General features: G+C 32.6%; 6 protein-coding genes and 6 long non-coding RNA genes across 93 annotated transcripts in view; 7 read left to right on the top strand and 5 right to left on the bottom strand.

Moving 5' to 3' along the window:
• LOC143242974 (uncharacterized) overlaps positions 1-2,612 on the top strand; it is a 3,953-nt gene extending 1,341 nt beyond the window's left edge. Inside the window, exons 2-3 of the long non-coding RNA XR_013023533.1 lie at positions 2,107-2,421; positions 2,515-2,612. This is a non-coding gene — a long non-coding RNA (uncharacterized LOC143242974). The remainder of the gene's footprint in view (positions 1-2,106; positions 2,422-2,514) is intronic.
• A 30,688-nt stretch (positions 2,613-33,300) lies between these two features.
• On the top strand, positions 33,301-39,718 carry LOC143242246 (uncharacterized). The gene is made up of 6 exons (XM_076485617.1): positions 33,301-33,640; positions 35,652-35,714; positions 35,899-36,060; positions 37,545-37,653; positions 37,778-37,937; positions 39,509-39,718. Exons 1-6 carry the CDS (start codon positions 33,340-33,342, stop codon positions 39,716-39,718), a joined length of 1,005 nt encoding a protein of 334 aa, XP_076341732.1. The 5' UTR covers positions 33,301-33,339.
• Positions 39,719-62,459: 22,741 nt separating this feature from the next.
• On the top strand, positions 62,460-77,583 carry LOC143242750 (uncharacterized). Its single transcript, XR_013023199.1, has 2 exons — positions 62,460-62,780; positions 77,155-77,583. It is a non-coding gene; the product is annotated as an uncharacterized LOC143242750 (long non-coding RNA).
• Positions 77,584-88,275: 10,692 nt separating this feature from the next.
• Positions 88,276-230,191, bottom strand: LOC143242462 (dynein axonemal heavy chain 7-like). Of its 28 annotated transcripts, none has more exons than XR_013022751.1 (11): positions 215,114-215,244; positions 214,003-214,082; positions 211,292-211,455; positions 207,145-207,322; positions 202,528-202,736; positions 201,826-202,009; positions 198,196-198,351; positions 190,267-190,478; positions 188,671-188,831; positions 188,248-188,326; positions 187,333-187,362 (listed from the first exon to the last, which is right to left on the bottom strand). XR_013022751.1 is itself a non-coding variant. In XM_076485876.1 (6 exons), exons 1-5 carry the CDS (start codon positions 215,387-215,389, stop codon positions 188,676-188,678), a joined length of 630 nt encoding a protein of 209 aa, XP_076341991.1. In that variant the 5' UTR covers positions 215,390-215,491; the 3' UTR covers positions 187,290-187,362; positions 188,671-188,675. The 28 variants fall into 28 exon arrangements, 1 of the variants encoding a protein (XP_076341991.1); XR_013022747.1 differs by having other exon boundaries at positions 215,088-215,203; XR_013022753.1 differs by lacking the exon at positions 215,114-215,244 and adding an exon at positions 215,088-215,109 and having other exon boundaries at positions 214,003-214,066.
• LOC143242465 (uncharacterized) lies at positions 92,409-144,462 on the bottom strand. 14 transcript variants are annotated; one of them, XR_013022772.1, is made up of 12 exons: positions 144,397-144,462; positions 143,271-143,417; positions 132,687-132,870; positions 128,932-129,209; positions 121,146-121,357; positions 119,552-119,711; positions 118,118-118,248; positions 117,516-117,656; positions 105,920-110,767; positions 103,618-103,703; positions 99,338-99,419; positions 92,409-99,093 (listed from the first exon to the last, which is right to left on the bottom strand). XR_013022772.1 is itself a non-coding variant. In XM_076485880.1 (5 exons), the coding sequence occupies exons 3-5, from the start codon at positions 129,049-129,051 to the stop codon at positions 119,629-119,631; spliced, it is 399 nt and encodes a 132-aa protein (XP_076341995.1). In that variant the 5' UTR covers positions 129,052-129,209; positions 132,687-132,870; positions 143,271-144,116; the 3' UTR covers positions 118,621-119,628. The 14 variants fall into 14 exon arrangements, 2 of the variants coding, with proteins under 2 accessions (XP_076341995.1, XP_076341996.1); XR_013022771.1 differs by having other exon boundaries at positions 143,338-143,417; positions 144,397-144,452; XR_013022775.1 differs by lacking the exon at positions 144,397-144,462 and adding an exon at positions 143,565-144,114.
• On the top strand, positions 148,262-152,122 carry LOC143243087 (uncharacterized). Of its 2 annotated transcripts, XR_013023863.1 has the most exons (3): positions 148,262-148,545; positions 149,260-149,664; positions 151,768-152,122. It is a non-coding gene; the product is annotated as an uncharacterized LOC143243087 (long non-coding RNA). The 2 variants fall into 2 exon arrangements; XR_013023864.1 differs by lacking the exon at positions 151,768-152,122 and having other exon boundaries at positions 149,260-149,978.
• LOC143242464 (dynein axonemal heavy chain 12-like) lies at positions 170,216-171,777 on the bottom strand. The gene is made up of 2 exons (XM_076485878.1): positions 171,541-171,777; positions 170,216-171,069 (listed from the first exon to the last, which is right to left on the bottom strand). Exons 1-2 carry the CDS (start codon positions 171,775-171,777, stop codon positions 170,836-170,838), a joined length of 471 nt encoding a protein of 156 aa, XP_076341993.1. The 3' UTR covers positions 170,216-170,835.
• On the top strand, positions 173,400-188,331 carry LOC143242468 (uncharacterized). Its single transcript, XR_013022798.1, has 4 exons — positions 173,400-173,448; positions 176,166-176,452; positions 186,512-187,933; positions 188,253-188,331. It is a non-coding gene; the product is annotated as an uncharacterized LOC143242468 (long non-coding RNA).
• On the top strand, positions 216,519-233,963 carry LOC143242460 (prolyl 4-hydroxylase subunit alpha-1-like). Of its 18 annotated transcripts, none has more exons than XM_076485867.1 (10): positions 216,519-216,870; positions 219,895-220,066; positions 220,879-221,020; positions 221,587-221,654; positions 222,274-222,385; positions 224,203-224,256; positions 225,092-225,160; positions 225,367-225,463; positions 228,907-228,957; positions 232,171-233,268. In XM_076485867.1, exons 2-9 carry the CDS (start codon positions 219,942-219,944, stop codon positions 228,936-228,938), a joined length of 699 nt encoding a protein of 232 aa, XP_076341982.1. In that variant the 5' UTR covers positions 216,519-216,870; positions 219,895-219,941; the 3' UTR covers positions 228,939-228,957; positions 232,171-233,268. The 18 variants fall into 18 exon arrangements, 16 of the variants coding, with proteins under 16 accessions (XP_076341982.1, XP_076341983.1, XP_076341989.1 ...); XM_076485868.1 differs by having other exon boundaries at positions 216,532-216,870; positions 220,003-220,066; positions 220,838-221,011; XM_076485874.1 differs by having other exon boundaries at positions 216,538-216,870; positions 220,003-220,066.
• A 4,062-nt stretch (positions 233,964-238,025) lies between these two features.
• LOC143242466 (protein AKTIP homolog) lies at positions 238,026-269,633 on the top strand. Of its 24 annotated transcripts, none has more exons than XR_013022789.1 (9): positions 238,026-238,161; positions 240,437-240,543; positions 243,708-243,813; positions 251,054-251,118; positions 254,624-254,724; positions 258,744-258,832; positions 263,138-265,074; positions 266,881-267,046; positions 268,724-269,633. XR_013022789.1 is itself a non-coding variant. In XM_076485886.1 (7 exons), the coding sequence occupies exons 3-6, from the start codon at positions 243,803-243,805 to the stop codon at positions 258,789-258,791; spliced, it is 225 nt and encodes a 74-aa protein (XP_076342001.1). In that variant the 5' UTR covers positions 238,026-238,161; positions 240,437-240,543; positions 243,708-243,802; the 3' UTR covers positions 258,792-258,832; positions 268,724-269,633. The 24 variants fall into 24 exon arrangements, 6 of the variants coding, with proteins under 6 accessions (XP_076342001.1, XP_076341998.1, XP_076342003.1 ...); XR_013022790.1 differs by lacking the exon at positions 266,881-267,046 and adding an exon at positions 243,073-243,216; XR_013022783.1 differs by lacking the exon at positions 266,881-267,046 and adding an exon at positions 243,073-243,216 and having other exon boundaries at positions 263,076-265,074.
• A 3,181-nt stretch (positions 269,634-272,814) lies between these two features.
• On the bottom strand, positions 272,815-276,013 carry LOC143242594 (uncharacterized). The gene is made up of 4 exons (XR_013022983.1): positions 275,959-276,013; positions 275,612-275,773; positions 273,521-273,629; positions 272,815-273,078 (listed from the first exon to the last, which is right to left on the bottom strand). It is a non-coding gene; the product is annotated as an uncharacterized LOC143242594 (long non-coding RNA).
• Positions 276,014-287,017: 11,004 nt separating this feature from the next.
• The window catches only part of LOC143242457 (uncharacterized), a 4,768-nt gene continuing 3,427 nt past the window's right edge, over positions 287,018-288,358 (bottom strand). The window contains exon 3 of the long non-coding RNA XR_013022736.1: positions 287,018-287,157. This is a non-coding gene — a long non-coding RNA (uncharacterized LOC143242457). The remainder of the gene's footprint in view (positions 287,158-288,358) is intronic.

Here is a 288,358-nt window from a genome sequence, read left to right as displayed (position 1 = left end):
ATATAAAATTAGATAATTATGCTGTCCTTATAACTGACTTAGAATTAAATAATTAAAATCTCCAAAGTTGTTGAAATACAACGAGGTTAGTTAATCAGTGATGTCGAGAAACCCACTTGTTGAGAAATTTATATGCACAAACGGCTCGTTTAGGTTGAGAAAATATTTTACATAGAAGAGCGAACAACGTTTCGACCTTCTTCGGTCATCGTCAGGTTCGCTCTGCTATGTAAAATATTTTCTCAACCCAAACAAGAGGTTAGTTAATCATATTTCTTGATTAAATTATCTACCACGTTGTTTAAAAACATTTATGTAAATTATTTCACGAATAAATAATCTTTTCAAAGTGTATCTTTATTGAAAGGTTTTAAATAATTCGTGTTTACTTTAAAATCTAATAAAAAACACCTTAAGTGGGAAAAAAGTGTGGCTAAAAATGGATTGAGCGTGCGAATTAAAGATATCAAATCAAATTTGGAGGCCAAACTTGTAGCTACATTTATGCCTTTGGTAATAATTTTACAGCTGGTATTCATTCATTAGTCAGTTTGACCGCGTGTTATATTTTATGTATTTTGTTTTACTCACCATCACGCCCAAAGCTGAATGAAAATCGCAGAATGGCTGACTAATGAATGTATATTGGCTGTAAAATTGTTACTAATGTTTATTACAAGTTAATCCGCCATTGGTGACTCATTAGGTACTGACTGTAACATGCACTTGCATGGGACTTGTGGGACAGTTTAGTGTCAACTTGAATGTCTGGTCAGTTAACTATTTATTGCACAATAAAACTTCTAGATAATTATTTGCTATGCTATTATGCATAAACCTACTTAACTGTTCATCTGATAGTTTTGTATATAGACCATAATAGGGCACATTATTAGAGATGGAGCAATGGTAAATTAAAATATTAAAACTAATATAAATAGTTAGTGTTTTTCCCACTGTATACAGAAAACTTGCATACTGTCCTTATACTAATTTATGTAAGTGTTCAAGAAATGTAACACTTTCCTTTACCTCAGAGCAAAATATAACCCTGGAATTAATAAAGTTGATAACCATAAACCAAAACTTGTTCTTGTTAATAAAGTACCAAAACAGATGTGGAGAAACTGTAAGAGGCTTATAAATAATAGAAAAGCATTAGTATCAAAGTTGAATGTAGCTACCAAATGCTGGGTTTCACAACTTTACAGTGTGATGAAGTTTGCAAGGAAGGGAGTTTAAAAGAAGGAAAATCTCAGGTTTCAGACAATATATTTATGATTTTGTAAACTTCAAAAAATTGAGAATCTTAGGAATCTATAGATTTATTACTCAGTTTTATACACTGAATAACTGTATACACATATGCTGAAAACACTGCACAACAAAGTGTTTGCTTCCTGAACACTGTTGGGTGTTCCTTGTAGATTTTGGATGCTGATCACAAAATCACATCCAAATTTGCCCATCATGTACTGTTTCATCAAAATCTTCAATTTCACCAGAACATTGCTACAATGGAAAAACGATATCAGGGCAAGTGGAATCTGTCAATGCTTGCTGACTAGTGTTGAATACTCCAACGTGATGCACCAGACATTGAATACAAACAAAAATCAGGAGCAAAACACTTTTAATTATGTTGAACTTAATAGCGTATTAGAAACATAAATGCAGTTAAATACGTTATTGCCAGTAAACTGTCTATTTCTCAGAGTTCCTACGTGATGTAGCAAAACCAAAACTATATTTGTGCATTCCCACCAGGTACCTGTCACAATCAGCAAAACTTTTCAGGAAGCAAAACTTTTCAAAAGTTGTGCAGTGAAATTTAATAGTCTATACCTAACTGTATTCACATATGCTGAAAATTTAATAGTCTACCATCTTGATAGTTATTACAATGGAATAAAAATCAAATTATGGGCAAAAGTTTCAGTTTTTTGCTTACTCTTATCTGAAACAAATGGTTGTAAAGATCAAAAGAACTTTTAATATCTCATCATATAAGATATTTTGGAGGAAAGTTTAAGGGATATATTAAGTTTTTCAAAGCTTAATGTTATTTACCTCTTTCAGTTAACAGTTATTCTATTATTTTGACAGGTGACTTTTTCTCAAGTCCATTATCTGATTTTAGATGAAGTTGACAGAATGTTAGACATGGGTTTTGTGCCTGCTGTGAAAAAAAAATGGTGGACGATCCTTCCATGACAGTAAAATTGAAGCATCAGACTCTCATATTTAATACTACATTTTCTGAAGAAATATAGCGACAAGCAGCGGAGTTTCGTAAGCCAGATTATTTAATTTTAGCAGTTGGTGTTGTTGGCTCTGCTAATATGGATGTCAAACAGAATTTCTACCAAGTCCAGCAATATGAGAAGAGGCAGAAACTCATAGAAATATTAAACAATTCAGGTATTAGGAAAATTAGAAAATTAGGTATTAGCAATAACTTGTTATTGCTCAAATTGCTTTGAATTAATTTTTTAATATTGGAAATTATTGCAGTTTGCTACAAATGCAACAAAGAGAGACACATGAGTAGAGATTATCCAAAAGTAGTGGATCAAGACTGAATGAAGAAAAAGGTAAATATAATGTTTTGAGAATTAACATTTTTCTAAAATAGAGGGATTAGTCAATGAAAAGTTGCCCATGATACATACAAATGAGTGTTACTGTGACAGATTTTGTTAGAGTTGGTAATTCTCTCTTGAAATCAAATGATTGCTTGTGCTTACTGTTTAACAATGTAAAACAAAAAGTGAAAAGGAATTTAAATATAAAAAATGTTTGCCTCTATATCTATTGGAAAAATACTTGGTCCAAAGGGAAAATTGGCCAAAGGTTACAGGTATTAAATAATATTCATGTGAGAGAACCAGAATAAAATATAGGTTTGCAGATGTTAACTTTAACTTCTTGCACACAGATAAATGGATGAAGCTGTGATGTAAGACAGCTAACAGAAGATTAACAACAAGCAACAGATAAAATGTTTCTACTGTTGATTTTAGACTTTTTGATAAATTCTCCTAGGTGTTTATTGGTATGCTGAAAATCAGAATGCTCAGAGAGACCTATTTATACAGACAAACCAAAATCTAGATGAAGTTCCAACATAAGTTATTAGACCAGGTTACCAAAAGATTGGCATTCATATGGACAATATGGCTTTGGAGATGATGGAATTTGTGTGCTTCCAGGGTCGAGCTGATTCTCACCTAAAAATCTTGTTTGGAGGAACTGTAATGGAGTATAACAACACTTGGAGGATGATGCATCCTCCATGCTCAGTATCTACATTCAAGCACTTGTACTCAAAATTACTACATTCTTTTCCTCTGAACCAAACAGTTAACTCTTCAGTTTTGTTGTATTGTGATGTACATTTAGTTGAAATATCTTTCGGTATGATTGCTTATGTGTTTTACAACTTACTCTCTATATCTCTTCTGTAATCAAGATGAACTTTTGTGGGTACAAGTTTAAATTTTAAACATGTTAGTTTTGTGTTTCAACAGCTGAAATTATTTTGAAATGGTTAAATACCTACCCCCCTCCACTCTCTCTGTCTCGGTATATGTTTTACCCTGGAGGGTCAGGTTCTACTTGACCACTTCCTCCTCCCTGTATTTATATTGGTCTTACAGTAATATAATTTAGACTGAAAATTATTTTGGTCCTTTTCAGGGCAATTTCCATGTATTTTGGTACATTTATAGTTGTTATTTTGCCATAACAGCATAATGTCAAGTTTGTTGGTGGCACTTTATTTATTTTTTATTGTTATTATTTTTTATTAATTTATGCTATTTTTACTTATTTATTTTCATTTTTATGTTTAAAATATAAATTGACTGGGGAGAGATGTTTAGGACCAGCTTCATCACGTATGAGGTACCTATCTAGTTTGCATAGTAATTCATTTTTCATCCAGTTTTTATGAAAGTATGTTATTGTACTATGTAGGAGTCTATCTAGTATGGTTGGTGTGTTTGAGTATTTATGTATGAATTTTGATGATGTTGTTCTTGGAACTCTATCTATATGCTGTTGTAAGAAGTGTGTTTTGGATTGTTTGTAGTTTGGTTTTCATTATTTTATTGCTTACAGTTATCCATGCTGGAGCTGCACAATCTATTACTGGTCTAATATATGTTTTATAGATTTTTAGTATGTTATCTGTAGATGCTCCACTGTTTTTACCAGTTAGACTTCCAGCATAGTTAGTTCTTCACCAGACTTTATTCTTAATTTCGTTAATATGATTGATCCAAGTTAATTTAGAATCGTAAGTTAGACCTATAATTTTGCCGTTGAGGCAGTCTGAAGTAGTGTGCCATTCATATATAATTCTGGCAGTTGTTTTTTGTTTTGTCAATTTCGTAAAGACTACGAGTTGTGTTTTTGCTGTGTTCATTTTTATTTTTGACAGTATTCGCTTATTCTATTTAGTTGCGGTTGTATGTTAGTGGCTGCTACTATTGGTATTATAGCACTTTTCCAGACTGCCACATCATCTGCGAACTGTGAAGAGAATCCATGATTTGGATCCTTCAATGGTAAATTAAACGTTTACATACATGATGAAGAGTATAAGGCTAACTAACCCTCCCTGTGGGACACCAGCCTCTGGAGTAAAGTACACAGAAAAGGTATCCTCAACATTTATTCTTCACTTTCTATTTTCCAAAAAGTTGGACAGCCAGCAAATAATTCCACGCGGTAGTCCCATTTCAATCATTTGGAACCTTAAACCATCATGCCATACACTGTCAAATGCTTTCTCGATATCAAGGAAGCAAGCAACAGTACATTCTATATTGTTGAAGCTGTTTATTATAGTTTCACTTAATCTAATTAAATGATCTGTTGTTTGTCTAAATTTCCTAAATCAATTTTGTTCTTTTGGTAATTTTGATGTTATCTCCAAAAATGTGGAGAGTCTATTACTGATTATTCTTTCGAGAATTTTGCCAATACAGGTTAAAGGAAAAAATGTGTTGGTGAAACATACTGGCCTACTTTTTACAAATTAATATAAATCAAACATAATTATGTGAATCACACATACTTACATTACAATTTTCAATGCCTTTTGCTTTACGCCGCATCTTCAGTTGCTTCCTGATAGCACGAGCCATTTTAACCTAATGTCTGGAACAGAGTAAACTTAAAACTCAATAAATCACTAAATTAAAACATACAAGTTTAATAAAAGTTTTGGTTTATCAAAACGTGAATATGTGGGTAAATAGATAACTAAGTGTACTTACGTTTAAATCCTACTCTCAAAAACGGTTAGAAACGTTCTATTTTGCTAAGCAACCGAATAACAATATCTCAGAATAGAACGATGCTATAAGACATAGTATAAGTGTTGTAACCAATCAAATTTAGCTAGGAACAAGCGACACTTTACAAAACGAAAAGAAAAATGAATATATTTTCTAAACCTAACAAATGTTTAAGTAATCCCCTTTTAACACATTTTTCATAATTCTTACAACCACTTTATTTTTATTAATTTTGCCAAAATTAATTCAAATAAGGAGTTACATTACATGCAGTAAAACCTACATGACAAGTTTGTTGTTGTTTTTTTTTAAATTTCGCACAAAGCTACACAATGGGCTATCTGTGCTCAGCCCAACACGGCTATCGAAACCCGGTTTTTAGCGTTGTAAGTCTACAGACATTCCGCTGAGCCACTGGGTAGCAAATGACAAGTAATTAGAAACATGAATCAGTAATGGCATGTTTAATTATATTTAGGCACGGCATGGCCAAGCGAGTTAAGGCATGCTACACGTAATCTGAGGGTCGCGGGTTCTCATCCCCGTCGCACCAAACATGCTCGCCCTTTCAGCTGTGGGAGCGTTATAATGTGACGGTGAATCCCCCTATTCATTGGTAAAAGAGTAGTCCAAGAATTGGCAGTAGGTGGTGATGACTAGCTGTCTTCTCTCTACTTTTACACTGCTAAATTAGGGTCGGCTAGCACAGATAGTCCTCGAGTAGCTTTGTGCGAAATTCAAAACAAACAAACAATTATTTTATGAGTTTTAACTACTTACGTCTAAATTCAGTGATTAATTAGTACCCAGTTTATGTTTTGATTTGCTGCTTTCTTGTTTTCTTAAAAATACAGGCCATCAGTGTGCGTATGTGTTTTCTTACAGTAAAGCCACATCGGACTATCTGCTGAGTTCATCGAGGGGAATCGAACCCATGATTTTAACGTTGTAAATCCGTAGACTTACCGCTGTACCAGTGGGAGACATTGGTTATGATAAAAGAAAATTAATTACCTAAACCTCATGTTCTATGCCTTTAGGGGCGGTTTGTTTGTTTTCGAATTTCGCACAAAGCTACTTAATGGGTATCTGCACTAGTCGTCCCTAATTTAGCAGTGTAAGACTAGAGGGAAGGCAGCTAGTCATCACCGCCAACTTTTTAGCTACTCTTTTACTAACGAATACTTGGATTGACCGTCATTATATAGCGCCCCACGACTGAAAGGGCAAGCATGTTTGGTGCGACGGGGAAGCGAACCCACGACCTTCAGATTACGAGTCGCATGCGTTAACCCATCTGCCCGTGCCGGGCCCTATAGGGACGGAATGTATGTTGTTTACCTGATTTAAATTTTATTTTGTAGACTGTATTACTCATCATTAATTTAGGTGTTTGAACAGGTTGTTTTAAATGTTTCACTTGTGAATTTCTTTCACGAAACGCGAATTTCAGTGAAGCTAGAAAAAAATTGATGAAAAGGTCTACTTTATTCTTTGTTTTATTACTCTAACAACATACCAGTTTCTATCATTAACGTTTCAGCACTAAACGTTTAGTCATACTTCACAATCGGTTAATGCTATTTTATTTTATTTGTCCACACCCTCTACACCCTCTCACATACAATAATAATAAAGGTGTGATTTTAACTTGATATAAGTTAAGTTCAAAGCTACACAATGGGCTATCTACGCACTGCCCACCACGAGTTTCTAGCGTTGTAAGTCCGCAGACATTCTGTTGTGCCACCAGGAGGGCTTAAATGTGCGTGCTAGCTAATTTCATAATTTCCGAAATATCCAGTGATTTCAATACACCCCTTCTGAATGTCGGCATTTGCACATTAGAAAAAAAAACAACTTATTTTTCTTGTCTAAAAATACTTTTCCACGCATTTTTCTTAAGATAATTTGAACATTTCGTATTTGGTCAAAGAATTATTGATGTTGATTAAATAACATTAAAATATTATAGGTGTTTTGGTTGTGTTGTGCACCACTTGGAGGGTGAGATACTATTTCTTCTTCTAGAACTCTTCTTCCATAACACTGTGCAATCTGCATTATTTTTGTTTATAAAATGTGCAAACATCCCACGCTGATTTTCAGTAAATCAAATAAATTGATAATTAAGTAATCAATATATGTGTTACTATCAAGATAAGGATTATTTTTCTTTGCTTGTTGATAAGCGCAAAGCTGCACAATTGGCAATCTGTTTTGTGCTCAACACAGGCGTCGAGGTCGCACCCGTGTTTGCACGTTGCAAATCCACTGACTTACCATGCTCTCCGCCGGGTGGCTTTCTTCATATTAAAGGAACACAGTTGTTTTTTTAATCCCAAACATTGTATATTAAAATGCTTTATACACGCAACATAACTGGATTGTTTATATAAATATTTATTTACTTATCAGTTACATGTCGCCACAGCACTACGTACATATTTCCAGAGGTGAAATATTTATAAAGTCTTTAGGTCATTTTAAACTTATCATTTTGTAACCAAGATTATTTGAGTGTGTGAATAATATTGTTCTCCTTCGCCAAATTTATGATTTTGACCAACTATTTAATGTTACAAATTTCTTTTATTTTCTTTGGGTTACTAGATGATGAATAAAGAAGAACTCAAAAGCTCATAAAATTGGAAACAATATTTTCTAGTACCTTAAACATTGTCATCTCCAAAATCTGGGCCCGGCATGGCCAGGTGGATAAGGCACTCGACTCTTAATCTGAGGAGTCGTGAGCTCGAATCCAGGTTATAATGTGACGGTCAATCCCACAATTTGTTGGTAAAAGAGTGGCCCAAGAGTTGGCGGTAATGACTAGCTATCTTCTCTCCAGTCTTACACTGCTAAATTAGGGACGGCTAGCGCAGATAGCTCTCGAGTATCTTTGCGCGCAATTCAAAACAATCCAAAATCTGGTGTTGGCTATCGATGATGTTTTGCAGCTACAACTCTGAAGAAGAAAAGAAATATTTTGAAAGCCACATGAATGACATACATATCAACGTTCATATTATAACTGAAAACAAAGAAAATGAAACAATGATGATTTTAGATTAAATAAATAGAAAAACAACAAAGTCGCACGCCTTAACACGCTTGGCCATGCCGGGCCCCTCAAGAAATAAATAAAAATAGTTTGTATTCCACTGTGATATGAATAAATTAAAAAAAAAGAAAGATGTAAAAAGGTCATTAGAACATCCAGAAATAGCAACATCTAAAAATAGCTCAAAATCATTAAAAATCACCAAAAAAGACAAACATTTTACAATTCTCTACTTTTATATTGACTCTAAATCTTAAATTTTGCCTCTACTTGAGGGTAGTAGTAATACAGAAGGTGTTTCTCCTTTACCTGGATGTAGAAAAAAAAAGAAATCTCTTCCATAACCCCCCCCCGCTAGTAGAGCAGTATGTCTACGGATTTGCAACGCTAAAATCAGGGGTTCGATTTCTCTCGGTGGGCTCAGTAGATCGCTCGATGTGGCTTTGCAATAATAAAACGCACACAACATGCATCTTTTCCCTACACTGCATTTCATGGTACAAAATCACTTCAGTTTGTCAAAAATTTAATTCAAATATTGTGAAAAATGTACAGAATTGTCAAAAAGATAATATAACAAAAAAGAAAAACCACAAAAAATAATAAGTATTATAAAAATAGTCATGAATCATTAAAGTTTTTAACCCTCAAAAATGAAAATAACAGTCATTGCTACAAAATGCTAACGTACGTTAACATGAAATTACAAGTTCAATGAAACGATTTTTCTGATTATTTCAACAGTTATTCTCTTATAAACATCCGTAAGATGGGTTGTGATGACTAGCTGCCTTTCTTCTAGTCTTACACTGCTAAATTAGGGACGGCTAGCACAGATTAGCTCGACTAGCTTTGTGCGAAATTCAAAAACAAGCAAACAAAACCTGGGTTTAGTTCACGAAGTTTCGATTGTAACGGCATTTCATTAACATATATTTATTTTAATATGAACGTTTGTTTTAGTTAAGTATATATTAATATTTGGAAAAGCACGCCACTTCTTGTGTTAAATATGTATTGTGAAATTCTCATCTGTTATATAAATTTGTAGAAGATTCTAGAGTAAAGAATCATCAATTGAAGATATGTGTATTTAAGTTCTAGTGACTGCCAGTATTGTTGCCAACTGAAATTTCTAGAACCTTGTCTAATGATTATAAAAGATAGTCAGCACAGATAGCCCATTGCGCAACTATATACTTAATTACAAAGAAATAAACCTTTTGTTTTATATATATCAAGAATAAGATAAACACTAAAGTACAGCAAGAATCATGGTATTACTGGAATAATTCCTGTATTTGTTTTTTGTCTCCTGTGATACATATAACATTAAAGTTGGATATCTGAGCCATATAAAGCTTTGTTTGATATCATTGTAACAATGAAAATGTAGTTTGTTGTTGATTGTTTTTCACAGAATTTTTCAATCCAAAAGCTGGATTTGGCTGAGACAAAATGAATCAATACATACCCATATGTGGCCTTAATTTGATTTTTACAAACACTACTCTCATTAGTCATTACTCGCAGGAACAATTTCTGTATTATAGATGCTTGTCCTTTTTTCTGCTCCCTCAGTGGGGCAGTGATACATCCACATACCTCATAATGCTAGAAACCAGGTTTTGATACCCACAGTGAGCAGAGCACAGATAGCCCATCATGTGGCTTTATGCTTAAATTTAAACATATCCTTTCTTCCTAAGTTATTTTGACTTAAACTTTAAATTTGGTAAAATAATGTATAGCATTAGATTCTGATGGGGACAGTGAAGATGAGTTATTTGAAACCAAAAGCATGTAAACAAAATTCAGCAGTACTGAAATAAATTTTGTATGTCTTACCTCTGGTATATGTGACCTAATACTTCAGTATTAGGTTGTGCTTCTCAAGGATTAAAAACAAAACTGTTGACTGGACAGCTGCACATATATCGTAAAGTTGCATTTTATACAATATTTAAACATCTATTGCATATGATCACAAAACTTCATTCAGATTTAATGTGAAATAAACTTTTGTTTTTACAAGACAAATCATAGCTGGTTAATTTAGAAATGTGTAACTAGAGGTCTTACAAACCTAATTGGATATGTTGTTTCAAATACTTTACTAGGTTTATGTGATTGTCAGATTGATTCATGTGGTAAAATGACAAGTAAGTGATTTGATTTTTGTTTACAAAGCCTAATTCATACTGAAAGTTGTCCAGGATAGCTCAATATGCATCTAAAAATATGTACAACCCCATAGCTTTGGGGGAAGAGGGCTAGGTGGCTTTTAAAACTCCAGCTAATATATATATTTCAGTGAAATGTTCACTGAAAACTCACCCATGTTTATCCTCGGTTTATTTTTCCAAAACTGTTCTCTTATAAGCTTTTGTGTGTACATGGAAACTACATGGTACAATTTATAAAATGTAAATCATACTAAACATACCGTACTAGCCCAAACATAAGTTGTTGTTTTTGCTGAAAGCATATAAGAACTAAACTTTCCTTAATTGTTGTCTGCTGTCTGAGGCACCTTTTGAGCACATTATCAATGGGCTCTTGTTAGGTCTTTAACGTTATTTTTCATGTTGAAACATGCTCATGTTACTGTTGGTCTCAGTTGCAGAGAAATGCATTACATTGTTTATGATGTCTATGTTTAAGATTGTATTGATTAAAATTGATCATGGAGGAAGCATCCATTAGGTTTGTGATATCCATAGTTTGTTGTTTCCATGTGTTTGTAGGTGTGAAAGAAGTTTTCATAATTAACTATAGTTCAACTTAAATATAGTTATCAATAGATCTTTTTAAAATCCAGGTTTAGTCACAGGTGGTGTACCCAAGTCACTAACTGAAAGTGATCTGATTGTTTTATATGCTACTGAAAATGTTCAACATTTTAAATTAGAAGTCTCATTAGTTATTGTATCCACTATATTTTGTTTGATAAGAAACATTTCAGTGTTTGTTCCTTTCAATTTTTTCAGGGAATATTTTGGACTTAAGATAGTCTTGTACTTTGCTTGACTTGGATTTTACACCTGTATGTTGATTCCAGCTTCAGTAGTAGGAGTGTTGTGTTTTCTGTATGGGTGCTTCACCTTGTTGGGTGATGCTCACAGGTATGAATAAGGGGGAGAAAATGATAGTTATCAATATCTACTAGTGTTACTGTCACGAATGCCACCTAGTTGATGTATGTAGCATTTGTTAAAGAATATTGTACATTAATGCGTGATCCACCTAAGATTATTACACATGTTACCCTTATCAATGATGGAGTTATTTCTCCCCACTGGGAGCGCAAACATGAATATTTTCCTCACAGTAACTAAACTAACAATATCTTTACAGCTGACTCGCCACATCTCACTCTTGACTAAAATTGAGCAACTCATTTGAAAGTTAGGTCTACCTGTATTGTGGTGTAGTATCGTTCATATATCAGTGGGAACTAACGATCCATCTCTCTGATAGTTTCTCGTAAAGACAGAGGAGCTGTAGAGTAACCCTATTAATAAAAGTGATGAAAAACTGCCAAGATATTCACTGAAATTAATAAAGATGGCATTCTTACTTATAAAAACAATTTGAATATTATGCCATTAGGTATCAGCCATAATTTTCTATGGTTTACCTTATATTTGTAAAGGAGTTTCATTACGACCTATTGTTTTCTACAATGGAGCTTTCAGCCATACTTTACTGGGCTTTAGTTGAATTTTTAAAATGTTCACTATCATTGAATTTATATAAATAAATGTCAGTATGTGTCTGTTTCTCATATGTCTCCACGTTTATTGTTCAATTAACACCAAAGCTAACACGGTGATATAGCTCTGTTTGTTATTCGTCTACAAACCATTAACTAGATAATCAGACCAACTCTTGCAATTTCATCTTTCACAAATGCTAATAGTTATACACTACATTATTTATACCCAATAGAAAATTAAAGTTTCAATCTGTCAAGCGATCTGGTTTGTTGTTTTCTTTATGCAGTTTTGTCTATTTTATCATTTGGTTTCAAATTTTTTTGATGGAAATTACTGATTACACAGTAATCACACAGGTGAGCTTAGCTGATTTCCTTAACGTATATTATCACATTTATAGAACAGTGTTTTCTGTGTATTATTATTCTCTGTTCTTAGTTGTACTATTTAATTACATAAAAACATTATTAATTGTAATAATTTCGTAAATAGAAAAGTGAGCTTAAGTTTCATGACAGTTTACAGCAAAAAAGAGAAGACCCAGGAGAATATTATATTCTTTATTTTTCATATGTGTGTTTTATTTATTATTTATATCACTGAGTAAAATGTACAAAATGTAACTTATGAGATAAGGTAAAGTAATTCTTTTTAGTTTGGTATGCTTTTGAGCAGCCCATGGGTTATTTAATTTTTGGGTTTTGGTTTCAGTTTCGGATCTCTTGTAAAAACAATCTTGTGAGGGATGTCAACATATTTAACTTGATTATTATTTTTAGTTTCATGTACAATAAGATTATGTTCGCTTTGGCAACATTTTAATTGACACATGAGTGTTGATTTCGGAGCTCTCCCAGTAATAAATTTGTTTCGGTTTCAGCATTTTCAATAACAATAAAAACGTGTCTCTGGTGATGTTCTGATTTACTGCCAAGTCTTACAGTGATACTTTTATCAGCATTGTAGACAAGTCTAGTAGAGGGAGGCCTGATGTTGCTTGACATATCCCTCTGGATACATTCATCGTCTTTTATTTCTTTTGAAGCTGGTGTTTCTGCCTGAAGATTTCATTATAATTAGTGATTAATCATCAATCGAAAAAATGTTTTAATAACAATAATAAGTTAATAAACATTTTAAAATATATAATTTATTCTTTATGTAGCAGTCGTTTTACTATAATATGAGTAAAACCAAATAAATGTTTGTATGAAAATTGTAAGTTATGAAATTGGTTTCAGGTGTCTGATAAACGTTTTCTCAAAACTACGAAATATATCTCAAGTATTGTCCCAAATAGTGAGAAAGGTAATATAGAGCAGATAATAGCTTTAAATAATGTTTTACATTTATATTGTTTGTTCACAAATATTAACTTGCTAAAACAAGATAAAACTACTGTTATAAATAAATGTCAATTGTTCTCCTCATTTCATTGTTATATAAATTAAGCATGAAAAGTTATGTAATCTGATCTACAAATGACTATAAAGAGGAAGAGTTTTCAAACTGTCTTATCATAGTTGTAACACTGTAGTAAATCACGGAGTTTATAGTTCTTTAAAATATTCAATAATCTTAGTAAAGTCCAAAAGAAGACAGCTGGATATTTCACTAAATGTCTGTCAGACCAATGAAAGTTGACTGACTATAAAAACAAACACTGATGCAAAATGTCTCAAAGTGTTATTAACAAGATATGGTGGAATCACGTGTAACAAAATGGTACAAATACACTGTTACTGGACTGAAAAGAATAACGTCCACATTTAAGTAAGTTACCGTCATCTAACGATTCGCTACAATTATGTGATAACTGTTAAAAACAGAATCAGATGTTCGTAGTTACAACAGAACTTCATTTCAGTGTATGTACGGTTAAAAACACAAGAGGTTTGGTAATACTACTGAGACAAGGTATATTTTAGTTATAGTAAGACACAAAATAACTCACTTTTATATCAGTGGTGGAAATATGTGTGATAATGAAAAATCACGAATGGACACTCTGACCTTTATGTTTTCCAGATGTCATTAAGACGATACATAATATGCTGTCATATATGTTAACGTTTGGTTCTGACTTCAGCTGAATGGATGATAATTGTCTTCCCACGTGTAATAATATTGAAGAAGAGATGATTGATCAGCTTAACTAGGGTACAGAATTATCAGACCTCAATAGTATCGAACATGTATCGGTCTCTTTTGGAAGAATTACATGTATTTAAATGACTGAACATTAAGGATTCTCTGAATGCATCTTTTTCAGTAGTTGTGGATGCCTCAGGATCTTAACAACACTGATTGTAAGCATGCAACATCGATATGATATTGGTCACACAGTTTGACACAGTATACATTACATTAAAGTGAAATAATAATCAGTGATGTCGAGAAACCCACTTGTTGAGAAATTTATATGCAAAACGGCTCGTTTGGGTTGAGAAAATATTTTACATAGAAGAGCGAACAACGTTTCGACCTTCTTCGGTCTTCGTCAGGTTCACAAAGAAAGAGGTAACTGACCGGAAGCTGACCACATGTTTGAAAGGGGTTGTGTAACTGTGTGTCGAAATGTAGAGGGCGGTATTAGATGTTTGAATATATAATTTTATTTATTTTATTATATTAATATAGGTATAAAGGCGTTCCTTTATATTGGTTTATTTTGGGTTATGTTGTTGTATAAGTAAGGCTTCTTTAATTTTGCGTTTGTTTATGTTTGTTTCTTTATTTAGTATTTGAGTGTTTTCTATGGTTATGTTGTGTTTATTTGACTTGCAGTGTTCGAAAACGTGTGAAGGTGACTTTTTATGTTCTTTGAATCTGGTTTCCATTTTTCTACTTGTTTCTCCAACATAGAAGTCGTGGCAGTTATCACATTGTATTTTATAAATAATGTTGGTGTGGTGTTTGTCAGTGTAGTTTTACATAGTATAGACCTCAGTTTTGTGCCGGGTTTTGAATAAATTTGGTATTAACTGGAATGTCATATTTTGTTACTAATTTTGCCAAATGTTGGTTATTTGTTTGCTGATGTCAGGAATATATGGTATACAGCAGTATATGGTTTCGTGGTTTTTTGATTCGTGAGCTGTATTTACTTTAGTTGGTTGATTTTGCTTTCTGTGTAGGTGTGTGCTTATAATGTTTTCTACGGTTTGTGGAGGAAACTTATTGATGTTGATGAAGTATTGTTTTATTTTGTCTAATTCATCGTTAATTTTATCTGGTGAGCATAGTTTTATGGTTGTGTTTATTTGGTTTCTTAGTATGTTGAGTTTTTGTTTTGTTTCATGTGCTGAGTCCCAAGGAATGTATAGTCCAGTATGGGTGATTTTTCGGTGGATTTCTGTTTTGAATTGTGTGTCAGTACACTGACAAACACCACACCAACATTATTTATAAAATACAATGTGATAACTGCCACGACTTCTATATTGGAGAAACAAGTAGAAAAATGGAAACCAGGTTCAAAGAACATAAAAAAGTCACCTTCACACGTTTTCGAACACTGCAAGTCAAATAAACACAACATAACCATAGAAAACACTCAAATACTAAATAAAGAAACAAACATAAACAAACGCAAAATTAAAGAAGCCTTACTTATACAACAACTTAAACCCAAAATAAACCAATATAAAGGAACGCCTTTATACCTATATTAATATAATAAAATAAATAAAATTATATATCCAAACATCTAATACCGCCTTCTACATTTCGACACACAGTTACACAACCCCTTTCAAACATGTGGTCAGCTTCCGGTCAGTTACCTCTTTCTTTGTGAACCTGACGATGACCGAAGAAGGTCGAAACGTTGTTCGCTCTTCTATGTAAAATATTTTCTCAACCCAAACGAGCCGTTTTTGCATATAAATTAAAGTGAAATGTTTTAACTCTAAAATGTGAATTCATTTCTACTAAATATTAATCGTAAACGTAAGATAAATGAAAAATTAATTGAATTTTGAACCAGATACAGATAATAAGATGTCAGATATTCACAGAAATTAAATATGAGAATGGTTGTAATTATTTTATAACAATAATTTTGTATTAGCATTAATAATGTACTATTAATTCCATTATTTTTCAGTTGCTCAGTGCAATATATATATATGTGTAGGTGTAAATAAACTTGTATGAAGTGAAAGTTTAATATAAAGAGCAGATCCTTGTTATTAATGGTTATATACTGATGCTGTATAATACTGAGTACTATAAAGAAAAAGAATTTTAAATCTACAAACCGTTGTCAGTAAATCAGAGTTTAATGTCTCTTTAGGTTTGTCATCATTCACGATTATCCTAGCGCATTTCTTTGGTTTAGTTTTATCAGAACCTGAAGCAGGCTTTCTCATGTTTTCCGCTCTTTCTGTTTTCCTTTCTATTGTGTACTTTTCATTTATTGTATGGGTGTTTATGTGTATGTGTTTTTCTTATAGCAAAGCCACATAAGGATATCTGCTGGGCCCACCGAGGGGAATCGAACCCCTAATTTTACCTTTGTAAATCCGTAGACTTACCGCTGTACAAGCGGGGTCGTTTTTGTCTGCAAGATGGTTGGTTGTGTCAGTTTTGCTTTAACATCATATTATTTTCTCTTTTATTAAACTTATTTGTCGGGGCCTTTTCATAATCAGGGATCATTGAAACAGCTTCTAAAATATCTAACTCACTAGGGGTGATCTTTTCAGTTACAAGCGCCTGGTCTTCTAGCATTGAATAGGCAAAAACTCCACAAGACCCGAGGACGCGGTTTTCAGGGCTTTCCATTCGCCCCGGGCTTTTTCATTTCAGTATCTCTGATTGGTGGAGAAAATCGTCGAGAATGGAAAAGACATTCGGGATAGTTTTATGGACTGTCAGAATCTGTTGTGGGATTTCTCGGAACTTGTCTCTTAATTCTTTAAAATAAGGTGGTCTGTAAGCTCTGTATTTCTTAAATGGTTTCTTTTTTTTCTTTGTTTCTTCCTAAAAACATCAAGAATCATGATAAGTTGATTTTAAATACCATTATATAGAAAATTTATACAGGGCAAAAACTTATAACTGGTTTATATCAATTTAATGGATATCAGCTAAAATAATACGTCTTCAATCAACATTTCTAGTTAAATATCCAAATTTTAAACAAACTAATTGGCTCCATGATTGATTTTTAATGAGTAAAATGGGGGAATGTTTATCTTATATATAGCAAAATATTTACAACTTTAATGATTTGGGGGATAGTATGTGGAAAATATCACATTCCTCTTGTACTAATGAGAACAAAATGTAAACAATTATTTATAAGTTATATTAAAAATATGAGAATGTCAAAAGCAATAAAGAACAGAAGAAATTGAAATGAAAAGGATTTCGGTATTTACAGCTTTACGTTTGAGGATGTTAAATTGCGTGATGCATATTTAAGTTAGCTTATTGTAAATATCGAGAAAATTGTGAGGCAATAAGTTTCCTCCATGTTTATTTGTTTGTTTTTTATCAGAAAGCTACAAAATGGGCTATCTGTGTGTACTCGCCACAAGTATTAAAAGCAGTTTTAGAGTAATGAGCACTCGGTCTTACTACTGAGTTCCAATAGTGGTTCTTAATCTATGACTGCTTTTTCATTTCAATATTCTAACATTCAAGGTTTGTCTGGAAGCCGTTTGGCTTCGAGATGGCGCTGCAACATTTATCAACATCGAGAATATAGATTTGAATTAAAACGCAAGAGGAAGAAGAACACGACAATAATGAAGCTTCATAAAAAATGAAATGAAACATTTTTAAACTTTCTGTGGACCGTAAAAGAATCCAATACTTTCTAGCTAACATAAATGCAAATTCGTTAACCCAAAATAAACCAATATAAAGGAACGCCATTATACCTATATTAATATAATATAATAAAATTATATATTGAGACATATAACACCGTCCTCTACATTCCGACACTCAGTTACACAACCCTTTCTAAACATGTGGTCAGCTTCCGGTCAGTTACCTCTTTCTTTGTGAACCTGACGATGACCGAAGAAGGTCGAAACGTTGTTCGCTCTTCTATGTAAAATATTTTCTCAACCCAAACGAGCCGTTTTTTGCATATATATATCTTTCCAAATGTTAAAACAGTAGAAAATGTGTAATTTTTCCACTTTTGTTGTCTATACATTTCATCATATACTTTCAGTTTATAGACAAACAACAATATCAGGTTATAACATTTGTTGTTAAGAGACATGACACAAAGTGATCGTTGTTATACAGGGAAGCTGTACACCAAACTTGGTTAAGATTCATCCGTAGCTGTGTAACTTGTGCATTTACTGTGGAAACGCATGACGCATAAACAGGGTCAAGTGAGTATACAAATTTCATGCATGTTTGGAAATGGCTGCAGAGATAAAGAAGAAACCTGTATTTTATATAGATATATACAACGTTTCCAGAAGGTAGGTATCATTAGGTGTCCATTCAAACCGTCTACAATTTCCATCCAAAAGTGATACCGTGCCATCAAATTGAAACTTTATTTTAAGGTGGAAGATTAGAGAGTAAAGTTTATAACCTTAACACATTATATTTATAACGGAGTCTAACCTTCACGAAGAACACAAGCATAAAAATGTATAGAAAGTAAGTTAACATACATGATTGAAGATAAATTACATTATTCTTATGTCTGTTTATTTGAAATTAAGCATAGTGATCTATCTGTGCTTTACCCACCACGGCTAACGACACCCGGTTTCTAGCTTTATAAGTCCTCAGACCTACCGCTTTGCCACTACAAGGCTCTTGCTGGGAAAGAGAATAATATGATGACATTTTCTATCATTACATTACTTACTTGAGGCAGTTGAACATACCGCACTTTCCTTGGTCTATTTTTCATAATATTGTGTGGTTTTCTATTGTATTTTAAATGTTTATTTGATTTTACTATTGAGTTTTGTGGTTTTAATGTATTTTTCTCGACGATCACCTCATCTTTTTTCCCCCTTTCTGACTGGCAGCACCATTTCAAACTTATAAGACTACAGAAGAAAACCACCAATAAATAACATAAGTGATTTAATTTAACTATAATTTATACATCAGTGTTATTTCAATTAAAAATAGAATATAATTATAATCTAGAAATAATAATATTTAGCAACCAGAGGCACAGGGGCTTCCTCAACATGTTGAATGGCAGTAATTAAACAGAAATAAAATGTTATAACATAACAGGGATAATTTAATAAATATTATACTTGCTAATAAATTCCACTTTTAATTAAATATCGTATTAAAATAAATACGATAATCATTAATTAAAAAATAACTTCTTTGAATGAAAATGCCTTTTGTATTTATCTCAAGTGTTTTCCAATTACTCTAATTGTAAAAGTTTAGGTTTCCAAATTTTTAACACGTTTCAACTTCAAGTATTTGTAATAACACACAGTACCTTATTGTATTTACATATAAAACTGGTTAAACAATAACATACTTACAAGAACTTGTAATATTGAAAAAACTGCTCCACAATTTAAGTTTTAAATGATGATCCACACATAAATTAGTTTATTATAAATTAATGATGCTAATTTCACCTTATTATTTCTTTTTACTGCAAGTGTTTGTAACCATTATTTATTATTCCAGTTAATGAACATTTTGGATTTCTCAGCCACTTGAAATTTATCATCAAGAATGTACACAAATGGTTCAACTATTATTATCTTAGAAATTATATTAAGATCTATTTAACTAAACATAAGAAAATAATATTTTTCTTGCCTTAAACAAGTTATCAAAAGTATTATTCCTGCTGCACCAATCATGAGGGAATGGGATGATCTAATATTGATGTTACTGAAATGGAAAAATACAAGTTAAAAGAAAATGAATTTAGAGCAGTTTGTTTTTGTTCTGTGATAATATTGAAGGAGATTATGTTTCATACATTATACCTACGGTTAAGAGAACCATATAATGACAGCGTTCTGAGTTACTAGAATCAAATTTCCATTCAGTATTCAAACAGAGATACACATACACATCGATAAAACAGTACAGGTGACGAAGTGTGAAGTATCAGTATGGCTTTACTTCTCCAGTGATAATACCAGTAAATATATTTATTTATCACATTTTAAAATTTATTTTATCTCTTGTTTTTGTACTTTATAATAACCAAATATACTGACTGTGTTTTCACATTAAAATAGTATGATAATTTTATGTAACATGTGACTAAACACCTTTATTTCAGATATATTTATAACAAGACAAAAGACAAGAGTAACGATTTCTCAGACTTTCAAAGATGCATGATTGTCGATACTGACTTGCTTACAATTTGTAAACTGAATACTGTTTATCTGATAGACTACTCATAGAAATCTATAATTAGTGTTTACAAGAACTAAAAACCAAAGAGAACACCTTGAAAAACTATCGGAAACAATTCAAAGTGAATAAACGTTTTTTTTTTAAAGTTGCTACGGGTGGTGAAATGGTAAGAGATGTATTCTTCATGATAGAAAATAATGACCAGTAACATTTTTCCGTCACGACATCTTGTCACCAGCCTTTCTAAACATACTGTCTCATGTTGAAAATAAGCGTTGAATAACATCATTTGTTTTGTAACTTACTTTTGTTTGGAGAAGGACTGAATGATGAGACATTCACTTCTGGTTCACATGGATCTAAAAAACGTCCGTATATGTAAATGGTGTTAACTTTGACAATTAATAATAAAATGCAGGATGAAATATATAATTAATAATTGACTGCTTAGTTTGTTCAAAACAGTGTTTCCTTTTTCGATTTATTTTAAAATTAGAAGTCACAAAGCCAGGTGTTTAAGGCGCTCGAGTCGTAATCTGATGGTCACGGGTTCGATTCCTCGTCACACCAAACATTCTTGCCCTTTCAGTCGCGGGGTCGTTATAATGTAAATGCGGTGGGTGATGATGACTACCTGCCTTCCTTCTAGCCTTACATTGCTAAATTAGGGACGGCTAGCGCAGATGGGCCACGTGTAGCTTTGTACGAAATTCAAAACAAACAAATGTAAGTGAACTAACTACAGAATACATTCAAAACATACAGATCCAGATATAAATGCTTATTTTTACAACAAAGTAACAAATTATACACTAAACAACAAAGAACAATTAGAACCAATTGTCCCAACAAGTATATCTGAAACAAATACAAGACTCATCACAAATTACAAAGACACGATCATAACGAAAGAAATATCCATACATGAACTTCTTGAAGCAATAAAAGCAAATCTCCGTGTGAAGATGAGATACAAGCCATCCTTCTAAAAAAGGGCACTACAAAATTGTTTGACCACCTAAAAGCACTTTTAACTTATCACTATCCTCAGAACACATACCAGTTTCTCGGAAGCATGCTAATATATTAATGTTCAATAAGGAATAACAGCCAGCAAATAAACCTTTAACAAAACCAGTGCACTACTTTCTTGACATTGAGAAAGCATGTGACACTGTATGGTACAATGGTCTACAGTTCAACATGAATGAACCGCGTGGAATGATTCGCTGTAATCTAACGTTTTCGAAACTAGAAAGTGTAGAATAAATGTAGAGGGAACCTTTTCTGAGTACTTTACTCCAGAAGCTGGCGTCCCTCAGGAAGGGGTGGTTAGCCCTATACTCTTCACCATGTATGTAAACAATTTGCCATTGAAGGGTCCTAATCATATTTTCTCCTCACAGTTCACTGATGATGTGGCCGTCTGGAAAAGTGCCACAACAACAACAATAGCAGTCACAAACATATAACCACAACTAAACAAAATAAATAAAATATGGAGAGAGCGATAGGAAAGAGGATAGTGTGGAGAGTGAGAGGAAGAGAGACAGAAGGTCCTTACAGAGCTAGGGTGCGGGGAATCTATAAATCAAATGGCGAGAAATTAAATGTGGGGAAACCGGGTACCCGGAGAAAACCACTTTCACTGGGTGGGCGCGGAAAAACAATACCAACCCAGTACCCAACCTGGAATGTAAAAACATTAATGACATATAAATGGGTAACACAGCATTGTCTGTTTTATCGGTAATGGTTAGTACTGGTCCCTGTGGTTAGTAGTCCAGTTTAATGGTGAAGTATACTTTGCCCAGGCTTAAGGTGTGTCTGTCAGTCGGAATAATTGGCGAGTTTGGGAGTTTCTGTCAGTAGCTTTAGTGTAGTATCGTTTGGTAAGTTTGATGAATCGATCCTTAATTGGTAATAGTTGAGTTAGGAAGTTGAGGTATGTTGCGGGAGTATAGTTGGGGAGGCGGTAAGCGGTTTTAATGGTGCGGTTTCGCAGGTTTTGTAACACTGAGTATTGTCTTTCAGTCATGTTACATGTGGCTGCACTACCATATTCGAAAAGGGGTCTAATGAATGCTTTGTATAATGCGAGAATAATTTTGGGAGAACAGCCTTTGTTGGGGCCACTAATACGTTTAAGAAAGAAAATTCTATTACTTGCTCGGGTAGCGATTTTCTGAAAGTGTGGTGTCCAAGATAGGTTGTGAGTCATGGTAAGGCTTAGAAAAGTGATAGACTATGTGAAGATGATGTTAGTTTTAGTGAGGTTAAGTTTAATGTTTTTGATTTTTTTTCTGAAAAGTTATGTGATTAATATATATATTATAAAGTACTGGGCTGAGTACAGACCCTTGGGGCACGCCTGCATTTAAACTGAATGGGTGTGTGACCGAGGTATTTATCTTAACACTTACCTTACGAATGGTAAGTGTATGGATGAAACAATATCAGACTTTCATTTATATCTTATACACAAGCAACTGGGGAATAAAACAGATTTGTGTGTTATTTTACTCATAGACACACCGGTCACGTTACTGTTGCAGCAACTATATGTGATTATATACCATCATCTTCGTATACTAGATGGATTAACAAAAACCTCTATAGAGGAGTGGTAAGCCTTCAAAGCTTTTTGGATGTTATGCACTCAGCTTCTGTATATTCAAGCGAAATCTTACGAACTGGAAAGATACAAACCATATTTACGAAGTGGATTTTTATTAGCGTAATCTGAATAATCAGTAACTTAAAATTACGGCAAAAGATGTTCCCCATATTACGTATTCAAGTCGATTCAAGGTAGAAATCTTGATTTATCCACAACTTTGTCACACAAAAATTTTACAAGTGAAATACCAAAAGAAATGAAAGGTACCTCAAGGTATAACATAATTGATAAAGAGACAAATTCTGCGTGCTTTCATAAAATTTCAAGTTTCTGTGATTAGTTTAATGAGTTGACTCAGTCACAAATTATATCAAGAAATAAAAGTTTGCTGTTAAGAAACCGTTTTGAAGAACGCGTTTATTTTTCTCACGAATCTCGCACTGTGTAAAACTTTCTATTCCTATCGGTGACAGTAAATGAGCTAAAAATAGATTTAACTTTCTCTTGTTTTCTTCAGTGTATGTTCTAGTAGAAAACCTCACTTGTACTCGAGGATACTGAAGAGATGCTGACAGGTGTTGTAAGTATATATTACACACAATAACGTTAGTAGTTTCCATTAAACATAAAAAGATGAAAGACTTTTAATATAATGTAGTTTTGATACACTAAATTTGTTTTTTGATAATAAACTCGTTGATAGAACTATAAAAATTAACACTGAGTGAATAAATTCGTAGCTATGTACTTTTAACGGCTTTAGATCCATGTCCTCCTGGTCACTATGACAATGGATTACAAACTTACTGCCTGCCGTGCCCAGGAGGGACTTATATGGCACATTTTGCTTCTGACGCCTGTATACCTTGTCCTGGTGATGAAATTACTGATGAAGAAGAAGCTGATACAAAAGATCTTTGTAGAAGTAATGGTTTTCTTTTATTGTTTCTTTGAAAGTTAAAATATGTTTATTTTTGTTAAAACAGGTGGCAACAGTTGTTGTGACGATTTGGTATGTTAACATTTTTTGTCAAAATCTTATATTTACATAAAAACATATATATGACAAAGTGGTATTGTTTTGGTAAAATAATTAACAATTCCATATATATATATATATATTTACTTTTACGAATTATTTCCCCTCTACTTTGAATGATTATATCACGTAGACATTCTATGTACCTAATATTATAACTAAAGTAAAAGTTCTTATTGAAACATATGTAAACAGACCTGGTTTGTTTTTTTAATTTAGCGTAAAGCTACAAGAGGGCTATTTGCTCTAGCCATTCCTAATTTAGCAGTGTAAGATTAGAGGAAAGGCACCTACCGCCAACTCTTGGGCTACCCTTTTACCAACGAAAAGTGGGATTGACCGTCAAATAATAACGACCCCACGAATGAAAGAGCGAGCATATTTGGTGCAACGAGAAGTCGAACCCGCGTCTCTCGGATTACAAGTCGAGTGTCTCGACCACCTGGCTATGCCGGGCCACCATACTATTAGAAAAATCACTTAAAGGTTTTCCTCACGATGGAATTTCTTTATAAATACTTTCGCTCTGACCAGATCATTTATGGACTACATAGCTATAGAACAATGGGACAGCTGTCCGTCCTTATCATGCCTTGTGTTGAGTAAATCATTATAGTACGCTTTTAAAAATAGAGATGGACAGCTGTCTCATTGTTCTATAGCCTCTCTTTTCTTCTAGTGGAGATTGAGAGTCCTTTTTCAAGACATTCGATTTCCAAGTTGGTGGGGAGGTGGACTGCTGAGGCGCATAAATCGCAGTAGAGAGTCTAATGGAACAAGAACACCTGAAAAGTATGATTTAAATATTTAGAAATTCCATATAGAAATATCATTCACTACAGAGTAGGGTGGTGGTGTGGAAGGCATGATAACCTCTACATTAAAACATACAAAAACCAACGAAGTAAGACGTCAAATTTCAATTGACCCCTTAATGTGGGATCCCTCATTCTATCCACAATGCCAATGGTTAAGTTTTGGATTTAAAGTAAAATCAACCAACATGAGTCCTCACGCGTGTATTACAGATGTCGATCTTCCAACCTCAATTATGTTTTCCTTCTGTGTCGTGGGTCGTAGTGGAGGTGCTTAGGAATGTTACAGTTTCTTATATTCCGCTCTCCATCGATGTATCTTATTCCAAGGATGTTGCTGCACCTGGGTTGGTTTTGGTCAGTTTCACTCTGGAGAGACAGTTAATTTATCTGTGATAGACATTTTATGAAGACTGGATATTGGATTCCGAGATTGATATATCATTTTACATATTAAAATGTGCCCTATTCTGAAGTCGGGGGTGGTTTGAGATCCTCTCGGTCTTTTGAACTTCACGTGAAGACAACATGATCATCATCCTTCCACAGCATAGATGTCGGCTCCCAGAAGCATTGGTTTTGGATATTGTTCGCTTTGCTTAGTGCGGTCTGTCACACTCTACACCCACCTGGATTATATTCTCTGATTTGCCTACCGCTCGTATCTACTACACCTTTCTTGGATGGATTTAGAGTATACCTGATTCAGACGTGGTACTGTCTTCCACATCAGTACTTCGAATTTGGCTCTTGTCTCCAGATATGATCTTTGAATGATTTTTACGAAACTTTATTTTCTTCTTTCACACTGGTTCCTCCACCTGTTCATTGTGGGATTCTAGCTATTCATGATGTGCTAAAAATACGTAGGTAGGGCCAAGAAATCTTGATAAAACTGAAATAGAAACTCTTATAATCCGAACGCTTTCGAAAGGTGGACCTTTCTTCTTCAAGGATTTCAGCTATTTTTGTGATAGGATGCAATATATTGTGTCAGATGTAAGTTGTAATTTTCCTAAAATGAAAATGTATTTCCGATTGGTTCTTATCTCATTACGCACTTCCTACATTTCCTCTTCAGAAAAATCTGATGCTTCCAAATTATAGCAGAACTCAAAGTGATATCAGGTAGAATTAAACAGAAAAAGACATAAACGTTGTGACAACACCTGGGCCTGTCATGGCCTAGCGCATTAAGGCGTGTGCTTCGTAATCTGAGGGTCGTGGGTTCGCATCCGAGTCGCGCCAAACATGCTCGCCCTCCCAGCCGTGGGGGCGTTATAATGTGACGGTCAATCCCACTTTTCGTTGGTAAAAGAGTAGCCCAAGAGTTGGCGGTGGATGGTGATGACAAGTTGCCTTCCCTCTAGTCTTACACTGCTAAATTAGGGACGGCTAGCACAGATAGCCCTCGAGTAGCTTTGTGCGAAATTCAAAACCAAAAACAGACAACACCTAGCACTTTCACTGGTGGAAGGTTGTCGCATGACAATTTTAATGAGTAATTTGCAATGGAGGGGAGGCAGAAAGCTTGTGACATGCGTGAAAATAAGTATTGCATATAGAGGGCAAAACTGAATGAGTGAAAGGAGATAAGTACTTGTCGGAAATACATTTTCAGTACAGAAAACTATAGCTTCCATAACAATATCATATAACATTTGATGCAGAGGAAAATATATATTCAGATTAACCAGTTTGTAAAATGATATCCCTGATGTATTGAAAATATTATTTAAAATCACAAAATATTGAAATGTTGAATACTAGAAACATCTTGACCTTTTCTAACCTACGAAGGAATAAAAAACGTGGAGGTTACATCAACAAAAGTTTATATTCAAGAATAATTATTTCAGTGCCAATAAAAGTAGTTGCATAACCAGAAAGAGTTAGAAATGTGAAACTAAATAATTGTACATTTTAATTTAAGGTGAGAATTGACAGTTTATGAAGAATAAAATGACAGTGCAGAAATACATTATTTCCAGGGAACTTTCAAAATGTGATCACAGTAATGGTTACAAGGTTTATAGATCAAAATAATTCATAGTGTTATTAATATTGTAAGGCTTAAAAGCATACATTTACTAAAATGGATTAATTTATGCATATAATCTTGGCGGAACTGTTGTATTAATGATTCAAAACTAGCATCATTTTATAAGGACATTGTGAATGTCACGGCTAAACACACTTCCTAAAGGTTATTAATGCAATTTAAAGGAATGGTCTTACTTGTGTGAATATAATGTACCATTTATTTTTATCAGTATTTTATTGTAGAATTTGTATGATTAAAAATTGTAATTGTCCACAATTTTTTAATTGCTGTATAATAAATTTACAAGAAAAATATACAGTTTTATCACCTCACAAAAATATAAGACAATAAACATGATAATCCGTTACCTTTTAAAAGGTACAATAATTTTACCAGTTGCATGTGGTAATATGTTCACGTACTAGCACATTACAAATTTTAATGATACCACTATGTAACACAAATTTTGTTCCTGGATAGTATGTGTTACTTCTTAATTGCTTATGTTGTAAAAGTACAGAAAATGGCCATTATTTGCTTCAAACCTTGCTTTTGTTACGTGGATAATGAAATTTCAAAATTAACATAATTTCTTTGTTAAAACAGGAAAATTTGCACATTTTCATTTACAAAAGGTCTGAATGAAACAACACATGAATCAAAATCTACATGTATTTTTGTTAAAGTTACACAAAATGTATAGAAATGAGTAGTTTTTCGAGACTTGCGACTGTAATGTAAATCATTTAAACGTATCAGCCCCCAAATAAAGTCTCGGCATTAGACTTTGTTAGACCAAGGCCTCTGATCAAGTCATCGAGGTCTCTTTGGTTGGGGTAGTGTGGGTTTCTCTCACCAGCTGCACCTCTGAAATTGTAATCTGGATCTTCAACGTCGACCTCCTCTTCTGATTTGCTGCTCTCTTTTGAAGATGGCTGCTTTCTTTCTGGCAAATTGGGTACGCTGAGGCGATGGATGATGGAAGGTTCGAATACATGATAGCAAATGCATTCTTATCAACCCGACATTTGGAAAGGACAACCACGCAGAAGTAGCAGTTGGTTGAGTGGTCAGTGGGTTCACGCCAAATTCTTGAAATAGTGAACTCCATGTACTCTGTACCATCCTGAAAAGAGCAAAATAAAATGATTATGAAGAATAAATTTATCTCATCCACAACTAATGTGTAAGAGGTTCATGCAAAATATTTTATATGTGATACTTTTCTATAATATTGGAATTAAAAAAATAAATTAAAATATATTTAAATTTTAAAAGATCTAAAATTTTATATTATAAAATCTTGCTATTCAAACAAGCAAAATTTGTCCATCTTACCTTCTAAAGTTTTTTACAATGTTCACAGGTAAAATGAGGTGCTCAGGGTTTGTTTTGATCCCTGCCAGACATGCCGAAAAATTAATGTAACCAAGCAACCCAGAAAATAACTTATCATTACCGAACTTTTAATAATGCAGTAATATAAACAATTATAATTGTTTAAATTATAATTATAAATAATACGCAATAATTTTAGTGTGGGAGGAGGCAGCCACATTTGCTTTTGACACAATAACTTTATATTTCCATTCTCAGCTTCTACCAGTATGTTATCTCTTATGAGCATCTGTAGTTTTTAATATGCTTGATTCATCTTCCTGGTATGTTTTACACACAATGTTTTATACGTGGTTATAGAAATTATTTTATTCAAGAAAGGTTGAGTTTGTTAAATTATTAGCAGCTTATACAATACACTCAAATGTAACATTATCTACAAAACTGTAAACATTGTTTAGTGTGTAATACAATAAATATTAAATTAGTAAATTTTCAGTCTCTCACACAAAATACAATCCAATGTAATCTTTTATAAATGTTGGGAAACAGATTACAGCATTAATTACCAATATATAAAATGAGTGTACTTCAAAAAACGAAAAACATCTTTTGACGTAGAAAAATAAAAGTTAGAAATTGAAGAATTAACAAAAATGTATAAAAGTGGTCTTTACAAATTCACGTTTTCTTTCTAAGAGAAACTGATAGTTCAAATGAAATACATATTGTATAAACTTACAAAGTGGTTTGGCATGAAAATGGGTTAAAAATTTACAATTATAAAATTGATTTTCTCGAAAAATCACAAACTAATTAAAGTTATCAAGAGCATATATTTAAAAACTACTGCAGGCAACAGTCTAGTCTTTCAAGATTACATGGAAACATGAAAAATCTACTGTGTATGTTGTGCAAGTAATATTATGCTGAGCATTGTTTATCTATAATAACAAAATGGTGTGTATCTGTGTATGTGTGTGGCCACCATAGCTCTAAAAGGAAAGAACCTTGAAATGTGACATTTTGCACCCTTGCTAAGTGGATCTCGACGGTATGCATCTGAGTATTAGTACTTATACACCTGTGTATGTATTCTTTTTATGTGGAAAGGTAGCAAAAGAAAAGAAGTGGTACCTTGTATAGCAACTTCACGAATATAAAATAGTCAATAAATTTTCGTGTAGATGTTTTCTAATAATGAGTTTTATGTCATGTTCCTGAGCAAGAAAACTATATAGGTTGTAGTTTTATGCTGCAATAGGCTCAGAATATCTACAATCACATAGGCTCAGAATATCTACAATCACATAGTCATGTAGCATAGGTGGTCTGGGTCCCTTTTGGTGGCATAACAGGGGAGGTAGTTACATGCCATTTTATTATGAGATGGGGCTCATACCATCCCACCAGTAATCAGAGTCATATGTGATCTGTGAATTTCATACAAGGAAGCCCGTATCCACCTCGATCACACAAAATATATCCACCTAAAAACAAGACAGTTGCTCGGTACATTCGTTCATATAACATATAATACATAGAAAAACCAATATGTCTTGGTAATCGTACTTTCCTGAAGTGGCTTTTGTCATGTTACTTAGCAATAAAAGTATTGCTTAATATCGTACTGTAAATATAAAACGAAATATTTTTTTATAGAACTTCATTTTTCATTGAAAACATTGGTGGCATAACAGCAAATACCTTAGTTCAAAAATAATTTAAGTTTAAAATTACCCAGAGGTAGTTACTCAAGGTTGTGGGTGTCAACCTACAAAGCCAAATAAATACTTTATTCATAGCCAGCTTTATACTGGATGTTGCGGTTTGTAAGATCCTTTACCTCTTGGCAACAGATGTTAAAACAACTAATATATCAACCAAATAACATGATGAAAGTAATTCTGGTATTTTATTAATGTACAGAAACTTTGATATTTTTTGTTTTAATTAATTTTTATGTTGTTATCTCCAACTATCACAAGAAATACATATGCATATATAAAATATTGAACACAACAAGCACACTGATTTAACTTTTAAATAAATTAATATTTCATTTAGATACTCCAGGCAATACAATATTTTCATCTCAACAACATAGTTCATAGAGATATTAAAAGTTACAACATTTTACTTGGGAAAGATTGGACCATAAAATTAGATAAGTCTTAAACATATAATGACTTAGTGAACACAAGCATTTCTAAGTATTTTAGCTTGTCTGTAATAATTTGATGTTAACATAGATTACTTGACAACATATATATATATTATTAATATGCTGACTAGCAGTTATTTACAAGTTATTTATGTTTTCTTTTTCTCTCACATGGTCACTTTATTTTTGTTTCTTTCCATCATATAGCTGTTTCGGAAAAAGTGCTCAGCTCTCCCCAAAACAAAATAAGCGAACATCATTGGTTGAAACTCGTCACTGGATAGCTCCAGAATTAGTAAGAAGGATAGAGTATGGACCTGAGGTTGAAATTTGGTCCCTTGGTATAACAGCCATTGAAATGGTTAATGGTCAACCTTCTTATCATTAGGAAAATAGTGACATGGTAAATATTGGTAACTAGTAATTACAGCCAATATCCAAGTTCTTAAAAGCTACATATTTATACTTTAAAACACAATCGTACGCTTTGTCGAGAATGTCTTTCACCAACTACAGGGAATAGCTATAATAAAGACAAAAACAAGACTTCACATTATTCAAACATGAAGATGTATTCAAGATAATGATGAACAGTTGAACGATCAAGCAACAATGAAGATTTGAGAAAACTGTATACAGTAACAAACAATTAATTATTGAATGTACATGTTATATTATTATATTTCAACTTCTTAAACTATAGTATTTTCTGTAATAGTATCACTACCATTTTGTTAACCCTCCTATAAATAAACACTAACACAATAGATAACTCACCCGTGTTATTTAACTAGTATAAAGGTATACCTCTAGTAATATTTAGACATTATTAGGAAAGATTATCCAAATATTTGTACACACTGTTAAGTTAGGTTATTGATTTAGTCATCAAGTCGCACTCTTTTTCAGGTATTTGATTTGATATCAAAAGTGGAAAACCAAACATTGAGAATAAAGATAACTTGTCTCCAGTGTTTCGAGACTTCCTGTACAGGTGTCTAGAAGTGGACATAAATAAACGATACACTGCTTCTGAACTCTTAGAGGTGTGGTATAAATTGCTGTTATTTTACTAAGCTATTTTTGTTTGATTGACACTAGAGAAATGGTATATTATAACACCCATCAAGCATTTGGAAACATCAGTTGAGTAACGTTTGTCATAATTAGAACGACGAAGAAAATCGTTAGAATGAATGGAAACAGTTTGTCCAATGTGAGCTTTTACCCCATTTTGAAGAGTATGGTTTGTTTAACGTGTAAAAATTGCAAGTAACCCCTGTACTTTGCACTATAAAACCCCTACTATGCGGGTTCGCGTCCGCATTGCGCTAAACATGCTCGCCCTCCCAGCCGTGGGGGCGTTATAATGTGACGGTTAATCCCACTATTCGTTGGTAAAAGAGTAGCCCAAGAGTTGGCGGTGTGTGGTGATGGCTAGCTGCCTTCTCTCTAGTCTTACACTACTAAATTATGGACGGCTCGGTGCAGTGGGCTAAAAACCTACTCACTTAAATACCTTTTGAGAATCTTGTTCCTTGATGGAATCGAGTGGTGAATGAATGATGAATGATATACGATATATAGTTGTCACTTACACAGACGGACTCTTGTATTATTCTAGATATAACAGACATATCAGATGCGTAAGGTAGTGTTTTGATATATAAAATAATAGAAACATAATTAGAGTTATACCAATAAAACGGCCTGGTTTAATCATGTGGTTATGTCCTTTGATTTTATTCGATCAACAATTCCTTTATAGTACAAATGGTAGGAAAGGCAAAATCAAATGAGATGAAATCAAAATAAATAAATAAACACCGTATCGCTGTATCTGTTAACTAATGTGAAACTTTTCCAGTAATCTGTATTGAGTAACTTCTCCTCAAACATTTAGATTTTTTCATGAGGATGGTGTTGACGAATAACCGTTTTCCCTTCAGTTTGTCACCAGAAAACTAGGAACAGCTAGAGCAAATAGGTCTTGCCTAGATTTGTGCGTTGGCCAAGTGGTTAGGGCACTCAACTTGTAATCTGACGATCGCGGGTTCGAATTTCCGCCACACCAAAATGCTCGCCCTTTCAGCCGTGTGAGCGTCATAATGTGACGGGCAATCCCACTATTCGTTGGTAAAAAAGTAGCCCAAGAGTTGCCGGTGGGTGGTGACGACAAGCTGCCTTCCCTCTAGTCTTACACTGCTAAATTAGAGACAACTAGCACAAATAGCCTTCGAGTAGCTTTGTGCGAAATTCAAAACCAAAAACAAACTATTGAAATCTTATTAGTTTTGAAGATCAGAATATTTGATACAGTTAATTGTAGTTATTAATCCCTATATAACACCATGGAATGCAGTATTTGTCACATAAGTTATATATTCGAATATTCATTAACTGATTTTTTAAAATTTAAATCTGATTACAATGTTTATACATTTATAACTACTCAATTATAATTTATATGTGTCATGAGAGATCTGTTAGCAGTCTTATTGTGGTTGATATCATAAATACCGACAAGACTTGTATTCTCAAAAGAAATTGCAAAGCAAAACTTCGAATAAATTTTATTTGCTTTAACTAAATTTCAAATTGAAATCTTAGGCAGGTGTTGTTATTGTTTATTAAATCTAAATTACTTGAGTTATTACTGCATAACATAAACATGATTATAATTTCTCAGTTCAACCAATAACAGAAAACAATACACTTTGCAATCACCAATCATTATTGTTAGTAAAACGTTTTTCCACCTAACAATGCCACTTCAGTTCATGACGTCATTCAAACAAGAATTCTTTGTGCGCATAGTAACACTGATATTTCACTTAGAAACAATACAGAAAGTGACTTACAAAGCGTACAGTGCAGAGAGATTTCAATGGCTAATTACACTCAATTATTTTATATTTTCGGTAGTTTCCTGCTTGTTTCAGGTTTTAAATTCGTCTACGAAACTGAACTTGGTTCTACTCTTACATTAATATGTTCAAACCAAGCTTATAAAAGAGGGAGAGAAGAACCAGTTATTTGGTACTCAAATCGCAATGAACTAGTTATTAATAATGAGAGAACGCAAATAAAATACGGTGGCAAATTAGTGCTAACCGACGTGGAATTTGAAGACACGGGAATTTACACATGCAAAAATCGTGAAGGTGATTACAAACATGATGTCAGAGGTAAATTCAAAGTTTTTTTGTAGACCATATTTTTATTTATTAAACGATAGTAATTTAACAGAAATAACATCTAAATTGATATCGTCCATCTTGCTTTTAAATTTCTTTCACCATAACCTTTTCGTTTGACATTTCACTCACCATGTGTATTGATTATAAAAATAATTGCCTGTGTATACGTAAGATTACACTATGTAACAAAATTTTACTTTTTCTTGTTCTTGGGGACAAAATGTTATTTCCTAATTGCTTATGCCTAAAGTAAATGGTAAAGGCCTATTCTCTTCAAACTTTACTTTTGTGACTTGGGAGCGTGTACAACGAAAACATGATGGGGGGAATATATTTGGAAGCTGATACTTGAAAGGGATTTATATATTTCAGTCGCAAATCTCGAAAAAGTACTTCTAAACATCTTTGTATAACTTTAATATAAATACATGTAAATCTTGATTCATATGTTGTTTTATTCAGACATTATGTAAATGTGCCCGTTTCTACACGTGTATTGACTACAAAATTACTTATATTACCCATGTATACATAAGATTATGATGACAACAGTATCACTTTTAACTTAATTATTTCACAATAAAAATTTCATATTATGTGTTACTTATTTGTAAACAACCAAGTGCAATGTTCATACGAAGAAAAAGAAAATTAATTCTGTCATTAATTATCGTTTGTAAAACATTTGAAATTAGTTTAATTGTCATTAAAAATTCGATAACCAATATTTTATCAATCATACTATATGTTTGTGATATTTATTTGTAAGTCACGGTAGAACAGAATTTATCAGAACAAGTTTATGACATTGCTTAACATTTCTTAAATGGTGTAATGTAACCGAAAATTGGTAGCTTTTGGGAAAGGTATGTAACAGACCTTTCCAATGTAAATTTTTATATGCCCATATCATGAAAATATATTCAAATGAGAATTTAAATTTTTAGAAACAAATATATTTATTGTACGTAAGAGCATCGAAGAAATAATTTTAGTTAGCCAGAACAATTTATGAACAATTCATAGAAAGACGTGCAATAAGTCGTACGAACACAAATGTCAGGATAAAAAACGCTAAAGTGTCCCAGGCGACAGTACGTAAAAAATATCTCAGTCTTCTAACCGCTGAGTAATTAGATAGATATGCATGTTATTGTACACACACACACTTACCAGTCTCGTCACTGATGTAGTAATTATAGATTTCTATATGATCAGAGACTAGATGCATTATGGTAAACCTGTAGAGAGAAGTGATGAGGCTCCAAAGTTATTTTGATTTAATGAACTCAACTTGTGAAAGTTGAAGCAAAGTCTTCTGAACTGTAAAGATACAAATTATATCTACGAAGTTTTTGAGAACGTATTTTGAATAAACAACACTTTAAATTTTCAGTGAAAGGTGTTAGATCGCAATATTATTTATCTTGATAAATTCACAAAAAAATTAAGTATTTACTTTTATATTAACTTCAAATGAAAAATTTTCTCGGAATGCATTTCATCCAATTTCTGCATTATAAGGATATTATTTGATATTTTGTTTTTGCAAGACACAATCATATACTGATACATTTTACCAACGTAATATTCCCAAAAGAACCTGTATTTACATGACTGATATTAACATAAACAATGACAACAGTTTAACGTTTAACTGTGACAAATAAGAATTTTGCAAGGGAAACACCAACAAAAATCAAATGTACCAATAAAAAAAAGATCGTGTGTAATTTCATAAATTTCCAAGTTTCTGTGATTAGTTTCATTAGTTAACTCCATTATGAAGTACATAAAGAAACAAAAGTCTACTGTTAAGAAACTGTTTTGACACGTTTTATTTTTCTCACGAAAAGTAACATTTATGTTGTTATTTTACAACATTATTTATTTTTAATATTATAACTAGTGCGTCGTGCTCATTGTGAAAAACCTTAAAATTCAAACGGTGACACAAAACGTGCTAATAAAAATATTAACTCTCTGTTGTTTTCCCCAGTGTATGTTCCAGCCGAGAATCTCAACTGTACTCGAGGATACCGAAGAGATGCTGACAGGTGTTGTAAGTATATATGATACTCAATTACTTTAAACTGTTCACATTAAACACAAATAGATGAAAGACTTTTAAAAATATGGAATTTTAGCTAAACAAATATGTTTTTTGACACAAAAGACGTTGTTAGAACAATAAAAATTAACACTGGGTAAATAAATGTTTAGCTATGTACTTTTAACGCTTGTAGATCCATGTCCTCCTGGTCACTATGACAATGGATTCCAAACTCACTGCCTGCCGTGTCCAGGAGGGACTTACATGACATCTTTTGCTGCTGACGCCTGTATACCTTGTCCTGATGACGAAATTACTGATGAAGAAGGAGCTGATAATAAAGATCTTTGTAGAAGTAATGGAACAAAAGGGTTTTAAAGTTTTCTTTTATTGTTTCCTTAACATTTTAAAAATGTTTATTTTTGTTCAAACAGATTGTTATAATACGATACTTCTTCATAACTTTCATGGTTTTTAATGCATTAAAAAGCTTTGCTTTTACTTGGAAATCCTACCACTTGTTTTTAAAGATGGGCTCAAACGTTTACGACAAATAGTATTAAATAGCTGTCTTACCTCCAGTATATCATTTCAAAATTAGGAACGGCTAACGCTGAAAGTCCTCGTTCAGGTATCCGCGAAATTGAAAAACAAACAAATATAACGGTGTCTCAATATCACATCTGTGTGCGTCACATTATTACAAAAAAGACGTAAAGATATTTAACTAAAACAGTGTATGTCCCAAAACATAACTTATATCTTAGAAAGAATTGTTACCAAGTAAACGAAAAACTTCATCAGTAGTGACGTACGACGTTCAATGTTTGTGGTCAAAATGGTATCGTTCTTTATCTGGGAAATTTAGAGTAAAGAGAAATTTGTAAAAATTACTGTTTTTAATATTGTTATAAAAACGCAGAAACTACCATTCAGTGGATACGATTCGATAGCAAAATATAATTATGCACCATAATAAGTGAAGTAGTTAATTATAAAACTAATCACAGTAAGTGAATACCGATTAAACAAACTGACTTTATTAAGTAGTCAATGGAAAGACAGTGTGTTTAATTTGTGTTATACATCTTTACAGTTTTAATGAATCTAAGTTGATTTAACTCACTGTGTTATACTGAGTTGTATAATATGTCAATTATCGTAAAGAAAATGTCGAGATTTTTCTTATATCGTCTGATCACGTGTGTTTGGAATGGAAAGTCAGTAGGTTTCTTGTTGTATTGTCTATTAATGTAAATATGTTGGAAAACCAAGCTTATTTTATGTTATATAACTATATAGTTGGAGTTATTGCATAACTCTATTACTTGTCTACTAGTAAGGAGCTCAAATAATATAACAAGCGTCATTTTTCTTTGCTAATTATCTGTTTAAAGTGTAAAGAAAAAATATATATACAGTTGGCAAATTGTAAAGGTTGTTATGAATGTTTAATATGAAAATATATTATGTTATATAACTATATAGTTGTTGTTATTACATAACTGTACTATTTGTCTACTAGTAAGGAACTCAAATAATATAACAGGCGTTATTTTTCTTTGCTAATTATCTGTTTAAAATGTAAAGAAAAAATATATATACAGTTGGCAAATTGTAAAGGTTGTTATGAATGTTTAATATGAAAATATATTATAAATGTAAAAAATATCATATTTATTCAATTGAAATTTTAATATGTTAATGAAGATTATTGTTGAACTTAAAGAATTATACACATTACTATTATTGTTAACTTACATTTAAAGTTTAATTTTTCGGTTTTACATAATCGGTAGAGTACGTAAAGTGATTTTAAATACGACTTTCTGTCTTAAGATCGAATTGAAGTGGTTCAGAAGGCTACGCTCCACTTGACTTCAAAATCTACAGTTCCAAGATGTGCTTGGTGGACAGCACTCATTTTGATGTGTCTTACTGCTTTGTGGTAAGTTACGACTGCAAGTTTTAACTGTGATGCATTATCCATAGCTTATTTAATTACAATATGTATTTTAATGGACTTGAAACACGTGATTCTTATTTATTTATTTTCTGTAATGATCATGCAGCGTACTTTGTTTTTTCTACACCTGGAAATCTATACCTCGGGAAGAACGGAATGTTTTGAAAAACCGTGTCGAACACAAACAGCCAGGTGATGAAAAGATAACCACTGATGAATTGGATATTTTGGAGGCTATGCCACTGATCCCTGAATGTGAGAAGAAGGTCTCTGCAAATAACGTTAAGAAGACAAAACTAATATACTAAGAAAGCAAAAGTGACCAAACGAACAACCCTGGAGACGATATATGAAAATGACCTAGAAGAAAGGAATACATTGGTTCGAAATTCAATTAAGTTCTTATTCATCTTACGTTATAATTAATATTTGATGCAAGTAAATTCACATTTTTACAGTTAAAAAAAGATGCGTTCAGAGAATCTTTAATGTTCAGAGTCGTTTGAATGCGTGCAATTTTTTTTCTCCAAAATAGACTTATACATGTTTGATACCATTGAGGTCTAATAAGTCTATATGCTAGTTAAACTGATGAATCACCTCTTCTTCAATCTTAGTACATGTTGGAAGACAATTACCATCCATTAAACTGAAGCCAGAGCCAATCATAACAATATATGATTGTGTAAGAAGTTTGCATTACCTTTACTGATGTCCATAGCATTAATAACATCTGGAAAACATAAAGATCAGAATGCCCTTTCGTAATTTTTCATTCACATACATACTACCACTACTGATAATAAAAGCGAATTATTTTGTACATTAGTGGCACCATAATATATCACTTCCGCTCATATTGCTCACTTTATTTCGTTTTTTAACTGTATGTACAATGAAATGACGTCATGTTGGAGCTTTGAACATCTGATTCAGATATTATCAGGTTACACATAATCGGTATATAACGGCAATTTGCTTTAAAGGTGGATTGGGACCTTCTTAGCCAAGTACCAGTGTATTTGTGCCATTTTGTTGCAAGTGGTTCAACTATATCTTGTTGATGACGCTTTCAGACATTTTACAACAGTTTTTTTTCTTCTTTTGACTGTCAGCCAACTTTCATTGGTCTGAAAGACATTTAGTGAAATATCCAGTTCTCTTCTTTCGGACTTGACCAAAATTATTGATTGTTTTAAAACGCATTAAGGTGCGTGATTTATTCCAAAGTTGCAAAAAAATAAGACAGTTTGAAAACTATTTCTCTCTGTAACATAAGGTAAATAACCAGTCATTTGTAGTTCAGATCACATAACTTTTCATGCTTAAATTATATAAATTATATCTGTCTAGTTTTATAACAATAAATTGAGTAGAACACTTGACATTTAATTATAACCGTACTTTTATCTTGTCTCGTTATATAACAATAAATTGAGTAGAACACTTAACATTTAATTATAACCGTACTTTCATTTTGTCTAGTTATATAACAATAAATTGAGTAGAACACTTGACATTTAATTGTTACCGTACTTTCATCGTGTCTAGGTAATAATATAAACAATCTAGTTATCCTTTGTGAACGTGTAAAATATAAATGGAAAACAGTATTTAAGCTATTGTCTGCTGTATATCATTCTTTATTCACTGCGTGAAACAATGTTTGAAATAGTTTTTCTAGTTTCCAGAAAACATTTATGAGATAACTGAAACCAATTTCATAATTTATAATTTTTATAGAAACATTTATTTGGTTTTATGCATGTTATAGTAAAATTATTGCTCAAATTTTGAGTGTTGCACCACTAAACATAACTATATTCTACATCTTCAGAGAGAAACACCAGCGTCAAAACAAGGAAAAGCTATTAAAGAATATATCCAGCGACCTCTGTTTCCTAGAAATGTGAACAATTACGATGAACTTATTATCGTTAAACCAAATAGTAAACAAGGACATCGAAAAAAAAAGGTTGTTATTCTTATTGAAAATTCTGACAGCCAAGATACATTTATCATTGGAAAAGTTCGGAAACAAACCTGATTTTTCTTCAAAACTGAGAAATAGAATTAATAAACGAATTTATAAAACAGCCATTGTTAATATGTTCACTCTAGAGTTAAGAGAAATCAAGATGGATTTTACCTCCACACTATACAGTTACACGAATGGGATTGATACTTACAAAATTGCACAAACTTTTTAAATTCAGTATCATTGATATTATTGGGTTATCAGAAACTTACATGGTAATTTAACTATTTACGTTTATGTTCAAGTAAATTAAATATAAACTCTAAAAACTTAGTCTTAACATTTTATCGGAACATTCATAACTATTATTGAAATTTAAGAGACTGTGGCTTTAGTTCAACAATTCACAAGCGTTTTTTCATGTTTTTTATTATTTCCTTTTTTGCAGCATTTACTTATTACAATATATAATGTTAAAACTTGTTTATAATATTAAATCAAAAGTAACGAAATGTTTGTATACATATTTTTCGCCCATTTAAATGTAACAGCTATTATACATTAAATGCTCATTTCGGTAATAATTGTGTGTTTGTTTATATTGTTTGTAATATAGCTCTAAGTAAATTTACTGTCATAATATAGTCCAGCAATTCACAGTTGTTACACTGAGATTTACATGCAACATTTTTTTTTACTGAAATGTATGATCTACATGAACTTCTTCAATTTCTACGTTTAATGTGTTTGACATAGTTGATTACTTCGCTTAAGCCACGTATTGGTTCTTCAATTATTACACATTGATAATTTTCTTGTGCTTTGTCTACATGTTGGATTACGTATTAATTATACAACATTTTCAGTAGAATTGTTGTGATATGCCTATGACATATTCTGTTCTTATCTTACAGTTTATATTTATCGTTTTCAAATGGTACTCAGTGATTAACGTGTAACACTGTTAAGATATAATTTACATGCACCATTTTCGGTTATTAAAGTATTATTGACATGTGTCATCTTTCAGAGTGACGTGTAGCTGTTAGAGGTTGCGTCACACTGATTGTTACAGTTTATGCCTGAAATCAATAAACTAAAAGTTGAAATACATTTTTACTTTGTGTCTATCAGATGTGCTGGAACTCTAAATAAAGATAGCTTAACTGACTCTCGACCATAGTTAACTAGTTCACGTGTTTCACGTGCATGTATAGCGTGTCCTCTGCATAAGGAACAAGACTCTTTCCATCATCTGATAATGAATGAATGAATGTCGTCGGTGTTTGGGTACATACCCTGGAGGGTCAGGTTCTCTAAGACTTCTTCCTCCAACATCTGATAACATGGAGACATGTTTTGTTTTTTGAAAAGGACGCCAGTCTTCCATAGGAAGGTCGTGTAAGTTAATAATCAACTAGAATTTTCTTATCATCAAATTCAATACACGTGCTCTGCCTGTAACTTTGTTGTTGCTCTAGTGGCTGGAGTCGAGGATATTTTAATTTCGTGGTTGTTTGATCTTAATTAATTCGTCCTGACAGAAAATGTCGGACAAAAACTTAATACAATTCATCACACGATAAAACGAATATTTTATTAGTTTAAGAAATAAATGTTAAAACTAAACCGTCCTTTTAAATCCGATGCAGAATATCCACAATCAGGAAAACTTCAAATTTTTACTCTCTCATGAATTAGATTTTTCAGGAAAACAATTTTCAACTCACAGCAGTACTGATGCATAGTGCAGAATAATTTTAATATTTTAACTACCAAAGATTGCCATCGTGCTATTAAACAGAGAAGGATAGATTCAGAAAATCAGATGCTTCACTATAAAGTGGTTATTTCTAATAATTTTTATATTTGATTAAATATTAATTTCATTATTTTTAAGAGAATTGTCAGGAATATTGGACAAATCTAATAACTGCAAAAGAGGGAGCTTCTATTTTATTGATCAACTGCCTGATCAGAAAATGTCAGTTGATAAATAATTTTGTTTGAATTTCGCGCTAAGCTATACGAGGGCTATTTCCGCTAGTCGTCCTTAATATAGCAGTTAAAGACCCACCGACGATTGTAGGACTACTATTTTAAAAATAAATAGTGGTACTTAACATGACTTTATAACTTCCCCTACCGACGAAAGGGCGAGTATGTGTGACGTCGATTCGACCATGTGACCCTCAAATCATGGAACGAGCGTCCGAACCACCTAGCCAATTAATAAATTATGAAAATTTTGAAAAATGTCGTCCAATTTGATAATACAAAAATATATTATTATATTTACAATAAAATCATGTAATTCACTTTCTTAGAAACGTTTGTCATTTATACTTAAATAATTAGGTTGCTCTCCTACCTTCAGTCAAACCATAATCATATTCAAATAATGGCGTATTCCACTTACCTTGAACAAAATTATCTTCCTATTATGCTTCAAAATTTGAATTGTATTTTATTTATTGTATTTTGACTTGTACAGTTATCAAAATTAAATTCAATAAAGCTTCTTTGTTTTGTATTTCATATGATTATTTTCCTTTTATATTTTATTTTGCACGTCTAGTTATATCAAAGACTACTGACGAAGAATAACGTTAATAAGTTTCAGATATTTAAAGTACTAATTTATTCTAATACTCGAGTCATCATTCAAAAGTATCATCTAAACTATTAAGTACAGGCTATAAATACATCTCGGTATTTATGTACACTATACAATATATTGTAGAAAAATATCATTTTTCATAATGAAAATAACAAATCAAACAAGAAAATCTTAGAAATGAAGTATTCTCCCATTTTATTTTTCTTTACCTTAGGTACATTTTCTAATTTTCCACAAATGTATAATTCACAGTAGACAAAAAAATCAAACTTAACAGAATGTTCTCGCGCTTTCGTAAAGTACATTTTTTTTAGTTGATTAACACAAAATCGGAGTTCGATTATTTAATCTATCGTTTCTTTATTCACTGAGAGAGCACGTCCTGGTGTTAGCATACCTGGAGGATTTATTATACGCATCCCGCTGTTAAAAAATTTCTCTCACACTTTTGCAAAATGGATTCGCTACAAGAGGGACAGTAAAATTCCATTATTTGTAAAACAGTTGATAATGAATATCTTTTTCTAGCTGTCTTTTCTCTAGTTCAAAATACAAAACTGCTGAGCTCACAAAGTACTTGCTCAGCTTTTCGCTAAAATTATGAAACAAACAAAAACACCTTCACTTCGTTTTTATGAGTCTAAAAACACACACCTAAGATTATTTATTATACTTTTCGTGATGACACCTTTGTATTTTATGTTTCATCAATCACTTCAAAAAGAAACATTCGAGGTTATTTCACCTGATTTATAAGAGAGCTTCTCTTTTCATTAAGGACATTTTTCATAAACTAAATTATGACGGCGATATAATTTAGGAGTGTCTTTGAGATCTTATGAACATGATAATCCATGTTAAAAACTGTGTCTAACAATCGATTCTGAACATTAAGCTCTAATCTAACTGTAATTAATATACTCACAAACGTAAATAACAATAAATATCTATTTTCCTTAACTCATTCAGCACCTTTATTTTGTACAATGTGTAAGCAAAGTTCATCGTTTTTCTGTAATCTTAATGACGAGAAAAACCACTTGTAGATAAAATATATACACTGCTAGCCAAAATCTTAAGGCCAATGAACATAAAGAAAAAATATGCATTTTGCGTTGTTAGACTCAACCACTTATTTGAGTAGAGCTTCGAAAGATGGAAATAAGAAAAGGAAAAAACAACAACATTTTTAGCATTTAATAGGGAAAATGTGAACACTATGAAATAAGCCTAAATACTAGCTGGTCAAATGTTTAAGACCATACCAAAAAGAAGTCCTAAACAGGATAGGAAATGCCCAACAAGAGGTCTCAGTAGTGAGTTGCACGGCTGTCATTGCGAATAACTTCAAACATTCGCTTTGGTATGATCGACAGAAACGTTTGCAGAAGACTGACTGGAATGTTATTCCAAGTGGTGAAGATGGCTTTATGAAGATCATGCACTGTTTGAAATTGACGTTCATTTCTATAGACTTCCTTTGCCATCCACCCCAAACATTTTCATTGGGGTTCAGTTTGGACGAACACGCTGAATGGTCCAAAAGAAATGCGTTATTCGCCATGAAAAAGTCCTTTGTCCTGCGGGTATTGTGGATTTCAACGTTGTCCTGCTGAAAGATCCAGTCATTTTTACACAAGCGAGGGTATTCAGTCAATAATGATGACTGCCAATATCGCCAGCTGCTGTTTGACGCCCTTGTATAACCTGAAGCTCCATTGTTTCATGGAAGAAGAAAGAACCCCAGATCATGATGGAAGCTCCTTCACTGTGTCGTGTAGAAAATGTCTTCGGTGGGATATTCTTGTCGTGCCAATAATGTTTGAAGCCATCTGGACCATCCAGGTTATTTTTTCTCTCATTAGAGAACAAAACATTTGTCCACTCTTCTACGTCCCATGTTTGGTGCTTCTCAGCAAAGTTTAAAAGAGCTGTTTTGTGGTGTGGAAGGAGGCGTGGCCTACGAACACGTTTACGTTGTCTAAAGCCTTTCTCTTGTAAATGCCGTCTTATTGTTTTTGAGCTGCATTCTGCGTCCGATAGGGCCTTAATCTGGTTCTACGATTGGCTGGTGTTGTCTTGCCGGACAAACCGTCGAATCCTAGTGCTCAACGTAAGCGAAATTTTTTGGTCGACCACTTGAAATTCTCGTTCCGGTCAAGGTCTTTAAATATATTTGCAACAGTAGTTTTACTACGTTCAATCTCACCAGCAATGGCACGTTGAGAGATACCTTGCTTTAGCAACTTGACAATTCTGCCACTTTCACACTATGTCAAGTTTTCAGCCTTTGCCATATATTTTCCTCAATGTAACACAGGAGATTGTTAGTGGAAGATGTTGAGAACGCTAATGCTTGAACACAAATGATTAAATTTCGTTACGTGTTTACCTATTAACGCTTCGTTTGAGTATGGTAATAAAGTTGTGTTTTTTATTTTCCCTTTTATTATTTTCATCTTTCGAAGCTCTTCTCAAATGAGTGGTTGAGTCTAAAACAGAACACAAAAAATCACCTTCACACGTTTTCGAACACTTCAAATCAAATAAAACAATATAACCATAAAAAAAACCAATTACTAAATAAAGAAACCAACATAAACAAACTCAAAATCAAAGAAGCATTACTTATACAACAACTCAAGCCCAAAATAAACATCAAACATTTAAGCACGCCCTCTACATTCCTTCTCTCAATTACACAACTCTCTTCACACATGTGGTCAGCTATCAGTCACTTACCTCTTTCTTTCTTTGTGAGCTTGACAACGATCGAAGAAGGTCGAAACGTTGTTCGCTTCTCTTCTTATAAGTTTTCTTAACACATACAAGCAGTTTTTAAATATATACATTTGTGTATCAGATCTCTGGATTCTATCAGAACATGACGTGTATAAAATTCAACTTGTTACGTATTATTCTTTATCCTTGACGAGTCTCCTCTTTATTACGTTACTTACTTTACGTATTACTGATTCAAATCAGTACAAATATGAATTTGAAAATAGAAGATAAATAAATGTTAATACGTATTAAATTTATGATATTTTGTAACAAGTTTGAAAGAAACAATGTTCTTTTTTAAGACAAATAAATTTTAATACAAAAATTATAACTTATGAAAACCGTTATCACTAAGAGTTATTACAAATGCTGGATTATATACAACAGTTTTATAAACTTGTAGACGTTAATAGTGCTACTCCTCGTTTAAGCTATTTAGTTTGATAGGCTGCACATCCTTACAAGCTGAATTTTTCCGCCGAATATATTTAACATTTTCGAAGTAATAATAATGTAAAGTTGATTAACTGAAGTTGAACTGTTTGTAATGTTAAAAATCTATAAATGCTGCTAGCCAAATTGTGTAGTTTTCCGATTAGTTAGGGCTAATCACAGTTCTAATATTGCATTCTGATGGTAAGTGACTAACAACATTCTTCACGTAATACTGTCTCTCGGTTTTTATATGAATCAAGCGCGTCGTTCGAAGTTTCAAGAATGTTCTAGTGCGATTTCGTAAAAGAAATTTTGTGTACTACTCTCAAGAAATTTCTACAAATTTCTGGGAAAGGCTGATTTAAAGAAAAATACAAATACCAATCAAATTAAAGTATTTTTGCTTTTAAATTTCTTCTTTCCCACTATTTTATGATTGGTTATGTTAAAATAGTTTTAAAATATAGATGAAGTTTCTATTTTTGCTACAATTACGACCAAAATAAATAAGATTATAGATGTTTTTTTAAGAATGACTCCACTGACACAGTTTCATGAACATATAATTTTATGTGTATCTTTTTGTTCTATCTAATACAAAGTTAGTTTTCATCTATAAGTGAAATGTGGGTGTACTGTTAGAATTCCATTACCATTTGACCTTCCTTCAAGCCTTCTTTTGTTGATCATTTCATATGTGATTATTAAAACTTTAGTAACAATTATTTGGTGCTTGTTAAAAACAAAACAGATCTGATTATCCGTTACACAGATATTTGTGTGTTCAACGTGTTTTATATGTTTTTACATCAGTTTCTTAACTTTATATTTGTGATTAAGATTACAATAAAATAATTGGTACAGTTTTCCATGATGATAATCGCTTCCTGTAAGCGGACTATTTGTGTGACTTCTAAAATTAACAACATTTACGAGTTTAAAAACACCTGTTAGCAACAAATATTTTAGATCTTCCATATTAAAAAAAGTTGTATCCATCTTAATACAAAAAAACTGTTTTCCTTCCTTGTTATAACCACGGCAGCCTGAGTCACCTACAGCAGGAAACATATAGAGCAATGGACTAATAAAATGGACAATTTTGTCAAAGAGTTCACATTGATTGTGTCTGTTTGCAATATAACACATTCACACAGCTGAACAGGACAGATATCAATTGGCATCTAATGGGTTTATCTTTACTCTTTTCGAAAGAGCTGATATCCTACAAAGCTATGTGTAGCAAGATATGTAAGACCTGTGGGCATCAAATAATATTACTGTTTCCGGAGGTGTTCAGATTTGTATGCTGGAGTCATGTATATATTTGTATGGCTCTTATAATTGTAGTAAACTTTATATCCACAACTCATAAAACCCCCACAGATAAAGTATTTATACATCTTTGTAAAACAGATACGATCCGTCAGACACCTAGAAATTATTGGAAGAAAACAGTAGCGTATTTTGTAAAGCACTTAGTTTTCTATTGAATTTTTTTTTTTTAATTTCGCTCAAAACTACTTAATTGTTATCTGCGATAGATGTCCCTAATTTTGCAGTGTAAGACTAGAAGGAAGGCAGCTAGTCATCACCACTCGCCGCCAACTCTTGGGTTACTCTTTTACCAACATTTTACCAAGATTGACCGTCATATTATAACGGTGGTACGGCTGAAAGGTTGAGCATGTTTGGTGTAACCGGGATTCGAACCTAAGATTCACTTCTTTATTGATGAATTTACTGTTGCTTACTTCTCATCCGACTTATATTCCTGATGATAAAAAATAATGGTAATTTAAATAACGATGATTTTCAAAACCAAGTGTAGATGTTTCTCAAGACCGTTAATAGTGTAGTGTCACATATTTTACTGCACATATTATTAACAACACATTGACTATATATAGTTTGATTCGAAATTTAGCATAAAAGGCAACTGTATTTTTTATCTGCACATTTTGTTTTTCGTATTTTAACTGTCTGAAAGAAGGAACGTGCCAGTAGTTATATAGTAAGACTGAGCTTTGTTTGTGTGGAATTTTACCCGTTTAGGTTGTGGTGACCTTCGATTTTGGTTTTTAAACGTTGTAGTTGTTACTGTGTGTTTTCTTTGTTAAGTGGATTATTTTCATTTTTCTATAATCGACATCGCGGGAAACAGATGCAGTTTCGGTTTGTTTTGTGTTACACAGTTGCCATGACAACTTTAGGTGAAACGTTAAAAATTCTGATCTCTGTCATGCCCCATCTTCTCGCATGCTGTATACTGCAGTATATTTAGAATCTGAGAACGTAGAGAATCAAAGTAATTTTATTTATTAAATAAGTTATTTACACGCGTGCAGAATTAAACATTGAACAGCTCTGTATATATTATGCTTTAATTAAGATAATTTTGAATCTGTCAAGGATTGTTGCGTGTAAGTACAGTGGGATGTCTTGATCCAGAGACCAAATCACTCTTAACTTAAATACCCTTGGTTGTGTAGACTAAGAATAAGTACAAGTTTATGTGAAGTTGATTTCCCAATAATATCTACAAATAAGGAAAACATAATTTAGATTTTATCATGAGAAAACTGTTTGGATTAGCTTAAAATTAACCGAGAACTTGGAAAAGGATATAATCTGTATTTTGTAAAAGACAATATTATAAATAATGTACATTCATTTGTTAGTAAGACGATGGTGACTGTTAACTTTATTAATTAATTTAATTAAGAACGAAATATTGGAACAATCAACAGATGTTCATGAAAACACATAACTATGATTAATGTGTTAAATATATTACAAGTAGAAATAAGTAATTCGTCTTAGAGCGAGAATATGAAGTTTATTAATCATAGCGACTAATTTATTTTATATTTATTGTTTTATAATGTCAAACCTGGGATATTTTTAGAAATAATGAAACCAATTTAGTAGAGGACTTTATTGACTGTGAAGAATTTTGTAGTTTGTGTTGTTTTTGTTTTTTTTAACATTGTCTGGAGAAGTACTCTGATCTATATATTATGTTTGTAATTAATCGCAAAGCTACAAAATTCGATATTTTTCTCAGCCCACCATGAATGTAGAACCCCGCTCACTATAGTTGTAAATCCCAATCCCGAATGCATACCGCTGTGTCACAGAGGGGTCTGTCTACTCGATCTACCCAATTTGTATCACTTATTTATTTCATCTTCAACTGAAGTTAAACTTTAAAAAAATTCAAAACCACAAGTGCAGTGGCATGTTGTCAACTGCACATTAGTTCTTTAAGTCATGTGTTGTTTGAATTTCAATTTTTAAAAGAATATTTTAAATTATTAAACATATAAATTTATAAATTACTAAGTAATTTTAGCGTAGCAATATGTATTTATATATTTATAACAACTCACATTTTCCCTTAGTCTGCAATATTAAAAGTAAATACTAAATTGAAATACTGTTTTGATCTTCTGCAATAGTGGTGACGAAAGCCCTTTTAATTGTGAAAACTACTTTCGAATAATAAAACCAGTTATATTATTGTAATGTAGTCTAGTAAGGTGTATCCTTAGGAAAACCGAGCTGAAACCCTTTTACATACTATATAGCTATAGTTATTACATAGCAAAATACTTATGTTATATAACAGAGAGATCTTGTGAAACTAACTGTGTCTAGGTGATTAATTTAATTAGTAAAGTGTGTTGTTAAAGCTAGTAAATAGAAGTTAAAGATACCAGCTGGTTTACTTCTGTATTGTTTATAAAGATTTGTATAGGTTGAATTAACTAGTTTCATTCTTGTTTTATAGTTTCAAAAGGTGAGTAAGATCTTTTAAAGTAAGTTACTTTGGGATTAAATAAAACTTAATTTACTTAAGCGGAATAAGTCAGATTTTATACTTTATTATCAATATCTAATATAAAAATGCAAGAAATGTCGTACTTATTTAATTCAAATTTTACGATGTTAAATCAAGATATCGTTAGGTTTAAAGAATTACACATTTTTCTGTTATTAATAACTGATATTTTCATTTTTCTCTCGGTTTCATGTAATCGATACAGTACGTAAATCGGTTTCAAATACGACTCTCTCTCTTAAGGTTCAACTGAAGTGGTTCTTAAGCGCCATTCCTCTGGGCTTCAAAACCTGAAGTTGTGAGATATCCTTGGTGGACGGTAAAGCTAGCTTTTATTTCGATATTTTATTGCTCTGTGGAAAGATACATGTTATGTTCCAGTTCTTGATATTTAAAGTATGTGGAACAGGAATTAATCATTTTATCATACAGTTGTGGGAGAGTATCTGACCTCAATACCGACTATCTTTTAATTGAATAGCAGGGTTAGGTGTTCAATTGTATCTCTCCCACATTTCAAAATGTCAAGTATGCTCAATGCTTTTTTTTGGAAGTTCAAATGTCAGTACGTTTAATTAACCTTACGAATAAAACCAAACAATATTTTCAGTTATAGCTAGCACTACCTACCGACATTCTATATAATGATTAAACATGTTGTTCCTCACAGTAACTATTATTTACTAAATTTTTGTGTGAAGATTTATCAAGTATTTATCGTAAGTGAATAAAATGATAAAAAATACATTGCTTTAGATTTAATATACAAGAAACTGAAAGAAAAAACACTTTTTTGTTTCTCATTTTGTTGAACGACAGTGTTATTTATATTACTTACCTTAGTGCTTCATTAAAGTTTGGTTTGTGTGCCCAAACTGCTGTTAGAAATATCTTTCTTCATGTGAGATACTATATTCATGTACCTTCTTTCATACGAGATATTATGTTGATACATCTGATTTCAGGCTAAGTATTAATTTAAGACCTTCGACTATTTATGAGGTACTATTTTGATACTTCCGCCTTCATATGAGATACTATATTTGATGGTGTGAAATAATGAAATATTATGACTGAATACACTTAGCTAAGGAATAGAGGCAATTATTTATTGCTTAAGCATGAGAGTACTGTTAAACTTATATCTTTAGGTAGATTCAGTTTAAATAAATAAAGGCGCAACCCAATATCTCTAGCTTATGTAATAACGTGAGAGAAAGAACTCGACAGAGAATAAAGAGAGAAACTTATATCCTGTTAAAGGAAAAATGTTAGGCTCGGTGTGATTTAATGATTAGCATGTTATATTTTGTATCAGAGGGTCTATGTTGGGATCTGATGACAAACAAGCAAACAATTTATTACACATCGCATTTGAGAGCTACAAGTGTATTATTGTGTGTGATTCTTTTTTTTTTTTTTAATTTCGCGTAAAGTACATGAGAACTATCTGTGCTAGTCGTCCCAAATTTAGTAGTATACGACTACAGGGAAGGCAGTTACTCATCACCTCCCACCGCCAACACTTGTGCCAACGAATAGTTGGCCACATATTATAACGCTTCAAGATTGAAAGGGTAAGCATGTTTGGTGGGACGGGAATTCGAACCCGCGATACTTAGATTACGAGTCGATCGCCTTAACCACCTAGTCAGGCCAGGACCACTTGGGATACCACAATTGATAGTGGAGGAAGCTATATACTGACTGTCTGCCTTCCCTCGTGGAAAGTTTCAGTTTTAAGATAACGTAAATTAAACACTAATTCCTGCAATCTAATCTTTATTGATATATATATTTGACTCTTGAACTACTCTTGTTTGACTTTCACTCTTATAGCATTCCAACACAGCACCAAAGTGCAGGGCATTGTTTCGTTTAGTAGTAACTGAACTTAACCAAGAATCCTCAGTCCCATAGTCTGAATTACTGGTAGTTCGCTTAAAGAAGTGAGCAATAGGCCGCAAATGCTTTTATTGTTTAAGCCCGTATTCCTCGCATTCGTGGGTTAAGTTTGTTGTTTTTCTGCATAATTCTCACTGTTTTCGTATGAATGACACACAGGCTGGTTCTTCGAAGAGTCCCACCAAAATGGCCTCACTATCCTGTTGAAAGCTATGACGTGGAGCTCTGGAATCGCAGGTCAGTCTTGAAGTCCTGAGCTATGGGTACTTCACTCCCTAGGTTTCCTTGCATTTTGTTTTATACAGGATGACGTCTTCGGTATGAAGGGTCTATAAGGAAGCGATATAATCCATATCGGGTAGTAAGACCTCAGAGATTGATTGGTTGTTTTTAATTTAGCGATGACTATCTGTGTCACCAGTCCCTGACTTTGAAGTGATAGAGTAGAGGAAAACAACTAATCAACACCAAACATCACCAACATTTGGGCTATTCGTAACGAACAAAATGTTAGATTCTCACGTTCTTATGATCATGTTCTTATTTAATTTGGGTCTTGTGTTTGAGAAGTGGAACTACTGACCATGCTTCGTTCTTTCAGCTGTATGTGCGTCATAATAGTAACAGTCAATCCCACTTTTTCTTTAAGAAAAACTCTTCAGACGGTAAATGGTGTGGACTGATTACCTTACCAATGTTTTTTGGTTCAAAATTACGGTCTGTTAAGCCTAAATCACTGGGTGTCTCCGACATGGCAACTTATCGCATTATGCGCATAATATATCAATTAATTGTACAAAGAAACTTATAATACGTGTAATAATAATTTTATTGATACTGTATATGACAATTTTTAATTGAGTTAAACAATCAACTCCTGTAACCACTACAAAATTTACATGAGCAACGTCTTGACCCTACTGTTGTTACTGGCAACAGACTGTGATATTAATTATTGCGTTTTTAGGGCCTTGCATAGCCTGGGAATCAGTACATTTGACTCGTAATCTGTGGATCTCGGGTTTGGATCCACATCACCAAACATGATTACCCTTTTAGTCATGGAAGCTTTATAATATACGGCCAATTCAACAGTTCTTTTGTAAACGAGAAACCCCAAATTTGTCAGTGGATAATGTTGACTAGCTCCTTTCCAGTAATATATCACTGCTATATTAAGGACGTCTAGAAGAGATAGCTCTGTACTATCTTTGCGCGAATTTCGAATCACACAAAAATTTAGGTTTTGGGGTAAATTGCATGATTCCAACGAGTTGTTTGCTCAAATAACAATATGAATTCAATAATTAAAAGTATATACACTCAGCTTCATTGTTATGACAAAATTTACAACAATTTAAATTCCAATCTCAAATTCTCCGGTACAACTTATCAGAGTGATGTTTTTTGTTAACATAAACATATATTAATAAATTAAAGTGTTTTAACTCATATATGTATTGCCTTTTTTTTGGTTTTCGAGGTGATAAAACTGTCCATAATTCTTTGCTATATTTTCTTTTATTATTTTGTCCCTCTGGTGGGACGGCTTCAATCTTACTGACTTTCAACGCTAAAATCCAGGGTTCGATTCCCGGTGGTAGATACAACAGATAGCCTAAATTGGCTTTGCTCTAAACATTACCAAGCAAACAAAACTTCCACACAAAGGTAAAAGGTTATTTCTGTCAGAATACCGTAAATAAATTGATGATTTAATGTACACGTCACACTGTCAGTCAAGATCGCCTAAGTAATTTGATTATATAATGTTGAATATCATATCATTCTATTACATTACTGCCACCATGGGCATATTATTCTGAAATAAAGTTATATCTTCTTTTATCTTAGCAATCACATGAGACAGGTTAGGTCTCATAATGCTTTCGATTACATTTCTCTAATATAATTTAGAAATACCAGTAAAACCTTCTTATATTATTTCTTTCATTCGCACCTTGGGAATCTCTTACCAGAATTAATTTGTTCTAAGACGATTCTTAATGTAATACACCTATTTCATTGCAATGATAACTTGTGAAACTGCACGGTGAATTTCGAATTGGACAGAAATTAACAAGTAAACCTTTAACATTATGGATTCGTGCCTACTGGTTGTGTGGAAATCCTAAAGGATAACATCTTAAGCCTCATAAATCTGTTCATAATCCAGTGTTGTAACCACATTCTACACTCCATCACCTAACACTATGTATTAACTTTATTCTACGCTCTCTTACCTAGTATTGTGTATTAACTTCATTCTGCACTCTCTTATCTAGTATTGTGTACTAAGTTCATTCTACACCCCTTATCATACTTCGTTCTATACATTCCTTTACCTAGTATTGTGTATTAATTTCGTTCTATACATCTCTTTACCTAGTATTGTGCATTTGCTTGCTTAAAACAAGACGTTGTAGATATTGGCCAAGAATAATGAAGTCATGATGTGCACATGGTTTTTCAAACAATACGTTTTAAAGGTCCTGTTACTTAGGACTTTCATGCTATGTTTTAAACAATATCACAAAGAATCGTGTATTTGCACTACTGAACAGTTCCCGGATGATAACGCGTGAATATGTATAGGTAACATAGCTGAATCACAACATAACTCCCTATAGTGTAACTACATTTAACAGAATATTTACAATTCACATTAGATTTCACAACACTTGAACTATAGATATATGGCTATAATTTAGAATAAAATGAAATATATTTTGTGATTGTAATTCTTAAACCAATTGATGAATCGTCTCTACAAACAAACATCAATGATTTACTGTAACCAATGTAAATATTCAGTTAAGGTCTGCGAACATTTTATCATTTTGTTTCTCTTGCGTGTTACGAGAGGATGTAAACTCAAGGAATATTGTACACTCTGTTTAAACAGTTTCTGTCTACTTATTAGAGATCAATCGATCGATTTAGAGGTTACACGTGGAACAGCGAAATGTCTAAACTGATATACGAGGTTCGATTCTCCGCATATAGCCCAACGTAGTTTTCTCTGAAAAACAACAACATGAGTTACGGTTGAATGGTTTTATAACTCTAATTATAATGAAACATTTTAAATCGAATATTCCACAACTGAAATAAAACGTATATAAAATATATATTCACTAAATCTTGTTTATTGTTATATTTTATCTGTTTCAGCGACATCTCAGAAAGTGTCTTTAACAATTAGTGTTAAATTTCAGAACTAAATCGATTGAGAATGTTAACAAATTAAACTTTACTGGATGTTCAAGATTTGTGCTTTAAACAATATACCAGTTTTATTATCATGTATTTCATTTCTTCATCATGTACTACCTGACTTTTATACCAGTTTTATCATCATGTATTTCATTTCTTCATCATGTGTCACTATACCTGTCTCAAACTTTAAACAATATATTTTATACCAGTTTTATCATCATGTATTTCATTTCTTCATCATGTGTCACTATACCTATATCTCCAAACTTTAAACATATATATTTTTTATACCAGTTTTATCATCATGTATTTCATTTCTTCATCATGTGTCACTATACCTGTCTCAAACTTTAAACAATATATTTTATACCAGTTTTATCATCATGTATTTCATTTCTTCATCATGTGTCACTATACTGTCTCAAACTTTAAACAATATATTTTATACCAGTTTTATCATCATGTATTTCATTTCTTCATCATGTGTCACTATACCTGTCTCAAACTTTAAACAATATATTTTATACCAGTTTTATCATCATGTATTTCATTTCTTCATCATGTATACCTGTCTCACCAGTTTTATCATCATGTATTTCATTTCTTCATCATGTGTCACTATATCTGTCTCAAACTTTAAACAATATATTTTATACCAGTTTTATCATCATGTATTTCATTTCTTCATCATGTGTCACTATATCTGTCTCAAACTTTAAACAATATATTTTATACCAGTTTTATCATCATGTATTTCATTTCTTCATCATGTGTCACTATACCTGTCTCAAACTTTAAACAATATATTTTATACCAGTTTTATCATCATGTATTTCATTTCTTCATCATGTGTCACTATATCTTAATGATTATCTTTAAATCCAAACATCTTATACCAGTTTTGTCATCAGGTTTTTCATATCTTCTTTGTGTCACTATGTGTATCTTTACATCAATATCTTTTTACGTTATCGTCTTCAATATTTTTCATTAATTTCCATGTTCTGTATTTTGAAAAACAGTTTGTTTTTCTGCCGGTAATATCAAATGGTGGCTAACAGTAACAACTTGTTTTTCTAGGCATTAGAAACAAACATATTATTCCTTGTTTCATATATAATCTACATGATTGTCTGTAATGTTATATGATTGTCTGTAATGTTATATGATTGTCTGTAATGTTATATATTGTTTGTAATGTTATATGTTGTGTGTAATGTTATATGATTGTCTAATTGTTTGTAATGTTATATAATTGTCTGTATGTTATATGATTGTCTGTAATGTAATGTTATATAATTGTTTTTAATGTTATATGATGGTTTATGATTGTCGTGATGTTATATGATTGTTTGTAATGTTCTCTTATTTTTAAAGCTATATTCGTAGAATTTCACCCCTCAGTAAAACTGCAGAATGTCTACGGACTTATAGCGCTAGAAACCGAATTTCGATACCCGTAGTGAACAGGTTGCAGAAAGCTTTATCTCAAACAAAGAAAGAAAGAAAGCTTAATTTTTCACCCATTATACGTCTTTCACTTACATCCAATATGTTCACTACATTATTTATATATGTGATTTTAAATTTACATCCAATGTATTCACTACGTTATTTATTTATAATATTTTAAACATACATTCAATGTATTCACTACGTTATTTATTTATAATATTTTAAACATACATTATTTATTATTTATTTATAATATATTTAAACTAACATCCAATGTATTCACTACGTTATTTATATACAATATTTTAAACTTACATCCAATGTATTCACTACGTTATTTATATATAATATTTTAACATTCAATGTATTACATCCAATATATTCATATTTTAAACTTACATCCAATGTATTCACTACGTTTCAATATTTTAAACTTACATCCAATGTATTCACTACGTTATTTATATATAATATTTTGGACTTACATCCAACGAGTTCACTGAGGCTATTTATATATAATATTTTAGAGCCTTACGTCCAATGTGTTCACTAAGGCTGTTTATTTATATTATTTTGGACTTACATCCAATGAGTTCACTAATGCTATTTATATATAATATTTTACACTAATATAGGGCTATTATTCACTAAGGCTATTTTATTATTTTAGACTTACATCCAATGTGTTCACTAAGGCTATTTATTTATATTATTTTAGACTTACATCCAATGTGTTCACTAAGGCTATTTATTTATATTATTTTAGACTTACATCCAATGTGTTCACTAAGGCTATTTATTTATATTATTTTAGACTTACATCCAATGTGTTCACTAAGGCTATTTATATATATTATTTTACACTTACATCCAATGTGTTCACTAAGGCTATTTATTTATATTATTTTAGACTTACATCCAATGTGTTCTATTTATTTATATTATTTTAGACTTACATCCAATGTGTTCACTAAGGCTATTTAATGTTATTTTAGACTTACATAATGTGCTACTTATTTATTTATATTATTTTAGACTTACATCCAATGTGTTCACTAAGGCTATTTATTTATGTTATTTTAAACTTACATCCAATGTATTCACTACGTTATTTATGTATAATATTTTGGACTTACATCCAACGAGTTCACTAAGGCTATTTATATATAATATTTTACACTAACATCCAATATGTTCACTAGGGCTATTTATTTATATTATTTTAGACTTACATCCATACCAGCATCGTGTAGCATTGCGCGAAATTCCAAACAAACCAAAAATCCTCAGATGGCCATTTTTTGATAAATGTTATAACATATCGTAACATTTCAAAACAAAATTCTGCTTTTCATCAGCGACCATGTAGGACATTTTCTCTTAAATACATTAAACTTTCTATCCTTTCGTAGTAGTATAACAAGAGGTGAACATTGCTTAAAATTCTTGTTGGTTTTCTACAGATAGAAATAACAGTTCTTGTTTTGCTTTAGCTGTAAACATGTCTAAATATAGCGACAAGGTACTGGTTCACTTTTAAAGTTAATATAATACTATGCTTTACTAATCTTTTGAAAAGACATAAAAATTATTTCTGAATTCCAGTTGAATAAAATACATGAACGTGTCCAAACTTATTTCATATAAACATCTGGTTACATAGTAGAGACTTTAACTTCAGCCCCTCACTCGCTGGTACAGCGGTAAGTCTACGGATTTACAACGCTTAAATCAGGAGTTCAATTCCTCTCAGATGGCTTAATAGATATCTCGATGTGACTTTGTTAAAAGAAAACAGATATCCCGATGTGGCTTTGTTAAAACAAAACAGGTATCCTGATGTGACTCTGTTAAAAGAAAACAGATATCCCGATGTGACTTTGTTAAAAGAAAACAGATATCCCGATGTGGCTTTGTTAAAACAAAACAGGTATCCTGATGTGACTCTGTAAAAATAAAACAGGTATCCTGATGTGACTCTGTTAATAGAAAACAGATATCCCGATGTGACTTTGTTAAAAGAAAACAGATATCCCGATGTGGCTTTGTTAAAATAAAACAGGTATCCTGATGTGACTCTGTTAAAAGAAAACAGATATCCCGATGTGACTTTGTTAAAACAAAACAGATATCCCAATGTGGCTTTGTTAAAAGAAAACAGATATCCCGATGTGGCTTTGTTAAAAGAAAACAGATATCCTGATGTGGCTTTGTTAAAACAAAACAGATATCCTGATGTGGCTTTGTTAAAACAAAACAGGTATCCTGATGTTACTCTGTTAAAACAAAACAGATATCCTGATGTGACTTTGTTAAAACAAAACAGATATCCTGATGTGACTTTGTTAAAACAAAACAGATATCCCAATGTGACTTTGTTAAAACAAAACAGATATCCCGATGTGACTTTGTTAAAACAAAACAGATATCCTGATGTGACTTTGTTAAAACAAAACAGATATCCCGATGTGACTTTGTTAAAACAAAACAGATATCCCGATGTGGCTTTGTTAAAACAAAACAGATATCCCGATGTGGCTTTGTTAAAACAAAACAGATATCCCGATGTGGCTTTGTTAAAAGAAAACAGATATCCTGATGTGACTCTGTTAAAACAAAACAGATATCCTGATGTGGCTTTGTTAAAACAAAACAGATATCCTGATGTGACTTTGTTAAAACAAAACAGATATCCCGATGTGGCTTTGTTAAAACAAAACAGATATCCCGATGTGACTTTGTTAAAACAAAACAGATATCCCGATGTGGCTTTGTTAAAACAAAACACACACACTTTAACTTCACATTATTACTTAGTCTTGACTTTATTGTAATTTGTTCTTTTGTATTCTGCCTCCATTTTATCAGTTTCAAAACTAATTATTTTCATATGTTACTTTTAAAAAAAATATGTTCATAACTTCTTCTTGTAGCCGTGGCTACACTAAGTGTGACAGTCATATACATCAACAGATCACTCAAGAGTAGCCAAAGAGTTGACGACGAGTTCTGTTAGCTTACTGCCTTTTTAATGTTCTTTAATGTTCTGAGCGAAATGAACTTTCTGAAAAGACAAGGGTTGTAATAAACAATGATTTTGTTTTTCATTGAGGTTCAACTTTATTTATAATTTATCAATAGTATATATGTATGTAAAACATTTAATAGATTCTGATATGTTTCCCACCGTCAGCCTTAGTTGTTATGTTATTACACTTGTTTACTTCACATATTGTTCATGTTTTGTATTGTTTCTTGATGTACTTCCTCAAGTTATTATGAATGAATTATTCTAAAAATAACACATATTTTGTATAGACACATGTACTTACCACATTTAACCATCAATGTTAGTTAATCCATCATATATCAGTATAATAGAGTTTGAGTAAAATGGTTGAGATACTTTTTAACTTACGGACGATCACAACATGTACGGTGTGAAGGTCTGTTAACTGTGTTAATATTTGGTGACATAACGGAAAGACAAATACTCTAAATTAATTTACTGAATTCATGCTATCGTAACTTAAAAATTCTTGCTTTTATCGGTCCGTGTTATTGGAGAAGATATGTGTGAACTTGCACAATTCTGGATACGGAAAACACCAGCTTACGATATTATAAGTGGCAGACACTGTTAGGGTGTCAAAAGCACAAAAACTATTATTGTCACAAATGAGGCCGGACTTCCCTTTATGTTGTCGTTCTTTCGTGTTTCATCCCTCTGGAAAATGACCAAAATGGACATCAAAACGAGATCTATATGCAATAGCCTGCGATTTTATCGTCTGGCGAGCCTAGATCACAAACCCGGAAAGCAGCTAGTTGGCTCGGAACACGAACTGAAGCTACTCACAATCCAAATGTACCAGCAGAAGCTAATACCATCAACCGACAAACCGAATTCACCCTACTATGAAACCATGAATCCCGTGTCATAATATTTCTCTGTTATGTGTGTTTAAATAATTCTTGTTTATATTGTTCAGTTAGTGATGAAATTACTCGGCGAATTTTTGCTTTGCAAGTCGAACAAAATGTGTAATTAAACAACGTAACATATGAAATGTTCCTGTCAGCTCTCGTCATTCTATTTTAGTTTACAATTTTAGATAAAACAAAATGTGTAATTAAACAACGTAACATATGAAATGTTCCTGTCAGCTCTAGTCATTCTATTTTAGTTTACAATTTTAGATAAAACAAAATGTGTAATTAAACAACGTAACATATGAAATGTTCCTGTCAGCTCTAGTCATTCTATTTTAGTTTACAATTTTAGATAAAACAAAATGTGTAATTAAACAACGTAACATATGAAATGTTCCTGTCAGCTCTATTCTATTTTAGTCATTCTATTTTAGTTTACAATTTTAGATAAAACAAAATGTGTAATTAAACAACGTAACATATGAAATGTTCCTGTCAGCTCTCATTCTATTTTAGTCATTCTATTTTAGTTTACAATTTTAGATAAAACAAAATGTGTAATTAAACATTACAATTTTAGATAAAACAAAATGTGTAATTAAACAACGTAACATATGAAATGTTCCTGTCAGCTCTCGTCATTCTATTTTAGTTTACAATTTTAGATAAAACAAAATGTGTAATTAAACAACGTAACATATGAAATGTTCCTGTCAGCTCTCGTCATTCTATTTTAGTTTACAATTTTAGATAAAACAAAATGTGTAATTAAACAACGTAACATATGAAATGTTCCTGTCAGCTCTAGTCATTCTATTTTAGTTTACAATTTTAGATAAAACAAAATGTGTAATTAAACAACGTAACATATGAAATGTTCCTGTCAGCTCTCGTCATTCTATTTTAGTTTACAATTTTAGATAAAACAAAATGTGTAATTAAACAACGTAACATATGAAATGTTCCTGTCAGCTCTCGTCATTCTATTTTAGTTTACAATTTTAGATAAAATCTATGTATATATTGTATTTCTACTGTAAAACTCAAATAAAAAATAAAATGTTTACAGTGTTTTACGTCTATTTTTATCGGAAATGTTGAGTTCTTTATATAGCTGAACTTAGTTTAACTGACACATAAGGTCAGTCGAACTAAATCTAAGAATACGTAATACGTATATAAAAATAACACAAAAAAGTTATTTTTCTTTGTCCCTAAAATTAGGTTTTTTTTCAACATCAAACATACAATTCTGGAACATCTTTGTTTTAAGTTTTCAGAAAAAACTTAGTGAGTAACACAGAATAACATATTTTTAATATCTGTTTTATCAGATATTATGTTAACGTAAATAAAATTCTTCAAACAACCGTGATTTATTGAACCTAACGGCCCGGCATGGCCAAACGTGTTAAAGCGTTCGACTCGTAATCCGAGTGTCGCGGGCTCGAATCCCGGTCGCACCAAACGTGCTCGTCTTTCAGCCGTGGGGTCGTTATAATGTTATGGTCAATACCACTATTCGTTGGTAAAAGAGTAGCCTAAAAGTTGGAGGTGGGTGGTGATTACTAGCTGCCTTCCCTCTAGTCTTACACTGGCAAATTAGGAACGGCTGGCGCAGATAGCCCTCGAGTAGCTTTTTGCGAAATTCAAAAACAACAAAAAAACAATTGAACCTAACATTACCTTCACCAGTCTTTAGAAGAATTCTATAACTTCTGAGTCATTACACTTGAAAGCAAGTCGAAAAACTGTTGATCAAACAACAACTTGAAACATTGTTTACTTTAGAATTAAATCTGGTCTCATAACATTTTGAAAAGTCGATAATGTTGTATAGTTACTGTGAGATAGCAGATTGTAGTTTTATTTTGTGACGTTTCGGTTACCATTAAGTTTGTAGATTTTCGATCGTTTAGTTAAACTATGAATTTTTAAATATGTTAAAGTGCTATCTCACTTTCTCGATACAGCACGTTAATTTTGAGTTTTCATGTATTATGAAACCGAGAGAAGTTCCTCCTAGCGGTGACGTACAGATATTAATGTTGTGAAATATTATGTAGATTTATGATAATAACTAATCACATGAGATGTAATCTCGTGGTCTAATCAGTAGATAAAGATGGCTAAACGAGTTAGTTAAAAAGAATTATTGCTAAATATTGTTACTGACATAAGAAATGGTTCATTTTGAAGCATTATGTTATTCTCTGGTTCTTTCTTCTTTTGTTTGATATTTGTTGATATTCATCTAAGTGACATTCATTTTGTATTATTTGTTAATATATATATACCTAGTCCTAACCAGATACTGGCTTACTAACTGTTGTTTTGTACACAATAAAACTCGGATGCTAGTTGTTTTGGTTATCTGTTGTTATTTTACACTTCTTGAGCGGCGTTTTGATTAATTACACTTTGAATTGATTCTATGGCTAAATTGTTACGAGAAAGATGGGTTTCAACAGAAGATGGTAAATAATTAAACTCACACACCCAATGAATAGATAGGAACTAGAGCACGTGACTGAGTCTACCAATGATAGGTAAGAACTAGAGCACGTGAGTGAGTCTACCAATGATAGATTGGAATCGCACAACAAAATGAAAGTGCTTAAAGCTAGCTCTTTACTATCACACATGGACAACATAGACTTCACCTGACATATCGATGAATGAACCAACATTTATAAAAGTAATCAATTTTTTTTAAAAACAACAACAACATTTTACTGTTTAAACTTGTGTTGAATCTGTCGTTGTTTCACGTGGCTTGACGTCATTGACGCGTGAACTGCTCTACAACCTTCAATAACGAGGAAATAGACGGTGAAACTTCCACATTCCAAATCTTATTATGTCGTGACTGACTTTAACATCTTGTATGTATGACTGGATATTTCTGTCCTTCTTGGTAACCCTGCAGGTTCCACGTAAGTAAACTTTTTTTACTCTTTTTACGAATTACTTAAATCTTAAGTAATTACATGCTTATTAACACTATTAATTTTTTCATTTCATGCTTTCGGAATAACACTTGGCGGTAATTTAAATATCAACACTTAACAATAAGTTTTTAATTAGGTTAAAGCAAATTAAGCGATGACGTCATTCGCTAAAATAAAGATGCATATTAAAACGTAAATATTTTTAATAAATATAAAGTTATTTTGTACTTCTGGTACAAAAGGTAACTTCGGTCATTAGGTTCATAAAACCAACATTACATGTAAACAATCAGGCATGTGTCTAAGCTTCTGAGAAATGTACAGTCAAAGGAAATCTTTGTGGTTAACGTTTGTACTTGTGAAACAGAAAAGCATGGAAGCTGTAAGTTTTTATGTTTGTGCATAGCACGTGTAATTGTTTAAATGTCTGTTAAAATTAACTTACTTTCCTTCCAACACTGATAGCATTAAAATATTAATATTCTTAGGTTTTCATATTTAGATAAAAATACATATCTAACTGAACTTTTGTATTATGCATTTAATCGGATTTTTTCACTTTATGATATTCTGTATCCTGACACGATAAAAAAAGATTATTTTTTTCAAACTAGATAGGTTGGAAACTTTTAATGTAATTATGAATGATGTAACATTTGTAACAACAAATAAAAACTAGTTTATCATTTATTGTAAGAAAAAGAGCGATTTTTAGTGTTAATTATTAACAGTAACAAACGAAAGGATGAGAAACCCGTTCCCTTTGAGTCCTTCATATTTTGTTCCTGTAATCTGCCTTCAATAACCCTATCGTATAAAAGGGATAAGGCTTTTATCTATTTCCTTTTTGTGTCTCACTCTTTGCTTTTCCAGTCTGTCTTCAGTAGTCCTATATGTCTGTGGACTCAAACCGATAATAAAACGGTTTCGTAATGACAAGAAACCCACTTGTAGTTATTATTTTGTTTGTTTTTGGAATTTCGCACAAAGCTACTCGAGGGCTATCTGTGCTAGCCGTCCCTAATTTAGCAGTGTAAGACTAGAGGGAAGGCAGCTAGTCATCACTACCCACCGCCAACTCTTGGGCTACTCTTTTACCAACGAATAATGGCATTGACCGTCACATTATAACGCCCCCACGGCTGAAAGGGCGAGCGTGTTTGGCGCGATGGGGATGCGAACCCGCGACCCTCAGATTACGAGTCGCACGCCTTGGCCATGCCGGGCCAACACTTGTAGTTAAAATGTAAGAAAGTCGAAACGTTGTTCACCGCCTTATTTTGGTAAAAGTGTTAATACCATACAAGCCGTTCTGAATCCGGTTTTCGATACCCGTGATGGGCAGATCATAAGCAAACAGTAATCTTATCGTGTAAAAGTAATATGTTCTGAAACATTTTCAGTACACATCCTAAAGAAAATGACGTTAGATAGGTAAATATTTGTTTTTTCTTGCTGAATACATTCAAAGTAAACTTTTGGATTTTCTTTTATCCTTCCTTGGGGTTAATTAAGCAGAAATCACAAACTCAGAGTTAAAAGTTTTTAGAATCTAAATATAAATAATAATACATGATATTGTTTATTCTCTAAGTGTTAGGATGTAAGTGTCTTTTCTAATCTAGCAATGTGTGAATTCAATTAAACACACTCTTCATAAAAGATGTAATATTAAAAGTACGTTAGGCCTAACACAACCGTCTTACGACCAATATATTTAATTAAACTCATGTTTTGCTGGATTAGAAAAAGCGTTCAAAATTAAACTGTCCTGTATAGATAATATAATAAATATAAAAGTAGATAATTATGCTGTCCTTATAACTGACTTAGATATAATAATTAAAATCTCCAAAGTTGTAGAGATTCAACGAGGTTAGTTAATCATATTTCTTGATTAAATTATCTACAACGTTGTTTTAAAACATTTATATTAATGAGTCCACGAATAAATAATCTTTTCAAAGTGTATCTTTATTCAAAGGTATTAAGTAATTCGTGTTTACTTTAAAATCTAATAAAAAACACCTTAAGTGGGAAAAAAAGGTGTGGCTAAAAATGGATTGAGCGTGCGAATTGGAATGGTTACTGCAGATAGCCATCGTGTAGTTTTGTTCGAAATTCAAACAAACTAACTGTCAAATCAACAATGGTAATGTTGTGATGGACTTGATCTTGTGTATTCAATGGAATCTCACTCTTCTTATGGAATAAAACACTTTAATTGTTTTCACAACTACTTTCACCACCCACACTATTACATCACCTCCAGAAACTTTCGCCATTAAAGTAACTCAACACATAGAGGCCAATCGTCTCGAGTGATTTTTACTCTCACTTGAATTCGAATTTTTGTCAATAGAGAAAAGAGTGAAATACCACCCATCAAACCATAATTTAGAGTGGGGTTCTTTCTGTCCAATAAGGAAAATGATAAAACACATCCCACTAAATGGCAACTTCCAATCATTCATTGTACAATAATGAAAGGGGTGTAACACTACACATCAAAGCGCAATAATCAGTTATTGAGTGTCTAATATTGAAATGGGTGTAACACCACACATCAAACCACAGCATCCAGTTATTTACCAGTAGTGAAAATTGTGTAACACTATACATTAAACTACAACCTCCAATCATTTATTGTCCAAGTGTAAAAAATATAAAAAACTAAACATATAAACTACAACTACCAATCATTCACAGTACAATAGTGAAAAAGGTGCAATACTAAACATCCAACCACAACATCCAATCACTTATTGTACAATAAATAAAGCCCCCGCTAGAACAGCGGTAAGTCTACAGATTTACAACGCTAAAATCAGGGGTTCGATACCCCTCGATGGGCTCAGCAGATAGCCCAATGGGGCTTTGCTATAAGAAAAAAACACACACACAAACACATCCAATAAATCAAAGGATGAAACCCCACACATCAAACTACAATCTACAATCTATCACTGTACAATAAACAAAATGGTGTAACACTAAAACACCCAACCACAACTTCCAATCATTTATTGTCCAATAAATAAAAGGATGAACTGCTGTATATCAAACCACAACCTCCTGTCACTTACTGTCCAACGAATAAAAAGGTGAACTACTATACATCAAACCAGACCAAGTTATTCATTGCCCTCAATTTGAGTTGCTCTCTACTATGCTAACGAACATTTTCTTATTTGGATCTACTATAAATGCATTTCAAGCTGCCTTGATGTTGTCAACTGCTATTTTGTTTTCATTGTTTAAAACATTTGACTTACTGAAGTTGGACTTAAGCTGACGTCTCATACACTGCAGAGATCTCTTTAGTAGTTTTCCATTGTCCAACCACAGGTAAACATATTTTTTACTGGAGTCATTCATATGTCCTTTTTTAGTCATCTTGTAAGTCAGTGGTACGTATAAGGATTCACAATTCTAAAATTCTCCACAGCGGACAGGGTTGCAGGTATCAAGAAAGAACAAACAAACCAAATTTTCCTTTTTTATGACCGCACTAGACATTTTCATGACGAACGTCTATGAGCAACCTTTCATAGTCATTCCTGTTAAAAAGGATGACCTTTCATATGACCCTCTGTATTTCGGAAACAATTTATCATTACAGACTAAACAATACATGACTACACCTCTATATTTTCATCGCTCAAAAGATTCCCTGCCATATTGCGTAATCAATCTATTTTATATATTATAAAAAGGTTTCTCAGTGTATCACATGGCCTAGAGTCCTAAGTTGGTTATTTCTGGGTTATATTCTGGATGTAACTGACGGTTAAGTCTTCAAGACCTCGTGTATTATTAGAAATTATAAACCACTTAATGAAACATGGTTGTACTGCACCTGAAGTTAACTCTAAATTAGTCCATAATCTTCGAAACCACAACGTTCAGCCACATAACGTCGTGTGTACGGTCATTATGTCTTTCTATAGATAATGAACTCCACATTAAATTTTAAAATTTACAAAAATAATTAATGTTAATACATTTCTGAGTTACTATCATCTCCTCTTTCTATATATAACAATCTCTTTATCTTATTGTGTAATTTTTTATTAGTTCAAAAAGGTTGAGGTGCAAGTTTTTTCCTGTTACATTGACTTTTAAAAAACAATGAATCCACAATAACTGTTTGGTAGATCACAATGTCTGCCGTAATGATCATTATAATTACTGCTGTGTCGTTCTTGTTGTTTTTGAATTAAACACAAAGCTACACAAATGAGCATTCTGTGCTCTGCCCACCACAGGTATCGAAACCCGGTTTTTAGCGTTGTAAGTTCGCAGACATACCGCTGAGTCACTACAGACATACCGTCGAGCCACTGTTGGGCACTGTGTCCTTTATTGGTGTTGTTAATAATTTACCACTGGGTAAGGAACACTATGAACATTAAATTTCAGAATATTTGAAGATTATTTGTGTTAAATGTACGAAATATTTCAATACTATATACACTACTGCTGGTTAGAAATGATCACAGAGAACGTACGGCAGTTTTATAAAACATTCCTGTCATAAAAAGTTTGAAATAGCTGTAAAATACACGAACGTTGTGCTGGAGAAATAGTTTAAAAAGTGTCATTAAAATAAATAAGAATAATCGAGCAGCAAGAACATTTCTTTCTTTCAAGTGTTAGTTTTGGTTTTGTATTAAAGAAAGGTATAAATGGACCAAATATGTTTTCAAACTTCACACGTTAATCATATTCGCCTTTGAAGCCATTTGGAAGCCACGGGGAGAAAGCTATTTTGTTTTGATGCAGATTTAACAATGAAATACGGATTTCGATGAAGTAACCTTTTCTTAATCCTAAAAATTACCAAAATACCCTTTATTTTAGATTATTTAATGACTGATTTTCTTCCATCACCACACTTCACTCAACCCCACCCCATCCCAAATCTCTACCACCACCACACTTCACTCAATCCACCCCATCCCAAATCTCTTCCACCACCACACTTCACTCAACCCCACCCCACCCCATCCCGAAAAAAAAAAAGAAACCAGGAGAATCATTGAAAGGAAATAATAAATATTTTACAACGACAGCAACGCTGAAATCAAGGGTTCGATTCCCCTCGGTGGGGTCAGCAGATAGCCTGATGTGACTTTGCTATAAGAAAACACACACACACACATACAAAGATTTATTTTTATTATTCAGAAGGCCTTGTGAAAACAATAATACTTAAGTTTACGATGTTTAAATGGATAATATTAAACCAAGTAGCCCAATAATTCCGTAAGCTAAACAAAAACGTTTAAATGTATGAAGATTTTAAACGAAATATGAAAAATCATTTTTCATTAAAGGGGATAAATTGTACTCATTATTAGGTTTAATTCTTTCACTGAAATTTTAAATTTATTATTATCATATTTAAGTTATTTCTTCGAATAAACGGTACTGTTAGGCTTAGAGTTCCATAGCTAGAGTTTACATGATGCATCAGTCCCTGAAAGGCCTGGAATGGCCAAGCGCGTTAAGTCGTGCGCTTCGTAATCTGAGGGTCCCGGGTTCGCGCCCGAGTCGCGCCAAACATGCTCGCCCTCCCAGCCGCGGGGCCTTATAATGTGACGGTCAATCCCACTATTCGTTGGTACAAGAGTAGCCCAAGAGTTGGCGGTGGGTAGTGATGACTAGCTGCCTTCCCTCTAGTCTTACACTGTTAAATTAGGGACGGCTAGCGCAGATAGCCCTCGAGCAGCTTTGTGCGAAATTCCAAAAACAAACAAACCTTCACTTCACACGATTTTGATATTTACATAATACGACAGTAATTATTGTCTCTCGAGATATTGACTCTTGTGATTATATTTATTTTGAACATAATGTAGAGAAATATATTTTAACAACGACTTTTTATTATTATTCTGCAACATAAATTTATACAATGAGATATTTTGCCAATTTTAATACCCGCAGGGAAGGTTAGGACTAAAGTTTTGTTCAAAGGCTGTTCAGGATAAACTTAATATTACCAGTTTTCGTTGATTAAAATTAGAAAGTGAACTTCTGCTGTTCGTTATGTCTGTATAAAATATATCGTTTAAGAAAGAGTTTGTTTCCAACTGTTAAAAACATTCACTGAACGATGCAAAGAGATTTCTAACAAACACATACATTCGGCACATTTTTATTTGAAATACAAATACATAAAACAGATATTTAAATAATTATGGTTCTTCCTATACAAGTAGTTAATGTCGTGTAATTCGAAACAAGTACGTGTGTTACAAAAGTCCTATGATCAAGGTTAAATCCCAGTTTTAAGTAAACTCTGGTTTGTTTGAGCACAAGGTAATAAGTTAAATTTGTACCCATCAACCAAATGAATGAATCAAATAATTTGAATAAATTATCGTGCTCAGGAACACAACAAAAAATATCAAACTCGCACTATCCGACAACAAATCCAAAGGACAAAAATAAATAAGTCATAATGCTACCATATTTATTTTATTTAAAATCAGATATATAACATACAGTCATAAAGTATTCATTATCTTTAATAGACAGTACTATCATGTGAACGTTATTTTGAGGGAGTTTCTTTTAGCATTAGCTTCTCCGTTGGTGTATTAGCACTATATGACGACCAATTGCAGTGGTTGTGTCATCTAACTAAATCTTTTATTTAAGTCTACATGTTTACCTGAGGTTGGATACGTTATTTTAAAGCGATTTGAGAGCCTTAATATATATAATTATTGTCCACGTCGCCACGTTCAGTCACACTTTGTATGACGACTGTGAATGCTAGCGATAGTCCTACTGTTTAATTTCATTGCAAATGTTCAAAGCACAATACTCCTTACTGAATGCTTTCTACAATCTAGTAGTGTACGAAGGCTACGGTCTCCTTTTTTGTATTCGATAGCATGGATATTCGTGTCATTATCCAGCAACTTGAGACATGCGATGTCCACATTTTCTTGATTTCGATTCTATTTTAGTATTTATTATTTATCTTCTGTGATAAAAAAATGTCTGCTTTATCAGAAAAAGAATACAGATTTTTTTTCCTAATCCCTTTGTAACTGGCACACTGTATACGAAGTACAAAGGTTTAGGATACTTTATTTTTCTATCATGCTTCGACACACATGATAAAATTCATGTTCAAAAGAAATAAAATATTCCTGCTCATCTAACTCTGTATTATATATCTAACTCTGTATTGTATAATCAGTGATATTGCTACGTCTACGTTTCTTTACAATGAATGTGTTTGGTTGTTTGACTATTTGTTTTAGAGCAAGGTTACACTGAGCTAGCTATCTGCTCTGACCACCGCGACTCACCGAATCTCGGATTATAGCGTTCTAATAAATCGAGATGAAAACGTTTAGCTTTAAACTGGTTGCATTACAAAGATAAAAACAGTGTTAAAATTTGAAAGTGCCATAGCATATGTAACTTATAACATCGCAATTACAACATGAATACAGTGATATATTTTCATAAGAATAGCTTGCAGTAAGAGCTAATACATGTATATAAGTTGTAAAAATATATGTTATTATATAAAGATACTAAAGTTTCTATGCTTTACACAGTTCACTGTTGTTGTCTTTGGATAGCTAAAATTTCAAAGTTTAAAAACTCGTGACAAATAACTTCCAATTCTGTAGGTCAAAGCCCGAAAGAAAACAATTTTCCATATACGTACATGTATAACGTTCTAAAGTGACTGTTAGCAACCTTTTCGGGATTAGGCTCATGTTATTCTTGTTTATATAATACTTAAAAAGTAATAGCTTACTAAACTTAAGAGTGTACTAGTTTTATCTCTAAGCTCGTTTTTCTTGTCCAACAAGAACAGTGTAAATACACCCATTATAACAATGCAGCTCATATTAGACAGTGCATGAATATTGTTTGTACACTAGGCTTAAGAATACATGTAGAAAACCTAAGAGTGAACGTACTGTGTTCATTACTTAAGGGCCCCATTCTAACTAGTGACTCTATACAAGTTCAGAACTCGTATTAACTGATAATAATAGGTTTGACGTTTTCTGTAAGTCAGTACAAGTGTGGGCTACAAATGTAACGTTTCATCTAACAAAACCTCCAGTCATTCTCTCTCATGTCATCGTTAATATTTTATAAAACAGACACCTAATCGCTAACGTTGCGAAAGCATAGTGCATAGTAAACAGGCGTTAATGTGCTTATATTATTAATGTTGTTTACAAAGAAAGAAGGCATTAAAGGTTTGACATTATCAAGCGTAAACGAGAGGAAATTAAAGGTATTCGCATTATAAAATATATGATGAAAGAACTACCAAGCACTAACACGTTGATATATCAAGAGCAGACACGTGAGAAAAAATGTTAACTTCACTTAACGTCTGATATTTAAGAAACTGACCTTTAGTGTATTAATATTATCAAAGTTATTCACAGGAGAGTTTGTTTGTTTCTAACGTACTAATGATTTAAAACAAACATTAATGTGAATATATTAACCAAATAATGTGGCCCGGCATGGCTGCAATTTGTATTGTCCAGGCCCGACATGGCCAGGTGGGTTAAGGCGTGCGACTCGTAATCTGAGGGTCGCGGGTTCGAATCCCCGTCGCGCCAAACATGCTCGCCCTTTCAGCCGTGGGGGCGTTATAATGTGACGGTCAATCCCACTATTCGTTGGTAAAAGAGTAGCCCAAGAGTTGGCGGTGGGTGGTGATGACTAGCTGCCTTCCCTGTAGTCTTACACTGCTAAATTAGGGACGGCTAGCACAGATAGCCCTCGTGTAGCTTTGTGCGAAGTTCAAAAACAAACAAACAAACAATAACCAAATAATTGACGTAAATGATTATAAAATAAAACTACATTTAATCTGATCGAATTTGTAACACTGGCACTTCGTGTATATAGTTTATTTAACTGGAATTAGAATTCATATCAAATCAGTTGGTACTAGCATCAATGTGGTTTAACTACAATCTTAAGTTTATATAGTGCTAAGTATTTGATTAATCAAGGGAAATCATGAACAAACCTGACTTGTGAAAAATTACTATACCTGATTATGCAGTAGTTGAAAACATTGGTTCTGTAGCAAATGTGAAAAATAATAATTCCTTAGTTAGCAAGGCCGCGTTTTTTGGTACAGCCAAATCAACCATCGTAGTTTACACTTAATGCTTGTATAACCAAATCAACCATCGTAATTTACACTTAATGCTTGTACAACCAAATCAACCATCGTAATTTACACTTAATGCTTGTACAGCCAAATCAACCATCGTAGTTTACACTTAATGCTTGTACAGCCAAATCAACCATCGTTATTTACACTTATTACTTGTACAGCTAAATCAACCATCGTAATTTACACTTATTACTTGTACAGCCAAATCAACCATCGTAATTTACACTTATTACTTGTACAGCCAAATCAACCATCGTAATTTACACTTATTACTTGTACAGCCAAATCAACCATCGTTATTTACACTTATTACTTGTACAGCCAAATCAACCATCGTTATTTACACTTATTACTTGTACAGCTAAATCAACCATCGTAATTTACACTTATTACTTGTACAGCCAAATCAACCATCGTTATTTACAACTTGAGGTAATATCACATGATGCTGAACACTCTTTAATTATAATTTTATAAACTCTAGAATATTCGTGCTGAAAAAGTTGCAAAGAATAGCCAATAACATAAAGAACAACAACGACATCACTGGTTATGTATTTGCACGTGCTTTCACTCAATGCTTTACTGTTTTAAACTAACCGTCTTTAGTCCGAATGACAAAAAAACAATAAAAAGAGAGGTTTACCTTTATTCTAAAAAGAAGCTGTAGTAAAACTTTGAACTGATAGTCAGTGATGTCGAGAAACCCACTTGTTGAGAAATTTATATGCAAAAACGGCTCGTGGAGTCTGAAGTGCATATTTTAATAATATTTTTTCCTTTTGAGTCTGTTTTAATTTTCATTCCATTTGTCAATTTTATTTTGCAAAGTGGTAAACAAGTGAACTGATTATATGCAAAAACGACTCGTTTGGGTTGAGAAAATATTTTACATAGAAGAGCGAACAACGTTTCGACCTTCTCCGGTCATTGTCAGGTTTACAAAGAAAGAGGTAACTGACCGGAAGCTGACCACATGTTTGAAAGGGGTTGTGTAACTGAGTGTCGGAATGTAGAGGGCGGTATTAGATGTTTGAATATATAATTTTATTTATTTTATTATATTAATATGAATATAAAGGCGTTCCTTTATATTGGTTTATTTTGGGTTTAAGTTGTTGTATAAGTAAGGCTTCTTTAATTTTGCGTTTGTTTATGTTTGTTTCTTTATTTAGTATTTGAGTGTTTTCTATGGTTATGTTGTGTTTATTTGACTTGCAGTGTTCGAAAACGTGTGAAGGTGACTTTTTATGTTCTTTCAATCTGGTTTCCATTTTTCTACTTGTTTCTCCAAAATAGAAGTCGTGGCAGTTATCACATTGTATTTTATAAATAATGTTGGTGTGGTGTTTGTCAGTGTAGTTTTTACATAGTATAGACCTCAGTTTTGTGCCTGGTTTTTGAATAAATTTGGTATTAACTGGAATGTCATATTTTGTTACTAATTTTTGCCAAATGTTGGTTATTTGTTTGCTGATGTCAGGAATATATGGTACACAGCAGTATATGGTTTCGTGATTTTTTGATTCGTGAGATATATTTACTTTAGTTGGTTGATTTTGCTTTCTGTCTAGGTGTGTGCGTATAATGTTTTCTGCGGTTTGTGGAGGAAACTTATTGATGTTGATGAAGTATTGTTTTATTTTGTCTAATTCATCGTTAATTTTATCTGGTGAGCATAGTTTTATGGCTGTGTTTATTTGGTTTCTTAGTATGTTGAGTGTTTGTTTTGTTTCATGTGCTGAGTCCCAAGGAATGTATAGTCCAGTATGGGTGATTTTTCGGTGGATTTCTGTTTTGAATTGTGTGTCAGTTTTGTTGGATATATTTATACATGTAGCTTGTACTCAGACTAATTTTTTATACCATACAAAGTTTCCGTCCTTTAATCAAAATTAAGGATTTATATCTTGCAAATTTCTTAATAGATTTCCTTGAAATTTGGTATAAATAGTAAGAATTCAAAATTAAATGTTCAGGGACAATGTTAGATAGTTTGGATTACCAAAGTCCGAGCTACATGAAGTGGAAAAATCGTAAGTTTTGTAGAATGGACGGGAATTGCCTGTTTTGGAGACACAAATGTAAAGGACGACGTTTCGAACGTCTTCCGCCTTTTGAAACGTCGTCCTCTACACTTGTGTCTCCACAACAGTCTGTTGCCGTCCATTCTACATAGTTTCATCTGTCAAAGAAAAATCGTAAATTGTCTCTCTTAATAAGGTTGTTTTGGCTGCCTGACACACTATTGTGTGTCTTGATAAAAGAAACAAACAAGACGTGATGTAAGGAGGTTTGATATTTATTGAAATAATTAAGGCGAGTTAAACAATGTTGGGCACAAACAAGTCGAAATTGATCGTTTGTCTTGGATAAGGCCCGGCATGGCCAAGCGTGTTAAGACGTTCGACTTGTAATCCAAGGGTCGCGGGTTCGAATCCCAGTCGCACCAAACATGCTCACCCTTTCAGCCGTGGGGGCGTTATAATATTCGTTATAAAAAAAGTATACCAAGAGTTTGCGGTGGGTGGTGATGACTAGCTGCCTTCCCTCTAGTCTTACACTGCTAAATTAGGGACGGCTAGCGCAGATAGCCCTCGAGTAGCTTTGCGCGAAATTCAAAACAAACAAACTTGTCTTGGATGAAATATTAATCATGGAATATTTATAACGAGTTACAGAATTCAGTGATGTTAAAATAAATTAGAAATACTATGATGTAGGTCCAGCTTATCTTTCAAAAGTATGGACTGAAGTGGACCTCTCTTGATTTTAAGCTTCTAAATTAAACAATTTTCGGAATACTAAGTTTATTCGTTAAGAAATATGTCGTTACAATTTAGAGTTTATAAATGATCCATCATCATCAGAAACCCTAAAGTTAATGGGTGAGTTACGTGAGTCGCCTTCTTCACCTCATAATTGTATCTCTTTTTCAGATCCTGAGAGTAACTCGACCACTCTTCTACATGTCATCAACAACAACCATTATACCCTTTATTGATTTCATGTTCATAGCTCCAGGCCGTTAGACTTGTAATTACAGTTATTACAGACGCAATACTGATGGACCTATTGACTTATTGTTGAGGCAAGTCCATCTATGAAAGCTCAATATGAATTGATGCTATAAAAGGTGGTGATAGCTTCGTGGAAATCACAAGGGTCAGGATGAGAGTCTCAAACACATAATAGTAAAAGATTGTATAACGTGATCTGAAACAAAATAAACAGTCAGTATGTGTTTGTTATGATTACTTTTAAGTTGGTGAGGACATTCCAAAATCCTATGTCTCTTCGACTGCTTATAAGTCTTGCCTGAAATGCGTTACCATCAAACAGAATGCATATTTTGATACAGCACTCAGTTTCAGGGGGTTTCTTCCTTCTTTACCTGCTATCTCCTTAAACAGTAAGTACCACGCTTCTGATTGAGGAAAGGGTTGTGTGTTTAATGCATCTCTAACGAGAGAGGCACTCACTATAGCCAATACTTCCGCAACGCAGAGTTGATCATATTCGACTTCAAATAGAAAATGTCTCCATGTGTCTGTCTTTATTAACCAGATAAGAACCATTTTTGATATTACAATGAGGAATAATATTCTAAAAGTGCTCACCATTATTCATCAAAATGTGACTATTCTGACTCAGTCACAGAGCTAAAATAACGTGAAAAAATCGATCTCCATGTTAATGTTTCTTTCTTTGTATTTTCGTGACCTTAACCCTACAAAAACTAGTCAGTTGGATAACAGTCTAAATGTTTTCCAACCCTCGAAAAAGTGCAATCGGCCGTTTTTGAGAAATTTAACTGACAATCACACTCATACATACAGGACTGAAAACATGACCTCTGTCCATATGAAGTAGTTGTACTCACGGACTTTTCATTGTTTGGTTTTTTGCTTTTCTAGTTTCACAGAAAGCTACACAGGAGCTATTTGAGCTAGCCGTCCCTAATTTAGCAGTGTGAGACGAGAGTGAGCGCAGCTAGTTATCGCCAGTTCTTGGACAACTCTATTTTGGGGAATAGTTGGATTGACCATAGCTGATAGAAAGAGCATGTTTAATGTGACGGGTATTCGAACTCAGGACCGTAAGGTTATGAATCGCCCGCAATAACTATTTGGGCATGCTGGGCCAACAGTTTATATATCATCGTTAAATCTATGACCTACATAATATGAAATTCTCAAGACAAAACTTTATAATTATAAAATGTAATAATAATACTGTAATTTAAAAGGTAGATTCACGTTTTTAATACGTAAATAGTAACACAATAACAATTTATTTTTGAAACTAAATCCAACAACACAAAACTTTCTGCAAATACTTTATTCTCATCCGATCAATGAAAATACGTTTCTGAGTTTGAAATTCGTTTTTCCAAACGTCTTCAGCTTTTAACCAGATCATCTTCGTGTTTCACTTTTATATCAAGAAGTTGAAAGGAAGGTTGAGATTTAGAAAATAGTTTGTGATAGAATTCTAGAATGTATTATGTTTCTGGAATGTTTCATGATATCCGAATTCATCAAAAGATAAATTTTCCTTAGTTCTGAGACACTAACCTTGTTTGCATTATTACCATCCCGATTTCTTTATTTTTTACGACATTCGTCATTGATATGTTTGTTTGTTTTTTGAATTTCGCGCAAAGCTACTCGAGTGCCAGCTGCGAAAGCCGTCCCTAATTTAGCAGTGTAAGATTAGATGGAAGGCAGCTGGTCTAGTTATCACTACCCACCGCTAACTCTTGGACTATTCTTTTACCAACGAATAGTGGGATTAACAGTATCATTATAACGTTCCCATGGCTGAAAGGGCGAGCATGTTTGGTGCGACCGGGATTCGAACCCGCGACCCTCGGATTACGAGTCGAACGCCTTAACCCACCTGGCCATGCCGGGCCTCGTCAGTGATATCTAAATACATTTAATCAGCGGGATTGCAGAACGTCATCTCTTCTGAACCTCTTGTTTGGTATAACAGCTTCTATTACTCGCAATGAAGAATTTTCCTTTTATCATCCTATTTTTGAAGCTTCAGAATACTCCATTATTATAGGTTGACGGTTTAAAAATAACAATTTATTTTAAACCTTTGTTACATACATGTCAGCAGGTTTGAATTACATTTAAGTGTGTGTGTTTTCTCTTACAGCAAAGCCACATTGGACTATCTGTTGAGTCCACCGAGGAGAATCGAACTCTGATATTGGCGTTGTAAATCCGAAGACTTACCGCTGTAACAGCTGATGGACTGCATTTAAGTTAACTTTCGCATAATTAAAACAAACTCAAATGAAACAGCATTAAATTATTTATATTTTTACATTTCATCCAAAGTGGCACACATACACACACATTTTAAGATACAGTTTTACTACTGTACTTATTGTTCTTGTTGTATTCTGCTGTTATCACTAAATATATTTCTAAGTGTTTTTAATGTACAGTCAGCGGTGCACCAGTTGAGCTTTATTTAATCAGTTACATTTATTACAATATACTTTGTCAGTTACGTGTGTTTGTTTGTTTACTAAATGTCATTTAGATTATTTAATGCAAATAAAGCTTTATCTTATCGTTCCATCGCTTTTGTACTTTAGCTAAAATACGACATGATACACAGGTTTTGTAGGACACTAACACATTTAAAATATTAATATGTAAACAATATTAGTATGTGTTTGTGGTCTGCCTTCCACAGGTATTGAAATCCGGTTTGTAGTAGTACTAGTCCGTAGACGTACCACTGTGCTACTAGAGGGTTAGTAGCTGGTTTCTCTAGTACCAACCTCTTTGTACAAATAATTTCGTTTCCTAATACGCTATTTGTACATATCAAGCATTGTTTTAAGCATTACGTTCCATTATCCTATCGACTTAATCCATCGGAGTTGTTCTGTTAAATCTCGAACTAATGTCATTAACTGTACTACCACTTTAACTGTGTAAAGGATAACAGAAACGTAAAATCAGTACTTATGTGTTGACTGTTTCTGTTGAAGTCCTTTGCTTAAATTGAGATGTATACGATTATATATGTCATTGAACGTTTGAAAGGTTAAAGTGTTTTTAGCCAAATGTACGTCTTGGACAATAAATTTAAAAACATTTCGTGTGGTGATAAACAATAGTAGATTTTGAGAAAAAACCAAATACATAAGGATATATGTGACTGCGTAGGCAACAAAATATATGATTAGAGCGAATTATAAACATATACGTATATACTATACAAGCTATATAACAGGACGTTCTAAGAAGAAATTTTAATGAAAGGTCATGTGAATTTTGTTTAATAAAAACTTAACAAGAAATATGAGGAAATAAAACTTTGCTTACAAAAGGCTTTAAGAACACTTAGAGAAGAACCGAACCGTGTTGCCCGACAAGTGGGTTAAGGCATGCGACTCGTAATCTGAGGGTCGCGGGTTCGAATCCCCGTCACACCAAATATGCTCACCCTTTCAGCCGTGGGGGCGTTATAATGAGACGGTTAATCCCACTATTAGTTGGCAAAAGAGTAGCCCAAGAGTTGGCGGTGGGAGGTGATGACTAGCTGCCTTCCCTCTAGTCTTATACTGTTAAATTAGGGATGGCTAGCGCAGATAGCCCTCGTGTAGCTCTGCGTGAAATTAAAAAAAAAAGGAGAGAAGAACCGTATAATTTCTCGATGTTTCTTCCGATACAGAACTACGAGCTTCATATTATTATTCTTTATTACCTAAATATAATTGTAGAACATCAGCTACAAGCTCTGATGATGTACAATACATAAATATATATGTATATACAATATACAATAATCATTCAATGCAAGTTACTGAAAGTCACCAATAAAGGCTTGAATGGATAATATATAATAACTCTTTTTTGCACGTTTAACATAGTAACAATAACATAAAGTTTTACGTTATATAAATTAAGCATGAAAAGTTATGTAATCTGAACTACAAAGGACTATAAAGAGGAAGAGTTTTCAAACTGTCTTATCATAGTTGTAACACTGTAGTAAATCACACAGTTTATATAGTACTTTAAAATATTCAATAATCTTAGTAAAGTCCAAAAGAAGACAGCTGGATATTTCACTAAATGTCTGTAAGACCAATGAAAGTTGGCTGACTATAAAAACAAACACTGATGCAAAATGTCTCAAAGTGTTATTAACAAGATATGGTGGAATCACGTGTAACAAAATGGTACAAATACACTGGTACTGGACTAAAAAGAATAAAGTCCACATTTAAGTAAGTTACCGTTATCTAACGATTCGCTGCAATTATGTGATAACTGTTAAAAACAGAATCTGATGTTCGTAGCTGCAACCGAACGTCATTTCAGTGTATGTACGGAAAAAACACAAGAGGTTTGGTAATACTACTGAGACAAGGTATATTTTAGTTATAGTAAGACACAAAATAACTCACTTTTATATCAGTGGTGGAAATATGTGTGATAATGAAAAATCACGAATGGACACTCTGACCTTTATGTTTTCCAGATGTCATTAAGACGATACATAATATGCTGTCATATATGTTTACGTTTGGTTCTGACTTCAGCTGAATGGATGATAATTGTCTTCCCACGTGTAATAATATTGAAGAAGAGATGATTGACCGGTTTAACTTGGGTACAGACTTATCAGACCTCGATAGTATCGAACATGTATCGGTCTCTTTTGGAAGAATTACATGTATTCAAATTACTCTGAACATTAAGGATTCTCTGAATGCATCTTTTTCAGTAGTTTTGGATGCCTCGGGATCTTAACAACACTGATTGTAAGCATGCAACATCGATATGATATTGGTCACACAGTTTGACACAGTATACATTACATTAAAGTGAAATGTTTTTAACTCTAAAAATGTGAACTCACTTCTCCTAAATATTAATCGTAAACGTAAAATAAATGAGAAATTAATTGAATTTTGAACCGGATACAGATAATAAGATGTCAGATATTCACAGAAATTAAATATGAGAACGGTTCTAATTATTTTATAACAGTAATTTTGCATTAGCATTAATAATGTACTATTAATTCCATTATATTTCAGTTGCTCAGTGCAATATATATATATGTGTAGGTATAAATAAACTTGTAGGAAGTGAAAGTTTAATATAAAGAGCAGATTCTTGTTTTTAATGGTTATATACTTATGGTGTATAATACTGAGTACTATAAAGTAAAAGAACTTTAAAAATACGAACCGTTGTCAGTAAATGAGAGTTTAATGTCTCTTTAGGTTTGTCATCATTCACGATTGTCTTAACGCGTTTCTTTGATTTAGTTTTATCAAAACCTGAAGCAGGCTTGCTCACGTTTTCCGCTCTTTCTGTTTTCCTTTCTATTGTGTACTTTCCATTTATTGTATGGGTGTTTGTGTTTTTCTTATAGCAAAGCCACATCAGGCTATCTGCTGAGCCCACCGAGGGAATCGAACCCCTAATTTTACCTTTGTAAATCCGTAGAATTACCACTGTACTAGCGGGGTCATTTTTTGTCTGCAAGATGGTTGGTTGTGTCAGTTTTTGCTTTAACATCATATTATTTTCTCTTTTATTAAACTTATTTGTCGGGGCCTTCTCACATTCATGGATCATTGAAACAGCTTCTAAAATATCTAATTCAGTAGGGGTGAACTTTTCAGTTACAAGCGCCTGGTCTTCTAGCATTGTATAGGCAAAACTCCACAAGACCCGAGGACGCGGTTTTCAGGGCTTTCCATTCGCCCTGGGCTTTTTCATTCACGTTGCAGAAACAGCAAATAACGCGAAACAATAACAAAAATAAATGAGAAATAAAAACGCGATTTTGTCTTTCAGTTTTCTATATAAACAATACTAATAAAGATCAACTCTAAATAGTTGTCTTTTTTTGTTTTTTTTTTTCGTAAACAAACAAATTTACAAAAACACTTGATAAATCACCATATAGAAGTTTGGTGAGAAGTGTTAACTATAACTGAAAAGTTTTTTGACCTCATAAATAAGGTTAATTAAACATATTCAGCTTTACTAGGTTCATATTAGTATTTTCACAAATTAACTACCAAAGGGGCACTGACATTTTCAAATATCCAACCCTACTATTCAATTAAAAGATAATTGGGTATTGAGGTCAGATGCTCTCTCACCCTGTTCCACATACTTTAATTATCAAGAACTGGAAGATAACATGTAGCTTACCACAAAGCAATAAGACAAATCGAAATTAGTGTTAGCTCTTCCATCCACCAAGGATATCTTACAACTGCTGGTTTGGAGGCCCAGGGGAACGTAACCTTGAGAGAGAGAGTTGTTTTTAAAACCGTTTTACACATTGTATCGATTACATAAAACAGAAAGAAAACTTCAAATGTAACTTAATAATAATAGTAACGTGTATAATTCTTTAAACTAAAAAATTATCTTTATTTAACATATTAAAAATAACAATTAAATAAATATGATATTTCTTACATTTATAATATATTTTCATATTAAACATTGATAACAACCTTTACAATTTGTCAACTGTATATATATTTTCTTTACACTTTAAACAGATAATTAGCGAAGAAAAATAATGGTCATTATATTATTTGAGCTCCTTACTAGTAGACAAGTAATAGAGTTATGCAATAACTCCAACTATATAGTTATATAACAGGAAATCAGTTAGGTTTTCCAACATATTTACATTGTGAGACAATATAGCAAGAAACCTACTGGCTTTTCATTCCAAACATACGTTATTGAACTATATAAGAAAAAATCTCAACGTTTTCTTTACGATAATTTACATATTATACAACTCAGTAAAACACAGTTAGTTAAATCAACTTCGATTCACTTAACTTGTAAGGATATGTAACACAAACACAGTCTTTCCATTGACTACTTAATAAAGCCAATTTGTTATTTCGCTATTCAGTTACCTTATTAAGTTTCATAATTAACTTCTTCACTTGTTATGTTATGGTACATAATTCCTTTTTACTATCGAATCGTATCCACTGAATGGTAGTTTTTTGCGTCATTACAACACTATTAAAAACAGTAATTTTTACAAATTTTTCTTCACTGTAAATTTTCCAGGTAAAGAACCATGGTATTTTGACCACAAACACTGAATGAACGTACGTCACTGCTCGCGAAGTTTTTCGCTTACTTGGTAACAATTCTTTCTAATAGTTGTATTTAGAACTTATGAGACGGTGCTAACGTTTTGATAATCCAATGTTATTATAATCGTATTTTAAAACATTTGTTTTGTATTTGGACAAATTACTTTACTTTATTACACTGGCCCGGCATGGCCAAGCGTGTTAAGGCGTGCGACTTGTAATCTGAGAGTCACGGGTTCGCATCCCCGTCGCGCCAAACATGCTCGCCCTTTCAGCCGTGGGGCGTTATAATGTGACGGTCAATCCCACTATTCGTTGGTAAAAGAGTAGCCCAATAGTTGGTGGTGGGTGCTGTTCACTAGCTGCCTTCCCTCCAGTCTCTCAATTCATATTTCAGGACATCTAGCCCTCGTGTAGCTTTTACATAAATGTTCCAAACAAATTTTCTTGACATCGACAAAATTACTCAATTTCCGTTTGTGCTAAATGTTTTCTACGTAATTATAGACTAATCATCAGAGAATATTTACGATTATTATCGTCAAGTGAAGTTTGTTTTCTGTGGAATGAAATATCAACTGTAAGTAAAATGTTTGTCCGATTTTTGTAAATACTGGTGTGATTATGGAAGTTTATTTTGGGCATAAGCCGTTACATTTGAATGGTTTAAAACAGGTTTTCACGTCTTTTTTAAATTTGTGTCCATTTTAGTACGAAGGGATGGTACATATCTGCAGAGTAGGTTAGTCCTACGGTAGAGCTCTGCATTTCAGATCTGTACAATAAACAAAACATTTCTTGCACTGCAAGATGTAGGCCCATTATAAGAGTGACAGTTTATTCCTTATGATGGACGACAAGCGCAGCCGATCGACTGTGTTTCCTCTTGTCAGTAATTTAGCGTAAGGGCCAACGACAAATAAAATTATCAAACTAAATAATAAGCATACGATGTCACCAAATTAAAAGACTACATTATAGTGAACCTAAGAAGGCCGAAACGTTGTTCTCAGTCTTATTAGTAAAGTTGTATGAAACAAATATTTTAGAATATTTTAATATCTAACAAACAGCCTCTGTTGGTAGGGTCCTCCGCTAGTACAGCGGTAAGTTTACGGATTTACAACGCTAGAATCAGCTGTTCGATTCCCGTCGTCAGCAGATAGACCGATGCGACTCTCAAAAAGAAAAATACACAAACATAAACATACGCTTGATTGGAATTATCAGTTTCAAGAATTTCAGGCCGTGTTAACATTAAAACTCGAGAATCGATTCTCGCAGCGAATCCAACAGAGATTTCCTGTTCTGTAACTTTGTGCTAAAACGTACAAACGAGTCGTTCGATTTTAAAACAAAGCTAAACACCGGGCATTACATAGCTTATCTCCTGTGAGGAATAAAACCCGATCCTTCTGTTGTAAATCCAGAAACTGATTCATTGACAAGAGAGGCAGGGGAACAAATAAAAGACTCTATAATCGAAACATTTTTATTATCTTTCTCTTTTAAATTAAAAGTTTTTCTTTTATATAAAGCAGTTAGTATTTGTGCTAGTAAATCATATTTTTCTTAATTTTCCACGTGAACTATTTGTTTCTGAAATATCCTTTCGTCGACGAGGACTATTTTCTTTTCTTATCAAGAAAGGTATACCTTTAAGAAATATTAGACAAAGACTTCATAAAAACTTCTAGATGCTGCTGCCCTCTAGTGGGTAAAAGCTATGGTTACAATTTACAACGCTATAATCTGAGGTTCAATTTCCCTCGATGTAAAAGCCCAAATGGCCTATTGTATAGCTTTGGGCTGAAAATAAACACACAAACAAATCGTGGTCGTAGTTACTGCGAGTATTACAAGCCGATTATTATCATAATTATTTTATTTTTCACATACATTTTCAAAACCTTAACATAACACTCACTAACACCCAGGTTTATTGTTCTTGTATCATTTGTGGGGCCCCATTCTCTGTGACTACGGAGTAAATTATGACCCAGATTTCGAACATTTAGAATTGATGTGTTTTTTTTCGTGCTCACTCGTGCGAGGCGCCTTCTATTGATGAGAAATTACTTTTACATCGAGGAAGTATTTGGAGTTGGTTGGTTTTTCACATTTTAATACAAGTGTTTCTTCAAAGTTTAGCTCAAAGAAAATGTCAAATCAAGTCTAATGTTGAAAGATGTTTATTTACAGTACAAGTAATTTATAGTGTAGTGGAGACGCAATGTAGTCAGATGACTTGTTACACAGTTCAGACAGTATAATAGTCAAAAATATGAAGTGACACAATGTGTTACAAACCTGTACTTGTAAATACTCAACCCAAGGAACTAACATAGTACGTTTAAAAAGTTACAGTTGTAGTAATCAACTATCAGATGCAACACAGTGTGTGTGCTTCAATTTTGCAATTGAATAATCATCCGATAAAATCTGTTTAAACTTTCAAACTGCTGCCATACTGAGACAGATCATAAACTAAAATACTCAACAACGATTTGTTGTTTTACAGCCGGATAATGGAAAGTGTCTACGTTACTTTTCCTCTACCCACAGCTTCTAAGTCACTTTCATTACTTGACAGAGGGTCTGGTTACATTCTTCACGAAGAACTTTATATGCACGTGTCAGTAAAGGAAAAGTATTTTACCTAACTTTATGCCCTTTTGTTAATGTACACATACGCTTGTTCGACCCGTAAGACTCGCTGATTGTTATTAGATTTTCCAGGCTTCAGATACTCAGATGTCATTTTAATATTACGTCACTGTAAACCTTCTCTTTCCCCATATCATAATAGTTTACTTTACAACTCTTTCTATTAGATTTTGAGGCCGGGCTAGTAGATCTCTGGATTTTGGAGCTATCGAATCTACTTCGATTCCGCGCGATACTGTAAAATATTCCCTACACTATAATATATTGGTGCGTTATAAGAGTGACAGTGCATCCCTTAGCTGGCTTTGCATCGCCTGGTGGTTAGTGCCCTAGACTCGCAATCTGCTGGTCACATGATCGAAACCCGTACTCGAACGTGGTCATCCTTTCAGCCTTCGGAGCGTTATATGTGACAATCAATCTCGCTTTTGTTGGTAAAGAGCAGCCCAAGAGTAGACGGTAGGTGGTGTTGAGTTAATTGTTACCTTCTAGACTATCACTTCAATATTAGGGACGGCTAGGCTTGGTGGCTTTCTTAAAATATAAATACTTTAATAGGAAACAGAACCGTTTGCATGTTTTATTCATTTATTCCAAAATCTGACTTGGTGCGAAATTAGAATCAAACGGTATTCTAACCCACGTCTCTGGAGAATCGAAGGTTCCAATCCTGACAGGTTCAGTTTTTACATCTGGTTATTTCGGTTCTGAATAAACTAATGTTCAAAATAAGCAGTTAATCATAAATACAAACTTTAAGCGTGTTCTCAGTTTGTCTTTTATCGTTGCAATATTAAACTTTTAAACGTCCATACGTTATGTTGTCTGTCAGAACCAAAAGGAAACAGCTGTTTCACTGTTGACTTAACAGTAATCCTCTCAACCTGTCTTTACTGTATTAAGATGTAATTAACTCTGTCACATATCTGTAAACCTAACCACATATTATTCTCTGTATGTGGTGTAAAACAAACCGAGGGAAGTATTCAGCCAGAAAACTTAAACAGAAAACAAAGTTCGAGCAGAGTCTGTCTTCACCCAACTGATTAATTTGTCGGTTACGACTATCAAAGGTTGTACGTCACAACCAGTTTATCAATGTTCAGAATAAGAAAACATCCAAGTGTGTCTTGCACGTTCATACAGCATGAAGTGTATGTGTGTGTTTCTGGTTCTATCCTTGGCTCATAATTCAATTAGTTTTAAGCCTAACGCAAACATACGGTGCCCAAGCCTTAAGTCGTTCATTATTTTTTGTAATTCAAAGATTTTATTGTTACGGGGTCGCTGTAACCAATTGACTTCTTTCAGATTTGGTCCGGCATGGCCAGGTGAGATAAGGCGTTCGATTCGTAATTCGAGGGTCGCGGGTTCGACTCCCGGTCGCACCAAACATGCTCGCCCTTTCAGCAGTGGGGCGTCATAATTGGACGGCCAATCCCACTATTCGTTTGGAACGTTGTTTCAATTCTAACACAGTTGTTCCTACTCATTACACTTCTCCCTTCGTAACTCGAAAAGAAAAGAAAAACATTTATTTAAGTTGTTACACGGATACTGCCATAACTTGTCTCTATAATATTAAATAGAACATAATACAACATTCACACTTTACTGTAACTTTACCTTCTGTGGATCGTTAAAATGTGACACAGAGAAGCCCAACACGTTACATAAACTATTTGAGAACTAGTACAGTTACATCTATATCGTTACATAAACTATTTGAGAACTAGTACAGTTACATCTATATCGTTACATAAACTATTTGATAAGTAGAACAGTTACATCTATATCGTTACATAAACTATTTGAGAACTAGTACAGTTACATCTATATCGTTACATAAACTATTTGATAAGTAGAACAGTTACATCTATATCGTTACATAAACTATTTGATAACTAGTACAGTTACATCTATATCGTTACATAAACTGTTTGATAAGTAGTACAGTTACATCTATATCGTTACATAAACTATTTGATAAGTAGTACAGTTACATCTATATCGTTACATAAACTATATGATATGTAGTACAGTTACAAAGAAAAACATAGTTTATAAATTTTTATTTTATCATTGCTGCTTTCATTTTACTTCATGTTTTGATTACTTTAAAACAAACAAACCTGATTTATAAGGAAATTAGTTTCCTCTACTATAATTTTGTTAAAACTTAGCAAACAAACTATCAAGAAACAAAACAAAATTAAAATCACTGTAACAAAAATATAAATGTCAATAGACAGTGTCAGTATAACAAAATTGTATTGCTGATCCCGGAATTCGTTTCAAGAAGTGAACAGAGTGAAGACAGCTGATTGTGTTCTATTAAAAGATAGAGAGAGAGAAAGTAATGACGTTAATCAGAACAAAGAAATGCTGTTTGTCAACACATTAAGTTTTCGTTTTCTCTAAACGACGATATTTCTGTTTTCAGTTTTTATTTGTGTGTAGGAACAATCGTTTACTATTCATATAATTTACAATGATTTTTTTTTCTCCGTTTGTTACTTATTGAATTTTCCCTAAAGCTGCTCAGGGGCTTTGTTTTCTTGTCGTTCCTAATTTCGAAATGATAGAATGAAGGGGGAATAATGATACTCCAACTAAATAATGTTATTTGACAGTCACTTTTATAACGCACCTACCTCTGCATAAATACATGGTACAATTTTTAACATTAAATTCGCTGTAAGTGAAATAGAAGTGTGCACAGTCTGTCTCTAAACATGGGACCTCGGATCTGTGGTCCGGTATACAATATATATTTTTCAACTTAGTAACATGATTCCTTTTACCTCTAAGTACCTGCTAAATAAATATTTTAAACGTCACAATAGACTATTTTTATTAAAATATAAGTCAATAAAACAGTTTTAATATGCTGTTAAACACAAGTTAATATAGGTTTTATTCCTCTATTTTCATGCTGCTACTGTTTGTTGAAGGTCAGTCTTTTCAACTGAACCTTCAGGCAGAAAAGATCTGAATACAAAATTGACATTTATTAAAAAGAAATGGCAAGATTCGATAATAGCATTTTAACACATTTTCAAGCATATTCCCTGGTTATAACTCAAATACAGGATAGATGGCGCTTTAACACTTAAATGGAAGGTTCGAAAGTTCACGTGCGTGTTAGATTTGTTCTTAAATACCCTACAGCATTCTGAATATTTCTGTAAGTTTGGTTTTGGGAATTTCGCACAAAGCAACTCGAGGGCTATCTGTGCTAACCGTCCCTAATTTAGTAATGTAAGACTAGAGGGAAGGCAGCTAGTCATCACCACCCACCGCCAACTCTTGGGTTACTCTTTTACCAACGAATAGTGGGATTGACCGTCACATTATAACGCCCCCACGGCTGGGAGGGCGAGCATGTTTGGCGTGACTCGGGCGCGAAGCTGCGACCCTCAGATTACGAAGCGCACGGCTTAACGCGCTCGGCCATGCCAGGCCCGTTTCTATAAGTAAAAAGTCACATATTTTTAAAACAGTTTGAATTTCTCTTTACTTGAATAATAATAAGCCAAGACTTCTTTGAAAGAACTAGCATCTTTCTGCGACTGAATAATACAGCCACAACTTGTTTTAAATACTTTGAATTTCCATATAATTGTACAATAATTAAAACCTTCTTCAAAACATAAGAGATTTATTCTTAATTTTAAGGTAAACTCATACCTATGTTAGATATAACTAGCACAAAATATCTGTGGAGTTTAGGACTTTTCATGATTTACAGATACCTCAATATGTCAATTAAGCTTCCCTATGACATCTAATTATTTTATATTTAACTATAAGTAGGGTTAGTATAAAAGAAAACACTAAACCCTTTTGGTATCAAACCGTGGCATTGGTATCTGTGCACGTAAGGTATGTTTAGTTTCAATAGCTTCTGTGTGAGAATATAAACACAGTTTGAAACTTCATGAACACAGGATCTGGGGAAGGGGAGGAGAGAAGAAACAGATACTAGATTCGGTTAGTGCGTTCCTCAAAACTCTATCCATTGTGTTTGGGTAATCTTCATGGAACTTTGTAACTCCTCTCATTGGTTTGTTTTATTTTAATTTCGCACAAAGCTACTCGAGGGCTATCTGTGCTATCCATCCCTAATTTAGCAGTGTAAGACTAGAGGGAAGGCAGCTAGTCATCACCATCCACCGCCTGTTAAAATACACGACATTGTCTAACTTTCATTTATAATGACTCAATTTTTCTTTACATTTTAAACAGAAACAGCATTTAGGTTCAGTAAAGCTTCTATCCCTCAACTTTTAACTAGTCAACATATTTACCTCTAGTATCCATAGTTTAAAATAGTTTACATCCACTAAAAGGAATTGATATTCACACACTCGTAAAATAAGGCGATTCTGATGAAATGAAATAAGTTACTTCCAAGAAAAGAAGTGATACTCTACTGTGTCTGTGTTTTCTTAAATACAACTTGAACAATGGGCTATGTGTTCAATGCCTAACAAATATATCAAGAGGTAATAGCCCTCAAAATTACTGTTAAGCCTATAGAAAAGTTCACACTCTCGTATAGCTTATTTGTGACAGTGTGGAGGCCTTATCTTAACAATTTTCAACCAATAACAGTACTGATGCATAGTTACAGAATAATTCTAATATTTTAACTACCAAAGATTGCCATCGTGCTATTAAACAGAGGAGGATAGATTCAGAAAATCAGATGCTTCATTATAAAGTGGTTATTTCTGATAATTTTATATTTGATTAAATATTAGTTTCACGGTATGTAAGCCTCCGACGCCATAGTAGCTGAAAAAAGCCTCAAAACATCTTCTTCAAGGGATGTTCTATGAAATGATTGATGTAAGATTCTTGAAGTTTCTCACCCGGTCAAAGAAGTCTGCATTTTCGCAGACTTCTTTGACCTGTACGAAGAAATGAGCCTTGTCACTGAATACCACCTTCTTTCATTGTTTTTGCGTCTAGTTCTTGTATTTCAGACCTCATTGATACCGTTTTTTCTTCATTGAGTTGATAAGAAGTTGTTTTTTGACTGGTCTCTTTGCCCTTCTAATGCAATTTCGAATAACGTAATATTCCTCAAAATTTCGTCATATATTCCAGAAATAGATCGACCGTACCGCAAAACACAGCTTATGACGCCGTCTGTGTGAAAAAAAATGAGTGTTAAAGGAAATCCAATGAGCCAACACCGGCCATCATGCTGAAAATATTGTAAAATGACCATTTGTTTCAATTAATTTGCACAAGGGTGTAGAACACAAACATATACCTATTTAAAAGCTGCGCACTCATCAAAGAATAAACAAATAAAAGAGAGCAAGCAAGCAGGGAAAAATAAGAAAACAACGACATAAAAACACCCAAATAAAACCATAAATCTAGCAAATAAACAACAGTCGGCCTCTGATTATCTATACCTTAGAAGCAGCCAAAAACATCTTCATAGAGTTCACCCACAAACATCAGAATTCGCAAATACAGATAACATCACTTTACTTTTAAAATAGCAAAGAAACATTTGGTACTGATAATCCTATATATAATTGGAACAATTATTATTTTTGTTTGTTCAAAACCAAATAATTACCCCTTACCAGAGCTTACTTTACTAGCATTAAATATACTATAAATATTTACACATTCAATATGAAATGCGTAATTTTATTTTTAGTTTATAAATTTTTATTTTATAAATTTTTATTTTAAATAAATTTTTATTTAAGTAAGTAGTTTAAAATCATTATGTTATATATAAAGTAAGTAGTATAAAATCATTTTCCAATAAATAAAATAAATAGTTCACAATCATTATGTAATATAAAAAGTAAGTAGCTTAAAATCATTATGTAATAAATAAAGGAAGTAGTTTAATATTCTTTCTGTAAATAAAGTTAAATAAAGGAAGTTTTAATATTCTTTCTGTAAATTAAATTTTTCTGTAATAAATAAAGTAAATCGTTTAAAATCATTATTTAATAAAGTTAGAAGTTTCAAATTATTCAATTTGTTACAAATAAAGTTGTTTAATGTCCCTTTATAATAAATAGTCTAAGTAGTTTAAAATCTCTTTGTAAAAATGAAGTAAATAGTTCAAAATTTCTTCTGTAATAAAGTAATTAGTTTAAAATTATTTCTGTAATAAATAAAGTAGTTTGAAACCCCTCTGTAATAAATAGAGTAAGTAGTTTAAAATCATTATGCAATAAATAAAATAAATTATTTTAAATCATTAAGTAATAAATAAAGTATGTGGTTTAAAATTTTTATGTAATAAATAAAGTAATTCATTTAAAATTATTTCTGTAATAAATAAGTCGTTTAATATCCCTTCTGTAATAAAGTAAGCAGTTTAAAATCTCTGTAATAAAAAATAAAGTATTTCAAACTCACTTTATTTATTACAAAGTAAATAGTTTAAAATTCCTTCTGTAAAAAATTAAGTTGTTTAAAATTATTTCCATAATAAATAAAGTAAGTAGTTTAAAATCATTATGCAATAAATAAAATAAGTAATTTACAATCATTATGTAATATATAAAGTAAGTAGTTTAAAATCATTATGTAATAAATAAAGTAAGTAGTTTAAAAATATATCTAATAAATAATGTAAGTAGTTTAATATCCCTTCTGTAATAAAGTAAGTAGTTTAAAATCCCTTTGTAATAAATAAAGTATAAAACTGTATGCAGAATACAAAATTAAGGTTAAAACGTAGTTCACCACAGTAACGTATAGGTGAAGTTATCTAACCTAATGTCACAGTAAAATAAAAATTAATTTCTCACAAATTGTAGGTAAAGGAACTGTAAATATCATTTTCAAGGAACTGTTTAACATTGTATTAAATCATGATATGTGAATAAAAAAATTGTGGTTTCAAATGTTTTGTGAATTATTGCGGAAAACTGAACTGTGTTTGCAAGTTCTTAATCGAAACAATTACCAGCACTAACCCATTTCTACGCATTGAAACTAAAACATTATAAAGACCTACAGTGGCCCAACGGTTGTCTGCGGACTCACACCGCTAGAAACCGGGTTTCGATACCCGTGGTGGGCAGAGCACAGATAGCTTTGTTCTTAATTCCAAACAAACATTATAAAGTGCCTCCTCATCACCACCCACTACTCTTTACCAACGAATAGTGGAATTGACCGTCACCCCACGGCTGAAAGAGCGAGCATGTTTAGTGTAACGGAGATTCAAACCCACGACCTTCGGATTACGAGTCGAGCGCCTTAACCACCTGGCCATGCCGGACCCGTTGATAAACCCTGCTGTAATTTATCTATACACTTTTATATAAGAAAGCCCTTAAAGTAACTCATTTATGTAACGTTTTTAATTTAAGAAAGGGACTAAAACCATGAACTACCTCTTGTAGATTTTTTTACTCAGTGACATAACCTCCTTCCCCCATCGACATCTAGTGGCTAAGCAATAATTGTACAGGCTCGTAACACCAAAAACCAGGTTTCTTTACCCGTGGTGGGCATGACACAGATAGCCCATTATGTGTCTTTGTACTCATCAACGAGCGAACCATACTAGGAAATACTGTTAAAATATTAGTACTGATTTATTTTAGGAATAACCACAATAAAGATGCTATGAAAAACACATTTTTATTATTTTATATTCTTTTATTTAATGTTATAGCCTACATTCTTTATAGAAAAAGAGATAAAAATGAAGGCTTTATATTTGAACTTACATCCAGCCATCGTACACATACAGCATAGCTCGGATGTTACATTCCAGCCTGAAACATCATATGAAGTTAACATTCAAAATTTATAATATGAACATACAAAACAAAAATGTAATATTTTAACGCGGTTTAAAGGCAGAAATAAAAATAGTTCTAGGTACAGCAAAATTCCACGTCTCAATATCACTTTAAAGCCAATTTTGCTTGTTTTATACAATAAAAATACAATATATTTAAAGCCTTTAAAATAAAGTATCGTTTCAAAGACACACAAATATTCGTTACGTTCTATTTAAAATATTCAATCGTTGCCACAAACTGTTTTCACAAATAGTAATATCTTTATAACAATTCATAAAAAAACACTTGTTGTAGTCAAATTTTTATATCAGATCATGAATTGATAATACGTTTTTAAAGCGAAGTATGTTATTATTATTAACGAATTTGTATTACTCCGAGAAGATAAATAAGTCCTCAGAGAAAGTACCTTGATGACCCAATAATATAACATCAAAATACCTTACAGCAAAGTTATCAACTATTACGTGTAGGTGATAATTTGAAATTACAGTGGTGCCTCGGTTCTCGAACAATTCGGGTTTCGAACATATTGTTTGAGAAAAAAAATGTCTCGATTGTCGAACATAAACTCGGTTCCCGAACCAAGCTGTCGAAGCCCAAACCCCCGAAATAACCCGACTGATGACCCGAACGACCCTTCAACCATTTTCAGCCCACGCCAAGCTTGCCCAAAACAATTTACCCGCATCTGTCACTCAGTCCACACCCCCGCTAAAAGCTGCTGTGAACGTTCTCGTTTTTCTTTTTTTTTTTCTCAATATTCTGATTAAATAAGCCACCATGGGGTCAAAGAAAGAGAATGAAAGTAGCAAACCAAAAATAAAAGTTGTTATAGGCACAATAGAGGTGAAAAAAGATCTCACAGCGAAGTATGAGAGTGGTGTTCGCGTGTCTGATCTTGCTACACAGTTTGGTATGGCGAAGTCTACAGTCTGCACCAAACTGAAAAATAAAGAGGTCAACAAAGGAGCTGATGTTGCAAAAGGAGTGACAGTGCTTACGCCACAAAGATCACAAACAATGGAAGAGGTAGAAAACTGTTGTTGATTTGGGTAAACGAAAAACAGTTAGCTGGTGATAGCATTTCTGACCCCATCATTTGTGAGAAAGCAAAGCAGTTGCATGCTGACCTCCTGAAAAACACCTCTGGAACGAGTGCTGATACAAGCGATGCCTTTAGTGCCAGTAGGGGTGGTTTAAAAAATTTAGGAAGAGAAGTGGCATATATAGTGTGGTGAGACATGAGGAGGGTGCCAGTTCTAACAAAGATGCTGCTGATAAATTTGTTTGGGAATTTAAGGATTATGTAGAAGCTGAGGGTTTTATTCCCGAACAAGTGTTCAACTGTGATGAGATAGGCCTCTTTTGTAAGAAAATGTCAAAGACGACCTACATCACCAAGGAGGAGAAGTCACTGCTAAGACACAAGCCAATGGAGGACAGGCTAACTCTATTGTTATGTAGTAATGCAAGTGGGGATTTAAAACTTAAGCCTTTGCTTGTGTACCATTCTGAGAATCCGAGGGTTTTTAAGAAAAATAATGTCCTGAAAAGTAAACTAAATGTCATGTGGAGGGCTAATAGTAAAGCATGGGTAACCAAGCAATTTTTTATGGAGTGGGTCCATAAAGTGTTTGCCCCAAGTGTAAAGAATTACCTCACGGAAAAATAGTTACCACTCAAGGCCCTTCTTGTGATGGACAATGCACCTGCTCACTCACCAGGCTTGGAAAACGGGTTGGTGGAGGAGTACAGTTTCATTACTGTAAAGCTCTTGCTCCCTGACACGACTCCTCTCATTCAGCCAATGGACCAGCAGGTCATATCGAACTTTAAGAAAATCTACACCAAAGCACTGCTTCAAAGGTGCTTTGAAGTGACCACTAACACAGAGTTAACCTTCAGAGAGTTCTGTAAAAATCACTTTAATGTACTCCATTGCTTGAGAATCATAGACAAAACCTGGAGGGAAGTGTCTTTGAGGACTATGAACTCAGAATAAATTGTGGACAGACTCAGTAGCAAATAGACACTTTGAAGGCTTTGAGGTTGAGCCTGTTGTCGAGGATATTGTCTCACTAGGCAAGTGTATAGGCTTGAATGTGAGTGGTGATGATGTGTAGGAGTTGGTGGAAGACCACAACACTGAGCTCACCACGGAAGAACTCCAAGACCTTTAGAAGGAGCAGTAACAGAAGGAAACTGAGGAAGTGTCTTCAGATGAGGAGGAGGGAAGGGATGATGTTTGTAGTTCACTGATCAAGGAAATGTGTGGAAATATAGGAGAGTTACAAAGTTTTGTGGAAAATTTTCACCCTGACAAAGCTGTAGGAAATCGCAGCATAAACCTTTTCAATAACAAAGCCATGTCTTACTTCAGAAACATTATAAAATGCAGGCAGAAACAAGCCTCATTAGAAAAGTTTTTAGTGAGAAATAGGTCCAGTAAGTCTCAAGCAGGTTGCAGAGGTGCAAAGCGACAGAAAAGAGAGAGAACTCCAGAAGGAGAGTTACCTGACGTTTTTATGGAAGATGACACCCCTTCCAAACAATAATAACCCTGTTACTCTCCACGTTCCTCACCACCTTTCACTTACGCCATCAGCTCTCCTCAGCACAGGTAAAGTGTAGTTAAATTTTCATTTATTGTTTTTTACTGTGTTTATAGTTTCTGTGGCTGACTTTATGCATATAAGTATTATTATACAGGTATAAATAAGCAATATTTTACTTAAAATGCTTCAAAATGCGTAATTTTTGGAGGTCTGTAACGGATTAATTTAATTTACAGTATTTTTTATGAGAAAAATTGATTCAGTTTTCAAAAAGCGGAATAAGTTCAAGAACCGAGGTGCCACTGTATATCAAAAATCAAGAATACCTTAGTGTATCAGAAAAGGTAAAAATACACTATTATCTGAATTAGTGCGATGAGGTCTTATCCTCGAATACTTCACTGATACATTTTCAGATTCTTGAGTGTTTCTCATGTATTAGGTTTACTCACTTTTTCTGAATAAAAATTTGTTTCCGTTACACAGAAAGTATTCTTTAATGAAGTACAAACACGAGTCTAATAAATTCTCTTCACAAATTATCAGTGGTTTCCACTGAACTATCTCAGATAAGTGCCACTTCAAGCTGAAAAATTCTGCGAACTTTTTCTTTACTCACCACACATTCACCTCCTGCTCCGATTATTAACGTAAGAAAATGAAAATAACTTCTTTTACAGCTTCGCTTTAACAGATGCTACACAGAAAATCGACGATGCTGTTTTTAGTAAGTAGTTTGTGAATGTAATTCAGAAACCTGATGATTGGGGGAACTGGTTGTGTAAACGTTATACAAAGAAAAGAAACAGATGTTTAGCTCTTCCTGTCTTCCTCGGTGAACAAATTATCTGCAGATCGCTAAATATTTGTCAGGTGAAAATTTATTGATAAATGAAAAAGGCTTAGCTGAGGTTTAATATAGAACGAAGTAAATATATGTAGAGATCACAATGCAAGCACCATTTCCATATCTAATGCATAAATGTACAAAATAAAATTTAAAAAACAAGAAGGCACAAACCAGAAAAGATCCTGGAATAAAATTATTCAAAGTAGTTAACTTTTAGTGACGTACAAGCCACATAAATTATGTTTGTCTATACAATTTAAAACTTTTTTTTAACAAAAACAGTATAAGTAGTTATACGTTCATATAACAACAATAACACTGTAAGACTGATGGAAATATCGGATTCTGTCCCTTAAAAACAACCCCGGCTCTGTACTAAGATATAATAAACTAATAAAAATTAACTCGAATGAAAGGCGTCTATTCATGTATATATATATCAACGACACATATTTTTTCGAAGACATATGTAATAAAGTTTAACGACAGCAAACAGTAAGGCCAAATTATTTAATTACAGGTTTTTTTTTCCTTTTTTTGAACCATAATTCATAAAGTTCATGCTATTTCTAGTATCTCTACCATCACACTATTGGTTTAAATTTCAAGGTCTGTTTTATAAAAAACACAAGAAATTAAGGATCGTTACGAGTTTTAACTTAAGTAATTTAAAAACAATTCTTGTTAATGAGATCTAACTAACTAATTATTCATAAAATGTCGTATAAAACTGTCTGTATTCTAACTACACATAATTGTTGCACATTATTTTTATAAAGGAAGGAAGCTTGTTTCACGAAAATTGGTGATGACAGAGAACTTGACTCACGAAAGTTGGTATTAAAGAAAAAATTCCGATATTTGAAGAAACTAGTTTTTTAAAAAGAATTCACAGGACGTAATATTTACTAAAAAATTGGTTTAAGGGTTTTTGTCATTATATTGCAGTACATACACGTGTGCACACATTTTCAGGTTCACTCTCCATATAAAAATAACGTTGTAACCAAACATAGAAGTTAATTAAAAGTCATTTACAAATGTCACGTTTTTTTGTGATTTAAGTCTTAGTGAATTCTACAACATACAAGAAAATACATTAGCAATTTCAGGTTTAAAATATTAATAAGGATTTCTGCCCGCAAATAAAGAAATCTGTTCCACAACATTTCAACAACACTATATCTGTTATAACCAGAGCGAATAATTATTAGTGGTTTACGTGTCGTTAATGTTGACTACATTTTGTTATAAAAGTTTATATAAGAAGTTTGTTGACAAATACAAGATAACGTGAGTTAAAAAGCTTAGTCTGCTTTTAAGAAAGACAGCGCCATCTGATTTTTTGTTATAATTACGGTTTAAATCAGTTAAAATAATTAAAAAGATATTCATATTTTAAATCCAGACTTGTTTATGTAATGGCGATACCCACATACACATACATACATACATATATATATATATATATATATAGAGAGAGAGAGAGAGAGCGATCTATACATTCCAAAATGTCAGCTCTTGTAATCAAGTGCAGAAATAAAGTAAATATTAATGAATAATATATATATATTGAACCAAGCCTTGTTTGAATCTTAAAGCTAAAAACCTAATTTTCTAAATTAATTTATACTGCTGTGTTCAATATAAAGTTCTTAAAAGAAAGTTGACACATAATTTTATTAACTATAACCTGAAGGTAACATCTCGAGAGATGGTTTGTCTTTTAAAAACCTATTTCTACTCTAAAACTGGTTAATATATTTCACTAATAGAATCCTAACTTGAGAATTAAGTTATATATTAGTTCTCTAAACGTACTTAACTGTTGCAGAAACGTGCTTATGTATCAAACTTAAATTAACAAAAACGATACATGAAATTCTCAATATAAACGGACTGTTTGAAATCCATTTTTTAAATTGAAAAAAAATTGCGTCCTATAAGAAAATACGAATATTATAACTGTGTATGTCACTTTGTCCAATAGATGTGGTTCGTTCTAGGGTTCACATATGTTCTGAGAGAAAGAAATCACAAATACACAGCGATTCTTAACAAACTTGCACATATTGTTCGAATTACCATTCTCCACTTTGCACATTTAATATAAAAATTGTCATCATACGAAACGTCACACCAGTGCTTATACTGTTCACGAATCGTTTTTACGATATCGGCGAAACATCAAAACCTTCTAGTCTAATAATAATTAAGTACGGGCATTCTACATTAATTTGGTCTCCATGAGGAAAGGTACTATTGGTCCCAATGGACGTCTACTCATGAACAGATTGCTCTAATGCCTTTTTAGATTTCCTTTGCACTAAATTCGTCAGCGTATAAAATTGCTCTTTATCTCTAATATCAATACTTGTGACGTGTTCGAAATAGCAAGGAAGAGAAATATCACATTTTTAGGGTAACTTTATTTTTTTTCAACTTCCTGGAATTTTTCCCTTTAGCTTTAGGAACGGATAAAGATATATTGAGAGGGTCCGACGTCAGTAGGTCGACTTGTTCGTGAAACTATCTGGCAGCTGTTTTGTTTTCGAAACTGAAACCACCCATTTGGTGGTTTCACAGGATCGGTGGAAAGGAACATGGTGTGAAAAGTATTATCTTGGGCCTCGCAGTTCGTCAAATTGTCAATGACATCATGCCAAAGAATGAAACCTGTGCATTTTTCGGCGAGGACCAGTTTCAGTCTTCGTTGAGTTCGTGCTTTCGTTTCTCCTTCATCAAACAGCAGGACAGGGATACCTGTCAGGGCTAACTGCCATTCTTCCTCTGGCTTTCTCAAATACAGATTGGCCAGACACTGGCACACAAACACAAGTGTTTTGTGGCTACGAAAACCGTTTCGACTTGGGCTATGTCAATTCGCTGCATAAGTTATTTAATTCATCTTCTAAATCCTGTCGAAAATCCGCATCGTCAAATAACCACAACTGATACTTTTGTCTGTGTCCTCTACATTAATTCGGCCCAGAGTATCATATTTTTCTGTCAGTTTTTGTCCGGCTACCTTTTCTTTGGAAGATGGTTCGTGTGAAGCTTCTGAGTAGATGATATTATCTGGATAGTTCGTATCTGGAATACAGAAAGTTCTATTTTCTGAACATGACTTCACAAAGTCATCTTTTCACAAGAAGTATGTTGAATATTTGACATATGATCAGAAATTTCCATGTTTATGCCATTATTTGAAATCGTTTTTCCTTTATGAATATTTAATGAATTAATTCTTTCTGTTCGTCTAAACTATGAAAGGTGGAGATCCTTCTATAAAACTCAAATATTTTACACAAAACCTTGAAAGACGTTGAGTGTATACCTTAATATCTGTATAATACTTCGTGTGGTAGATTTCTTCAGGAACTTGTGACATAACCTCCAAATAATACAAGATTGTTTTTCTCCATGAAAATAATAAAAAACGCAACAGTTAATACATTTTATTTTTATTTTTACTAGATACACAAATTATTTATATACATTCGCATGAACGAGGTTTATGTGAACTTGTATGAAGCAACACTCTAGTAAAGTTAATTTTAAACAGAAATTTATTTTGTACCAACAATCTGAACAATATTATAAAATTTATTTCATTTCTGAATTATTTCATGTTATATCTCTGAAATCATTATCGACATTAAAAACTACGGAATTTTAACACTGACTTTCCGAAAAATAGGCTACTCTAATGTCTGTAATAAAATAGAGTATTTACGATTGAAATGAATACAATGTTACAATACTTTACACAGATACCAAAACATGTGTGAAATCTCTTTTATGGCTAGTCCTGTTTTTAATAACTATTTATTGTCCGTGATAACGAAAATCCACTTGAAGTAAAATGTATTATCAAGATGGCTGGTACGAGTATTGAAACTTTAAGTAAAGTAAAGTGAAGAACAACATTTCGACATTCTTGTCATTTTCATGTCAACAAAGAGAAGTTGCAATGATTTTAATGTTGTATTCTTTTTATTGTAAATAAATATTTATACAAAAATGACGTTTTTAGACTATTTAAAGGTGGGGTAATATTACAGGTATTATTCTCGAACTGATAACTCATTTTCAAAGTTATAACTGCAATGAAAGACTGTTCTACAACTTACACTCAGAGTTATAACTGCAAACAAAGGCCTATTCTAAAATATTCTAATAATTAGCTCTCCAAAGTGGTATCTAATGGTCAGTGATACCGTGAAATATATTCTGAAGTTATTGTAGGTTTTTCAGTTATGGCAAAAGATAAATATTATGAAGGCAAGAACCCTCTGTGATTCCCCAGTAGCACAGTGGAATGTCGGCGGACTTATACCACAAGAAACCGGGTTTTGATACCCATGGTGGGCAGAACACAGATAACCCTTTGTGAATTTTTGTGTTTAATAACAAACAACAATGGCAACCCTTTGTAATAACCCAACATTTATTTTCGAATTGATGAACTGGAAATTCTAGGATAAGCAGGAATCCGTTTCCAGAAATACAGTATTAACCTAGTACGCTACTAATAACTTATTACGTTATTGAATTGCTCCGAAAAATTAAAGGTTACTAAAATAAATAAGAACGAATCCTTAATATCCACAACACTTGGAACACTTTTAGGCAGGGATAATCTACTAGTCTATTTATTAGCTATATTTTTCTGTATAGGCAATACCAAGCATACAACCCGATTCAACTTTATTACTCAGCACGTTATCTACTCGCCTACCCTCAAATAGAAATTCTTTTAGGCACGATTAGAGTAGATTCATCTATGAGACTTTGGACGTGATCAAATACGTCAGTCGAAAGGGTTTGATCTTCCGAGTTCAAAACTGCAATAAAATCTCAAATACATCAAGAAATGACGAAGCTGTGAGCTAAACGTTTGTGCTCTTAAAAAACAACTCAGAGGCGTACTATGAACCGCTATGCCGCGGCTAAAAATAACAGTAAGAGCTAGTTAGTATTGACCCTACAATACTGATAAACAGTATGTTTTCAAGGCGATATCGGTACAAAGATATCAGAAAATAGTATTACGATTTTAAACAAAAGGTTTAAGAGCAAAAGGGAAATAAATCTTAATTATCTGTATCCACATAATTATTCCTGTTATCGCTGATTAAACACGAAAAATAATTCACGTTAACTACTGGTTTTAGAGAAAAGTTTGGAACGAAGATTCGAATCTTGCACAACAGCGATATACGTGCGAGACAGGTTTCAAACGTTCAACGAGTTTTTTAACGTTATTAAAACCAAATCAACTTTAGGGTTAACACTTATCTTCCAGTTCACGTCGTATTACCTTATAAGACTGAAACAACTTTTCCAATCCAAGCATGTACTTCCAAATATTTGTTTAATGTTCTTGTTCAGTTACTTACTCGTCGTTTCGCCAGCCCTTCTTTTTTTCACAGGTACAACTTAATTACTGAAGGGCTATTCGAATTTATAGCTCTCAGCCAAGTTTACAAAATTCTCTCGAAGATATATATTACATTACGTGAATAGTTAGTTGCACGAGGTGAAGGCTTATATCAACATCAGTCTTCAAGTTCTTACACTGTCCACTAGAATGGGGTGCTCTCGCTAACGCAGAAGTAATCTTACAGGCTCATCAAGATAAATAAAATCGGAGTTCGATACGCGGTTGGCACAGTCAAATATAGTCCGTTATGTAGCTTTGCATTTAACAAGAGACAAGTGAGCACAACCGTTTGTCCAACTAATTTTATCATATTGAGCAATTATATATTTCTGCCTAAAACCTGGGAGTGAAATCAGTTACTTTTCTTGTTTATTATAGTGTCGTTAAAGAAACCGTTTGTACAACGATGAACTGACGATCAAACGAAATTCACCTACGGCATTCATATAACCGCTGTCGACCTGGAAATACCGGCTTTGAAGACCCACGGGGCTGCGGAAGTATTTTGGATTTCTTTTAAAGGGCCCTTCACGCGAAGCATCAAGTTTGATGGTGAAACAAGCTTTCTTTGGTTGCTTTACCAGTTTCAGCCCTTTGATGCTATCTTTAAAACTTTACTGACAGGAGCTAAGTGTACGATTCTTAACCCAAGATAACAAAATTAGTACCTGAAAAGTACAGGTAACACATTTAAGACCTAATGACTACTTCAACTCATTTTGTACAACCTCACACATGCCATCCTTTAGAAAGTGTACTGACAGGAGCTAGGTGTAAGATTTTAACCAAGATAACAAAAGTAGTACCTGAAAAGTACAGTCAAGACATAATCGCTGCCCATGTTTACTTTGTACAACCTCTCGACTGGCCTGAACGAGACCGAAACACTTAGAGAGACCAAAGTACAACAAAAATAAAAAAGAAATTCAACGAATGAAGACATGCTTGATTGATTTTAATCAATTCAACGAATGAAGACATGCTTGACTGATTTTAATCCATTAATTTTAAACAATTATGTTATAACCTTTTACGGTTTGTTTTACGTAATCAATGCCAGGGTAAAAATATTTCTTCCAATCTCAAAAATCCTGACTACTGTTAACACGCTACTAATAATCTACAATGTAAAATAAGACTTGTAACCATATAGTAACAAAGTAATATTTGATTGGTGTTACATGTAAACAGCTATACTGGAGAAACTTGTTACCAAAGGAATTTGAACTTAAAACAAATAAAAAAGTCTCATAAAAGTAAAACTATTATGAAATATATGTCGCCAGGAGACAACAGTTAAACTGTACTAGTTTTGTCTCAGTAATTTAGGTAATAGAAATATTTCGTGCACACTTGTACAAACAGACGCTATTGAAAACTATCTAAACAAGTTGACACGTGAAGACTGCTTTTATGAAAGTCTTTTAAAACCCGACAAGTACAAGCGATTGATCTCCCATCAAGACTTAACCCAAGGGCATAGGGGTCAGTGAAATCTCATAGTCAAAAGGCGACGGAGTCTCAGCTCAGTGAGGGTCAAAGCTATGTAGGGAACGGCCACTAAGAGAAATAATTTTGTTTGTTTCGGATATTTACAAGGGCTATCTGGGTTAGTAGTCCCTAATTTTAAAGTGGCTACAACAGCGCTGACATCCAGCCCTTGAGCCACTCTAATAATGTAATTTCAATGTCGCTCTTTTGACACAGACCCAAAGTGCGAGGCGCGATTTTAAGGCAACATGTAAGACCTCCGATTCACAGTCCAGAACGCTGACCACTGTCCAGTCAGTCACGTGATAAATTACTTTTGTTTTTTCACATATTACGTCTAAAGATTTAATTGCTTGCTTGTTTGGAATTAAACACAAAGCTACACGATGGGTATCTAAACCCGGTTTGTAGCGGTGCGAGTTTACAGACTGTGGCACTGGGAGGGACGTGTAAAGAGAAACAAAACTAAGACACTTAGCACCTTTTCAGCAAAAGCTCGTTTCTCAAACACAACAAAAGTAAACAACTTAAGTAGAATGTATCTTTTATTGATTTCAATGCTGCAAGTGATAACAATTCTGATAGCACATATAAAGTAAAATTCGAATTTTAAAAACCTTCGACAGCATACAAATAGCCCTTCACGAAACATTGCGTTTAACAACAAACAAACAACTTACTCCATTCACTTTATAAAAAGATCCATAGTGGGACAGAGATAAGTGTATCGATTTTCAACACGGTTGATACCCCCGCTGAATATGCTCTACAATAAACATATAAATCATAATAAACAAACACTTCATAATATTCAAGATATAAAACACTCGTTAATAAGTGGCCTTGACGTTAAGCTTTAACTTTTAGGTAGAAAAATAGAAAACTTCAACGAAATATTGGTTTTTGTTTTCTTTTTCGAATTTCGCGCACATTTACACGAGGGCTAACTGTATTAGCCGTCCCTAATTTAGCAATGTAAGAATAGAAGGAAGGCAGCTTGTTATGACCACTGACCGCCAACTCTTGGGCTACTCTTTTACCAACGAATTGTGGGTTTGATCGAGACACTATAATGGCCCTACGGCTGAAAGGGCGAGCATGTTTGGTGAGACGGAAATTCGAACCCGCGATCCTCGCATTACAAGTTAAGCGCCTTAACCACCTGGCCATGCAGCGCCAGAAGAATAGTAAACTTCAAGGAAATATTGGTTTTTGTTTGGTTTTTGAATTTCATGCACAGCTACACGAGGGCTATTTGTTCTAGCCGTCCCTAATTTAGCAGTGTAAAACTAAAAGGAAGACAGCTAGTCATCACCACCAACTCTTGGGCTACTCTTTTATCAACAAATAGTGTGATTGACCGTGACATTATAACGCTCCCACGACTAAAATGGCGAGCATGTTTGGTGCGACGGGTATTCGAACCCGCAAGTCTCAGATTACGATTCGAGCGCTTTAACCACCTGGCCATGCTGGGCCCCGAAACATTGGACATCCGCCACCTTCATCCAAGCCATTCTTACCAAAAAAGCATCCACAACTAGAAACAAATTTCAAAGACATGTTCATGCAGAATACACAAGTCGAGAAGCTATTTAAGTCAATAGACAAATTTACACAGACACTCCATACAAAGAAGGATATAATGAAAACTCAATCATCACAAACGCACTTTTAAACATCAACTGATTTCTTCCAAACAAGCATGTTGAAACCTAGATATGTATTTCCAAGATAGCCTGGAGAACTAAGACAGACAAACAACCTGTTAGCGACTTTTGAAGATTTCGACACTCATTATCGAGAGAGTCTCATCACAGATATGGAACTGATGCTGTGTTCGACAGAATCTTCTATTACTGTCTCGTGTTCTCAACATTTTTACTCCTACAAAGAAAAAACAATCTTCGAAAAACGACGACCACGAGACGTTTTCAGACTTACCATCGACCCTTTTAAAAATAGTCCATTATTCATTATGTATACTAATAATTTGTAATGTGAAACATATTACCACATGCTATTTATAAAATTATTGTACCTTTTAAAAGTAATGGATTAATATGTTTCTAGTCTTATATTTTTGTGAGGTGATAAAACTGTATACTTTCCTTGTAAGTTTATTATGCAGCAGTTAGAAAATTGTGCACAATTACTATTTAATTATATGAATTTTACTAAGTAAGTGGTGTATTATATTCACACAAGTAAGCACCATTTCTCCAAGTTATATTAATAACCTTTTAGAAGTGTATGTAGCTGTAACATTCGCAATGTCCTAATAATATGATGTTAGTTTTGAATATGTAATACAACAGTTCTGCTTAGATTATATGCAGAAATTAATCTATTTTAGTAAATGTATGGTTTTAATCCTTACAATATTAATAACACAATGGATTATTTTGATCTATAAACCTTGTAACCATTACTGTGATCACACTTTGAAAGTTCCTTGGAAATAATATATTTCTAAAACTGTTATTTTAACTCTTCAGAATTTGTCGAATCTCCCTTTAAATCAAAATGTACAGTTATTCAGTTACACATTTTAACACTGAGTTATGCAACTATTTTTACTGGGACTGAAATAATTACAACTGAATACAAACCCTTATTGATGTAAGCTGTTTTTGGATGAATCAAATTACCAACACTACATTTTTTTTTTCTTTCCTTGGCAGGTCATAAAAGTATTAGATGTTTTTAATATTTAAAATTACTAAATTTTATAAATTGAATCATATTTTCAATACTTCAAGAATACCATTCTACAGACTGATTAATCTGCATACTTATTTTTAATCTACATCACGTATTCTATAAAATTGTTGTGATATTTATAATTTTTTGTACAAAAATGTAATTCCAATAAGTACTTATCTCCTTTTACACAGGTCTGAAATAACCAGGCAGTTAAGACCCTCAACTCGTAATTTGAAAGTTGCTAGTTCCAATCCCCATCACACCAAACATGCTCACCCTTTGGCTGTAGGGGACTTCTAATGTTACGGTCAATCCCAACATTCATTGGTAGAGAAGTAGCCCAAGAGTTGGCAGCGAGTGGTGATGACTAGCTGTCTTCCCTCTAGTCTTACACTGCTAAATTAAGGATGGCTAGTGGAGATAGACCTCATGTAGCTTTCACGAAATTATAAAACAAACAAACAATCCTTTTACATCAATAGATATTCTCATTCAATGCTGGCATCTATTTGTGAAACTTGTTTTCAAGCATGTCCTGAGTTACTGCCTCCTCTTGATTGCAAATTATTCATTAAAATTATCATGTGACAACCCTCCATCAGTAATAGTGCAAGGTATTCTCATTACGCTTATGACTTCCTCTGTTCAATTCTACCAGATATCACTTTAAGTTCTCTTAGAATCTGGAAGCATCAGGTTTTAATGAAAAGGTAAGATGGGAAGTGTGAAATTTGGTAAGAACCTTCCAGAAATACATTTACAGTTTAGGTGAATTACAACTTCCAATACAGTGCATTATGTCATATCAACATATAGCAAGAATCTTACATTGAATAGGTGGAAGAAACAGTTTTAGGGAAGGAAAGAAGCATCCTCCAAAGCCATCCAGAGGACACACCTGAAGACAAGAAAGTCAAATTTGGAAAACTGATGTGGGAGACTGAGCCAGGTATACATTTCACCCAGATAAGAAAGATGTGGTACTTATGGGAAAACTGGAATGTAATGAGGGCTATCAATCTTCATTAGAAGAAAAGTGAGGGCATAAAATACAGTGGAGAGTCTGAAGGAACAACAACACTTGAAACAGTGCAATGGATGACCACAAAGATCTATTTTCAAATGCAGACCGTAATGATTCACTCAATACAAGGCATGGTAGGGATGAAGAGCTATTCTATTCTTAACCATATATGTTTTGGTTTAGAATAATGGCTACTTTGATAATACTTTCACAGTTGACTAGATGCCCCCATTAGTTCTGTCAAGACAATATAAAATAAACTTAAAACAGATTTACCAGAGATCCATACAATGAAAAATAAACTTTGGAAGTACTGATGTGATTAATTATTATAGTTTACAAAAATAGAGGCATTCATGTAATCCACACCCTGCATACTGACACACTTGGTGATTTATTGAGATGGAAGATTAGTGTGAGAAAATATTACATTATAAAGAACATGGGGTTTACCAAACACAAGTTCTAACTTTTTGATAATCTATAATTAGTTCAGATGTTTACCACTTTGCAAAATAAAATTGACATGAGGAATGAAAATTAAAACAGACTCAAAAGGAAAAAAATATTAAAAAATGCACTGCAGACTCAACACATACCTAGATAAAAATTCTGCACTTTACAGGTCACAATTCTTTCGAAACAGAAACTAATTACATGATTTATGTTCTCCTTGTAGCTGGCCAATCAACTTAGATGGCAATAATCCAGAAGAACATATTACTTTTGTGCCATTAATGATACAAATTCACACTCAAGTTGATACCAGGTGAACTATCCCACGAAGCAGCAGGTACCAGCTGTCATGACTCATATTAGGTACAGCAACACCTAGAAGTCAACTAGCACATGCCCTAGTAAGAAGTTCTGAGCTAGAATCATAAAAATAACTCCAAATTTTATGTTTCATATTTATCAAGCCGAGGTACCTGTCCTTTATTTGTACATGAACTTAAACAAAACCTGGGGCTGGAAGATATGATAAATTAGAAAAATCTTGATTTTCATACAATTCATTTAGAACATTCATTTACTAGACTGTATAATGGTTATTATGACCCTGTAGAAAGAGGTAGTATCAATTGTAATGTCAGTAGGGGTGCATTCTGTTACCTGCTTTCAACACCCAGCTCATCACATCTTTCTGCAGTGTTTCACATGATTATTTAATAGAAAACCAATGGCTACAGAAGTGTCTTACAGATAGGTCAAAGTAAGAAATTATTACAACTCAAACAACAGCTTTTCATACCAGCCTTATGGTGGCTGTTGAAATAGAAACTTCATCTCAGTTTATGTATTATTGTAACAAAGGCAGTCATCTTTGTTCATTTAATTCCTCCAAAGAGAGCCCAGCACAGTCTCTGAGATGTATATATTAAATGTTTGTCTGCTTTAGGCACACTGTATGCATGCATATTAGAAAAAATTATAAACGTGTCTTACTTTTTAGTTTAAGATCAAGACACCATCTACAAATATAATTAATGTTAACTTTATTAAAGTGTTCAATAACAGCAATAATGGGGGTGGAGGAGTTACGAACCCTACATTAATATGTCCCCTTTTCCAAATTATCTTCACATTTACTCTCATGAAGAAGGATAGTCATCTATTGAAAGCAGTGCTGTTTTTGGTCTTCTTTAAAAACATTTCACACAGTTTGGTTAAGATTGGTCCAGTGAAGATAATGTAACAAGAGAAAGACAGATATTTGTGTTTTATATATATATATACACGATATAGCAATGAGGTTTATGGTATCAGTATACCAACTAATTCTACTTTCAACAAATCAAGACAAAATTTAGCTATTTTCCTTCTTTTCTCAGACATAAATACTAGTTTCATTTCCAGAACACTGAGAACAGTTGTTATTCTATTTTCCAGGTGGGTGTCAATAGTACTTCAAGTCCACTGCCATGTTTGTTGATTTATGAAAGAAGGGTAAAATTAAGTACAATACAGCTTTATTATTGTTTGGTTACTCTGGTTGTTATCATCTATAATTTGATTAAACAACCTTTAAATACTTTTCATGAAGATAGGCAAAACAGCATGTATGCCGAAATACGTAAACAAAACTTTCCCAACAAGAGGCTCCTGAGTAATTGAAGTTTCACTTTACTGAATCAGGAAAATAATTTTAAAAAATTCTTGCAAGGTTTTTTTAACAGATGCCTAGAAATATCCACTTATCAACACTTGTTTCCAGTTCAGCATGTGAATGCTTTACTTGTGCATCAAATGCATTGATAAATATGTTTGTCTTTAAAAGTATTAAAGCTTATAAAGCAGTTAACTGTTTCTATTTGCAATAAATTCATTTTAAAACATTTTATCAATCAGATTTGTTTTGGAAATAATAAACACAAACACCACTTTCTTCTTTTCAAACAGAATAAGAACATGTAATTATTAGATTCATTATGTTTGACAATCAAACACATTCATTACCACCAGACATGAGAAGAGAGAAAAGAGTATTGTTTTTCACCTGCTCTAGATCTCTCAGACCTATGGTGTTCAACATGGTCACCACTTGCCACATGCCAAAACAGCTATTGACCTGTGGTGAACTGGTGCTTTACTTCTACCACCTATTTTTCAGTATAATTAATTCTATTAATAAATAATTGGAAACATTACTATGTATTTTTTACCCATCTGTAAAAACACAGTTAATTTTTTTGTCACATAGCAAAACTTTTAACACATTTTAAACAGTTTTGGTGACTATAAAAACGCAGTTTTTCCAAATGGTGAAAATGTAAACACATTTTAAACAGTTTTGGTGACTATGAAATACATTTGGACACTGGTGTATTAGACCTAAAAGCACACCCACTCCCACAGCTTTTTAAAGAACCACAATTATTCCAATGTTCTGATTTCATTCCAGTTAGAAACTTACTTTTAAATAGTATATATAATCATTTAAATTGGTGTGTTGGACTAAGGATTCTTTTACAGTGGGTGTTTGCCACATTTTGGAGATAAATTCAAAAATAAATGAACAGCATGCATTCCACTTATTTTAAAATATGTTCAAAACAAGTGAAACATGACAAATTCTTCACAATATATGTATCACAACTGGATCTAAATACTGTATGGTTCTCTTCTTCACAAAAATCCATTTTGGCCAAATTCAATTAGTTTAAAATGCAGTTGACAAGCCAAACTATTTTTCTCTATTTTAAATGATTCATTTCACATTTTCTAACTTCTCTCTGACTGAAAGTCTCTTTTCCTCGGTTTTACTTTTGGCTCACTTCCTACTCTGGAAGTATTGCAGAGTATTGAGGCATTCTAGAAATCTCTGTAGCCTTAATATCAATTACACAACTTTCAATAACCTTCTGCTTTCAACTTTCTTACTGTGAAACAAAACAGTCAAGAAATATTAACTCACAAAATAAATTACCACCACCTACATTAAACAGTGTATTCTATCTTATAACACTGAACTTATATTTTAGTCACTACACTACTTGCCATTGATTGAAAACACTTAAAGTTTGTTGTAATGCAGTTTTTGAAGAGGAGGAAGAGAAAGTGGACCAGTTTGAACAATTCTTGAATTTCAAAAGATAACTTAATTTTAGTGAAATACTTGATCAAAAACTTTGAATTTTTTGTATACAAAAAACTTGTAATATTTACAGAAAGCTAGTCAGATTTTGTGAAGATACACATATCATTTTAAAAGTTACAGTGTGGAAACTGATGATTATAAACAAAGTCACACAGACACACTCTGTAATGAAAGGGTTCATTTCTTTTGTTCTTATCCCACTCTTACATGACATTTTAAGAAAAGAAATGTAGTTCCTCTATCCAGTAAGTATTTATTGCACTGGCTACTGAACCTTACCCTTCCAAGAAGCCAACAGTTGTTAACTACTATTCACAGCAGTGGATATACTAATTAGACTCCTTACTGAAAACCTGTATGCATCTGTTCAATGCACTTTGTTTCACTGTTACTTTGTGTTGTATCTTACCACTTGTACTTGAATGAAAGGGAAAAGAAAGAGAGTAAGATATTTGGTGTAGACCGAAGATAGTTTAGAGACAGCAGAGTTGTTCTATAGTTCCTATAAAAAAAACAAAACATACCACTTTAAGCTTTGATGTTATGCTTATAATGCCAACAAACATCTCATCAGGGTCCTAGCAACATAAGAACTGGTAACTCCATTTTTCTCTCCGCATGTAAAATTCAAGTGATTTTCACCCAGTCATCTAAAGTAGGGGCGTAGATCCTGGGGTGGATGAGTGGGATACACCTCCTTCATTTTAGGTGGGGGTATGGTGCATACAATCATCCCCCCCTACAGTTTGGTCTGTTGAATTGTTTTATTGCATCACAGGCTTACAAATTGTTTATTCTTGTGATTCTCATGTTCTTACCAATTAAAATACATAATTAGGCCTAGACGTAGGCTTTTCAGTAGCCGAAATATACATCTTTAATATAGGCGTGCTTCTAAGCTTTTCGATTTAGGTGATAGTTTGTAAGTATCAGTCAGTAGGCCTAAGTATAGATGCAAGGCTTGCAAGCACTATCACAGAATCTACCTACGTCTTGTAATGTAGTGTAAGATTAAGTAACATTTTCATCACAACAGACTGAACAGAGCATGAAATTCGAAAATATCACTCCCAATCATAAACTCCTGTTATTTAGATCTGGTAAGCAATTTGTTGCTTGTAGCTGAATCAATCTAATGTGTATATTGTGCATGTCTATGTTGTTATGCATGTTTAGCCGGTTTTATTGTCGAACGCCTTACCTTATTCGCCTTAGCAGCTGAAGCCGATGACCATAGTGTACGTTTAGTGTACAGTTAACAACAGGTTCGGGCCTCTCTAATCCAGACGTGCCCTACATCACCCCCCTCCGCTCCCTTTAGTCTGAGCCTCGATTTTACAACAGGGCTCATTAGACCTGTGTTTGTGGCTCTCATTAAACCATGAAATTTCAGATTATCACCACCCTTTAATAAAGTGCTGGTGTTTTATGGTAAAAGAACAATATATTCTCTTGTCACACATAGTAAAAATATTGTATTTTCTTGTATAATTGTTGACTACATTGTTGATCAACAGACAATGTATATAACACGGTGTACATGTCTCATAACAAACTATTCTGACTTTTTTTTTCGTTGTATTCTCGAATTTATCAAAACAAAACATCACATATATACCCGAAACTGTTATTTGTTAAGCTTCTCATATATGTATGTATATATAATAATAATAATAGTGCCCCTAAATTCCGTAAGGAACAGAGGGCCGCAAACTCTGCGGTTTCAAAACAGACTTGGTTTTTTTAGTGAGTAGGTTGTTAGCCTACGGCCCGGCATGGCCAAGCGCGCGTTAGCGTGCGACTTCGTAATCTGAGGGTCGCGGGTTCGCATCCCCGTCGTGCCAAACATGCTCGCCCTTTCAGCCGTGGGGCTTTATAATGTGACGGTCAATCCCACTATCCGTTGGTAACAGAGTAACCCAAGACTGGGCGGTGGGTGGTGATGACTTGCTGCCTTCACTCTAATCTTACACTGCTAAATTAGGGACGACTAGCACAGATAACCCTCAAGTAACTTTGTGCGAAATTCAAAACAACAACAACAACAATTGTTAGCCTACTGCACAACCCCCAACCAGGAGGACAATTTCTCGGCCCACTGAGTGGAATCGAACCCCTGATGTTAGCGGTGTAAATCCGGAGACATACTGCTGGACTAGCGGGGGAGCGTGTATATGTATATATACACATTAATTCCAGCTGACAGGTGATATAATTAGTCTCATAACTTAATGATTTGAATGATGCAAAAAATTAATTATATTAATTATTACAAAGTCAAATTGTTGCTATTATTGCAATAACAAATACATTTTCATCTGGACTTTTTTAACCACTATGGTAACTTTCAAGATGATATACATTTAATCACACAAAAACTAAAATCCCACATTAATATAGTGAAGGGACTGGTGCAAGATTTACCTATTTCAGCTCCATTCAGAGAGCACCCAAAGAAACTCATGGAGTGTGACACCCAATAGCAGGAGCTTCACATGGATATACTTGTGGGATACTACTTGTGCAAAATTTTGAGAAATAAAAGTACTCTGAGTGGCACCGTGAGCCACTTTACAGAATCCTGTAAAATAGAGAAAATGTATTCATCTGACTAAGGATGGTAAGTAGATTGGAAGATAACAGACTGGAATAGGCAGTAACTCACATGAGATGAGACAGCCAGGTGATGAAGATAGTGTGTGATGAAAGTGGAAGATGTAGTCCACATGCCAGTCTGTAAAATGTCATCAAGTAGCCATCAAAAACAAGAGGCAAAAGAATGGGTGAGATGGGAGATTTGATGAGAAGAAATATGGAACAGCCTGCAGGTATTGACATCCAATGAAAAGTAGACCAACAACAGCAGTTGACAAACTAAGCCTGTAAGTTTAGATAGTGATAAGTCCCTCAAAGAAGAAAATCCCAGGGAAGAAAGAAGTGAAGAAGGGAGCCAGGAAATTATGAGATGTAGGCTAGGTAGCAAGATACAGCATAAACAGAATGCGACAGAAGACACAAGTCAGATTGAGCATGGAGTTGTGAAATGGAAGGGAAGTATGGGAGAAGGAGGAATCACCTTCCCAAATGCTGAAGTCTTAGAAAGAAAAGAGACCAGACACGATAAAGTAAAAGATATGGAGGATAGAAAAGGGTATGGAAAGAGTTCAAAGCATAGAAGTCTGAGAGGTGGTGACCTAAGGGAAGGAGTAAGAGGAAATAGAACTGTAGGGAAATTTAATATCAGGAGTAGGCGACCATTGGCTCAGAGAAACTGGGTAAGAGTATGCACGATTATTAAGGTCCAAACTGAGCAAGGGAACAGGGCAGGGATATCTATGGAAGGAGAGGAAAAATATGGATAGAACTGGGGAAGACAGTACCTTGCAAAATCAGGAAAGATAATGGGTGGTAGACAAGGCAGCCTAATGACCAACAATGGTAGAGAGAGCCAACCCTTTGTTGAAAAATATTGTAAAAAAAGAGAGATAGCCAACAATGAGACAGTCAGGATGAAGATGGTGATGAATAGGTCAGAATGAAAACACTATTACACTGGTAGATAGACAGGGTAGATAAGCAACAAGAATAAGACAGGAAAAAGATCACCATATAAGAATGGCTGGTTTGACAGGTAATGGATTGGATAAATCCCAAGTATGAAATCAAATAGCAACATGTTGCAGCAAGAAAGAAGGTGTGAGAGGAAGGAAAAGAGGGAAATAGCAAGACAGAAGGCAAAAAAAGAAAACCAGTGATGAGTCAGTCAAAGAGGTGCCACAAGGGCCCATAATAAAATCATGGAGGTGTGGCAAAAGCACAGATGCATAGACTCCCAGGAGAGAGCTCGCTCATCTGAAAACCCAAAGTCAATAAACTATTCCATGGGGCAGAACAAAGTCTGGTCAAGATATATGGCCTACATTGAGGTTTACAACATATAGTACATGACAGACAATAAGGCAAATGTATTGAGAAGTGACACACGAAAAAGAAGGTATAGGGTTTGAAAACAAAGAGTCCTGGATCTGATACTTTTCTGACACTTGATATAAGATATGACTGTGAAGTTTAAAGAGTGAACCATAACTAAATGATCCAACAGGAGGGGTAGAAAATGGGAACTTGCCCAAAGTACTGCCAAAAGTTTGAGTACATTAAGCTGAAGTCAAGATACATCCTTGATCAGAGTGTTCAACATAAGGTTGTCATTCAGAGATGCCTCTCTTCCTAGTAAGAATATATTGGTGAAAAAGGCATAAGAAAAATTTGGGTGGAAGTAGGTGCACATTTATAGTGGTATCGAAGTGGTAGACAGCCACTCAAAAATGTCTGTGAGAAGAGAAACAGTAGGCCCAAAGGTTCCTGTGATTCATTACACTGGTTGCACAAGGGCATTCAGAGATGGTTGATATGAGCATGGCCCAGTAGAATAAACAGTTTCAGGAAAGCTATAGTTACTAAAGACAATAGAGTCTCTCAGGCAACACGAGTAGGACAGACTCACATCCCAGTGAGAGAATGTTCCATCATTTGCAGATAGACAGGGTAAGATTCAGCCCAGCTGAGAAAGAAGTTGAAAAATACTCCCAGAAAAACAAGGTATTTGATGGGATAAGAAAGCATTTAGAAGTCTTGGCAAGCCATCCTACAAAGACAGTTTCCTACAGAAGGAAAGTATGAAGGTAAGACTTCTCCTGTTAATGGGACAGAAGAAGCCAATCATTCATGTAATAATGAAAATCATAGAGCAAGTTCTTTCAGATGGTACACAAAAGCCTTGACTGTTCTGTTAAAGACATAGGAGGTCAATGCAATGCTAAAAGAAAAAAGGATCGCTGAACTGGAAGGAATGATTTCAAGAAACAAATTTGAAATATTTTTAAGACTCAGCATTGGGAATATGAAGAAACATATCTGAGATGTCACTCTTGCTCATCCAAAGTCCAAGGAAAAAGAACCAACAAAGAGTAAAGAAATTTTCCATGCAAAATGAGGGATGACCACCTAGCAGATGAAAGTGGAAAGGTAGATTACCAGCCTCCAGTCCCCAGTTTTATTGGGGACCACAAACAGGTGAAAGTAAGACCCTCTCTATGACTTGTTTGTGCAACAGATCTGGCACAGTGACTTCCAGATATTGAAGATAGATGTAATTTGAGAGAGAAGTGAAGTTAACCAGCTATTAACTGAGAGAAGAATTGAAAGGACAGTCCATGAAAACTAACAAGTATGACCCATCTAACTGCAGATAGTTGTTAACAAAGATGTGCATATCACAAAGACCAGCCCCCATGACAACTGAATCTGCTCCATTGTCATTGATGAATCCAGAAAGTCTGACACTGGGCTGAAGAGTATTGAGCAAAAGGATAAAATAGGAAAAGGGGTAAAAATATAGGAAGTGGGAGGAGTATAATGAAACAAGTAAACAGGGAAAGAGTAGTAGTACAGTCTATGGCAGAAAGGAGAAGGGAACAGGAATTGCCAGAAAATTCAAGTAGGGCTCGATGAATTGTCTCTTACATGAAGTGAAGAGAGGAAAGGTAATAAAACACAGAAAGTAGTATTAAGCAAAGACAAGAGAACTAAGCACTGGAGAGTGAAATCGACCTCAGTGGGCTTGCTCCCAAACAGGCAAAAAAGATTTCAAGGTCTATGACTCTAGAAGGAGGAAGTTCAGTTAACTGTAGGCCATGATAAAGGAATTAGAAAGCAAGGACAAGAAATAAGATCACTGACATGGGGTAGATCTATAAAGGAAGCAATATTATTAACATAATTTTCAGAAGATAGAAAAGAATCAAAATTATTTAAGTTGGGAGTTGTGATGTAGAGAATGGGAAATATAGTAAGACAATGGAATGAGAGATAGAGTGATAAGGTCCAAATAGCATGAGGATGTCTAAAAATTCTCCTCAACGACAAGAGAGCATAACCAGAAGGGGGAGACAAACAGTAAAAGTTGTCTTTCTCATCATATTCCTTCTCAAAATGAGGGGAAATAATTCATGGCTGCATAATAAAACCTACTACCCTATGCACAATGGCTATCATGCCATTTATGTTTAACATGTTTTCAGTAGCCAAATTAAGAAATTGACAATTGCAAGGTTATTCCTCATCTCAGCAGATGCCAAAGTTGCATGAACTTGAAAGTTCATAGTTTGATAAACTAAAGAAAACAAAGTTCCTTTATTAGATTGCAAACCTCTGTAAGTTATGAATACAACAAAATACATCAAATACACACAGTGCTAAGGAAGATTAATGAAGAATCTCAGTGGAAAATCTCAGTGCACAGGAAGATTATGTCATGCTCATATTAGTGGAGGGCTTTTATTACATAATAACATCATTATGTAATGGTGAAAATCATGAGAAATCTAGTGAGTGTTGGTTGAAGTTGTTTAAAGAATTGTGGAATGCAAATCTCTCAGGCAGATGCACAAGAAAGATTGCTTTCTGTGTGAGAAGGTAGGTATGGTCTCAGAAGTAAGACATTTTATATTAATGAATGTATTATTGTGAACAGTGTGATCTATCTAAAATATTTATCAGGGTTAATATAATACAGTTCAGAAAATGATGGTTTAATTAAACACAAGTGCAATAATAATGTGAATTTACTGAGCTTATTTGGAAATATGCAATCCACTTTGTTGATTTTAAAAGTAAAATATACACAAAACTTTACTTAAAACACATTGATAATAGCAAAACAATTATGTCATTAACTGAAATGTTGTGGAAAGCAAAATATAAAACTAAGCAATTACACATGAAAAGTGGAGTGGTCCACAAATGGCATCTAGCACATGAGTGGCATGTGCATTTATGTTAGCAATTTGCTTAGAGATGTGAAGTGTGAAAGTTGGAGTAAAAGTTAGCAATGAAGTGAATGTAAGGAGAGGTATTCCTAACAGTTGGCCAGACTTCTATAAAAATTATATATCAGTGGTGAAGTGAAGGTGACAACAGCTGAGTGCTTAGCAGGACATATTAACGTTATAAAATATAAACAAATCAAAAAAACAATTCCCTATTTTGTTTATTTGATTTATATGTGTATATATCTTTATTTAAGTTAGGTAGTGAAAATTTATGACCATTTTGTTTTCTTGAATATTTTTATAGATACTTTTTTAAATTTATGATGGGGAACATCCCAGAGGTGAAAACTGCCATTGAGTATACTAAAGTTATCTTCTGAATGAGATTAAACAGTTTCAACAAAAGGACTGCAATTTTACCTTTTGAATCAGTTCCAACAACTCACTGGATTTCTTTAGTTTCTCTAAATTTTTTCAACCTGGAGAACTGCCAGTACATGTCTGTCTAAAACAGCAGCTTTCATGGTGTCTCTCCAGTTCTTGTCTACAGTTGTGAATCATCTGTATTGTATGATAAGAGTATTAAGATGATGTAATTATTCAAACAATTATTTAAAAAAAACATCTAAGATGTTGGAACACATTTAAAGTTTAAATGTACCACAAAATTATTTAAAAGGTGGTGCTACCCGTAACAATAGATTTAAACAAATAAAAATATGTTTTCTATTTGTATTTCTTTCCTGTATGGAACGTTTTTAATAACTGCATTTTATTTTTATCACAACTACATTTTTCTATTTCAACTAATAAGTATAAGAAGATAATTGAATTACACAAAGCACTAATAATTATATTTGATGTTTAAAATACTAAGCTATATACATAAATATGTATATAAAGAGAATAAAAAAGTCAGAGATAAAACAATAATATATAAATTGTCTTCACACAAGCAATAAAATACTACTTATACAAATTCTAAAACATTGAGGAAATATTAAAATAGTTGTAGTGCATACCTTCCCTCCTCTGGCATTTGAGCCATAATATCAGGGGAACTAAAGATTGGCTCTAAATATAGCCATGTAGCTTGAACTTTTAACCACTCATCAATTATCTCTCTAACATCAACAACTTGTGTTCCCACTCTCTGTAAAATGAAAAATAAAAAAGTGAAAATACTTCACAATTTGAAATATATAGTATATGAAATATAAAGGTATATATAGTGTTTATCATAAAATAAAAGTAATATTTAACAAAGAAAAATTATTAGAATATAATTAATTTGATAAAATATTTTATCAAACCTTTTTTTACATTTGTGAAACATTACCTTTAAGTTTTTCTAAAACACAGTAAACATTACTCCTTAGTATAACACGTTTCTTTTACACTATCATTTCAAACATAGTCCTTTTAGATTTTTTTCATGTATATATCTATCTTTATGTGTATTTGTCTTTAAGAAAACAATACACACACATACACATGTATATGATTATATCTGTACTTAAAAAAATTGAGAACGACCATCAACTATGTTACAAAAAAAAATTAATTTTTTGCAGCTTACTTTAACCACAAATAGAGTTAGCTAGCATTCCTCTCAAATGAAATGCATGTGTATCAACATAAAACTAATTTATTCGTTGTGGGCCTGGACTATTAATGAAATATCCAGTTTCAGACAAGAAAGAAGACTGAATATTGTTTGTGAGTTTGTAAAATTTTAGTATATAAATAATTATTTCTCATAATTATTTTTAATAACTGTTATTATAAATTGTATTGTTTTTTTGTATGTCAAAATTGGTTTGTGTTAAGAAACTTGTGTGTATTAATCCTGTTGGCAAATATTGTAAATTTAATACATTGTGACATTTAATTATCTTCTAAATTAAAATTAAAATGTCTAGTTATTTGAAATCGTAATATGTAATGTATGTAACGTAATTAGTTGTAGACTAATAGATAAAGTATAATATGTAACATACGTAATAAATGTCAATATTATTTTCATTTCTTACCTTAGAGTTCATCAACTCCTGAGTGCTTTTGGAATGGTTAAAGCTTTATCTACAATGTGTTTGTACTCATCACAAATCCTACAAGATAAAAACTTATACATGTTGTGCCATGTTAGTTAAAATTAAATAAAAGTAGGCATTTATGAAGAAAACTCAAAAACTGCATGTTAAATATATAGAGCAATCAAACAATTTCTCTTAAGTGTTTAGTTTTTTCACATCTGTATAATTAAAGTGTATTTTCTTTAACAATAAATCATTACTTCTTGGTGTTCTTGTGTGTCAATCATATGTGCAAACACAGGTATTTTAACCTTTAGTGAATACAGTGTACACAGTGTAACGTGGTTTCATACACTTACTGCTACAGTAATTATATCTCATACACTAAGCCAATAATGTACAGTGACTCCTATTTCTTACTTGTGTCAAAGAGGCATTAAAACAGGAAGTTCAATTCCAATAGCTGTTCAGCAAACTTATTCCTTTCAGCAACCATCCTATTCAAAAAATCCTCCACAATAAGCAGTTTGAATATTCCAACTGGAACAGCCTCTTGTAGCAAACCTGTAACCAGTTGAGGCTATGCAATAAAATAAATATTAGTTGGACTGATACATTTAGCTCGAACAATCAGCCACCTGTCAGTTTATACCAGTATTCCAGTGCACTGTCAGTGTCTGGGTTATTGTATCTGCCATGAATGAAGCAGTTTGAAAAAAAACCTAGTATTTACACTCCAGTCCTCTTGAATCATCAGGCTCACAAGGTTCATAATTACTACCTACTTCATCCTCTTCAAATGACTGTGCATTGGAATTTTGTAAATTACTTGCAGTTTCATTCAGAGTAAAACTCTAAACAACTTTGCTATCTTGTTGCCATAATAGTAATCAAAACAAGGCACTGCAGAAATCTCAGGTCATGTGAACTGAAATTTTAGTAAAAAATACTTTCTACTAATTGAAAGAGGGAAACACACATGCATGATCATTGTACAATACTAAAGGACTGTTTATCTGTTTGCTTACACACAGTTATAGCATCTTTGCTGATTGATGTGTTAACACATCATTAGTGCCTGATTAATAGAAATGACTCATTAGTACTTCATTGGTGATGAACATGTTAATCCAACAATAATAGTAAGGCTTTTCTCAATTGTACAGAATTTCCAGTCATCGTGTAAGTCTAATATTTTGTTTATTAGGGTGAAAACCTGAAGGTGAAGAATAGAAGTGATATAAATAAACAAACGAAAATGGTTATAGTTATTACTAGGAAATAAGACTTTATTAGTTAAAAGAAGTTTCAGTTCTATATCAACAAAAATCATAAATAGCAAGAGTACTACAAATGACTCAATACAATCTAATGATTTTAGGATTTCATTTTCTAGTTCATTGATTTACAACAGTAAGTAAATTTTACAATTTTTTTTATACTGGTTGACTTTCATTAAGGCATTTTATTTTAATTATGATCTGTAATAACTGATGTAGTTCTAAACTAGTTGGCTTTTGACTATAACATACATAATTTTTGTAAGGGTCAGATATGTTTTAAAATTGTCTTTCACAAATTATCAGTGTTACCTTTTAGCTCTTTTGAATATTTGTAGAGAATAATAACCCAATAAACAATAGATTCCTACTTCCTTCTATATATACTTCCTTCTGTTTAATAGATTTTACAAAAATACAACTTAACAACTTATGCATCATTTTTTATTTGTTATCTTTTTTATGTCAGGATAGGTTATCAACTTTAAAATATTTTAATAAATTTATAAAATGACTATTATCAAGTAGATAAGATAATATATTAGATGACATAACTGTGAAGGTACTTATTAGTGTAAATTAATATTTACTGTGCAATAAAAAAATGCTACACACTTTTTAAATTAACAGTATGTATCTAATACCCTCTCATTTTATGCTTTTTGTTGATAAACTGATTAGATTAGAATTTATAACATTAAAAAAGTCTGTGCTTAAATTTTTTATGGTGTTACCTTTTACTTTCTTCCTGGTGCTCATTTGAGATGTTATTCAATAACTTTTCCAAAAGGATCTCTGTTTGACTAGCTAAAGACTCATAATGTTCCCGAAAATCCAACTGGAACATTCCAAGATCAACAATTTTGTCTGCAGTGTACATAAATTTGTTGATCCATGATTTATACTCATAAACCTGTTTTCTCCATACTACAAAGCTGCTCTCACTCTAACATATTAAACAGTGATTTTTTCAGTCTAATGAAGATGCATTATTGGGAAATAAAAAATAATAAACTAAAAAATACATAAAAATGTTATCATAAAACTGTTTTTGAACAAAATTTACAGATTTAAAACATATTTTAGGATAGCAAAACTATTTTAGAATTAGGACCTCCTTCTTTTCTTTACTAACATCTCTAACTGAACACTTCAATGAATGAAGTTCTTAAAAATAAGTTCAAACAGTGTTAGGTAGTGCAAATCAAAGACCTGCATATCACATAACAAGGTTCTTGAAATTTCAGTGGAAAAAGAACTAGAAGGTTTCGATGGAAAAATTTAATATCTAATAAACTTAATAAAATATCAAATTAAAAGTATTTATATACGTCTAATAATGTAAATGAAGAGAATTTATCTTTACAGGAAAACTTTGCAAAAAAAAGCATGAATATGACTTATTGCAAAAGTTTTACTATATCAAAGAAAGAAAAATAGTTTTTTGAATCAATAATACAAGTGAGTTTGGTAAACCTTAGACACAGAATTATAAATTCAAAATGCAAAAAAATTATTTTTTAAAGTTCAGAAGTTGACATTTTTCATACACTGAAAATGTATTATAAATAGGTACTTACTTCGTCTTACATAAAGCTATCTCAACCTTTTTCTGCCCTCTAAGCATTGTAAAACATTTTCATGATCAGCCTGCCAGTTAATATACTTCACCAATTTCACATGATACCTCAACATGTACATATCATGTGAATACTCTCCACTAATTTTTGCATCACCTACATTTGTGCAGCTACCTCCCTCTGCTATTGTTATTCAATCCTCACTTTCATGGCAGGTTATAAAGAAGAACACCAGCCAAGGGTAGAGGAAGTAAGCAGCTATCAGAAATGCATTTTCAGTGCATGAAATATGTTAACTTCCAATATGGTCTTACCTCCTTTCATATAAAACTTGAATTCAACACTGCAAAGTTTTAGCATACAATGTGGGAACCAAGTGGAAAGTGACTCCCCTGAATGAATGTATGTGCTTTGAGATGAAAATGAAACACACTTATGAGGTACCATACTGACTTCTGGAACAGGTATGCTCTTTGCTCATGATGTAGGAAATGAATCTGTCATAGGTGTAATCCACAGTAAAATATAAACAGAATTAGCTACATACACGTGCAATCTCAACCAGACAAATGAGATTTCATGACTTGTCCTTGGCATTAGAAGGTTGATGATGAAAAAAAGATAAATTATGACATAAACATAAACGTGACTAAGCCACGTGGACTGTGTTATCTATATATATACGTAACAAGCCTAATCATAAGTATACAGGAATTAAGAAGTGGAAGTTAGCTTCTGGCTGAAACTGGACAAACTCCCAAAACCACATTAGGAACAAGAAGTATAATACATCAAAACTAGCATTACAGGGTTGCCTCAAATCAACCTCATGAACAAAGCAATATCTGTAACCAGTGTCACGAACAGAAATCGTTCATTACCCAGTCATAAATACAGGAAAGAGATATCCAGCATCTGGAATTATTAGGAAGATTTGTAACACTTACTCAACCATAGGAACAGTGCACTTATGTCCTGTATCTGTCACTGAGAAGCAGGTGAAGTCCCCCAAACTCAATTGTAGGAGCTGGAAAAGAACCTCCTGCAACCAGAATTAATGAGAATAGGAGTCTCTACCATAAACAGCTATAAGAATAGGAGAGTGTCATCCTGCACCTAGTTTTAAGAGGAGGATTCTGTATAGGCTGGGCCTGCTCTAACCTATTTGTTACTTTATTTTGACAGGAGTCCACCTGATAAAAAGCATCCAGAGGAAATGGAAGAAGGCAGATCAGCCTTGCCCTCTTCTAACTGGTAAAGTAAATTTCTAGTCTCACTCATGATCAATCTTTTCAGAAACTAAGAAATGGGTAAGAACTCCCATGTTACACTGAAAGAAAAAAGGGGGAATTACATGTGGTGGGGAGTCCAGAGGACCATCACACTAGAGAAAGTACAATGGGTATCTTTAATTCCTACTTTTAAAAGCATATCACTCCCAATTAATGCAATCAAAAGGTCAGCAAGCATGGGTGATAATCCCCTTCTGCTTTACTCAGGAAGTCCATGAGTGATGGTCTCCAAATGATATATACATATACATACCACAGGGTATGCTACAAGTGGTCTTGTTGAAACATCCCATTCCTACAGTGAGTGTTATAATGTAATCATGACGTCAATAGTGCATATCTGACCAGGCAAAAAGATATGACAAAATGATGAATAAGGTGAGAAAACACATTGTGGAGGTGGGGGCCTTCCATGGAGGAGTTAGAATACACCAGCCTAATGAGTTATTATGAAAAATGAAAGGTTTCCAGGGTATAAAAGTTGGGAAATTGAACCTCAAAAGTAGTCAGGAAATACCACATAAAATCATAAGGAGAGAACTAGACAAAAGTTAATCAGCATCAGCACCAGTGAAAGATGAAAGTGATAGTCAAACAGCATCCATGAGCAGCACAAATCTTAGGGATGAAAGACCAGTTAAGCAGTATGACATAAGAGAAATGGTAGAAGAAGCAGGTAACATTGAAAACAGAAATATCTAATTTGTGATTTCCATAAGCAATGAGGAGAAGAAAATAAAATCTTGAGGGGAAGAGGATGATGGAACATGAAAATGAAAGTTCAAAGGAAGGATGGTAAAGATGTAAAGAATCACACAAAGATCCCAATCATCCATATTATAGGAACATAGAGGATGCATGACTTGAAATAATAAAATGGAGAGAAATGAAAGGGAAAGACAAAACCTGCAGAAAAGGAATGTGTTTGACAAGTCTATCAGATATCTAGAAATGACCAACGTGGAGAACCCTTTGTCAAACAACCAGGTGAAGAACAATGAAAGAGAATGAACAGAAGGGTAGAAAGGAAAAAACTCACAACAAATAGATCAAAGTATTAAGGTATACTCTCACCTATGTGGTAAATGGACATGAAAGGGTACAAGAAAAAAAAAAGATGTAACACATGGAGTCAATCCCTGGGCTGAAACAATGCACCTGACAAAAGCCATGTGTGAAGGCAGAGTGTGGTGACATCTGGACGAACAATATATAACTGAAATCAACAGAATACAGATTTAAGGGTAGACAAAGGTTACACAAGTAAAGGCTGGAGCAGTGAGAATGATGGTTATATTGGCCAAGACAGAACCACTAGTAAAACAAGACATAGTGTGGTTTGGAATAAAAATAGAACTCTTGAAAGAATATCAAATAAGATATTAAGCATAATTGTGAAGAATTCTCCATACTTGACTGAACACGACTACCCCCCAAAGTTAGTGGATAATAAACAGAAGAAGAAAGAAAAGGAAATTTGGTGATCCAGTGGAGAAAGGCATAAATGAGATATCTCCAACTGAAAACATATCCACCTACAGGCCTGTAGATTAAGAGACTATTCCACATGTAGAATCTTGTTGGGAGGAGATAAAATCCACTACCAGATTTAGGAGAAAAGGCAAGTGAAGACCACAAAGTGGTAATTGTGGGCCCAGAAAAGAGATTTAGGATCTGAAAACACAGAGACCTTGAACTGTTACTTCCTGGCTCTGTGATACGAGTTACTACAGTGAAGATGTCAGAATGTAACATTACCACCCACTCCATGATAGAGAGAGGAAGAAAGTAGGATAAAGCTTGATGAACTGCCAAAAACTTGAGAATGGTGATATGGAAAGAAGAACTCCAAGCTGTAGATTACAAGGATAAAATGATATTACTAGTGTCATGAAAATAAGAAAAGAAACCAAAGCAAAGCTCAGCTCTGTAACCAGGAAAGAATAAAACATGTCAGTGATGGAACAAAACAAACATTTAAGTTCTAAGTTTACAAAATTAGTATGATAAGGCACATAGTGAAGAATTACAAAAAAACAACAGCATTTATTCAAATAGAACAATCAAGTACCTATTTCTGGTATGTAATCTAGAAATTATCTAAATCTACCTAATTAGCAAAGTACTTATAAGTATCAAATAGACAACCATCTAAGTGTATCTAGCCCACAAAATATGTAATAATAATAACTGTGCAAAATGATTAAGATTACCTAGAAAACACATTAATAATCCACATCTAACTTACAATTCATCTGAAGTAATCTAGATGACAAAGGACACATAATTACATCAAACACTGAAGAAAATTATGAGAATAAAGCATGGAGATAAAAACAATGAAAAATATCATTCTTATAGATTAGTGAATTACATGTTACTAGTAAAGATATGTGACATACAAGCTATTTAAACATATATAGCTTAAAAAGTACTGATAAATATCAGACAAACCATCTAAATCGGCATAGTCCACAAAATAATAAAAAAAATGTGCAAACCAATAAAATTACCTAGAAAACACATTAAGAATCAATATTAATTCACAAATCCTCTAAATTAACCTAAAGAAAAAAGGACACATTTAAGTCCTACACTAACAAAAATTAAGATGATAAAGCACACAGTTAAGATTGATGAAGAAAATTATGAAAAGATAATAAGAATTGTTTGTCTGAAGTTAAGCACAAAGTTTCACAATGGGTTATCTATGCTCTGTCCACCATGAGTATTGAAACCCAGTTTCTGATATTGTAAATCCACAGACATACTGTTGCACCATTTGAGAGCTGGAATAACAAATAAGATGTTACAAGTAGTAATCATGTGTAACTTGCAATCAATTTAAACATACTTAGTTAAAGAACTTAGTAAAAATAACCTAACAAGCCCTTGAAATTTGTTAAGTCTACACAGTATTTAATATTAATGAATATGCAAAGAAAAACAACAAAGTAATAATCAATATCTCATTTGCAATGCCTCTAAAGACACTTAGATGACAAATGACACATAAATTTCTAACATAGCAAAGTCTAAACAGAGATGACACAAAATACTTAATTCTTCCATTTTAGATAAGGACAAAGCCACACAAAAGTATTGGAGCCAAGCTACAAGTGTATTAACCAAGTGTGAAGCATTCATGTTGAAATACTTATCATGGATTCCCTGATAGAGCTGGAAGCAACAGGATAAAGGACAGGAAGAACAATTCACCACCAAAGTGAATGACATTGCAGTACAGGAATGGGTGGAAGGTGAAAACTCTTTAAGAAGTGTACAGTGTAATAGATTAAAATAAGCTACTGGAGAAAAAGAGTCCAAATTATTTTCTCATTAATTGTATTTTTCTCAGAAACAATGCCACATGAAAAATAAGAAGAAATAACTGTTGAACATATAAACGTAGCTTCCTGCAAATTAAGACAAACTTTCTTTGCAGATGAAGTCTAACCTGATTCCTGAGAAGCTGTTTAACAGTAACATTTTCGACTGTAACAGGAAATGCATAGTTGACACAATGTTTGCAATTCATGAGATCTCTTATATTTCAGTAGCATGCAAAAAAACATAACTAAACAATGCTGTACCAATAGAGAAGGTGTGAAAGGAGGTAAGACCATATCAGAAGTTAACATTTTTCTTGTGTATTTCTTTCAGAATCTGCCAATTCTTAAAAGTGAGGATTGAGTGAGAATGGCAGAAAGAGCTAAGCTGCTTCAATATAGGTAGCACAATACTGTTGGTGGAAAGTAGTCACATGATATGTACATGTTCAGAAATGGTGCAAAATTGATAGGGGTATATAGACTGGTGCACTGATTGAGAAAAGTTTTTAACAATGCTCAAAGAGCAAAAGAAATGTGATATAGCTGTGTTTGAGATCATACTGGAATAATTATTATTAAAACAATGCAACACATATAATACAATATGTTAATAATATAATAACACTTATTTATTGCTAAAGTACAGTTTATTAATACAATCACACTGTCTGCTTTAAACTCAATTATCAAATAATACAAATATTACTATGTAACCAAGAGTTTACCAACACAGTTACATAATAAACTCTCTAAAGACACAGAGCATTGTTTACTAACACAATCACATTGTAGTGTTAATGAACAAAATGACATTATGATTTTTTTGGTTTTAAAACACTTAAGTAACACAGACACAAATATCAGACACTAAATATTCCACTTAATAAATCAAGTAACAAAAGTATTTAAAATTTTTACTCTCAGAATATAGTCTTCTAACATAGTCCAATGCAGAACTTCATATTGTTTTACATTAACCTGCTATATTGCTGTCATTTACACAATATTTAATTATTCTTGTTAATTTGTCTTGTGAGGTTCATTAACATATATTTCTTTACATCTAGCAAATGTTTAGTATTATTTAATTGGTCCTGAAGTCTCCACAATGTTCTATTTACAAAGGCCTTCAGTAAATTCTTAAACTAGAAAAACACATTATAGCAAAAAAATATCTAATAATAATGGCCTCTGAAGAGAATACATAAAAAAAGTTTGTGTGTGTGTTTTCATACAGCAAAGCCACATTGGGCTATCTGATGAGCCCACTGAGGGGAATTGAACCCCTGATTTTAGCTTTGTAAATCTGGAGACATACCGCTGTACTAGCGGGGAGAAAAGCTTTAATGAAGAAATGTAGTAAAAATTTATTGTTGTTTTAGTAAAATCCTACACATTGGACTGTGTTTTCTGTCCACTGTAGTGAATTGAACTCATGAATTTAGAGATTTAAATCCATAAAGTTACTGCTGACCCACTGGGTTTGGGGACTGCTAAAAGTTAGAATTCAGTCAGTTTTGCTGAGGTTTGTTTTGTAATTATAAATATATTTAGAATAACTTATCCATTTTACAAATGCTCTTAAATGTTTACTACATCTATCATACATATATATATCAAGCAGAAATGCTGTTTGTGCATATACACTTCTCACCTACACTTGGCATGCACCTTCAGGGCCTCTACAGAAAGTCTTGATGGATCAGCACATAAACTTAGTTCTCTATGTTATCCCCCTTGGCCACTATGTATTTTACCTACTATTTTACTGATATCTATTTAACTCTGAAAGTACTCTTAGCACCCTCCTAGGAGTGATATTGGTGGGCTTGCATTTGGATCTAATCGCTGTATGTTACTTTCTAAGGACTACTGTGTCTTCTCCCCGTGTGCTGAGAAGATATATCAGATATTTGAATATCATAAGCATGGGATGGCTTTGGCATGACTGTAACCATTCTGCACATTACTCAAGCCTACTCAGTTAGAGACTGCATGATTATTCCCATTTCTAAATAAGTCATATGTAGAGTTTTTGTTTTTAATCTGTAATTTGTCTCAAAAGGACAGTGTACATCCTGTGCACAATATTGCTGTGGGTCCATACTAAATTTTGCACTTCGCTGCTCCACTAGAAGTAACATGTTAGGCAGCACAAACATAAGCAGTTTTTCTATTATCCCATAGTTAGCCATCATAATCAAATATAAAATGATTAAATATAATGGAAAAAAACTGTTAATTCTTTATATTTTAACATGATCACTGATCAAATGATGCAAATAAATTTCCTACTTTAATAACTTGAAAACATACCTCACCATCTAAAATGTAAAGATACTTATTAAAGTTGTTCATGTATTTCTGAAGATGCTGGAATTGTTCTTTGACAACAGTTAATATCTGTGTCTTGATAATACTTGAGAGCCAAAACATACTGTATTCAGATGATTTTCAACTCGAGGAATTATTCTGACAGAATGAAGCAAAGAATCCAAGATATCCAACAAAACTGTTTCAAAATTATGGTAAGTTGGTTCAAGTTTGATCTGCTGTCCAACTGCAACCAATTTTATAATAAACATGTGATTTTCCTGAAACAAAAAAAGACATGTATACAAATTTTACTCTATGGAGAAATAGATATTTTTGTGCAACATACTGGATGGTTGCATCTTATCTACTCTACAAAGCCTAAAAACACATTTGTAAAAGTTTAGAAAATATTTTAATGTTTTCTAACTAATCTGTAACATTTTTTTTCTTTTGTGACAAGCAAGTAAACAACTGCATGAAGGTTGTATAGGTATGCAAACATGTACTTTAAAATGCAGTCCTCAGTTATACAGAACTTATCAACTAAAACTAACTGCTCACCATACTTAACTCTCAATTTGTATAAAATATATTTTTGTACAGCAAAGGATTTGAACTGTACAAGTAAATGGCTGTGTTCATTTTCTACTTATGTATGTGTGGTGATGAAAAGCATTATTTTACAGTTAATAGGTTTTAATTTTTATCTTATGTGGAGTAATAATCAAAGTTTAAATTTTTATCTTATCTGAAGTAATAATCAAAGTCTTAATAAAAAAGGTAAACAAAGTTCTGATACTGTAATGAACATCACATATGAACACAAACAGTACAAAATGATTTACAGTAATTTAAGGTGTATGTCTAAAACTCATGAACATTATACTCAGATTAGTTGACTAACTTTTATCCACAAAGAAGAAAGAAAAGTATATTTAGCCCATATTTGGAAGTAAATTTTCTACAATGCTAAATAAACAACAAAACCAATGTTTAAAGTAATTTTTAAGAAATTTTCCATTGGTTTTTTTGTAAACAATGAAAATATCTTTTCTGTGGTAAACTTTAGAAAATAACATGGGGATGTATTAAAGGTACAAGTTCTTTTACAAGGCAATCAAGCTTGGTCATTGAAATTACATAATATACATAGAATTATGCTATTTTAGGTAAAGTAATAAAAAAAAAAAAAGAAATGAATCCTACTAATTATAAGCTAATCAAGCTTACAAAAGTTAAATGTGAATTAAAACACACAAGAGAAACAATCATAATACATGTATACACAAAAATGTTTTGGGAGAGTAACCAAAACTGTTTTTCCTTCTTCTCTGAAAGCTGTTAGTTTGTATCACTGTAGTTTAACTTTTTTTTAATGTTGAAGAATATATACTCAGCAGTGTGTTGTGGTTCTTGCACTTGTATACTTCTTTGTAAACCTTTTTTGAAAGTGCAGAAAAAAATGTTTTAGGACTGTTTCTCTTTGTGTGTAAATTAAAGTTTTTCTACTTTTATTCTTAATGCAAATCTTATGTGAGTTGTATGATAGTGTCAGTTAACATTAACTTTGATATTCAAAGATGACTACAACGATAACTTGAATTTTATAATTCAGATGTTTTACCTCAAAACATTGTAAATGGGTTGGTAAATGTTGTGTAGCAACTTTCCACTGGCTAAGGCTAACCACTTCAAAAAGAATTTCAAAAGATTAAAAAAAATAGAAAGACACAAGAGGCTTATGCCTATCACTATTATAAATAAAGAGATGTGTAAACTGTGGGAGATGGCAGCAAGGGCTTAAGCTTTTATAAGAAAGGGTACATCAACTAACAATGATTTTCAGAAAGTTAGGAAGAGTATTATACAGTGGAGGTAACTGTAACGAGCCTGTTCTATTGAACAAAATATTTTATTCATTGAATTGTATATACAAGGAACTACTAGAGAGAAAGTCAACAAAAGAAACAGAGAAGGATGTGGATGATAACCTAAGAAGATTGTAGTTATGGGTGATTCCTTGACAAAGTATGTGAATAGGATTGTCTGTGGGGTAAATACAGAGAAAATAATTAAACAAATGTATTCCTTTAGAAAGAAAAGGGTAGCTCCAAATACAAAATCAGGTTGGTTCACAAAGGGTATAAGAGATAAAATTAAAGAAAAGCATTGTATATTCAAGAAATATAACAAAGTCTTCAGATAAGGTAAAACCCTTTAGGACTGATAGAGATCGGCCTATATTTAATGATTATGAGAAGGCTGGGTTATTAAATTTGTTTTTCTTCAGTTTTAATTAATGAATATTTAAAAGGTATTCCTAATCTTGAACAGGTTGAAAAAGATGAATTCATTAATTCTGAGATTGTTTAGAAAACATTGAGCAGTTTAAAGAACGATAATGCTACTGGGCTAGATATTTACCAAGAAATTTGAAGGAGGTTAAGGATTAGATATATAAGCTGCTTGCTACTATTTTTGTTAGTTCTTGAATAGTGGGCAGGTGCCAAAGGATTGTAAGTTAGCTAATATTTCACTCCTCTTTTCATGAGAGATAATAATTCTCCCAGTGATTATAAGTGTATTAATCTTACATCAGTTGTGAAAAAAATTTAAGAAAGTCTGATAATAGAGGCTTTACAAAGTCATTTCAAAGGGTTACTGATTATGTAGATGAGGATAACAGTGTAGATTTGGTATATTGACCTTCAGAAAGCATTTGACAAGGTGCTAAATAAAACATTTAAAAGGAATTATCTCTGTAGGTATTAGAAAACAATTACCTAACTGGATAGAAGAGCAGCTGAATGGAAGATTGTTACTGTAAATACAATTCAGTCACACTATTAATATCACAAGTGAGAGTCAGGTTTAGAACCTTTGCTCATTTTTTGATTTACATCAATAACATAATAAAGGAACAATTAGTTCTAATAATAAAATAATTGTACAGGTGAGAAAATAACAAATGCAAAATAGATTATAAAGTAATGTTGAAAGAGTCAACAATTTAAAATAACTTTATTGATAAAACATGAATACCATGTTTTGGGCAACAGCACTTCATCAGCTCTGGAGTATTTGTGTACAAATTATTGTTATGAAATAATTTCATGTGGCTTTGCATATGTGAAGATTCTCTTTAATGAGCTATGAAAGTTGGTTTACTCTAACAGGTTTAGTTTCTGTTTTTCATTTATCTTATCAACACTATTTACTCTTCCACTTCACTTATTTGCTGAATGAAATTTTCACATTTTTCCATCTCAGGCAAGATCCGTTAATCATAGTTTGAGATGCAGTGATGTAGTTGGTTGATTGTTCAGCTTAAATTGTTGATCATAAATGAGGAGTGTTTTGTATTTTCTTTGCATCCATTCATCATTCAATGAGTCTTTTATTCTGAAGTGTCCACTGCTCAGTTTCTCACTTCAGTCTTAGTTTAGATGATTGTAAATTCCAGAGTTATTCAACTTTATATGCTCCAGGTCCAGTATTTAACACATTCAGTTCAATGAGATGTCAATAAAACATTTAATCTATAGTTACACGTTTTTTTAAACATTTTTTGTATTACTGGTAACTTTCTTTTACAGATAATCAATTCTTTTGGTAAAAATTAATTATGTATTTATAACAGACAAAATGTAGTTTTGTTTATGCATTTACAAATAGGAAATAGGGCAACCCATGTTATTCTAAAGATAAATTAAACATCTTTCTTTAAAATGTCAGGCAAATATTGGCATAACTACCTTAGATCTGCATAAAAATTCAGTGTATTTTTCCATAAACACCTTGCAGAGAGATTGGAGTTGCAGAGTCATTAGCATTGCTACATTGTCAAAGAAAGACTGCAGATGAAGCTGAATAGTGGGAGACGGAACATGCTTCTGCTTGATACCTTGATGAATTATGTTTTGTACAGCTGTAAACCACCTGAAAGAAGAAAACCTACTTATTAATACGTTGTAAACATCACAATCTGAGTTGATGCTTTTCAGTTTACCTATTGTTATTATACTAACAAGCAAAAAAGGATTTACAAATCTGTATTTTATAAACAGAATTTTAAGAAATGTTCTGATCTTCCCACATTTTCTATAACTGAGGATATAAAAACTTGCTTTCTTAAAGAACTCATTATCTTATATTCTACATAATATTATATTTCTCAGTTTACCTATTGTTATTATAATAACAAGGAAAAAAGGATTTACAAATCTATATTTTATAAACAGAATTTTAAGAAATGTTTTAAGAAATGTCCTGGTCTTCCCACATTTTCTGAAACTGAGGATATAAAACTTGCTTTCTTAAAGAACTCATTTTCTTATATTTTACATGTGAATGATTAAGTATACAAATACTACATATCTTTCTTTCCCATAGTATTTACTATTTACAACAATCTTTAATTTTTTTAAATTCTGATTAAACCTGGTAGCTGTCACATGAAACATCAAACCTGAGGTGTTACTTCTTTGTGACTCAATATTTCAAGAAGACAACGTACTATTTGTGGGATAGTTTAATTGCATTCTACTTGACCTTGTGTTTGTGAGGATACTTTGAAGTTGTCACAAGAAACAAAGACATTTCTATGTCCTGGTACCCTTTTCTGCATTTTCTTGTGATAAGCAAATTTTATGGTTATGATGAAGCCTTCAATTGAATCTGGAGGAGAGCAGTCTGTCTTTTAAGAAAGCCAAAACTTGGTTCTTGAAGTCTTATCAATGTTTATACTTACTGAAAATGTGTACTACAGTTTAACTTTCTCATTTAGAATATCCTTTAGTTTCCCTTGATACAATAAATAGTGTTGAATTTGTTGTCTTTTTTTATTCCATTTGTTACAAATCACTGCAATTTTCTTCTCTAAATTAGATTCATGAATCTCTCATTTTTGTGGAGATCAAGAGATGCATAATGATACAGAAAGTTCACTGTTACATTATTGATTCGTTGTTGCTTGATTAAGTGTTTTATGGCACAAAGCAGCTAGGCTATCTGCACCAAACATCTGGTAAAAAGTTAAAAGTAAATTTAGTAAAATTCATAAAAGGAAATTAAGGTAAAACAAAACAAAGTTAAAAAAACAACATAAATAGCATAAAACCAATGTTTACATCTAGTCTACAAAGTCAAGAAAAATTACAGAAATTTATGTTGTAAAGGACTTTCTGTAGTGTAACTGTAATAATGATAACTCACCAGGAAGACTAACAGGTAAGTACAAAAACCACCATCAGTCACCTGATATAATAATACCTTGCCAGGATGACTAATGGGTAGTTCGAACAGCAGCGTTAGTCACCTGAAGTTGGCCTTTCCAGTCCTAGCATCGAGTTATTTCATGTTAGGCCAGTTTCTAATTTTAAATTGAACTAGATGATTTTTAAAAGGGAACCACATTAAAAAGGTGTAATGTAGAAATTAAAAAGATTAATGACCTTTAGAAAACTAAAAACATTACCAAGGTGGACAGTGTCACCATCACTGTCTAACATTATGGACAAACCTTGGGACAGAACATGTTTAAAATGGTGCCGTTGTTGAGAGTCATAACAATGACAAGAAAGTAAAATGTGGCTTATTGTAATTTGAGTGTTACACAAACTACACACTGGTGCATCAGTCCCAGATAAAAGCAAATGATGAGTTAAAAAACTGTGACCAATGCGTAGTCTAGTTAGAACAACTTACTCTCTTCAACCCTGACGCAAGCAAGACGACTAAAGTCCAATATAATGTTTTATTTGGAAAAGCTTGTTTTCGTGTTGCTAACTCCAAGTCAACTGCCAGCTGGCACAGAGATGAGTCTTGAATACAGGACCATAGTCTATGTATGGGACAGGTACAGTGGTGATAGAGCCAGAGCAGATAGACTTAGCTGCAGTGTCAGCAAGCTCATTCCCATGAATACCAAAGTGGCCTGGTATCCAGAAAAACTGGATAGAAGTAGATGTTAAAGAGAAATGGGCCAGTGGTTTTGAATATCAGCAAGAACAGGGTGTAAATTAACTTGAAGCAATTCCAGGTCCAGTAGAGAACTATGCGAGTCAGTATAAATAGTGCAGTTTGACTACTGCTTAACTTCTATGTGATCCAGGGCAAGGGAAATAGCATACAGTTCAGCAGTAAACACAGAAGCTGTAGTGGGGATTCTGTGTGCAACCACCGAACCACAACAATCCATGGCAGAGCCAACACAGTCACCTGATTTTGAACCATCTATATAAATAGGAATGCAAGGATGGTTCAAAAGATGTTCAGCAAATTGCAGATAATATTTCCAATCAGGAGTGTCAACTTTTCTCAGATGATTTAAAGATAAGTCACAATTAAGAAATGTAAGAAGCCATGGTAGGATCGGCTAACCAGTGGATACAGCAATGTTTATTGAGAACAGACCCAATTCATCTAACTGTACCTGATATGAATGCCAAAAGGAGCAATGGCAAACCATCTGGTCTGAAAAAGCATGGCCCAACAAGGAAGGAAAACAAAACCCCAGATGAGATGCTTTGGTAAGGAACAAAGTATCAAAGCATATTGTAAAGACAGTTGCAAACAATGGAGGTGCAAAAAAGGTTCATGAGACTCTATGTATAAGCTCTGAACTGGGGAAGTGCTGAAAGCCCCAATGCAGAGCCAAAGACCTCAATGATGAATAGGATCTAGCATCTTTAAGGCCAAAGGTCAGCCAGAGTTATAGTTCAATAATCCACAGTCAAGTTGCGACTAATAAGAGCACTACATATCTTTAGCAGAGAACGTCGATCTGCTGCCCAAGTGGTGGAAGAGAGGACACAGAGGATGTTCCGTGCTCTTATACATTTGACCCATGTGTGGTGTAAAGGTCAGCATACAGGCAAAGATAAGTTCCAAGAACCTTGTCTCAGGGACCACAGACAGCACAACTTCACTGATATGGAGTTCAGGATCAGGTTGAATACACTTCTGACAATTTTGTTTAAGATCCAGTACTTACACTGTTGACAAGTTTGATCAGATTCAGTACTTACACTGAGACAAGATTGATCAGATTCAGTATTACAGATGACAAGTTCAGTACTTACACTGATGACAAGTTGATCAGATTCAGTACTTACACTGATGACAAGTTGGATCAGATTCAGTACTTACACTGATGACAAGTTTGATCAGATTCAGTACTTACACTGATGACAAGTTGGATGAGATCTCAGTACTCACACTGATGACAAGTTTGATCAGATCCAGTACTTACACTGCTGATCTCGGTAACACAGTGATCTAACGAAATAGAAATAACTTTGTTTATATCATTATGTAGAATGATATGGCTTTACCATCTTTACCAAATAATCCAAAACACACATCTGACAATATAAAATATCACAAGTATTTTGTTCAAATGTTGCTTATTTCATTACCAACAGGTAATTTTAACATGGTAACAAAACTAACATGCCAGCCAGCCATGGTAACAAAACTAATGTTTTAATGAACGTTTATTGTTATCCAAATCAGATATGTGATGATTGGACTTATGATCTGAAATTGATTATCCAAGCTCACACTATATCCACTAGATTTGCATAAGCTTCTCTCACTTGCCTCTTTTAAAGTCAATCACAGCATTTAAAGTATTTCAAGTTGTTTGTGAACAATGTCCAGACCTCAGTAAAGAAATATCGATGCTTTACCACTTGAAAAACCATCAGAAGCTTTTAGTTGAATTTTATTCAGTTTGTTTAAAGTTAGGCACAAAACTAAACAATGAGATATGTTTGCTCTTCCTTCCATGGGTATTCAAACCGGTTTCTAGCAATGTAAGTCCGAACACATAGTGCTGTGAATTTTATTCAGTGATTTGGAAAGTTACAATATGTCAGCATTCTAATAACATTCAATTATTAATACTTTAAACAACAGGCATAATTCATGTTGTGGTTCCACAAGGTAAACAATCTTTTAAAAACCTGAGAAATAAAAAATAAACACATATGTACACAGAAAGTGAAGCCATTTTATATCAATAAAAACCAAAACTAAAATTACTGTAAGAAGAGTACTAGAGAATAGTGAGTGTTTAATTTCAAAGAGTGAAAATTTACTTATCTATAAATTCAAATATTGAATTACACCATTAAAAGGACAGAAAACGAACCAGATTCATATGAAACAGTTGTCATAAACAAACACTGTCTTTTCACTTTACCAATACTGAAGTAAAAATGGTTAACACTTAACAATATAATCATGAAGAACTTAACAATCATTAAATATTAAGTCATGAAATAATACAAATAATACCACCAACACTAAGCAGTCTTGTTTATCCAGAAATAAGCCCTTCTTCAATGAAAATATTATCAACAATCTTTAACACTATATACAAACACTGTTCTTAGTTCATATCCTAAGTCTTCTCTTCTCTCATAGGGTCTCATGTAGAGGTTTACAGAAAAAGTCAAAAAAATTTCCAGTTAACTTAATAACTGACTGATTTATATTATAAGCTCACTGTACACAAGGACGACATTAACCAGTTTCACGTGTAAAAGTTACTTACATTTTACATGCAGACGTAAACTATTTACTTTAGTTTTTTGTGCTGTCGGGTTATCGATGGATCAATTTTAAGTTTATGGACTTATAACACTAAAATCCATGGTTCTATTCCCTATGTTGATCAATATTTGAGGCTTCAGCTGCTTATGAAGTAGTTTTAATGTCATAAATCACAATCGATTCAAACCAGACCTACACCTCTTCACAGATGCTTATCTTTCTGGTTGTGGTACATCTCTGAATAGCCATCTCACCTCAGACATTTGGACCAGCATAAGCAATTCCTCCACATCAGTGTGCTCGACCTTTATTCTATCAAATGGAGATGTTTGCATTTCTTACCAATGCTAGTAGATGGTTTGATTATTATCCATTCTGACAATTTCATGGTGGTTTTATATATCAATAATAGAGTAAGTACCAGATCTTTAACTCTTTATTTTTAAACACTCGACCTCATAAACATCTGTCCAGTGAATTTGCTTTATATATTATAATGTATTAAGAGCGATGTACCTCATAGTAAACCATCTGTACCCTCTTCCACCTACTAAACAGCCACTTCACTCACAAGTTTCCTGATGTGTATGCTTTGTTTTGGATACTTACGACTTCTTTTCTCATCAGTCATGAAGATTCATGAGTACAAATGGAGCTAGCAAACATGGAATTGACATCACTCTCCTATTGGTAGAGAGAGGGCCTTTACTGCACAGTAACATCATTATCCAATAATATAATTCATGAGAACTTACGAAAGTTTAGGTAGGAGTTGCCTGAAAGCTAGTGTCATGCAAATACTTAAGGAAGATGCTAACAGAAGATAGAATCTTTCTCTGAAATGCTAGGTATCTAATTGAAACAAATTTTTATGTAAGAAAATGTTAACTTTCCAAAATCAGATCTGTGGTGACTAACCAGCAGGAGATAATACAAGGGGGGGATCCCATCTTCTCCTTTACATTTGATGATGTGTTAAAATCTTCCTTTTTGTTCTTTTATGTTTTGCATGTTGTTTGTTTGTGTTTCCTTTATTATATAGTTGTTAATTAACTAAAGTTTCAAAATTCACTCCAGATGAAAATGAATCTTGAATTTCATATGAATTTTAATACCCTTTTCACTGAGGAGAATTTTCAAAACATTTCTCAACGAGGCTGAATTTTCTTCCTTTTATTTTAGGTTGATCCACTTCTGATCTGTCTTATAGTGAAGTTATTTCTATTTTGAAAGTCATGTCTATGACGGAAGTCCCTATACCTTTGACTCAAACTTACTTTCATACATGTTACTGAGTATGATTGAATTAATGGAAGATTTCTGTAGGTTCACTGAAATTCTCTATCAATCCCTATCTATTCTACAAGATTCTTTGTATCAGTTGAATACTCAACGTCTGTATACATTTACCATTTATCTAAGAACGAAAAGCCTCTCTTTTTGGGTCTTTGTACCACATCCTTCAGCTCAGATGGTAAATTAATTTATTCAGGATTATACCAAGTTATCCACATACCTGCCTATTTCCACACATTAAAATTATATAGATATGATGAAAAATCATACCTACAGCCACAGAACAACTTATTAGACATTGATTTTCTCAGACAATTATCATAAACTCTTGCATTTCAAAGTTTCCAACATCAGTTTAGGGTTTAATAAACAATACCATAATAAACAGAAAAAAATTTAAACAAAAAATTACTGGTGATAAAAATGAATTAAGAAGTGTCATGAGATAAAAGTAAAGATAAAGAATGGAACATAGCTGTGAAATGATGTCCACATAAAAGAGAAAATACAGAATGGAACATAGCTGAGAAATGATGACCACATTATGAGAGAAGGTACAGAATGGAGCATAGCTGTGAAATGATGTACACATAATGAGAGGATGGCTGAATACTGTCAAGAGGAAACAAAGTTGACAAAGCCTTATGTAGTAGATGGAAATAAATAAACAAGTTAAATTTCTCATTGAAAACGGGAGATGAAAGAGATTAAAACCATAGGAAATAAAGTTGTAGGCTGCATAATGAAAATCACTAATATATGAAAATAGGCTGTTACGTCATCAACATGTAACTACTTTACCTAGTCACTGTTGAGATTTGACTTATGTGAGGTAGTTCTTCCATCACAATAGAGACAGAAATAGTAATACCAGCTTGTAAGTTCATAAGCTTTAAAATATAAGTCAAAACCAAAGTAAATCTCTATCATTTAAAATGCATCTTTCGAATGCAGAACTATATAGGAGCTAACAATTCGGGAGGTGGTGTCCACTCTAACTGTTAGAAAGCAAATGTATCATCCCACTTTTGCTACTCTCTTGCTTTACATGTGACTTTTGAACTAGCTGCACATGTACTTTCCATTCCTATATCCTTTTTCCTTTGTTCCATATCAGAGAAAATTATAACTGGCTGAGTATTCCATAATCTACAAAATCCTACTGATTATTTTGTGAAAGGGTTTTAGTTAATAATAGTTGACTAAAGAACCCTCATCATACTTTCTCCAGCTGGTTTATTCCTGGGAGATCTGGTACGGAAAAAGAGATGGACCAGTCTAGGTGTATTGGTAAATAAGATAAACCAGACAGCATATCTACAGTTAAGAATGTCATACTCATTTTTACATACAATTTAGTGACCTAGACTTTCAAGATGGAAGAATAATATACCTGGTTAGTGTGTTTTCTCACAAGTTTATTCCTCTTTCAAAACAACATTCCAACCAAATTCTTTAGACACTTTCCGAGGACTGCTTGTCTGGGTTCCTAAACCAAATCAATGTGAGATCCCCAGTGACATTCCTGTTGTTACGTTAGTTTCAGTAAGATATCGAATCAATGTTAATATTTTCTTACAGTGAAAACATAATTCTGACAGATACTATACTCTCCTCACACTTCTGGTGCTTCTTTTCTGACTAATACAGAACTGAAGAATGTGAACTACAGTAAACAGGAAGATAGCTGTGATAGTGGTGTGTGTTTTAGTGATAAGTTGTTCTTGGACATTTACATGCTACAACGCAGCTGAATCACATTGAAACGTAAAGTAGGTGGGAGTTTCAAGGCTAGAAAACAGTATAAACATTTTCACTCTTTGAAGGTTGCAATGAACAATACAAATTCTTGTTGAAAATAGTATGAAAACTGATATTTTAGGGTATGTACAGTGATATGATATAACTTCCTATGTATACATACACATAAACCATCAGTTATAAATATAACTAGAAAAATAAAACTGAATATAACACATGGCAACTGATAGTGTACTTAATATTTAAAATTAATTTATAAATAAAATCAGGTATAATAACTTTATATCAAACACAAAATATCCAAATAAAAATGTTGTTGAATAACTTGTTGAAAAAATATGTCGAGGAATAAATATTTTTGCAAGTATAACATTATACAACATGAAATTATATTGTGTGTGTGTTATTATAACATTATATAACATTAAATTATATTGTGTGTGTGTTATTATAACATTAAACAACATGAAATTATATTGTGTGTGTGTTATTATAACATTAAACAACATGAAATTATATTGTGTGTGTGTTATTATAACATTATATAACATTAAATTATATTGTGTGTGTGTTTTTACAACATGAAATTATATTGTGTGTGTGTTTTATATTGTGTGTGTGTTTTACAACATTAAATTATATTGTGTGTTTGTGTTATTTTGTAATAAAGCCATATCGAGCTATCTAACATATTCACTGAGGACAATGAAAACTCTGATTTTATCGTTGTAATTCTGTAGTAAAGTGCTGTACCACCCTGAGTTTCCAAGAATTTCCAAGTATGTCAGAGTTTTTAAGTATTTTAATCTAACCTAGACTGTGCTAACGTATCTACTTAAATAGATGTTACAAACTTGGGACTTCCTAATAGAGCCACAAGTCTTTTCATGTGTTATTACTGATATAGTCACTAATATGGTTGCCTTTAAACTTTACTCATCTTGGCTCATTTATTGTAGACGATATTTAAGTCATGGTGTGAGGATGCTTTCTCGGTAAACACAGATGAATTCCTTTTAGATGGACCAAAATTATCAAGAGGTTTTTCAGAGATGTCACAGAAAATTAAAGTATATCTAAGGGTAAAAATGTAGTACTACTTAGTTACACAGTTTATCACATCACTCTAAATAAAAAAACATCACTGGAGAACACAAGTTCCACAAAATATACTTTGAACTTTAAATATGAACAATTAATGTGGACTTAAATCGAGAGGTAAAAATGTAAAAACATGTACAAATTACACGGTTAGCAATTAAGTAATAAAGATATCTCATGAGGAAAACATCAGTACTTATTAAAAACTAGATTTATTTTAATATGTTAAATATCATGAGATCAGTTAAAATAAACTATGAAGTTTAAAACATATTATATTCAATTTTTACAGACTTATCACTGAGAAAGAGAATATGTTTTGGAATAAATTATCTATCACACGTGTCCATCATGTCTTAGTTGTGTACAGTTTCAAAAAATTAATGTTTTCATTCTTTATTGTACAATAAATTACTTGATTAAATATCTCTATAAATGATTCCTTTTTAGTGAATATTTGTTAGCGCTCGTAAAAAGTTTATCATACCATATTTTACTTCGTCTTTCATTATATTTTAATTTTTTATATAATTTTCTTTTATTCTTACCTATCAATTTAACTTGTAATGAGACTTATCTAATATTTATACAATAAACAATATTTAACAGTTTTACAGACATTTCAGTTTGAATAGTTTGATCTAAAACAGCTTCGTTTTTTTTTTAAAGAATTTCCAACCCGTAAATGAGACATCAAGACTGACATTCTAATAAACATTTGGCCTGGTTTTTGAATAAATTTGGTATTAACTGAAATGTCATATTTTGTTACTAGTTTTTGCCAAATGTTGGTTATATTTCTGCTAATATCGGGAATATACGATATGCAACAGTATATGGTTTCATGATTTTTTGATTTGTGAGGTGTATTTACTTTTGTTGGTTAATTTTGCTTTATGTTTAGGTGTGTGCGTATAATATTTAACTACGGTTTGTGGAGGAAACTTGTTGATGAAGTATTGTTTTATTTTGTCTAATTCATTATTAATTTTATCTGGTGAGCATATTTGGTTTCTTAGTGTGTTGAGTTTTTGTTTTGTTTCATGTGCTGAGTTCCAAGGAATGTATAGTCCAGTATGGGTGATTTTTCAGTGGATTTCTGTTTTAAATTGCGTGTCAGTTCTTGTAATTTTGAGGTTAAAATGATATTTGATTGCTTTCTTTCTATTCACATGTGAAGTTAATGTTGGGTTGGGATATATAGAGTTAATGTGATTGAAAAAAATTAAGTGTGTGTTGTGTGCATGTGAATCTCGCAATTGTGTCATCAACATATCTGTACCAGTTTAGTGGCGGATGTAATGCTGTGTTCATTGTTTGTGTTTCAACTTGCATCATACAAATATTGGCTAGAACTGATAAAATTGTCAGAGTTGTCTTTCTGTTGAAAGTATCACAAGTTTTCTGGCTAGGTCTTCTAAACATGTTTTAATTTCTAATGTTGGACCTTAGAACCAACCTAGAAAATAGTTTTTTGGCAAAAATTAGTCACAAAATATGACATTCCAGTTAATACCAAATTTATTCAAAAACCAAGCACAAATCTAAGTTTTATATTATGTAAAAACTACAATGACAAACACCACACCAATATTATTTATTAAATACAATGTGATAACTGCCATGACTTCTATATTGGAGAAACAAGGAGAAAAATGGAAACCACATTCAAAGAACACAAATAGTCACCTCCACACGTTTTCGAACACTGTAATTCAATCTTTGGCTTTCCTTCCATCCAACAGTTCCTCAACTGCAGAAGTAAAACCCTGGAATTTATTGTTCAACAAAACAGAATTATTATGATCAATTTCCTAACTTTTAAATCAAATAGTGTTCTTTCTGCCATCCTGAATGTCAATGTTAACTGATATATCTTTTCCATGTAAATGTTTAAGCTCCTCCTGAAATCTTACTGTCATTCTCCACAGTCTGCACTTTACCTGTCTCTTCTTTAATGAGGATAATCTCCAATTTACAAATTCTACACATAAATTGCACATCTTCATTACTAGCTTCCTTCAAAATACCTGCCAGTCCAAAGCTCCCAAATGAAATCCCCTCATTGTGCTCGTTACATCTGGCAAACTTTGAATGCTTGTCTCCTAGTCTTAACCATTGTACTGATACTTGCAGCCTTACAGTTATCAATACTAATTACCATAATCTTTAGCTTACAGCTACTATTGAGCTTAACATTTAAGAATCAATTACATTATTTTTTTATCACTACTCCTTCTTCACAATAACGTAATGAAGTTTAGCTATATAGAACTTTATAAATTAGTATAACTGACAACATACGTGAGGTTAATAACAACATATTTTTAGTCTGATTTATAATCTACTTATTTTTATAAGCTGGATCAAAACTAGCGATCTCACTTGAAGTAATAAAGTTAATTCTTAAAACACCAAAAGATATTAAAACTTTTAGAATAGGCTCGTTACAGTTAAACACGAAGAGAAAAACAGTTTTAGTAAACTATATTTTAGATTATATTTACTTAATAAAAAAAATATATTTATCCTGTTCTACGATTTATCACAAGCTTATCTTTAACGAAGCCGAAAGTACCGTTACAATGTTAAGCCTATTTAAAAATTAAACCTTGTTGTAAAATCTACACATTTTAAATTTTAAGTTTAAATTGTGACCATCCTTTTTTTATTTACAAATCAGACTATATCTAGTTGTTATTTAACCCAAATGACTTCGAATTTTAATATCAAGATTAAATAACTCACAAATTTATAAGAGCGACCACTCTCCACCTGCATCTCAAAACCCAGATTTGATGATCAGCGTTAACATCAAAAATATACGTATATATTTGATGGCATTTAAACGACAAAAAGCAGAGAATTTTTGTTCAATCGGAAATTTAGAATGAACAGATTTAAATAATAACAAATGCAAATAAATGTACAAGATAACATTTGATACACACGTGTTAGAAAAACTACTGTGAAGAAAGGCTCAAATATAAGAATAAACCATTAATATAATGATAAATATGAAATATTATTACTTCATCAGCTTTTATGTCCTTTCCAACAATATACTAAGCTACTTTAGAAATACTCAACAATACACACCGTCTCTTAGGAACCAAACTATCACTACACAAGTTTCGAAGTCTCTGTGAAAAAACAACTGCGGCGTATATTTCAAAATATTAATTTTACTAAAAGTAATTACAAAGGCTCTTTGGAAGATCTGAGTTAACATAATAATGATGTCTATTCTGGAGTGTTTAACTCATGTATTTCTGTTGCTTCTAATATGCTGTTGGAGGGATATCTTAATCCAGGCTCTCTTTAGGTTTTTGATCGTAGCATCAATAATGGCTTCTATATGCTACTTAATTAAAGTAATGACGGCTTCCTGTAAATGTAAAACCACGGAAGATATGAAAGACGCTTTAAAGTATATGTCTAAAGAAATCTGTACGGACATCTTGATATATCTTATTATAGTTGTGGTAACTGTCCTATGGCGATCACATTACGTATCCATGATGAATATCGCAATATTCCTGATTATCGTAGTTGTGGTGGTTCTCCTAATCTGTTTGATTATCTTAGCCATGACAAATGTACTAAAACATTCAAATAATGTCTTTTGGGTGGTTATCCTAAGTTGTTTCGTAAATATCATCCTGATGGTTCTCGGCAGATGTTTGACTAACATTGTCATGATAGCCGTATTAATATGTTTCACTTCACTAATCATATTAATTGTTTTGATGCGTGAGACTAAAATGATAATGATAGATATCGAAAGATACTTAACTGAAAAGGTGATGATCAGTATCTTAGAGAAACTGATTAAAGTAATAATAATGACTACACTCCAATTTATAATCAAAGAAAACATGATAGCTGTCCAATATATCTTACTTTACGTATTAATTAAGGTAATAACTTTTTTTATTTAATACAGTTATGGTGATTAGTGATGTCGATAAAAACCCACGTGTAGAGAACTATATATGCAAAAACGTTTCTTTTGGGTTGAGAAAATATTTTACATGAAAGAGCGAACAACGTCACGTTCACAAAGAAAGAGGTAACTTACCGGAAGCTGACCACATGTTTGGAAGGGATTGTGTAACTGAGTGTCGGAATATAGAGGACGGTGTTAGATGTTTGAATATATAATTTTATTTGTATAAATAAATTACCGGTCAGTTACCTCTTTCTTTGTGAACCTGACGTAGTTCGCTCTTTCATGTAAAATATTTTCTCAACCCAAACGATCCATTTTTGCATATATAGTTTTGATGATTGTTACGAGAAAAAAAAAATCGTATATAGAAAAGATAAATTGTTTGATAATTATCAAAATTGTTGTAATGTAATAAGTCAAGTAACTAGTATATGGGAGTGACATATGAAGAAAACTTTAGCGTTTAGTAAACATAAAAGATATCACACACGGTAAAGAACAACATGGAAAAGAAATCCAAAGAGCTATTGAAGTAAGTGTAAAATCTTCCAAATAAACAATTTATTCATGTCTTATCTGAATGAGGTTAAACGTTTTATAAACTTAAGAAACACCGAGATAAATTAATTCAGTCAGTATTTATTAGACGATTAGGTGTGACAGCATTATTTTAGCTAATTGTCTAATTACCTGATTGATAGTTGTACAAAAATATTTGTTCATGTTGATTACTGATAAAGAAAAAGAAGTGAGTGAGTACGAGGGCTGTTGAAAAAATACGCGGACTGACGTCATAAAACAAAATGTACTTTATTTAGAAGTTACAGGTCTGGGACCCCTTCAAAGTACTCTCCTCTCCAACGCACACATTTATCCCAAGGGTGTTTCCACTTGTTGAAACAGTCTTTGTACGCTTCTTTTGTAATGTCCTCCAGCTCCTTCGTCGCATTTGCCTTAATCTCGGGAATCGTCTCAAATCTTCTTCCTTTCAAGGGTCTTTTGAGTTTGGGAACAAGAAAAAATCGCAAGGAGCAAGGTCAGGTGAGTAGGGGGGTGAAGTGAGGAAGAACAGTGATCGAGTGTTTGGCCAAAAACTCACGAGTTCTGAGGCACAAATTTCGCAGCAACGCGGTGCATCTTTAATTTTTCGGTCAAAATCTCGTAACAAGATCCAACTGATATCCCACACTCTTCAGTAAGCTCCCTTACAGTCAGACGTCGATTTGCCCGCATCAGGGTGTTGATTTTGTCGACGTGTGGGTCGTCAGTTGACGTGGAAGGACGTCCATGACGCTCATCATCTTCATTGGACTGTCTTGTTCTTTAACAAGCACAACAAGCTGAGTCCAATGGCAAAGAAACCAAGACGATTAGAACTTGTAGAACTGCTGCAGCCCTTGTCCGTCCTTCCTGCCGTTGAGGAGTCCAGGTTGGGGTCTTGGGGTTGGGTCGTTTTTTGTCAAGAACCTCACCCTCGATCTTGCCATCATTGATGACCCTACCAGAAACGCAAGCCTCCAGAGGACATCGCTCTCAGTATTACTTGCACGTGCATGCCCTCTCACCACGGCAAGGTGACGATCCGACTGGAGAGTTAACAGGAGTAATAGTTTAACGTTTTCCTATTTTCTGTCTTTCAGACCCTGGTAACCCAAACTATCATGTGATTATATTTATTGGAATTTTACTTTCTACACCAAATTATAAGGCAATGTGTTAAGAAATTAATGAGATATAACGTGAAAAACTTTGATTGAATTTAGCATCAGGAGATGTTATATTAAGTATTTAGCACAGATGATGATGTTTCAAAGAGCTCTGCCGATTTCAGAGGGTTAATGACAAGTATCTGTTAGTCTACATTCCATGTTGTTACTATAAATAAGCTATTGACCATGTTTTGAGAAGAAACAAAGATACGTAAAATTCTGTTTTGAATAATATGGTTGTGATCTTATTCATTTCTTATTTGATGGGATTTGTTAACGTGTATTGATAAAAAGTCTAATCAAATTAAATGTGAAAGTGATGTGCGGCGAAAAAGAAGAATTAAATGTGTGACTTAAAGGAATGAAATAAAATTGCAGACCAAACTGGTAGCTATACCTTTATGTCCTAAACTGAACAAACAACGTAGCCAGGCTAATTGATGAATGAATATTTTCTTTAGAATTATTTATTGTCAATATTACAAGTGTAGCTAGAAGTTTGACCGCCAATTTTGATTTCTTTCTGTTACGGCTAGAAAAGAAAGGTGTATAAAAAGTAACTTTCCAGTCTTATATTTGTCATCACTCAATACGTTTTTCGTTGAATACCAGTCTCATGAATTGAGCTATGTGATGAGAGACAAATAATTCTGTGAAAACCTCTTTACATTTGAAGTGTAATACTTTAAAAGTTACGTGTTAAGTGCTGAAAGGACAAATTAAGTTGAAAGTAGAAGAAATTACAATTAAATTTCTCACTTTACAATCAACAAATATATTCACATAATATAATCAACGCTTCTTTCACATGAAATGATAAGATTTCAGGGCTAACTGAAATTTCTTCTTAGTGCAATTATAAATTTATTAAAAGTTGAAACATCAACTTGATTAGTTGGAATGAAGTCAAATATTTAGTGTACGTCAGTATGAAATAAAAATTAACAAATTTTCTCTAACATTTTATAGCTTTGATCTATCTTCGTTTGAAATGCATATGAGAAAAATCCAAATATTGGCTACGTCTTTTGTTATTAATTAAAAACTAATAAGTAGCAGTTTGTGTAGTAGCTATTTGTTAGTTAGTTGTAGAGCCTTCAGTGTGGTTACGTCATATCCCTCCACTATATAAATACTATATAAAAAATTGAATAATTCTTTTTACACAGTCAACTAACTTACAGCTGATTTTAACGTCTTTTACTCTATCGCAGCCCAACGAACATGAAGACAGTTGTAAGTGTTCTACAGTTTATTCTATAAGTTAATTATATGCCAAACTGCAACACAACTCATCAGAGAGAAAAACTGTATTTGTTGCACGGTATAATTTCAATATCAGAAGTGACAGCCCTCTACGTAGAATAATGTGAGATAATTTGACTAAAATTAAATCTTATGATACGAGACCTGATCGGATATTGTTAGTGAAATATACGTTTGATAACAATATTTTTTGAAAGTTATTCAAATTTAGTATAAAAGAATTCCCAGTAAAACAGCACTGTGATAAATGTTCTCATCATGTAAAACAACAAACAGGAGGAATTATGTTGAATTTCCCACCAAGCTTCTCGAGTGGTATCTGTCACAACACCAGTATGATAACACTAATGTTGACTAGATTCATCAAGTTAATCAACATTTGTAATTTCAATAACAATTATTAATATAAATTAGGCCAAACGATTTCGACGAAAGAAGAATAATGCCATTTATTTTACAATAATCTGTTCTATCTAAGAACATTTCACAATGAAATCATAAAGCTTTACGGGGAAAATGTTATTCGATAGGCTAATTTATATTGTAATAATTTGTGTGTCTGTTTTTCTTTGTAAAATAACTTTGTTCCACACAATTTCCTCAAGGACCAAGCGAGTAGGTTGTTTGTTTTTAATGGTAATAGTTTTATAAAAGATATAATTTTGATATTTATTTTTATTACAGATTTTCGTTCTTCTTTTGATGACTACGGTCTTCACTACAGGAAGTTTCGCTAAAAATGGAAATAGCAAAAACATCCGGAACATTTACGATGGTTTCGGTGATCCAAGAAACACAGCGAGAGGAAGGGGAGTTATTGACCTACCTGGCTTTGACGTCGATCCAGGTTTTGGAAGACGTAATGGAAATGGAAAAGGCAACAAAAAAGTTGAGAAGAGACGCCATCAGAGACTTAGGCTTAGAACTTCATTCCAAGTTTGGCTTAAAAAGCGGTGGATAGTGGGTTGAGAAACGGAAGAGGATTGGGTAGAAGTCCAAATAAGAACGACGGTCTACATTTTGGCGGAGGAAATAGTAATGGTAGAGGAAATGGTTATGACAGAGGAAAATTCGTAACAGCTAACCGAGGTAAGTATTATTGAATATTTCAAACTTTAAATATGAAAATATTGCAAAGTTCCACTTTTCTCGTAAGAAGTGTAAATAATTTAACCTTCCAGCCATGCTGCTCGACAAGCAATCTGAAGAAACAAACTTGAACCTGTTTTAACTTATGTTGATGCCCCCAGTTGGTACAGTGGTAAGTCTATGGATTTACAACGCTGAAATCAGCGTTTCAATTCCCCTCGGTGGACTCAGCAGACAGATCGATGTGGCTTTGCTATAAGTTTGTTTGTTTGATTTTTGAGTTTCGCACAAATCTACTCGAGGGCTATCTGTGCTAGCCGTCCCTAATTTAGCAGTGTAAGACTAGAGGGAAGGCAGCTAGTCATCACCACCCACCGCCAACTCTTGGGCTACTCTTTTACCAACGAATAGTGGGATTGACCGTCACATTATAAAGTCCCCCCGTCTGAAAGGGCGCGCATGTTAGGCGCGACAGGGATGCAAACCCGCGACTTTCAGATTACGAGTCGCACGCCTTAACACGCTTGGCCATGCCGGGCCGGCTTGCTATAAGAAAAACACACACACACTAATGTTAATTGCATGGCATGACCAGCTGGTTAAGATGCTCGACACGTGATATGAAAATCACGGGTTCGAATTTCCGTCACGCCAAATTATTCTCGCTTTTTCAACCATGGGGCGTTATAATGTTACTCTCAATCCCACTATTCGTTTCTTCAAAAGTAGCCTAAGAATTGGCAGTGGGTAGTGGTGACTAGCTTCCATACATTGATAAATTTGGGATGGGTAGCGCAGATAGCTCTCGTGTAGCTTTTTGTGAAATTAAAAAAAAGCAAAGAAACCAATTCAGTAATACAAAATTAAAAAGAGGTAAAATGATGAGGCAGTTCACAATATTTGAACAGAAACTTATTGACTGACCGACATTTACCCCCACGTGGCAGAGAGGTAAGTCAGCGGTTTTACACCAGTGGAAACCGGAATTTGGTACTTGTTGTGCGTATGCGTAATGTATAAGAACTCAAAATTAATACACATTAAACAATATGTTAAGTATGCAATGAGAATCATAAAGGTGTTAGCACACGTGTTCTTTTTAGTGCAAAGCTACACAGTGGTTTATTGCAATTCATCCACCGTATATAACCTAATACCGGTTATTAGCGTTTTAAGTCCCTAAAATCATCGAAAAGTCGTTGAGAGAAGAGAGAGAACTATTGTATTTGTGCAGCATAAGTAATTCTCACGTTTAATAAAACGGTAAAAATGAAATATTGTAACCTCTACTTCACAATTAGCTCTAAATAAATAGGAGTATATTACTTAAGGGAATTGGGTTTATGATATATAATTAATAAATAAATAATTTTAACTTAAAAACAAATTAATCAAAATACGTTTAATTTATTTTTGTTTTGGCTTGTTTTCTTAAGTTAAAATTAATTATATAATTAGTCAGTGATTTGGATTTGCTGTTTTTAACGCAATCCTTTCTTATGATTTTTGGGTTCGAATCCCCGTCCCATCAAACATGTTTCTCCTTTTAACCATTGAAGCGTTATAATGTGAGGGTCATCCCAATAATCGTTGGTAAAAGAGTAGCCCAAGAATTGGCGGTGGGTGGTGATGACTAGCTGTCTTCCCTCTAGTCTTACACTCCTAAATTAGGGACTTCTAGCGCAGATAATCCTCGAGTAGTTTTGCGCGAAACTCAAAACTATCCAAACCAAACCTTATTATTTTAGTTAATTATTTTCACCAATATATATATATATATATATAAGTATAATGTATAATGAAAACTATTTCACAAATAATTCAATACACCGGTATGTCTGTGAATTCACAGCTCTAGAATCTGGGTTTCGATTGTGGTGGGCTGAGACCAGATGTCCCATTGTGGAGCTTTGTGCTTAGTTAGAAACAAGCAAACATATATGATATAATTCATATTTTTCTTGATACATAAACTTCTCCAATCCCTTAAAATCATTAAAGTTAATTAAATATCTTACTTATGACAACATTGACACATTTTGTGGTTTTAATTCAATTTGTATGAAACTTTAAAAGTACTTTTTATTCTTTATCACTTCTTAGGATCTTGATTCTCACTGAAAGAAAAGATGTTTTGAAATCTTACCTTCATTTAATTAACAATTCGCAAATTAAGTAGTGTACAAAAAATATATATTTGAAATTAATTACAATAAAGTGAATTTTGAAATGAAAAACTTTGTATTGAATATCAAATAAAGTGTAATTTGTACCTAAAATAAATATTTTTTTCTGTCTGTTCCTCCTCCACCAGAAACACATTTCGATACCGAATCAAGTGTTTGCTTCGGTTAGTTTTTGCGATCTTACTCACAAATATTTGAACGTTAATATTATATTATAAAGATATTGAGAGAAAAAAGAAAGTCAAACGTGTTACCAGTCGAATGGGCTGTAAATACCTATACAGTAAATAGTATAAACCATTAAAATTTGTATTTGTAAGTAATTTAAAATTACACAACTATATTTCTGTAATTAATATAAACTATACAAGTATGTCTCTTTGAACGGTTAAACTACAAAATTGTGTTTCTTTAAATACTGTAAACTACACAACTGAGTATGTGTGCTGAATATAAATTATCACAAGATTAGAGTGAATTAATCTATGAGACCTTTTCCCTCATTTATATCTACTATATTTTTGTGCGATAGAAAAGAGCGGGAAATTTAAACACAAGAAATATATTTATTTTATATTTTCTAACTGCACATTTTATTATTGTATGTTTTGTTTTGGTGGAAATTGTGTTCAAATATAACTATTTGCAGCAGTTCCTGTAGTAACAGTATAGAAACTAACAATTTATAAAATATGTTTATGGTTTTTGACATCTGGGAAAATTTAATATGGATTTAGTTCACATTTGTGCTGAAAAGTTAGTATGAGTTTGAATCGGTCAACTACTTAAGGTGAAGTATGTTTACAGAGAGTTTTACACAAGACTGATGATATATTTTAGATATATTATATGCATGTAGATTTTTGGAATAATTTCTACATTATGATGGCAATTTGTTTTAATTGCCAATAAAGAAAACTTATGTTGGTTAATATTAAATATATAAACTGTGCCGATATATATACTTACAGTTCTTTGTATGTTTAATTTTCGCGCAAAGCTACACGAAGGCTATCTGCGCTAGCCGTCCCTAATTTAGCGGTATAAGACAAGAAGGAAGGCAGCTAGTCATCACTACCCAATGCCAACTCTTAGGCTACTCTTTTACTAACGAATAGTGGGATTCACCGTCACATATTAACGTACGGCTAAAAGGGCGAGCATGTTTGGTGCGACCGGAATTCGAACCCATATATACATTTATAATGAATTATAATAAACTGGATTTAGTGATAACTCCGCATGCAGTTGTGATTAAGCAAAGAGAAAACTTTACGGATCTATATCTTGAAATACATGACAAACGTATGATGTTGACATAATAAGACCTTTCCACATGGCTGTACAACGATTTTTGTGTTTGGAGCTGAACAAACATCGGTTGAAGTCATGCATTGCTTGATGTAGTTCTCTGTTTTGTTTAACGCAATTGATTCAAATCTATTCTTCACAAAACGGGATTTGATATATTTATAATTTTGAGTACTTGAGAAAAAAACAACTTGTAACACTGATCTACCTAACTTCTTTGATGCGTTTTCAATCAACCAGTGTTGTTTGAAATCATTGCTTACCAATTATGTTTAACAGCATTTTTGAAACCATATTTATAACAACGTGTTAAATATTGAACAAAAATATTTCATCAGTATACGGGGATAAAATACAAAAAGCCTACATAGTTTTATTATACGAACATTACAGCTCGAGACCGTAAATAAAACCACAATGATTGGTCATCACCTGCTGTTATTTTAATAACTAACCAAAAATGCTCAGTAATTTGTATTGTAAGCTATTTGAATAAAGAACGTTTTGGTATACATACTGAAGATAATAGCATTCTTATATCACAGAAATATCTGATTTCAAATGTTTAAAACTGATTACCGAACTAATATATTACGTAAATAACATTTCTGTGTAAGGGAAAAAAATATATTTTATTTTGTATAAGTCTTGGAATTTTGATGATCAACATAAGTATAGAATAAAGTTAACAAAATTAGAAAATAACCAGGCACACCTGTATATAGTTTTTGTTTTACATTAAGCACAAAGCTACACAATGTGCTATCTGAGCTCTCCCCAACACAGGTCTCGGAACCCGGTTTTAAGCGTTGTAAGTCGGCAGACATATCGCTAAGCCACTGGGGAGCCACATTTATATATCTTTAATTATTATTTCTCCAGACATTTCTAATATTGTGCAAATGTTTCGCATATCATATTCAATACTTATTTGTTGTTTATTTTATGTTTTTTTCTCTTTAGCAATAACCAAACAATCTGTTTATTGAAAATCACACGTAAAAATTTATCTACTCACACAATTTGATATGCACACGTAAATAATCTGTGTGTTCATACGGATTTATATACATGCGTAAATATTGTATCTAGTCACACTGATTGATTTTCACACGCAAACATCCCGTCTATCAATTTGATATTCACACTCATAAGTAGCCATTAACAACTCCGAATGTTAAAATTAATGATAAGTTGTAGAATCTTCATTTAAACGCTAAAACATTCTTTACCGTTAAAACACGAGTAGATGCCAATGACCACATCAGCGATCGGAACCTGATACTTGTTCTAGACACAAATAAGTACATTTTGTGCTAACTGATTTTATAGAAGGCCACTTTTGTTTTTTCACTAACTCAGGAATATTTTGACTAACAACAGTTAACAAATAATAACTTTTGCTTTTGGTTATAGTGGTCTGCACTCTAGAAAGTTACGCTAAGAACGGAAATAACGATACACACCGGAACATCCACGATGGTTGCAGTGATCTCGGAAACAAAAGGGGTGTGCGAACGGTAATGACAGATATGGGAGTAACGGTGATCCAAATTTTCATAAAAGTAATAGAAATAAAGGAGACAATAAGAAACGGTTAGGAAGAGTCACTGTGATGAGGGAAATAATAAATAAATCTAAGTAAGGGTTTCTTTTCTCCCTTAATGCGATGATATTATTGGGCCACGCACTCACGTGACATTAACAGATCAATGTTAATACTTAAACAACCAATCCTCAAAATACGTTATGGGATATGATGTGTGACTGGCGACTGAAGAAGCTTTCTTTCATAATACTATTTTTTACTTTATACTGTGGCATCTAACGACCTATTTTCATTTTAACAAATGAAAGCAGTGACCGTCTGATTAATTAAAGTTTGCTACTAATCTTTACAACCATCTACAGTCAGAAATCATTATTAGACGTAATTTTATAATAATCTTAAATTAAAATCTCCTTAGTCAACAGGCACATACACAAAACAATCTTTTTCTTTCCTTTTATACTGTTTCAGTAAAACTAGATGGCGCTATATTCAATAACCTTTTTTTTTTTATAGGAAACTTCCATTTATCAAATGAAATCATGGTTTCAGAACATTAAAAAAATAAAACTTAAATTTATAGATTTTTCTATGTTTGGCAATTCGAGTCCCAACATATAGTATTTTTCTTGACCTATTTTAATCGTTTCCTTTTCAATAAGTAACTAAAACAGTATGGAAGAAAAAGGACATTGGCCATACTTTACCTTAGCACTTCCATATTTTCTGCATGGTTACAGTTTTACTGTGATGCAGTAAGTAAAGTTAGTAACATTTATCAAAACTCTTAAAAGCACAAACGGTTTTGCTATATTCACAAACTTCTGATCTGATGAACCAAAGATGATCAGAATTAGATAATAAATCTAGGGATTAATACAGAATAAGATTTCTACTTATTAACAGGCCAAATATAAACAATATCCCATAAGATCTAGGTTACGTTGAAACAAGATATCAAGCTAATAATGTAGTGTAATTATAAAAAAGAGAATAAAATAAAAAACTGATAAACATTATAACATTCATTTACAGTTAACATGAGACGTTATTGTTAGACCTATTACATTGTTAACCGTTGCACTTTTTTATTAGTTTGCAGAGATTTTCAAGAAGTTGAAGAGTTTATCATAATAGTATTACAACTACACGATATATGTGTAATATCTATTGATGAATGCGTGTTTCTTTACAGACCGGCTTGTATACGGCAAATATAGTTTGCGGAATACTATTTACGATCTCCATTTCATACAATATAACTTATAGACATTATAAATTAAATATACTACCGACATTATAATTAAAAAAATAACCTTAAAAAAGAATGGAAGATACCACACGAAGCACATACCAATGACTCGGAAACATGATAGTAAAGTATATCAAACATTTGCATTGATTTCAAAACTATCTAGACATTCTTAAATAGCTTTTAATTGAAAATATAATATGGATAAAGGAACTTATTTAACGAGAACATGAGAGGTTACTCTTACATTCTATACCAACTGGGAAGAAACTGTAATGACATAAGTGCCTGTCAATAGAGAATAGCGATCGGTAAGTTTATTTATCTTCAGTTGTATGTGTTCTTTTATTTTAGCAAAGCCACATCGGGCTATCTGTTTGAGGCTTCCATATATTCAGTTGTCTCTACTGTGTAACATAGAACATTAAGTAAATATGAAATTATTATTGGAACTACCGTGGAACGTATAATTTAAGTAAAATGAGAACTTTACACATCATGTAGTTATAAATAAACTCAGAGTGAAAGTTTCACAAAACATAACATAATTTTACCTTCCCAAACTTAACAGGAGTATGACAAACAAATAAATAATAATAAAATGTAAAATAGAAAAGAAATTAAATATCTTACATGAAATAATTCAGATTGTAAGAAAGAGAAACGAATAATTCTGTAATTTACTTTTCGACGAAGTGAAGATGTAAACACCATAATGTTTATTTGGCATGATTTTCGACTTTGAAAGGACATCAATATAAAAAAGAAATTTAAAATATTTCCATAAAATTTATAGCATTCATTTGTTATTCAAATTTGTTTCGCAATATATCCGACGAAATAGCCAATTATGAAATATAACCTTCCCATAATTTAGCATATAACATACGAGAGTTTCGTAACTCACAGCTATGGCCTTCGGTATGATTGCTTCATATCCCCACATTATGTAAATACGAAAAGTTGAAGAATGCTTTTAATATAACAGTTTAACTTACAGCTGCTATCAACGTCTTTTACCTTATCGCTATCTAATGAGGACAGTGGAAAGTGTTCTACAGTTTATTCTATAAGTTAATTATCGGTAAAACTGTAACACAACTCACCGGAGACAAATAGTTGTATTTTTTGCATGGTATCATTTCAATATAAAAAGTAGCACTTCTCTATGCAGAATAATATGAGAGAATTAGACAAAAATTAATTACTGATCAAATTTCGGGACATTGTAGTTGAGATATAAATAGACAACGTAATTCTTAAAAAGGTATTTATAAAGAGTATGAAAGAATTCCCAGTAAAACAGCACTGTGATAAATGTTCTCATCATATAAAACAACAAACAGGGGAATTATGTTGAATTTCCCACCATGCTTTTCGAATGGTATCTGTCACAACACCAGTAAAATAACGTTTATGTTGACTAGATTCACTAACTTATTCAATCTTTTGTAATTTCAAATACAATTATTAATACAAGTTAGGCTAAACGATTTAGACTATAGAAGAATAATGCCATTTATTTTATAGTAATCTTTTCTACACAAGAACATTTTAACATAAAATCTTAAAGCTTTATGGGGAAATTGTTATACGATAGGCTAAGTTACATTCTACTAGTTTGTGTTTGTGTCTGTAAAATAACTATGGATCTATACAACTTTCTCACAGAGTAACTAGTTTGTGTTTTATTGGTCATAGTTTCATGAGGAAAATGATTTTTTATTTTTTCAGGTTTTCTTTCTACTTTTCATTATTATCGTCTACACTGTCGGAAGTTACGCTATAAACGAAATAATCGAAAACATCCACAATGGTTATGGTGGTCATGGAGATAAAAAAGTGAAATAGGAGCGCTGTCGATAGAGACAGGAATAAAAGTGGTTTCACCAGTAAACCAGGTTTTGTAATAGGTAGTGGAAATGGAAAATACAAAAAGAATGTGTTTGGAAAAGACCCATACTTTGGCTTGGGTTTTGACAGTGGCCTTAACTTAAGAGATGGGTTGGAAAGAAGAACACGAACAGCAAGACAATCAGAAATGCAATTCGGAACTAATCGAAGAGGAAGAAGATTGGATAGTGAACTAAGAAGAAATGAAATTTTTATTTGGATGCATAAAATCACACTGCTGGATGATAATTGGTAAGAGGTCAATTAATTTCGATGTTGAAGTTCATAAAAATATGTGAGTATATCAAAATTTAAATACCAAAGCGTTTGGAATAAAGTTAATCAATTTAACCATTTAACATTAAACTCGACTTGTGAGTCTGTAGATCGCCTGTTCAAATTCCTATCGAATCAAACGTGCTTGCACTTTCACTGGTCAGAGTGTAGACCAAAATTCTTGACTTATGTAATATTTCTTTTATTAATGTGAATATTGTTTCACATGATATAAAAATGCATAGTATGCTCTTTTAATAACTGTCATACAATATCGTCAGTGGTTTGTTAATTTTTGGAAGAATCTGCTTTGTTAACTTTAATGTTTTTAAAAGTTCTGAATATTAAAAAAAATGCTTCTCTATTAAGGTTAAAAAAAGTAAATTGTTTTCTAATTAATGTGTAATGTCTGTGAGCTTAAAATTTCTACACATTAAAAAATTATTAGTTCTGAAATGAGAAACATAAGGGCCTCAGGTCAAGTTGTTTTCTTAAAGTAAAGCTACACATTGGGGTATGAGAAATTTGTAATTGCATAGAACCGAGTCCAGATATTAGTGATTAAATTCACTCAAGTCATTGCTAACTCGTTGGAAAATGAGAAAGGACTGTTGTATTTGTACAGAATAAGAAATTTTCAGTTTTATTAAAGGGTAACATTGGAACTTCTACTTTACATGTAACTGTGAAGAAAGAGGTTGAAATACATAAGTGGAATAGCCTGTGTGATACGTTACTTCTTACACAGAGATTTATATGTCAGTCTATTATATAAACATTTTATGTAAATTGAACATAAATAAATAGAAAAATTACGTATATATATATATATAATAATAAAATAATAATAATACAGTTAATAAAATAACTTACTTTTAACAACATCGACAATTCTGTGGTTTTAATTCAATTGATATGAAAGTTCTTATACGTTTTCTTTTTTCACTGCTTTTTTAGGATCCGGATTCTCGCTGATAGAAATGATATTCTGAAGTCTTACCTTTATTCAAATAACACCAGAAGGTTATATAGTACAAGAAAAATATATTCTTGAACTTATTGTACACTGAATATTGAAATAAAAATTGTATTGAAATTTAGTTTCATTATTTCGTGGTTATAGAAAACACAAAACAATAAACTGAATCAAGTAAGAAATAAAGTGTAATTTATACTTAAAAGAAAACTTTCGTTAATCTCTCTGTGTATTTCTCCTGTTCCAGGAACATTTTTCGAAACATATTGAAATGCTTGCTTAAGTTAGTTTATGTAAAAGATATTTCGAGTGTTGACAATTCGAAGAAGAAATGTTCTAGAAGAACTATTACCACGTGGTGAAATGTTTGACCCTGATATTCATCTTTTATCTGTACTCACATTTTTGTTATCGATATTTAATCTATAAGCCAGCTAATAGCGTCAACTAATTACAGTCTAAACCAAACGCTAAACGAGCAGCGGAGACTTTCTCAACATGTTTTATAGAATCATTGTTGTTCTATAATCATCATTGTTTTATGCACGTGAGTACTGAAACTTCACTGTAACCTGTATCACTCTTCTTATAATTAAGCAAAATATTACGAGGCTTCTAAAATATTTGTTTAAAAAATTAATGTTTCTCTATTAGTGACCTTGTCTTCTACCAGGTTGTAAGGAAGTATTATTTTTGTTACACGTTTTCTTTCATATAAACGTTCATTAGGGCCTGGCATGGCCTAGTGCGTTAAGGCGTGCGCTTCGTAATCTGAGGGTCGCGGGTTCGCGCCCGAGTCGCGCCAAACATGCTCACCCTCCCAGCCGTGGGGGCGTTATAATGTGACGGTCAATCCCACTATTCGTTGGTAAAAGAGTAGCCCAAGAGTTGGCGGTGGGTGGTGATGACTAGCTGCCTTCCCTCTAGTCTTACACTACTAAATTAGGGACGGCTAGCACAGATAGCCCTCGAGTAGCTTTGTGCGAAATTCCAAAGAAAAAAAAATAAACGTTCATTAGTTTATTGCAATAATATAAAATGAACTAAAAACACTGCTAGGAACAAAGTCTATGAACGGTACAACTATACATTAATTGTTCCAAAAGAAGCGTGAAAGGTGTTCTACACAATTTTAACATATGTATCTGGTACTACTGGTTATGCGGTACGTTCGAAATTCTTGTATCATACAAAGTAATAAACACTGGATAAAGAAACAATGGCTTCATAGAGTCAACTGATACCAAGCTAATACATTTAAAAAAAAAAAAGACTACAACATATAGTTTTGAAAATAAAAGACGAGTATTTCCAAAAAATTCTTGATGAATAAAGATATAAATTCATTTGTTATCAATGTTATTTTCTTTCATCAGTTTATATTTTTCTTCAGAAACATTATAATAAAAGTATTCATTGTGATAAAGGAAATAATAAATTAAACTAAGTTAGAGTTTGTTACCAATTTGTAAACAATTTCTTTGTGATAGAAAAAAATGAATATTAATTTCGAAGTCTGCGTATCTTATGGAAAATCTATTTGTAAAAGCAAAATAACTTGTATGGAATTTAAGTTATTAGGTCAAAGTAATATTGCAAAAGATCTCAGGAACAGTATTCAAAACTCCTTATGCAATGATATTATTGGGTCACATTATCACGTGACACTAACAGATGAATTTTGTTAGGTAATTAACCAATTCCCCAAGTTCTTTTACGGGATATGAAGTAAGATTAATTAGAGTAAAAGCTCTCTTTCATAATACAGCTTTTTTATTGGATACTATAACATCTAACAACCTATTTTTATTTCAACAAATGAAAGCAGCGGTTGTCAGTCTAATAAAGTTCACAATAGATGCTTTACTACATCTACAGTCAGAAACCATTATTAGATGTGATTTTATCATAATTTTAATTTAAAATCTCATTAATCGACAGGCACATACTGTTTGAGTAAAACTATATGACGCTATATTCCAGAAAATTTTTGATAGGAAACTTACATTTATCAAATTAAATCATGGTTTCAGATTATTTATCTATTGATTCATTGATCTATTTTCATCGTTTCCTTTTTATTAGTTATTTGAAACAGTATGGAGGAACGAAATCACTGGCTTTACTTTACGTAACATTTCCAGGTTTTCTGCATTTTTAATGTTTTATTGTGATATAGGAAAACAATATGACATTTTATTGTCGAGTTTAATAAGATTCATCAAAACTGTTAAAAGTATAGCAGTTTGTTATATTCAGTAGCTTCTGATCTTATCAACCAATGGGGATCAGAATTTGATAATTAATTGAGTGACTAATATAGGTAATTGAAAATAACTTTTATACTTGTTATCAGTCATAATGTCGACAATTTCCCATAAAGTTTAGGTTGTTTCCAAACAAGATATCAAACTTATAATGTTGAATAATCATGATGAAAAAGTGAATAAAACGAAAACTGATAAACATAATAACATAGATTTACACTTCACATGAGACATTAATGTTTGACCTATTACATTGTAAACCGTTACATATTCCAAATAGTTCTTTAAAGATTTTGAACAAGTAGAAGTGTTCATCATAATATTATTACAACCACACTCTAAGCAAGTTTCTATATATACAGTCTTATATACGGCAAACATAGTTTGCGGAATGCTATTTAAGTTAGCTATTTAATACAACATACATTATACATATTATAAATTAAATATATTACAGACATTATACTCAATAAAGTTACTGAAAGTAACCTTAAAAAAATTGAAACATGTATTAGAAGAACACACCTATGCTCAGTAACATGATAGTAAAGTATATAAAACACTTGAATTGATTTGAGATTTATTTATACATTCTTCAAGAGCTGTTAATTGAAAAAATAAAGTGGGTAAAGGAACTTATTTCATGAGAACATGAGTTGTTAAGCATACATGAAGTGCCAACTGAGAAAACATTGTTACGATACAAGTATGTGTCTGTAGAAAATAGCGTTCGGTAAGTTTATTTATATTCAGTTGTATGTGAGTTTTCACGATGGCAAAGTCACATCGAGCTATCTGCTGAGTCCACCACTGGATCAGTTGTCTTAATTGTGAAACATAAAACATTAAGTAAATAAGAAATAATTATTGGACGCACCATAGAGTTTGTTTTGTTTGCAAGACTAACTAACGTGTGTCTTAATTCACGTTTCTTATATAGTCGTACAATATCTCTGAACTTTCTGTACTGGGATAAAATGTATCTGAATATTCTTTACTGGTACAAAATTCAACTGTTTCTGAACTGCGGTGTACGGTATCTATACGTACTGTAACAGCACATAACCTGACTGGACTTCAATTTCCATACTGGGATAAAATCTATCAGAGATTTAATCAATGATACAGTCTCTCTGAACCTTTTTCTATACTGTAACACAAAACGCTATAATTCTAAGATAGTTTCTCTTCTTGAAGGGCAAGCAAAGAGCAACAATATTTAATTGAAACATTTATGACATAAAACCGTACTTGTAAAAAACGTAAGGTAATTTTCTAAAACACTTGTGATGTAACAAAGCATTTGCAATTAACGTATAGTTATTTACTAAAACACTTTTGAAATAAACGTGTTTTGCTTTTATATGTGATGAAACAAAATAATGTTTATCATTGTTATTAAATACTTGTCTTGATTTTTGTAAAAAATCTTCGCAATTTTGATTTTCTGTCTTATTTTACTGCACTTCCTTGTTGCCTTACGTTTGAATTTCAGGTATTTTGCTAATACCGCATGTAAGTGCTAATTGTTTACTTCGGCTGTATTTTCATAACATATTCCTCAGTTCAGGTTCAAAGCAAGTTTGTTTGTTTTGAATTTCGCGCAAAGCTACATAAGGACTATCTGCGCTAGCCGTCCCTAATTTTGCAGTTTAAGACTGGAGAGACGGCAGGCAGTCATCACCACCCACCGCCAACTCTTGGGCGATTCTTTTACCAGCGAATAATGGGGTTGACCGAAAATTATAACGCCATCACGGCCGAAAGTGCGAGCATGTTTGGTGCGACCATAATTCAACCTGCGACCCTTAGATTACGAGTCGAACGCTTCAACCCACCTGGCCATGCCGAGCCTTCTAAGAACGTATATTATCACAAGCCAATTTGTACAGATTTCTGCACAGCGCGTTTTAACAAGTGAATGTGGATAGATTAACAACAACAAGTTACACACTATGTAGCCCTTAAGTAAAAAAAAAAAAAAAAAGGTCAATACGTTTCCAGTCAAAAATGTCACAACTGAACCAGAAAACCTGTTCTAAATGTAGATAAACATCTCGAATAGACCTCACTGCACGTGTATTCTATACAATTTATTGAAGACAGCTAGAGTTCGATGTATTATTGACGTGATTTGATATTCCAGTTGTTTAGAGAAGTATTACGAATCTCCAGTTGAAATATACATACAACGTAGTTTATTTGTTCTAATACTATTCTTTAATGTGTACCTTTAACAAAACAACATGAAAAACAAAGTGGCAAGTTTATTTTATAATATGTATATGATATGTTTTTTTCTCAGCTGCAGCACAGCGGCTTATAAAACGGCTCAAAGTTATTATTATTTTATTAATATTTTAAGTACGAACTTCTAACTCATATCTTCATCACCTCTTGATCGAGTTGAGAGCTAATATCGATTGATGTTCTCGATCGTACCAAAAGTATCATAGATTAATTCAGTGTAATCCTGCCTAGAATAATTTTAATTGAAGGTAGGTTGATAGGAATCCTGAATAATAATAAAATTGAATAAAATATACCCACTCCCTACCGCTGGTATTAGTAGTGTAAGTAAATATAGGTTGAAAAAGGACACAAAAATTGTCTCGTAGATTAATTTACTCAAATTCTGCTTAACAGATTTTGAAGTGCCCTTGGTTATTTAGGTTTCTGTCTTGTTTTATCAAATAATGCTTTTGATAGCAAAGATGTGTTTTTAGTTATGTCTTACTGGAACTATCAGAGTTAACATCTCAACTGCTTGTTTTTGAATTTCGCGCATAGCCAATCGAGGGCTATCTGCGCCTACCCGTTCCTAATTTAGCAGTGTAAGACAAGAGGGAAGGCAGCTAGTCATCACCACGCTCCGCCAACTCTTTGGTTACTCTTTTACCAACGAATAGTGGATTGACTGTGGGATTGACCGTTACATTATAACGCTCCAACGACTGAAAGGGCGAGTATGTTTGGTGCGACCAGGATTCGAACCCGCGGCACTAAGTTTACGAGTCGAACGCCGGGGACTTTTAGCGAGTGTGAGCTGAGATATAGGAGAGTTTTCTGCAAACTTTTGAGCGTATATAAGAATAGTGTAGGAAAAACTTATAACCCTTTCCCTGCGACAACCACCTTCACTTATCTGAACAAAGATAAATTACTATACTCACTTGGATAAAACTAATTACCCATACTGTAAGAAACAGCACCAGTTGAATGAGAAGAAAAAAGAGTTACGTAATTCAAGTGAAAATTCTGAAGATGAAGGTGAAGAAACTTCTCATACAGAGGTGGAGATAGTTCCTTCCTACACTAAAAATACTACGAATGATGCTACTAACTTAAACAAAGCCTTGGATGTTGATAACGCAGAAACTAATGAAGAAGAAAAAATCTAGAACAAACAAATGAAAACCAAGAGTTTACTCTGGTAGTGTCGAAAAGAAAAGTAGAAATTCATTACAGAATGAAACTACACAACCAAAAAATACACCACTTAAAACAAAACACCCAACCTTTTCATTATTATTGAAGGCGTGCCTGGCACATATAATCAACAGTAACTTGCAGCGGAAATTAGCAGATGTGAACCAACTGTTGAAACCGCTAGCGTCAAGCGTTTTACCTTCAGGCGGTGTCCTTGTCCGAGGTCAAGGATTTGTTTGGTTTATTTGGCATTTCGCACAAAGCTACTCGAGGGCTATTTGTGCTAGCCGTCCCTAATTTAGCAGTGTAAGACTAGAGGGAAGGCAGCTAGTCATCACCACCCACCGCCAACTCTTGGGCGACTCTTTCACCAACAAAAAGTGGGATTGACCGTCACCTTATAACGCCCCCAACAAGTCGAGTCCAATGGCATGGACACCAAGACGATTAGAACTTGTAGAACTGCTGCAGCCCTTGTCCGTCCTTCCTGCCGTTAAGGAGTCCAGGTTGAGGTCTTGGGGTTGGGTCGTTTTTGTCAAGAACCTCACCCTCGATCTTGCCATCATGGATGACCCTACCAGAAACGCAAGCCTCCCGACGACATCGCTCTCAGGATTACTTGCACGCGCATGCTCTCTCACCACGACAAGGTGACGATCCGACTGGAGAGTTAACAGAAGTAATAGTTTAACGTTTTTCTATTTTCTGTCTTCAGACCCTGGTAACCCAAACTATCATGTGATTATATTTATTGGAATTTTACTTCCAACACCAAATTATAAGGCAATGTGTTAAGAAATTAATGAGATATAACGTGAAAAACTTTGATTAAATTTTGCATCAGGAGATGTTATATTAAGTATTTAGCACAGATGATGATGTTTCAAAGAGCTCTGCCGATTTCAGAGGGTTAATGACAAGTATCTGTTAGTCTATATTCCATGTTGTTACTATAAATAAGCTATTGACCATGTTTTGAGAAGAAACAAAGATACGTAAAGTTCCGTTTTGAATAATATGGTTGTGATCTTATTCATTTCTTATTTGATGGGATTTGTTAACGTGTATTGATAAAAGTCTAATCAAATTAAATGTGAAAGTGATGTGCGGCGAAAAGAAGAATTAAATGTGTGACTTAAAGGAATGAAATAAAATTGCAGACCAAACTGGTAGCTATACCTTTATGTCTTAAACTGAACAAACAACGTAGCCAGGCTAATTGATGAATGAATATTTTCTTTAGAATTATTTATTGTCAATGTTACAAGTGTAGCTAGAAGTTTGACCACCAATTTTGATTTCATTCTGTTACGGCTAGAAAAGAAAGGTGTATAAAAAGTAACTTTCCAGTCTTATATTTGTCATCACCCAATACGTTTTTCGTTGAATACCAGTCTCATGAATTGAGCTATGTGATGAGAGACAAATGATTCTGTGAAAACCTCTTTACATTTGAAGTGTAATACTTTAAAAGTTACGTGTTAAGTGCTGAAAGGACAAATTAAGTTGAACGTGGAAGAAATTATATTTACGGCTATGTCTTTTACGTGGGTGAGGAAGCATCACATTATTCTTATATAAATAACGATTAAGAAAACAAGTATTTCTAAGCATAAAGACGCGATTTATTCTGAGAGAACATACTAGATTTTCGACATCACATTGGTTTGACTTGTTCAGACACATTAATGTTCTGTCGAAACATGTAGTATGTTACCTTAGAACAAATGACTTCATTTTGTTTAAAATCGTTCTTTGCTAACTTATTATTACTGTGGTTTGCTTAAACGGCACACTTTCGTGTTAATAGAAATATTATTGTTTTCGTGCATACACAGAAAATAAATAACTTTTACAGATATATTCAAAGTAGATGTCCAAATTTACGCATTTTTTGAACGTCAAATTAGATTCTAAGTTCTGCTTCATTAGTATTCATTCTTAAGAAAACTATTGTAAGAGGGGAAGGATCAGAAGTCGATCAGAAGTGAGGAGATGCAGCAATTTAAACGAGAAACTTGGCAGAAATGATGAAGCATTGCGCCAGTTGTTGCTCGAAGCAGCCATCTTTGCTGAAGAGAGTACATCAGATCTTATTACAAAATGAAGATTGGATAAGAAATTTCTTTTTTTATATTCCGAGTATTGCAGCCTTGCATGTTTTGAGAAATCTTGTGATATTTTGTCATTGATTCCTCACAACAAACATTACATTACGACAAATGTAATAGAATATATTTGGATCATTTACATGACCTTTTGCTGCAATAACGACCAACAAATAATACTAAAAAGAAAAGAGTATCAAAGTGCACGCACAATCAGATACTATCCAGAAAGAGCCCAGCATGGCCAGGTGGGTTAAGAATTCGACTCGTAACGTAAGGGTCGATGGTTCTAATCCCTGTCGCACTAAAGATGCTCTCTTTTTTCGGCCGTGGGAGCGTTATAATGTGACCGTCAATCTCACTAGTCATTGATGAAAGAGTAGTCCAAGACTTGGCGGTGGGTGATGATGACTAGTTGCCTTCCCTTTAGTCCTACACTGTTAAATTAGTGACGAATAGCGCAGATAGCTTTCGAGAAGCTTTACGCGAAAATCAAAATAAACAAACCTGTTTCCTTGTTTCTCTCTAAGTTCAGCAGATTTTGTTAAATGTTTAACAGTTAACTGAAAAGCGAACTGCATTCTCTGTTATAACTCAGTCTTGTAATCACTGCATAATAAATACTTTAGAGGTCATTATCTCTTTCTTAGGCAGCAGTACATCTCTACCATGTAGTTGAAAGAACGGACTTCCGAAAGTAGACTCATTTTCAGCACATACGTAATACATGAAAATGCTCTGTCCAAGTATTCTGATCTTTCTCACAGTATTGAGACATCGTATCCAACAAAGTTCTGTTGAATCTTTCTACTAATACGGTTGAAGTTGGATGAAAAGCAGTTGTGTCAGTTCTTTTTTTTGTTTTTTTGGCAATTAACAAATGAGAAATATCTTTTATTAACTTGGAAACAAAGTTACTTTCTATATCCGACATTAAATACTGGAGTACAACGTGTCTAGCTACAATGTTATTTTAAAATACTTTAACAATCGTATTCGCTTTTTTATCAGACACACAAGTTATTTATTTACTCATCTTTATTTTGTTCACTAATCACATGATTTTAATTACTTCTAATTCATCCTCATTTTCGGTTCTAATTTTGTTAGACTATTCTCATCAGTTTCAGCGACTCTACACTTATGTTACATGGAGCATTCACATTAGAATGTTTTCTACCCGTTATATGAATTATTTCAAAATCATAATCTTGGAGTACTAATGACCAACATGGCTAACATAGAGGAAAAGTTCATTAATGTTATTAGTCATCCTAATGGTACATGACATGTGATGATAGTAAATTTCCTACCATACAGATAACAACAAAAGGTTTTCATTCAATATACTACGGCTAAACATTCTTGTTCTGAGACCGAGTAATTTACTTCAGCTTTTCGTAAATGTCTACTGTAATAAGTTAAAGGATGTTCTTTTTTGTTTTCATTTAATTATGGCAACACTGCATTTATAGCATAACCTGAAATATATATGTTTAAGATAATTTATTTACTAACGCCTGAGTAACTAAAAATGAATAACTTAAAATGAGTGATTTTAATGCAGCGTGTCCTAATTTCACGAAAGCTTTTTGTCTTTTATCTGCCCAAATAACTTCTCTTTCTTTCTTAGTTAGCTCAGTTAGAGGTTTGCCAACAATTCAAAATGTGGTGTAAACCTACTACAAAATCCTATATATCCTAGAAAAGCAGGAATATCTAACTTTTTAGTTCAGGTTTAATACTGTTTTCATTGTCATATGTCTTAGATATTCTATTTCTTTTATCAATAACTGACATTTCTTTAGTTTCCTGTATATTACGTAACAGATAAATGTCTTCAACTGTTACAACAATCACTTTTTAAATTCTTCCCCAAACTTTAATTATTCCGTTCTTCTAAGGGCCTTATGCAACCGGGGATACATAATGACTGATACTGCCCTCTGTTACCGCTTGTTCAAACATATGTTTCACACTTGTCTATCTCTGGCATTTTATGAGGTTTTCTGCTATAGGTTTATTTTCATTTAACACTATTATGTGACAAACTTGATTTTCACGACCAGGGTCACATCTCCTACAAATATTCTTCTGGTAATGTTATTACGCTTTCTTTATGTTTTCTTTCACATTTCCTAAGAAATAAATCATAATTTATTTTACTCTGTCGTGTCTGGTGTTTACTATTTCTCACATGATGCTGTGCTACTGCATCTAATGTTTCACAATTAGTAGCCTTGTCTACTACTGCGTGGTTAGGAAATATTACTTTACCTTTCACATTTTCTTTTATGAAACATTCATTAGTTATTACAACAATATTGCTATATTAATTAATACCAATGCTTGTAGCTACAATCTGTGAACACTATGAGTGTAATTATTCCAAAAGAAGTATGAAAGATGTTCTGCACCCTTATAACATATGTATCTGATACCACTGGTGTTTCGGTACTTTCGAAATTCTCGTACAGTTGACATTCAAGTTATACAAAGTTTTCGTGTGAACAGGCTGGAAAAGCTTGTAATGAGCATTGGATAAAGAAACAAGGGCTACAAACAGTTAGCCTGATACCAAGTTCACACACAAAAGTCCAACTCCAACATGTGTTTTGAAAATAAAAGTCGAGTTTTTCCCCGAAAAATCTAGATGAGTGATGATATATATTCACTTGTTATCACTGTTCTTCTCTTTTATTTCAATTTGTTTATATTTTTCTTTAGGAACATAATAATAAAAAAACATCATTATGATGAGGGAAATAATAAATAAATCTAACTAAGAGTTTGTTTTCTACAAAAGTTGTAAACAATTTCTACACGATAGAATAAAAAAAGAATATCAATTTCGATATCTACGTGTGTGAATTATAGAAAATTTGTTTTTAAAATTCAAATAACTTGTATGTAATTTAAATTATGAGATCTATGTGCCATTGGAAAACATATTAGGAACAGTATTCAAAACCCCATATGCAGTGATGTTAATGGGACACACACTTACGTGACATTAACAGATCAGTTTTAAAACTTAGTTTGCCAATCCTCAAAATACGTTTATGGGATATGATGTGTGACTGGCGACTGAAGAAGCTTTCTTTCATGATACAATTTTTTACGAGATACTGTGACATCTAACGACCTATTTTCATTTCAACAAATGAAAGCAGTGACCGTCTGATAAATAAAAGTTCGCTATTAAATCTTTACCACCATCTATAGTCAGAAATCATTATTAGATGTGATTTTATATGAATTACAGAATATTTGTTTTTGAAACTAAACTGATTCATCAAAACTGTTAAAAGACAAACAGTTTATTATATTCATTAACTTCTGATCTAATAAACCAATGGTGATCAGAATTAGATAATAAATCTCGGGATTAGTACAGCTAATTCAGAATAGGATTTTTACTTATTAACAGCCCTAATGTCGACAATATGCCATAAGATCTAGGTTATTTCTAAACAAGATATCAAGCTAATAATGAAGTGTAATCATAAAAAGTGAATAAAATGAAACCCGACAAACCTTAGAACATACATTTACACTTAACATGAGACATTGGTGTTAGACCTATTACATTGTTAACCGTTACATTTTCTGTATAGTTCCACAGAGATTCTCAACAAGTGTTTATCATAATACAACCACACTATATGCATGTAATGTCTATTGCTGAATGCGTGTTACTTTTCAGACCGGCTTATATACGGCAAATATAGTTTGCGGAATACTATTTAAGTTAACAATTTCATACAACATATCTTATATACATTATAAATTAAATATATTACAGACATATAATAAAAAAGTTAGTAAAACTAAACTGAAAAAAAGAATGGAACATACTATACGAAGCACATACCAATGACTTGGAAACATGATTGTAAAGTATATTAAATATTTTTATTGGTTTCAAATCTGTTTAGACATTCTTAAACAGCAGTTAAGTAAAACTGTAATATGGATAAAGAAAGTTATTAAACGAGAACATGAGTTGTTAGTCATACATTCATTCATGGTGATAAATACCGAACATGTTGGATTTAATTTAATTTCTGTTCCTCGTTGGACAGTTAAGATCTGCTGAGCTACTACAGATAGAACTTCTAAATCAAAACAGGACCAGGCACCACAGGAAGCAAGACCCTTAGAATAAAACATTAAGCTCTGTTCAAATTATTCTATAAAATTATTAATATCTATAGAAAACTTCTGATATAAGTTAGCCATCAATTTTGCTTTCATCATATCTTAAATTAAGCAAATTGTTATTGATAATATTGCAACATCTTACATTTGTGAATGTCATTTCTTATAAAAGACAATATATACATATATTAATGAATTAAAGATCATAATAAATTACAAATTATTTACAATCAACTGTAAACTGAAAATACAAACTGTTCAAAAAGTGGTACGTACTAGATTCTAATACAAACATTTTTAAAAAAGCATAACTAGTGTATTGCTGACAATTCATTTAGTATTAATACTTCACTTGTATTTTTGTATTGTGACTTTAGTGGATATCTTTAACCTCATTACCATACAGTAGAAATGATATTTGTTACAGTGAGAAATTGTTTATTTCATGAGGAGCAGAGGATACATTACCTTGAAAAACTTTCCTAAAGCAATATAGTCCAGGCCATCTGAACAATTAAATACAACACACTGCTTTGCAACAGCTTTGGCCAAGTCCTTTGTGGTTTCAGTCTTCCCAGTGCCTGGCTGGTCCTTCAGGAGCACCCCCCAAATGAAGATGCAATGCCCCAAAGAGGGTACATTAGCAGCGATCAGTGAGAGGAGTAATAACAAGCCAAACAGTGTTTCCCAAATATTCATAGCCATATGTCAGAGATGAGCTTATCACAGAAGTTATCATTTTTTCATCCTAAAATTAAAAGGTGGCATAATTGCTGTCTTACTTCTCAAAGTAACAGAATGTTTTCCTTATTTTAAGTTATTTTAAGACCAAATTAAACTGTCATTTATAATATACATGTTAGTGTGCATGTCTATATATATACATTTTTTCACAGTTTGACTTAGAATATGTTCCAATATCATTTTTTACAGATGGTAATATTAAAGAAATAAAGTAGTATTTAAACCACTTAATAAATGAGCTATCAAGAAATGTGCTTTACCTAACTTCTGCGTGTCATGTTCGTATATGCATATACACCTCTACATTTTACTCTATAACTAAACATTTTAAACTGAGAAAACCATTTTCAAATTTGTCCTTCAAGAATAAGAGGGATGAAGGTTACTTTACATAAGACAGTTAGAAAACATGACTGAAAACTGATATAATGGTTGCTAACTTATGGCAACACATTATTTCTTTTATTAAACCTTATTAACCTCACTCATATATAGTTGTAGATAATACGATATGATTCAATGTGTGGTAGATTCAAAAGATTCAATACAAAGGAGCTGTAGGCTCAGTGACATTTTGCTTTCATCTCATGGTTGTCAAGTCCTTGAGAAAGACACATTATTTTGATTGTTTCAGTCTATCAAGCATATCAAGCTGCACAATGGGTACAAATTATTAGCTAAAAGGTTAAACTGTGCCAAACTGGCATCCTTTTCAGGTGGAATGTATCACTACTTTTATTTGCTTGTGCTAGTAAAACTGGAGTTCATTGCTGGTTTCCAAGAGCTGTCTCAGCACAGGATTGATATCATTTCATTACTGTACTACCTTTTGAGTCAAATACATACCAATAGTAATCACTGTCAGATGAAGATATGCATAATGAAAGACGGGCATCACAGGAACATCAGTAATGGTTTATACAAAATTGTTATTTTTCTAACTGAAATTCTATCAACAAAGCTAACTGTATAACAATACCACATTGAAGAGGCTTCTAAAGTTGTTTAATTAGTATACTCCTATCTCACAATACAGCTGAAATGGAAACTTCCGTGGCAACAATTTGAAAATGACATATCATACACAAGACAAAAAAATATTTCCTCAAAATTAATATCTCAGAAGTGAGTAGATGAGAATAATTTTTAAGTAAAAAAGTCAAGAGATAATCCAGTTATTCATGCTAAAACATCCCCTCTGGACAATTGCTGACACTAAATAAAATATTTATAACAGCAGCACTTTAGAGAAAGAACCTTTAGTTTTAATGCCAACATAGCATTTAATAGGAATAAAATCCTTTGAATCTATACTAGGTGAAGTAACAATCACATGAACTTGCAAACTCATAATAAGGAAAGGAAAAATTATCAAAAGCCCTCCACAAACTAAGTAAAGTTAACAGAAAATGTTATGATAAAAGTGAAGTATGAATCACAGGAAGAAGCAAAAACTTTATACATGTGCATAAGTGAGTGCTGAATCATGTAAATTTCAGTAAAGAGAAAGTCAGCTACACTAGAAGGGTGTGTCACACTCCTATTGGTGGAGAGTTGTCACGTGCTCATTTGCATGCTACAACACAGTAATATCCTTGGGAAACAAGTGAATTTGGACCCTCAATACTAGTGGTGAGTGAAAATATTTGTATATATAAAGCAGCACAAATAGAGGAAAGCTATTATGTAAGAAGAAGTAAGATTGTATCAGAAGTATGCCTTATGAACTTTTTTTATAACTGGCTCCAGTATTTCCTTTTATTTTAGTTGTTAATTTGAATACATTGTTTTTATAATAACAAATGTTCTATGTAACACCAGCCTACAACTGAGTATCTGAAGTGTTCTTTACCTGTTGACAGTACTAAGATCACATACCTGAAGCATTCCTTTCCTGTCGAGGTGAATATTTCAAGTGATTTTTTACCTGTTAGCAATAATAAAATTAAGTATCTCAACTGTTCTATGATTAGCATTAATATCAAATTTCAGCATACATTTACATAAGAAATGTTAGCCCCCAGTGATATAATGGTATGTCTCTGGACTTATGCTGGTAAAAATCAGGTTTTGACACCCATGGTGTAGCTTTTTACAAAATAACTAAACAAACAAACAAGAAATATTAATTGATATTATGAAATTGGGCAACACCTCTTCATCTTAAGCTATAATTTGTTCATTTATATTTTTCTAGCATTATTAGTTACTGATGTTCACATCTAACCTGTGCTCTAACCTGCCAATAATATCTAAGTTGACTTAACCATATAAAATCATTTTCAGATGACACTTTGTTTTCTATTAAAGTAGCCAACACATCTCGAGCATGCACATCCAGTACAACCAGACACCCAAGGGTTGTCCTTGTCTGTTGGGGAAAATTTCCTTTCACTAATGTCACAACTTTTTCTATCTGCCTGTTGTTTTGTTCCAAGTATTTATCCAAAGCCTGAAATTGTAGTCAATGTAAAAAAAAAGTAAATTACTGTAATGCAATGCTAAAATATTTGAGTTTGTTGTTCCACTGTTAAAATGATTTATCTCAAAACCTTATTAAAAGTATTCAAACTGCAAACTACATGTTTTGAAGAATAACAAAATATTTCAACAGATGTTACATTTACAAACATCATTTTAGTGAAACTTTTAATGTAAAATCAACAACATACTTCTAGTCCATTCTTTATAGCTTGATGAATGTCTGCTGTCCAGTATGTCTGAGAAACACAGAGAATAGCTTATCCTGGCCATTTCATTACCCATGACTCACGAGGAGATTCACAATGTGATCTAATAGATATAGATATCACATATCAAACCATGAAGAGCAAATAATTTATTTTTAATGAATGTACAAGGCATGCTCATTAAGAATATGTAAATTCCAGTTCCTATGTTATCCTATCAGATTTTTTTAAAATATAGTCAAAATATTAATACATGAAACAAAAATATTCAGTAAACAATGCAAAATGAGTAAAATGAGCCCTGATTTACACATTCTTGTTACTTACAAATGCCTGAAATCCACTATGACTTACATACAATTTTCCTACTTATAAAAGTGAAAAACTTTTGACCTGTGATTTAAATAATATTCTCTCACACACATAATAAAATAAATACAAACACAATCTCTTCATATTTTTACCTATCTAGCAAAATACATGATCTATTTACTTTCCACACATGGTACCTATAAAAACAAAACAACATAAAAACATGACTTATTCATAAAGATAACACATCTTAATGTAATACATGACTAGTACATTCTTCTCACATACAAATATAATACAAAACAATGATTCCTAATACATATTTTGCCAAAAAATATTGATATAATATTTCTACTCCTACAAAAACATCGAGTTAGGTACCCGTATAAACAGAATAATGAGATACAACATGACAAGTACACTTTTCTTACTCTCTAAGTACAAAATACATCACATATATTTTGACACACAGGATACAGTAATCCTTAATTACTTACATATTCTTCTTTCTCAATCTTACAAAACACACACATACACAAATAGCAAGACTTATAAATTTCTCGTGCTTCAAAATGGTATAAAAAATGTCAGTTTATACACTGATTGTATTGTGCTGAAACATATTCTTTTCAAATAAAATTATAATATAAAAAGAGAATAATTTTTATGTTATTTTTAATTATAAATGATAAAAAGATGCATCATTATATATATATATAGAAAAAAATAATTTCCTATTTGCATAATAATATGTATAAATAGCATTATATAAGAGCAATTGTTAACTACAAAAGTAATCCAAAACATGTTATTAAATACATTTTTCCTTACTGGTAAAAAAAAAAAAACCATATCTTATGCATTTTTCAAATTGATAATATTTACATACATAATGCATAAACAATATAACTTCTATAATATTCTTACTCACATACATATTTCCAAGATAATCATGACTTAAAATTCTGTTTCTTTGCACAGGTAACACTGATAATTGCATGAGTTTGCAAATTCTTCCAGAACTGTGCAAAGATATTAGCACAAAGTCATAAATTCAATTTCAGGTTACTTTCAAATGGAAGGTAAATGTGAAATTTCAGAATTTTATTAATTTTCATATTGAGTGCAACAGAAAGCCTGTGGTAGTGTTTGAGTTCAACACACACTTAATATTGTGTATGTCCCCCTTTTGCTTTAATAACTGCAGACAGTCTTTGAGATATTTTTGCAGTATATTTAACAAAAGTATCCTTTAGGATTTTACTCCAAATGTCTCTAATACATTCCCATAAAGTTTCTTTGGTAGTAGCATTTGATTCATCAAGTTTCTGATTTATCAAATTCCAGATTTATCAAGTTGGTCAAGATTAAGGCTCTGTGGGGACCATTGCATCATTTGAGTTACTCCAGTAGCTTCTTCCTTACCTAAACAATTTCTGCATGGGTTGGATAACTGTTCAAGGTCATTAGCTTCTTGGTAGTAGAATCTTTTAACATGCTAATCACTGATGGTCCATGAGCTGGTCCATTATTTCATCCATTTTGCAAAGGTTTCTTGTTGCATTAGTAGAAAAGCATTCCAAAACCATCACACGGTCTCCTCCCATGCTTGATGGTAGGTGTTATGAATTGAGGTAAGTAACTTTCACTTTTCTTCCTTCAGTTATACAATCAATGCTTTGAACTAAATATTTCAAACATGTACTTACCTGTCCATAACACCATTTTCCGATCATCAATAATTCAGTTTTTGTACTTTTAGCAAATCTCCGTCTCTTGAAAATACTTGGAGATCAAAGTTAATTTTTTTTTAACAGCTATAGAATTGAATGTACACTTTTCTATCATTTAGCACATGGTCTTTATCTCATGCATGAGGTCAATAGCAGTCTTTTTTCTGTTGCAAATGCTGCATAAACAAAACACACAAGTGTCATTGTGTTAAGGTATTCTGCCTCTTCCTTTTCTATTTTCAAATTTATTTATCTCAGTTTCATGATCTGGGGTGTACTTGACAGTGTTTGGGAACATTTGAAGCCTGCAGCCAATTATCAGGGTAATCCAACCAGCATTATGTAAAGCTTTTATTAAAATCTCTACTCTACTGACAATTATTTATACTTGTTGGGCCATGGCATGACAACAAAATTTAATATATAGTATTAAACACTGTTTTTATCAAGGTTTAGTTGTGGAGTGCTATTCAATTGACTTATTTTAGCATATCCCAAATTTGATCAGTATGTTCATTCAAGCAGAAACATTATTACATGCCCTTGGTACAAGTATATTGAAATTCTAAAGAATGATAAGTATTCTCAACAAGGCTTATTCAATTTTCAACAGAGACCAGTGAAGCATTGCCATGGCATTGAAATTCATATTTTGTTATGGCATAAAAGAATTAGTCCTATAAAATAGTAAGAATAAGAAAATATTTTCTTGTTCTAACACATGTACATGTTATTGTATGTAAGTACAGAACCTAAAGGAACTTACTTTGTGAATGCTATCTTTCATAATCCCTTCTAACTGTAAAAGCCATTTCTCTACCTGTCCTCAAGCACGAGAGGTAGATATTGTTTCTGTCAACTCTTCTCACCCTCACTGCTCTCCATATGAGTTATGTCCAGATAATCTGTAAAGTTTATTCTTTTTATAATCTGAGACTGGGCCTTAAAAGATTATACATAGAGTTTGCTGTTTGTTACACCTTTGCACTTGTGTAGAAAAATGTTTACATTTATCAGGCAGGCAGTAGTATGGCCTATGTAGGAATGGCTAGAATTGTTCATAAAAATGGAATTTTAAATATCTTTACAATAGGTCATAGAACTTTACAATAGCAATAGCGTTACCTTTAATAACAAACATATGTAATGATCAAGTCATAAGTTCTGGAAGTCTCTGTAAATATCACAATAAAAAGTTTGAATTTCTTCTTTCTTCTTTTATATTACATGATAACTCAAAATTCAAAATAATTATGTCAACCAAATTCACTTAGGTGACATAATGTAAAATGAAGTCTTTGCTTTCATAAGTGTTATTTACTAAAGGTAATTAAAGAAACAAATTGTAATTCTAGTGGAATAATGTTATCATTATCCCTGGAGGAAAACCTTCTAACAGAAATTGTTGTTGCTTGAAAAACCTTAAGAACATGGAGAAACAGGAAGTAAGACAATAATTGATGAACAATAAGTATTAAATAACTTCTCAGGCTTTTAAACGAGTAATCATATTTGTATTAATCAATTTATTTGGACTATCATCACGAAGTTTTTTTCTTTCTCGATGTACCATCTTTGGGCTCAATTACCTAAGCCTTCTACAAGTGCAAGATGTTTAGTAAACAAAAGAATCTTACAGAACAACTCAAATTAGAAGTTGCCTAGCAACAACTAAAATAAAATGTGCCCTAAGTTTCTGTAAAATAATAAGCCTAAAGGCTAATAAGGTAAAATAAAATAATGTTACAAAGTCAAGAAACGGAGCAAGTCATATTATTATTGTAATTTGTTAACATAATGCTAGAAAGATAAAAACCACATCAAAAAGTAAAATCAACAAAAAGAAATTAATAAAAATTTAGGGTACTTTTTATAAAAGCAACAGAGAAATACATGGTTTGATTTCTTTAAACAATAAGTAATCAGTAAGTATGAAGGGGGATTACAAGATTATGGTTAATGCCTATAGCAGGACCACAGTCATGAGGTGCAATTCTAACAGCTTCCCTATTGATTTTCATTCTGGTATTACAGTCCTTGGCAATGAGTTTTATATTCTTGAGATCAACATTGTGGTTTTCCTCTCAAGTGTATAATGCAATGCCTGAAGTACCTACAGAAGCATGTGCAAAGTCTCTTTGATGATGTTTCATCCCAATATTAACAAGACATTTAGTCTTTCTAATGTATTCTTTTTATGCTCACATGATATGTTGCAAACAAAGTGTTTTTACATGGAAGTCTGATATTTAGACTTAACCTTGATTAAAATATTGCACAAGTTAATCGGGCACCTGAACATAATTTGAATGTTAAAGGTATTCATTATTCTTTTCAATTTTCTCCAAGTTCTTAAAAGTAGGATATCACCATCCATAGTTTATTTTTCTGTTTAATGGTACTTTCCTCATTAAAAAGTTTTTGACATTCTTTTTTTTATCAATTTTTCGAGATATTTATTATTACTAAAAGTCAATTCAAATTGTAGAGGTTCAGTTTCTACATAGTAGTTTGCTGCATATTCTATGCACTCTACATGGTGAGGTTTCAATGATACTATTTTTAACAGATACAGGATGCTATCTGATAAACAGTTGCAGGTCATCATTATTCTTTATAACCATTCCCAACATTACCTCTACTGTTACTCCTGAAGATAATGTCATACAAACAGTGAAACGTGTAGAGTCTTTTAGGGCAAGTCCTTTTTTTAGTAATTATTTATCATGAGAGATTTTAAATTTTATTGCTTTTAATTATGAATATATCTTTTATACAAGTTTCATTTTAAAATTATTTAGGTTTACTGTTGTTTTTTTTTTCATTTTTGCTTCGTAACTTGTGATTTGAATTGTTTTGTTAGATCCTGCTGTTTACTAAATGTTTTGAGCATGTAAAAGGCTTAGGTAATTAAGCTGAAAGCTTGTGCTTTAAACTAAAAAAAAAATGTGGTAAAAATCTGAATGAATTACTTTATACAAATAAAATTTATAGTTGGTACCTCACTGTATTTAGAACACAGTTATAAATACAACCTTCCTAAGTCTGTTGAAACACTGCATTAAAAAAAAATAACAACAAGCAAACAACTAAGGAAAATCTTATATTTTTGGAAACAACAAAAGCAGGGCTAACTGATTAATGTCTTTCTCCACCAGTACGTTGTATCATCAAAAAATTAGGAATGTGGTTTATCATATCACATCAAATTCTTTCATTGATTTACTGCCTAAAATATACACAATAACAGATACAAATAGCTTTAAGCTAAGCACTGAAGCTATGTTTACTGTTTGCAATCTGAGATAAATAATTTTCAGACTGCTTTTTTAGCTGCCATTTGACAGTTTTTATTGTTTTCTTTGCACAGTGTAGCTGAATATTTTAAATTTTGATTAATGTTGATGGAATAAATTGTTATATATATGACGACAATTAAGCTTTAAAAGTTGTCCAACTGTCTTATCCCCGAAAAAAATGCTTGCTGTTAGTGAATATAATTGCTTCTAGTGACATGCGTATATCCCCTTCAAACTGCCACTTTTCACAGATTCTGAAAACAAATGTAGTTGAACATTTGGTTAAAAAAGTAGTTAATAATGATGCTTCAGCGAAACAAGTACTTACAATTATGCTCCTTTAAAAGTAAAAGAAATCATTACTCTTACCCATTACCTTGCAGTTTAACCACGATATAGCCAATACCTCTGCATTTACAAGGATTATACATCCACTTTAGTAAGTACATTTACTGATAATGTGTTTTGCATAAGTAAATAAATAGTGAGTTCTACAAATAAACAAAGGAGATTTTAATAAAGTAACCAGTCAGTCTATTTTAAGTAGATATTACACATTTATTTTAATATATATGCATCAAATCTAAACGTATTTGTCAATGTATTCTAAAACAAGTCCCCACAAAATCAAAGGGTTGCAAACAAAATAAGTAATTTTTTAAAATGTGAATATTGCTAACACAGTGAAAAATGTAGCTAATCTATAACATAAACCATCAAAATATAAATTAAAATATGGTTTATACTATTTATAAACTGGGAATAGAACAATTTCCTTGCAAACTCACCTCTTTTCTTTTGTTTCTGACAAGATTTCTAAAAGTTTTATCATTAGATAAAAGAAAAACCTTGAAAATACCTTTCTTTTCCAGGTAGTCATTTAAGCCCTATGAGATAAAAATATGAAAATACAAAATAAAGCACTAATTGATGCAAAATGTATGTTGTAAAATATTATGTTCAATCAATTCCAATATATTTTTAATGAGTTCCTTGGACATCAGTTGCAACAAATGTGACAAATCTATTGTAGCTTATCCTTTTATGATAATACATATAACGTGTTTTTAAGCTGATAACACAACTACAGCAATTATACAACTTTGAATATAATTCAGAGAAGATTATAATAGAATATAAATATCAGTTTATGATTTGAATGATGAAAAAAATTAATTATATTAATTATTACAAAGTCAAATTGTTGCCATTATTGCAATAACAAATACATTTTCATCTGGACTTTTTTAACCACTATGGTTAAAAAGTCAAATTATCATTGGTTGAAACCATTTCCTGCTTCACATTGGACATATAGAAAGTCAAATTTACAAATTTTGCACTTTAAGAACAAACAAAATTACTTTTTGTACCAATCTTTCTAGAAATGTAGTATCAAATTTTTGGTAAAAAAAACATTAGTTTTTTTTAATCACAGTACATTATTATATTAGAATATAAAGCAAAGTGATAATGCAATAATATTGTTTTTCACAATAAAATAAGATTAACCAAAAATAACACTATAACCTCAGTCTTCTCAATACAAAATAAAATAGTATTATTTTTAGATTTTTGTCCAAGAAAATATTCGGACAAAGCCCTATAGTTGAGAAGTTCTTTTAGATTTTGATTAATTTGAGGAGGGTTTTAGATTCATGAAAAGAATAGCTTCCTTCATCCTTACATTATTGTATACTAAATAAATTCTGATAGGAGCAATAGACTTAGTCACTTTGTGATTAGCACTGCATAAATAATGTTATTATGTAGCAAAAGCCCTCCACCAATATGAAGACATCATAACTTGTGAATGCAAAAAATACAAAATTGTACTGGAAGTGTGGAGGAAGAGTGGGAAATTTGTGCAGAAGTGGGTATTTTAAGGTAGGGAAAACGTTAACTTTCAAGATGATATACATTTAATCACACAAAACTAAAATCCCACATTAATATAGTGAAGGGACTGGTGCAAGATTTACCTATTTCAGCTCCATTCAGAGAGCACCCAAAGAAACTCATGGAGTGTGACACCCAATAGCAGGAGCTTCACATGGATATACTTGTGGGATACTACTTGTGCAAAATTTTGAGAAATAAAAGTACTCTGAGTGGCACCACGAGCCACTTTACAGAATCCTGTAAAATAGAGAAAATGTATTCATCTGACTAAGGATGGTAAGTAGATTGGAAGATAGCAGACTGGAATAGGCAGTAACTCACAGGAGATGAGACAGCCAGGTGATGAAGATAGTGTGTGATGAAAGTGGGAGATGTAGTCCACATGCCAGTCTGTAAAATGTCATCAAGTAGCCATCAAAACAAGAGGCAAAAGAATGGGTGAGGTGGGAGATTTGATGAGAAGAAATATGAAACAGCCTGCAGGTATTGACATCCAATGAAAAGTAGACCAACAACAGCAGTTGACAAACTAAGCCTGTAAGTTTAGATAGTGATAAGTCCCTCAAAGAAGAAAATCCCAGGGAAGAAAGAAGTGAAGAAGGGAGCCAAGAAATTATGAGATGTAGGCTAGGTAGCAAGATACAGCATAAACAGAATGTGACAGAAGACACAAGTCAGATTGAGCATGGAAGGAATCACCTTCCCAAATGCTGAAGTCTTAGAAAGGAAAGAGACCAGACACGATAAAGTAAAAGATATGGAGGATAGAAAAGGGTATGGAAAGAGTTCAAAGCATAGAAGTCATAGAGATGGTGACCTAAGGGAAGGAGTAAGAGGAAATAGAACTATAGGGAAATTTAATATAAGGAGCAGGTGACCATTGGCTCAGAGAAACTGGGTAAGAGTATGCAAGATTATTAAGGTCCAAACTGGGCAAGGGAACAGGGCAGGGATATCTATGGAAGGAGAGAAAAAATATGGATAGAACTGGGGAAGACAATACCTTGCAAAATCAGGAAAGATAATGGGTGGTAGACAAGGCAGCCTAATAACCAACAATGGTAGAGAGAGCCAACCCTTTGTTGAAAAATATTGTAAAAAAAGAGAGATAGCCAACAATGAGACAGTCAGGATGAAGATGGTGATGAATATGTCAGAATGAAAACACTATTACACTGGTAGATAGACAGGGTAGATGAGCAACAAGAATAAGACAGGAAAAAGATCACCAAATAAGAATGTCTGGTTTGACAGGTAATGGATTGGATAAATCCCAAGTATGAAATCAAATAGCAACATGTTGCAGCAAGAAAGAAGGTGTGAGAGGAAGGAAAAGAGGGAAATAGCAAGACAGAAGGCAAAAAAGAAAACCAGTGATGAGTCAGTCAAAGAGGTGCCACAAGGGCCCATAATAAAAATCATGGAGGTGTGGTAAAAGCACAGATGCATAGATTCCCCAGGAGAGAGCTCGCTCATCTGAAAACCCAAAGTCAATAAACTATTCCATGGGGCAGAACAAAGTCTGGTCAAGATATATGGTCTGCATTGAGGTTTACAACATATAGTACATGACAGACAATAAGGCAAATGTATTGAGAAGTGACACAAGAAAAAGAAGGTATAGGGTTTGAAAACAAAGAGTCCTGGATCTGATACTTTTCTGACACTTGATATAAGATACGACTGTGAAGTTTAAAGAGTGAACCATAACTAAATGATCCAACAGGAGGGGTAGAAAATGGGAACTTGCCCAAAGTACTGCCAAAAGTTTGAGTACATTAAGCTGAAGTCAAGATACATCCTTGATCAGAGTGTTCAACATAAGGTTGTCATTCAGAGATGCCTCTCTTCCTAGTAAGAATATATTGGTGAAAAGGCATAAGAAAAATTTGGGTGGAAGTAGGTGCACATTTATAGTGGTATCGAAGTGGTAGACAGCCACTCAAAATGTCTGTGAGAAGAGAAACAGTAGGTCCAAAGGTTCCTGTGATTCATTACACTGGTTGCACAAGGGCATTCAGAGATGGTTGATATGAGCATGGCCCAGTAGAATAAACAGTTTCAGGAAAGCTATAGTTACTAAAGACAATAGAGTCTCTCAGGCAACACGAGTAGGACAGACTCACATCCCAGTGAGAGAATGTTCCATCATTTGCAGATAGACAGGGTAAGATTCAGCCCAGCTGAGAAAGAAGTTGAAAAAATACTCCCAGAAAAACAAGGTATTTGATGGGATAAGAAAGAATTTAGAAGTCTTGGCAAGCCATCCTTCAAAGACAGTTTCCTACAGAAGGAAAGTATGAAGGTAAGACTTCTCCTGTTAATGGGACAGAAGAAGCCAATCATTCATGCAATAATGAAAATCATAGAGCAAGTTCTTTCAGATGGTACACAAAAACCTTGACTGTTCTGTTAAAGACATAGGAGGTCAATGCAATGCTAAAAAGAAAAAAGGATCGCTGAACTGGAAAGAATGATTTCAAGAAACAAATTTGAAATATCTTTAAGACTCAGCATTGGGAATATGAAGAAACATATCTGAGATGCCACTCTTGCTCATCCAAAGTCCAAGGAAAAAGAACCAACAAAGAGTAAAGAAATTTTCCATGCAAAAATGAGGGATGACCACCTAGCAGATGAAAGTGGAAAGGTAGATTACCAGCCTCCAGTCCCCAGTTTTATTGGGGACCACAAACAGGTGAAAGTAAGACCCTCTCTATGACTTGTTTGTGCAATAGATCTGGCACAGTGACTTCCAGATATTGAAGATAGATGTAATTTGAGAGAGAAGTGAAGTTAACCAGCCATTAACTGAGAGAAGAATTGAAGGGACAGTCCATGAAAACTAACAAGTATGACCTATCTAACTGCAGATAGTTGTTAACAAAGATGTGCATATCACAAAGACCAGCCCCCATGACAACTGAATCTGCTCCATTGTCATTGATGAATCCAGAAAGTCTGACACTGGGCTGAAGAGTATTGAGCAAAAGGATAAGATAGGAAAAGGGGTAAAATATAGGAAGTGGGAGGAGTATAATGATCCAAGTAAACAGGGAAAGAGTAGTAGTACAGACTATGGCAGAAAGGAGAAGGGAACAGGAATTGCCTGAAAATTCAAGTAGGGCTCGATGAATTGTCTCTTACATGAAGTGAAGAGAGGAAAGGTAATAAAACACAGAAAGTAGTATTAAGCAAAGACAAGAGAACTAAGCACTGGAGAGTGAAATCGACCTCAGTGGGCTTGCTCCCAAACAGGCAAAAGAGATTTCAAGGTCTATGACTCTAGAAGGAGGAAGTTCAGTTAACTGTAGGCCATGATAAAGGAATTAGAAAGCAAGAAGGACAAGAAATAAGATCACTGGCATGGGGTAGATCTATAAAGGAAGCAATATTAACATCATTATCAGAAGATGGGAAAAGAATCAAAATTATTTAAGTTGGGAGTTGTGACGTAGAGAATGGGAAATATAGTAAAATGATATGAGAGATAGAGTGATACAGTCCAAATAGCATGAGGATGTCTGAAAATTCTCCTCAACGACAAGAGAGGTTCTCAAAGCATAACCAGAAGGGGGAGACAAACAGTAAAAGTTGTCTTTCTCATCATATTCCTTCTCAGAATGAGGGGAAATAATTCTTGGCTGCATAATAAAACCTACTACCCTATGCACAATGGCTATCATGCCATTTATGTTTGACATGTCTTCAGTAGCCAAATTAGGAAATTGACTATTGCAAGGTTATTCCTCATCTCAGCAGATGCCAAAATTGCATGAACTTGAAAGTTCATAGTTTGATAAACTAAAGAAAACAAAGTTCCTTTATTAGATTGCAAACCTCTGTAAGATATGAATACAACAAAATACATCAAATACACACAGTGCTAAGGAAGATTAATGAAAAATCTCAGTGCACAGGAAGGTTATGTCATGCTCATATTAGTGGAGGGCTTTTATTACATAATAACATCATTATGTAATGGTGAAAATCATGAGAAATCTAGTGAGTGTTGGTTGAAGTTGTCTAAAGAATTGTGGAATGCAAATCTCTCAGGCAGATGCACAAGAAAGATTGCTTTCTGTGTGAAGAGGTAGGTATGGTCTCAGAAGTAAGACATTTTATATTAATGAATGTATTATTGTGAAAAGTGTGAACTATCTAAAATATTTATCAGTGTTAATATAATACAATTCAGAAAATGATGGTTTAATTAAACACAAGTGCAATAATAATGTGAATTTACTGAGCTTATTTGGAAATATGCAATCCACTTTGTTGATTTTAAAAGTAAAATATACACAAAACTTTACTTAAAACACATTGATAATAGCAAAACAATTATGTCATTAACTGAAATGTTGTGGAAAGCAAAATATAATTTAAAACTAAGCAATTACACAAGAAAAAGTGGAGTGGTCCACAAATGGCATCTAGCACATGAGTGGCATGTGCATTTATGTTAGCAATTTGCTTACAGATGTGAAGTGTGAAAGTTGGAGTAAAAGTTAGCAATGAAGTGGATGTAAGGAGGGGTATTCCTAACAGTTGGCCAGACTTCTATAAAAATTATATATCAGTGGTGAAGTGAAGGTGACAACAGCTGAGTGCTTAGCAGGACATATTAACGTTATAAAATATAAACAAATCAAAAAAACAATTACCTATTTTGTTTATTTGATTTATATGTGTATATATCTTTATTTAAGTTAGGTAGTGAAAATTTATGACCATTTTGTTTTCTTGAATATTTTTATAGATACTTTTTTAAATTTATGATGGGGAACGTCCCAGAGGTGAAAACTGCCATTGAGTATACTACAGTTATCTTCTCAATGATATTAAACAGTTTCAACAAAAAGGACTGCAATTTTACCTTTTGAATCAGTTCCAACAACTCACTGGATTTCTTTAGTTTCTCTAAATTTTTTTCAACCTGGAGAACTGCCAGAACATGTCTGTCTAAAACAGCAGCTTTCATGGTGTCTCTCCAGTTCTTGTCTACAGTTGTGAATCATCTGTATTGTATGATAAGAGTATTAAGATGATGTTTTGTTTATATAATTGTTTGAATAATTACATCTAAGGTGTTGGAACACATTTAAAGTTTAAATGTACCACAAAATTATTTAAAAGGTGGTGCTACCCCTAACAATAGATTTAAACAAATAAAAATATGTTTTCTATTTGTATTTCTTTCCTGTATGGAACGTTTTTAATAACTGCATTTTATTTTTATCACAACTACATTTTTCTATTTCAACTAATAAGTATAAGAAGATAATTGAATTACACAAAGCACTAATAATTATATTTGATGTTTAAAATACTAAGCTATATACATAAATATGTATATAAAGAGAATAAAAAAGTCAGAGATAAAACAATAATATATAAATTGTCTTCACACAAGCAATAAAATACTACTTATACAAATTCTAAAAACATTGAGGAAATATTAAAATAGTTGTAGTGCATACCTTCCCTCCTCTGGCATTTGAGCCATAATATCAGGGAACTAAAGATTGGCTCTAAATATAGCCATGTAGCTTGAACTTTTAACCACTCATCAATTATCTCTCTAACATCAACAACTTGTGTTCCCACTCTCTGTAAAAATGAAAAATAAAAAAGTGAAAATACTTCACAATTTGAAATATATAGTATATGAAATATAAAGGTATATATAGTGTTTATCATAAAATAAAAGTAATATTTAACAAAGAAAAAATCATTAGAACATAATTAATTTGATAAAAATATTTTATCAAACCTTTTTTTATGTTTATGAAACATTACCTTTAAGTTTTTCTAAAAACACAGTAAACATTACTCCTTAGTATAACACGTTTCTATTACACTATCATTTCAAACATAGTCCTTTTTGGATTTTTTTCATGTATATATCTATCTTTATGTGTATTTGTCTTTAAGAAAACAATACACACACATACACATGTATATGATTATATCTGTACTTAAAAAAATTAAGAATGACCATCAACTATGTCACAAAAAAAAATTAATTTTTTGCAGCTTACTTTAACCACAAATAGAGTTAGCTAGCATTCCTGTCAAATGAAATGCATGTGTATCAACATAAAACTAATTTATTCGTTGTGGGCCTGGACTATTAATGAAATATCCAGTTCCAGACAAGAAAGAAGACTGAATATTGTTTGTGAGTTTGTAAAATTTTAGTATATAAATAATTATTTCTCATAATTATTTTTAATAACTGTTATTATAAATTGTATTGTTTTTTTGTATATCAAAATTGGTTTGTGTTAAGAAACTTGTGTGTATTAATCCTGTTGGCAAATATTGTAAATTTAATACATTGTGACATTTAATTATCTTCTAAATTAAAATTAAAATGTCTAGTTATTTGAAATCGTAATATGTAATGTATGTGACGTAATTAGTTGTAGACTAATAGATAAATTATAATATGTAACATACGTAATAAATGTCAATATTATTTTCATTTCTTACCTTAGAGTTCATCAACTCCTGAGTGCTTTTTGGAATGGTTAAAGCTTTATCTACAATGTGTTTGTACTCATCACAAATCCTACAAGATAAAACTTATACATGTTGTGCCATGTTAGTTAAAATTAAATAAAAGTAGGCATTTATGAAGAAAACTCAAAAACTGCATGTTAAATATATAGAGCAATCAAACAATTTCTCTTAAGTGTTTAGTTTTTTCACATCTGTATAATCAAAGTGTATTTTCTTTAACAATAAATCATTACTTCTTGGTGTTCTTGTGTGTCAATCATTTGTGCAAACACAGGTATCTTAACCTTTAGTGAATACAGTGTACACAGTGTAACGTGGTTTCATACATTTACTGCTACAGTAATTATATCTCATACACTAAGCCAATAATGTACAGTGACTTCTATTGCTTACTTGTGTCAAAGAGGCATTAAAAACAGGAAGTTCAATTCCAATAGCTGTTCAGCAAACTTATTCCTTTCAGCAACCATCCTATTCAAAAAATCCTCCACAATAAGCAGTTTGAATATTCCAACTGGAACAGCCTCTTGTAGCAAACCTGTAACCAGTTGAGGCTATGCAATAAAATAAATATTAGTTGGACTGATACATTTAGCTCGAACAATCAGCCACCTGTCAGTTTATACCAGTATTCCAGTGCACTGTCAGTGTCTGGGTTATTGTATCTGCCATGGATGAAGCAGTTTGAAAAAAAACCTAGTATTTACACTCCAGTCATCTTGAATCATCAGGCTCACAAGGTTCATAATTACTACCTACTTCATCCTCTTCAAATGACTGTGCATTGGAATTTTGTAAATTACTTGCAGTTTCATCCAGAGTAAAACTCTAAACAACTTTGCTATCTTGTTGCCATAATAGTAATCAAAACAAGGCACTGCAGAAATCTCAGGTCATGTGAACTGAAATTTTAGTAAAAAAATATTTTCTACTATTTGAAAGAGGGAAACACACATGCATGATCATTGTACAATACTAAAGGACTGTTTATCTGTTTGCTTACACACAGTTATAGCATCTTTGCTGATTGATATGTTAACACATCATTAGTGCCTGATTAATAGAAATGACTCATTAGTACTTCATTGGTGATGAACATGTTAATCCAACAATAATAGTAAGGCTTTTCTCAATTGTACAGAATTTCCAGTCATCGTGTAAGTCTAATATTTTGTTTATTAGGGTGAAAACCTGAAGGTGAAGAATAGAAGTGATATAAATAAACAAACGAAAAAGGTTATAGTTATTACCACGAAATAAGACTTTATTAGGTGAAAGAAGTTTCAGTTCTATATCAATAAAAATCATAAATAGCAAGAGTACTACAAATGACTCAATACAATCTAATCATTTTAGGATTTCATTTTCTTGTTCATTGATTTACAACAGTAAGTATATTTTACAATTTTGTTTATTCTGGTTGACTTTCATTAAGGCATTTCATTTTAATTATGATCTGTAATAACTGATGTAGTTCTAAACTAGTTGGCTTTCGACTACAACATACATAATTTTTGTAAGGGTCAGATATGTTTTAAAATTGTCTTTCACAAATTATCAGTGTTACCTTTTAGCTCTTCTGAATATTTGTAGAGAATAATAACCCAATAAACAATAGATTCCTACTTCCTTCTATATATACTTCCTTCTGTTTAATAGATTTTACAAAAATACAACTTAACAACTTATGCATCATTTTTTATTCGTTATCTTTTTTATGTCAGGATAGGTTATCAACTTAAAAATATTTTAATAAATTTATAAAATGACTATTATCAAGTAGATAAGATAATATATTAGATGACATAACTGTGAAGGTACTTATTAGTGTAAATTAATATTTACTGTGCAATAAAAAAAGGCTACACACTTTTTAAATTAACAGTATGTATCTAATACCCTCTCATTTTATGCTTTTTGTTGATAAACTGATTAGATTAGAATTTATAACATTAAAAAAGTCTGTGCTTAAATTTTTTATGGTGTTACCTTTTACTTTCTTCCTGGTGCTCATTTGAGATGTTATTCAATAACTTTTCCAAAAGGATCTCTGTTTGGCTAGCTAAAGACTCATAAAGTTCCCGAAAATCCAACTGGAACATTCCGAGATCAACAATTTTGTCTGCAGTGTACATAAATTTGTTGATCCAGGATTTATACTCATAAACCTGTTTTCTCCATACTTCAAAGCTGCTCTCACTCTAACATATTAAACAGTGATTTTTTCAGTCTAATGAAGATGCATTATTGGGAAATAAAAAAATAATAAACTAAAAAATACATAAAAAATGTTATCATAAAACTGTATTTGAACAAAATTTACAGATTTAAAACATATTTTAGGATAGCAAAAACTATTTTAGAATTAGGACCTCCTTCTTTTCTTTACTAACATCTCTAACTGAACACTTCAATGAATGAAGTTCTTAAAAATAAGTTCAAACAGTGTTAGGTAGTGCAAATCAAAGACCTGCATATCACATAACAAGGTTCTTGAAATTTCAGTGGAAAAAGAACTAGAAGGTTTCGATGGAAAAATTTAATATCTAATAAACTTAATAAAATATCAAATTAAAAGTATTCATATACGTCTAATAATGTAAATGAAGAGAATTTATCTTTACAGGAAAACTTTGCAAAAAAAAAAAAAAAAGCATGTATATGACTTATTGCATAAGTTTTACTATATCAAAGAAAGAAAAATAGTTTTTTGAATCAATAATACAAGTGAGTTTGGTAAACCTTAGACACAGAATTATAAATTCAAAATGCAAAAAATTATTTTTTTAAAGTTCAGAAGTTGACATTTTTCATACACTGAAAATGTATTATAAATAGGTACTTACTTCGTCTTACATAAAGCTATCTCAACCTTTTTCTGCCCTCTAAGCATTGTAAAACATTTTCATGATCAGCCTGCCAGTTAATATACTTCACCAATTTCACATGATACCTCAACATGTACATATCATGTGAATACTCTCCACTAATTTTTTGCATCACCTACATTTGTGCAGCTACCTCCCTCTGCTATTGTTATTCAATCCTCACTTTCATGGCAGGTTATAAAAGAAGAACACCAGCCAAGGGTAGAGGAAGTAAGCAGCTATCAGAAATGCATTTTCAGTGCATGAAATATGTTAACTTCAATATGGTCTTACCTCCTTTCATACAAAACTTGAATTCAACACTGCAAAGTTTTAGCATACAATGTGGGAACCAAGTGGAAAGTGACTCCCCTGAATGAATGTATGTGCTTTGAGATGAAAATGAAACACACTTATGAGGTACCATACTGACTTCTGGAACAGGTATGCTCTTTGCTCATGATGTAGGAAATGAATCTGACATAGGTGTAATCCACAGTAAAATATAAACAGAATTAGCTACATACACGTGCAATCTCAACCAGACAAATGAGATTTCATGACTTGTCCTTGGCATTAGAAGGTTGATGATGAAAAAAAGATAAATTATGACATAAACATAAACGTGGCTAAGCCACGTGGACTGTGTTATCTATATATATACGTAACAAACCTAATCATAAGTATACAGGAATTAAGAAGTGGAAGTTAGCTTCTGGCTGAAACTGGACAAACTCCCAAAACCACATTAGGAACAAGAAGTATAATACACCAAAACTAGCATTACAGGGTTGCCTCAAATCAACCTCATGAACAAAGCAATATCTGTAACCAGTGTCACAAACAGAAATCGTTCATTACCCAGTCATAAATACAGGAAAGAGATATCCAGCATCTGGAATTATTAGGAAGATTTGTAACACTTACTCAACCACAAGAAACAGTGCACTTATGTCCTGTATCTGTCACTGAGAAGCAGGTGAAGTCCCCCAAACTCAATTGTAGGAGCTGGAAAAGAACCTCCTGCAACCAGAATTAATGAGAATAGGAGTCTCTACCATAAACAACTATAAGAATAGGAGAGTGTCATCCTGCACCTAGTTTTAAGAGGAGGATTCTGTATAGGCTGGGCCTGCTCCAACCGATTTGTTACTTTATTTTGACAGGAGTCCACCTGATAAAAAGCATCCAGAGGAAATGGAAGGAGGCAGATCAGCCTTGCCCTCTTCTAACTGGTAAAGTTCTAGTCTCACTCATGATCAATCTTTTCAGAAACTAAGAAATGGGTAAGAACTCCTATGTTACACTGAAAGAAAAAAGGGGAATTAAATGTGGTGGGGAGTCCAGAGGACCATCACACTAGAGAAAGTACAATGGGTATCTTTAATTCCTACTTTTAAAAGCATATCACTCCCAATTAATGCAATCAAAAGGTCAGCAAGCATGGGTGATAATCCCCTTCTGCTATACTCAGGAAGTCCATGAGTGATGGTCTCCAAATGATATATACATATACATACCACAGGGTATGCTACAAGTGGTATTGTTGAAACATCCCATTCCTACAGTGAGTGTTATAATGTAATCATGACGTCAATAGTGCATATCTGACCAGGCAAAAAGATATGACAAAATGATGAATAAGGTGAGAAAACACATTGTGGAGGTGGGGGCCTTCCATGGAGGAGTTAGAATACACCAGCCTAATAAGTTATTATGAAAAATGAAAGGTTTCCAGGGTATAAAAGTTGGGAAATTGAACCTCAAAAGTAGTCAGGTAATACCACATAAAATCATAAGGAGAGAACTATACAAAAGTTGATCAGCATCAGCACCAGTGAAAGATGAAAGTGATAGTCAAACAGCATCCATGAGCAGCACAAATCTTAGGGATGAAAGACCAGTTAAGCAGTATGTCATAAGAGAAATGGTAGAAGAAGCGGGTAACATTGAAAACAGAAATATCTAATTTGTGATTTCCATAAGCAATGAGGAGAAGAAAATAAAATCTTGAGGGGGGAAGAGGATGATAGAACATGAAAATGAAAGTTCAAAGTAAGAATGGTAAAGATGTAAAGAATCACACTAAGATCCCAATCATGCATATTATAGGAACATAGAGGATGCATGACTTGAAATAATAAAATGGAGAGAAATGAAAGGGAAAGACAAAACCTGCAGAAAAGGAATGTGTTTGACAAGTCTATCAGATATCTAGAAATGACCAACGTGGAGAACCCTTTGTCAAACAAACAGGTGAAGAACAAGGAAAGAGAATGAACAGAAGGGTAGAAAGGAAAAAATCACAACAAATAGATCAAAGTCTTAAGGTATACTCTCACCTATGTGGTAAATGGACATGAAAGAAGGACTAAGGGTACAAGAAAAAAAAGATGTTACACATGGAGTCAATCCCTGGGCTGAAACAATGCACCTGACAAAAGCCATGTGTGAAGGCAGAGTGTGGTGACATCTGGACGAACAATATATAACTGAAATCAACAGAATACAGATTTAAGGGTAGACAAAGGTTACACAAGTAAAGGCTGGAGCAGTGAGAATGATGGTTATATTGGCCAAGACAGAACCACTAGTAAAACAAGACATAGTGTGGTTTGGAATAAAAATAGAACTCTTGAAAGAATATCAAATAAGATATTAAGCATAATTGTGAAGAATTCTCCAAACTTGACTGAACACGACTACCCCCCAAAGTTAGTGGATAATAAACAGAAGAAGAAAGAAAAGGAAATTTGGTGATCCAGTGGAGAAAGGCATAAATGAGATATCTCCAACTGAGAACATATCCACCTACAGGCCTGTAGATTAAGAGACTATTCCACATGTAGAATCTTGTTGGGAGGAGATAAAAATCCACTACCAGATTTAGAAGAAAAGGCAAGTGAAGACCACAAAGTGGTAATTGTGGGCCCAGAAAAGAGATTTAGGATCTGAAAACACAGAGACCTTGAACTGTTACTTCCTGGCTCTGTGATACGAGTTACTACAGTGAAGATGTCAGAATGTAACATTACCACCCACTCCATGATAGAGAGAGGAAGAAAGTAGGATAAAGCTTGATGAACTGCCAAAAACTTGAGAATGGTGATATGGAAAGAAGAACTCCAAGCTGTAGATTACAAGGATAAAATGACATTACTAGTGTCATGAACATAAGAAAAGAAACCAAAGCAAAGCTCAGCTCTGTAACCAGGAAAGAATAAAACATGTCAGTGATGGAACAAAACAAACATTTAAGTTCTAAGTTTACAAAATTAGTATGATAAGGCACATAGTGAAGAATTACAAAAAAACAACAGCATTTATTCAAATAGAACAATCAAGTACCTATTTCTGGTATGTAATCTAGAAATTATCTAAATCTACCTAATTAGCAAAGTACTTATAAGTATCAAATAGACAACCATCTAAGTGTATCTAGCCCACAAAATATGTAATAATAATAACTGTGCAAAATGATTAAGATTACCTAGAAAACACATTAATAATCCACATCTAACTTACAATTCATCTGAAGTAATCTAGATGACAAAGGACACATAATTACATCCAACACTGAAGAAAATTATGAGAATAAAGCATGGAGATAAAAACAATGAAAAATATCATTCTTATAGATTAGTGAATTACATGTTACTAGTAAAGATATGTGACATACAAGCTATTTAAACATATATAGTTAAAAAAGTACTGATAAATATCAGACAAACCATCTAAATCGGCATAGTCCTAAAAATAATAAAAAAATGTGCAAACCAATGAAAATTACCTAGAAAACACATTAAGAATCAATATTAATTCACAAATCCTCTAAATTAACCTAAAGAAAAAGGACACATTTAAGTCCTACACTAACAAAAATTAAGATGATGAAGCACACAGTTAAGATTGATGAAGAAAATTATTAAAAGATAATAAGAATTGTTTGTCTGAAGTTAAGCACAAAGTTTCACAATGGGTTATCTATGCTCTGTCCACCATGAGTATTGAAACCCAGTTTCTGATATTGTAAATCCACAGACATACTGTTGCACCATTTGAGAGCTGGAATAACAAATAAGATGTTACAAGTAGTAATCATGTGTAACTTGCAATCAATTTAAACATACTTAGTTAAAGAACTAAGTGAAAATAACCTAACAAGCCCTTGAAATTTGTTAAGTCTACACAGTATTTAATATTAATGAATATGCAAAGAAAAACAACAAAGTAATAATCAATATCTCACTTGCAATGCCTCTAAAGACACTTAGATGACAAATGACACATAAATTTCTAACATAGCAAAGTCTAAACAGAGATGACACAAAATACTTAATTCTTCCATTTTTAGACAAGGACAAAGCCACACAAAAAGTATTGGAGCCAAGCTACAAGTGTATTAACCAGGTGTGAAGCATTCATGTTGAAATACTTATCATGGATTCCCTGATAGAGCTGGAAGCAACAGGAGAAAGGACAGGAAGAACAATTCACCACCAAAGTGAATGACATTGCAGTACAGGAATGGGTGGAAGGTGAAAACTCTTTAAGAAGTGTACAGTGTAACAGATTAAAATAAGCTACTAGAGAAAAAGAGTCCAAATTATTTTCTCATTAATTGTATTTTTTCTCAGAAACAATGCCACATGAAAAATAAGAAGAAATAACTGTTGAACATACAAACGTAGCTTCCTGCAAATTAAGACAAACTTTCTTTGCAGATGAAGTCTAACCTGATTCCTGAGAAGCTGTTTAACAGTAACATTTTCGACTGTAACAGGAAATGCATAGTTGACACAATGTTTGCAATTCATGAGATCTCTTATATTTCAGTAGCATGCAAAAAAACATAACTAAACAATGCTGTACCAATAGAGAAGGTGTGAAAGGAGGTAAGACCACATCAGAAGTTAACATTTTTCTTGTGTATTTCTTTCAGAATCTGCCAATTCTTAAAAGTGAGGATTGAGTGAGAATGGCAGAAAGAGCTAAGCTGCTTCAATATAGGGAGCACAATACTGTTGGTGGAAAGTAGTCGCATGATATGTACATGTTCAGAAATGGTGCAAAATTGATAGGGGTATATAGACTGGTGCACTGATTGAGAAAAGTTTTTAACAATGCTCAAAGAGCAAAAGAAATGTGATATAGCTGTGTTTGAGATCATACTGGAATAATTATTATTAAAACAATGCAACACATATAATACAATATGTTAATAATATAATAACACTTATTTATTGCTAAAGTACAGTTTATTAATACAATCACACTGTCTGCTTTAAACTCAATTATCAAATAATACAAATATTACTATGTAACCAAGAGTTTACCAACACAGTTACATAATAAACTCTCTAAAGACACAGAGCATTGTTTACTAACACAATCACATTGTAGTGTTAATGAACAAAATGACATTATGATTTTTTTGGTTTTAAAACACTTAAGTAACACAGACACAAATATCAGACACTAAATATTCCACTTAATAAATCAAGTAACAAAAGTATTTAAAATTTTTACTCTCAGAATATAGTCTTCTAACATAGTCCAATGCAGAACTTCATATTGTTTTACATTAACCTGCTATATTGCTGTCATTTACACAATATTTAATTATTCTTGTTAATTTGTCTTGTGAGGTTCATTAACATATATTTCTTTACATCTAGCAAATGTTTAGTATTATTTAATTGGTCCTGAAGTCTCCACAATGTTCTATTTACAAAGGCCTTCAGTAAATTCTTAAACTAGAAAAACACATTATAGCAAAAAAATATCTGATAATAATGGCCTCTGAAGAGAATACATAAAAAAGTTTGTGTGTGTGTGTTTTTATACAGCAAAGTCACATTGGGCTATCTGATGAGCCCACTGAGAGGAATCGAACCCCTGATTTTAGCTTTGTAAATCTGGAGACATACCGCTGTACTAGCGGGGGGAGAAAAGCTTTAATGAAGAAATGTAGTAAAAAATTTATTGTTGTTTTAGTAAAATCCTACACATTGGACTGTGTTTTCTGTCCACTGTAGTGAATTGAACTCATGAATTTAGAGATTTAAATCCATAAAGTTACTGCTGACCCACTGGGTTTGGGAACTGCTAAAAGTTAGAATTCAGTCAGTTTTGCTGAGGTTTGTTTTGTAATTATAAATATATTTAGAATAACTTATCCATTTTACAAATGCTCTTAAATGTTTACTACATCTATCATACATATATATATCAAGCAGAAATGCTGTTTGTGCATATACACTTCTCACCTACACTTGACATGCACCTTCAGGGCCTCTACAGAAAGTCTTGATGGATCAGCACATAAACTTAGTTCTCTATGTTATCCCCTTGGCCACTATGTATTTTACCTACTATTTTACTGATATCTATTTAACTCTGAAAGTACTCTTAGCGCCCTCCTAGGAGTGATATTGGTGGGCTTGCATTTGGATCTAATCACTGTATGTTACTTTCTAAGGACTACTGTGTCTTCTCCCCGTGTGCTGAGTAGATATATCAGATATTTGAATATCATAAGCATGGGATGGCTTTGGCATGACTGTAACCATTCTGCACATTACTCAAGCCTACTCAGTTAGAGACTGCATGATTATTCCCATGTCTAAATAAGTCATATGTAGAGTTTTTGTTTTTAATCTGTAATTTGTCTCAAAAGGACAGTGTACATCCTGTGCACAATATTGCTGTGGGTCCATACTGAATTTTGTACTTGGCTGCACCACTAGAAGTAACATGTTAGGCAGCACAAACATAAGCAGTTTTTCTATTATCCCATAGTTAGCCATCATAATCAAATATAAAATGATTAAATATAATAGAAAAAACTGTTAATTCTTTATATTTTAACATGATCACTGATCAAATGATGCAAATAAATTTCCTACTTTAATAACTTGAAAACATACCTCACCATCTAAAATGTAAAGATACTTATTAAAGTTGTTCATGTATTTCTGAAGATGCTGGAATTGTTCTTTGAGAACAGTTAATATCTGTGTCTTGATAATACTTGAGAGCCAAAACATACTGTATTCAGATGATTTTCAACTCGAGGAATTATTCTGACAGAATGAAGCAAAGAATCCAAGATATCCAGCATAAATGTTTCAAAATCATGGTGAGTTGGTTCAAGTTTGATCTGCTGTCCAACTGCAACCAATTTTATAATAAACATGTGATTTTCCTGAAACAAAAAAGACATGTATACAAATTTTACTCTATAGAGAAATAGATATTTTTGTGCAACATACTGGATGGTTGCATCTTATCTACTCTACAAAGCCTAAAAACACATTTGTAAAAGTTTAGAAAATATTTTAATGTTTTCTAACTAATCTGTAACATTTTTTTTCTTTTTGTGACAAGCAAGTAAACAACTGCATGAAGGTTGTATAGGTATGCAAACATGTATTTTAAAATGCAGTCCTCTGTTATACAGAACTTATCAACTAAAACTAACTGCTCACCATACTTAACTCTCAATTTGTATAAAATATATTTTTGTACAGCAAAGGATTTGAACTGTACAAGAAAATGGCTGTGTTCATTTTCTACTTATGTATGTGTGGTGATGAAAAGCATTATTTTTACAGTTAATAGGTTTTAATTTTTATCTTATGTGGAGTAATAATCAAAGTTTAAATTTTTATCTTATCTGAAGTAATAATCAAAGTCTTAAGAAAAAATGTAAACAAAGTTCTGATACTGTAATGAACATCACATATAAACACAAACAGTACAAAATGATTTGCAAGACAGTAATTTAAGGTGTATGTCTAAAACTCATAAACATTATACTCAGATTAGTTGACTAACTTTTATCCACAAAGAAGAAAGAAAAGTATATTTAGCCCATACTTGGAAGTAAATTTTCTACAATGCTAAATAAACAACAAAACCAATGTTTAAAGTAATTTTTAAAGAAATTTTCCATTGGTTTTTTTGTAAACAATGAAAATATCTTTTCTGTGGTAAACTTTAGAAAATAACATGGGAATGTATTAAAGGTACAAGTTCTTTTACAAGGCAATCAAGCTTGGTCATTGAAATTACATAATACACATAGAATTATGCTATTTTAGGTAAAGTAATAAAAAAAAAAAAAAGAAATGAATCATACTAATTATAAGCTAATCAAGCTTACAAAATTTAAATGTTCACACAAGAGTAACAATCATAATACATGTATACACAAAAATGTTTTGGGAGAGTAACCAAAACTGTTTTTCCTTCTTCTCTGAAAGCTGTTAGTTTGTATCACTGTAGTTTAACTTTTTTTTAATGTTGAAGAATATATACTCAGCAGTGTGTTGTGGTTCTTGCACTTGTATACTTCTTTGTAAACCTTTTTGAAAGTGCAGAAAAAATGTTTTAGGACTGTTTCTCTTTTGTGTAAATTAAAGTTTTTCTACTTTTATTCTTAATGCAAATCTTATGTGAGTTGTATGATAGTGTCAGTTAACATTAACTTTGATATTCAAAGATGACTACAACGATAACTTGAATTTTATAATTCAGATGTTTTACCTCAAAACATTGTAAATGGGTTGGTAAATGTTGTGTAGCAACTTTCCACTGGCTAAGGCTAACCACTTCAAAAAAGAATTTCAAAAGATTAAAAAAAATAGAAAGACACAAGAGGCTTATGCCTATCACTATTATAAATAAAGAGATGTGTAAACTGTGGGAGATGGCAGCAAGGGCTTAAGCTTTTATAAGAAAGGGTACATCAACTAACAATGATTTTCAGAAAGTTAGGAAGAGTATTATACAGTGGAGGTAACTGTAACGAGCCTGTTCTATTGAACAAAATATTTTATTCATTGAATTGTATATACAAGGAACTACTAGAGAGAAAGTCAACAAAAGAAACAGAGAAGGATGTGGATGATAACCTAAGAAGATTGTAGTTATGGGTGATTCCTTAACAAAGTATGTGAATAGGATTGTCTGTGGGGTAAATACAGAGAAAATAATTAAACAAACATATTCCTTTAGAAAGAAAAGGGTAGCTCCAAATAAAAAATCAGGTTGGTTCACAAAGGGTATAAGAGATAAAATTAAAGAAAAGCATTGTATATTGAAGAAATATAACAAAGTCTTCAGATAAGGTAAAACCCTTTAGGACTGATAGAGATCGGCCTATATTTAATGATTATGAGAAGGCTGGGTTATTAAATTTGTTTTCTTCAGTTTTAATTAATGAATATTTAAAAGGTATTCCTAATCTTGAACAGGTTGAAAAAGATGATTTCATTAATTCTGAGCTTGTTTAGAAAACATTAAGCAGTTTAAAGAACGATAATGCTACTGGGCTTGATATTTACCAAGAAATTTGAAGGAGGTTAAGGATTAGATATATAAGCTGCTTGCTACTATTTTTGTTAGTTCTTGAATAGTGGGCAGGTGCCAAAGGATTGTAAGTTAGCTAATATTTCACTCCTCTTTTCATGAGAGATGATAATTCTCCCAGTGATTGTAAGTGTATTAATCTTACATCAGTTGTGAAAAATATTTAAGAAAGTCTGATAATAGAGGCTTTACAAAGTCATTTCAAAGGGTTACTGCTTATGTAGATGAGGATAACAGTGTAGATTTGGTATATTAACCTTCAGAAAGCATTTGACAAGGTGCTAAATAAAACATTTAAAAGGAATTATCTCTGTAGGTATTAGAAAACAATTACCTAACTGGATAGAAGAGCAGCTGAATGGAAGATTGTTACTGTAAATACAATTCAGTCACACTATTAATATCACAAGTGAGAGTCAGGTTTAGAACCTTTGCTCATTTTTTGATTTACATCAATGACATAATAAAGGAACGATTAGTTCTAATAATAAAATAATTGTACAGGTGAGAAAATAACAAATGCAAAATAGATTATAAAGTAATGCTGAAAGAGTCAACAATTTAAAATAACTTTATTGATAAAACATGAATACCATGTTTTGGGCAACAGCACTTCATCAGCTCTGGAGTATTTATGTACGAATTATTGTTATGAAATAATTTCATGTGGCTTTGCATATGTGAAGATTCTCTTTAATGAGCTATGAAAGTTGGTTTACTCCTAACAGGTTTAGTTTCTGTTTTCATTTATCTTATGAACACTATTTACTCTTCCACTTCACTTATTTGCTGAATGAAATTTTCACATTTTTCCATCTCAGGCAAGATCCGTTAATCATAGTTTGAGATGCAGTGATGTAGTTGGTTGATTGTTCAGCCTAAATTGTTGATCATAAATGAGGAGTGTTTTGTATTTTCTTTGCATCCATTCATCATTCAATGAGTCTTTTATTCTGAAGTGTCCACTGCTCAGTTTCTCACTTCAGTCTTAGTTTAGATGATTGTAAATTCCAGAGTTATTCAACTTTATATGCTCCAGGTCCAGTATTTAACACATTCAGTTCAATGAGATGTCAATAAAACATTTAATCTATAGTTACACGTTTTTTTAAACATTTTTTGTATTACTGGTAACTTTCTTTTACAGATAATCAATTCTTTTGGTAAAAATTAATTATGTATTTATAACAGACAAAATGTAGTTTTGTTTATGCATTTACAAATAGGAAATAGGGCAACCCATGTTATTCTAAAGATAAATTAAACATCTTTCTTTAAAATGTCAGGCAAATATTGGCATAACTACCTTAGATCTGCATAAAAATTCAGTGTATTTTTCCATAAACACCTTGCAGAGAGATTGGAGTTGCAGAGTCATTAGCATTGCTACATTGTCAAAGAAAGACTGCAGATGAAGCTGAATAGTGGGAGACGGAACATGCTTCTGCTTGATACCTTGATGAATTGTGTTTTGTACAGCTGTAAACCACCTGAAAGAAGAAAACCTACTTATTAATACGTTGTAAACATCACAATCTGAGTTGATGCTTTTCAGTTTACCTATTGTTATTATACTAACAAGCAAAAAAGGATTTACAAATCTGTATTTTATAAACAGAATTTTAAGAAATGTTCTGATCTTCCCACATTTTCTATAACTGAGGATATAAAAACTTGCTTTCTTAAAGAACTCATTATCTTATATTCTACATAATATTATATTTCTCTGTTTTCCTGTTGTTATTATAATAACAAGGAAAAAAGGATTTACAAATCTATATTTTATAAACAGAATTTTAAGAAATGTCCTAGTCTTCCCACATTTTCTGAAACTGAGGATATAAAAACTTGCTTTCTTAAAGAACTCATTTTCTTATATTTTACATGTGAATGATTAAGTATACAAATACTACATATCTTTCTTTCCCATAGTATTTATTATTTACAACAATCTTTAATTTTTTAAAATTCTGATTAAACCTGGTAGCTGTCACATGAAACATCAAACCTGAGGTGTTACTTCTTTGTGACTCAATATTTCAAGAAGACAACGTACTATTTCTGGGATAGTTTAATTGCATTCTACTTGACCTTGTGTTTGTGAGGATACTTTGAAGTTGTCACAAGAAACAAAGACATTTCTATGTCCTGGTACCCTTTTCTGAATTTTCTTGTGATAAGCAGATTTTATGCTTATGATGAAGCCTTCAATTGAATCTGGAAAAGAGCAGTCTGTCTTTTAAGAAAGCCAAAACTTGGTTCTTGAAGTCTTATCAATGTTTATACTTACTGAAAATACTGAAAATGTGTACTACAGTTTAACTTTCTCATTTAGAATATCCTTTTACTAGTTTCCCTTGATACAATAAATAGTGTTGAATTTGTTGTCTTTTTTTATTCCATTTGTTACAAATCACTGCAATTTTCTTCTCTAAATTAGATTCATGAATTTCTCATTTTTGTGGAGATCAAGAGATGCATGATGTCACAGAAAGTTCACTGTTACATTATTGATTGGTTGTTGCTTGATTAAGTGTTTTATGACACAAAGCAGCTAGGCTATCTGCACCAAACAGCTGGTAAAAAGTTAAAAGTAAATTTAGTGAAATTCATAAAAGGAAATTAAGGTAAAAAAAAACAAAGTTAAAAAAACAACATAAATAGCATAAAACCAATGTTTACATCTAGTCTACAAAGTCAAGAAAAAATTACAGAAATTTAAGTTGTAAAGGACTTTCTGTAGTGTAACTGTAATAATGATAACTCACCAGGAAGACTAACAGGTAAGTACAAAAACCACCATCAGTCACCTGATATAATTATACCTTGCCAGGTTGACTAATGGGTAGTTCGAACAGCAGCGTTAGTCACCTGAAGTTGGCCTTTCCAGTCCTAGCTTCGAGTTATTTCATGTTAGGCCAGTTTCTAATTTTAAATTGAACTAGATGATTTTTAAAAGGGAACCACATTAAAAAGGTGTAATGTAGAAATTAAAAAGATTAATGACCTTTAGAAAACTAAAAACATTACCAAGGTGGACAGTGTCACCATCACTGTCTAACATTATGGACAAACCTTGGGACAGAACATGTTTAAAATGGTGCCGTTGTTGAGAGTCATAACAATGACAAGAAAGTAAAATGTGGCTTATTGTAATTTGAGTGTTACACAAACTACACACTGGTGCATCAGTTCCAGATAAAAGCAAATGATGAGTTAAAAAACTGTGACCAATGCGTAGTCTAGTTAGAACAACTTACTCTCTCCAATCCTGACGGAAGCAAGACGACTAAAGTCCAATATAATGTTTTATTTGGAAAAGCTTGTTTTCGTGTTGCTAACTCCAAGTCAACTGCCAGCTGGCACAGAGATGAGTCTTGAATACAGGACCATAGTCTATGTATGGGACAGGTACAGTGGTGATAGAGCCAGAGCAGATAGACTTAGCTGCAGTGTCAGCAAGCTCATTCCCATGAATACCAAAGTGGCCTGGTATCCAGAAAAACTGGATAGAAGTAGATGTTAAAGAGAAATGGGCCAGTGGTTTTGAATATCAGCAAGAACAGGGTGTGAATTAACGTGAAGCAATTCTAGGACCAGTAGAGAACTATGCGAGTCAGTATAAATAGTGCAGTTTGACTACTGCTTAACTTCTATGTGATCCAGGGCAAGGGAAATAGCATACAGTTCAGCAGTAAACACAGAAGCTGTAGTGGGGATTCTGTGTGCAACCACCGAACCACAACAATCCATGGCAGAGCCAACACAGTCACCTGATTTCGAACCATCTATATAAATAGGAATGGAAGGATGGTTCGAAAGATGTTCAGCAAATTGCAGACAATATTTCCAATCAGGAGTGTCTACTTTTCTCAGATGATTTAAAGATAGGTCACACTTGGGAACTGTAAGAAGCCATGGTAGGATGGGCTAACCAGTGGATACAGCAATGTTTATTGAGGACAGACCCAATTCATCTAACTGCACCTGATATAAATGCCAAAAGGAGCAATGGCAGACCATCTGGTCTGGAAAAGTATGGCCCAACGAGGAAGGAAAACAAAACCCCAGATGAAATGCTTTGGTAAGGAACAAAGTATTGAAGCATAAAGTAAAGACAGTTGCAAACAATGGAGGTGCAAAAAAGGTTCATGAGACTCTGTGTATAAGCTCTGAACTGGGGAAGTGCTGAAAGCCCCAGTGCAGAGCCAAAGACCTAATGATGAATAGGATCTAGCATCTTTAAGGCCAAAGGTCATGCAGAGTTATAGATCAGTAATCCACAGTCAAGTTGCGATCTAATAAGAGCACTACATATCTTTAGCATAGAACGTCGATCTGCTGCCCAAGTGGTGGAAGAGAGGACACAGAGGATGTTCAGTGCTCTTATACATTTGACCCATAGCTGCTTGAAGTGTGGTGTAAAGGTCAGCATACAGGGAAAGATAAGTTCCAAGAACCTTGTCTCAGGGACCACAGACAGCACAACTTCACTGATATGGAGTTCAGGATCAGGGTGAATACACTTCTGACAATTTTGTTTAAGATCCAGTACTTACACTGTTGACAAGTTTGATCAGATTCAGTACTTAAACTGGTGACAAGTTTGATCAGATCCAGTGCTTACATGATGACAAGTTTGATAAGATCCAGTACTTACACTGATAACAAGTTGGATCAGATTCAGTACTTACACTGATGACAAGTTTGATCAGATCCAGTACTTACACTGATGACAAGTTTGATCAGATCCAGTACTTACACTGATGACAAGTTTGATCAGATCCAGTACTTACACTGATGACAAGTTTGATCAGATCCAGTACTTACACTGATGATCAATCCAGTTTTGATCAGATCCAGTACTTACACTGATGACAAGTTTGATCAGATCCAGTACTTACACTGATGACAAGTTTGATCAGATCCAGTACTTACACTGATGACAAGTTTGATCAGTTTGATCAGATTCAGTACTTACACTAATGACAAGTTTGACAGATCCAGTTTGACAAGTTTGATCAGATTCAGTACTTACACTGATGACAAGTTTGATCAGATCCAGTACTTACACTGATGACAAGTTTGATCAGATCAGTACTTACACTGATGACAAGTTTGATCAGATCCAGTACTTACACTGATGACAAGTTTGATCAGATCAGTACTTACACTGATGACAAGTTTGATCAGTTTTTGGTGAGATCTCAAGTACTTACACTGATGACAAGTTTGATCAGATCCAGTACTTACACTGCTGATCAGATCGGTATCTCGGTACACAGTGATCTAATGAAATAGAAATAACTTTGTTTATATCATTATGTAGAATGATATGGCTTTACCATCTTTACCAAATAATCCAAAACACACATCTGACAATATAAAATATCACAAATATTTTGTTCAAATGTTGCTTATTTCATTACCAACAGGTAATTTTAACATGGTAACAAAACTAACATGCCAGCCAGTCATGGTAACAAAACTAATGTTTTAATGAATGTTTATTGTTATCCAAATCAGATATGTGATGACTGGACTTATGATCTGAAACTGATCACCTTAGCTCACACTATATCCACTAGATTTGCATAAGCTTCTCTCACTTGCCTCTTTTAAAGTCAATCACAGCATTTAAAGTATTTCAAATTGTTTGTGAACAATGTCCAGACCTCAGTAAAGAAATATCGATGTTTTACCACTTGATAAACCATCAGATGAATGAAAACTGGCCGATCAGAGCAGGTTAATACAAGTTGGTGACATGTACCATTAGCATGAATGTAGGACTATATCCAAACCAATATTACACATCTGGACAGCTTCATTCAAAACACAAACAGATGACCAGTATCTGCCAATTTAGATCACCCACAACTAAAACTATTACCAGAGAACCAGTCTTAACAATGCCATCCGTTTACCAGACATAGCGGAAACTGGATAATGTGTCAATGTACAGACGGTTAGAGCCAGACTTTATGTGGTAAACTGAATGATGTATCAGTTATGGATGGTTACACACTCAGTGAGGTGTATTCTCATCACAACAAATGACATAAGATATCTTTACAGATAAGTTAACCATGTAGAGATAGTTTGTGGGCTAATTTCGAAATAGTTATTACATCGACCATAATTTAATAGGAGATGACGTACATACTATGTACAGCTGTCAATGTACCCCTACTTAATTACCAGGGGTCTTAAGAGTACACCATAGGTTATAATGGCCATAAACTTTATAATGTTTATGTACAGTTATAAAAAGAAATAATGGCTATAAACTTTATAATGTTTATGTACAGTTATAAAAAGAAATAATGGCTATAAACTTTATAATGTTTATGCACAGTTATATAAACCAATAATTTTTAAAAATACATTTTGATATATATCTGCTGTGTTAGTACTTATTTTGTTTTTAATGTAATTACCAATGGTTTTTGTCTGATAATTTTATAGATATAATAAACTGTTATCAGTCCCATATCTCTGTGTTGTTTTATAAATGTATCTATTGTTGAAGGAGTTATTCATAAAAAGCTTTTAGTTGAATTTTATTCAGTTTGTTTAAAGTTAGGCACAAAACTAAACAATGAGATATGTTTGCTCTTCCTACCATGGGTATCCAAACCGGTTTCTAGCAATGTAAGTCCGAACACATAGTGCTGTGAATTTTATTCAGTGATTTGGAAAGTTACAATATGTCATCATTCTAATAACATTCAATTATTAATACTTTAAACAGCAGGCATAATTCATGTTGTGGTTCCACAAGGTAAACAATCTTTAAAAACCTGAGAAATAAAAAATAAACACACATGTACACAGAAAGTGAAGCCATTTTTATATCAATAAAAACCAAAGCTAAAACTACTGTAAGAAAAGTACTAGAGAATAGTGAGTGTTTAATTTCAAAGAGTGAAAATTTAGACGTAAACTATTTATTTTAGTTTTTTGTACTGTTGGGTTATCGATGGATCAATTTTAAGTTTATGGACTTATAACACTAAAATCCAGGGTTCTATTCCTTATGTTGATCAATATTTGAGGCTTCAGCTGTTTATGAAGTAGTTTTAATGTCATAAATCACAATCGATTCAAACCAGACCTACACCTCTTCACAGATGCTTATCTTTCTGGTTGTGGTACATCTCTGAATAGCTATCTCACCTCAGACATCTGGACCTGCATAAGCAATTCCTTTACATCAGTGTGCTCGACCTTTATTCTATCAAACGGAGATGTTTGCATTTCTTACCAATGCTAGTAGATGGTTTGATTATTATCCATTCTGACAATTTCATGGTGGTTTTATATATCAATAATATAGTAAGTACCAGATCTTTAACTCTTTATTTTTAAACACTCGACCTCATAAACATTTATCCAGTGAATTTGCTCTATAGATTATAATGTATTAAGAGCGATGTACCTCATAGTAAACCATCTGTACCCTCTTCCACCTATTAAATAGCCACTTCACTCACAAGTTTCCTGATGTGTATGCTTTGTTTTAGATACTTACGACTTCTTTTCTCATCAGTAATGAAGATTCACGAGTACAGATGGAGCTAGCAAACATGGAATTGACATCACTCTCCTATTGGTAGAGAGAGGGCCTTTACTGCACAGTAACATCATTATCCAATAATATAATTCATGAGAACTTACGAAAGTTTAGGTGGGAGTTGCCTGAAAGCTAGTGTCATGCAAATACTTAAGGAAGATGCTAACAGAAGATAGAATCTTTCTCTGAAATGCTAAGTATCTAATTGAAACAAATTTTTATGTAAGAAAATGTTAACTTTCCAAAATCAGATCTGTGGTGACTAACCAGCAGGAGATAATACAAAAGGATGGGGGGCCTTACATTTGATGATGTGTTAAAATCTTCCTGTTTTGTTCTTTTATGTTTTGCATGTTGTTTGTTTGTGTTTCCTTTATTATATAGTTGTTAATTAACTAAAGTTTCAAAATTCACTCCAGATGAAAATGAATCTTGAAGTTCATATGAATTTTAATACCCTTTTCACTGAGGAGAATTTTCAAAACATTTCTCAATGAGGCTGAATTTTCTTCCTTTTATTTTAGGTTGATCCACTTCTGATCTGTCTTATAATGAAGTTATTTCTATTTTGAAAGTCATGTCTATGATGGAAGTCCCTATACCTTTGACTCAAACTTACTTTCATACATGTTACTGAGTATGATTGAATTAATGGAAGATTTCTGTAGGTTCACTGAAATTCTCTATCAATCCCTATCTATTCTACAAGATTCTTTGTATCAGTTGAATACTCAACGTCTGTATACATTTACCATCTATCTGAGAAAGAAAAGCCTCTCTTTTGGATCTTTGTACCACATCCTTCAGCTCAGATGGTAAATTAATTTATTCAGGATTATACCAAGTTATCCACATACCTGCCTATTTCCACACATTAAAATTATATAGATATGATGAAAAATCATACCTACAGCTACAGAACAACTTATTAGACATTGATTTTCTAAGACAATTATCATAAACTCTTGCATTTCAAAGTTTCCAACATCAGTTTAGGGTTTAATAAACAATACCATAATAAACAGAAAAAAATTTAAACAAAAAATTACTGGTGATGAAAAATGAATTAAGATGTGTCATGAGATAAAAGTAAAGATAAAGAATGGAACATAGCTGTGAAATGATGTCCACGTAACGAGAGAAGATACAGAATGGAACATAGCTGAGAAATGATGTCCACATAATGAGAGAAGATACAGAATGGAACATAGCTGTGAAATGATGTACACATAATGAGAGGATGGCTGAATACTGTCCTCAAGAGGAAACAAAGTTGACAAAGCCTTATGTGGAAGATGGAAATAAATAAACAAGCTAAATTTCTCATTGAAAATGGGAGATAAAAGAGATTAAAACCATAGGAAATGCAGTTGTAGGCTGCATAATGAAAATCACTAATATATGAAAATAGGCTGTCACGTCATCAACATGTAACTACTTTATCTAGCCACTGTTGAGATTTGACTTATGTGAGGTAGTTCTTCCATCACAATAGAGACAGAAATAGTAATACCAGCTTGTAAGTTCATAAGCTTTAAAATATAAGTCAAAAACCAAAGTAAATCTCTATCATTTAAAATGCATCTTTCGAATGCAGAACTATATAGGGAGCTAACAATTCGGGAGGTGGTGTCCACTCTAACTGTTAGAAAGCAAATGTATCATCCCACTTTTGCTACTCTCTTGCTTTACATGTGACTTTTGGACTAGCTGCACATGTACTTTCCATTCCTATATCCTTTTTCCTTTGTTCCATATCAGAGAAAATTATAACTGGCTGAGTATTCCATAATCTACAAAATCCTACTGATTATTTTGTGAGGGAATTAGTTTTAGAAAGTAATTTGACCAACCAAATAATAATAGTTGACTAAAGAACCCTCATCATACTTTCTCCAGCTGGTTTATTCCTGGGAGGTCTGGTACAGAAAAGAGATGGACCAGTCTAGATGTATTGGTAAATAAGATAAACCAGACAGCATATCTACAGTTAAGAATGTCATACTCATTTTACATACAATTTAGTGACCTAGACTTTCAAGATGGAAGAATAATATACCTGGTTAGTGTGTTTTCTCACTAGCTTATTCCTCTTACAAAAATAACATTCCAACCAAATTCTTTAGACACTTTCCGAGGACTGCTTGTCTGGGTTCCTAAACCAAATCAATGTTACGTTAGTTTCAGTAAGATATCGAATCAATGTTAATATTTTCTTACAGTGAAAACATAATTCTGACAGATACTATACTCTCCTCACACTTCTGGTGCTTCTTTTCTGACTAATACAGAACTGAAGAATGTGAACTACAGTAAACAGGAAGACAGCTGTGATAGTGGTGTGTGTTTTAGTGATAAGTTGTTCTTGGACATTTACATGCTACAACGCAGCTGAATCACATTGAAACGTAAAGTAGGTGGGAGTTTCAAGACTAGAAGACAGTATAAACATTTTCACTCTTTGAAGGTTGCAATGAACAATACAAATTCTTATTGAAAATAGTATGAAAACTGATATTTTAGGGTATGTACAGTGATATGATATAACTTCCTATGTATACATACACATAAACCATCAGTTATAAATATAACTAGAAAAATAAAACTGAATATAACACATGGCAACTGATAATGTACTTAATATTTAAAATTAATTTATAAATAAAATCAGGTATAATAACTTTATATCAAACACAAAATATCTAAATAAAAATGTTGTTGAATAACTTGTTGAAAAAATATGTCGAGGAATAAATATTTTTGCAATGTAACATTATACAACATGAAATTATATTGTGTGTGTGTTATTATAACATTATATAACATTAAATTATATTGTGTGTGTGTTTCACAACATTAAATTATATTGTGTGTTTTATTACAACATTAAATTATATTGTGTGTTTTATTACAACATTAAATTATATTGTGTGTTTGTGTTATTTTGTAATAAAGCCATATCGAGCTATCTAACATATTCACTGAGGACAATGAAAACCCTGATTTTATCGTTGTAATTCTGTAGTAAAGTGCTGTACCACCCTGAGTTTCCAAGAATTTCCAAGTATGTCAGAGTTTTTAAATATTTTAATCTAACCTAGACTGTGCTAACGTATCTACTTAAATAGATGTTACAAACTTGGGACTTCCTAATAGAGCCACAAGTCTTTTCATGTGTTATTACTGATATAGTCACCAATATGGTTGCCTTTAAACTTTACTCATCTTGGCTCATTTATTGTAGACGATATTTAAGTCACGGTGTGAGGATGCTTTCTCGGTAAACACAGATGAATTCCTTTTAGATGGACCAAAATTATCAAGAGGTTTTCAGAGATGTCACAGAAAATTAAAGTATATCTAAGGGTAAAATGTAGTACTACTTAGTTACACAGTTTATCACATCACTCTAAATAACAAAACATCACTGGAGAGCACAAGTTCCACAAAATATACTTTGAACTTTAAATATGAACAATTAATGTGGACTTAAATCGAGAGGTGAAAATGTAAAAACATGTACAAATTACACGGTTAGCAATTAAGTAATAAAGATATCTCATGAGGAAAACATCAGTACTTATTAAAAACTAGATTTATTTTAATATGTTAAATATCATGAGATCAGTTAAAATAAACTATGAAGTTTAAAACATATTATATTCAATTTTTACAGACTTATCACTGAGAAAGAGAATATGTTTTGGAATAAATTATCTATCACAAGTGTCCATCATGTCTTAGTTGTGTACAGTTTCAAAAATTAATGTTTTCATTCTTTATTGTACAATAAATTACTTGATTAAATATCTCTATAAATGATTCCTTTTTAGTGAATATTTGTTAGCGCTCGTAAAAAGTTTATCATACCATATTTTACTTCGTCTTTCATTATATTTTAATTTTTTATATAATTTTCTTTTATTCTTACCTATCAATTTAACTTGTAATGAGACTTATCTAATATTTATACAATAAACAATATTTAACAGTTTTACAGACATTTCAGTTTGAATAGTTTGATCTAAAACAGCTTCGTTTTTTTTTAAAGAATTTCCAACCCATAAATGAGACATCAAGACTGACATTCTAATAAACATTTGGCCTGGTTTTTGAATAAATTTGGTATTAACTGAAATGTCATATTTTGTTACTAGTTTTTGCCAAATGTTGGTTATATTTCTGCTAATATCGGGAATATATGATATGCAACAGTATATGGTTTCATGATTTTTTGATTTGTGAGGTGTATTTACTTTTGTTGGTTAATTTTGCTTTATGTTTAGGTGTGTGCGTATAATATTTAACTACGGTTTGTGGAGGAAACTTGTTGATGAAGTATTGTTTTATTTTGTCTAATTCATTATTAATTTTATCTGGTGAGCATATTTGGTTTCTTAGTGTGTTGAGTTTTTGTTTTGTTTTATGTGCTGAGTTCCAAGGAATGTATAGTCCAGTATGGGTGATTTTTCGGTGGATTTCTGTTTTAAATTGCATGTCAGTTCTTGTAATTTTGAGGTTAAAAATGATATTTGATTGCTTTCTTTCTATTCACATGTGAAGTTAATGTTGGGATATATAGAGTTAATGTGATTGAAAAAATTAAGTGTGTGTTGTGTGGATGTGAATCTCGCAATTGTGTCATCAACATATCTGTACCAGTTTAGTGGCGGATGTAATGCTGTGTTCATTGTTTGTGTTTCAACTTGCATCATACAAATATTGGCTAGAACTGGTGATACTGAGTTGCCCATGCTTAGGCGATTTGTTTGTATATAGTTGTGGTTGTTGAACATGAAGTTTGTCTTCATTGTGGTGAATTCTATGAGGGTTGCTGGGAATGTCTATTGATGAGTTAGGGTCTCAAATACAGAGTTCTAAGACTATCATACAGGCTTCAGCAGTTGGGACTTCTGTAAAGAGGGAAATAACATTGAAACTGGCCATTAAGGCTTTATGATTAAGTTAAGATTAGACTTGAAATTAAAAGAGTCTTTGATGAATGAGTTGGCTGATGTTACATATTTGGAGAATGCCCATGCTTTGTATTTACCAAGATTGTAATTAAACAATTCATATGTGGATGTTATTGGTCATAATGGATGATCTGGTTTAAGAGGTTTGGGGATGCCGAATATTTGTGGTGTGCGTGAGTCGGTCTTGCATAGGTAGGAATAAAGTTTTTGAAACTGTGTTGGCTTTTTCATTTTTAGTAGTATTTTGTTCAGTTGCATTTCATGTGTCTTTGTTGGATTTGTGTGTATTGGTTTTAATTTGTTTGTGTCTGATAGGATGTTCTTTATTTTTTGATGTATTAATTCATGTTCATTATGACTATAACATTTCCTTTATCTGCTTTTAAAATTTTTATGTTTTTTGTCGTGTTTTAGGTTTTAATGGAATTAATGTCTCTTTTGTAAGATTGTTTTAGCTTTCTGTTGTGAAATTATGTTGATGATTTTGTGAGAAAATTATTTGAAAAAATCTTTTAAAATGTTGTTTTTAGGTGTTTCTGGAAAATATAAATTTTTAATTTTTTGGGGAAGTTTGGCTGTTGAAAGTCAATAAAATTGTCACAGTTGTCTTTCTGTTGGTTGTTTTCTGTGGAAAGTGTCAGAAGTTTTCTGGCTAGGTCTTCTAAACATGTTTTAATTTCTAATGTTGGACCTTAGAACCAACCTAGAAAATAGTTTTTGGCAAAACTAGTCGCAAAATATGACATTCCAGTTAATACCAAATTTATTCAAAAACCAAGCACAAATCTAAGTTCTATATTATGTAAAAACTACAATGACAAACACCACACCAATATTATTTATAAAATACAATGTGATAACTGCCATGACTTCTATATTGGAGAAACAAGTAGAGAAATGGAAACCACATTCAAAGAACACAAATAGTCACCTTCACACGTTTTCGAACACTGTAATTCAATCTTTGGCTTTCCTTCCATCCAACAGTTCCTCAACTGCAGAAGTAAAACCCTGGAATTTATTGTTCAACAGAACAGAATTATTATGATCAATTTCCTAACTTTTAAGTCAAATAGTGTTCTTTCTGCCATCCTGAATGTCAATGTTAACTGATATATCTTTTCCATGTAAATGTTTAAGCTCCTCCTGAAATCTTACTGTCATTCTCCACAGTCCACACTTTACCTGCCTCTTCTTTAATGAGGATACTCTCCAATTACAAATTCTACACACAAATTGCACATCTTCATTACTAACTTCCTTCAAAATACCTGCCAGTCCAAAGCTCCCAAATGAAATCCCGTCATTGTGCTCGTTACATCTGACAAACTTTGAACCCTTGTCTCCAAGTCTTAACCGTTGTATTGATACTTGCAGCCTTACAGTTATGAATACTAATTACCATAATCTTTTGCTAACAGCTACTATTGAGCTTAACATTTAAGAATCAATTACATTATTTTTATCTCTACTCCTTCTTCACAATAACGTAATGAAGTTTAGCTGTATAGAACTTTATAAATTAGTATAACTGACAACATACGTGAGGTTAATAACAAAATATTTTTAGTCTGATTTATAATCTACCTATTTTTATAAGCTGGATCAAAACTAGCGATCTCACTTGAAGTAATAAAGTTAATTCTTAAAACACCAAAAGATATTAAAACTTTTAGAATAGGCTCGTTACAGTTAATCAAGTTCACTAATTTTTGCTGTAATAATAAAACACGAAGAGAAAAACAGTTTTAGTAAGCTATATTTTAGATTATATTTACTTAATAAAAATATATTTATTCTGTTCTACGATTTATCACAAGCTTATCTTTAACGAAGCCTGAAGTACCGTTACAATGTTAAGCCTATTTAAAAATTAAACCTTGTTGTAAAATCTACACATTTGAAATTTTAAGTTTAAATTGTGACCATCTTTCTTTCATTTACAAATCAGACTATATCTAGTTGTTATTTAACCCAAATGACTTCGAATTTTAATATCAAGATTATATAACTCACAAATTTATAAGAGCGACCACTCTTACCCTGCATCTCACAACTTAGATTTGATAATCAGCGTTAACATATAAAATATACATATATATTTGATAGCATTTAAACGACAAAAAGCAACCTGAGCGTTGAGAGAATTTTTGTTCAATCGGAAATTGGGAATGAACAGATTTAAATAATAACAAATGCAATGAAATGTACAAAATAACATTTGATACACACGTGTTAGAAAAACTACTGTGAAGAAAGGCTCAAATATAACAATAAACCATTAATATAATGATAAATATGAAATATTATTACTTCATCAGCTTTTATGTCCTTTCCAACAATATAGTAAGCTACTTTAGAAATACTCAACAATACACACCGTCTCTTAGGAACCAAACTATCACTGCACAAGTTTCGAAGTTTTTGTGAAAAAAAACAACTGCGGCGTATATTTCAAAATATTAATTTTACTAAAAGTAATTACAAAGGCTCTTTGGAAGATCTGAGTTGACATAATAATGATGTCTATTCTGGAGTGTTTAACTCATGTATTTCTGTTGCTTCTAATATGCTGTTGGAGGAATATCTTAATCCTGGCTCTCTTTAGGTTTTTGATGGTAGCATCAATAATGGCTTCTATATGCTACTTAATTAAAGTAATGACGGCTTCCTGTAAATGTAAAACCACGGAAGATATGAAAGACGCTTTAAAGTATATGTCTAAAGAAATCTGTACGGATATCTTGATATATCTGATTATAGTTGTGGTAACTGTCCCATGGCGATTACATTACGTATCCATGATGAATATCGCAAGATACCTGATTGACGTAGTTGTGGTGGTTCTCCTGTTTAATTATTTTAGCCATGACAAATGTACTAATCTGTTTAATTATTTTAGCCATGACAAATGTACTAAAACATTCAAATAATGTCTTTTGGGTGGTTATCCTAAGTTGTTTCGTTAATATCATCCTGATGGTTCTCGGCAGATGTTTGACAAACATTATCATGATAGCGGTATTAATATGTTTAACTTCACTAATCATATTAATTGTTTTGATGCGTGAAACTAAAATGATAATGATAGATATCGAGAGATACTTAACTGAAAAGGTGATGATCAGTATCTTAGAGAAACTGATTAAAGTAATAATAATGACTACACTCCAATTTATAATCAAAGAAAACATGATAGCTGTCCAATATATCTTAGTTTACGTATTAATTAAGGTTATAACTTTTTCTATTTAATACAGTTATGGTGATTAGTGATGTCGATAAAAACCCACGTGTAGAGAAATATATATGCAAAAACGTTTCTTTTGGGTTGAGAAAATATTTTACATGGAAGAGCGACCTACGTCAGGTTCACAAAGAAAGAGGTAACTGAACGGTAATTTATTTATATAAATAAAATTATATATTCAAACATCTAACACCGCCCTCTACATTCCGACACTCAGTTACACAATCCCTTCCAAACATGTGGTCAGCTTCCGGTCAGTTACCTCTTTCTTTGTGAACCTGACGTAGTTCGCTATTTCATGTAAAATATTTTCTCAACCCAAACGATCCATTTTTGCATATATAGTTATGATGATTGTTATGAGAAAAAAAAAAATCGTGTATAGAAAAGATAAATTGTTTGATAATTATCAAAATTGTTGTAATGTAATAAGTCAAGTAACTAGTATATGGGAGTGACATATGAAGAAAACTTTAGCGTTTAGTAAGCATAAAAGATATCACACACGGTAAAGAACAACATGGAAAAGAAATCCAAAGAGCTATTGAAGTAAGTGTAAAATCTTCCAAATAAACAATTTATTCATGTCTTATCTGAATGAGGTTAAACGTTTTATAAACTTAAGAAACACCGAGATAAATTAATTCAGTCAGTATTTATTAGACGATTAGGTGTGGCAGCATTATTTTAGCTAATTGTCTAATTACCTGATTGATAGTTGTACAAAAATATTTGTTCATGTTGATTACTGATAAAGAAAAGAAGTGAGTGAGTACAAGTGAATTTGTAACAAAATATTACATAACAACTATGCATTTCAAAAAATATATAAATAATTTAATTATGGGTTCAAAGCCAGGGTGTTTTTAAAGTAATTATGACAATAAAAGTACTTTTTGTGTTTATTTCTTTTGTATGCAGTAAGATTTGTACAGCTTCTTTGAAGGGAAGAGAAAAATCTGAAGGAAGATTATGTGTTTAAGTACAAATTATTCAAAAAATAGTCAATGAACTCCTGATGCATGGAGGATGTTGGATGAGCGGTTAAGCTTATGATGACAGTAATATTTAGCTGAGTTAAAAAAACTACAGCACATAACCACGATTTTGTGTTATCTAAAAAGGAGAAAACTGACAGAACCAGAATGTGTAATATTTATAATGAAGATTACACTGAAACAGGAGAAAATAACCAGTATAGTGATTATTTTTATCACAGTTATTAGGGTGATAACCGTGATTTACTTTAACCATTGACTTGTGAAATACTCTCAATCACTGTAAAGCACTTGGCAAAATACCAAATGACAATTACTGTATCTTTGGGTTTAATAGTTTAGAAACAAAATTTATGGTATATTGATAATGATACAAAATACAGTTAAATTTGAACTCAACATCAAAGTAAACTATCATTAACTGATTACTACTTGGTCCTAGTTATTTAAGAGATTGTGATACAAGTAAAATAGTTTTGTTGTAGAGATTGGCTTTAATTTTAAGAAAGGAGGTTTTAGGGTTGTTTAAGAGTTTTTCTGGTTTATATGAATTTTACTTCAAAGGTTATCATTGTTTCTTTGTGTTAGTTTCTTATCAAAACACCTTGGATGTGATAAAATGAAATCAAAATTGGCAACTAAAGTGTTAGCTGCACTTAAAGCGTTGATAAGAATTTTACAGCAAATATCCATTCACTGGTTAACCAGTTTCTGTTCAGTTTAGAGTATTATGATGAGTAAAACCATATACCTAGTCCTTCAGTATTACTACAGTAACAACAGAATGTTTATACCTAGTCCTCCAGTATTACTACAGTAACAACAGAATGTTTATACCTAGTCCTCCAGTGATGCTACAGTGACAACAGAATGTTTATACCTAGTCCTCCAGTGATGCTACAGTGACAACAGAATGTTTATACCTAGTCCTCCAGTGATGCTACAGTAACAACAACAGAATGTTTATACCTAGTCCTTCAGTATTGCTACAGTAACAACAGAATGTTTATACCTAGTCCTCCAGTGATGCTACAATAACAACAGAACATATACCTAGTCCTTCAGTGATACTACAGTAACAACAGAATGTTTATACCTAGTCCTCCAGTGATTACAATAACAACATAACATATATACCTAGTCCTTCAGTGTTACTACAGTAACAACAGAATGTTTATACCTAGTCCTCCAGTGATGCTACAATAACAACATAACATATATACCTAGTCCTTCAGTATTACTACAGTAACAACAGAATGTTTATACCTAGTCCTCCAGTGATGCTACAATAACAACATAACATATATACTTAGTCCTTCAGTGTTACTACAGTAACAACAGAATGTTTATACCTAGTCCTCCAGTGCTGCTACAATAACAACATAACATATATACCTAGTCCTTCAGTATTACTACAGTAACAACAGAATGTTTATACCTAGTCCTCCAGTGCTGCTGCAATAACAACATAACATATACTTAGTCCTTCAGTGTTACTACTATAACAACAGAATGCATGTACCTAATCCTTCAGTGTTAGTACAATAACAACATAGTGTATATACCTAATCCTTCAGTGTTAGTACAATAACAACATAGTGTATATACCTAATCCTTCAATGTTACTACAACAACAACATAGTGTATGTACCTAATTCTTCAGTACTACTGTGGTAAAAACGTAATGTATGTACCTAGTCCTTCAATGGTACCACAGAGTATTACATATACACACATATCTAAACTTTCAGTGGCACTAAAATAATAACAGAATGTATATGCCTATTTCACCAGTGGTATGAAAATAATAGGAATTTCCTCAAAACTCTTTTACAGAACATTTGGGCTACCTTTAAAACAGACTTATTTTTTCACAGCCTTCCTTTTCCAAAGTTAAAATTGATAATCAACAGAAGGGGATTTTTCACGTTCATTAGAAAAAGTCAAAATTTTCCTATTTGTTCATATTATTATTTCACAAGTCTATCGCAAAATGAACTGTTTGTTTTGCACTAAAACTGAAACAGACAACCATACCGAACGCTGTGAATGTCCATGACCTATCTAAAAGTTGATTATTTTTCATTGAAAGTTGATCTCCGTGGTTACAACTGGATAATAGATGTGATGTTGTTCTGAGGGGTTGCATGTGTACATGATGCGTGTTTACACCAAACCTGAGAAACAAAGAACTTTGGGTCAGTACATAATTACAAGACACAAAGCTTTATTTAAAACACTGTTTTAGTTGTATTTGAAAAGGCTGCTTCTTTTCTGGTAGAGTTTTATTATGTGTTCACTGAGGGTTGTGTCTTACTCTAGACATATTTAACTATTACTGTGCATTAGAAAAAGCCAATGTATAAATAATTAAAAAGCATAATTTAAACTTTATAAATACGGATATAAATACAAATATGAATATAAATATAAATATGGATTAACTGCAGCTGTTTAGTTGCTGGTGTAATTATCAGTAATGGATTAACTGTTGCTGTTAAGTTGTTGGTGTAGCTACCAGAAATATCCAAAACTTTCTCTTATCCCTTGCTAAACATTTTCTGATTTATTATAGAAACAACTTGGAAGACTGTTTCTGTTTCCTTTAGTGATAGAAACTACATGTCTCATGAAAGGAATTTCAAGCCAGTGTTTTTTGTTGACAATCTTGATCTTGTAATAGAAAAGAAACAATTCAACAGACTGTATTGTGGAGAACAACTCAGGGTAATGGATATATGTTTCAGGTAAATCTGTATGTTAGAAACAGGAATCAGCTTTAAAGGAGCATCGTAAATATGCTGTTTTATTATACCAAATATGAGCATGTTTTTTACTGTAAGTTACATAAGTAAGTGTCTTACATTATTCCCATGTAGATGTCTTTATTTATTCATACATGTACTTGTCTCGTGTTTCTTACCTTATTGATTTATACTTCTCTCGTTACAAGAATTTGTTTAATGTATCTTACTTCATTCATATGTACGTGTTCAATGTCTCTTACTTCATTCACATGTAGGTGTCTACTGTTTCTTACTTTATTCGTGTACATGTGTGTATTCTTTGTTTACATGTACTTTTTAATATTTCTTACTTCATCGAAATGCACTTGTCTACTTATTCATGTACATTTGTCTACTGTTTTAATTTTATTTATGCATATTTGTCTACTCTCTTTATTTCAATACACGTGATCAATGTTTCTCATTTTATTCAAATTTAAATGTCTACTGTTTCTTACTTTATTTATATACATGTCTACTCTCTTTGTTTATATGTATGCATTCAATGTCTCCTACTTTATTGACATCTGGATGTCTTTATTTACCTTTAGGTTCTACTGTCTTTAATTACATCTATCTACTCTGTTTAAAACTGGTACATATTAACTCGTACCTAATGTAAATGTGAATTTTTTAGTATTAATAACATTCATACTATAAAATAATTAATTTACTCATAATAAAATTAAAATACAGTATTTTTTATTGTAATATATGATGTTTTTGTCACAGCCTTTAAAATGGGATAAGGATCTCAAGTGTCGATATTTCAGTGGTCATCATCCGTATCTGCTAATACAACCAATTAAGTTAGAGGAAAAGAGCCACAAACCTTATATTGTTCAACTCCACGATGCCATAAGTGACCAAGAAATCCAAAGACTAAAGAACATTAGTCAACTTACAGTAAGAATTGTAAGATTTGTGCAATATAAATCTTTCATTCAGTAGTACACCTGAGATCTGTACACAATCAATCTTTTCTTCAATAGTAAACCTGAGATCTGTACACAATCAATCTTTTCTTCAATAGTAAACCTGAGATCTGTACACAATCAATCTTTTCTTCAATAGTAAACCTGAGATCTGTACACAATCAATCTTTTCTTCAATAGTAAACCTGAAATCTGTACACAATCAATCTTTTCTTCAATAGTACACCTGAGATCTGTACACAATCAATCTTTTCTTCAATAGTAAACCTGAGATCTGTGCACCATCAATCTTTTCTTCAATAGTAAACCTGAAATCTGTACACAATCAATCTTTTCTTCAATAGTACATCTGAGATCTGTACACAATCAATCTTTTCTTCAATAGTAAACCTGAGATCTGTGCACCATCAATCTTTCCTTCAATAGTAAACCTAAGATGTGTACACTATCAGTAATTCCAGCCATTTAGTTTTGTAATTTCAATACTACCAGTCTTTCCTCCTTGTGTAATATTGTGATCTGAACATTATCATTCTTTCCTTACAGCTTCATAGGCCTTCTCACTATGGTATCAGTGGTGAATTTGAAGCTTCTCTTATGCGAACAAGTGCAAGGTGTGTATTCAAGATATAAGTGAGTATGTCGACAGTGGATGAATATTTAACAACTAGAGGTTTATCACCTCGTTTAATGGTTATTGATTGAATGGTCTATGTATTAGTGTAACAATTTGAAGAGATGGACTTCTTTATTTTGTATTATGAAGGACTAATCCATTGTTGTTGTACTGGGAGGGATTTATCTGTTGTTTTAAGATTAACTTTTTTATTGTTGCTGTATAATGAGAGAAAACTCTACTGTCATTGTACTGTGATATACTACTCCACTGTTGTTGTTGTGTGATGGATAATATAATGTATTGTAAGGAACTTCTCTCTGTGTTTTGTGTTGTAAAGTAATACTTTAAAAGACCTACTGTTATTCTAACATGTACATATCTAAAAGTTACGTCTTGTAAGACAGTTTGGTCGCTTGGATGGCAAAGAAAATCATAAATGTTTACTAGATTTGTTGCCACAGTATTTCTCAGCAAAACATATTAATAGTAAAGTAGGTGAACAGAGATATTATGAAGACCAAGTAATTAATCAGATAATTAGAGGGAAGTTTCTTTTGGTGATGAAATAAATTTACTATATTTGTTTCACAAGAATATTTTTCTGTACCTTCTAGCTCTTGGTTGACGAAAGAAAATGATCCAGTTATTGTGAAATTGGACCATCGAGTTGCAATGATTACAGGGTTGGCTACAAAGTACAGTAACGAAGAAGCTGAAGCTTACCAGGTGGAATATATTGTTGATTAATAAATGAGATTTAGAATACTGTACATGACCAGATAGGATACACTGTTGATTAATGAACAAGATTAAAAATACTGTAGTTTACCAGGTAGGATACACTATTGAATAATAAACAAAATTAAAAATATTATAGTTTACCAGGTAGGATACACTGTTGATTAATAAACAAAATTAAAAATATTATAGTTTACCAGGTAGGATACACTGTTGATTAATAAACAAAATTAAAAATATTGTAGTTTACCAGGTAGGATATATTGTTGATTAATGAACAAGATTAAAAATACTGTAGTTTACCAGGTAGGATACACTATTGAATAATGAACAAAATTAAAAATATTGTAGTTTACCAGGTAGGATACACTGTTGATTAATAAACAAAATTAAAAATATTGTAGTTTACCAGGTAGGATACACTGTTGATTAATAAACAAAATTAAAAATATTGTAGTTTACCAGGTAGGATACACTGTTGATTAATGAACGAGATTAAAAATATTGTAGTTTACCAGGTAGGATACACTATTGAATAATGAACAAAATTAAAAATATTGTAACAGGTAGGATACACTGTTGATTAATGAACAAGTTTAAAAATATTGTAGTTTACCAGGTAGGATACACTGTTGATTAATAAACAAAATTAAAAATATTGTAGTTTATCAGGTAGGATACACTGTTGATTAATGAACGAGATTAAAAATATTGTAGTTTATCAGGTAGAATATATTGTTGATTAATGAACAAGTTTAAAAATATTGTAGTTTACCAGGTAGGATAATCTATATGGTTGATGAATTAACCAGATTAAAAAAAATCATAGCTTATCAGGTATGATGTACTTTTGTTTATTTATCAAGGTTTAGAATATTGTACCTTACCTGGTAGGATATATTGTCCATTAAATGACAAGAGTCAGCATAGTGTAGGTTACCTCATGCCATATATTTTTGATTAATCAATTAAATTCAGAATACTTTTTCTCTTTAGATGGGCTAGCCTGTTGATTAATTAATGAGATTCATAATAATATAGCTGGTAAATAAGGTAATATACTGTCTACAATTCATGATATTTAGAATACTGTAGCTCACCCTATTTAGTATTTACTGATGAATTCATGGCATTCAGAATATCAGTATGGGATAATATTATTTTTAATTAATTTAGGAGGATCAAAATGCTGTAGCTTACCAGGGAAAAAAAGAATAAAAATCTTATAACCCGAACACTTTCGAAAGGTGTACTTTTCTTTTTGAGGGGCACACTGGGAATGGAATTACTAGATACTTTTTGATTAATTGTCGAGATTCAGAATACTGTAGCTTGGAAATATTTTTGTTTTTCTTCTGAATTTTGTGCAAAGCTACATTAGAGCTATCTGTGTTTGTCATTCCTAATTTAGCAGTGTAATAAGATGCTATTCGAGAAAAATATTCATAAGAGATGAAAAAGTGATTTGTAGAAATTCAAAATCAGATTAGTTCATACATTTCTCAGAAATAAGTGCATTAGTAAGTCTACAAATCTACGCTGCTAAAATACAGGATTTGATTTCCCGCAATTTACAAAGCAGATAGTCCAAAGTAACTTTGCCTGAAGTCAAACAAACAATTAAAAACTAATTTATTGTATTACTTGTTACATAGAAACAATGCTATTAACTTCTGTATAAAACACGATTTGCTGAGAAATATCCAAACATTGTTATGAGTTCTGTAGTTTATAATTACATCTTTTTACTATAAGATGTAGGTTATGGAAGGAAATATGGACATATATATTGTTTTACTTCAAAGTTTCAAGGATTTGAATACCGGGCTGGAGACCGGATAGCAACGTGGATGTTCTATGTAAGTTAATAATTTTAAATATTTGTTAATTACTTAACACAAACTACAGAACTAAACCTATCATGGCCTAATTTGATTTAAATATTCCAACTAGTCTTTCTGTCTGTTTATAAAGATATAATGTCTGTTTAAAGTTTAGAGAAACAACAACATTTTGTTGTTTTATCTTAACGTCAAAGCAGCTTTCAGGTATGATAGAAAGATTTTTGTGAGGGAAAAACAGAAGAATATTTCTTCATATTCTTTCCGTTAAGTAGCTGATGTCTAATATATTTTTAAAATGACTCTTTATTCAGTTACATTTTTTTCATTTTGTAGGCCTAACAAACGAAATATTTTTATAAATGTTCTATGAAATATTGAGTAACTATTCCATTTCTAACAAACAAAATACTTTCTTTTCTTAACAAAGCTAATATTTTTTTTTAACATATCAGTGAACTATTCATAAATATCTCATAAGTTTTAAGGCCTAACAACAACAGTACTGCTGTAAAAATCACCATTTGTGGGCTAGAAAGACTAATACTTTTTTGTAGTTTTCATTACGAAAACAGTGCGATGAGTTTGTTTTTGAATTTTGCGCAAAGCTACTCAAGGGCCATCTGAGTTAGCCGTTCCTAATTTTGCAGTGTAAAACTAGAGTCATCACCACCCACCGCCAACTCTTGGGCTACTCTTTTATCGATGATTAGTGGGATTGATCGTAACTTTATAACGCTCCTACAGTGAGGGGGATGCGAACCCTCGACCCTCACATTATGAGTCGCACGGCTTAACCCACCTGGCCCTGCCGGGGCAGATAAATTACGCTAATAGTACATTTTAATTTCAGCTATCTGATGTCGGGGCTGGTGGAGCCACTACTTTTACTTATGCCAGAACTGTGGTTTGGCCAAAGAAGGTAAAGTTACATTTATTTTACGTTTATTAATGTCATTCTTGTATTATTATCATAACAAAAACCTCAATATTATGAACAGTTTAAATACAATTGGATGTGTGATGAAGTAACCAAACTGAAAAGTTCAGAAAATTCAAAGACAAAAATACTTTTAAAAAACACTACCTATACTAACTTTTAAGAAACACTACCTATACTATTTCCAGGGATCTGCTGCATTCTGGTGGAATTTAAAAAGAAATGGGGAAGGAGACGAGATGACCCGTCACAGGGCGTGTCCAGTGCTGCACGGATCTAAGTGGGGTAAGTGTTAACTGACCTAATTTTATGTCCGTTTTCGTAACAAAATAGTGATCAGATTGAACTAAAAAAATGACTCAAACATGTCAGATGGTTATCAACTCCATTGTATATAATATGTTTTTGAACAGAATTCTAAATAGATTAGCAAGTCTAACTATTGAGACCTATGAAGAGAGAATAAAGTATGTGTAATTAATAACCATGGAAAACATGGCCGACTAAACGACAGCACAATTTTAGAATTTCTGATTTCAGACAAACGTTTCTAATTTTCTTCATTTTTTGTACATTAGGAAATACATTAATCAACACTTGATTCCAGCTATAAGCGTGTACATCTATAGTGAGTGTGAACAGTACAAGTCAAAACACAGATCATTGTACACTATTGCACAAGTACAAATATGTAACACAGATCATTGCACACTGTCAACTGTAATAGTACAAACAAAATTCCCATTCAGGAGGAAACTTCCATGGTCCAGGACTCCAGCTACTGGGAACTAGAAGTGGAAAGGACTCTCAATGCTCCAGTAGAATAGGGGGTAGGGGAATGTGCACTGGGCAGTCTGGATGAATGATACACTGGAGACAGTGCAATGAGTGTGTGAGATTTCCTATATATTTTGAAAAGCAGAAAGATCCTGATTGTAAGAATCATGGATCAGTATAGATGGACAAAAATACCAGTCTGCTTTGCTCATGGAGTCTGTTAGTGATGGTCCTTTATAGGTGAAATAGTGATTAAAACAATTATGTATATACACACACACCACTACACAAGTGCACAGTAGTCTTACAAAAACACACCATCTAACAGTGAGCATTATAGGAGTATACAGATTTAGTGCTGATATAATTATAAGCATACTTGACCAGGCAACATCTATCACCAGGTTGGGCCCTGAAATATAATGTATATCAACAAAATAAAGTAAAAGTTATTAATACATTGTCTTAAGAAAACGATAAATGCCCAAAAACGACATAGCTAGGATGTGCAAATAATGTGTGACAAATGTATTGGGAGTTGTCTGCATACCAGCCTGAATAATCTTCTCTAAAGGACAGTAGTTTCGAGCAGCTAAAGAACCAGTTAAATGACAAATTTGGTGAGAAAAACTTTATGTCAAGAGTGATCTTCCATGAACACATCAGAATATACCAGTTGTATGAGTTAATGAAACCAACCAGTAAGCATAATAGGTGACAGATCACAGGAAACAAAGAAATTCCATTGCAAGACTCATAAAATGAAGCAGTACAAACCACATAACATAGAAGAGAAGAAATTGGACACAGAAGTCAGTCCAGATACGAAGAGGAGAACAGATGGAAAATGAGAGGTAAGGAGATAGGAGAAAAGGTGAAAAAAACCTTCTTGGGCATCCTATGTCTTGGGAAGGTAGGTCTAATCAGGATAGAGGATAACATACAAGGAAAAGTAAAGAAAGTGGAAAACATTAATGCCATAAATACTGGGAAAAATGATGAATGTATGCCAGGAAAAAGAGAAAATAGCTCTTAATGAAAAGATGGTACAAGGAACATATTGCAATGACTTCAAAGGGAGAACTGGATATGGCACAAATGTGAACATTGAGATTCTAATCAAGCAGAAGAAAGGAAGGTGGCAGATGGCTACATGAGATTAAGTCCCTGAATAAAGCAAAAATATCAGATAAATGGCACACATGGAGATGGAGTTTGGTGATGTTGGTATGAAATACCTCCTAGAGCAGTTTCTGGAGGAGCACTCAGGACAGAGGGAAGGGCAGAGGCTGTTGCTCCAATAAGAGACAAAGCAGAAGGAAACATGTCCATGCTAGCTAATATGATGCAACCAGCAGAATATAACAAGGAGTGGTCAGGATAAGAGAAATAACTTTGGAGAGAATTCTGGTCATAAGGTAGGCACATAGGTGAAGACCTCTCCAATAGTGACTGAAAGCATCCTCCCCAGAGTTATAAGGTGAGGGACTAGAAATCAAAAAGAAAGAAGTGAGTGGTGAATGTATATATATATATATATACACACACACACACACACACACATATTTATAGAGCGAGACAGTACTCTCAGTTGAGAACACAGCTACAGAAATACCTGAGGATGAAGAGACCACCACTCTGAGAGAAAAACCTGGTCAGAATGGGATAAATAGCTAGACACAGGTTTCATAATTTTGGGAATATGAAACACTAGAACTTTCATGTCATAGTAGTTGGTTTAGTACAAGATATCCCCAGCCTGAAAACACAGAGATCTGGACATGGTTCCCTCTTACTTAGCTCATGACAGTGGAATTGTCAGACTGAATCATGAAAACAAACCCCAAAAACCCAAAAAAGACAACACAAAAGTAAAAACCTAAACTGAATAACATGAGAATAAAAAAGTACCTGCTCAACAATGACATGTTTGAACTCACATCTACTGTACAATTAGATGTGAATAGCAGTAAAGAAAGAGGAACTTTCAAAGTAAGTAACATAAACACTGAAAATAAGTAAAAATAACAAACTGCCACACCCAAAAAATTAACCAAAGAGACATATATCCAAACAGTAATGATTATGCAAATCAGTACAATATTTGTTTAGAACAGGTGAAACTGTTTATTTTAAAATACCTGTTATAAGCTTTCAAAGATGTCATTCATATTCACAGTCCCTCTATAGAATTGAAAGCTTCTACTTCTGTTAATTAACTTGTTACAAGACTTTAAAATTACACCCTCACCTTAGTAGTCCTTCTGAAGTAATTAATACTGCTTTTCCTTGTATTCACTGACCTGTCATAGGCTTCCATAACTATCACCCATCTACACAATCCCTCTGCAGCAGTGAAAGCTGTTTTTATTTTCTCTGGGTCAAAGTCAGCATTTGAAGTGTACTTATCTCTAATAGCTTTGATTGATTTAGCAGAGATGTTGTCCAATAAAGTAAAACATAATTTTTACTAGCAATATAGAAACTACTACTTTTTAACAGGCAAAACAATATGGCTAATATAGCCTACCATCTCTGTTACCATTATAATACAAATGATAAACCAAAATGCTTTCTGTACACTAATAACAATATACCTACAAACATTGTTTTAAAGTTTAAAACACCACAGGTATAAAAATTATTACTCATACACAAGATCACACAACCAGTACAAAAACTATCTGAACTGACAAATGAACCAAAACAGCTGCAGAAATATTTCAGTAACCAAACTCAATTTTTATATAAATCATAAGAACAAATTCTTATAATAATACATATTTTTTTTATTTTTCAAAATGTATTAAACCCTATATTAAATTATTTATGGAATATCCTATATGCCATAACCAGTGAACAAAATAAACATAAGTGAAAAATAAATTAAATCTAATCAGTGTTGCATCAGTACTGAATCAGATTATTTCTGAGTTTGTTTGTTTTTCCAGCACAAACCCACATGCTGTGTCTATGGAAATAAAACCCTGGACTTTAACATTGTAAGTAATAAATTCAACTAAACATATATAATTATCTCATGGAAAAATACTGATAAACTGCTTTTAACCTCTTCTGTGAATCTAAGTTCAATTAAAGTCAATAAATTACATGGCGTTAAATTGAATTTGGTAGTAAACATACATTTTGCAAAATTGTGGAGATTGCTGAGTTGTAATAAAGCATCAAGTGATCAGGTTACAAATATAGAAAAAACTTTTTAAAAAATGAAGTACATGTAAAAATGGCTAAAACTAATCTTTAAAAACAATGAAAACAAAATAGTAGTGATGGCATATTCCTCCATGACAGCATAGGGAAGAATTAATGTACAGCAATATCCTACAGTACTGAAACTCTTGCTTATATGTGTGATTCTGGAAAAACTTTTTATTATGTGATCTGCATTACACTACCAGTTTTTTTATTTGGAGGGTATTTTAGAATGGTCATTTGGGCTTTAGGCCTGTCAGTTGCTAACATCATTAAGGCTATCAATATGGATGAAGTTATCAGCACTTGATCAGTTGTTGTGTGGCTGTGTAGCCTAGAAAGGGCACTGTTGTACATAATTTAAAGTTCTAATGACCTGTTGAGCTAACTCTTCCTGGCCACTATCCATTTCCCTGTTATATATATCATTTAGTAAATTTTATGGATACACTTATTTGACTACTTATCCAAATTAGCACAAACAACAAATTAGTGTAAGTCATAATAAAAATATAAATTAGTTTAGATTACCCACATGGGTAGGATTATTGTTTCTACTTTCAAAATATCATTTGGTTTGATATTTTTCACACAATAAAATTTTGCCAAACCTATAATTTTTCAAAACTTTTTTTGTATACAGTCTGAATTGGTCCCTTTCAGGACAAAGTTTCAGACAATAAACTGCTATTTCTAGAAAAATTTACGAAAATGTTTCATTTAATACTATTTCTGAAGGTCTGGATTAACTTATAGGCTACAAAGATCAACAAACACATACTGCTTACAAAAGGTTCCGAGTATTGTTGCATGCGTTCATATTTGGATGTAAAATTCTACAGATATTAGAAATTTCTACAAGACTAAAAAAAAGCATTTGGATCATACATCTCTTAGAATATATATATATATTGCTCTTGGCACATACCACTTCCAGAAGGGTCAGGAATACGATCTGGCTTGATACCTTTGAGGATACAAATTGCTTCCATGACAAGCTTAACCCCTGCAGGAGGACTCTTCATAGTTTTCACAATAGTAATATCCCAAAAAATAAAATAAATTTAAAAGGAATATAAAATATAAGATAAGAGATCGTATTCAACATTACTATGATATGATAAAAATATGTAAAAATAAAAATTACAGAAAATAAGTAGTTTTTGTAAAATAAACAAAATGATACATTAACATATATTAACTTTAATAGCATATAATATTTTTTTAAAAACAAAATGCATGATGTATGAATAATTCTCTATAATTAACAATAATTAAAAGTAAAGAGTACTTAAAATCAAGAGTTCAGATGAAATACATGTATAAAACTGTCAAAATGCAGAATCTGTTGTGTTCATAACATAAATAGAAATACTGACAAATGGTTAGATAATATTAAATCTACATATAATAATATATTAGAACTTAATATGAATGTGTTATGACAAAGTAACTGAATAGGCAAAATATTCAAGAAAGACTTACAGCTGGGGTTAAAGTGTTGAGTGCTGCCAAAGCAGCTTCTAATACTGGCACAGCTTCTGCTAAGTCAGTATCACATTCATTTTTAATGGCCTGAGCAGCTTCAGCCTGCTCATCAACTTTAACAATCCGCTCCACTTCAGCAATTTCTGCTGATTCTTTCGCTACCACAATCATGATCTCATCAACTTGTTGACTAGCAATTACCAGTTGTGGTTGGAGTTCAGTAAGTTCAGTCTGCATTAGAGATACCTTGGCTAGCAGCACGAGCCAGTTTCTCTAGTCCAACCTCGTAACGGTGTTTTTGTTTCATCACAATCCTAAAGCATACATTAGTGCACTAAGACTTTAAATTTATGATACATTATTTGATTTAACTAATTTTTATGTCAACATTTAAAACATCAGATCATATAAAATATTTGGTGTTGCTGAAACTTGTACAAATATATAATCATTACTTACACTATTTCACCTGTTTTTGTCAACTTTTAAGTCGTTATAAAAACCTGTCACATACTAGGATTAATATTAACAATATTTTAATTCCAAAACAAACACAATGAAAAGTCTATGCATTCTATGTATGTTTCTTATAATCAGACAGATGTGCAATAATAACAAGATGGCAAACAACAATTTATAAGCATAATAAAATGATTTATTTTAGAATATACTACAAATTTTGACAGAATACTGGACTCTCCTCTTCAGGTATGATCTCTAGCTAAGCAATATAGGGTTCGTAAATAAGCACAGAAATTAAAACCACATGGATTTAATGTAACAAAAATTATGTCACATGGTGAGAGGATTATAGACAAAGATAAATGCTGGTGAAATGTAAAAGTGGTAAATAAATTTTGCCAAATTTGTTTGTTTTTGAATTTCACGCTAAGCTACACAAGGGCTATCTGTGCTAGCCATCCCTTATTTAGCAGTGTAAGACTAGAGGGAAGGCAGCTAGTCATCACCACCCACTGCCAACTCTTGGGCTACTCTTTTACCAACAAATAGTGGGATTGATTGCCACATTATAATGCCCTCTCGACTGAAAGTGCAAGCATGTTTGATGCAATGGGATTCAAACCTCAGATTATGAGTCAAATGCCTTAACCCACCTGGCCATGCTGGGTCATTTTGCCAAATAAAATTGATGTTGCTCAAACCATTATCAGTGTTTAATGAAAGGGTCTCTTGCCTTTTGGGTTGGTGTAGGAGAAAAATTTTGTCTGAAAGCATTTTGTGTGACCTGATTCAAACTGATGACACATCCAAACACATGTATGGAACTCACTTTTGTGCATGTGATCTTAGTGACTTTGGTCCTTATTTCAAATAAAATTTTTACTGTATATTGGGTTGAGGAATAATTCGTGAGCGTTTTTTCAAGTTAAAAAATATATTCATAAATGAAACGCTTTCGCAAAATATTTCATGTCATTTAGTAGATAATGTTTTGCTCTGATAGATGGTGTGTTTGATTTTCATATGTCTTTAATTTTTGCTTTCATTTTCAGCTCATTAAATGGAATGTCAAGTGGACAAAATCGAGCATTTTCGACACCATCTGCTTTTCGCATTTAATCGAGGTGTTAACGCCGCCGAAGCTGCTCGTGAGATCTGTTCTGTGTATGGCAAAGGAGCAATGCCTGAAAGTACCGCCCGCCGTTGGTTTTCGCGCTTTAAAAATGGTAATTTTGATCTGAAGGACGGGTCACACACTGTGTTTGATGAAGAGCTTCTCCACGTCACACGACTAGAGAATTAGCGGAGCAGATGGATTGTGATCAAAAAACTGTGGTGAACCACCTTCATTCAATGGGCAAGGCTCAGAAACTCGGCGCTTGGGTGCCACACTGTTTGAGCGAAAAGAATAGAAATCAGCGCATCACAATTGCCGCCAGTTTGCTTGCTTGCTCGACATCGCTTAACACATGGTCACAAGGAGCGCTTTCTTTACCGCATCGTCACTGGCGATGAAAAATGGTGCCTGTACATCAATATGAAGCGGCGTGAAGAATGGCTCAGCCCCGACAGAAACGCGACTCCTCGAGCAAAACAAGACCTCCATCCTCGAAAGACTATGTTGTGTGTATGGTGGGACTGGGAAGGCATAATCCATCACGAACTGCTTTGGCGCAACCAAACAGTTAATGCGGATCTCTACGTTAAACAACTGCACCGACTTAACGAAGCAATTCAGCAAAAAAGACCAAATCGACAAAACAGTGTTCTTCTGCAGCACGACAACGCTCGTCCTCACATCGCCAATATGACCAAAGCAGCGATTCAAGAACTTAAATGGGAAGTGTTGCCTCACCCTCCATATTCGCCAGACTTGGCGCCATCAGATTTTCATCTCTTTCGATCGCTTTCGAATGCATTGCGCGGCGTATCGTTCAATAATGACGTGGAATTGAGCGCTTGGTTGGACGAATTCTTTGAGTCAAGACCGAAAGACTTTTATCGCCGAGGCATTGAGAAACTTATTGAACGATGGGAGGAAGTTATCAACAACAATGGAGATTTTATTGTTGACTAATTTCTTGCAATTTCGTTTAAAACAATGCATGCTATATACCAAGGTATTACATGAAATAAAGTATCATAATAAATGTTTTGGGTGTAATGTGATCATGCATTGAAGTATTGTATAGTCTTGCATGTAATGCTTGAATGAAATTATTTAAAAACGCTCACGAATTATTCCTCAACCTAATATTTCTTCTTATGTTTGCATGAAGAACTGTATACGTTTTACTTTTGTTCCTTTAGTACCGGTTATTTCAAATTAGATAGTTAATGTTAAGTGAAGGTTTGAATAGTTTGTATTCAAAGCATTGTATATCAATGTTCAAGTTATTAAATAGATTGGTAATCTCATTAGCAATGTTTGGCACAAAAATAAAATGAAATAACTTTGTTATGCTTTACACCATTGATAGGGGAAAGGTTAGCGTTTCTTATGGTTTTAGAGTTTAATAAAAGCTCTATCTATGATAATGGTATTGAAACCTCTAGATAGTGCTAGATTTCTTAAGTAGTTCCAGTCAATTTGTATGTCTTCATTGTGGATACAAAGTTGTAGAGCATAGTTTGCATAGGCAAAGTAGAAGGATTTTTATGTGACAGATATTGATTAGATCTTATGTGTGATGGTAAAGTAGTAGCACAAGGTTTCCTGTCTAGAGATGGTCACTTTATTGTTTTCTCCTTTCACGTTAATATCCAATAAAAAAGTAAGACCGCTGTTAGATTCTACTTCATGTGTAAAAATGAAGACATTAAATCTTAAGGCATTTTAATGAAATTAGGTGAATTATCTTTCTCATGCCACAATATACTAAAAACACTAAGAGACAGACTTTCTTAATTGTCCAATTTAATGCCACCAGTGTTCTGAAACAAATTTCTCTGAGTATGAATCTTATATAAACACATAATAATGATTGATGATGGACAAAGCTTGTTGAATGTGTGTTACATTTTTCCAGCAAAACATAGAAATACAGAATGAGTAAATAGGAAGATTAAAGTAAATTTATTATGGAAAGCGAGACCTGTCAACACTGCACTAGTTGTACAGATATGAACAAAACATATCACAACAGAAAGCTGCTGTTCACAAGCATATTGACTGTAGCTTCTTCGATCAGTGCCATTTCTGAAGCAGTGAGTGTTTAGTTACAGGTTTCACTGCTACAGCCAGGTAAAGATTGTCAAAGTTAACGATGTTAATCTTAGATAAACGAAAAAAGTTAACTATCTGAAACTAAACCGTATATCTCGCACTACCAATGACCAGCAAATACGCGTGTGTTGAGAATGCTGGTCTCGCACAACGAATATCTTTATAAAGTGGGTATATCCAGCAAAAACTTTCGAAGGTCGTCTTTTTACAAGATGTCACGTGCCACCCCAATTTTCTAACATATGCATAGGTCTAGACAATTGTCTTTTTTATATGCTTATAAAATAAGTAAAGGAATAATAAAGATATTGTATGTCGGCTCAATATACGGTCACATTTTACATGAACAAGCAAAACATACTGTGGAATTAAAAGTAGTTAAAATTTATTTAACTTCTGCATTTCTATCAGAACTTTCCATCAATCTATGGGTTTGTTTATGCACTTGAATTATCTTTACTTGGAAAAGAAAAGGACAATATAAACCTACAATATTTTCAACTCTAACAAGTTTGTTTCGCATAAAATTAAAAAATATTATCAGACGTATAAATACGGATAAGATATTTGTGCACTAGATATCGCGTCCATCTTACATTAAAATTAGAGATAACTTCCACATTAAACTTGTGTGGAGGTTAGGGTAAGCCTTGAGACCACCATAAATGCCGAACTAAATTCAAGGCCGTTATGATGTAATTCGCAATTTGATCTTTAATTAGCTTTGCGAGCACCGTAATAAACCATAGGACGTTCAGCTCTAGGGAACGAGCTGTCAAGGAATAATATACTAAATGTTCATCAGAGGGCTATTGAAACTATGGTAAGGGACGAGTCACATCCATTCAAAGAACAGTAGTTTACAGTGAACACGGTTTTATAGAACACCGTATCTGTAATGGTAACTGTGTGTGCCTACGAACAAATACGTGAACACCATTTATCACAGACGAGGTCATACTTTATATTTTTTTCGCAATTGCAGTATTAAGAACTGACCAAAAGTAAATTGAGTTAAATCGCTCATTCTGTGTAAAATAGAAGTCTCGAACAACAGTTAACCGATTCCATTCGTTACAGAGTCCCAAATAACATGACACAAAGTCATGGACTCGGTGTTTCAGTATACTTTTCAGAATATAAAATATCGAACCGTTAGATTCACTGCTCGATACGCAAATAATTGACTTTACAATTTTTTCTCTTACATAGTAACCGGCAATGTGCAATATCTGAAGACATTCATGTGTTTAATTTAGCTATTAAACAATAAATCAACGTATACCATTAGCGAGAGTTTGTTTGTTTTGGAATTTCGCACAAAGCTACTCGAGGGCTATCTGTGCTAGCCGTCCCTAATTTAGCAGTGCAAGACTAGAGGGAAGGCAGCTAGTCATCACCACCCACCGCCAACTCTTGGGCTACTCTTTTCTCTTACCAACGAATAGTGGGATTGACCGTCACATTATACACCCCCACGGCTGGGAGGGCGAGGATGTTTAGCGCGACGCGAGCGCGAACCCGCGACCCTCGGATTACGAGTCGCACGCCTTACGCGCTTGGCCTATATAGCAAGCTACTTTAGAAATACTCAACAATACACACCGTCTCTTAGGAACCAAACTATCACTACACAAGTTTCGAAGTCTCTGTGAAAAAAACAACTGCGGCGTATATTTCAAAATATAAATTTTACTAAAAGTAATTACAAAGCCTCTTTGGAAGATCTGAGTTAACATAATTATGATGTCTATTCTGGAGTGTTTAACTCATGTATTTCTGTTGCTTCTAATATGCTGTTGGAGGGATATCTTAATACAGGCTCTCTTTAGGTTTTTTGATCGTAGCATCAATAATGGCTTCTATATGCTACTTAATTAAAGTAATGACGGCTTCCTGTAAATGTAAAACCACGGAAGATATGAAAGACGCTTTAAATAACTTTTAAGGTCATCGTGTGAACCTGAGGATGACCGAAGAAGGTCGAAACGTTGTTCGCTCTTCTATGTAAAATATTTTCTCAACCCAAACGAGTCGTTTTTGCATATAAATCACTCGAGAGTTAACTGCGCTAAACTTAGAGAATAAGCTGAAATTTAGCAATACACATTTAACAGTATAAGTTACATGGATTTGTAAATATGTATTTAACTGAAACAAACGTCGATATTAAAATACATATATATTAGTAAATCCGTTACAACACATTTTCTAAACATACATTAGATATAATGTATACTTTTTGTTTATTTATATTTTTGCATGTGATAATATAAACAAAATAAGGCTGCAACTCATGCCTCTATCCATTAAATGTTGTAATTAAAGAAAATGATTTTGTATGGTTGTAGATAAGTAAGAAAGGATATTTACTTATTATAATATGTTTATAGTATTTTCTGATAAAAACTAACTTTTCGACAAGCGTCATAAAGCTAGATTGCTAATAACTGCAGATTCAAATAGAAAATAAGAAGAATAATTATAAATCTGGTAACTACATTTTCTAGTATGAGTTAACTCACAAAACTTAATAAAATTAGTAAACACTGATACAATATTGATTATGAGAGAAATAAAAAACGGAATATATGTGCTTACAGATACATAATCACATTAAAATTATATTTGGTTTAGTTTTGTCACACAACTTTCACTCTGTCACAATTAATTTCAATAAAACTAAAAATAACGATTTTCAGTTAAGGCTATATTCAAAGAACTCCAAGTGGAAGTGAATTAAAAACAAGCTGTGCGTGAATTGAAAACGTTAAACTTTGTTTCTTTGTCCAATCGACAGCGTTACCTTGTGGAATTTGTTCTCTCAAAGTATTGAGTGGCTGTTCTGTTTAAATACCTTGAACTTGGTCAGCAGAAAACATTATAATCAGTAGCTGCTTCAACTGTTATATTATATATTACTGCAAAATCGTCTTCGGCAAAATTGATTGACTGTCTCTAATATAGAGACTAAAAATCAAAACAACTACAACGAACCATTCTTAATGACTTTCTGAACTACAAGTTTACGCTAAAACTGCATGCAAACCAAATAAACAAAACAGTTTTAAAATCTGTATAACACTATAGATTTAAAAAACATGTACCTGTATATATATTTCACCCTTACTGGAGAATGAGTGTAATAATTCTGTTTGGAAGAATTGACCAAATTTTTTTTTAAATTCACATTATTTTAAAAAAGGAAGGGTTAAAGTTTATCTTACTGAAAATAAAAAACTTTCATATAAATATTGATGTTCCACTGCATGTTCCTCAGTCTCTTTTTTGGGAATATTTTTGTTGTTGTTTATTGTTTTATGTACTCTATTCCTCTCACAAAACCTTGATTCTTCGGGGTCTTGTTTTGTTCTCTGTCTTTAACTGAAAATGTGTGATACCTGTAAATCTTTGAAAACGAAAACACAGCAACATATGCATTACTCTAATGTCAGTTTATGCCACATTTTATTTATTGAATTTTGCTAGAACAAAATTTACTTTCACGTTACAGGTATTAAATAGGAATATATAATGGTAATATAGTGTCAATTTTTTCAGTTTCTTTCGCAGTTACCAAGACAGTTTGTTTGTTTGAAGTTATATACAAAGCTACACTATAAGCTATGTGCGTGCTTTGCCTATCATAGGTATCGAAACTCGGTTTCTAGCGCTGTAATTCTGCAGACATGCTGTTGTGTCACTGGTATGCTGGAAGATAAAACATTAGAAATTATATTCATGCAAAACAATCCCTCTAGCGGATACTATTATAATTCACTATTTAGATGCTGTTTGGTATTAAAATGATGGTGTGGTATGATCATTTTATATTTTTAACTCGAAAGTTTTCTTGGAAAATATTATAGAAAGGTACGAGGAAAGTGGAGCTAGAATGCCATTGTATATTACACAATTTTAGACAGTTGATTAACTGAGAAACTTTACTAATGAAAATAACTAAGCTACTTAACGTATTAGGCTAAAGTAAGTGGAAAGGAAACCAAACGAATTGCCCTAATATTAATAACTACCGTTAGTTTTGGTAAAAGCATATATTATTATAAATTCTAACGTTATTAATTACAAGCCTTTCCTGTTTCCATCGTAGATATAAAACTATAATGTAAAATTTAAGGGCAACATGGAACTTGGTGATCTACTTAGACGATAAAACTATTTAAAAAAATAAATAAAACCACTTATTTTCATTATTTAAAAGGCCAAACACCTTACTGGTCATAGTCATAATCATATAAAATTTAACGTGTGATCACCCAAAATTATTTTAATTGAAGAAGAGTCATAATCTACCAAATTTGTATCAGTGTTACAAAGTCTTACCATTCTTACAATAAAATATGAAAAAAAGTATACTTCCACACTGTTCGTTTCATCTAGAAAAAAAAATGGAGATCTTGTTTTTCTATAACAAAGTTCCCATCCTAGGTATCACTCTAATGCTAGTAACCATTCTCTGGACCTTTTCTAACTGTTTAGTGTCTTTCCTAAGGTAAGATGTTCAAGACTTTGCATATTTCAAATAAGACCAAACAAGTACTATGAAATTACAATTTTTTTAGGCTTACATTCTATATTTCTACCTCTATATAATCTGAAGTGTTAGTCATATAAAATTTAACTTGTGATAATCCAAAAGCATTATATTGCTTTTATGATAATTAAACATGATCTGCCATTTATATGCCTGTTAGCTATGTAGGAAGTGCAACAAACAATCAATTTATTTATTAATGAAGATGAAAATGGTTGAAAAATATGTACTACATTTTATTTACAAGTTTGAACAATTTGAAATAACTTGTGTAAAACTATAAACATAATTTTACAGCTGAGTTATGTGTGAAAATTTAGAATAATTTTAGGGTTAAAACTTTGTGAATCATCAAGGTTCTTTTGTTATGCAAAATGAAAATGAAATGTACCAGTTAAAACTTAGTCTGTGAACAATTGGGAGTATCTAAAAGAACCAGTTATCCACTACTTAAACCCAGCCACTCGCCCAGTTATGTACATTCTCAAACTACAAGTCATGATGTATCATTTAAGGATTTCTCTGTCATCACAGCAGGATCTTTAGACCCTGAATTCTATTGTTTTTAAAAAAGTCTACCATATAGCTGAAGATCACCTTAATGATTGACAAAGTTCTTTAGACCTAAAGTTGTTATATGTATAAACATTGGTTTATCAGTCCTTTAACTGCTTTTCTTAACTAAATAAATTAATGATGATGATATAATTTCAGGAACACAATTTTCAAATTTTGTTGATGATGAAACAAGTTATTTCAAAACATTCAAACTTCTAAATAAAATTTTTCTGTTCTATCAACTGCCTTATCTTCATTATTAAACCATCATGAATCCATTGCTAGCAGTATATTTACCCAAAACACCAAATAATCTAAATAATTTTGTAAATCAGAAGCATCTTTCTTACAACATTCAAGACCTAGAGAAATTTGTCAGTTATTTCTTTGTCTGTGTCACTTTGATGTAATTCAAAATTGGTAAAGACTCTGATACTATACCCAGAGGTATGCCAATGGTGACATTAATTCAAGTTGTCTAAATTTTGTTTATAACAACCATATATATTCTTCCATCCAAAAGCTTTTCTATTAGGTAAACCAACTTATCTCCCACATATTTTTTAACAAGTTTTGTATACTCTCTGAAAATCAATATACACATTCTACACCCTCAACTATTTTAATGAATGCCAAAAAATTATCCCCTAGTGAATACCCAAATTTGTTAAACTTTGATGAAATAATTTACTACAAATCTTTTATCAAACTTTTAAAAACTATCCATCACAGATGTAATGCTAACAGACCTATACTTATATGAACAGTTTTTCTTATCACTTTAAAAAAAGGAAACATTAGCAGACTTGTCTTCTGAAACCTGTTCATTGTTCCTGAATTTACAAGAAATAGTAGCAAGTCGCTCATGTTTGGTCTGTAACCTTCTTCAAAGCACTGAAGTAATATCTAGTCCAAGAGAAGTATCATTCTTTCCAATTCCTTGTAAGGTCAAAATTAATTTGATTTTGTTTCTATCTAGTCAGTGGCAGAATAATGGGAGGGAAGACAGAACTGCAGCCTAGGAGACTTAAGGCAAATGTAGACCCCAAAAAATACAGGCTAGGATACTGTATTTATATTGAAAAAGTAAGAATAATTTAAAAAGAAATGAGTTTAAAAAAAATATTAATTAGTAATGCAACTTGAAATTTTATAATAATTATGATTTTTTTTTCAAGGATTCATGTTAAAATAAGAATAACAATTAAAAATGTATCCTAAATAGAAATTAAAAAGGTATCCTAAATAGAAATTTAATTATTTTTTCATACATTTGTAGACTAAGGTGTATATTTAATCATGAAGTAATAATTCTATAACAAAAATAATATGCTTGAATAGGCTTTGCATTATTCACTGTTCTAGACCACTGCATCTAACAGCTGTTCAGGTTGAGAGATGTCACTTAAATCTATTCGTAAATATTTAAGAAGAAATAAAATTTAAAAACTAACAAACAATAGTAATGAGTCTTCTTGTGTCATCTCTCAAATTTGAGACCCCACTCCCATCGTAACATTTTGCTTTTAATATTTTTACAGAATTTGTTGCTCTTAGTTCATACATTTTAAGCAAATCTCTTTCTTGTATGATGTTTTTTATTTCATGTCATCCTATTTAACCACCCCTCTTGGTCATCTTTCTCCTGTCACAGCAGTAATGCTCTTCTTTAAATGTATTTATTGTGCTCTTTGTGATTCATCCTGAGTTGGTACTTTCAGCCACACTTTTCTTGTTGTTTTTTTATAAGCAGCATGTGTATTTCACACTAAAACAGTAAACAGTATTCCAAGTGACAACTATATAGTTATTTATCTTGAAAAGGAATGCCTGTTTTGACTTGTAATGAGTATGTGCTATTAGTTGTCTTAACCCTTTTGCTGTGGGTTTGGTGTATGATACATGAGTTTGTCTACACATTTGCATGCATTAAGTATTTGCATTATAACTTTTGATACAGTATGTGTATCTTCACAAACTTTGGTAGACTTTTAGTAAACATTACAATTATGCTATATAAAAAAATCAGATGTAAGACTTTATATTTTTTAAGTTTCTTTACTCAAACTATGTAGGGTCAGTCACTTGACCAACCTCGTAAACATCATAAAAAAATTAAGAAATATAAATTATGCTTTTTTGTGCTAGAATGACTACATATTATAAAATGAAAGTACAAATGTTTAAGTAGCTTAAGTCTCATGATGGTATATATTTTCATATAATTTTTTTATTATATGGACCTTACAGTCATGTCTAATTGCATAACAAATCTTTCATTGATGTAGGGCACATGCACTTATATCCAGTAAAATATAACTGATCTTTAATTTTCCCTGTCTTGGCTGTGTTTTAGTGGACTAGTATTTTGTGATATATAGTCATATTTCAATTATTATACAATATATATATGTATATTGATTTTTCCAATTTAGAAATAAATTATTAAACTTATTTTTCTTAACATATAAAATGATAAATCAAGAAGTAAAGGAAACAATTATTTCTTTTGGCTATGAACTTTGGACTTAGTTGCTGCTGGACACAAGTTGCTAAGCCTTTTAAAATTTTGTACTAGAGGATATCAAACAATTTTTTAAAATTCTTTTAGGTTTTACATATACATTTGAATAACCAAAAAATCAGAAATAACCAAAATGATACCATTCAATTCCACTATAATTTATTAATCTTAGTTTATAAAATATATTTAGATTTAAAAAAAACTAAATGAAACTTCAAGTAGGCTAAAGATGCAACCTTTAAATCTTGAATTGAAGGAATGTGGAAGCCTTTTCAAAGATTAAAATAGCAGGTAAAACCACTCTGGGGATATTTTAAGCTGTTTATTGATTATTCACGTCATATGTTGAAGTAATTGTATATAAGGAACCGTTTCCAAAAATGGAAAGAGGTGAACAATGTTTGATTCAGTATAGAAGCTATATCTCTGTAAAATAAAAAGATATGAGGTTCTTATTTGATATTATAACTTGATAATGTTTGTAATTTGAGTTCTTAAATTTGTACAAAACTAGATTTGGTACGTTGACATCACAAACATCAAATTTTAAACAATGCTACATTTAACATATCATGCGACTCACTAATATCTATATTTGGATGTGTTCTTTGAATATTTACTTTTAAATTAGAAATTAACTCATATATTATATTAAAGTTTGAATTATAACCTTCAGTTTGATTCCAAACTTACTGATGTAAATTCATAAAATAGTACAATAAAATTTTTAATGCAACATAACAAACTTAATGATATGGTCTTTGATCTGACATGAAAGGGTTAAATGACTTATCTGCCACATCTAAAACCATCTATATCAAATGCATAATACAAGTTATAATAATTATTTCACTTAATATAGTTAAAAATAATTTACCAAATGTTTGTCCTATTTAAAATGTGACCCTCAACATAATGAATACAGCTAGAATAATTAGTTTGTCATTGGCAAACTTGACTAATTTATTAGTTCTTTACATCAGTATCATACCACTGATCCTCCGAGTTTCTCCACTAAAAACAAGGGTCTGTTAGATTGGTTAGACTTTGTAGCAAATGTTTGCTGCTTTTTTCTTCTTTTTTTCTTCCAGCTACTCTATAAATCCCACTGTCCAGTCTTTACCTAACTCCTACTGGTGTGATTTACCTTGCTATTCTTTTTTGTGGCACCTTATCAAAAGCTTAATGAGAACCCAAGTTCATCGAGTCTACAATCTTTCTTTTGTAACAGATAAGTAAGATTCTCCGTTGGTGAAAGGATATTTAATTTCTTTTATGACATAATTTTTCTCTCAATTACTTTGTAAATCTTCTTTTACCAGACCTAGATTTTTTTTCACTGTGCAAGTAAGATTAACTGACATATAATTTCTCTAACTCTTAATATGCCCTTTAAAAATAAAATAAACGTAAGCATCTCTCCACCCCTCAGGCAACACTTTCTTGATTTATCAAAGGCTAAAGAAAAAGTTTTGAATAAATCTTTGTTCTAAGTGCCAAATATTTTATTTCTTCAGTACTCAAGACTTCAGTTAAATTTTTTGGGTAATCATTTCTAAGCATCAAGTATAATATTGTTACAACTACTTTGTCAGTCACTTTTTATTTTACTTAAACTAAAATATTTTAATGATTTTATTTATTTTGTGTATTTGTTTTAATATATATTTCTACTAAAACTAAACTTGTGTAAAATATAAAATTTCAGGTTTTATTTTGTGTTTAGTTCCATTGTATGGATTGTCTGTGAATGTGGTTGGCCAGAAAAGTAGCCCATGAAATGACCCAAGTTATGCACCATTCTTTGTGTAATACTCTTTGATGACAGAGCAGTAAGTTTGTTTAATTAATTTACAGTTGCTTCTTTAAAACTATATGTTGACAGACCATGGTTTACAGTTCATTAAATTTCAAGATATCTTGATTTTTATTCAAAATTAATCTATCATTTCCTTTATTAACTTCATGAGTTGTTGTGGGTGTTGAGAATGTTGAAGAGTGCTTTATAAAAGATTCAGTGAAAAAGCTTTATCCATAATCAGTTTTAATAATTGTACATGTACATTACTTCTCTGTTTCTTGATGCTAAGGCTATAATAAATTCACTAAGTTATTTCTCACATGAATCATATATTGTTTTGTTTGAAAGACCTTAGTGATGTATTATAACATGAAATTTGTCCTTGTGTGTTACTACATAATGATTTTATTGCTATTAGCAATTTTTATTATAAAACAAATAATAATTTCTGTCAGCATTTCTCTAGACATGAAACCCCATGTTTTTATTAACTGTGGTACATGGTAACTGCAGTAGCTTCTACAATGAAAATGTTTTGCCTAACTTCATTCCTTTTTCAAATAAGGCTTGTCAAAAGCCAATAAAACAAGAGTTGTGATTTTAATATCACTACTACTTTTGCAGGTGTTGCAGTAACTAGTATCCTGTTCACTGAAGTAAGAATCAAAAGATGTATTTACTGAACTGAGAAGCTAAACCACTAGTTACTTTTACTAAGAAAATTGTTTCCAAATCATACTTAAATCTGTTGATAATACAGCCATTTCTCAATCTCTAAGACTTTGACTCTTTGCCTATCTAAGCATTTAGAATGCTTGTTTCAGTCTTTTGTACTCCACTGAAGTACCTTAGGCAAAATCTCAATCTTTTTGTTTATATTTATATATTACATAAAAATGAAAAAATCTTACTGATAAGTATAAATTCTCAAGTTACAGTTCTTATTGCAGAGCTCAAGCAAACCTCTCCTCTTCTGCCTCTCATATCTAGTGTTTGTCACCTGATGGGATGGGTCAGTCTCATTCAAACATGTCCATGATATGATCTGTTGTGATGCGAACCAAGGGTATCTCTTCAGAGGATTCTGAGGTGGCTTTTGCAAATCATTGAGGAGAATTTAGACTTTCTTTTCTGGCTGTTCCTTTTACTAAATTGACCTAAACAGAGAAACATTTTGATAAGCCACCTCCAGCCTCTTTTCTTCAGTTGTTTTCTTGGATTTTGTGAGGTTTTGGGGAGCGTTGCAGTTCAGAGCTTTACCTTTTGGTTTTATATCAGCATCTTGTGTCTTCTTCAAAGTTTTGAAGTTTTTCTCATAACCTGAATTACATGGATCTGTGCATACATCATCATATGGAAAACTTGCTCCTTCTTATCAATTAGTAGAACAACACTCTCAGATTCTCCTTTCAGAAGCCACAAAATTGGGCTTCGTTATCACACTGAATAAATATATTTTGTCACCAGTACAATATCTCATTCATCTGTGTGTATTTTTCAATACTCTCTTAAGATGTGTTCAACCACCATACATAAGGCTTCAAGCCATGGAAAGAGCTGTCAGGTTTTACTTCTCTTGGTTATCTTTTTTTTTTTTTTTTGATGTGAGCATCCATTGAGCCTATCTTTCCTTTGGGATGAATGCATATGATGTCCCTTTACTAATCACTGTGGAATCAGTAGATCATGCATCCTGATCCTTTGGATGAGCTGTCTCCTTGCATAGGAGCAACATTGTCATTTGTGAAATAGTGATTGGATCGGAACAACACTTTTATTCCACCACCTCATCCCAAGATCCATTTGTTCAGACATCTTTTTAGGTATGGTGTGCTTATCTTCAAGGTTAGGAGCTCCAGGGTACTTGGATGGAAGATAAATCTATCCTTCACATCAATGTTCTTAAACTTCATGCAGTACGCTGGGCAATGGTTCAAAGCATGTTTTCCTTGAAGGGAAAAATTGATATGATACATTCTGACAATTCCATGGTGGTATCTCAGATTTCTCTTCGAGGAAGTACACATTCTCAAGACCTTTGTTTTCATACCTTGGACCTTCTGTACTGTGCATATTCTTATCCAATGAGTCATTAAGTATGTCATGTTCCAAAGGGGTTAAATTTAATTTCAGATCACTTGTCTTAACCCAACTGAATTTTCCAGCATGACTGATGCTACATCATAAGGTTTATAAGTGGATTTGCTCACATTTTGGATCTCCAATGATGAATGCCTTTGTGAATCATTGGAATCCTACACTGCAGTTGTTTTGATCTTCAATACCTTATTCTCAAGCATTGCAGTAAATGTGTTCATTTAGCACTGGACAGATTCATATCTGTATGCATTTTCTCCCAGTTTGGCTGTTTATTCAGGTTCTAACTATGGTTTGTTCTATTCCCTGTTGAGTTCTCTTGGTTACACCATATTGGCCAACTCAAGCATAATTTCTGCTTTTTCACTACCTGCAGGAGTGTCCACCTTTATTTCTTTCATATTCTCAGTCTTTGCTGAGGCAACCTTGATCAGACATTCTCCACCCAGACATATGGAAACTCCATCTTCTAATTTGGAAATTGTGTTCCTGTTCCTTTGTATTTAATTAAATCTCTCTGTAGGCCAGTCATGATCATTTATCAACAAAAGTGAAATATTTATTGTCAGTTGTGTATTGAGAGGTATTTAAACCCTCTTCATTCCAAAGTATTTACCATATCCTGTTTTATGACATGGGTATTTGAGAAGGGTCTTGCTTTGTCTACAATGGCTTTATATAAGGCATCTTTATCCACTATTTTTAGGCATTCCAAATATTGGAAGGATTTTGAATCCCCAGTTCTATATGGTCTGCTAGAATCCTTTTGTATTCTTTAGCTAAAGCAAACTTTTCAAGTTACCAAATTGGGATTTTACAGTTGTTTTTCATGTCTCATCCTCCTTTTGAGGCCTTAGTTCCTTGTTCTTTTCTTCATCGTTCTCTTAAATACTGTTTTTTGTTGTTGGTCAGTGTTGTTTGCAATTGATGTGCATAGGACTAGTTATCATTGCCCATTTGTCCTGCTTTACCCTGATAGGCCTTTTCTTCCCAAGACTCATGCAATCAGGAAAGGAGGAGCCTTCTTACCAATCCATTTGCCAGCCATTTCTCACCTTTATGACATCCCCAATCCTGATCTGTTGGTATGTCCTGTAGAACCTTCAAGTGTTATGTGGCTTGTACTAACTCATTGACGTACTAGACTCGTGCAGAATAATTACCTCTTTCCTTTCAGGCTGATTGTCTCTATGACTATAATCGTTCCTTTACACTTGTGGAACTCAAACTGGCCCTTTGTTGGTCGGACCTAATGGTATACACTTTTAAATGCTGTGCCATTCATCTCCTGCATCTCTTGCTATTCTTCTGATTGTTTTTAACTAGATCTGGCAGGAAAATGTTTTCCTGATGCCTGGCACTAGGATATTTTCCTACCTTACTCTAAACCTGAGAAGGATCCTAAGAATCCTTCAAATTACCATCCAGTTGCTTTAACAAGCTGTCTATACAAAATCTTAGAGAGGATTGTTAATTCTCATCTTGTTTGTTTCCTCAAAGTAAACAGCCTGTTCTTGCCCACCCAGCATGGGTTTTGATGACAATGCTCCACCGTGGACCACCTGATTCGCTTCAACCCTCAACCAGAGAAGTTTTTCTCAAACGACATCTTGTATCAATATTCTTTGACCTTGAGAAGACTTATGATACAACATGGAGGAATGGTATTTTGCAAGACCTCCATTTATATGGGTTACGTGACCATTTGCCCATATTTATTTTAAAATTTTTAATGGGCAGGCGATTCCAAGTTTGTGTGGGTTCAGCACTTTCCTGTCCTTTTCTACAGGAACTTGCAGTCCCTCAAGGCTGTGTTTTGAGTGTCACACTTTTCATTATAAAGATTAATGCTATCACAGAACAACTCCCTCTTACTGTTGTAAACTGGCCCTATGTCAACAACTTTCACATCCCATGTCAGCATTGAACATGTGTTATATTGAGCAGCAGCTACAGACTGCCTTTAATCATATATTGAAGTAGACCACAGCAAACAGTTTTACCTTTTCTGTCTCTACAATTGTTTGCTTGCACTTTTATCACCAACGAGGTATTCACCCTGATCCTAACTCCATATCGGTGAAGTTGTGCTACCTGTGGTCCCTGAATCAAAGTTCTTGGAATTTATCTTTGCCCGTAAGCTGACTTTTATACCACACATCAAGCAACTACGGGTCGAATGTACAAGAGCACTGAGCATCCTCCTTGTCATTTTTTCCACCATTTTGGGAGCAGATTGATGTTCTATGCTTAAGATATATTGTTCTCTTATTCGAATGAAACTAGACTATGGATCACTGATCTATGGCTCTGCCAGGACCTTGGTCTTAAAAATGCTGAACCCCGTTCATCAACAGGGACTTTGGCTTTGTATTGGGGCTTTCTGAACTTCCCAGTTCAGAACTTACACACAAAGTCTCATGAACGTCCTTTGCACCTCTGCCATTTGCAACTGTCTACTGTGTGCTTTGAAACTTCATTCCTCACCAAAGCATCCCACCTGGGGTTGTGTTTTTTTGTTTTTCCTTGATGGGCCATGCTTTTTCAAAACAGGCAATCTGCCATTGCTCCTTTTGGCCTTGTTATCCAAGAGCAGTTGAGTGAATTGGGCTTGTCCTTGGATAGCATTACTGTACCCACCAGTCAGCCCATCCCATGTTTTATTACAGACCACAAATGTGACCTATCTGAGAAATGCAGATACTCCCTATTGGAAATACTGTCTGTTATTTGCTGAACATCTTTCAAACCATCCTTCCCTTCCTATTTATACAAATGGTTCAAAATCAGGTGACTCTGTGGGCTCTGCCATAGTTTGTTGTGGTTCAGTGGTTGTGCACAGAATCCCCTCTACAGCTTCTGTGTTCACTGCTGAACTGTATGAAATTTCTCTTGCCCTGGATCACATAGAAGATAAGCAGTACTCAAATTGCACTGTTTATACTCACTTGCTTAGTTCTCTACTGGCCCTGGAACAATTTCACGTAAGTTTATACCCTGTTCTCGCCGATATTCAAAACTGATTTGATCCAGTTTGTCTAGATACCAATCCATGTTGCCATTTGTGGGAATGAGCTTGCAGACACTGCAGCTAAATCTGTCTGCTCTGGCACTATCACTGCTGTACCTTTTCTATACATGGACTATGGTCCTATATTCAAGGCTCAGCTCCATGGTTTATAATTGGTTTGCCTATTGCACTGTTTCCAGAACACTGTTTCTCAGGATTTTCTGACACGTATTACTCACCAGACTACTAAAGGAGCTTGAGAACCCCCAGTTTTGAGTTGCTGGGGTGATGGACATCGTTTTTTTTTTTTTTTTCATCTAGGGTGTTTGAGTGTGTTTCTCCAGTCTTGGAGAAGAGGGTGAAGTTGGGGCCCTTCTTTTTGGGTCTCTGGATGTTTTTCCCAGATGTTAGTAGGAGTGACACCTTCTTGCTTTTGAGCCTACTTGTAATTTCAGCTGAAGTTTGACATGATGTTATCCAGTTGAGGATTGTGTGGCTCTTCTTTTTGATCAGTGTTGGTTTTGTACAATGTTCACGAAAGGAGGTCAGCTATCTCCTCAAAATTCCAAATGCAAAATGGTTTCATCCTAGGCCATTGGTTGAGTGCAGGTTCTACGTCTTCTCCATAATTCTGGGTCAAGTGAAATACTCCTTCTCCATATGGTTGAGGAGTAAGGATGAGTGTTCATAATTCCAGACTGGATGAGTTCTGTTCCTTTGGTTGAGTATGGTGTACACAATCCCATCATTCTGTGCCTAGTGTGTTGCCTTTTGGACTTTTTCAAGTGGAGGAGAAAGTTTGTCTATTTAGGTACTGTTTACATTTTCATCATGATGATTCCAGTGTGGTGAAGTGTATCATACTCTGGCTACAGGTTGGAATACAATCAAAACTAAGTGTGTGTGTGTGTGTCTATATATGTACCACTAACGTGTACATCAGTAGCCAATTTTTTTTTACCATCAAAACGTGGTACATAGGTGCCACAACTCTTTTAGTTCCAATCCCAAGTTGTGGAATTTCAGCAGTCTGGTCAGGTCTGATCTCAACTGACACTTACTCGTGTTCTATTCCACCTTTGATGTCAGAGCAAAGTTACAGGTGAAGAACATATCTGTTCTGGATGTAGTGCAGTTCTCCCACTCTTATACCAATTTTTATTGTGGTACACTCTTGTTCTGTACAGATGTTTTCTGTATGGATAATGCCTACACCAGCCTCAATGTAGAATTTTAGCCATACATAAGTGGATGCTTAGTATGTTTTGAAAGCTAACATTTTCTTACACTGAAAATATATTTTTAATAACACTTTCCTCTGCTGACACTATTCCATCCTACCTCCCCACTAAAAGCCATTTTATGTCTTGAATAAGGTGTTCATATATTGTACCTAAATAGAAGAAGTTTGAAAATTTGAATTCACCTAAAGCATTTGAGTGGGGTATAAAAGGCTAGAGCAAATTTTTTTAATATTAAGCTAAGATGGGCAAACAGTGGAAATGCTGGAGACTGAGAAATATGGATATTATCAGAGGAGGTATTATTAGAAATACATTTTCAGCTTAGGAAAATGTCATCTTTCAAACCACTTACTCATTAATTTTATTTACTAAGTAAAGAACTTCTGTATGTCCTATAAAGAATGTTCTATATAACATATATCAGTAAATGTCAATATGCATGTGTATCTATTCCTTTTAGATTTCCATATTTTTTGATCAGTCAGCACCAAACTTAGCACAGTGACTTGAGGAAGGTCATGGGAGAGGGTTAGTCCCCTTTTCTAAATTTGGAAAAACTATCAATGTTGAGTATCCTTCAGCATTAGAATGACCATGTCACCACTGATATAATTTTTATAAATGGTATCTTTCTTTTCAGTATTGGTACTGTTACATATTGTTATTGCATTTTTAATGTTATTATGTTTAAGAAAGAAAAATAAGGCACAATTTTCAATCTTTTGGTAGATACGAGTTTTTGTTTCATTCATTTAATGAACAGGTACAGTGGCTATATACATATGCACACCTGAAAGACATAAAGTGGTTGAATTTCAAGAGATTATGCACATTTCAAAATAATTCAACCAAATTATATTAAAAATATTATTCAAGTGGTAATGCAATAATATTAATGTAACTTTTCCCTTTTCTTACAGTGTGATGCTTCAGAGACGAAGGTTACCTGGGGTATATGTTGTTCCATCAGCTGGTTCACCACTGAGTAAGTTAGCCTCTGTATTTTAAACATCACTTTTACTTTAATACAAATGTAGTATATCATTTTTAACATAGGAAATTGTGGTGTTTGAGCAGATTTGTTTGAGTTTATTGTGATAAAATTATCACTATTTATTTCAGAAGTTACTACAAAAATGAAATACTAGTTCAAAGCTGTTACAGAAATAGAAAAGCTTTATAAAATATGTCATTGCTTTACCCATGGTTAGTTTTGTGAGAATCAGTGAGTATTTGTAGCATAGCTACAGTTAAACAATGTTAGTTTGTATACTTAGTTGTTCACAAAAATAAAACTTATAATGAAAGTATCTTTTGGGCTTATCTTACATTTTAATTATAAAATTGTACATGTATTTATTTCCATGAAAATGAATAGAATTCTGCATTATTGTATTGAAAACAAAGAACATTTAATTTGTTACATTTACATAAAATTTAAGGACAGCAAGGGACCTGTCAGCTCTTTCAGGCTATCCCATCCATTAAAGTAATTTTAGGTGAAACTACAAGTTTTAAAATACTTGCCAAGTCTTTTCTTAAACTCCATTAAATTTACTACATCTATTACATCTGAAAACAATCCATTCCAAAGGCCAGTTGCTGTATCAGAAAAATAAGAGTGCTTTTACTGAAGATATTCCTACCCAGTGGAAGTGAAGGAAAATATCAGTCTGGGCAAGATTTCAGAGTGCCATTGCTGAGGACTTGTGTACTAAATTAAACACCAAGCCTAATGAAATAACTTTATTACAAATCTGATATAAGATATTTGCAGTTGAACAGTCACACTTGTCCTGCCAAGCATCCAGTTGTTGTTCTGATGAGATGGATCACATCTTCCTAGCCTTTAATGAGCCAGACTTCTCTATCACAGCTTTGGAGTTAATTGGATTAGCTAGTTCATGTTTGATGGAGAGGATGGCTAGGTTATTGAGCATTAATTGACTTATTGTGGATCTCAAGTAAGTCTTAATTTCAGTTTGGAAAAGCTATTTATATGTTGTATTGCTCACACACTTAGTGAAAAGGAATGTCCTCAATATGATGAGAAAGTTAGGGAAAGATTCCTCAAATCTCCACTTACCATATTTAAATATTCCACATGCCTTTTGTCTACTGTTTTGTTTCTGGTGGCTTCATCATAGATTTTGATGTGTCAACAAAGATGATGAAATTCTTTCTGTAGTCCACTGTTGATGATATCATAACATATCTCTATGAGATGGTAAAGGGAGGGAGCATATCTATATATGTAGTTCACAGTCTGCTTGTCCTAACCAACAGTGTGAGATATAAGGAATATGGCTTTTTTAATTCCAACTTAGAGTGGAGAAATCTTGGCTACTTTCTTTGGGTCTGGCTTGTAGTCTTGATAAATTAGGTAACATTTCCACCCATATATGAAGAACATGTCTATTCTGAATGTAGTGCACTAGGGTGTGAATTATCCATTGACTCAGTTATGATCTATACAGATGATGCTTTCATCAGTCCCTTCACTTTATCAATGTCGGATTTTAACTATAAGTGTAAGAGGGGGTGAGTATTTTTTGAAATTAACATTTTGTTAAATTAGGGAATGTATTTCCACTAACACTTACCCCTCTCACACACTCCTCCCTCTCTTCCTCTCCATTGAGAGCCAGTGTTATCCTGGCAGTTGAGTAATAGTTGTAAATGTAAGTAGAGGGTAAGTACTATTGGAAATACTTTTTTGATTTAAGAATATTTTAAGTTTTAAATTATAATTCATTTATAGTTCAATGAAATGCTTAAAATTAAGAAATAGAAATGTGTTTTTTCATTTTAACTCTGTTGAATAATTCATCTCAAAATATCTTCCTTGGATCCTATATATAATTTCATATCTGTTTTCAGTTATAGTTCAATTTAAATGTTTCATTTTCCTTTCCTGTTCCTTACTGTTGATTATATACATCACATGTCAACAGGAATCAGCAGGCAATAGAATGGTATGAACAGCAGAGATTCCTTTATTTTTGACAAAAATAATTTAATACACTATTTTGTACTGTAAGACATGTAGAGCAAGGGCAAAGTTTGGTTATTTTGTAGCAGTTATTAAACCTTTCAAATGTGAATTTTAAAACAGAATACATAATTAACTAAAATATAAAAAATGTACATACAACTTAAGTGTCTCTCTATAACATTTATGTAAGAAACAAATGAAGTGCTGCTGTGAACAAAGTAACCAATACTAGTATAAACAGTTACATTTACTTGAGGACAACAGTTTGGTGCTAATTTCAAATAACTGTTGTTATAGTTTGAGATTAATTGTTTCTAACAGTTGTAAACATGTACATGTTAAAAGTATGTTTAACTTCTAAAAAGTTAACTGTGTAAGGTGGGAGTTGCACCTGTCAGGGCTTGACAGAATGTTGTCTGTGTTTCATCTTTGAAACATACTTTTCAAAAGAGCACATCAACTAAACAGGTGAACTGTGGAAGATGGGGCTTGCACCTGTGAGAGGTAGACAAAATTTAGTCTGTATTTTATCTTTGAAACATACTTTTCAAATGAGTACACAAACTAAATTACTGTCTAGACTTGCAGACACATGACTACCTATTTATGCTTCAAACTATACTTTGCCACATTTAGCATTGCTCATAGTTTGTCACATAATACAAAAGTAAGAAGTTTCATTATTCCTTTCAATATTTCTTTTGAAATAAAGAAACAAAACTAAAATTATGTAAAACATCAAACACTAACACACTTGATGATAATTTCTTCACAATATGATTGTAAAGTTGCTTAAATTTTGAATGTAGCCTAGTGATATGCAGATAGGAGTTTAAAAAAGTGTCATTATGAAAAGGTTTGTCACTATCCAGATTCCCTTTATCTCTCTCCCTCTCTTTTATTCTCCAAGAGAAAGCAAGTACAGAACTTTGTCATTCTGTGGTACTGTACTTACCTCAACATTCTTAATATGGCTAGAAATACCAAAGAATTTAATGTAAGCAGCAAACTTTATTAATGTACCAATAGTAACTCTATTAATACCATTAATACAAATAGTTAAAAAACAGAGGCCCAAATGCTGGGGATTGAGGCTTTCCGCTAGTAACAAGGATCCAGTTTGATGGAACTTTAGTACTAACCATATGCTTTCTTCCATTTAATTAATTATTTTTCCCAATCCATACTGATGAGATTTTCTAAGATAATCTTATTTCATAGCACATTATTAAAAGGTTTTTCCAAAACTATAGTAAACAAGTCCAAATAACAAGTAATGTTTACAGAAAGATAAAGATAACAGATTTATGAAGCAAAATTAAGGTGCTGTAAAAAATTTGACCTCAAAACTTCTAAATGTATATAGTGAGTTATGTATTAGATTGATACTCTCTTTTGTTAAATGAAAATGTATTTTCCAGATTGTTTTGTTCTCAGTTTATTTTCATTGTATGTGTATATATTTTAAGCCTTATTTACTTAAACGTGTTAATAGAATGGTTTGGAGTGCTGTTCATCTGGCAAGGGCATTACCAAGGAGGAGTATTTCGTTTCACTTTGTACATGCCACACAATTATCCTGATGGGGATTGCCCAGTAGGTGATCAACCTTAATTGTTTATTTTGAAATTATTAGCATTATAAAGGTATACAAAAATGTTTTTAAGAAGTTCTTGTGAAATTTATTACAATGATTTCAGAAATATCATAATGTTGTGCATCATTTTTTTTGTGTTATTGGTCATTGTATACTAGAACCTTATCAATCAGAAGTTAGAGTGATAGTTTGTACATTCATTCCAAGGCTGATATATCCTTAATAAGTTCTCAAAGGTATTGTACATGATTTGACATTATTAAGAAAAATGAACTAAGTACATTTAAAAAATAAAAATGCCCAATACCCTACATATGACAACTTTGATAATTGCATTAGGTTTTAGATCCCTACCAAAAGGTACTTTTTTAAAGTATAAATTTATTAATTATTAAAAGATAATGTTTTTAAATACCTGGTCTTAATATGTAAAGTATTTATACAGCTTATGCAACTTAATTGAATTTTAGCATCAACTTTAATCATTAAAATTAGCACAAAATTTATGCTTTTATGAATTTTAAAAAATTCTAAGAAAAATGGCTTATTCTAGCTTTTTCTACTGCATTTAATTCTTATATTATTTTACCTATTAGCATTGTTTCATTTTATATTAATTGCATAATTTATTCTCTAAAAGGAGCATTTTCATAACTTGCAAAGAAGAGAGTTGAAGTGTAATTATGAGAATGATAAATGATAAATAAATTAGAATGTATTTAGAGGTTAACATCTTTGGTTTCAATGAAAATATCTTGTTATAACATAATTCTTTTATACCTTCTTTACATTATTTCCTTGTTTAAAACTACAACAAACTTAAGCACTTGTGTTGCCAAAAGTTTTGTATAAGCTAATGTTGCAAGTGATGTTAATTAACATTAATCAACTTGTAAAAAATTACTGATAAAGCTAAAACACTGGCCAGTTCACATTTTTTCTTGAGAAACTATCTACTCTGTTAACTGCCTTCTATATATGATATATTTTTGAATATTATGCAAACTGTTACATCACATCTTTAGAAATACATATATTATTAAATCTTTTGATCTCAGTGTTATCAAAGTCTGTAGCTTCATCTCGCTAATACTTCAATTTTAACTTTACATTTTGAGCTACAGTATTTTCTTTAAAACCTCTTACAAGTTAGTTAAAGACTTCTGTAAGGCATTAGCTACAAAATTACAACACTGCATAAGTGAGCATAGAAAAAGTTTAACTGTTAAGCCTAATTTGAAATCACTGAACATTTGTAACAAAAGGTTGTGTGTTAGGCATAACTTTTACAGCTTTAAAATTATGTTTTCTTTGTGATTTTAGAGAAAAACATAAATAATGAACATTAGTTATCCTGTAAATATCAGACTGGAAAGGAAATATCGTATTTTTTTTAATACTTTAATAAACTGAACACAAATTAGTCTTCAATTACAAATTTAATCACGATAATGTTTGCCCTCACTTTCTATGACATAACTCCATCTTTTGAGTAAGTTATGGATTCCTTGTGAATAAAATTATTTTGATTTGGATTCAAAAACACAGTCTTAAGTCAGATTTGAGTTCCTCCTTATTTGCATACCTTTTTCCACCTAGGTAATATTGCAAGGATCTGAAAAGATGGTAATCAGATGGAGTAAGATTTGGCAAATAGGATGGATGAGGCACAACTTCCTATTTCAAGGCCTGAAGTTTTTTTTCATAATTTTTTCAGTGTATGATGTTGCATTTTCATGGAAAATTATTACACATTTTTGATTGAATAATGCAGCTCTTTTCTTATCGGTACTTGGTGTAAGCTCTCCGACTGACGACACTATTTTTCAGTCATGATTGTTTCATTTGGATCCAAAACTTCATAATAGATTACACCTCCCAGATTCCACCAAATACAAAGCAAAACCTTTTTTGGGTGTAAACCACTTTTCAGTGTTAGAATAGGTGTCTGACAGAAGTTCAACCATTGTCTCTAATGTTGATTGTGCTCATAAAAAATCTGCTTTCCTTACCACTAATAATTCTTTCTATAAATGGTTCACTATCATCTCTTGTTCTCAAAGATGAACAAATGGTGACCCTCTGAGCACTTTGATTATTCATCAAATAATATGGAACCCATTATCCAAGTTTAAAAACTTTTCCAAGCTTTTGTAGGTGGGTAATGATTGTTGAATGGATCTGTTGAGCCATTTCTTGCATGGTCAGTTTTGAATTTGCTTCAACTATGACTTACAGGGTATCTTTATTGATTGATCTTGGCCGTTTAGAATGTATGGAATTGGTGAGATCAAATTCTCTTGATTGAAGCTTTGTGAACCATTGTTTGACGATTCCTGATATTCAACATATTTTCTTCATAAATTGTACATCTGTTTCTTGATGAAACTTTCAGTGATGTCGAGAAACTTCTTCAAAGAAGAAGTGATGAAACTTTGTAGAATGGACAATAACTGCCTGTTGTGGAGACAAGTGTAGAGGACGACGCTTTGAGAGTCTTTGGCCTTTCGTCTTCAGGTCAGTGTGTGTGTGTTTGTAGGTGTTGTTGGTTTTTATAAAGTTTTGTGGAGAGTGTGTTATGATTTGTTGGATTATAACTGTTTCTGACTGGATGAGAGATTTCCTGTAGATTCAACCAATGACAGCCACAGGTTACTCACCTCTAATCCAGAATCTCTGTTAAGTGAAGGTTTAATAATATTAATATAAAACAGTTTATCATTTCTTGACATACTCATCAACAAACAAACAAGACAAGTAACCACAACTGTGTACAAAAATCCCATCCACACAGACAGATACTTACACTTCCAGTCCTATCATCCAACCTCGATAAAACGTGGTATGATTCAATGCCTAAATAAGAGAGTAGAATGCCAAAAGATCATAGAGAGTTCTAAACAGAATGGTTAAACTTCCTCCTCCATCAAAAACTCTTTGAAGAAGACCATGACAGATAGAAAAGATCAGAAAGTCAGAACCACTACCACCATTTACCTACCATACCAGCAACATTTTAGTGAAAAACTTAAATGCACATTCAAGATATTCAATATAGAAGTCCAGTGGAAATCCTACAGTACCTTTAGGTCCATTCTGATAAAAAAAAACAACAACAAAAAAACAGCAACCTACCAAAGAGAATCTCAAAAATGTCATCTATGAAATTTTGTGTTCCTGCAATGATACATAAATTGGAGAAACTCGTGAGAAGTATAAAAGAACCTAAAGATAGTACAACACTCACGAAAATGCACATTTCAGCCATTGCAGAGCACACTACATCAACTGGACACAGAATAGACTGGGAGAAAACAAGAATCATCAACACAGACAAATTCTGTAAGACAAGAAAAATCAAAGAATCTTTTTATTTTAACACCATTAAACCTTCACTGAACAAAGATTCCAGATTAGAGGTGAGTAACCTGTTGCTGCCATTGGTTGAGTCTACAGGAAGTCTCTCCTCCAATCAGAAACATTGATAATGCAACCAATCATAACACACTCTCCACAACCCACCAGGGCACTATAAAAGACCAACAACACCTACATACACACTGACCTGAAGAAAAACAGGAAGATAACTTTCAAAACATCATCCTTTACACTTGTCTTCACAACAGGCAGTTGCCATCCATTCTACAAAGTTTCATCATGAATATTCTACCTGAACAGTCTATAAACTGTACATGTGTTTCTTGTAGTCTCTGAAGCTTTCAAACCTTTTTTAGTTCATGTAGCATACATGCACCTCTTTGAAACTATTCCTTAGGTTTTTATAGGTTAAAATTTTTTTTCTAAATGTTTATCAATTAACTTAAAGTAAGAAGTAAGGCTTATTAATACATTGTCATTGAGAAAAAGGCAAACATTTCGAAGTTGTTTTCCTCAAAACTCAATCACAACTTTTGGAAAAAAAACTAAAAAAACGTTATTTGCTTTCCAACTTAATATGTACTTATAAATTGAAATTTAAATATATTTTGTATTAAAATTTCATCTTATTTTCTTACAGCTAATAGTTTTTGAACCATCAGTTTTTCATCCTTTAATAAATATTTAAACTGGAGAACTAGATGTAAAGAGAGGATTCCAGAAATGGAGGTCAGTTTAAGATACAGCCATTATTATTGTTTTACAAATTGAAAGTATCTCCATATCAGACACTGAACTGCATTATTTAGATTCAGTTGTTAAGGGAATTAATATATTTGATAAAAGGAATAATTTCACATTTCAAATATATGAGCTTCCTTCACCACATAATGCTATACATTTGTAACGTTTTTGATATTTTAATATCAGTAATATACCATCCTTAACATTTAGTATGAACACATTTGTAATAAAATTGATATTCAGTGGTTTTTAATAATAAAACAGTAATTGAATAGTTTAAATTGTTGTATAATAAGTATAGAACATATTTATATAATTCCAAAATAATAATTCATCTACTTGCACAAGAATGCCATTTCCTTTGCATGTTTGCTTGTGAGATTTGCATGCTACTAGCCTTGTGCTAATTTATACTTAAATTCTCATATTTAACATGAACTGTGCTGGTGCATGATGACATAATCATGCAATGGTAGCCCTCTACCAGTAGCAGGGTAGTGTGATCTCCATTTGTACTAACTTTCTCTATGCACTCGCATTTGTGATAACTTCATTCTTTTCCTTGGCATTGAAGTTTCAAATTTGTGTTTAATTTGATGAGATTTACATTGGTTAATGAAACTTTGGTTTTTGTTTTCTATAGTTTTGTAACAAAAATGTTGATTATTGTCTTGAATTCTCAACTGAATGTAACTGATACTTAATTACTTATTTTATACTCTGGCTTCTGGAGGCTTGTTTATTTTTGAGAATGTTCAACATGCTATGGATTACCACAGGTTTACTGATTCATTTACCCCAGTCCCTTCACCTGATGTTCTTTCTCCCAGTCTGGTATGGCTTATTGTACTTCAAATGCAACCTGATTTGCTTTGAGTAGTGTCTTACCATTTGGAGAATGTCCAGTCTCTTCTGATTTTCATTCTCATGTGTGTTCATTTCCTAATTTTTTAACTGTATCCTGTAATATTCTTTTTCACTTTGTGAACCCAGTTTCTAAACTTTATTTTGTTTTTCCTCCTACCTTTTTATTAAATGTTTTTTTTTCCTATCACACCTAGATGTTTCATCCTGCTTATATTTGTGACACTTTTTTATGTCTTGACTTGCAGATGTTCATCCTTTCTAGATTCTCTGCCTTTTGTTATCTATTTGGTCTGCTTTGTGATCAGGCCACTTGCTTTATATTTGATTCTGTGGTTCCCCATTTTTGCATTTTCATCTTTTTCTCACCACCCCTGTCTTTCCTCCATATATTGTCTGAGGCATTTCACCATGCTTTAGAGAAGTTTTGTGCAGAAATTTTTTTTTTCTCTTTGCCTTTTTAACCTATTCCACTTCTGTTCTATCCCTCCTTAGTTTGTTTCCCTTTGTTAGGACTTGTTGAGTTAAGTTGCATTCCATTTTACAGTACCTTTCTCTTTGTCTGGATTCCTTTCTTCAGGTAGCCATTGTTGATGGTGTTCATTTCTCACTGGAGACCTGGTTTGAAGTTGTATTATTTATATCCTTATTACTTTCTCATGTTTTTTTTCTTAATTTTATTCTTTGATTCCTATTCCATGTTTAATCAATTTATCAAAAAACCTTCTCATTCCAGGTTGTAGAGCTTTTTTTTTCTCCTTCCATTACCTAACAACTGGTGCATTGCTTATCTTGACAGTGTGATTTTATTGTCATGTATGACACTCTAGACACCCAATTGTTTTATCTTACCTCTAGCTGAACTCATTTTCAATAGCCTCTCTTTCCCTATCTTTCTTTGCTCCTTTTCCCACTTTTTTTTTCTATGACTCTGTATGTTCTTTTTACCTGGTCTGTAGTTTCTTTGGTTATCATATCAGATACCATTTCACACATTGCTGTTAATCCATCCTCTCTGTGTTTTCTATTTTTTGTCTATCAGATTTGCATCTTTCAATTCCTTGCTGTTCTCCATGGCACAGCATTAACTATTTTTGTATTCATTTGGCCTAGGACTGTCTTTTTTTTTTCTAGATGATTGACTCTCTGTTGGCCTACTATTGGGTAATATCCTCTTCTCACACTTCAGTTTCTTTCCAGGAAACCACTTAGTTTGGGTGACTTGTCAGGATATCCAAGTCCTTTTTCATGCCCACTCAATATATGGTATTGTTGGTATTTTTTTCATTTTATTCTTTTTGCTTGTGGGTTTTGGGGTATCTGGACACTAGGACTTGCACTTCTCATTGTCATTTTGCATGAGGGTTCTTTTGCTTTTTGGGATTTTAACTTCCTTGAAACCCCTAATTTCATAGAGATTTGCACATGATAATCTCCTCCAATGGATCGTACATATCTGAGGATTTTTTTTCTCAGGTTCCATTGTTCTTTTTGTGAACTTCCCCTCTCACATTCACAAGGAATTGTCATTTTGACTGGACCATTTCCATACTTATGGCCCTTTCTTACCAACTTCTAAACCACATCTATCTCTTCACCAATGCTTTCTTCTTGGATTGAGGTGCATTTCTGTATGACATGATCTCTGGCATTTGGATGCAACATGACTGATCACCTTAACTCGCTGCTCTTTGGAACATTTCCATAACTTTCCTTTTCTGGCTGATCATACAGTCAACAGTCCACTCTGATGCATCAACAGTTATCTTTACACCTACTATTAAGGGAATATATATCCCAGTCCCTTTGTTTTTGGGCATTGGACTGTATCCTTCTGGGCTTATTCCTGTAGGGTTAACTTTTGTTCCTTATTATGTGCCTGGAGCTGTGTATCTTGTGAGAGACAGCCTGTCTCAGCCAGGTTATGTTTCTACCCATGGTGTGATCTCTTCTCTCCCATGGTCTTTTTGAGTTTGTTCTTGCTTGGGTATGCCCCTCATGACACCTTTGCCAGTCCTCTCTCCTCCAGTCTTCATCTGTTTTATTCTTCTGTTCCCCATCCTGTGGCTCTGGCTGTCAAAGTTTTTAGCTAGGATTAGTGTCTTCTGTTGGGAAATATACCTTTTGCCTACAATTCTCTTCCACTAAACCCTTGGGTCTTTAACTTGATACATGAAAGTTCTTCTAAAATCCTACTGTGACCAACTTAATCTTGGTTTTCTCTGCTTCATCACTTGGTATCAACACCTCCTTCGTATACCAAATATCCATTCACTTTTGCTTCAGTATTATGCATCCCTTTTTCATGAAAGAGTATTTCTCTATCATGTATGAAATTTGTATTTTTCATAGTGACAGATTTTCCTATCATGTAACCTTTTCTTGTCAAATACCTATTTCCTTCCAATTTTGTCCATCTCAGTATGACTGTGGTGATATTTTGTTATTGATCCATCTACCATTCCTCTCCTCCTGACTGTTTTATTATGCCCCATCTTTCTGCCTTTTATTAATTGGATGTTCAACCATGGTTTGTCAGTCCGCACCATTGCTGATTATTGGGCAGCACTTTCTGGTGCATTTTACCTTTCCTTCTCCTTTTCACTTGTTTCTGCTCTTTCCCTCTTCACTATCCTCCTTACTTAACTTCCATATGGGCCTGGCATGGTCAGATGGATTAAGGTGTTCAACTCATAATCTGAGGGTCCTGAGTTCAAATCCCAGTCACACCAAACATGCTTGCCCTTTCAGCCATTGTGGCATTATAATTCAACAGTCAATCCCACTATTTGTTAGTAAAGAGTACCCATATGGTACATATGGACATATGATTTTTTAAAAATCATGTTTTCTTCCCTTTTGATGTAATATTTTTCAAAGATTCTGCAGCTCAGTTAAATTTATATTTGTATGTATGTTTGTATATATATTTAATGTGTGTGTGTGTGAATTTCACACATATATCAAGAAAGAAAACGTTCGAATAATGAAGTTTTCTAAAAGATGACATTTTTGTTGAACTATTGAAAACAAAATTACTGAATTCTGAGTTTAGAGTTTTCATGAAGAATTTATGAAATAATTAAAACATTAGAGGTTGTTTATCATATGTTTTATAGATTTTATTCCATGTAAGGAATTTTATTTTTCATAGGCTCCTCTAATTTCAAAACAAGAAATTCAGATTTGGTATATTAAGCTTATTAATTGATACTGTTTTGAGTAAAAGTGTAATTTTTTAACTGTTAAAAGGTAGATAGATTTGTGGAACATATTTATTGAAAACTGATACATCTTACTGGTGAATTTATAAACGTAATTGTTAAAAAAAAACAACTAATACTTTAATCTTTCTATTTTGTAGAAGAAATGTCAATCACATTTGGCAAGTAATTTTGTACGCTCGTTGAATTTTCTATAAAATAGAAAATCAAAATCCACTGAATCCAGAAGCATCAGTTTTGCAAGTAAATGTCCTTTTAACAGAAAATCTTGTTCAAAGAATTCTGCACTTTCACCAAAAAAGGTACAAGCTAATAACTGTATCGTACACATAGTAATAAACATTTATCAGTTAATTTTTGCTTATTTTGACTTCAAGTGGATATTAGTCATTATAACTAATTCAACTTTGGAATACAATACCCAAGTGACCTTTTCTAACTTATGCCATAACTTATGATAAGTGTGTGAACTTTTCATATGTACCTTAATAAATATCTGAAAAAGGACTGAAATTCGTAGTAGTTTAGTTATTATAAGGTAAAATTCCTGTTATAAAAAATTCTAGAGAACTTAATCTAATATGAAATGCAAATGATTAGTTATTTAGTCTTACTTCTTAAATTCCTGAGGGACTAGGTAATGAATGCAGTGTTTAAAAATGTAATAGACCAAACTCTAATGTTTTATGACATGTTTAATTATAAACTGATAAATTTATTGTAACATACAGTTGCTTTTTGTTTACCAATTGTATGTTTATCCTTACAGGTTTGCATTGTATTAATTTCTGAATGTAAAACTTTGAAAGTTTCATGGTTTAAAGATAAATAACACTGTAAAATAAAATGAGAGAAGTTTTAAAAAGTTAAGAAGCCTACAGCTCTTAAGATTAATAATTGTTGTGGACCAGAATCAACTAAGTAATTCTCTTTTAAAATAAATATAATTTTTTTTTCATTATATTACTCAAATTTTAACTTTTAATATGGTTTATTGTGATACAGTTAATTGTAAAATAAAGAAAATAAGAGAGAGAGAGAGAGAGTTTGAATGAAACCCGTTTGTTTGTTTGGGAAGTTCTAGATATTATGTGAAAGAAATATTATTAATATTAATAGTAATTTTATTTTTACCACGAAAATCACCTATTACATAGAATATCTCAGTAAAAGTTTTGTAAATTTTGACTCTTTGTGTATATAAAAGACTGGTAATGCTCACAAAGAAATTTATCAAATTTCATGAAGGTAACCTGGCACATTCACTTATAATACTTACAGTTTCATAGTTACATGGTGTTTATAAGATCAATCAAAAGGAACAGTCTGTATACAGAGAGTTAAACCTTGAGCCATGTATTTTTAATAACGTTATGTGATTAAAACCACTTAAATCTAGCTACATCACAATTGTTTCTATGCCATGAACATTCTCTATTTCAACAAAACATTTCTAATACTTCTAGTAAGCTTTGTTCTAAGACTGGCATTCTACTTTGTTCTAGCTTTTCCTCTATCAGACCTTGTTTTTGTTTTTTTTCCTGTATATTTTTTATTTATTATTATAAAAGTAACTAAAATGTAAGTATTGACAAATTAAAATAAATAGTAATAATAATAATAATAATAATTGTTTATGAGGTATGCTCTTGAATAGTTCTGTGTTATGTAATTCAGTACTGTGAAGTGGGATACACATTCCCCATGTGAATTGCAATTTATATGCTATAAATATTAGTCAGACAGGTTTGAAGGGCTATAGAATAATTTAATTTTGTGTGTATATTAGTTTGTTATAACTTAGAAAACAAGCTGAAACAAAAATAAACAAAAATGCTGCACTAATTGAAAAGATCCCAGAGAACAAGCTATAATATGGGATTATAAGATGTGCCCTAGTTTTTAGAGGTGACTGTAGAAGTAGGACCCACAATGTGGTGGGGATACACTGTATATTAGTCTTAACCTCCAGTCTCGCAATAGATATAGAAATTATGAGAACGAGATGTGGGTGCTCAAGCCCACAATGCCCCTCATCTTTATCACCATTCACTACCTGCAGACAAAATGTGGAAAGGTGACTGCTCTCCCAAGTAAAGAAGAAAATGAATTGAAGTAATGCAAGAAAAGGAAAATAAGGTACGACCATTTGGGATAAGTTGAAAACTTGCCTTTTGAAGTTAGCATTCCAGCTCCCAGTATGATAGAAAGGCACTAATTGACAACACAGTAAACAAACTATACCAGCATGTGTATGTTTATGTATATATATCTATATATTTAAGCTGCTTAGTTGGGATAAACATTTCTAATTTTGTGTTCTAATTTGCAGTCATTTCAGAGAGAAAATTGGAGAAATTTATAATTATTTTCTAATTTTATAATGGTTACAAGGTTGGTCAAATAAACTGACCTCATAATGTCTCACAGAGTTAAATATCATCCCTCAAAAGTAATATAAAATTGTCTTTTATATAAAAGTGTTTTCATACTCCTTGAGTGATGCACATGTTTTGGAGACAAACAAGCGAGTTGTTGCTATAATTTGTCCATTAACAACTTATTATAACAACAGTTGGACCAAAACAAATAATAAAGGAAATCATGTTGTCACTTTTATCTAATGATACCTTAAAAAAAGAAGATATTTTGTTCATTAGAAAAGCCTTTCATTTTTTACCCTCTTGTATACTGTCCAACTTTAGTACTTGGTAAGGATAAACAACATGAAATGAAGCATTGGGATAAGTCAGCTTTTTTGTCAGTTGTGTTTATCATCTGGACATTAATTGTTTTGGTTGTCTAAGATCTATGGTCAACATCAGGAAACTTAAACTTGTATACTGTTGCAAATTATTGGTTATTTTAGCCTAGAAAATATAATTTCTATGTCTCGAAAAAAAATATTTGAGACATATTTACAGTGTTGGTAGTGTATTTCACAAATTTTGTGAGTTACACTTGTTATGGTCTACTCTACTCAAACATTTACTTTCTGTATAACAGATATGTTCTAACAGCCTTAATCACATTTTCTCATATTAAACAATCATTTATAGTAAGGAAAGTTAAAGCATACATTCAAACTGTACCCCTGTCAATGTGCTGCTCCTGCAGCTTATTTTTACTTGAGGTGTTTTGGAACTTGAATGTAGATTGCCACAGTTTCTTTACATTTTAAAGATCTGATATCTATATTCCACACCACAATTGTTGTTTATTAATGAATATACATTTTCTATAGGTTATATTTATTTACTGTGATATGACTTCAAACATGTTTTAATCAGTTTCATTTTTCAGCATTGAAATCTTTGCATTAATTAGAATTAACCTATAAGTAAAGGAAAGTTTGTTAATGAATAGGTTTCAAAATTGAATAAGCATAATAGTACAGTTTGTTTATTATTACTTCTTCTACAAAGAAAATGTAATTTTTATAAAAAACTATTTGAAATCAAATGAATTTAATTGTTTTTTTATGAATAATTACTTCTATGAATTTCCGAAGTTTTAAGTTTAAAGTTAGCTTTTATCTTAATAGTAATGATCTTACACAGGTGTAAGTTAAATGTGTATTTAATTTATAAATTAATAGTTAAGAATATGTGAATTTCACTACTAGGTAGTTGTCTATTCATATAAAATAAAACTAGTTTGACAAAATGTAATATTTTAATAACTTTGTGATAACTGGAGTTGAAGATAAGCAGCAACTAATGGTTGCTAAATGGAAGATGGGTTATGCATTCCTCAAATTGTAAGCTTCCAAATTTTGATTAATACAAATAGTAATTATTTTAATACCCTTTGTAAGTAGTATTGATGTTTCCATTATTTTTGAACTTGTTATTTTGCAGTACTGTTGGATACTTCTTTGAATTTTATGTAACAAAATTAGTTTAAGACTTATCAATAATCATAAGAAAATATTTTTAACTGTAGATATGAGAGAGACCTAGAATTGTTCAAGGTCAAAGTGGCTGAGAGTATTAACTTTTGTAATGAAAAGCTGCATGATACCTCAACTCAAGATCCACATGCTCTCCACTTCAGTCTGTGGGAACCGACTATACATGAGAATGTTAGGAAGAAATTATTATCTGGAAATGTGTGTTACTTTTTGTATTTTACTGAACTTATTCCTCCCAGTTATTGCTCAACTTGCTCGTACCAGGATAAGAGTTTTAATGTATGATTTAATTATTGTTGCTATAAATGAAAATGCAAAAATATGTGGAAACACAACAACAACAAACAATTCTTATGTACCTCAAAGTTCATATTTATACATTTATAAATTTTAAAATGTATAAATCAAGTAAATAATTATTTTTCTTCTAATATTCTCCTACAAATGAGGCCCAGTATGGTCAGGTGATTGGGGCATGTGACTTAAAATCTGAGGGTCACAGGTTTGACTCCCTGTCCCACCAAACATTCTTGCCTTTTCAGCCATAAGTGCATTATTATGTGAAAATAGAAAAAGTTAGAAAATAGTTTAGAAAGAGTTTTGAAATGTAGTTTGAGTGGTGTTTACTAGCTTAATTACTTTACAAATAACTCATGTTTTATCACAGTTTATAAACACTAATTTGTACTCTACATCTTAGGAAGTACAATAAGTTATGTTTCTAAATGAATAAATTATCAAATTTTACAAGTCTGGTTTGCAAAATAAATGGACTAAAAGATTTGGGCTGGATCTAAATTCAGTTTTGGTCATTTTGACACATTGTGGTCACCATGTAACCATCAAAATATATAACTCTGAATAAACTCGGTATACCTTCACAATTTTGAAAGCATTAATTAAACGTTACAAGTATTTTGCACACCAAAAATCTGATTTTATTATGAGATATTTTCACTGAAGAGTTATTTATGAATTTCCAAATATTTCTGGGTCAATCTGAATGCAACACTCCAACCAGCCTTAAAGAATAAGACAAAATAATATATATGAAAACAATAAAGTTAGTACTTGTATCTTTAGTTGGGCTGCCAACAGGTGAAGCACTCTAAACCATTTTTGTTTTGAGTGAGACAATGTTTATCTTCAAAAATTTGTACTTATTTCAAATATACATGTTTTTTTACAATATAAATAGTTATCATTCACTGTAGTAGGAGGTCTTATAATTACTGTAATTTTATCTTTCTAATGAATCTGTAAATAAGTTAGACATTTATCTGAATTATCTAATTGTGAAATAACCAACATAAAGTTCCTTGTAAAGGGAATTCTTCTTTTTCTGTTGGTTAGAAATAATCCAACAACAATTTCAAAAAGAATTATTGACTTTTTTTAAAATAATTATGTAAGAGGGGATGTGTCATGTAGGTTGGACATTTTCTATGTAAGAAAAGCAAGAAGACTGGAGGTTTACATTCTGACTTGTCAGTATCTATAATATGTTTTTGTAATTTAGCCTTGTTCAACTATGATATATTTAGTGTGTGTGTGTTGGAAAAACACCTCATTAAAAATCTGATTTCTTTTCTGTTCAAAGTACTTTATATATAAAAGCTTACAACATATCATGAAGATACAATTACTAAATTAAAAGTTTTCTATACTTCATTGGTTACAAGGTCAGTCAAAGTGACCAAGCACTTATTGTGTGGTAACATGCATTGATATTAAAGTAGTTTAATTAACAATTTTGAACACAACCTGTATAAATTATTGTGACATGCATACTTTGGCACGTATATCTATACACAAGTTACCTATCTTATCTAAATGTTATACAGAAATATTAAGATGCGACTTTTTCTGTTTTAGAAAGAAGATAACGATACTAAAGTCTCCACACCTTCTGGCTTATCCTGGATACAAAAAGGAACTTTGAAGATATTCTCAAAAACCATCTTAAATACCCAAATGTGATTAACGTTCCTTTTGAATAATAGTATTTTATGATATTTGATTGAAATATCCTTTTACCACATAAATAAACACTGACATGATTTTATTTAATTTTTAAGACATAGTTTGTTTTTCCAGTGCTATGTTTACCCTTCACAACACATTCAGATTCTGAAAGTAGTGATTATAAAGTTCAGTTTGAAATATATGTATGTATGTATGTGTTTCATTGTAATGGATAACAAAAATTAAATTGGTTATACTGTTCAGATTGATTTTTTTAAACAATAAAGCCTCTAATTTATAACAATAAACTTGAATTCCATGTTTGTTTTTCATTCTCATGCAGTTGTCAATAACAGTGTATGAAATAAAGCATAGGGGCAAGTCAACCTTCTGCCAGTTACGTTAGCCCCTGTGTATATTGTCTGAACACTAATTACTTTTGTTATCTAAAGTCTATGATCAACATCACCAAACTTAAACTTATGTACTGTTGCAAATTATCAGTTATTTTAGCCTAGAAAATATAATTCCTATATTTTGAAAAAAAATACATAAGACATATTTGCAGTGTTGGTAGTGTATTTTGTGAAATTTGAGTAAATTTTGTTATAGTCTACTGTACTCAAACATTTACTTGCTGTGTAACTGATTTGTGCTAACAGTTTTGTGATTTATATTCTATAACAGTGAAATAAAATTCTGTGTAATTTTAAGATGCTGATTTTTCAATGTAATCAAAACTTAACGCTCAGTAATACTGAAATTGTAGTGCATATAAATATTTGTAAGATAATAAATATTTTTTGTTTACACCACGAAATTATTGTAAAAAACATTTTAAGAAATGTAACAATTTTATGAGCTTTTGTGCTTAGTTTTCCTAATGTTACTTACAAGGTTCTTGCATACAAAAAACAACAAAACTTCATATAACAAAAGATATAAACCAAGTCTCAACTACAACTATAGTCAAGATAAGATTGAAATAAAGACACAAAACTGTACTCAAAATACTACTGGTTTCAGCATGAATAATTGATTCAAAAGGATACATGAGTAACTACTGGTAGCTTCACACTAGTCAGTGACTGTGTAAAATGTATGAGATATAGTTTAAGATACACTCACCAAGACCTGTGTTGATTTAAAAAATAAAATTAAGATAAACCACAAAGGGACCATGAAACTCCGTGTTATAAACTTATCTAGAAATGGAAAGGAAATTATTCGTCTGAATGTGAAAAGTATTTATTTAAATTAAGGCAGTTATTGTTTTAGTTTAATGTTTTCTGTACCTTGGTATAATCACCGATGTGTAACTTGTGTTTATGTGATATTTTGAAAAGCTCTCCTGTTTTAAAGAGTAAAATGGTTACTAAAAAGTTAATATTATGTTTTTATTGGCTGGCAAATGGAAGTGAAATAGAGAACAACAAAAGCCTAAAAGAAGTTTGACAAATGTTTTCTGGTTCACACGTGTTTTATAATCTAGTCTTCATATAAAGTCTTCTAATCATAAAGATAAGAAGTGAATTAATATTCCTATTCGTACAGATGTTATATACAATATATATATGTTCAGATATATGTTACTGAAACAGACCTGTTTGGGGCCTGGCATGGCCTAGCGCGTTAAGGCGTGCGCTTCGTAATCTGAGGGTCGCGGGTTCGCGCCAAACATGCTCGCCCTCCCAGCCGTGGGGGCGTTATAATGTGACGGTCAATCCCATTATTCGTTGGTAAAAGAGTATCCCAAGAGTTGGCGGTGGGTGGTGATGACTAGCTGCCTTCCCTCTGTCTTACACTGCTAAATTAGAGACGGCTAGCACAGATAGCCCTCGAGTAGCTTTGTGCGAAATTCTAAAAATAAACAAACAAAACAATAATACTTTAATAACCGAAAATGGTGCATGTCAATTATATCATAACAGTGCTTCACATTAATCGCTGAGTACCATTTGAAAACAATAAAAATAAACTGTAGGCATATCACAACAATTCTGCTGAAAATGTTGTATAATTAATACGTACTTCAACATCTAGACAAAGCACAAGGAAATTATAAATGTCACAAGCTGTTAACAATGTAATAATTGAAGAACCAATACGTGGCTTAAGCTTAGTAACGCATGATATGAAACACATTAAACGTAGAAATTGAAGAAGTTCATGTTGATCCTGAGTTTCAGTAAAAAATGTCGCATGTAAATCTTAGTATAACAACTGTGAATTGTTGGATGTATATTGTGACAGTTAATATACTTAGAGCTGTATTACAAACAATATAAACACAATTATTACTGAGATAAACATTTAATGTGTAATCGCTGTTACATTTAAATGGGCGAAAAATATGTAAATAAATATTTCATTTATTTTGATTTAATATTTTATACATTATATGTCGTAATAAATATATACTGCATGAAAGGAAATCATAAAATACATGAAAAAAAGCTTGTGAATTGTTGAACTAAAGCCACAGTCTCTTAAATTTCAATAATAGTTTTGAATGTTCCGATATGTTAAAACGTTAAGTTTTCAAAGTTTATATTTAAGTTGCTTGTACATCAACGTAAATAGTTAATTTAATGTGTAAGTTTCTGACAACCCAATAATATCAATGATACTGAATTTAAATATTTTGTGCAATTTTGTAAGTATCAATCACATTTGTGTAACTGTATAGTGTGGAGATAAAATCCATCTTTATTTCTCTTTACTCTAGAGAGAACATTAACAATGGCGGTTTTTTAAATTCGTTTATTAATTCTGATTCGCAGTTTTGAAGAAAAATCAGGTTGGTTTCCGAGATTTTCCAATGATAAACGTATCTTGGCTGTCAGAATTTTCAATAAGAATAACAACGTTTTCCTTGAGATGTCCTTGTTTAGTGTGAGATTTAACGATAATAAGTTCACCATAATTTTTCACATGTCTATCAGACAGAGGTCGCTGTATATATTCTTCAATGGCTTTTGTTTGTTTTAACTCTGGTGTTCCTCTCTGAAGATGTAGAATATAGTTATGTTTAGTGGCGCAACACTCAAAATTTTAGTAATAATTTTACTATAGCATGCATAAAAAACAAATAAATGTTTCTATGAAAACTATAAATTGTGAAATTGGTTTTAGTTATCTCATAAATGTTTTCTTGAAACTAGGAAAACTATCTCAACCATTGTTTCATGTAGTAAATAAAGAATGATATACAGCAGACAATAGCTTAAATACTGTTTTCCATTTATATTTTACACGTTCACAAAGGATAACTAGATTGTTTATATTATTACCTAGACACGATGAAAGTACAGTTATAATTAAATGTCAAGTGTTCTACACAATTTATTGTTATATAACCAGACAAGATGAAAGTGCGATTATAATTAAATGTCAAGTGTTCGACTCAATTTATTGTTATATAAATTACACATGAAAAGTTATGTTATCTGAACTCCAAATGACTGGTTATTTACTTTATGTCACAAAGAGAAATAGTTTTCAAACTGTCTTATTTTTTCTGCAACTTTGGGAGTAAATCACGCACCTTATGGTGCTTTAAAATATTCAATAATTCATTATCAGTAGTAGTAGTATGTATGTGAATGAAAAATTACGAAAGGACATTCTGATCTTTATGTTTTTCAGATGTTATTAATGCTATGGACATTAGTGAAGATAATCAGACTTATCAGACCTCAAAGGTATCGAACACGTGTAGGTCTATTTTGGAAAAAAAATCGCATGTATTCAAACGACTCTAAACATTAAAGATTCTATGAACGCATTTTTCTCAGTAGTTGTGAATAATTCAAGGTATTAACAACATTGATTTTAAACATGCAACATCTTTTTGATATTGTACACGTAGTTTGACGTTTGACGAAGTATACATACATTAAAATGGAATGTTTTTAACTGTAAAAATGTGAATTTACTTGTACCAAATATTAATTATGACGTAAAATGAATAAGAACCTAATTGAATTTCGAACCAATGTATTCCTTTCTTCTAGGTCATTTTCATATATCGTCTCCAGGATTGTTCGTTTGGTCACTTTTTTCTTTCTTAGTATATTAGTTTTTTGTCTTCTTAACGTTCTTTGTAGGGACCTTCTTCTCACATTCATGGATCAGCGGCATAGCCTCCAATATATCCAATTCATTAGTGGTTATCTTTTCATCACCAGGCTGTTTGTGTAAAACACGGTTTTTCAAAACATTCCCGAGTTTTTTCTTTCCAGATGTGGAAACAACAAAGAACGCTGCACGATCATTACAAAAAGTAAATAAATAAGAATCACGTGTTTCAAGACCATTAAAATACATATTATTATTAAATAAGCTATGGATAATGGGTTACAGATATAACTATAAATGTGTTTCATGCTTAACCAACAAATAATTGTATGGATTCTTTAGACAAGTGTATTCAGTTGTAATGTTTCGACCCATGGAACGTAGTACTTCACATGAACCAAAATAATACGTCATATAAAGGTGGAGATCTCAAATTAATACCTTGCTTGAAATTAGATCTATCAACATAGTGTGTCGTAAGCAGGCACATAAATGAATATAGTACCTCACGTGAAAGCATATGTTTCTAACAGCAGTGTGAGTACAGAAACCAATATCTTCAAATGATTACTCCCTGTGTTCCACATACTTTAATTATAATGAAATTGAAGATAACATGTAACTTACCACAAAGCAATAAGACATATCAAAATGAGTGCTGTCCACCAAGAGTATCTTGTAACTGTAGATTTTGAAACCGAGGGGAGCGTAGCCTTCGGAACCACTTCAGTTGGATCTCAAGACAGAGAGTCGTATTTAAAATCAGTTTACTTACTCTACCGATTTCGTAAAACAGAAAAAATCTTCAAATGCGAGTTTACAATAATAGTAATATGTATAATTCTTTAAGCCCAACAATAATTTTAATTTAACATATTTAAAATTTTAATTCAATAAGCACGATATTTCTTCACGACGAGAAATTCACTTGAAATAAAAATTTATCTCAGAATGGCTGGTATGGGTATTAACACTTTTATTGATAAGCACAAAATAACGTTTTAAAACGTTACGGCATGGCCAAATCCTATCATTATGGTCATAATGGGCATACGTTTGCTATCAATGATGTGACCCAGCATGGCCAAGCGTGTTTAGGCGTGCGACTCGTAATCTAAGGGTCGCGGGTTCGCATCTCTATCACGCCAAATATGCTCACCCTTTCAACTGTGGGGGGCGTTATAGCCCTCGTGTAGCTGTACTCGCGAAAAGCTGTTTTCATAGCCAGAGTATTTTAATTAAAAATCTTTAGATCTTCTTAGTAATGACGTGAAACACACAGGTGTGTGGTAGAGATACCAATATGTTTGTTTGTTATTTAATTTCTCGGAAAGCTAAGAAATGGCTTCCAACGCTTGCTGTTCCTAATTTTGAAATCATATACTTGAGGAAACACAGTACTTCAATACTATTTGTTTGAATGTTTGAGCCCATCTTAAACCCGTGTAAGGGGGTTAAAGTTATATTGAAATCCCTAACTCGTATCACAATTTTTCTTCTTACGAGAAACCCATAATACAGTACTAGTAAACTTTATTTCTTTGTTATTCAATTTAAAGGAAAGCTACACGAGGACTATATGCGCTCGCCATCCCTAATTTAGCAGTGTAAGACCAGAGAGAAGGCAACTATTTATGATCGCAAAAGGCCAACATTTGGGATACTCTTTTACAAAGAAATAGAGGGATTGACTGTCACTTTATAACGCGATCATGTTTGGTGTGACGGGGTTCGATCCCGGGACCTATAGATTAGGGAGTCGAGCGTCCTACCAGTAAAGAAAGATTTATATAAAATTATTATAACTCTCATTATAAGATAATGTTGAACAAACTATTGATTAACACCTCATTATGTACTAGAATCACCAAGTAGACATTTTAAGATATATTTGAAATTTCAATGGTATCTTAATATGAAAATAGTGGCGCCAAGTAACATTCAGTCGTATAACTTAATACAATTATGTTAACATAGAATTTCTGAGTAAACGTTTTCTTCATAGTGTTAGGAGTCTTTCTCTTGAAACCAAACTTTGGAAAATCTCTGTTTAGAGGCCCAGCATGGCCAGGTGGGTTAAGGGGTTTGATTCGCAATCCGAGGATCGCGGGTTCGAATCTCTGTCGCACCAAACATGCTAGCCCTTTCAGCCTTAGAGGCGTTATAATGTGACGGTCAATCCCACTATTCGTTGGTAAAAGAGTAGCCCAAGAGTTGGCGGTAGGTGTCTTACCTCTCATCTTACACTGCTGAATTATGTATGGCTAGCGCAGATAGCCCTCGTGTAGCTTTGCGCAAAATTCAAAAACAAACAAGCTCTGTTTATATATGTTTCAATGAGAACTTTTACTTTAGTTATAATATTAGGTACATAGAATGTCTACGTGATGTTATCATTCAAAGAAGAGGGAAAAATACGTAATAGTAAATATACATATATATATATATATATTATTGTTAACTATTTTACCAAAACAATACCACTCTGTCATATATATGTTTTTATGTAAATATAATATTTTGACAAAGAAATATTAACATACTAAATCGTTACAACAACTGTTGCCACCTCCTGGAAAAGCTTTTCCGAAAAAAGCAAAGCTGTTTAATACAATAAAAACCATGTAAGTTATGAGGAAGTGTCTTATTATAACAATGTGTTTTAACAAAAATAAACATTTTTTAACTTTTAGAAAAACAATAAAAGAAAATCATTACTTCTACAAAGATCTTTATTATCAGCTCCTTCTTCGTCAGTAATTTTATCTCCAGGACAAGGCATACAGGCGTCAGCAGCATAAGATGTCATATAAGTCCCTCCTGGGCACGGTAGGCAGTAAGTTTGTAATCCACTGTCATAATGATCAGGAGGACATGGATCTAAAACCGTTAAAAGTACATAGTTAAGCATTTATTTACTCAGTGTTAATTTTTATAGCCCTTTCAATGAGTTTTTTTTATCAAAAAACAAATTTATTGTATCAAAACTACATGATATTAAAAGTCTTTCATCTTTTTATGTTTAATGGAAACTATTAACGTTATTGTGTGTAATATATACTTACAACACCTGTCAGCATCTCTTCAGTATCCTCGAGTACAAGTGAGGTTTTCTGCTGGAACATACACTGAAGAAAACAAGAGAAAGTTAAATATTTTTTAGCTCATTTACTGTCACCGATAGGAATAGAAAGTTTTACACAGTAGGAGATTCGTGAGAAAAATTTCTTTATGTACTTAATAACTGAATCAACTCATGAAACTAATCACAGAAACTTGGGATTTTATGAAAGCACACAGAATTTGTCTCTTTATCAATTATGTTATACCTTGAGGTACGTTTCATTTCTTTTGGTATTTCCCTTGCAAAATTTGTATTTGGCAAAGTTTAATGTAAAACTGGTTTCACTGTTTATTTTAATGTCAGTTATGAAAATACAGGTTATTTTGGGAATATTACGCTGGTAAAATGTATCAGTATATGATTTGAAGGTGTCTTGCAAACAAGAGTTGGAGGTCGGTGGTGATGACTAGCTGCCTTCTCTCTATTCTTACACTGCTGAATTAGTAAGGACGGCTAGCCATCGTGTAGCTTTGTGCGAAATTAAAAAAACAAATAGATATGTGTTCCAGAATCCGTTACCAGATAGACTCCTACATAATACAATAATGTACTTTAATCAGAATTGGATGAAAAACTAATTACAATGTGAACTAGATAGGCATCTCATACATGATGAAGCTAGTCCTAAATATCTCTCCCCAGTTAATTTATATTTTAAATATAAAAATAAATTAAAAAATAATAAGAAATATATATATATATACACACATATATACATGTATTAAACAATAATAAGAATGCCTTGTTTGTTTGTTTGTTTTGGAATTTCGCACAAAGCTACTCGAGGGCTATCTGTGCTAACCGTCCCTAATTTAGCAGTGTAAGAACAGAGGGAAGGCAGCTAGTCATCACTACCCCCCGCCAACTCTTGGGCTACTCTTTTACCAACGAATAGTGGGATTGACCGTAACATTATACACCCCCACGGCTGGGAGGGCGAGCATGTTTAGCGCGACGCGGGCACGAACCCGCGACCCTCGGATTACGAGTCGCACGCCTTACGCGATTGGCCATGCCGGGCCCAAATAAGAATGCCACCAACAAACTTGACATTCTGGTGATAGAATAAAATAATCACTTTCTATGAGCCACAATACATGGACATTGCCCTGAAAAGGATCAAAATAATATTCAGTTCTGCAATTACAAATACCAGTCCGGCAAGAACATAAGTACGGGGAGGAGGAAGAGGTCATAAAGAACCTGACCCTCCAGGGTATGAACTTTTCTTACCCAAACACTGACAGAAAGAATCCGTTAAAACAAAATATAATAATTTTGCTAGGACGTGAAGACAACAAGGTAGAACTGGTGTTTATTGTAGACCGAAATTTATTTTCTCATATGACAAATACAGTTGTCGAGAACATTCCATTTCTTGAATATTTCAAATTGTAAATTCTATTTTTAGGTGAATTAATAACATTCGAATAATCATTTAATAAAACAGACCAGTGAAAGATTCTGAAACTGGATAAAAGTGATGGAATAATAACCTTAACGAATAAGAGAATTAAAGTACCAAGAGACAGACAAATAGAAGTGACAAGAAATTTTATTAAAGTTGTTAAACCCAATCATATCAAAATGTGATAGTTCATATCTTATTAGAATTACATGCTATAAAATAAAACGTATCGTTTCCTGATAGGTATCAACATTACCGTTCAAGCCATAAAAACTATTTTCTTTTTTTTTTAGAATGATGTTTTTAATTTATGTGAGATGAAAGAAACTATTACTGAAATACTTTCTACTGTCTGTAAATTCCTAATAAAGTATATTACTTCAACACTTTTGATCCAAAATTGGAAGTCTTGAAATTTTTACATTTTGAAATTAATTCATATACTTTGCACTTATTGAAAAACATTGAACTTATATTACATACATTTGTATGTTGAATTTCGCGCAAAGTTTCACGAAGGCTATCTGCGCTAGCTCTCATTAATTTAGCAGTGTAAGACTAGAAAAAAGGCAGCTGGTCATCACCACCCACCGCCAACTCTTTAGCTATTCTTTTACCAACGAATACTGGGGCTATCTGTCATTTTACAACGCCCCAACGACTGAATGGGCGAACATGTTTGTGTAATGGGGATTCAAAGTCTTTCTTTGGATTACAACGAATTATGGTAATCCTTACCAAATCAGTCTTGTCTTAATAATACCAGCAAAAATAACAGGATTTACCATAAACAACAGTCATCAATGAATCGCTTTAACATAAATGTATCTTTCACTTGTTATTGAATATTCTATAAAGTGATATTTACGTTACCAAATCGCTCAGGAAAAAGTGTTAGAAACGAAATGTTAAGTAGTTATTATTTAATTCTTCTGGTGTTTGTGGTAGTTAAATGTACACAATATTCTCCAGTCTGAACCAAAGCAAATTTAACTTTTTAGAAAGTTTTGAAGGATTTGTACGAAAAGAAAATAGAGAAAAACACAAATTATTATTTACAATGTACGAGTGAGGGTTTGAGAACTGCATTTGATATATAAAAGTTTAAGCGTGTCAATAATAAATGAGTTGAAACACCATTCAAGAACAGATACAGTGAAGAACCAGCTTACTTGTTTACAGGTTTTTACTTCATGTAAATGTAATGTAAAATGAATGAAAGGGTATGTTGTGACCAGAGTCGTATTTATATTCAGTAACGCAAGGTTGATGATTGTGCTCGTTTATGTGAGTGCTTTACTCCCTATTTCTCTGACTTAGGCTTATATACTGTTATTTGTTTTTGTTTTGTTTTTGAATTTTGCGCAAAGCTACTCGAGGGCTGTCTGCACTAGCCGTCCCTAATTTTCCAGTGTAAGACAAGAGGTAAGGCAGCTAGTTATCACCACCTTGATACCTTGTATTTTTAGGTTTAGAAAGTTTAAAGAAAACTTTGTATTCGTGAGGTTGATTTGACGAAGAGCATCATCTTTACTTTAACATTATTAGCTGCTAAAACAGAAGAATCACATTTTGCATAACTCTAACCAACGCATTCAAATGAGCTAAAACAAAAATATCGCAAACACGTGGTTACATTAATAATCAATATTGCCAGTTAAACTACTCTTTTACCAACGAATAGTGGGATTGACCGTCACATTATACACCCCCACGGCTGGGAGGGCGAGCGTGTTTAGCGCGATGCGGGCGCGAACCCGCGATCCTCGGATTACGAGTCGCACGCCTTACGCGCTTGGCCATGCGGGGCCAGAGTTGGCGGTGGGTGGTGATGACTAGCTGCCTTCCCTCTAGTCTTACACTGTTAAATTAGGGACGGCTACCACAGATAGCCCTCGAGTAGCTTTGTGCGAAATTCCAAAAACAAACAAACAAACAGTTAAACTATAATTTAAATGCTTTCCGAACAGTAAATATGGAGGGAATTCATTTTTAATCAATACACATGGTGGGGGAAATATCAAATTCAAAGGTAACGGCTGAAATACTATCTGACCATGCCGGACCTGAAAAACGTATTGTTGTCTCAATCAGTCTAAAGCAGCTTACTTTGTTGCTTTGATAAAAATCACATGAACTACATATAGTATCAGGCTGGATATACAAATGGCGTTTTGGGAAATATTTTGTCTCTCATTATTATTGGTTTGTTTGTTTTGGAATTTCGCACAAAGCTACTCGAGGGCTATCTGTGCTAGCCGTCCCTAATTTAGCAGTGTAAGACTAGAGGGAAGGCAGCTAGTCATCACCACCCACCGCCAACTCTTGGGCTACTCTTTTACCAACGAATAGTGGGATTGACCGTCACATTATACACCCCCACGGCTGGGAGGGCGAGCATGTTTAGCGCGACGCGGGCGCGAACCCGCGACCCTCGGATTACGAGTCGCACGCCTTACGCGCTCGGCCATGCCGGGCCCATTATTATTGGAATGTAGCAGTTGATGTACTTCGTTAACATGAAAAAGTTCTTATTGGTGTTAATCACACAAGTGTTTTAATTTTACTGATACTACTTATTGTTAATACGTTTTAGACGTACTCTTTAGACAATGTAATAATAGCTGGATTTCATTACCAAAAGAGCTGTTCTCAACTGTATTCTCGCCGAGGTCAAAGCACTGTATAGAATTGTATTTAATTCAAAAATCTACACCACAAAATAAAAATAATTGTGAAAAATTAATTAAGAACCAGAGTTATTCAAGTTTTTGAAAACTTATTACAAAAAATCCAAATCTGTTTTTAAAAAACGTGTAGTTATTTTAGTTTTTTAATTCTTTTTGTCCGGTCATACGTTATACTGTTACATTTCTAGCATTTACTCTGTAGTTATTACATGTATGTGGACCTCAACATCAATACAGAATATTAAAAAAATATATATATCCAAGACTTTAGCATCTCATTCTTTGAGGGCTAGGCTACTCATACCATCAGCATAATTAAACAATTATATAAAAAAGTACTGTTACATTGGATAAGTATATCGTGATATGTTTGTTTTGTTTTCAATTTTTCGCAAAACTACACAAGGGCTACCTGCGATAGCCGTCCCTTCTTCAACAATATAAGAGTGGAGGGAGGGTAGTTAGTCATCACCTGCCAGTGCCAACTTGCTAACGAATAGTGAATAGTGGTATTGCACGCAACTTTATAACTCCACCATCTCTGAAAGGGCCAGCATGTTTGGTGTGACGGAGATTCGAACCCAAACCAACTGCGTGTTCCGACTTTACGCTTATCTATCTCTTTATTTGCTGTTAAGGTACTCTTGTACCCAGCATCTTAACATATCCATTTCTCAGTTAAACTACCAATAAACCGAGAAGAATAACATCCAAAACTTAAACACAAATCATTTAACAAACTTGTAATATAAGTAATGCAAACTTTCGTTAATGTATTTTTTGTTACTGTGGCATTTCAGTTTTTGAAACGTTCTTTTATATTTCTATAAATGTTTAATTTAATAAATACCATCATAGAAACTTCTCTTCGTCTTTGAAATGTGTTCATGGTTCGAAGAGTGACGTCCTCATAACTTATATATTGTTTTACTTTAATTATTTGTTTGAAAAAAGAAGCATCATTTCGAATGAGAGTTTGGTTATTGGAAATCCAGCTCCTTTAATCGCTACAAACTTCATAGAGCAACAATTTGGCCAAGCTACTACTATTGCCATCAGACTGTTATATAAAAAAGTGAGGTTTTTTTCTTTGGAGTCTTCAACAGAATGTACTTTGTGATCACGAGAAACCTACTTGAAGTAACAATGTATTTCAATAGGCTAGTGTGGATATCAAAAGTGTAGTTGTAATTTATAATGCTAAATTTGAATATTCATTTTATAAAATAACCGATTTTAATTTAAACTTATCAAAACTTCTGTGAATCAGTATTAAGTTTAAAAATAAGAAAAGTCAAATAGTATTAATATTTTGAAGTGCAAATGTTGTTTGGGGTAAAAGATCTGTTTGTAATGACCGCTAGGTAGAGCTAGCAGCAGTGCATGTGTAACGTGTACACGCTTGGAGTACGGTTTGGTTGTATTTTTATAAATTAACTTTTGATGAAAGTTAAGCTGTGTTGCCAACGTTGAGCTAGAATAAATTTGTGTCTAAGAGAAATAATCTCAGATTCAAAGAACAATGGAAAACATTCAAGAATCGTTATAAATTTGTACCGGCACATCTGTCTTAAGTAATGTGGTACTAGTATTAAAGGTCGTGTATGAGTTATTTACATTTTTAAAATTTGAATCAGTAACAGCAAGATAGTTGTACAATATTTTCTATCCATTTTCCTTGTCGTGAAGAAAATTAAATTTGATAACTGAGTTAGCTCAGATGTTATCATTTTTATGATATGCACAGTTTATAGTGTACATTCGGTTAGATTTGATTAGTATGTAGCTTACCTAGTTGCAGCCAACAGTATGTAATATTCCCCAGTTAAAATATATATGGATGAGTGCAAAGTGAATTGTTTTAATTTGACTGTATACACAATGTGTAGTTATTCTAAGTTTACTATATACATGACAACCATGTATGTACCTTTTCGTAACTTGTAATGACTACGTACGCTACTGTATACAGTATTTTGCACGTGATTACGTAGCTCAGACTACATAACTTTAAGATTCCAAGACAGACATGTATGTAGTCAAAGTTTAAAACCAACTGTATTATAGTTATCTATTTATTTTCATTTACCTCTGCACAAACAAATTGTGTGTAAAACCTTAGCAGATATTTACAACAATGTTATAACAATAACTTGACACACATAAATGTATAGTCATAGTAATATTGTCTTACATGGCATATTTTAAACTTGAAGTGACCTAAACAAATCATCTTATTTAAGGCATAATGAACAATAAAATTTTAGCACGTGCATAAGCTCTTAACTTTAGGCTTAAGTTAGTTTTATTTCTGTTTAGCAGTGTTTTGACCAGAATTGTATATTTCTACTAAATAGGTTTGCCACATATTTTTATGTTGAATGGGCAGGCTTGATAAATTGTGACCTTCAAGTCATTTGTTAAAAATGGTATGGGGTATTATCCATATTAATATTTAGAACTCTGTTGTCTCTTGTGAGTGTGTTTAACTGTTGGTTATTGTGGAGGACTGAATTTGAACTTGAGTACGAAAAACAAAACAGGTTATTGCAATATTCTAGATGTAAGAAATAGTGTGTTATAAGGAACTTTACAAAATAATACTGTTTACTAAGATTGTGGGAGTTTTAATATTTTCTAACAAAACAGTAAGAATACTACTGTATTTTTGTTTGAAATGTTTCCAGGGTCTTTTGCTTATAATACTGTACTGGTATCTCTCACTTTCTTTAAATATTGGCTTTGATTAAGTTTTTGTTTGCCATTCTTTATTTCACTTTTATATTGTTTTAATAATTTTGTATTTTGCTTTTGCTGTTTTTTTTACCTCATGAATTGTTTGTACTGTCTTACTGTATGGGTATTGTAGTTAGTAATTTAGTCTGCATATTGTTTGCTGTACGTGAGGAAGTGCCTACTTCAAGTTTTTCCACTTAAGAACTTTAAAGATTTATATTGAATACTATTCTGTTTTTTCTCAAAGTTTTTATTGTAACATTAAATGAATAGCAGTATAACTTGTCAAACAGTTAACATTTTTATAATTCTATATTTAACTGGAAAAGAAAAAACTTTGCAAACTTTAGGTGACTTGAATCTTAATTGTCCAGGAATTAGTAAAATGTTAAAAATAAATTGGGACTAAATTGAGATTTTGTGTTCGGAACAAGATTTAGTGTGAATGAAAGTGCATTTTTCTTCTCTACAGAACTATAAGATTTTAAGCCTTTTTCACTGTGTGAATGGCCTTCAAGTTCAACTTTCCAGCTCCTAGTAGTCACGTCAGTGATGCTGAACAAGATAACTGTGAAGAAACCTGTGAAGGAAGAATCTGTCCATCAGAAGGAAAGGTACCAATAAACAGTGGAGGTGAAACTATGGGAGTAGAGGTTACAGTCACTCCACAGCACGCACACGCTTGTCCATTTCATTTTTTTTTAGGTATGTTGCTATGTTAATTTTAGTTTTGTTGAGGTTTAAAAAATATTATTAAACATTAAATTTCTTGAAGTGAGCTAAACATATATAGTGTAGCTCCTACAGTAACATTATAAAGGCAGGGAACCATCAACAAAACGGGGGTCACAGAAGGCTGTGGGTTTCCTCTGCTACATAGGGGTTGATCGATGTAAATCTCTCATTCTCTTCAATCAGTCTTACAAACCCTTTTAAAATGTAAAATTGAACAGCAATTTCTTGTATATCAACATTTAATATTTGTATATGTGCCAATTATTTTAAAGCTGACATTTGTATTTCCAAGCTCACAGCAGGCAAGGTTTGTTTGTTTTTTGTTTGTTGTTTTTTTGACGAACTTTAGAAACATTTCTATCTCAAAAATCTAACCGCATCTTGACCATTTGGCACGATCGCGAAATCTAATGTAAGAATCAGAGTACTTTATGAGGGAGTTAATGTGGACAACATTACATTCAAGAAAGTGGCGCCACAATAAAGATTTTCTATCAGAAATTGGGTCAAAGATGAAACTGTCTCAGGTCAACACTACATTCCAAAAAGGTGGTGCGGTAATACAGATTACCTATTAGAGATTGGGTCAAAGATAAAATATTTCGGGTCAACACTACATTCGAGGAAGGTGGCGCCGCAATAAATATTTTTTATTAGAGATTGGGTCAAAGATAAAACTATTTCAGGTCAACATGACATATGTAATTGGTTTGACTATGACTAATTTCTTCAATTTCATGTTTCTTGGAAGCAAGTGCACCTTTGATATTGATATATAAGACTGTGAATTTAAGACATTATACATCCATTGATCAATTGTACAGTTAATAAACTGTGATAAGTATAGTGTGCTGTGTTTTTTATAATTGTTTACCATCAATTCCATACAGTCTTTGGTATTTCTTGATTTTAAATATTCTGTAATGAAGTATTTTTCTTCCTCCGTTATTTTTTTATTTTCCGCCAAAAGGCCGACCCGCCCTCGCCACTGTCTGGAAAACGCTATCCTAAGAGGTTTATTCATCTTGTTGAATGTTTTAAGGAATATGATAGCACTTAAAACCGATAAACATAAGAGATGAACTTTTATATACACGTTAAAAACATATTAAATACATATTTAAATACATTTTTTTCATTTTGGAATTTTACACAATGTAAAATATTTACACCTTTTCGTGATGACGACAAACCCACTTGAAGTAAAAAATATATGTCAGGATGGCTGGTATGAGTATTAACACAAGTAAAGCAGAGAACAACGTTTCGACTTTCCCAGGCCATCTTCAAACTAATACCCGTCATGAAATATAATTTTACAGCTCTTTCGTAAATAATTTGTCAATGTAAACTTCATTTTATAAATTGGCCGAATTTTAAGTGAGGGATTTGTTAAATGTTTAAAATTTTATTTCTACGCTGATAGGTTTTGATAAATAACATTCTCAGAGGAGTAAAGGCAAATTAAAAGTGGGGGCAAGGTTCATTTGACCAAGTAAAGTGAGGGAATACACATCAAAGTCGTGCATACTGAGGCCAGAGTTTAGGGCACGCTTAAGAGCCCAAGAAGCTCTTTATTCATTCTCCCACTTTTCCTGACAGTTTTCTGAATTTTGTGCCCTTTAAATGGAACATATTGAAAAATATGGATTTCCTGCACTGATAACAGCTGTATAAAAATAAAAGTTACAATCAAAGAAAAAACAGCTTTAACTGTTCTCTAGACAGACAAACTTCTGGAAATATAATCTTAAAAAGCAGTGTTTCTTCCTGTTACCTTCACAATGTTCCAGCAACAGCATAATCTTTATTTAAATTTTCTTACAAAAAGCGAGCTGCCACACAATGTTGTTTTTCTCTTTGATTTTTTTCTCAAAACAGTCAAATGAACTTCTTGTGTCATATGTTGATTACAACTCATTATTATTTGTTTATTTACACTGGTTGTTGTTATTTGTTTAATGCAATTTTAGAAGGAACTGAAAATTTATTTCCTAAAAATATGATTACAAAGGCTCCTGGTTAAAATTATGATTTATGCTAAATGAAAACAACGTAATACAATAGTAATTCTAAATATTCGTAATTATGTTGGCAACTTATACAACAACAATTTAGTGCAGATTTTGAAGACTAAGTTGACAGTTAATTTCAGATTATCTTAATTTGTTTCCTTCTTATTTTTAAACACAAAACTGCACAGTAGGTTATTTGTTAGCCAAGGGTATCGAAACCCGATTATTCACATTTCAGGCCCAAAGACCAGAAGAGCGATTATATTAAACAATTTCTCCAAACCTAGATAACGATTTTAAACTGGGTACAGTTTTATCGAGCAAACGATTTAAAATAATCCTAACGCCCCCTCGAATTTCTGACATGTTACGAAATTCTCATCATCTACGAAGTTTGATATTCTTGAACGATTACTTGTGCTTTTTGTATATTTCCTATACTTAGTGTTATCTGCTATGTACACTTTATCAACATGATTAAACAAAGCCAGCTCAGCAAGACGTCAACGTTTGTAAATAATTGTTACTAAACTATAAAACGTGTTAAATATAGAAATTATAAGTTTTATTTTCATTATACTTCACAAGCATTATTTGTTTTGAATTTCACGAGGGATATCTGCGTTAGCCGTCCTTAACTTAGCAGAGTAAGACTAGAGGGAAGGCAGCTAGTCATCACCACCCGCTGCCAACTCTTGGGCTTCACAAGAAGTCATACCTTTCAACTCTAATTTTGAAATACTTCTAAGTTAGACTATATACTATTACTATAACAAAGTGTGGTAGACCTACGTTCATCTTCCAGCAATTAATATTTCTAAAAATTATGTAAAATTAAATCAATATACTTGTAATAGTTAACCCATTCATTCACTTTCTAACTAGAAATAAACTTCTATCATCATATCTATCTTTTCATGCCCGGCGGTTAAGGTACTTGACTAGTAGTCTGAAGGTCGCGGGTTCGAATCCCCGTCATACCAAACATGCTCGTCCTTTCAGCCCTGGGGGGCGTTATAATTTAACAGTCAATTCCACTATTCGTTGGTAAGAGTAAAACAAGAGTTGACGGTTGGTAGTGATGACAACTAGCTGCCTTTCCTCTAATCTTATACTGCTAAATTAGGGACGGCAATCGCAGATAGTCCTCGTGTAGCTTTGCGCGAACTTCAAAAACAAACAAACACTATCTTTTAACTTTCTCAACTCTTCAACATTACCTCATATTTATAATTACCTTTTTTAATATGCTAGAACATAAATTTGATATCAAATTCGAATTAAATTTGCCCTTCAGCTAACAAAATATTACATCATTAAAAATATAGGTTATTATAATATGTTACACAATAGTATTCGACAAAATGAAGGAAAACTTCATTGTACGGTTACTTACGAATGACATCACTCAGCTTCGAAGGGATACACCATTTTTCTTAAGGAAGGTTAACTGTTTGGAACATAAACTTGTGCTGTTCAAGTTGGGCAGAAAAACGATTGGTCTTGACGTTAAGATAAGTCATTTTGAATAAATAAACTTCTGAAGTAAGTTTTCTCTATGGATACAATTAGAAAATATTATTACTATACGAACAGTTATTTCGAAATATAATTACATATTTCATTATAACTTTCGAAAGCAAGATAATTTATATTTTATCAAATTTTCTAAAAGAAAAATTAAACATCTTATAATAAGGAAGCAAACTTTTCCTAAAAACTAATTAAATAAATGAGTAAACTAATTGTTTCCCAAATTAATATAATTTAAAAAATTTCTCGTAATATTAAGTTTGTTTTGAATTTCGCACAAAGCTACTCGAGGGCTATCTGCGCTAGCCGTCCCCACTTTAGCAGTGTAAGACTACAGGGAAGGCAGCTAGTCATCACCACCCACCGCCAACTCTTGGGCTACTCTTTTACCAACGAATAGCCCCCACGGCCGAAAGGGCCGTTGTTTTTCACGACGGGGATACGAACACGCGACCCTCAGATTACGAGTCGCACGCCTTAACACGCTTGGCCAGGCCGGGCGCCGTAATATTAAATGCTGTAGTGCAGAATTTACTATATCGAAAGTACTGGAGGCTGAATAATAATTATTACTGGAATTACATTTTTATGAAATATTTGTGTTACTCAGATACTGTCGAGTTTACTTTATTGTTTTTAGATTAATTTAATAACTTCTCTTTCTTTATCGCAGTTTTGTTTGCTATTATGCAGATAATTACATAATGAACTGTTTCAAAAACACAATTTTTAGTGTTATAAACGCTCAGACTTACTGCTGAGCCTCCAGGAAGGGCTTAACTTTCAAAAGTTCTATTCCACATCTAATATAAACCCAATACTGGAATGAGTAGTGTTGCAGGTCCAGAAACAGGAGAATGAAGAGATGAAGTTTATATAAATTATTGTGATAAATAGTCGTAGTATTCTACCTGCATGAATGAAGCAGTGTTTCTGTTGTGGAAGTGACTGTGTCATGTAGAATGGAATCTATTTTGTGTGTATGTGTGTGTGGTTGTTTTCGCTTTGCTTAACAACTCCCTCTATTACTTGTATCGTTTCGGTTCTGACTGCAAACTTACATTCTTCTGAAAGGTTTGTGAATGGATGGAGCAGAATATCCTCAACTCTATCATCGTCAGATGTATAATTTTTTTATTTTACGAAAATACCCAGCACCTGTTTCTCAGATTTGTACAGAAAGATATTTAATGTGTCCTTCTCAGTTTCTTTTTCTTTTAAAGT

Source organism: Tachypleus tridentatus, unplaced genomic scaffold (genome assembly GCF_004210375.1).
Source record: "Tachypleus tridentatus isolate NWPU-2018 unplaced genomic scaffold, ASM421037v1 Hic_cluster_2, whole genome shotgun sequence".
In the NCBI taxonomy this organism is placed as follows: Eukaryota; Metazoa; Arthropoda; class Merostomata; order Xiphosura; family Limulidae; genus Tachypleus; species Tachypleus tridentatus.
This window is presented reverse-complemented; position numbering and strand designations above follow the sequence as displayed.

What these genes read in the sequence shown, in the direction of transcription:
- LOC143242246 (XM_076485617.1), top strand. Translation starts at nt 33,340, where the DNA reads ATGGCTAATTACACTCAATTATTTTATATTTTCGGTAGTTTCCTGCTT. An exon ending in AAGAGATGCTGACAGGTGTT is followed by an intron (nt 35,715 to 35,898) that starts GTAAGTATATAT and finishes TAACGCTTGTAG; the next exon opens with ATCCATGTCCTCCTGGTCAC. An exon ending in TCCCTGAATGTGAGAAGAAG is followed by an intron (nt 37,938 to 39,508) that starts GTCTCTGCAAAT and finishes CTACATCTTCAG; the next exon opens with AGAGAAACACCAGCGTCAAA.
- LOC143242465 (XM_076485880.1), bottom strand. Translation starts at nt 129,051, where the DNA reads ATGTTTTGGCTCTCAAGTATTATCAAGACACAGATATTAACTGTTGTC. An exon ending in TTTACATTTTAGATGGTGAG is followed by an intron (nt 121,358 to 128,931) that starts GTATGTTTTCAA and finishes TTAATATGTTAG; the next exon opens with AGTGAGAGCAGCTTTGTAGT. An exon ending in CACCAGGAAGAAAGTAAAAG is followed by an intron (nt 119,696 to 121,145) that starts GTAACACCATAA and finishes AACTGGTTACAG; the next exon opens with GTTTGCTACAAGAGGCTGTT.
- LOC143242464 (XM_076485878.1), bottom strand. Translation starts at nt 171,777, where the DNA reads ATGGCTATGAATATTTGGGAAACACTGTTTGGCTTGTTATTACTCCTC. An exon ending in CTTTAGGAAAGTTTTTCAAG is followed by an intron (nt 171,070 to 171,540) that starts GTAATGTATCCT and finishes TTTTATTCTAAG; the next exon opens with GGTCTTGCTTCCTGTGGTGC.
- LOC143242462 (XM_076485876.1), bottom strand. An exon ending in AATTTTTATGCAGATCTAAG is followed by an intron (nt 198,352 to 201,825) that starts GTAGTTATGCCA and finishes TTTTTGTTTCAG; the next exon opens with GAAAATCACATGTTTATTAT. An exon ending in CACCAGGAAGAAAGTAAAAG is followed by an intron (nt 188,749 to 190,266) that starts GTAACACCATAA and finishes TTTTTTGAATAG; the next exon opens with GATGGTTGCTGAAAGGAATA.
- LOC143242460 (XM_076485858.1), top strand. Translation starts at nt 219,475, where the DNA reads ATGATGCGTGTTTACACCAAACCTGAGAAACAAAGAACTTTGG. An exon ending in TGAGAAACAAAGAACTTTGG is followed by an intron (nt 219,518 to 219,894) that starts GTCAGTACATAA and finishes GATTTATTATAG; the next exon opens with AAACAACTTGGAAGACTGTT. An exon ending in TAGCAACGTGGATGTTCTAT is followed by an intron (nt 224,257 to 225,091) that starts GTAAGTTAATAA and finishes TTTTAATTTCAG; the next exon opens with CTATCTGATGTCGGGGCTGG.
- LOC143242466 (XM_076485882.1), top strand. An exon ending in ATCAGCTGGTTCACCACTGA is followed by an intron (nt 251,119 to 254,623) that starts GTAAGTTAGCCT and finishes ACGTGTTAATAG; the next exon opens with AATGGTTTGGAGTGCTGTTC. An exon ending in ATCCTGATGGGGATTGCCCA is followed by an intron (nt 254,725 to 256,324) that starts GTAGGTGATCAA and finishes TTTTCCACCTAG; the next exon opens with GTAATATTGCAAGGATCTGA.